At 32.7% G+C, this 243,793-nt stretch overlaps 18 protein-coding genes across 26 annotated transcripts in view; 10 read left to right on the forward strand and 8 right to left on the reverse strand.

Moving 5' to 3' along the window:
- Nucleotides 1–14,325, forward strand: part of LOC126771326 (phospholipase A1 member A-like) — a 15,359-nt gene extending 1,034 nt beyond the window's left edge. The window contains exons 2-7 of the mRNA XM_050491172.1: nucleotides 7,900–8,044; nucleotides 8,896–9,121; nucleotides 11,001–11,181; nucleotides 12,038–12,229; nucleotides 13,391–13,559; nucleotides 13,984–14,325. Coding sequence (XP_050347129.1) covers nucleotides 7,900–8,044; nucleotides 8,896–9,121; nucleotides 11,001–11,181; nucleotides 12,038–12,229; nucleotides 13,391–13,559; nucleotides 13,984–14,086 — 1,016 coding nt within the window. The 3' untranslated portion in view covers nucleotides 14,087–14,325. The remainder of the gene's footprint in view (nucleotides 1–7,899; nucleotides 8,045–8,895; nucleotides 9,122–11,000; nucleotides 11,182–12,037; nucleotides 12,230–13,390; nucleotides 13,560–13,983) is intronic.
- A 12,287-nt stretch (nucleotides 14,326–26,612) lies between these two features.
- LOC126771269 (vesicular glutamate transporter 1) lies at nucleotides 26,613–77,182 on the reverse strand. The gene is made up of 13 exons (XM_050491062.1): nucleotides 77,061–77,182; nucleotides 64,988–65,147; nucleotides 62,917–63,032; nucleotides 32,935–33,047; nucleotides 32,568–32,707; nucleotides 32,125–32,379; nucleotides 29,749–29,942; nucleotides 29,397–29,559; nucleotides 29,211–29,318; nucleotides 28,946–29,131; nucleotides 28,459–28,644; nucleotides 27,470–27,646; nucleotides 26,613–26,952 (listed from the first exon to the last, which is right to left on the reverse strand). Exons 3-13 carry the CDS (start codon nucleotides 62,982–62,984, stop codon nucleotides 26,761–26,763), a joined length of 1,782 nt encoding a protein of 593 aa, XP_050347019.1. The 5' UTR covers nucleotides 62,985–63,032; nucleotides 64,988–65,147; nucleotides 77,061–77,182; the 3' UTR covers nucleotides 26,613–26,760.
- Nucleotides 77,183–91,358: 14,176 nt separating this feature from the next.
- LOC126771238 (piwi-like protein Siwi) lies at nucleotides 91,359–104,570 on the forward strand. 2 transcript variants are annotated; one of them, XM_050491014.1, is made up of 18 exons: nucleotides 91,359–91,434; nucleotides 91,906–92,230; nucleotides 92,492–92,629; nucleotides 96,770–96,929; nucleotides 97,054–97,165; nucleotides 97,545–97,670; nucleotides 97,807–97,908; nucleotides 98,127–98,348; nucleotides 98,437–98,697; nucleotides 98,899–99,041; nucleotides 99,834–99,979; nucleotides 100,656–100,767; nucleotides 101,227–101,356; nucleotides 101,471–101,708; nucleotides 102,148–102,224; nucleotides 102,321–102,493; nucleotides 102,923–103,022; nucleotides 103,302–104,570. In XM_050491014.1, the coding sequence occupies exons 2-18, from the start codon at nucleotides 91,930–91,932 to the stop codon at nucleotides 103,464–103,466; spliced, it is 2,706 nt and encodes a 901-aa protein (XP_050346971.1). In that variant the 5' UTR covers nucleotides 91,359–91,434; nucleotides 91,906–91,929; the 3' UTR covers nucleotides 103,467–104,570. The 2 variants fall into 2 exon arrangements, with proteins under 2 accessions (XP_050346971.1, XP_050346970.1); XM_050491013.1 differs by having other exon boundaries at nucleotides 91,420–91,503.
- Nucleotides 104,571–112,528: 7,958 nt separating this feature from the next.
- On the forward strand, nucleotides 112,529–128,381 carry LOC126771246 (coiled-coil domain-containing protein 170). Its single transcript, XM_050491025.1, has 11 exons — nucleotides 112,529–112,606; nucleotides 115,490–115,579; nucleotides 115,655–116,393; nucleotides 116,475–116,647; nucleotides 121,588–121,788; nucleotides 122,597–122,740; nucleotides 123,640–123,744; nucleotides 124,515–124,682; nucleotides 126,207–126,457; nucleotides 127,034–127,231; nucleotides 128,111–128,381. Exons 1-11 carry the CDS (start codon nucleotides 112,529–112,531, stop codon nucleotides 128,193–128,195), a joined length of 2,232 nt encoding a protein of 743 aa, XP_050346982.1. The 3' UTR covers nucleotides 128,196–128,381.
- Nucleotides 128,382–130,468: 2,087 nt separating this feature from the next.
- LOC126771373 (uncharacterized) lies at nucleotides 130,469–132,306 on the forward strand. Its single transcript, XM_050491235.1, has 3 exons — nucleotides 130,469–130,603; nucleotides 131,210–131,526; nucleotides 132,077–132,306. Exons 1-3 carry the CDS (start codon nucleotides 130,561–130,563, stop codon nucleotides 132,158–132,160), a joined length of 444 nt encoding a protein of 147 aa, XP_050347192.1. The 5' UTR covers nucleotides 130,469–130,560; the 3' UTR covers nucleotides 132,161–132,306.
- Nucleotides 132,307–132,459: 153 nt separating this feature from the next.
- LOC126771301 (uncharacterized) lies at nucleotides 132,460–147,815 on the forward strand. The gene is made up of 2 exons (XM_050491115.1): nucleotides 132,460–132,778; nucleotides 146,198–147,815. Exons 1-2 carry the CDS (start codon nucleotides 132,746–132,748, stop codon nucleotides 147,620–147,622), a joined length of 1,458 nt encoding a protein of 485 aa, XP_050347072.1. The 5' UTR covers nucleotides 132,460–132,745; the 3' UTR covers nucleotides 147,623–147,815.
- A 437-nt stretch (nucleotides 147,816–148,252) lies between these two features.
- On the reverse strand, nucleotides 148,253–164,026 carry LOC126771318 (uridine phosphorylase 1). Of its 3 annotated transcripts, XM_050491157.1 has the most exons (9): nucleotides 161,003–161,132; nucleotides 159,954–160,156; nucleotides 157,827–157,950; nucleotides 156,953–157,114; nucleotides 155,847–156,032; nucleotides 152,743–152,881; nucleotides 152,330–152,523; nucleotides 151,296–151,369; nucleotides 148,253–150,729 (listed from the first exon to the last, which is right to left on the reverse strand). In XM_050491157.1, exons 2-9 carry the CDS (start codon nucleotides 160,133–160,135, stop codon nucleotides 150,621–150,623), a joined length of 1,170 nt encoding a protein of 389 aa, XP_050347114.1. In that variant the 5' UTR covers nucleotides 160,136–160,156; nucleotides 161,003–161,132; the 3' UTR covers nucleotides 148,253–150,620. The 3 variants fall into 3 exon arrangements, with proteins under 3 accessions (XP_050347114.1, XP_050347115.1, XP_050347116.1); XM_050491158.1 differs by lacking the exons at nucleotides 159,954–160,156; nucleotides 161,003–161,132 and adding an exon at nucleotides 163,739–164,026; XM_050491159.1 differs by lacking the exon at nucleotides 159,954–160,156 and having other exon boundaries at nucleotides 161,003–161,125.
- Nucleotides 164,027–165,441: 1,415 nt separating this feature from the next.
- LOC126771358 (tetraspanin-13) lies at nucleotides 165,442–171,211 on the reverse strand. 2 transcript variants are annotated; one of them, XM_050491214.1, is made up of 7 exons: nucleotides 170,891–171,211; nucleotides 170,645–170,812; nucleotides 170,310–170,408; nucleotides 169,975–170,100; nucleotides 169,624–169,755; nucleotides 168,447–168,547; nucleotides 165,442–167,176 (listed from the first exon to the last, which is right to left on the reverse strand). In XM_050491214.1, the coding sequence occupies exons 1-6, from the start codon at nucleotides 170,948–170,950 to the stop codon at nucleotides 168,473–168,475; spliced, it is 660 nt and encodes a 219-aa protein (XP_050347171.1). In that variant the 5' UTR covers nucleotides 170,951–171,211; the 3' UTR covers nucleotides 165,442–167,176; nucleotides 168,447–168,472. The 2 variants fall into 2 exon arrangements, with proteins under 2 accessions (XP_050347171.1, XP_050347170.1); XM_050491213.1 differs by lacking the exon at nucleotides 168,447–168,547.
- Nucleotides 171,212–174,897: 3,686 nt separating this feature from the next.
- Nucleotides 174,898–176,432, reverse strand: LOC126771335 (transmembrane protein 177). Of its 2 annotated transcripts, none has more exons than XM_050491186.1 (5): nucleotides 176,367–176,432; nucleotides 176,104–176,285; nucleotides 175,883–176,019; nucleotides 175,703–175,794; nucleotides 174,898–175,629 (listed from the first exon to the last, which is right to left on the reverse strand). In XM_050491186.1, exons 2-5 carry the CDS (start codon nucleotides 176,259–176,261, stop codon nucleotides 175,042–175,044), a joined length of 975 nt encoding a protein of 324 aa, XP_050347143.1. In that variant the 5' UTR covers nucleotides 176,262–176,285; nucleotides 176,367–176,432; the 3' UTR covers nucleotides 174,898–175,041. The 2 variants fall into 2 exon arrangements, with proteins under 2 accessions (XP_050347143.1, XP_050347142.1); XM_050491185.1 differs by having other exon boundaries at nucleotides 176,373–176,429.
- A 1,075-nt stretch (nucleotides 176,433–177,507) lies between these two features.
- On the forward strand, nucleotides 177,508–189,341 carry LOC126771228 (condensin-2 complex subunit D3-like). The gene is made up of 21 exons (XM_050490990.1): nucleotides 177,508–178,219; nucleotides 178,670–178,830; nucleotides 178,988–179,107; nucleotides 179,199–179,342; nucleotides 179,454–179,550; nucleotides 179,803–179,942; nucleotides 180,286–180,480; nucleotides 180,653–180,814; nucleotides 181,042–181,194; nucleotides 181,799–181,980; nucleotides 182,120–182,276; nucleotides 182,413–182,542; nucleotides 182,758–182,838; nucleotides 183,776–183,916; nucleotides 184,185–184,359; nucleotides 184,421–184,570; nucleotides 184,685–184,821; nucleotides 185,140–185,355; nucleotides 185,429–185,502; nucleotides 187,970–188,107; nucleotides 188,307–189,341. The coding sequence occupies exons 1-21, from the start codon at nucleotides 177,562–177,564 to the stop codon at nucleotides 188,505–188,507; spliced, it is 3,612 nt and encodes a 1,203-aa protein (XP_050346947.1). The 5' UTR covers nucleotides 177,508–177,561; the 3' UTR covers nucleotides 188,508–189,341.
- Nucleotides 189,342–190,681: 1,340 nt separating this feature from the next.
- Nucleotides 190,682–196,284, reverse strand: LOC126771232 (ATP-dependent DNA helicase Q5-like). Of its 2 annotated transcripts, XM_050491005.1 has the most exons (11): nucleotides 196,022–196,284; nucleotides 195,123–195,769; nucleotides 194,518–194,623; nucleotides 194,268–194,428; nucleotides 193,603–193,793; nucleotides 193,273–193,482; nucleotides 192,981–193,182; nucleotides 192,675–192,884; nucleotides 192,427–192,586; nucleotides 190,977–192,347; nucleotides 190,682–190,887 (listed from the first exon to the last, which is right to left on the reverse strand). In XM_050491005.1, exons 1-11 carry the CDS (start codon nucleotides 196,113–196,115, stop codon nucleotides 190,784–190,786), a joined length of 3,456 nt encoding a protein of 1,151 aa, XP_050346962.1. In that variant the 5' UTR covers nucleotides 196,116–196,284; the 3' UTR covers nucleotides 190,682–190,783. The 2 variants fall into 2 exon arrangements, with proteins under 2 accessions (XP_050346962.1, XP_050346963.1); XM_050491006.1 differs by lacking the exon at nucleotides 193,273–193,482 and having other exon boundaries at nucleotides 196,022–196,283.
- A 434-nt stretch (nucleotides 196,285–196,718) lies between these two features.
- Nucleotides 196,719–199,598, forward strand: LOC126771332 (DNA polymerase beta-like). The gene is made up of 5 exons (XM_050491181.1): nucleotides 196,719–197,288; nucleotides 197,460–197,582; nucleotides 197,751–197,916; nucleotides 198,147–198,336; nucleotides 199,444–199,598. The coding sequence occupies exons 1-5, from the start codon at nucleotides 196,861–196,863 to the stop codon at nucleotides 199,536–199,538; spliced, it is 1,002 nt and encodes a 333-aa protein (XP_050347138.1). The 5' UTR covers nucleotides 196,719–196,860; the 3' UTR covers nucleotides 199,539–199,598.
- On the reverse strand, nucleotides 199,341–211,915 carry LOC126771222 (ATP-binding cassette sub-family C member 10). Of its 2 annotated transcripts, XM_050490980.1 has the most exons (22): nucleotides 211,154–211,915; nucleotides 210,953–211,070; nucleotides 210,503–210,661; nucleotides 209,809–210,058; nucleotides 208,828–209,092; nucleotides 208,011–208,248; nucleotides 207,358–207,506; nucleotides 206,389–206,508; nucleotides 205,558–205,936; nucleotides 204,825–204,947; nucleotides 204,438–204,731; nucleotides 203,993–204,138; nucleotides 203,348–203,875; nucleotides 203,138–203,270; nucleotides 202,717–202,792; nucleotides 202,441–202,538; nucleotides 202,171–202,377; nucleotides 201,977–202,104; nucleotides 201,798–201,889; nucleotides 201,527–201,724; nucleotides 201,216–201,447; nucleotides 199,341–201,131 (listed from the first exon to the last, which is right to left on the reverse strand). In XM_050490980.1, the coding sequence occupies exons 1-22, from the start codon at nucleotides 211,763–211,765 to the stop codon at nucleotides 200,886–200,888; spliced, it is 4,791 nt and encodes a 1,596-aa protein (XP_050346937.1). In that variant the 5' UTR covers nucleotides 211,766–211,915; the 3' UTR covers nucleotides 199,341–200,885. The 2 variants fall into 2 exon arrangements, with proteins under 2 accessions (XP_050346937.1, XP_050346938.1); XM_050490981.1 differs by lacking the exon at nucleotides 202,171–202,377.
- Nucleotides 211,916–212,423: 508 nt separating this feature from the next.
- Nucleotides 212,424–213,753, forward strand: LOC126771331 (coiled-coil domain-containing protein 97). The gene has a single exon (XM_050491180.1). The coding sequence runs from the start codon at nucleotides 212,552–212,554 to the stop codon at nucleotides 213,575–213,577; it is 1,026 nt and encodes a 341-aa protein (XP_050347137.1). The 5' UTR covers nucleotides 212,424–212,551; the 3' UTR covers nucleotides 213,578–213,753.
- A 3,110-nt stretch (nucleotides 213,754–216,863) lies between these two features.
- LOC126771259 (uncharacterized) lies at nucleotides 216,864–229,434 on the forward strand. The gene is made up of 3 exons (XM_050491048.1): nucleotides 216,864–216,965; nucleotides 227,020–227,125; nucleotides 227,194–229,434. The coding sequence occupies exons 1-3, from the start codon at nucleotides 216,957–216,959 to the stop codon at nucleotides 228,999–229,001; spliced, it is 1,923 nt and encodes a 640-aa protein (XP_050347005.1). The 5' UTR covers nucleotides 216,864–216,956; the 3' UTR covers nucleotides 229,002–229,434.
- Nucleotides 229,435–229,921: 487 nt separating this feature from the next.
- Nucleotides 229,922–231,910, reverse strand: LOC126771380 (uncharacterized). Of its 2 annotated transcripts, XM_050491244.1 has the most exons (3): nucleotides 231,311–231,503; nucleotides 230,997–231,144; nucleotides 229,922–230,369 (listed from the first exon to the last, which is right to left on the reverse strand). In XM_050491244.1, the coding sequence occupies exons 1-3, from the start codon at nucleotides 231,498–231,500 to the stop codon at nucleotides 230,234–230,236; spliced, it is 474 nt and encodes a 157-aa protein (XP_050347201.1). In that variant the 5' UTR covers nucleotides 231,501–231,503; the 3' UTR covers nucleotides 229,922–230,233. The 2 variants fall into 2 exon arrangements, 1 of the variants encoding a protein (XP_050347201.1); XR_007669527.1 differs by lacking the exons at nucleotides 229,922–230,369; nucleotides 231,311–231,503 and adding an exon at nucleotides 231,745–231,910 and having other exon boundaries at nucleotides 231,025–231,144.
- A 432-nt stretch (nucleotides 231,911–232,342) lies between these two features.
- LOC126771278 (mitochondrial import receptor subunit TOM70) lies at nucleotides 232,343–237,994 on the reverse strand. Its single transcript, XM_050491074.1, has 2 exons — nucleotides 236,354–237,994; nucleotides 232,343–234,630 (listed from the first exon to the last, which is right to left on the reverse strand). Exons 1-2 carry the CDS (start codon nucleotides 237,841–237,843, stop codon nucleotides 234,477–234,479), a joined length of 1,644 nt encoding a protein of 547 aa, XP_050347031.1. The 5' UTR covers nucleotides 237,844–237,994; the 3' UTR covers nucleotides 232,343–234,476.
- Nucleotides 237,995–238,429: 435 nt separating this feature from the next.
- On the forward strand, nucleotides 238,430–240,479 carry LOC126771364 (uncharacterized). The gene is made up of 5 exons (XM_050491221.1): nucleotides 238,430–238,592; nucleotides 238,659–238,772; nucleotides 238,844–238,977; nucleotides 239,430–239,532; nucleotides 240,202–240,479. The coding sequence occupies exons 1-5, from the start codon at nucleotides 238,566–238,568 to the stop codon at nucleotides 240,403–240,405; spliced, it is 582 nt and encodes a 193-aa protein (XP_050347178.1). The 5' UTR covers nucleotides 238,430–238,565; the 3' UTR covers nucleotides 240,406–240,479.
- The last annotated feature ends 3,314 nt before the right edge of the window (nucleotides 240,480–243,793 follow it).

Here is a 243,793-nt window from a genome sequence, read left to right on the forward strand (position 1 = left end):
CCACATAGCAAGGTCACGACAAGCTGCTGAATTATAATTAAACGGTAGGCTTAATTTCCATTTCAAAGTGAAAGTTAAACAAGATAACGAACCAAATACGGTATGATATTGAATTATTTGTTACATTTTCCTTTTAACATTCTATTTTTTTTTATAATTTATTTAACAAAATTGACGTAATTTTGATCTAAGATAACTAATGTTTATTCATTCCGAGTAGGTACTCGATAATATAATATTTACTGTTATGTAATGTAATTTCACTAACATTAAAGTTTATATTTCCGTGTATATTTTAAGATATATAAATATACTAGAATTAGCATCTTAATATTACAACAAGTTTGCAGTTATCGTATAATACAATATCACAAGTTACAAAAGATATAAAATCTTGACTATATATTTTTTTTATTCTGTTTAAGGACGCATCCATAGATACATGTAATTTAAAAGCGATACTAAAAAATGTAACTTTTATTATTTATATAGCATTTAACATATACTAACACTAAAATTTGTTAACAAAAATGTTATTTATATTATTAAAAGAGGCTCTCAAAAAAGATACGTATAGATACGTATTTGAATACTAGTATTTGAAAAAACATTTAAAAACTCGTCGGTCTCAGTTATAAACGTTGAAATAATCAATGCTGTGTCTTCTAATTTTGAATTTCAAATCAATAATGACATATAAGGAGAAATCAGTCGCTAAGCAACCTTTATTAGTAAGGCCGCATAGGTTTAGTATACGGCTTATTTTATAATTGATTAGAACATATTCAAATGAAATCAAAATACACTTTATACAAGTAGGCTCTTACAAGCACTTATATATCGTCATTTTACAAGATTAAACCTAATATTATAAACCTACCACCGGTAAATGTAGATTCTACTAAAAATAAACGGCTAGAAACTTAGTTATACTTTTTCATTAATAATTTATTAATTGAACACAATTAAATTTATGCATCTTGTATGTATCAACGAATACTAACTCCAATGTATTATATCCTTGTATATAATAACATGCCTTATTAATATTATTTTAACATTAGCTCTCAATATATCGGTAAATTTAAAATGTTTTGGATGAATTTGTTTGATAAAATGTTATTGTATGGTTAAAAAGACAGTGCAGGTATCCGTTCTCGGTATGCAAGGTGAAATAAGTTCCTTGGGTATTATGAAGCAATCAATATAATTTAACATGTATTTTTTTAATAGTTACGAAACCTTTGACATATAAATTAGCATTTTGTTGTTATGAAATTCTAAGCAATGGCATGTGTGTGTGCTTTCAAGGTGTAAATTGTTAATTTTTAAATTTTTTTTCGCGAGGTTGTTTACTTTTTCAAAAGCTAATCTCTTACTTTAAAGGAACATTTAAATGGTTACGTTACTATATTTTTTAGATGTACATTGTTTTTATTAAACCTGAAAGAATCTAACTTAGACTAGCTGTTTCACGCGGTGTTACACACGTGTTACGTACTGCCCTGCCCGTTGTCGCCTTATATAGTCTATACAACCTTCTGAACGAGATATCTATTGCTAGAAGTTTTTTTTTAAATCGGACCAGATGATGAGATAATCAACATACAATATCAGTGTCCATCGGCAAAAGCGACCAACTACCATTAGATGGCCCATTCGCACGTTTGTTATTCTAAAATATTTTTTTAGCAACTTCTTTTAAGCAACTCACAGTTATGTGGTAACATAATATATATATCGAACCAGCTAACGTTTACATTGTGATGAGAAGAAACAAAGCCTACTCATGGTTTCCATATAGGTTAGTCAACTACTTAACTTTCATCATGTCTCTAACCGTACAAAAATCGAATACTAAATACTAATTGTGTCATTAACAGTCATTCCTATGCATAAGCAGCTTATTTATTACGCAATTTATTGCTTCAATGACAAACATTCATAATTCATGTTAATGACATTACTTATTCGTATTGTTAAAAAACGGCCTTACTTTACGTTGTTAAGCGGGTGATTAGTTGAACATTGATTGCGCTCTTTCTATCGTTATTGATTTGAAATACGAGAGAAGAAGACACAACATTGGCTAACTAATCTAATCATCCGCTATACAACATATATAAGTTAGGCCGATATTTCTAGAGAATGTTATGTAGTTTTTCTAAAATAGTTTTTATTAATAATTAGCATTATATGTATCAACTACACAAATAATGATTACGTGGAATGGTAGCAAGAATGCTAGCAGCATTTTTCCGTAGAATCGCAATTCCAATTCTCTGGGCGAAAATTTAACCAACCCTCCTATCATCGGTGAAGGCTATGACTTCGAAAGAGTATTTAAATTAAACTTATTCAATATTAATGTAATATTTTATCGAAAAAAGATTATAATTCGTTTTCAGTAAAATAAATACCAACGGTAGAAAACATTAAAACGTCCTCACAGACGATTTTTGACCTCTAAATATATTAAATAAATTAGTATTTAATATTTATTTATTTTTGTATTTAATACTTTGTATTTAGCTATATAACAAATTGTTGTTTTAAATTATTAAAACATATATTAGATGATTAGAGATTTTTTAGATAGATTAGAGATGACCCAGTGAACGAAGAATGAAAAACGCGTGAATCTTAACCGATGATCGTGGGTTCAAGCCCGGGCAAGCACCACTGAATTTCCATGTGCTTAATTTGTGATTATAATTCATCTCGTGCTAGACGGTGAAGGAAAACATCGTGAGGAAACCTGCATGTGTCTAATTTCTGCCACATGTGTATTCCGCCTTTTTCTTCTCTTCAAAAAGGGAGAGGAGGCCTTAGCCCAGCAGTGGGACATTAACAGGTTGTTTATTTAAGCATTGAACAAATACAGTTTCTAAGCTCATACACACTACTGGTAATACTCCAATAATTTAACACAGGCATTTAATAATAGTCGTGTGATATTAAAATGCTAAATTAGCTAATTGAAAATTATATAATTTCATAGTAAGTACTCGAATACATAATATATATATATATATATATATATAAATATATATTTGAGATATATATATATATATCTCAAATATATATTTATTTCATAGAAGCTTTTAAACACCGAATCCTAAATCAAATAAATTTATAATCTATTCGTAATAAATTAAAATACAACGTACACGCACATTTGAATCATTTCACAAGATTTAATTTTAATGTAAAGCTCAAATTCGTAGATAATTAACGTATTATTATATTTTTTATGTAATTCTTTATTTACATATCATTATACTAACCCTTGACTGGAATTTGAAAGTCTATTGGAGAGTGAAAGTTTAATGACCTGCCACACTTTGAATCATAATCAATTTGCCGTCCAATAAAATTCGATACTTTACACAGGAGAGTATCTACTGAAAGATAGGCCCTACTGTGATGGATGTCTGTGGGAAACCAGATACGCGATTACATTATCTTCTCATGTCACCGTTCTCGTCATTGTATTTTTTTTTTTGTGTACATAATAATTGTTTTGCGTTTTTCGTTATGTCTTCATGTTGTGATTGTTTCTTGTCTATTACTTACATCATACTTACATTTGTTATGTACATGCATTTTAAATAACTTGTTTTTACACAATAATATGCAGAAAAATTATTGTATTTATCGTTGATTTAAATTATATGCAGTTAGGTAATGTGTTTGAATAAATTATTCAATTTCTCGTGGATTAAATATTTTAACTAATAATAATGTCTAATGTCGTTTTCGTGATAAAATTTTGTTCACGACAGCCATTCTTAAAGATTACCCAATCAACTGCATAGGATATGTAAACAACTGTTTGTAATCACATGCACCTATGTTATATCTCTGTAACATTATAGTTCAATGCAATTTCAATCCAACACCTTTGAAAATATCAAGCGTAGAACAACTAATAAAAAGTAAAATTCTTATCATTCAAAACATTTAGTTAACACTTGAAAATTTCTTGCATTTTGTATTCTCTATAATCTTACAGTTAATTGATAATCATTGGCAAAACATTAACTATGTAATAACTCGGTACTACTTTATAACGCTAATAACTGATTTTAATCAATCGCGTTTCTGCGTCGTATTTGCAAGATCTTTCTTTGCATTAACTACAGACGAATATTTCGTTTACCCCTTCAATAAAGCGATTTACGGACGAATAACAAGCGAAGAACAAAATTAAGCGTAAAGCTTGTGTTAGGAGTGAGGATGACAATAACCCAAATAGTCAGAATCAAACCTGTAAATATTACATTGCTAGGCGCCCAGCAAACACTATTGTATAATTAACTGTCAAATTAAAGCTAAAAACTCAGATATACAGAAAAGATACAACAGTTTCTATATATAAGTTTTTTTATTGCGTGTATTTTTTACATTTTAATGAAATAGAAAAAAAAACGTACAAAACTACTTTCCTAGTCTGTCTGTACCTCGTTGGTATAGTCTAGTTGCTAGCTTGTAAGAATACAGATTCAGCAGTTCTGGATCCAAGCCTTGGGTAAAGCCTAAAAGCAGAGGGTAAAAAGATATTGCAAATTGGTACTTTGGAACGCTGGTAAAGCCGTTTGTCCTGCACCTGAACTCTTTCTGATCGACTAACGAGTGGACCTGTGTTTGCGCCCACACTTGAGCACTATAATATCTGCGCAGTTGGTTATCCTCCATTAAGAATGTCCGCAGAGACAAAAAATCAGTTAGCAAGATATAATATAGTTTGAAACTATTTTCTCAAATTAGTTTTTGTAAATTAGTTTAAGTTAAATTGTTTTTATTTATTGAAAATATAAGCACGAATTCGAAATATTTAAATGAAATGTATTTTTTTAAATCAAAGTGACTAGTAAGATGAATATAGCGAGATCATATAATTATATATTTATACGATTATGCAGCTTACATAAAGACCTTGTTGAGAAATAGAGGCCGGGCTTAACAACTTGTACTTGATTTGAGTTTTAATAAAACTCGTTTTACAAAGCATAAAAATGTCATTAAAAATATAATTTTTTAAAACTTCAATATTATCACCATTCACGGTTATCCTCCTTAATTCTATTTTATTAATTATAATATAATTATATATATTTGTTTACTCTTATTTATACTGTTATTTATATTTAATCTGTTTTAAGTTTTCTAGAAGAGATCTTTACATTGCGCCTTATAGTGTCTATAATTTTGTATGTTGATATATTTACTATTGTAATTTATTTATTTCTGACGTACTTGAAGAATATTATTATACAATTATGAAATATTTTAACCTCGGTTGCAAAGCCTAAATTATATATTTAATAATTAGCTACTGTGGTCTGCATTTTTCTATTGCAAATTAAATAATTTAAAACATAATTAAAATTTGGTTTATAATTTAATAAAAAATATGATAAACATAGTATGTATTTAAAAAAGAAATGTAGTATATGTAGTATATCTGTTGCCTGGTTTCCGTAGAACAAGTTCTGCTCAATAGTATAGTTATATGGCTTTGTACAAGACCGTCTGGGTAGGTACCATCTACTCAGTATATGGTGGCGCTCCTTGATAACACGGAAAGAGTACCGCTGGTTTTAGTTTGTATTCCGATGTTCGGTTTGCAATCGGTGCCTTGGAAACCGGCGAGCCCCACATACCCCGCCACTGTTCCCGTGTGGGAAACATGTAATGCATCAGATGGAACATTTGATAGTCTGCCTACCTATTTTAAATAAAAAAGACGTTTGCATCAAATATATAAATATGGTGATAAAAATTTGCGTCCTTTTTAATATATTAATGAAAAAATAATCAAGAGTTGATATATATAAATTATGCAAATGTTTTTTTCTTTATGAATCGCCTGTCAGAAATCAGTGCCAAAACTTAGTTAGAATGTAGCCTCGAATAAATCAACGCTCGCTTCTATTTTACGGTCTGACTGCTCGACATTTAAAACAAAGAAACGCGTTTACCTAAATAACTCACACGTTTCCGTCACGTAGAGAACAAGGTTTGCAAGGCGTTTTAGTAAATCGTTACAACCAAGTTTATAAATAATAAAGATGTAACAACATCGTTGTAAATGGAAAATTTGTTTTTATTATAACATGTTTTGAGAAACTTAAGACTTTTCTCTTTAACATTAAAATATATCATGCGTTTGTCTCTTTCGGGGTCGGCATACTCATCACATTGTTTCTTCAACAACTATTCCCGCTTGAGATTGCCATCATAATTTAAAGCTGACAACCCACTGGCAGTTCACCCGGTTCTGCAAATACACATGGGTGGCGGTAATCTTATGATCAGAGAACCTGCGTCTTAGCTCTTATCAAATAAAATTTTCAGAAATGCTAAACCAACAAAAGCAAAATCTCGTAACTTGATTTCCCGTCACCATACGGATGTTGAAGTGTCAAATGCTGATAGAATTGACGCTTAACAAAAAAGTCGTCTTGAGATTTTGTGGCACTATTATACTTTGCGGAAACCAGACTACGGAAACAACAACATAAATAATCTTTAAATAATTTTTTTATTCTTCACAAATTTAAAGGATTAAAAAGAAGCGAAGAACGGTTTCCTTTGCGTTAAATGTTACTGCTTCGCCCTTTTATGACGTAGCGTGATCGTTATAATATAATCTACAATCCTATTATTATTATTTTTTTTTTTTTTATATCGCCGGGAGGGCAAATGACTCTACTCCACCTGATGGTAAGTGGTAGTAGAGTCCAAACGCGACGACGGCCAGTACAGACGGGAAGAATGTTCTGCACTAGCCGCCTTCGCCTTGCCGGCCCGCAAGATGCCTCTTCACGCCTCGTTTGAAGGAACCCGGGTTGTAAGAGGAGGGGAATACGTGAGCTGGTAAGGAATTCCATTTTTTGGAAGTGCGACAAAGAAAGGAGTTGCCAAATTTCTTTGTTCGCGATGGAATTGATGTCACAGTTAGGCGGTGACATCGAGAACCAGCTCGCGTGGACTTAAGAAGGAAGGGGGAAGCAGGAGTAAATAAGTTACTAATATATTTAATTGAACTGGCAGATCCTGAGATTAACGACTTCAAAAAAACAAACTGCTTTATATAATAGAACACAGCTTATACATTTTTTGTATAGTTGTATAAAATGTATCCACTCCGCCGCTTCCGTTTAACCTCACAGTTTTCGGGGACATAGGGTACAAGGCATCTACCTCCCCTTCCCACTCATCCACGGGCGAAGTCGCGAGCGGATACTTGTTCATTATTAATTATCTCTTGCAGTTTTTGTAATTAGTGTAGTCAAGTAGTATGAATAACACTAATAATTAAGTGTTACAAATACACCGCTGCTCCAAAATATCGAAACATTACAATAACGAAATCTTTACCCAACTTGTGATTAGCCCTAGCGTATATTGGAATATTGTAAAGACTAATTTAAATTTATTACTATAGACTTGTGTGTTTATAATGTAAGAAATTTAGATATGTCTTTATTTAAGGAATCAGAATGAAGCCAAGATGGCTCAGTTGACGGAACAGGTAAATATATTGATAGAGATCAAAGAGTGATTCGAAGAGCGGATTCGAACCTGGCAAACATCACAGTAATTTTTGTGTCAGATTTGTGTTTATAATTGGGAAAACATCTTGAGAAAAATTACAGGTATCGGACATAATATGATAACTTTAAATCAACCACTGATTCTGCCCAATAACTTCCAAATCCTTTCGTTCTCTGAAGTTGTGGGATACTTCCTGAGCAATACTTAATTTTACTAAATATATTAATAAAGTACTTGCTCGGATCTGAAACAATCTTTAATTAAGATCTAAACTCGAGTATTCAATTAATTTTCTCAGCGAGTCAAATATAATTAATCAGCTTAATTTTTTTACAGAGCTAAAGACCCAAGAGCAAAACTCTTTAAAAGATGGCCGAGAGAAGAAACCTCAATCTGTCAGGGATCTCCTTAAGACGGGGTCATGCATTCCACCTCCATTTAGATGTCCACATCCTAAGATGCAGTATTATCTTTACACAAGGTTTGTATTACATAAACATAAAACATACAAACATTTTTATATTCATCGTAAGAAGGCAGAAAGACAGGTAAATCTAATAGACATTTTCATCCAAAAACTTTGCCTTGAATGCTTTGAGCATTTAATAATTTTGGCAGTAGAATAAGTAACCAGTGGACGGTACTTACCAAGACGGGCAGGCCTAGTGATAAGCCCTAGTGATAGGGCATTTCGTGGGCAAATACGTATTATCATTATCCGATGGGATGGTAATTTAATAATATTGGATAAAGATCAGGTGCAGGATCAGATGATTTATGTATTGTTCTAGGCACAGAAGTGTAAATGTGAATGTGTGTGATATGTGAATTACTGATAATTTATTGACGGTCAAATCCTGAATCTTATTTGGATTTGGATTCGTTTCAATTTGAACACAGAACCTCGAGATCTGCAACCTTATAAAGTAGACTCATAAGAAATAATTTAATACAATGCCATACTATCACCTGTAAGGCCTTAAAATAATAGTTTTTTTCACTATCTTAAATATGTACTAACATATAATAAATAACTTACATAGTCAGGATATATCTGAACTTGGAAAATACGACTGAATATGTTATTATCTGATCGCTAAAGATTATTTTTTTATATATTTTATGTTCTTGTAATTGTCATTTGTTTCTATAAAATAAATACAAATTATTCTAAAAACATATGTCATAAAAATGTGAAAACAAATAAATATAATGGTAGCATATTTTAAATTATCATTTAAAATTTTAACAAAGCTAAACATGTTATTTACATACAACCTCGATTAAATATTTAATTGAAGGTCGATTGCTTTATTCTTCATTTTGTTTCAGATCGACTCAAGAGAAAGGCGAATTAATAAATACACTTGACAATGACTCGCTTACATATTCAAAATTTAACAAAAAACATCCAACAAAGATCGTCGTGCATGGGTTCGGAGGGGGCAGAAATCTATCCCCAAGTACTGATATGAGAGAAGCGTATTTCAAGCAAGGAAACTATAATATCATCATCGTTGATTATGGAACACTTGTGAAGGAACCTTGTCTCAGTCAGGTTAATATTCCTTATTTCAAGTAATTTTTATTCAAACGATTTAGTTTTCTATCGACAAAAACATGGAATGCTGTGTGGAACAGTTCTGAAATTTGGAGCAAATTAATATATTATGTTAATATTTCCGCACCCTATTTTTACATAGTATACAGAGTGTAACTGTACACTCTGGGCAATGGTAAGTATCAAAGTTAATCCATAGTCAACGGTGCTGTAAGAAATAATATCCCTTATATCGTCAATGAAACAGCAACGTTGGGAACTAAATTGTTATGTCCCTTTTGCCAGTATTTAAATTGGCTCACTCACTCTTTAAATTAGAACACAACAATACTAAGTACTTATGTTTTACGGTAGAAAATGTGTTGAGTAAATAGTACCGACAATAAGTTGAATAACCACACATTGATTACACATCTTACCAACAGCGTCGTTGAATATGCAATTTGTAAATTTTTCGTACGATGTTTAAAACAATACTTACTAAACATTTATTAGTATAAAATAAAACACAATATAAATATTATTTATTCTTCAACAAAAGAAAACAAACAACATTTATGTACTAATAAAACAATATAAATTGGAATTAAATTAGTCTTGTAACTATTACTTGGTCCATTTTATAGTTATTTGTGACTATTGGTTAAGACCACACTTATATACTTTATATACTATATGGCTTTGTTATAAGTAACAAAGTAACATATGCATTTAAAGTTAATTGCAGTATAAGATATATTGTACGTTCATCTATATAAATTATAAATTAAGACATTACATCAGTATCATTGCGGTATCGTTTGTGGTTACTAAAATTGTTCTTAGAAGGTTCGAATATACTTAGTAATAAAATATTAAGTATACCTACACCTGAAATAAATAATGCATACTATTTGAAGTATTTCTTAACTTACTACTCAAAAAGACAAAAAAAAGTCACTTGCATGAGAAATGTTTACAAATTTCAAAGAAAATATGATGTCGTCGTCGTTTTTGGTCTTCTTACTGTTAAGTATGATATTTTATTTAATTGTAATAATATTATATTAATTTATTAACCGATTAACCGATGATTCCAAATTCAAACGCGGGCAAGCACCACTGAATTTTTATTTGCTTAATTTATGTTTATAATTCATCTCGTGCTTGGCGATTGAGGATAAACATCGTGAAGAAACCTGCATGTGGCGGATAAAAATTGACACGTGTATCCGCCACATTAGAGACTCCTCCAGAAACGAGGAGTTATATACAGTACAGTAACAGCCTGTTAATGTCCCATTGCTGGGCTAAGGCCTCCTCTCCCTTTTTGAGGAGAAGGTTTGGAGCTTATTCCACCACGCTGCTCCAATTCGGGTTGGTAGAATACACATGTGGCAGAATTTCAATGAAATTAAACACATGCAGATTTCCTCACGATGTTTTCCTTCACCGTCAAGCACGAGATGAATTATAAACACAAATTAAGCACATGAAAATTCAGTGGTGCTTGCCCGGGTTTGAACCCACGATCATCGGTTAAGATTTACGTGTTCTAACCACTAGGCCATCTCGGTTAACGAGGAGTTACTTTTACTTATTTTATACGTATCTTTCAACATAATTGAGATGTATTTTTTATAAACACGTAGGTAGTATCTAATATTAGTTCTTGGCATTTCAAGAAACTCAGAAGTCAAGGTCTTTTTTTAATTTTATTAGTAAAGTATAATACTGCATTATAAATATTAAAAACGAAATGATATATTCAAATTCTTTTTAAGCCCTCTTCTTTATATTGGTATTGTTATCGAAAAACAATTACAAAAATGAACTAGATAATTATCATTATGTTAGACCGACTTCAAAATTATTTATATATTTAATGTTGTTTTAGATAGAGTGGGCTCCTCGGTTCGCAAGTATGTGCATAACCCAGCTGGTGGAGTACTTACAGTATCACCCTATCAAGCCAGTACCGCCGGAGAAGATACATACCATTGGCTACAGTGTTGGCGCACACATTCTTGGCCTTGTCGCCAATCATTTATCTGAGGGCAAGCTTGGACGAATAACTGGTACTATTATTAATATTTTATTTAATTATAAAAATGCTCGATTTCCTCGTTAGTGTAGTGGCTAGAAAAGGCAGATCATGAGGTTCAAGCCCGTGGTTGGCCAATAAAGAGTTATTGGGTGTTTTAGTCGAAAATTTTCAGCATTAACCCGGAATCTGGAAGTTAAAAAATGAGTATCCATTCCGTACTTCGGATAGCACGCAAAGCTTTTATTCGGTCGTGTCAAATTGCCGTTCCATCGGATAATGAGAGTGAAGGAATACATAATGCATCTGTGTTTACGCACACAGTAGTTCACTATAATATGTCCTGTGTTAAGGGCTAATCTCTCTTAGGATTGACAACCGTGGTCGAAATTGGCCAGGAGAACGAAAACAATATCTCATTTAGTTAAAACTGCTAAATGTGTAAAATTCTGTTATGGATGAATTTTAGTTCGCACATAATGCTGCTTTTATGTTTCCAGTAGAGCACGTCTTGCATTACTATTATTCTTAGGAAAACTTCAGTTGACGTAATAATTAGAAAACATGAAATTAGACTACTACTATTACGATTAAAATATGAACTTGCAATATTCTATCTTATTACCTGTAACGTTAACGTTTTAATATAAAAATGTCAGGTTTAAATATCAGGGACGAACTTCCTTTCAGTTATAATCTAATAAGCATTATTATCAGACGTTTGTAGCTTAAAAATCAAGACAGTAACTTGTCTATAAGGAACGTAGGAAATCACAGGGCCAACATTTGGACCGTAAACAAAATTTGAGTGACATTTAAATATACGCGCCGATAATCATAGAAATAGAAGTAAAAAATTCTCATTTAATATGAAACTGTTATCGTTCTAGGTCTTGACCCCACAATATTCTTCTACATGGGCAATAATAGATCACGGGACCTCGATTACACTGACGCTCACTTTGTGGACATCTTGCACACTGGCGCGGGCATCCTCGGTCAGTGGGGCCCCAACGGCCATGCAGATTTCTACGTCAATGGTGGTTCCAGTCAGCCAGGATGCGCACATGATACTATATTCCGTAAGATACCAATTATTTCTCTACAGTAACAGCCTGTTAATGTCCCACTGCTGGGCTAAGGCCTCCTCTCCCTTTTGAGGAGAAGGTTTGGAGCTTATTCCACCACGCTGCTCCAATGCGGGTTGGTAGAATACACATGTGACAGAATTTCAATGAAATTAGACACATGCAGGTTTCCTCACGATGTTTTCCTTCACCGTTAAGCACGAGATGAATTATAAACACAAATTAAGCACATGAAAATTCAGTGGTGCTTGCCCGGGTTTGAACCCACGATCATCGGTTAAGATTCACGCGTTCTTACCACTAGGCCATCTCGATTCTCTATGTCGTTGTGAAATAGCACGATAATTACGTATCGGAAGTAAGTTATTGTAGTCATTTGAATTTTTTAAATCTCAAATTATGACACATATTCAAATTGTATGGTTAAATGCTATGTATATATTTTTGGAAATATTTATGTGTATATGCTTGTACGTTCGTTGTCAATTTTCGTCTCGAGATAAACAAGTAATGATATCGACATGGGACCGGATTATTTCGATGCATAATCATGTAACTAGAACCTGATCAAGTTTTTATTGAAATCTATCGAGCAGTTTTGCTGTATAGAAAAACTTGCCTATAATTATTAAAATAATATAAGTAATAATTATAAAAAACTTAATTAAGAATACCCAACAATTTTATTTGTTCTCAAGACATAAGAAAACAATATTGAGAACGAATGTACAGAGACATACATACACGCAGACACATATTATTTTAAAAACCTTCGATAAGTAACTTTGTAAAATAAGACTCGCTATAATAACTGAAAATATTTGTTTATGTTTAAGTACAATATTTAAAATATATAATAAATATCACTAGATCAAGATATATAAAAAATATATTCAGTTAATGTTTGGGTACAGCGCCATCTCTTTTTTTACACTCTAACAACTTAATCAACAATACAAACAAGTAACCGCATACTATAGACGACCCCACCAGCAACTTATAATTTATTGAGTTCACAATAGATGTCACTATTTTTTTACTTTATTTAGTATAAGATGTTTTTTGCGTTTCGTTTACATAGTATTTTTCAATTGATTAAAATGTACAGTAGTTTCTATAACTTGCCCTTCAAAATCTTTTTTTTCTTGCTTCCAGAAACTCTTTCATGCGATCACACAAAAGTAACTCCATACTTCATTGAGTCTATCAACAGCCAGGTTGGTTTCTGGGCCGGCCCCTGTCCCAATCTCTTCTCGTATTTGATCGGCTGGTGTGAACCCAAGGACACCGAGTACGTGCTCATGGGAGAACACGTCACGCATGAGTAAGTATAAAATAGCCCGTTTGTGTGTGACGCAAGATTTTTTTTTTACTTACTTACCTTACTCAATTTAAATCCATGGAATAATCAGAATAAAAGATTGAGTGAGGCATCAACTACTACAATCTTTAGTTGCAGTAAACATCGTAGATTTACCAAAATATGGTAACATATGATGACATTGGTGATGTAGTGATTATGAGAGGATAGTAAGGTATTGTCTAACAATGCTCAACAATGCCAAAACAAGACCAAAACAATGAGGCAACATTTTTATTGCAAAAATACAAATAAGGTTCCATGGTCAGCTCGGAAAAATTTGAATGAAGTGTTTGAGTTATCTACACTAGTAGAAAATCTGAATAATAAATAATCTTGGAAATTTTCGAAAAATAGAGCAACAATTTATGTGCCATTTTATTTTCAGCGCCAGAGGAGTGTATTATGTTACTACAAACGCGAATCCTCCCTATGCTAGAGGCTTCCCGGGAAAGTCCCGAAGACTTAGATCTGTGACTTCATACAGTTGATTAAATTTTATAGAATATTCGTTTTCAGGGAATTTCTTGTGCATAGACATTTATTTTAATTCGTACCTAGTTCATTATTAGATTATATTTCCTACCTCAAATATGGTGTCGAGTTAATTGATAAGCTTATGATAAACAACATCGTATACTCAACCTTTCACTATAATAATAAGCGCCTGTAAGTGCTAAATGTACTGTGAGTAACAGCTGGAGATTGATCCGAAGCTAGCAGCCTGACGCTTGCAAATAAAAAACAAAACAAAACTTCGTGGCAATTTACTTCGGAGTAATAGGAAAAAACTTGAACAATTTTATTTAGAAGTTAAAGTTTTATTCATTTTTATAAAAAAATATCCAAAAATATTGAGGATTTCACATAGAGTTATTCCGCAAGAAATGTCACGTTGGCTGCTGATGGATTTCAAGCATCGTGTTAAATGTGCTAGCAACGTCCATTATCAGACGCTACTTTTAAAACTAAACTAATGTTTTCATACGCATTCCATTTAACCTGACCTTCCTGCATCGTTGGTCTAGTGGCGAGCTTCCAAGGTTAAGGATGATTCGGAATTCAAAAGTTGTAGGTTTTTTTTAACATGAATTTCTTAGTAGCAGTCTTACATTTCCATGTTTCAGAGAGCATGCAAAACTAATATGGATAGTGCATATTAGTGCACGATATTACCCTCTGCTGGTTTGTCTCCGGTAAAATGGTCGCCGTAGCGAAATCTACAATACGTACCTGTTTTATTTTTGGACACCCTGAAAAGATATATTTTTCATAATTTTCCTACACGAATTGCGGCGTATATTCTGTACAATTCGGAAACAAGTTAATGTATTTTACCTGATTAATTTAGATCTCAATTACTACAAAAGTAAATCGATTATTATATGTAGTTGCTTTGAATTTAACATAATATAGCAAATATTTTTAAGTAAGGAAATTGTTATATGTGACATTCACGCGTAATTGCAAAATAATACAATATAATCATATGTATCGGTATAAATTTAAGGAGACAGGTCAATAGTCTTGGCGTAATTAATAGAAATTATAAGTCATATTGTCAGTACAATTACTTGCCTTTCTTTAAATGGATGTTGTTTATAAGATATATGTAATAATACTAACGCAAACATTGTTTTGTATAGCTTGCAATTTATGATTTGTCTTTTTCTAATTTGCTTATAATTAGTGAGCTTCGACAGATTTTTTTATTTGGAGTAATTGCTTGGAAGACATACAGATTAACATATTAATAAGCATTAATTTGTTTGTCCATGATATTGGGGTTCTGGGGTAGACAGAACGGAGCAATCACTGGCAAGATGTGGCAAAATGGCAAAAACCATTTCAGTGAAAAATAATACCAAAACAAATGGCCATAAGGAGACATCATTATCGATGAGTTTAAACATGGTTCTCGATCGGATACGGTTGGGAATCAAAAGATACGCCGGCGCTGGTTACCGTCGTTTATTTTGTAATAAGCAAATATAAATTTAGACTAAGGTTATTCTTTTTTACAACTTTAACTCTGTGGGATTTAGTGTCATCCTTAGTCTCATAACTGCCATTTTTTTTAAGTTATATATACTTACTTGGTTCTCTTGTACTTTTGTAAATAGTTTAATGGTATTGTGTGATTTATTTATTAATTTACTGTAAAATAAAATTAATTCTAATGATTACTTTTGTATTATTGAATCGTATTTATGTCATCGGCTTCCAGAGCTTACAAGTACTGAGTTCTCCTTTTTTAAAAATATTATGCAGCCAGTATACCAAATGGGCCATCATTTATTTTACACATTCATACGTACTCTACATGAGTCTATGGGCAAGCCGGAATACACCAATACAAATTATTGCTATTCGGCGGTAGAAATATAAAAATGTTAAGTGGATATATTTTATTAATATTGGTTGGCGGGCTCGCAAATATGCCATCTATTATTAAATGGACCTTGGAAATTAAGTTGTTATATTGTGCTTGTAACTACAAGCTCCAGATTGAGCCAGTATATCGAAACAGGAAACAACAATACTAAGTATGACCGTTAGCCTACCTAGCCAAGGTTATAGGGCTTCCACAAAGGCCTACCAAAGCCGCTGAGCAGTCCCTATAAAATCTTCTTTATCTCTCTGAATCTTCGTTTAGTAACCAATCATATTAATTGTGTTAGAAATTATATAGAAACATACTTAGCTTCTAGGCAACTGACGGAAGGTAAACATATGCATATCTAGTCACTACATCTGTAATTACCTTTTTTTATAGAATAGGAAAGCGGACGAGCATATGGGCCACCTGATGGTAAGTGGTCACCAACGCCCATAGACATTGGCATTGTAAGAAATGTTAACGATCGCTTACATCACCAATGCGCCACCAACCTTGGGAACTAAGATGTTATGTCCCTTATGCTTATTAATTACAGTAATTACACTGGCTCACTCACCCTTCAAACCGGAACACAACAATACCAAGTACTGCTGTTTTGCGGTAGAATATCTGATGAGTGTGTGGTACCTACTCAGACGAGCTTGCACAAAGCACTACCACCAGTAATTGCCTCGGTGTTGGATTCAATTCTTAAACATCTGACATATCTAGCATATCTGATGCTCAGTAACAAGCAGTTTCTGTTAGGAAGTTAGCTTTTTATATACCGGTGGTTTAAAAATCACGTAACACTTTTGTTATTGTTCTGATCTCTGCCGGTCGTGTCGAATTGTCGTCATATTATAAGAGTGACAACTTAGGCAATGCTCTTGTGTTTTGTACAATTATGGGGCACAATTGCACTATAATTTCTACACAATCCTTACTCGGCGTCCATGGACGCAATTCGGTTCGGACTTCACAATAAATAATGACTCAATATTATATATAAGTGATTGAGTATTTTTTACTCGGTATAATTGTCTATAAATACGTGGAATTAAATCAAACGAAATTATAATTTCCAAACATATATTAGGGAAGATAATTTCATCAATTTATTAGGAAATATTTACAAAAACATAATTAAAATATTAATGTATTATGCTTTAAAGTAACAAATTAATCTTAATCAACATTTAATAACAAAATTACACTAATGTAACATATATATAAAAATTGTAACTAGGGTCGTGTTTTGTATCAAAATGCTACTGTTTTCAATTTGTAGTCCAGTAAAATCAATATGCTTCATTCACGAGACAACAGTTATTTAAATAATTATACATTAAAATAAAAACATATTTGTCGTACACTGTAATAAAGCTTGCCATGCAAACGAAATTGCGCATATAAATACTAGTCTTAACAATTTTACTCATATTTCTAATAACAAAAAAAAAACAAACAATTAAATATCAAGTATACAAGTATGAGATATGTAGTTATAACAATTATACAGGTATTAAAAAATATTTATATTTCTCCCCCTTTTGATTTAAACGAGTTACATACTTGTTGTACTGTACACAAACTGATTGCTTGATAGTATGGGTTAACGCATCATTCAATCGGTTGAAACTAGGAAGCAACAAGGTACGCGCACTATTGGCTTCAGAGAATTTTACAAAAAAAAATAGGGTCATTGCAATGTATGCCGGGTTGTATTTAATTTGAAACATATAAAGCAGAACAGTGGTAGCCTCACCCCCGTAGTTCGTAGCTTAATGTTATACAGTCTATAGCATTTAAGATATTTCTTTTAACTATTAGATATTGTGAATAGCGAGTTACAACAAACAAACTCTTCAGATTTATATATTAGTAAGTATTTAGATGTTACGTGTATTTGAATACCTGTACTGATAGATCGCGTGATCTTTTTTATTGTTTCGTTGTGATTGTTGTATTTTTTTTTATTCTTAGGAAACTTAAAATGTCAATACACTGTCAACAGTGACGAGTCCCACAATCATCCTTCAAAACAACGACGTAATATCCTTTAAATTATATATTTTTAGTTATATTATTATCAAATAAACATGCTCTAATTCAGAAGTATTCAAGCTGGTCTGTGTATATACCAAGCTTTATCTACTTAGCATAATAACATTATTATCGAAAAATAGAAACGTATATGAAACATTGCAAAATATTTAAAAACTATAAATTTTGATAAATAGATAGGGAAATATTATCTGATAGACATATATTATTTTAAATAGCCTAATATACCACCTTTATAAATAATTTAATAAGATTAAACAAATACTAATTATTATTATTACACATTCGTTTTTTTTATAGAATAGGTAGGCGGACGAGCATATGGGCCACCTGATGGTAAGTGGTCACCAACGCCCATAGACATTGGCATTGTAAGAAATGTTAACGATCGCTTACATCACTAATCCGCCACCAACCTTGAGAACTAAGATGTTATGTCCCTTAAGCTTATTAATTACTGTAATTACACTGGCTCACTCACCCTTCAAACCGGAACACAACAATACCAAGTACTGCTGTTTTGCGGTAGAATATCTGATGAGTGGGTGGTACCTACCCAGATGAGCTTGCACAAAGCCCTACCACCAGTGGTAAATTATTTTTAGCTATATTACAACATTATTATGATATTTATTTGCTTTTTTTTTAATTTCAATAGTTTATTATTTTACATAAATACAATATAATAGGCCTGTTTGAAACCGATGATTGCTTAGTTATAAAACTTAAGTACACCTTTATTATATTTTACTACAGATTATATATTCGATGAAAAAAATTTTTTAATGTAAAAATAATATATTATTTAAATCCATGCAGATTTTTATCCTAAGCCTATAAAAACATATTATATGACGTTAATTTAATTAAGCTGATGAATATAATGAAATAACTGGAAATAATAATAGTGAATGTAATTAAAAAAAAATGTTTCTCTTTTATAAAAAGGTATTTAAAAAATCGTATAATAATTTTATATTTAACGTGCAATTTTTTTCGGTTCTTTTAAATAATATAGATAAAAATACGAATATAATTAAAATGATTTTATGGAAGATGATGTTTCTACCTGTGACGAACAGAACGAACGCGTTTTATTATTTACAGCTTCGAATTGCAGGACTTTCAAAGCAAATCCTTACATATGAGTCTAATCTGTAATTGACCGGTCAGTTCTTTCTTGCAAGTATACTTATCAGTATTATACGAATAAAGTACTAATAATCATAACAATACAATTCATGTATATCTACTTATGTTCACTAACCGCTAATTTTTTTTTTATATTGTTAAATTATGAAACTTATTACAAGTACATTGAAATGATAAATCTAATTTGTGAAATATAATTTCGAATATTTAAAAAATTAAGAATTAACCGGTGTAACTTCAGGATATTTTTTTATCGAAATACTTTTTTTTTTATTGGTTGTGATGTTTGTCTCGTGAATTATTTTATGCGAATAGTTTCAAGTCCATGTCATCAGTTATTATTGATTTATTTCTTTATAAAAAAGGTAGGCTGACGTGCAAATGGACACCTGATGGTAAGTGGCTACTAACGCTTATAAACATTGGCGCAATAAGAAATACTAACAATTCCTTACTTTGCCTCTTTGTACTAAGATGTTATACCCCTTGTACCTGTAGTTATACTAGCTCACTCACCCTCAAACCGGAACAAAATAATACTAAGTACTGCTGTTTGGCGATCAAATATGTGATAAGTGGGTGGTACCACCAGCAGTCTATTCATTTTAAAAACAGTTTCAAGTTGTTTTTTGATCGGATGTAGTTCGTACTACATGTAAAAATGATTCTAATAACAATAAACTTAAGATTCAGTAGATAAATTAGTAGAAGATAACCATATAACGAAAACGTTTATTTCTTAACCAAGTAAGTAATTTATTTGTAACTAGTGCAGAATTTGGTACTCAAGAATGTAGCCAGTGATTGTGGATATTATCAAGTTTAGAAGTAATTTTGAATAACCTATCACATTATCCAAAGCTACCCCAGTCAACAAAAGAATAAAATTAAACAAACTAGTATAAAATAAACGGAAATACAATCTTTTTAAAAAAATTACAATCACGTTAAGTAAACTTACGCTACGCTACGTCACGTTTATAGCATGACTTAGGTATATTTCTAACTCAGTTCTTTATGCCTTTTTCATACAGTATTTACAAACTACGTTATATTACCCTTATTTATGAGTTTTATTGTCAACACAGCCTTATAGAGTGAGATCACCCGTATAATAATAAAATTATTTTCTTATTATCTAGTACACGTTAAATATTATAATATTTATTAATGAATAAATTATAATTTATAATAAAAAAAGTTAAACAAGAAAAAATAATAATATGCTAATTAATAAACATATATTTTTTTAAAGCTTTTATATTGTAAGTATTAGTTATTTCAGATGATTTATCAATAATATTTATATATTATTTGTCTGTAATAATCGTACCGTATGTGACACTTTTTTTAAACCATTTAAATAATTAATCTTTTGAATCACTAAATCGATTGTTATCAAAATTGTGTAACGGTTTGTCTAGTATGTAATATTTTATAATAATGTGAATATTTTTTCCATTTTATCTCGAGTGTGATACGAATAATTATATGATTTCTTCATTGTCTATGGGTTTAGAGAACTTTAATTTATTATAACCTTAAATCGATACGTGTCACAAGGATGACGTATAACCTATTCCAACCACAAGAGGAATAAACACAAATTTTGAAAATGAAATGATATCATTGGTCGAGATCTTCAATAATCTATGATTTTCATTATGGAAAAAATGGCGTCTTAAATATCGGCGAAGTTGTCATCCAAACTTCGGAAGTAAAATTTAAATAGATGTAAGTAAGTACAGTTGAATGGCGTTGTATTATATGCAAAGATATATTAATCAAGAACTGTTTATGGTACATAATATAACAGAGCTATTAGAAAATCGCATGGAATATTACATATTCTATATCATCTAGGGTTTGTTTACCTTTATTCTTCTATTGGAATAGGCTATATTTTCGTGCTTAGCTCAACACTAACAAATGGTATATTTGTTTGATAACCATCAATATATTTGTATCAATATATTATGTCTACATAGATAAAGAAAGAGAATTGAATACATAAATTATAAATAAATTATATATAACTGATACACACTGTTATTGTTAATAATAATATATTTACTAACACAAAACATATATGAAATAAAATGAAAACGAATATTTTTTTTTTTGTTTTTTTTTTTTGTAATTTATTATAAAATTTATAGCTACAGTATTAATAATATTCGTGAAACTGTTTTCTAGCCAAACAGCGACAAGAACGCGGGCGATCCTTACCCTTTCCGCCATAGTTTTGGACATTGTGAAAATTATCAATTTTATTAAGAAGGAAAAATTTCTAACTGTTACAAAATCATTTAATTAGCAATAAACGCTTATGTGCACAATTCCCGGCCCTACGCTAAATAAAAAAAAAATCTACTCGATTACACCTACCTCCCAATTTTTTTCGTATATTATATAACTTTGTACCATACTTGAAACTATCTTGAGTAGCCCAGTCGAATTAGCAAACGAAATTAATTAACTTGCATTATTTATTTTAGAAATAATATTGTTCTAATCTTTACGTGTCGACTAAATTTAAAATGGCGACCTGATTCTTGATCTAATAAATAGTTCTAATAAGAGCATCGCGCTAAGGTTAATACTGCTAGTTATGATAATTTAAAACAATAAAAAATATATGACGAGAGATTTGCAAATTGATTAACCTACCCGACATAATGACAAGTAACCTTTCTCCTAAAATGTAATAGATGCTAATGACGAAGAGTATATCTGTACTAAACATCACAAATAAAATGTTTTAAGCGAGGTTAAATTTTAACAAAACCGTTTTGAATCGTTTCACAATTATAATCAACTACATCAACTAGTTTTTAGGTATTATATTATAGAAATAAATGTAAAATTTTATTTAAATTAAGTATTGGTTTTTATATAATCTTATTCGAAATTCAAATTTATTATAAATTAATGTTAAATATAATGTATTGATCATAGTATTATATAATTTGCAAAAGTATAAGCAAAGATTAGTAGAATGTTTAAACAGTTAAAAGGATAAATATAGGTAACCGACTTCCAAATGAATGCACTAAAAAGTGAAATATAACTTAATTAGATTAAAAATTACAATAAAAAAAATGATGAATAATGAAGTCGGTTCCAAGGAAATCATCCAAATGGGTCAAGCTTTTTCCCAGAAATCGATTTTTTTATGAAGTCCTTTAAAACTACAATTTATGTTTAGCAACTTGACTCACGATTAATATCTGTATTCAAAATTTAAAGATTTGTTAGTAAAAAAATAATAATAATAATGCATTTCTAGTTCCTCTAACCTAAATAATTTTTCTCAATACAATATTTGTTATTATTTTTGTAATTGCTGTAACCAAAATGATGATCTTGTTAGCTAATGATAGATCGCTTACATAACCATGTAACTTCATGTACTTTCGTTATTTTTACAACACAGAATTGACGGCGTAGAGATTTATTAAAATAATATGTTACTCATTACATTATTATTAATTCTAACAATCTAACGATTTTTAGTATTAGACAGAAATTTTAAAAATTATTTTACAAATATTAATCTTCTAGAAAATATTATGAAATTATAATGAATAATAAAAGTAAATAATGTAAATAATATCAAAATTTCGATTTTGTTACTGATTTTGTTCAAATAAAACAATTAAATTATATAACCATGATAATTCTCACCTATGTCCAAATAACTACTTTATATTCTAAGACATTGCTTATAATATTTACATCTACTGTTGAATTATTGTCATTACTTTTTTCATAATTTTTTATATATGGTACACACTTAATAACCACTTCATTTGAGTATTATATCTAAATTATTAATATAATTATAATAGAATTAAAAAAAGATATAAGCCTGCAAACGAATATATTAATGATTGATAGAAATTTATACTACTACAAATAACAAATTGAACTACAGTGTATTTATTACGTCTGCCCGAAACACGAGCTCTTTAGCTAGGCCGTCATCAATTTGGGAAAAAAAAAAAAATTTTATTAGTTTACTTACAGTTGATAGAAGCTGATTTAACTGAAACGTAAGTATTTAAGGAAATAATTCAAAATAATAATAAAAAAATTATCTGCTTTATTTATAGGGCGATACTCCACGTTAAATTTTATCACACAATCGCTTTATCACTCCTTCTTAGAATATAGACGTATTTTCAAACTGGCTGTCTTTTTGGTAGTTTTGAATCATCCGACCCTCAGCTGATAACCTCTTTAAATATTTTTTTCATGAACTGCTGTGTGTTTATTATTATAGCTGTAATAATGCATTTAATCATACTGTTCATTATTATGTTAAATTAAAAAATAAAGTATTTAGCGCAATAGTGATCTCATATTTTCAATTCCTTGTACATTTTGATATATACTAAAATTAAAGTAAAATTATTTTATCTTGTTTTAAGACTAAATAGTGCGCCGCAACAAGTGACTTAAATTTTCTCAGTCAAATTGTTATTGTCATTTAATTTATTTAAAAGAATATCACGATTTTAAATTAGATTCTGGAAATAAAGACATTATTGTCACGTCACAATATGTCACATTTATTCGGATCGAAACGAAATTCTGCTGAATAAAATACGTTATAAATTTTATTTAGTAATTTTTAATGTTTGTTGTGTTGATTGCAATTTAAGTTTTAAAAATATATGCCGAATACAGGAAAGTACATGTAGTGTAACAGTTAATTAAATGTGCGAATATATACAAATTATTAAATTTAATCTTAACGCATTTATGACCTACAACATTATAAGTGCCTACTTTATATAATACTCCAATAGAATTAATTAATGTTTAATGACCCGCGCGACTACTTCGAGAATAATATTTACAACTACATTTCAATTATTGTCACCATTATTTTTATTTTATTTTCGTATATATACATACTTATTATCGCTCTTACATAAATCTATTCTAGATTTTACCTATGTCCATAAATATAAATATTGCTTGAACAAATCATTTGAATAATAATTTAACTATCATTAAGTATATGTAATAGTGATTGAATAATGTAATAACGAACGAATCGTAACGAATTAAAAGCGTATCGATGTTATTTAAAAAAAAACCTTGTATATGTAACCTCTGTTGTTATAACTATAATTTTTTAAAATATTTTTTGTATAAGATGTGATCATATTCGTTTTGATATTATTATAGCAATTGTGTTACCATGTGTGTATATTTCTATTTTTGATCAGAAACCTATTGCTTGACATTTAAAAATAAACACACTGAGCGATCATGATTCAGACTCTTAATGATAGACGATTTTTTAAAGTACGTTTATATAGATATGATTAACGAAATAGATTAAAGTTATTTCATATTAAATCGTGCTTCGTAACAAGTGATATTGGTCTCACTGACCAATAAAATTGTCAGTCAAAATTTATTGTCATTTTTACTAATTAAAATATAAAGACAGTTATCGTTAGCTAATCGTTAATTTTATTGTCTCTACACATGAATTAAATAAATACTATTCCTTAATAGACCGCTTCATCGGGTTTAAAACGTTGTTTTTTTATGTAAATAAAAATATTTTGTAATATTTTGTAATAGTGTTTGTCCTATTCCACAATCTAACATCCATGTACAGATGTTTAAGCGTGATTGATTTGATTTAAAATATACTTTAAAATCTTTATTATCCAGTTAAATTTTAAGAGAATCATGTCACATCTCCTAATGCATTTGAGTATATTTTTACGTCAAAATTATTGTACAATGATAGAAAATATTTATATTACAAAAAGCCATACATATCAAATATGTAGATTATTTGGATATACTTTCGCTTTGAAATAATGTACAAGATGATTATAAATTTTAACACCTAACTTATATTTTGTTTTTTTTTTTATATTTTTTTATTTTTTGTATAGCGTCTTATGAACTAGAAGTATATATTATGTACCAATAATTATAATAATATATAAACAAAAGAATATAACATTTAGTGTTGTTATTTTGTTAAGAAGCAATAAATGAAGCCCACGCACTTGTTTTTCTATTGCTGTATGAAGGATGAGTGAGCCCATGTAATTACAGGCACAAGAAATGTAATTAACAAGTAATTTAGAATCATTTGCCGACAGCGTATTGACTATAAGTTCATTTGTGGTACACAGATAATACACACGTCACAACACACGTCGTTGTAATAGATTAGATAATATAATTAATTCAACTTCCGGTTGACAAGAGGTTATTTTGTTTGTTTGCTCAATAATCTAAAAAAATAATAAAAATATAACATTTAATTTGTTAAAGTTTTTATTTTTATATTTTTTATAATAGTATACTTTTTATTGAATTTATTCTGTCGATTATAATTAATACTATTCGTTACTAAATGAACTTTATGTATTATATAGTTAATATTAATTTGATTATATATCGTTTGAATAATACATTTAAAAAAAAAGTAAGAAAGAGGGAGAAATATGTTATTTTTATTTAACGAAAAACTTAACAACAAATATAATAAATGTTCATGTGATAAATGACCTTTCCGATTATTTCTATCACTGTTGTAAAATAAAAATGTTTTAATAACAATTATGATGGCTCAATTTAAATTCAAATGAATATATACTATAAAAAGTCACAGTATTACAAATCTAAACTAAATATAATACGAATCAATTACTTCCCTTTCGTTAGTAACATTTTTTGAGTACCTACGACTATAATACAATTATATTTGTAGTTTGAAATACATTCCTAGATTTTATAAATAATATCGTAAATTTATTATAAACATTTTACAACAACAAGAGACAGTAACAAGGACGAGCAAATCTATATAGTTTATAAACAAGGAATTAACCGTTAAACATATGCCGTTTATATTACTAATGATTGGACAAGAAGTAATTAAAAGGAATGACTTAATCGGTTATCGTTAAACGAAACATTTTAACATTAACTAATAATGGCACAAATGATAACCTAAGTAAATGATATGCCAATGCGAATATTTACATGTTTACAAAATATTGAGCAAATAAAATTTCAAGTACATTCACCCATTTAACTAAGTAAAATTAACAGACAACGATAAAATTTGTATGCATAAACAATACATTAGAGTGAGTATCTGATATTTAGAGCTAAATAGAGAACAATTATATATCTTTTAACTATAAAATGAGGAGATTACCGAATAGTTATGTTATTTTCTAAGAACCTACCTATACATTTTTGTATCAATATATTTTTAATTTAGAACATTTTGAATTTATTTGGTTATTTAGTTTTATAACGTAAACAGAAGTATATTAAATTGCTTTTCATAGTCATTGGTATTTTAGTTGTAAAAAATATTTAATGTTAAATAAGTAATTCAGAAAAAAACAGTGTTAGGTATTAAGTATTGGATATAAGTTATTGCACTTAGAGAATAGCACAACATCATATGTTGGGCAGGTGTTATGCCTGAATCTGATAAAACTTTCGCTTGATATAGTTCAGAAAAAGTTATAATCAGTTGATGTAACTGACGTCGAAGACACGCGGTGTCTAATAAGTGCCATCGTCGGTGAGGTCCTCATAAGTTTGGGCGGGTGGCTGTATAGGCTCTGCCTGATACAAAGCCCCTGATACGAAAGGATTGTTAGGTACGTGTTGTTGCGGCGCCGGTGGGCGAGGCGGTGCGATGCTGCCGTATGCTGGTGGTTCTGTGCCTCTCAGTGGCTCAGATGGTTTCTCCGACTATAATAATCACAGAACTTACCATTGGAGAACAATCTCATAAACTACTGTATTACTCTTTTATTAAGATATTTTCATATATAACAATAATTACAATGTTTACAACAACTTTAATATAGATGAAGCCAACAACGTCAAATCGTGTCGATAGATCTTTTGGTCAAACGAAGATAGAAAATTATTCGACTGAGTCCGGGCGTCGGACTACTGACCTAGACTTGCCATTATGTGATATTTTGTGAATTATACTAAAATTTGCGAAGTCATAGGTCTCTAGACATCTAGACTTTTTTATGGTTTTAGACGTGATACGAGTTGTTTAATTTTGGCAACAATCTTCTTTTATAGTTGAATATAGTATACAAATAAATTAAATAATTCGACATCACACACATTATAACAACCAAATTTGTTCACTATACTTTCAATAATTATTTTATTTTTATATTAAAAAAAAAAAACAAATATGTGATTTTAGCGATTATCGATAAGAAAATATAATAATACTAGTACTTACGAAGGTAGTTTCCTGATCTAAGGGCTTTAGAGGAGTTTCATAAGGAGCTGCTGTCTCAGCCCACGGTTGCAATTCACCAGAGGCGAATATTCCGTATATGGTGATGCCGATGAAATGTACTGTAGCACCCATTAAGAAAACCGCACGCCATTCTGTTATTGCCTTTTCTAGCTGATCCTATTATTAAATTCACAGGTTTCCATTATTATTATGTCTATTAAAATGATAAATTACCAACATTTTATTAAAACAACATTTTATTTTTATATTGTAAAAACGCTTAAATCGTGGCAACAGTTTTTGCAATATTTTGCATTTTTACTTTTCATAAGATTGGCACAGATTATATTCGAATCTTAATATACATTTCGAATATGTATTGTATTACAAAGTATAATTTAATATATTTAAACTGTGACTTATGGATATAAAATATACGCTTATTCGCTCAAACTTAGTGTAGCGTAACGCGGTGATAATAAAGTGCTCAGCGCGTAATGTAGCCACGTGACGCATCGGCGCGCACCCCGACCCCGCTCATTTCAAATTCACACCACGGCTCAAAACGAGCTCGATTTCCTTTTTAAAATTAGCTACGACCCACTGTCCTTTTTGTTTCGCTCAAGAATACCTAGGGCTTCGCTGGGGAGTGTCACTTCAAAAGTTCGATAAGAACGCACGAACAGGTTTCAAAGAATTCAAATGCTATTGAATATAATAAGCACGTCATTGTTCTCCTTTATAAAAGACTAGTTTTTTAATCAATGTTTTTATTAAAATATTACAAAGATCTTAACGTATGTCTCATAACAATAAAGACATTTTAGGCCACATTTGTTTATAGAATTTTAATTTTTAGTTTTAGAAATATCATTGTACATTTTTTAAATAGATATAATAAAACAGCTGGCTGCTCTGGTTTTTTACTGTATATTTAAATATATTAATTAATTAGTAATGTATATATATATGCTTAAAAGAAACCTTACCTTCTCTTGAGTCATGTAATCAATAACTATGGGGACAATGAAGCCGGCTATGGTCCCGATTCCGTTGGACAATCCCATGAGAATAGAAGCATAACGTGGCGCGATGTCCAGGTGGTTCACGTTGTAGCCAGATATAGCAAAGCCGCTACATGCAACTCCCAGGGTCAATTCGATTGTAGCCACGTACTAAACAAATATATATACTTAAATTAAATAAAAAATAATGTAATTACGTAAATTTGGGAACAGTGTCACACCAAATGGTTATAAATAGTTTGAGGGGATTACGTACTCTATTTTCTTCTCTTTACCCGTAACAACATATATGCGTAACTTAATGGTTAACAGTTGAGTAGTTAAGATGTATAAGCCTATCAAACAAATAAACTCACTTTCGCATTTCATATTACTAAAGACTGATAACGATCTAATTTACGTACAACATTTTTAATATTCATATATTCTTTAGAAGGCAATTATAATATACCTTGTTGTCGGCATACGCTACAAGAACGAAGAAGAAAGCCTCGAGTCCAAAACCACCGCAGTTAAATAGTTTCCTCACGTTCGTTGTGGTCATTATGTTGTTCTTACGCAAGTAGTCCGCCATCATACCACCAATGGGCACCAGAGACGTCATAATCAAATGCGGAATTGCTCCGACGAAACCAGACTGTGAAATTAATAGAACATATTTGTTTTTTTATTATTCTTTTTTTCAATATTATATACTGGTACAGACCAGATCTAACCTCAGTGATTTGCATATTAAATCTTGTGTTAAAGTAAGCTGACTGGAATATGACGAGCAGACAGAAGTTCCATGTCCTGCAGAAATTGGCGACGATAATCGCGTAAACCTGCAAAAAATAGTTGTTAAAAGAACTATGGTTTTCGATTTGATGTTGATAATTTATTTATTAAAATGGTTTACATACAGGTGGAGAAGTCGCAAATTCTTTCCATGGAGTGGAAAAGAAACCAGGCATGGCGGCTTGTGTTGCGGTTCCAATTGATTGTTCGATGTACGTGAGTTCTTTAGCGGTGATGTGGGGATGCTTGCTTGGTCTCTCGAAAACCAACCAGAGCCATAGGATATACCTGTTAAAAATTATTTTATATAATATTTATATTTCAGTTATGTTATACATGTTTGAAAAATATTAATATATAACTAGGAAACGTTCAAATTAAGTAATTCTAAACATATTAATTAATCACTGTATAATAGTTAAAGTTTAAAAAAATAATTGAAAATTATTTTGAGCTAAATAAACATTTTAAACTTACCATATGATACCCGAAATACCATAGAAGTAGAAAGGTGTTTGCCAAGATATGTAGTCAGTGAGGAGGCCTGAAAGCGGCATGCCAATGACGATCCCCGCATAAGTTCCGCAGAAGGCTAGAGTCGCTAGACGAGATCTTTCTAGAGGAGGTGCCCACATACGCCAAATGCCGTGACATGAGGGATAGGTAACGCCCTGAAAAATAACTTTCTTTAGGCACTACTCTGTTGGACGAAGAACTTCCCTCCTGTAAAGGATAAGGTTTCCAGAGGATATTTCCTTCACCAGATAGTATGAATTAATGGTAGGAAAATAATTAGTCCGAGACCAAATTTGTGTCCGCGATATTTGATTAAAATCCAAATCAAGGCCATTTCGACTTTTGGTCCAAAAGAAATGTAAAGCCTCTAAATCTTTACGGTAAAAAAAGGAAAGTCATATGTTAGATCCTGACTTCATGGGTTATTCTCGTAAGAAAAGTTTTAAGCTTGATTGGAGGGAACAATAGCAATGTTTGTGATTCCCTGGAAAACAAGCGTTGCTTTGAAAAAGAAAAATGTATCGTGGATTTAACTATCTATAATGTTTTGAGTTACTAACAATTCTGTCACAATTAAGTGAATAGAAAAAATATAAGTAACGAACTTATAAAACAGATACAAAAAGATGACAATCATATCATATTCACAATCTTTAGAGTTATTGATTTTATAAAAATTATAAATACTTTTTATAATAATACATACAAAAGTTCATTCGCTATGACCATAGCATTTTCTCGTTTACAAAGAATATTCTCAATCTCAAGTTTCACTAATATGATTATATATTTCTGAATAAAGCATAGAAATCCAGATAAAATGGATTATATACAATCGTTTCGTCATCGCAATAATTCAACATAAGATTTAATAGGGATACCGTGCTATTGACGAGTCGGCTAAGCTGGGTACAGGCGAATAAATACGTAGCTATGGTTACAGGGGGCTCGATAATCCTAAAGAGGCTTTGTACTTTGGGAAACGATTTCGAATGCTCTCAAGTACGTTTAATATTATTTATCTATATAAATATTCTAAAATAACATATGTGTTCTTATCTTTTATGTATAAATGTAATGTGTTAGTAGTCACGGGTGTAAATTGGTTAACAGGAAAATTGTAAAAGAAACTAAAACATTATTTTAATAATATTATAAAAGAAAATATGGAATTAAAAGAGCGCCTGGCGCTAGTAACTAAACTATAGAATAAGTAACACGTAGTTTTCATAAGCGTACCTTGGTACGCTTAGCATATTGCTAATATGTTATTACTACTAATTTTGATTGACAAAATTGGTTGTTTTTTTTCTGAATACATAATTCACGGTTATAATTATTTAAAAAAAAAAAATACAATGACTATTTTATTTTAGATAAATTTTATTACTGTAAGCGTGCTATTAAAGTATAATATTATGTAATGTATTAGTACAAGCCCCGTGATGTACTTTTTTTTTATATGTCCGGGAGGGCAAATGGCTCTACTCCACCTGATGGTAAGTGGTAGTAGAGTCCAAAAGCGACGACGGCCAGTACAGTCGGGAAGAATTTTCTGCACTAGCCGCCCCCGCATTGCCGCCCCGCAAGATGCCTCTTCACGCCTCGTTTGAAAAATATCTATTTATGATTATTCCTAGATAACTAAATTACAAAAATAAAATTAATCTAACCTATGTAATTTTTTCAAAAGTCTTTTTGTACGGACAAGTGTTAGATATAATCAATCGTATATTACTGTAAAATAATATTGTATTTGTTTAATTTAAACAAGAGCGCGAAATAAAGGGGACTAAACCTAAACGTGACGACGTACATTCGCTACGGGGCTCAAAATTTGTGCATCGATAATAAGCTTGATCATGCTCCGTCACGAACTGAATGCCAAATGTTCAAAATTTAAGTGACATGACGCTTGTTACATGTTTATTGTAACCCTCCGGATCTTTGATACTTGTCTTGTCAAAGAAACATACCAACTGATATTTAGTTTTGATGTAAATTTTGTTTTAATTTGGTAAAAAATGTAACATGAGTGAAACGCTTGTGAAACAAAATAAACTAATACGTACTTAATTGAGTGTAATTTATTTAATAATATTTTCATTTCATTTTTGGGAGTTACATATGCCTTAAGCATATGCTCATAGTATTTATTCGTTCATGCATTATTTTAAGTTAACAGAGTGAGGCCTTGTGTCTAAAAGAAAAATATTTGTGCCACTATTGTTATTTTAAATTAATGTCATATTGAAAAGCTTACAAGAAAACACTGTCAAACCCGCAAGTAATTAAAAGTTATAAAATATCTGACTTCTATAATAAATAACTTCTTACCTCAACGAAACCTTGAGCAATTTTAAGCATTACGACCGCCGCTGGTCCAACAGACATCGCGCCCGGAATAGCCATATTAAATATTGCAGAGGCAACAATGGCCGCACCGAAGATCTTGTTCGCGGGATACATTGATGCAAAAAATCCACCTGGTACTTGGGTAATTAGGTAGCCGGCAAAGTAAGAAGCATCTATTGACGATTCCACGCTAACGGTCCAGTTGAATGGCGTATCTTCCCTAACTCCAGATGATGTCTGTATAAAAATTTTACATGAAAAAATTGTCGAATCTTTGTGTCAATGAGTTTATTTTATAATTTTATATTATACTCATTATATCACAATCATTGATAAAATTTCATGTTTATTGATAAAATTTCATTATTATTTATACGGCTAGACTATATGGCTTTTACCTGAATTCTTAATTCTTAGTTACTTACATTATGTTTTTCAGTCATCTTGAGTTTAGCCATACTCATGTTGCAACGCATTCCGAACATGATGCTGAACCCGAAACAGGCGAGCAGAGCAACAGTGTAGCGCGTGCTTAGACAGGGGCATTCCGCACGGACGTATTTGTCTGTTAAAAAAAAGTGTGTATGCCAAGGTACTCACGAGAATTGATGTGGAAACATGAAAACTCATGTAGCGATCTCACGCACACATTAACACACCTACAATAACAAATCTTACGCTGACGTCATCTGACGCTTGAACTCTCAGTACGAAAGGAATTATATTTTCGTTTAATGTCCTTATCTCTTATTTTGTTATCATTTTAAGTAACAATGTTTATTTGTTACTGACCTATGTGACGTGGAGGTGGTCTATCCGGAGATGGCGGTGTTTCAAGGTCCTCGCCATCATACATTTGATCATAGCCTTTTTGTTCCACGTGAAAGTTCTCATACTGAGCGTTCCTGTAACAAATACGTTTTTATAGAATATTCAAATTTATCTAGATCTAGAACATGAAAATTTTATGACAAAAACAGGAAAAAAAATCAATCGCACGTGACATATACGCGGTATAATGTGTACTCTGTTGGATCAACTGAAAGAGATTTAAAAAAGAACTTTGTATGTGGTGTCCTCATGACCGATATTGGCCATGTTGGCTATTCTCAACGGAAATAAAAACAGAAGTACACAAGTGTAAATTTGTATACCATTTCATTTTATAACGAATAAGAGTGTATGACAAATTAATTGAACTACAGTTACCGTTTATTTTCTCCAATCCAAAATCCAAAGTGTAAAGAGGCGCGAATAGCAAATCAATTTTATACTTTTTAAAGAAATAACATCTTGGAAAATATTCAACAGAAATACAATAAACTTTTCGAAAACCAATTTGACTGTCATATTCTGCACAAATTTTCCTATAATTAAAACGATCGGATGCAACGTACTTGGCAAGAGCAAATGGAATTAAAATGCGCCGATCGCAAATAGGAGAGACATGCAGGTGCGCGCCTGCGACTGATCTCGAGTGCTCGTTAAGGAGGTAATTTTATATTCATCCTCGAAAGCTGCATCACACTTTTAATACGTACTCTTGCATATTCATGTAGTAGAATGACGTTTGCATAAAATATTCAATTTTGAAAAATACTTTGTATACTGATATTTGAATTTTGTTATTGTAACATCCCATGAAAGTCACACTGTTGGGCTTGGCTTGGTTTGACACTGGTTTCTTTATAATTCAACCTGCGGCACCTCACAAACGTGCTCGTTAGCTAGGTATTATCATCATGTTACTGATGTTTTGGTGACCATTAATTAACATATTAATAATAATTCTCCTTTTGTTTCGCCGTAGTCGGATAAATAAATTTACTATCATATTAAAATCTAATGTCATCACTATTTATTTTAAATGACTTTATTTGTAATATAACAATGAGTCACTACGTATAAATGTGAAAATGAATACGTCACTGTTCATTGTTTCTGATCTATTATTAAGTCGATAATTTATCAAATTAGTTCTATAACAAATCAACGATATTTGGATACAATATCAAATACTGATTGTAATACATTTATAACATATTCATTTAAAATTCTAAAAAGTGTCAAAATATATTTTTTTATTGCAAATAAAAATATTAACGTCTTTGCAAATTAAACTTTGACTACAGAAATGTACATCAAATTGTTATTTCGTGGTATTTTTAAACATTCATAAAATCAAAGTTACTGGCGTGTAAATTCATTTTTCCGCTGACAAAAGTAATAAATGTGACTATCTGTTCGGTCCCCCTCCGGCCGTAATGAATCGTCGTATAAAAGGCATAACCAAGTGGAAAGGACGCGTCGCGACGCTCCCCCGCGCGTTGCCTGCAACCTCGCTAATGCGTTTAGTTCTGACTGGACGAGATGACGCGTCAACAGTTGCGTCAGAAGGGGTACCACGTAAAACAAAACCTAAATGAAATTGCTATTTGATATCACCGTATTTGCAAAATATTTTATCATTTCTTTAAATTGATGAAAGAAAATTCGAGAAATTTACTTGGTTATTTTTTTAATAAGCATTTTAAATTGTTCAAAATACATTTTTTAAATGATCTTCATCGTTAAAAGGTTTCTTATATTGACATTAATCTTTAGTCTATAAAAATGACACTGTCACGTTTTAATAAAAACATACCTCGGGTAACAATATGAAACAGAGATTATCTGTTATCGTGTGCGCTCCCCTTTGATCGCGCGCTTTACGCATTGTGCCGCTAATGCACCCTATGCCTATAATTACGTGACGTCACTAAATGCTATGATTACTGTTTCATCCTTTTATACCGTAACGTATAGCACAATTTTAAATTAAACCGGTTATTACCAGTAAGTTGAGAAACAAAAATATTTCGACGAATGAATGTTATAATTTCATTGTAAAGGCCTTTTAACATAATAATTTTGAAGGACGAACCAAGTCTTTGGACGTGTGGTAAGATGTTTATAGTTATTGTACATCAATAACCAATATAACAGACATGCGAATTTGAATGATTCGAAACGTTTATTATAGGGACGCTTTTAAATTACGTCCCGCAGACAATTCTATTCTACTATCCATAAACAAAACAAATCTATTCGTATACAGTAACCAAAAATACATTTAAAATGTTTATTTTTAACGGAAAAAGAGCTGACTAAAGCATTGAGTTTGTTTTTATAATATTTATTTATTTTCAAGATATGAGATATTTAAGTATTTTATAATAATATTTTTCTTACTTTGGTATCTGAAACTGAGATCACTGCTATTTTGCGATAGTAACAATCTTGCAGTTAATTTTGAAATTAACGCCGACCGAGTTCCACTTAACCAACTTCTGAGTAACTAACTTTGTCGTCTCTATCGGTATCACCCTTTGAGACTTCCCTCACAATTAAAAACTATATGAACTAGTATGTTACATGTAATATAACACGAAGATTAAAACTTAAATTTTCGAATAGTATCTTGGCTATATAGTTGGTATAAGTAGGTAAGCGAACCTTTTGGTCATTACCTTTTTTTCTCGATTTGCCAATCGATTTGCTTTTTATCAATAAACTATTTGGAAATAAGAATAGAAAAAAAACATGCGATGCATTCCAAACATGTCAAATCATGCATAAAATATTTTTCTTTAATTTTCAATAAAGATTTATATATATTTTCATTAAAGTAGTTAAATTGTTTTAACGGTAAAAAGATGGTATAGAGTTTGTAACAAATATAAATTGTCCTTTTTTTAATTTGAAGACAAAATAAAAATTCCAATTTCAAAATGTATATAATTTTAGATTCTATACAAACAATTGTATAATCAACCACTATATTAAGTGTAAGAACATGAAATTTACAAATTGAATGAGCAAAAATTTAGCACATATTGCTAACTGCTACCTATAATTAAAAATAGGTAAAAAGCAGTAACAGAAATAATACACCAAAGACACACCGTAACCGCAACAGCCTGTGAATGTCCCACTGCTGGGCTAAAGGCCTCCTCTCCTCTTTTTGAGGAGAAGGTTTGGAGCTTATTCCACCACGCTGCTCCAATGCGGGTTGGTGGAATACACATGTGGCAGAATTTCAGTGAAATTAGACACATGCAGGTTTCCTCACGATGTTTTCCTTCATCGTAAAGCACGAGATGAATTATAATCACAAATTAAGCACATGAAAATTCAGTGGTGCTTGCCCGGGTTTGAACCCACGATCATCGGTTAAGATTCACATGTTCTTACCACTGGGCCATCTCGGCAAAGACACACACCTCTAGGAAAATAATTAATTAAGAAATAATTCCACTAATTACTTTAAAATTGACTTAACTTAATTAGTCGTTGATATTTAAGTAATTGAACAGCTATAATTTCACGTTTTCTCCAATTTCGAAGACAGACCTGCCCGAGACGTTAAGAGCGGGGCGTTACAAGGAGCACGTTGCGTTTACAATATGCACTTGAGTACTTACTATGAATACTTAGACAGGGGAGTATTTACATTTGGTGGGTATACCAATTCCATAAATTACTTATAAATATAATTAAGCTTTGAAATGCATATAAAATAAACCTCAATTACATACAAACGATCTAAATTATAATTATTAAAGTGACTTTATTTTTATATAATGTTTCTTTTGACAATAGTAATATTTTAATTAAGAAAACAGATCTGAGTCATTATAATCGTTATTATTTCACAATGATCATTAATTTATTTAATTTTTAGCATAATATTAATAATAAAATATCTATATAAAAAATCATCCATTTCGACCCTGGTGAGCACGTGGGTGGAGGGTAGCTATTACACCCCAGAAGCCACCCTTTCTAATTGATTTACAATTGTCGGTTAAATTTGTTTTCCGACCACCCACTGATCGGGGATCGTAAACGCATAACATTGCTGTACCTTTAAAGGCAAAAAGTCAGCATATATAATGTGAAATAAGTTGTTTGTATCTATATATCATTTAGATTTGGACTTTTGCGGCGCGTATAATTACTAAACATAAAATATTCACGCATAATTTGCGACACTAAAAATATACATATAAATTAAGAATTTCTATAAAATATGTATATTATATACAATATAACTGTACCTTTATTATCGATTTAATTTAGTTTGATAAAAAATAATTAAATCGTTTTAATAAAATCGAGATTTAATAAAATAAGATTAAGTAGGCGGAATCATTCTCAATGAAAAGATTGAATTCGAAAAAACAATTTTGCTTTTTACATAATTATCTCTATCAGTGACGGGCCGGTCGGCGTGGTTGGTAGATACTTGCTTTTCACGCCGAAGGTTGTGGGTTCGATTCCCACCCAGGTCAGACATTTGTATGCATGAACATATCTGTTTGTCCTGAGTCTGGGTCCGACACATGAATATCTTCGCGAGCTATTCCTTCAAAGTGGATCATTAAATTAATGATAAACAAATTAAAAACTAAATAGTACGAGCCTCAGTTTGAACATGAATCATTAATTTAGTTCTCCGTCTCACCTCTTTATATTAAAATATCTAATTAATAGTCAACTTCAATGAATATACTTATATTTTATAATTAATTTCTGCAAGCACGTTTCTTGCTAGTTAGAAACTATTTCTAATTCTCTCATCAATACTTCAACAGGAATGACTCAATACAATGAACCTCATCAAGTACTGCTGTAGATAGAAACTCAGAGAGTTAGCAAGATCTAGCAAGTCCTACTTTTGCAAAAAATTCAGAGGAATCGAACGAATCAATAGTCATTCCATTCAAGGAATCCACGAGAAGCGAGCCTGTCAACTTCAGCGAATTGCCCTGAGTGAATAAAACATGTAATAAATGTGGAAGCCTATTATGTAGTTGCGTATGTATTCGATATAGTCACAAAATAATTTGCACAATTAACTTTGTGTGTGTATGTATATTGTATGTATATAATACGTTAACGTAACACTGCCTCGTTGGTCTAGTGCTCACTTAAAATGCTGTTCCAGAGGCTCTGGATTCGAATCCCGTGTCGGTCTTTACTGTTTTTTTTTTGCAGTTTTTTCTGTACTTTTGAAAATATTATATTATAATAAAAGTATTTCAAGTAGACTTTGTTTACTACCCAATTGTTTATTTAAAATTTTCATGTTTAATTAAATACATAAATTGTTCATATTAAAAACTTATATTTAAATTCATAGTTCATTGATTATATTAACTACTATGTAATATAATTATATCAATAATAGTTTCCATCTGAAGTCTTTGTGGCGTATGTTAGGTAGCCTTTTTTCCAATTGCATCAATTTCCACCCGTTTTTGAGTGATTAAGTTACAAAAAATGCTAACATTCAAACTTTCACATTCATTATAATAATAGAATAACGCCGGCTATATTAATATTCTTAATTAAACTTATGTATTTATAATATTAATATTTGTTTCATATTTTAAAAAGATAATTAATAAATATAAATAAATTAACACCTTAAATATATTATTAAAAAACAATAGTCAATAAATAAATCATGACATTGTTTCACATTTCAGGAGCACGGATATAATAGAGTTATGACAAAAATGGCGTTACTCCCTAAGAAATATCACTTGGTGAACCCGAGACGCTTGTTAGTGTCTTCGTCTTTATTTATGGCCAGATTTATTTTATGACCGGGGCTAGATACCGGCTGAATCGAATGAACCGGAAATCTGTGACAAAACAATATTCCTATCGGTTTTTTTGGGCCAAAAATCATAAATATTAACAATTATGAAATCTCATTTTATAAATGCTATTTACGGGCTTATTATATTTTCGTATTAAATAAATGAAATGATTAGACAATTATTAGTTTATTAAAATCTGATACGAAAAAAGGAAATTGCTTTCTTTAAGACATTGAATTTTCTTTGTTGCCTTCACACTAAACATATTTATAGTTTAAGGAAGGGCAAAGTGCTTAGAAGATATTTATGTGAGTAGTGTGAAAGGTCAATCACACCAATTTGTACTACAAAAGTGTGCGAGGTTACACTTTCATTCGTATCATTAGCAACGAAAGCCTTTGTCTGTTACTTCCTTTGAATAATTGAATCTATGTTTAACGTATTTTTAATAAAATTATTTATATTGATTCTACGAAACAGTTCATTTATTAAAAGAATAAAAATAAAGAGATTTACAGTACTGAAATATCATCATTTTCCAAAAAAATATTTAAAATCACGTCCAAACAATCGAACGTGCTTTCAACGGGACATTTTCACACTTTAATTTTATTTTGTCGTAGCTTGGAGAGTTCACCAAATAGAAATATCATAAAAATGGAAAGCAAATAAAACATCGTGCCGTATTTGCGATGATATTTGGTTCGCAGATTCTTATTCTCTTTGTCGGAGCCTAATCTGTCGGGAGGAACGACGCGCACGTTTCGAACCCACCCTTATTGTTTCTTGAATTTCTGCGATCAGTTGTAGACATCTTATCGATAGACATATAAAACATGTATTTATTATAATGTTTGGTCAAAATATATTTTATTAAGACAATCATTCTGCGCTAAGTCTGTCTTCATTATGTAAAAATAAAAGCTTTTAAAGGTTACGATTAAAATATTATACAAAGTAATAATATTTTACTTCAACATCTAACTCTATTAAATCTTTAAGCGAATGTTATGTTAATTTATTCAATGAACAAGGCAAAGGGAAACAATCTCATTCCTTTTAACCGACTCGAACTGTAAACGTTATCAGCGCGCTTACTGCAGACTGTAAATAAATTGAAGAGAACTCTCGAAGAAGGAAAATCCCTACAAATCTCCGCTTAATCCCGGGAAACGATTTGAAATCCAGGTTAGTTGTAAATATCAATTACACAAATACCCCGGCTTTAGGGTGTAAACGCTTTACACGAATTGAAACTCAAGGGCTGAGTGTAATGATCGTCTCGTTCGTGTCAAATTCTTAGTGTTTATGAAAAACTTTAAAACTTAACTTAATTACAACATGATTACGTGACGTACAAACATATGACACAGATATAGCAAATACAGTATTTTAATTAAAGTATCATTTCTTATTTTTATCAGATTATTATTTGCAGGAGTGACAAAAAGATGATCTTCACTTTGGTTAATTTACATTCTATTATACCTAAGTTAAATATTAATAAGTTACCTAAAATCATAATGTACGTTAATCAACTAAATATTTTATTCATATTAAATTAAATGTAAAACAACCACTGTTTCGAAATGAAGCTATAAAATCGAAATAAATATTTAAAAAAATAATTAATTACTGCGACTGGCAATAGTGAAATTAGAAAACAATAATAAGATTTGTAAATCAAAATATTTAATTTAATAGCAATTAAAGTAACCTGAATAAAATAGGCTCAAAAATAATTTCGCATTTACGAATTCAAATATTGATAAATGCTCAACGGGAAGAGGGAAATAATGAAAAAAAAATGTACAAGACAGAAGCAATTGGACCAGTCCCGTGGGTATTATGCCAATGACGTACCTATAGGTTGACGTACATTTGGTAACGACAATTTTAATAATCGCGTCACAAGGTCTCGTTTGGTATCGATTTTTTAACAATCTGCTTCGTCGATGCTTCTTTTGACAAGTAATTATATAAATGAAATCGTACCGACTCATAATACCTTCGTGTTAAAAGTAACGGTATAAACTGTATATTTTAAATAAATTATGTGAAATAGTATACTAAAACTTGAGTAATAAAAGTTAAAAAAAAATAGGTACATAAAACTTTACGACACTAAAAACAACAATCATTTATGTATATTTCGAAATGAAATATTCTAATCTTTTCGCAAAGCACCTAACTATCGCCACAGATAATATTTAAATATATCTGTCCTTCACATCTATTTGCCTGATGGGCACTAAATCACGCGACAACTCGGCATGGTGAACGGTCACACCCTGTGCCTACATTTATTAAACTTTTTATCTCGACAGGGAGAGAAAGAGTTATGAGTACTATATGCCCGATTTGAACAAACATTAAATCTTACCATAAAACAATAAGGCAATTTTTTTTTAATTTTTGTTCAATTCCCGGATTGAGATAATAAAAAAAATATTTTTAGATTAGGTTTTTTGTCACGAATTTCTTAATAGCCTGACCACTCTCCGGTCATGTCGGATTGCCCATTGGGTTACGAGAGTGAAGGTATAGAGAGTGTATCTGTGTTTGTCTACACACTTGTGCACTTTACCTCTAGTCATGTTAGCTAGTCTCCGTTGGAAACGGCCGCCCTATAAAAAATTGTTAGTAAGACATAAAGAATTTTAAATGTAAATTATAACTTCAATATGATATAAGCTGTATCTATGTATGCAATAATTTCAAAAATATATCAATATGTCATTTAAAAATGGTATGAATACTATATTCATTACTTTTACAGATTTTAGTACCAGTGACACCCTCGGACAAGCATACAATACAAGACTTTATTGTATGGTTTCTCTCCAACTCGTAAAATATTATACCGCTTTAGTAATCAGCAATTCCAACATGAGCACATCTTAAGTCTTATTAACAAATAGTAGGAAAAATCATTTCCCTGTACTAGACACATAATAATAAGGTCATTCTCCGCGGATAACAATAGTAAAAAATATAAAGTAAATTGCAAACTTTTCCTGCTAGTTCAATCATAAAAACAAATTGGCATAGCTGACATCGTAATTCCATCCCTGGGGATGATCGCGTAGAGCATAATATGTGATTCAGAAGACATAAAACTTAACTATCAATTGATATATGTAACAAGGGTCGAAATATTACTTGACGACAATTGAAGACACACTTTTATTTTTATTATCTATCAGTATCGATATATATTTAATTATAAGTCGAAAATTATTATTGCCGTATTGTATTACTTTAAATAATATTATAATAATTATAAGTAAAGTAAGTAGAGGTTATATTCAAATCTATTTATATGTTACTCGGTTTACTTTATTAAAAATACTATTCGTAATTTTATTTTAACTTAAAAAAACAGCTTCAATATTACACTACGGAATGAAAATTATCTTTTTTAAATATAGCTGAATATTGGGTATATAGATGATAATTAAATGTTTTTGTTAATAGCGATATAATACAAATATATATGTAAAGTGACTTATAAATTATTTGTTAAATTGAATGAGAGTTTATAAGTCTTCACTTGAATTAATTTATTATTTCACGGTACTTACAGTAGTCTACGCCAAAACATTTTCCCTGTGGATTTCTTCGCGTGGAATCAACAGGTTATACTAGAATCACACCCTCAAAGTTTCCTTAACAATTTACCACCTTATACCTTAAGCGTAGAGTCTTTATTTCAATTACTTATCCCGAGGGAAAAGCAAAACAACCTGTAGGATCATTTAAGTAGATTAAGACAATTATTATCCATTTTTAGTTCATTTTTGTATAGTTTTAATAGAGAATTCTGAACAGCGATGTTTCTTAATATGACACGTGTTATCCGAGAATGAATTATGTAATCTTTGACACTATTCCACGGTTTCACTATAAGAAATGAATGAAATTACACTCGAAAGACGCGGAACAATTAATTTATCGTATTTGATCGGGAGCGTTGAGACGGTAGTGACGTCACGGGAGCTGATATCAAACTAGCCAGAAATGCGTGCCACGCTCCCTCTGTCCTTTCTCGGAGTGAAATTCTGCAAAATTTTCATTTTCTCTTACAATTCCGATCATAATTAATATAAAAGTATTAAGTTTGTTAATTTCTTTAATGATATAACTATTGTTAAATTCTATACTCATGGGCAACATAAATATTTTTATATTGTTTTTGTTTTTGAAATAATTTAATAGTTTTATTTTGGCAGGAATAAGAATAAATTAGACAACTATGTATTCATTTTATTAGATACCAATTTATTCTTTATCGAAAACTCCAGAAGCTAGAATTTAGCAAACAACAATATCGATTGCTCCCATATCCATATCTTATCATGATAACGTGATGACGCGAAAAGAAAAGATTACCAAAAAAAGGAAATGGCACCAAGAGTTTTATTTACTTCAATATATTTTATTATATAAAATAGCGATGATATGATGTTATGATTATAATTAAATGCATATTTTATCTAACAATCCAATGTATATTAGGTAGACAAATTATATAAAGTAATTAATTATATTGAATAATATATTTAAAAAAAAATGTACTATATTTTTCGCAAGTAGTTGCAGAATGGCGTTAAAAGTCTTGCGAATGCTCCAGATTCACAGACAATGCCCCAATTTATATCCAACTCACTTACTGGAGTAAGGCGAGACAAGATAGTGAAGAAAAAGGATAAATAACTTCTATCTCTTACTATCGCTCTCTATTACATAGTTATTACAGTTTAAAATTACATTTTTACTAAAGTAACTTTTATCTTATATAACTCAAAGTTGCCATTCCGAATTTGAACCCACAACCCTAAGCTAGCTTTCATCATCTGTCTCTTTCGATAATGAGTGAAAATGCCAAGTAAATGCTTAAAAACGAACCATTTGCTTCTTATTACAGATATAGTTTTGTTTATTATGTGCGTTGATAGTTACTATAGTTATACTGGTATAAAGCATGCTTGATTTAGCGCAAACGGAATGAATAAATGGAATCATTAAACGATGGAATCAATAAACGGAATCAATTACTAAAATAACATAGGAAAAAATTAGTTGACTGGATATTATCAATTTTACTTTTAACATCATTAAAAATATACAACTTGTATGTTTCTTTGGGAATCGATTTTCATTATTTTTGCTCAGAAGAATACAATAGCTTTTTATATTGCCCAACTCGGGATCGAACCCGAGATCTTGACCTATAAACACTGGTCCAACAACTAAATACGTACGTACTAAAATTGATATGCATACATCATACACTATCACAAAGGAATCTTCGTAGCCCTAAAAAAGTGAACAATTGTTATAAGTTGGTAGTCCAAAACCTCGATCTATTATAATAACTTCCAAAAAAAGCAATAAACAAAGCATAAACTAACAGCCTGTAAATGTCCCACTGCTGGGAAAATACATTCTCTTCTTTTGGGAAGAAGGTTTGGAGCTTATTCCATTATGCTCCAAGGTGGCTTGGAGGAGATACGTGAGGCACAATTTATCCGAGACAGGCAGGTTTTTTCGCGATCGTTTCTTTCACCGACCACGAAATAAATTATAAACACTTAATTAAAATCGTGAAAACTCAGTGGTCTTTGAACTCGCAATCGATTAGGATTCAAGTATTCTAGCCACTGGGCCATCTCGACTCTGGTAATAAATATATATTAATATAATATTTACAATCAAAATAAACATAATTATTAATTAAATTATTACTTAATTTCCTATCATATTAGTAACAATGAATTCAGTATAACAAAGGATAGATAATGTAATAGCCTAATGGTTATCAGTATGCGCTTACAAGCATCGATGGTAAAAAAGTTAAAAAACGTCACAAAGCCAATTACATTAAAACATTCGAAGCGGCACAAAGGGCAGAGAACAATGGAGCCTGCAAGGAACCCGCGATACGTCTTTCAATGCTTTTAACTTTCAACTGATGGCAGCGAGGGAAAAATGGTGACGTTCCGCGACAAATGCCCGTAAAATAGTGATGTTTATATACATATTATCGATAGCGATAGAATATATTCAATTTAAAATAACGTTATATATGTTTTTTAATAATTAATATCATAAATTGAATTGTATGAAACGAGAAAAAAAATTGCAACCGAATTGAGAACCCTTGCTGTATAAGTCGGAAAAAACTATATAGTCGGCGAAGTTGTTATTGGAACTTTGGTAGTAAGTAAAATTAATGTTAATTTAAGCAGTTAAATGGAATAGTTTGGTGTTATTAAAAATATGTATTAATCAAGACTTATTTGTAGTACATAATATATCAAAACTAATGCTAAATCTATTTCCTTCTTCAATTGGATATACAGATACACTTCTTACAAAGTGGATGCGTTAACAACCATAACATTTAAGACGTTACATTTCTTATTCACCCAGACATCAAGACAGCGGTAAATATTAAAGTTATTTTGGTGGTAGAATAACGAGTAAGTTGCCGGTCCCCACAAAATGGCTTGGGCAAAACCTAAATACTATCCCTGCTATTGGTATAAAAGATTATATTATTAGATAATTATATAATAATTATGAATCAAGCAGGACCCGGTACTTGTAATATATGCAGCGATGAAAAAAATTTTCAATTTGAAAATTAAACGGACTTTAACCTGGTAGTGTTTCATGTCGTAACCGTACCGTAACCGTAACAGCCTGTGAATGTCCCACTGCTGGGCTAAAGGCCTCCTCTCCTCTTATTGAGGAGAAGGTTTGGAGCTTATTCCACCACGCTGCTCCAATGCGGGTTGGTAGAATTCACATGTGGCAGAACTTCAGTGAAATTAGACACATGCAGGTTTCCTCACGATGTTTTCCTTCACCGTAAAGCACGAGATGAATTATAATCACAAATTAAGCACATGAAAATTCAGTGGTGCTTGCCCGGGTTTGAACCCACGATCATCGGTTAAGATTCACGCGTTCTTACCACAGGGCCATCTCGGCTTTTTTATGTCGTACCTCATGAAAAAAATAATTCTTCGATATTAAAATAATCGTGTTAATAACATCACTAATAAAGAAGTGAGACGTAACCAATAGGGTATCACGGGTTGGTTGCACCGCAAACTCATTTTATAAATCGTACGTTCGTTCGCCCGGAACCACGCGTTAAGTCACCCTACTTCGATAATACACCCTCAATACTAAATATTCTATAGATAACATATCATAAACAAACCTGTTTGATTTTTTACCTGTTTTAAATTCAAAATTTTATCATTTAACAGTAAAAGTTAATTATATCTGAATCTGTTAAGGTAATACAAGGAAAATATAATAAATTGACCTTTTATTAATATTTCTTAAATATGTGTCGTTAAAAATAATTTGTAAAAATGCTTGGATTTAATTTGTTAAATTAAAAAGTTAAAAAAAATTACAAATAATTTTTTCTATAAAAAAGCTTTTTAGGTCTACAAACATGGATAGAAAAACACATCCCAATATTCTTTTATATAAACGACGGTCGAACCACTCGCTTAATAGACAGTATCAAGCCAAAGATCTTAAGTAAATCAAATCGCCCCATGAATGGGGAATGAACCCGGAGCTTTTCACGGAGTTTTCTGCAGATGGCTATCACAATGGCCGGGGATCAAGGCAACTTATCTCCGAAGAGGTCAAAATGTTTCTTAACGCTTATTTAAGTCGCTTCCATTTTATACGAGAGATGCGAAGGTATAATTTTACAACTTGCGATCAAGTCTAGACTAAAATAATCCAATTCTAAACTTTATGCATTTATATAACTTAACAACTAAAACGGCTTTATATAATAAACTTACTTAAGTATTCATTATTACCAACAAGATATTAATTATTTCGGAGAACTTCTTATAAGCTTTCATTTTACGAATAATATTTTGAATATAATTTCTTAAGATCAAATTTACATTTTTATGGTTCGTAAGCACCCAATAAAAGCTACCGCAAATCTTGCAACAGGCACAAATCTGTAAAAGCCGAGTGAAGCCGTACGAAACCCCTTTCAGTTGGGCGAAACATTTCACCGCTACTATGGGCTTTGAAAAACAACAATACAGTACGCCATACGTATGTATGAGGATACGCAATATACTTTAAAAGTACGAACCATAGACTGACGAAACTAACAGAGGTACGCACGACTTTAGAATTACTGTTTAGCAGATAGTATCAATAAATAACGCATTTTTAAACGGTTTTATTTGACCTGTTTGTTGTTGGATAAATAAATAAATACAAAATAGTGCTACAAGCGCAAAATTGTACGTCTCAATAGTAATTGTTATATTAAATATTTGAGTTAATAATTTTAAATGGATTGAATACTATAGTTTTAAGTGCAAACCCCTACAACAATGTTTATGTCTACAATTATCCTGCACACAAACCAAATAAGTTGTCATCCTATTAATAAAATCCAAGTTTCTCATGTTATGTTGTTATCATTTTTCTTGGATTTGTAACTTCCTATTTTACTAGACAAATATAATGTCAGCGAAATTGTATTGTTCATGCGATTGGCGTAATAGTAAGACTTCACGTTTACGTTGGTTTTGTGTAGCCAATAAGAAAACGTTATTTACTAAATAAAAAAAATACAAACATTATTTTTAATCATTGATTTTTATAACCCTTTAGCATTAAGAAACACACTAAATAAAATAAAAAAAATTATTTATATCTCTTCTGCACAGCCATTTGCAGTATTTTATCAAGTCTGCAGGGAACCCCTCTCTGTTAAAGAGCCACGCTATTTTCATGTTTCGAGACTACAAATGGGAATCCATTTAAATACTGAGCTAACGTTTTAATGCGACATCTTGTTAAGTGTGCAAAAAATAAATTGAAAAATATAAGTAAGTCAAGTTTATTCAAAGAGGACATTTATGTACCTAAAACTTCTCTTATAAAAACAACAAAATAATTAGTATTTGAAAAAAAAATGGCACTGCGTGTTTAATGTGCAAAACGACAAAAATGCAAAACATTTGTAGGAAAATTGCTTTTGGAAAAAAAACTCATAATAAAAAAAATGAATTAATTCCAAAATCCTTCTTCTAAAAAGGAAACTTATTATTTATTATACGGAAATAGACTTAACTAAATTAAAAATATATATATTTTATTGTATAACAAAACACTACGGCAGCTACAGTTTCAAAATTATGTATATAATATATACAATTATACAAAGAAATCCTGTTAGCTGTAGTTGCTAACGCCTTACACGCGAGGAGTAGTCGCAATCGTCTGATGTTCAGGCTTCTTTGAGCGATTCAGTTGAGGGGCTTACATGAAATAGATTCGATTGTGCCAGCGATATACTTATTTGTTTGCTGTTGATCGACTCCGTCTATAGGGTGCAGTGCGCGCGTATCGAAATGTAATTTAGGGGGATGCGATACGAACGATAATTTTGCGACAGTACCATCTCATTACTGCTGGAGAAAATCGATATCTAGTTGATAACTTTATCACCGTCAGCTTCTGTTGTCATTTCAGTACATATCTTGTTAACTCGCTCATTTTGCCACAAAACTAAATTATAGGAGAAAATTTTAATTTGTTTAGTGCTGTAGTATTTTGCACAAAAATGTTTATTTCTTTATTAATAAACTTGACTTATCCTATTTATTAAAAGGATAAGTCATCATTTAAAATTATAATGTTAATTAGTATCAGAAATAAGAAAATTTAAGTTCATAATTTCCAAATATTTTATGATCTTTCTATAAAACCAAATATTAAGTAGGGGTCACGAATTGGGGATCTGTTTAACATTTGAAATATTTACGAAAGACAATGTCTCCAGTAACAAAATCATAAGAAAACCGAATTTAAAGTACTATTTAAATCTATGATATAAGGACTGAATATTAACCATAGTTAGTACTAACCATGATTTGTATTCGTATTCGTTTAGAGTACATAATGACTAAGCAGTACAAATTTATGTAAAATTTCAAAATAGAGCAAATTATACGAACGAATTATACGACTGATAAATGACTAGTAATATTTCTCTTACGTATTTTTTATAGAATACATTTTAATTTTTAAAAAATGATCGTTAACTAAAAAAAGAGAGATAAAAAGCATAATAAACAATAATAATATATATAATATTAACAGCTACGTAAAATATCTTGTTATTACACTTTCTTTCTCATTCGCACATTTGTATCAGCACGTGCGATGCTCCGTTGACAACAAAGGGTTGTGCGATTGCTTAATGGACAGTGAAGGCTGATATAGGAGCGTGATAAATCACCACCGTGATTACCCAGCCATTATCTAAAATCCAATCTCAAGGGCGACAAGTTGCAGAAAGTTGATGATGTAATTAAGTCAAGCGGAGCGTGCTCCTCGGTTCTTCTATAAAGGCAACAATGTTTTAAGTAACTTTTACTTAACAATGTATATATATTTCTAGCGTGAACATGTAAGCCGACATAGCGCAGTGGATACACGTGGTACTTAACCGTAGATGGGTTCAAATTCGGACAACATTCGTTTTGTATATGCTTAATTTGTGCTTATAATTTATTCTTATCGTATTCGGACAAGAAAAACTTGAGAAAATGCATTTGACGGATAAAAATCTGCTACGTATCATGTCTGTCAATCTTCATTGTGAATAAGATGCAAAACTTCTTAAGCAGATAGGAAGCCTTAACCCAACTGCGGTACATTCATTTAGTATTAAATATATAGATTCATCTCTATTATCATAAGCAATCGCTTCTACTACCATGAGTGTTGTAATAAAGTTGAGCTTAACGATATAAAATGTTACATTAACATCGGCAGGTACAATCAAAACATTATAATGTAGTAGTAAAAATAATAATATATAAATAATGTATAAATGGCTTAAAAGTAAGGTATAACATTATATGTTTTTTTTTTTGCACCGGTTGCATTATAAATACCTGACTACGACGTATCCAAAGATTATAATTTGAACAGGCAATGTGTGTGTGTGTGTTTTTTTTTTTTCGTGTGTGTCTGTCTATCTGGAGCGGCCTATTTTTTAAATGACATAATTATGTCATACTTGACATTGACAATTGACAATTTAAACAGCGTTACTTATATAATCTTCATGAAATTATAATTTTTAATCTGTTGTATTAATATAACGAAACGTTTGACTAAATAGCGTATTCGATTTGAATATTTTAGTAATAAAGTTAGAAGCACAATTGACATGCATTAGCGGTATTTCCTGCGTTTGACTCGCAACGTCGTTACCGTCCGGAAATTCAATCGAGTTTCGCCTTTCTTCTCCCTATCAAATGGCAACACTTGACCTAAATAAGAAATGTGTTAAATGTAATGACTAACTAATGCCCTAATATTTTAAACATAATAAATGCTATATATTAAAAATAATTGCTAAATCTTTATCATTGTTTTATAATATTATATAATATATATTTAAATATTTACATATAAATTAAAATTTTTAAATATATTATTTAAACTTAAAGAAATCCACGAAACACTAAAATATTTATAACGTATACCACTAAAGTGGTAACTTGAATAAATTGTCGAAACTTTTTCCACTACGCTGCTCCTTGATGTGTGTACATGTATGTACATGTCATGTTTTAATCCAACTTATACGGGTTTCCAAACAATGTTTTTTATCACCTCCGAGTACGAGAACTATAAAAACAAATTAAGCACATGAAAATTCAGTAGTGCTCGACCTGGTTTCAATCTTCGGTTAAGATATACACGAGTAAATATCTTACAAATTATATCAGGTTTTCATTTACAAAATCAGAAAAACACATTTTACATACTGGAAACACTCAAACATATAATACTAGTTAAAGCAAACATTAAGCACGAACGCGCTCCAGATAACATTTAATATCGTAAACTAAAATATTAGAACGCTCGTATAAAAATGCAATAAAAGCTACCACGATCGTAGAGTAAACATCGGCCCCCACAATGAGTGGTAAAAGACAAGAAAATTGCACACACAGTGCCCTCTTACAAGCCCTCGAGACGTGACGGAAGTGCCGCAGAGTGCGAAGCGTCATGATCCCGCGCCTGATCAATAAGTCTCCGAGTCTAATATTTGCACACGGCGAACATTAGTGCCTATCAGTAAGTAGGACGAATTACTTGATTCGACTAAACGACAGCTTTACGACATCACAATCATATTTTTATATAATGATTTTAAATAAGATATTATCTGAGTTATGAGAAATATATTAAAAAAATGTGTATCATTTTAACCCGAACTGAAAATAGAATCCGGGCCCTTGTAATCTACAACCGTATTACTAGACGAGGAGGTTAAACATTAATGGGAATAACCGGGTTCTCGGCCAAGTCAAACAGAATACGTCATATTTATGATAACTTATATTTCATGGTGTTTCACATAGAAATAAAATATTCACAACTAATTAATCTTATTTAAATTAAAATATCGCAATCTGTTTCTAACTGTATGTGTTGTATAATGTTCTGCATCTTTTTTTTTTTTATTTTTTTTTTATAGAATAGGAAGGCGGACGAGCATATGGGCCACCTGATGGTAAGTGGTCACCAAACGCCCTTAGACATTGGCATTGTAAGAAATGTTAACCATCGCTTACATCACCAATGCGCCACCAACCTTGGGAACTAAGATGTTATATCCCTTGTGCCTGTAATTACACTGGCATACTCACACTTCAAACCGGAACACAACAATACCAAGTACTGCTGTTTTGCGGTAGAATATCACCAGTAACTGGTGGTAGAGCTTTGTGCAAGCTCGTCTGGGTAGGTAACACCCACTCATCATCTTATAACTATTAGCTATATCATCCTCACTCTCTACTAATTTTCACCCGCGGTTTCTCTCACTCTCGCTTTTTACCTAACACCTGCCAGATATTAGGTAAAAAGATTAACCAATATTCTTCCTTGGGTTTCAAGCTTGCTTTATACTAAAATTTATCAACATCGGCTTAGTGGCGGTAAGCCAGTGAAGGCATTACAGACATACAGACAAAGTTACTTTTGCATTTATCATATTAATATAGACTGAATACCAAAAGCAATTACAAAGAAGCTGTCCAAGTTGGTTGTAAACATTGTTTACAAAAATAGGCAATAGTTTACTATATTGTTTTTTGTTAATCTTTCTTTAAGATTCTTCGATTAAGATTCACGTGTTTTATCCACTAGACCATCTCAGCTCAGCTACGGTGTGTATTTTACTAAATAATAGCAATCAAGTCATTGTTTTATTAACAGTCACGAAATAATTATATTTATCGCTTCTATAACGTTGTCGTATCGTGTGATATAAATTGACCCAAAATCGTCAATAAATAATACAGATTTGCTACGAAACAGAGCGTTCTTTCCAAAAGTATTTCATTAGTATTTCATAAAAGCTCCATCACAGACTAGTGGATATAGTACCTGGATCTTTTTGTTTGACGATTTGATCTGATCTAAAACGCGGGTACAAATTTGGACAAGCATATTCGTCTCGTGGCTTGGTGAAAACATTGTGGGAGATGAGTGCATTTCCTATAAAATTATAATACTTAATCCTTCTTCGTATGATGAGCCCTCTGCCCAGCTGTGGGACATTTACGAGTTTTCTATTATTTTTAATGCATATATTCGTAAATCACAGATATTATCAAACAGTAGATGTATTTTGTTATATCGTGTCTGTTGAAACTTCCCGTTCACATAAAAGTAATTTAATCTACCAAAGTATTTAAAAACTTAGCGGAATATTAATTTAAATTCTTACATCATTTAGTTCAATTAATTATTTGTTATTCATAAAATAAACCATACTTATTTTTTATACTAAATCATTATTAATGAACATCCTTGGTTATAAGCTACTCTGTACTCATTCTAACTTTTTGGACGCTTAGACGGAACGAGTGGGCGCCATTGAGCTTCCTCCCTTGGCGCCAGACAACCATCGCCGTAGCTAAGAGAGACAAGACTTATGACTGATTTATTGTTATCAGATATTTGTTTTTTCCGACACTATTTTTATTAAAAATACCTATAACTGTGAAAAAATATAACATAGTTAAAGATATTTAGATAATCAATTAATAATGTTTTTGTACAAATAGACGTTAGTACATATGTTTGGGATTATCAAACTTTTACACTATTTAACCAGTCGCAGCTGGCAACTCGGCACATAGTTATATGATACCTTTTGTATATATCTTTTTACTATTTATTTTGATGGCGGCAGTAGATGAGGCTGTAGTACATCACCGCTTAACAATAATCATCAATATGAAACTTGTATTATTAATAAAAATATTTAAAATTAATATTTATGAAATTAATATATATATTCTTTGCCGAATTTCAAAATGGACCGAGCATTTATTTAGGAGCTTCATTTACTATAACGGAGGAGCGCGGCGAAACTTCATACTACATAAATTTCTATATACATCTGACCAACGATAGAAATGAAGCAGTTAAGTTTGTAACGTTGTACCTTGTAAGCTAAGTCACTCTTCACGTCGGACCACAGTAATACAATGTCCTGCGGTTTAGAGTAAGTGATCAGACGATGCTACTTACCAAGACGTGCTTACACATGACCTTTCCACCAAAAAAAATAATCATAAATCATGTAGTCAGACTAAATCGTACCATTATAAAAAAAGAAAACAACAAAATTAAATTGTCGACAAATCAAACTTTGCAGTGACTCCTGCAAAGTTTGATTTGTCATCATTTTTTTCTATACATCATGCAATATCACACAGAAAAAAGTTATTACTGGCCAAGATTAAAGTTCAGATTAAAATTTTGCTAAATATATACATATAAGCCAGTACAGCATAGCGCATCCTTTGAAGTTGGATTAAATTCAGTGGGCACCGCCCTCTCTGTCCCACCGGCCACCGCAAATTAAATCCTGTCCTTTTAGAGGATTCTCATTATAACCAACAATTAGTACTACGCTTTGGCAATGAAAATAAAGAAATTGAAACTTAATCAACATTACTCATTTTAACTTGATTTGATTTTTTTTATAATTTAATTAAGCGAAAAATTACGACTGCAATCTGTTTATTATTTTAATTAAAAAAATAAAAATTGTACTTTAAAGTGTTTTTATTCTTCACATTCTGATAGGAGTGTTAAGATATAAGCAGATGATTGATGATGCAGATTGGTGAACTTAATTTTAAGAATGAAACATTTTACAGTGAGGATCCAAAATTTTAACAAGAATTTGCTTAGTTATATGATACACCTTAGTCGTGAATAAAAAATGCGAGGACGAAAAAATATAAATACAAATTTAAACCTAAAATTGGTATAGTATTTATATTTTTTATCTTGTTCCGTGAGAAGGAGAACTCCATGAAAACAAATAGGAAGTACTTCTCACGGATTTTATTCACAGTGGCTATTTTCAACGAAAACTCAGGCTAGCAATAACTTTAATCAGATTGACCCGGAATTTTAAGCCAATACTAAGCTAGAATAGACTAGATTAATGAGCAATCAATAAGTGTTATGTTGAATAAAGGATTCTGATTTAATTTAAAAAACTCTGGTCATAAATATCAACCAAACAGCAATTAAGTCGTGGAACGCATTTGTATACCAAATGTTTCTCCTCTCAAGTACCACATCCTTTTATTCATCATAAAAATTTTAAATACAGACAAATACATACGAAGAACTGAATGTACCTCTTCATTTATAGAAAACAAGAATATTTTATCTGAATCGGTTTATTTATAAGACTTATTGCGCGACCCCCTGGCGCCCGGCGGCGCCGCGCCGTCCCGTCGGACAGACATCCTGGCTCCAAATCTATCGATCTCCCGAGATGCTATAAACACAATTGCCAACACCACAGTAACACAATTTGAGTTGAATTGTTCGTTTTCATTCTTAGACATTAACCGCCTTACTTATAAATGTTACTTAGGTGATAAATAAATTAAACAAGCTGTTTTTTCTTTCGAATTTCAAATCAATAATGATAGAAAGAGATTAGCAACGGTTATAAATAATGCCTTAAGGTTGTGGCGACTGGACAATATTTAGATTTTACATAAAAAACCAATACAGAAATGTTTTCTCTCACTTTTGTGTTCTGATTTGTGTGATTCTTAAAATCAAATATCAACAAGTTAAAATCAAATTGCTACAAGTATTTGCTTTTAAAAAAGTATTTCCATTTAATAAATATTGGCCCCATAATTTAAAAAAAATAAGAAATGTTTTACGTTATGAAACACAGCTCATAGTATTTGCAATTCAGTTTATTCTAAACATCCTTTTAATAGTTATTAACAAGTCAGTCATACCCCTCAGCCGTGGCTAATTGGGCGTCCCGCCGCAACGGGACCACAAAAGGACTGCCGCTTGCTCATTAAATTTAATCAACAGCCTCGAGCTGAATATTTTGTCAGCCGCCGATCAGAAATATAACACCAAGTGTCAAACGTAACGTAAATGAAAACAAAACTTGATACAGCTTAATTAGTCTCGATTTACAATTGCAAAATTTCAATTTATGATATTAGTTATATGTAATTAAACAATATAACAATACCCGTATTTACAGCTATGTAACTAAGAATAAGAAGAAGAAGAAGAAAAACTGAGAATATTATGTGTGATTTTCACTGTACATTGTTATTTGGAGTTTATATGATTATTAATCTGCCTACATTATTTTTTCATTTTTGAGTATGCTTGAAGAAATGTTTTCGAAGGATAATTTTTTTTCACATTAACTTGGTGGTGGTCTAAGCTCCACCAACTCATCAGATGTCATTATAAAATTACAATATAGGTTTGTTACAAACTTTTTGAATCCGCGGGTTTGAATCCGCTGTCATGGGTCAGGAATCACGTGTTCTAACCATTGGGCCATCCTGACATATATTTAAACAGATAAATTAGTAGTGAATGATAATTGAGTGTTGTATTTATAATGACCTTATATTTTTTAAGCAATGTGAGTTACCTTGACTCTGAAAAAAATATAGTAATATATTTAAAATTTAGTTATAATGTATTGTGAACTGACCGGATATCCACGGTAAAGTACACATATAAGCTCATTTCCGGCGTCTTTATTGTACCTAATAATAGGATGTGAAGTATACTACATACTATACCTTTGGGGTGTAAATTGAGGAAATATAATTCGCGCCTTCTTGATACACGTGTCAAATCAAATCATTATCATCAATATAATATTTATAGTATCTTTGACTAAGTTTGCCTGGTAATGGTACGTTTTAAAAATTTTCAAATGAATTTTTAACTAATTCTACAAAACAATTGAGCTGAAACATTTCACACTAAATTTCGGTGAGAATTCAATCCATTATATAAAAATTTATTTATTTTAGTACCGGAGCTGTAATAACAAATTCAAAACTTAGCGGAGAACGATCAAGTTATGTCAGAAAGTCACATGCGATATTTACTATAATAATAATTATAACGTTTATGTAATAGGATACATGCATCAAAATAGCGTAACACAAATAGCGTACGTTGGTTTTAAATGTTTTCCTTGTGAAACATAGACCTACCGACCTACAGCAGAAATCTGTACGAAGAATCTGTTCTTACAGATAGATAAAATAAAGTTTTTTTTAATATGTTTTCCTAATATGTCATTTATTATTAGTATTTGTTATAAACTATGGGGGAGTATGAAGCCTATATTGATAAGATACGGTGAAATAAAAAAAAAAATAGTCGAATGTCAACTACACCATTAGTATAATTTCCATAAAATAATTTTGGACCTACATTTGTTTTATCAATATTAGTCTTGTATAATTGAATGTCAATAAAAATGTTTCTAGATATTGGACAAAAAAAATTTTAGTCGCAGAAATAAAATCAAATATTCAATTTTCGCAAATTTTCCAATTGTTTCGCATTACGGGTTCTGTATAGGGCGAAAAACAAAGTGGCAGAGAGCAATTAATTTAGGGCTTCGTTGTGCAGCAGCCGCTTCGGGCTATATACCAATCCAGTAATTGTCGCCGGCAATATTCAAATGGCGGAAACAATTAGCTTGAGTGCTGTACATATTATGCTGTACCCTAATGCCCAATATAGAGGATGACAAAGCGAAAGAAAATTTGATTTTACGGGACTCATCAGTGGAGATGTTAATGATCATTAGTTTAGTATGCACATGTTGGTATTTTCGTGTTTGATTAAAAAAATAGTAAAATCTTAATGAATTTACATAAATTCAAATTTTAAGCTTCAATAGCTTAAAGGTGTGATGCGATGTGAAAGTCGCAGGTTCAATCCTTGAATTATTGTCTTACTCACTAACATAACTGACTGAAAAATATAAATAGGATTCATTTTATTAATAATATAACACACATATACAAAAAAAACACACAAATGTTTTTTTAAATAATTAAATACCCCAATCATCAATACGTCATAACAGTAAAATAGAGATATAAAGTAGATTAATTTTAATGAATTTGTCCTTCATTTACACGATATGTATAATCCTTAATTAAATGTTATACGTTATATCTATACCGTGCGATATTAAGTCTGATAATTGACGGGAAGCTCCCCCTGTCAGCTCGTCGAAAATCTCTTTTGTGTATCGCGATAGCGTTGCAAAGTCTACTAATGTCTTTTAAGGACTTAGTGATTTAAACGGACTAAATAATGAACCGGCTACCCTTTCTCTTGCTACGCAATTTATAAGCTTAGAATATTGGGATCCCCCACAAATGAAGTTGTCTCTACTAGAAGAGTTAGTCAGTTGTCTTATGATATACTCTTATGTTATCTCAAATAATAAAAAATATTATTTATTTAATTATACTTATTATTAATTAATAAAATGATTTATAAATTAAGTTGAACGTAACGAAAGAATTTAAATTGTTTGCTGTAAATTTATAAATTAAGTCGTTTTTGTCACTAATATCGAAAACAGTTGCATATAAAAAAATATTCTGCTTGTTAAATTTTGTGAATTTCTCATTATTCTTTCGCACTTACAAAATGAGGTTAAAGATTTATTTTTATAAGAACTTACAATGCTCATTTTTTTATATAGTTGTATAATTACTCATGCAATATATTAATATATGGTTTCGTCATAAAAGTTATGTGTGTCATTACATTTTAACTAAATAACCGTTTACACTATATAAGAAGAAGTGATTTAAAAATTCAAACAAAGAACACTGTTTCTTACTTACTGTTTCTTACAGTACAGTAACAGACTGTAAATTTCTCACTGCTGGGCTAAGGCCTCCTCTCCTTTTTGAGGAGAAGGTTTGGAGCTTATTCCACCAGCGTGGTGGAGCAGCGGCTCTAATGCGGGTTGGTAGAATACACATGTTGCAAAATTTCAATGAAATTAGACACATGCAGGTTTCCTCACGATGTTTTCCTTCACCGTCAAGCACGAGATGAATTTAAAATTATAAAATTTATAAACACAAATTAAGCACATGAAAATTCAGTGGTGCTTGCCCGGGTTTGAACCCACGATCATCGGTTAAGATTCACGCGTTCTAACCACTAGGCCATCTCGGCTCAACTGTTTCTTACTTGCTGAATAATTAATGAAGAGAAAAGTAGATAACTCCTAACAAATGATCCGCAATTGGGCCTCTTCTCCTCTTGAGCTTGAGGAAAAGATCAGCTTAGTGGCATAGGCTCCCAAGCTTATGACACTAAGCTGATCCAGGATACGCAACAGAAATCAATCTCATATACGTAGTCTTCCTCACATTGTTTTCCTTCACACGAGATGGATTATAATTATAAAATTGAGCATATGAAATCAAAGTGGTGCTTTTCTCGTTTTGAACCCGTAATCTTAAGATTCACGTTTTAAAACCACTGGGTTATCTCGGTTAATTTATTATAAACAATATAAAATAATTACTTGAACTGAGACAAAATAGTGTTTAAACTGCATTTTTACGTAACAAACAATAACAATACTATCTCCTCGTACCCATCGCCCTGCTAACCAACATCAAACTATCGATTAAGCTTCTTTTGATAGGGGGATTAAATCCGCTAACAATATATAATCTTGATCGTATTTTTTATAATGAGCCTTCATTGATTGCTTGTCTCATGTTATCTTTATAATGTTTTGTCATCACAATTGTTCGTATTTCACTGTATAATTGTTATGTAGATTTATTTCGTATAATAAATCTATGTATTAATTATGCGGTGAAATACAAATATAATAATTAGTATATTTTTTGTATTGGCCTTGCGTGCCTGCATTTTTGGTCTAATAACTAGTATATAAGTTTGCAGAAACCGAGATCCTGTGGTCAAGATTCAGTCGGACCAGTAAAATATCGTTGGGTTTTTCCGTCAATTGAAAACAAATTCTATTTCAAGCGTTTAGGAGTTAGTAGTATGCCTCGGAAATCATGTAAAGCCATTGGTTTTTCAACTACTGTCTCCGCTGATTTTGGATTATTCAAACGACATTAAGACATTTAAGGTACACCTGTGTGCTCACTGGTGTGCTAGAATATCTATTTCACAGTTGACTAGTCTACATTAAGGATAAAGTCAATGAAAAACTAGATTTAAAAAAAGGTAACTGGACAATTGGGCCATTTGATGGTAAATGATCACAATCGCCCATAGACATTGGCTCTGTAAGAAATGTTAACTTTATATCGTCAATGCGCCAACAACCTTGAGAACTAAAATGTCCCTTATACCTATAGTTACACTGACTTACTCATCCTTCAAGCCGGAACAAGACAAGAGTGAGCCACCAAATAAAATCAAAATTAATCAATTATATTACAATTTTCATCTTCAGTATTTTTGACCTGTGCTTATGTTACATTTATGTAACCCTAAAAGCTTTTCTCAGTATTATCAATCAATCAAACTTTTGATTTATATTTTTCCGTAACACACTCTTGTCTAGAAGACTCGTCTATACACACATCGAGCGGTTCGCATGACGACACAAATCCGGATTTGTTTGTTTGTTATCAGCGCAGAGCAGTCGGCCGCGGCTGGGGCTGCGATCCGAATAATCGTATTATATATATGTGCATTCGCTCCATTTGTTAAACCACGTCTTAAGATGATTGCCATTTATTTATTTTGTAACATTTTCAGATTAGAAACGGAACATTTTAAATTAAATTGTTTGATTTATAACTATTTTTTAATTTAATTTTGAACGGCTTTTTTAATATCAGTTTTCATTCCTACAATATATTTGATAGAAATTAAATCTCACGTTAATTTTATCTTTTCTTCTTCTTCGTATACTTCATTACTGAAGTTCGTGTTTTTCCTGAAATGCTTTCACCGATGTGTCGACTAGCTTTCTCCACACCACTCTGTCCTCTGCTTGTCTCAGGGCAGTTGGAATATTGAGTCCGAGATCCGATTTATTTTGGATCTGGTCGAACCAGCGGGTAGGTAATCGACCGCGTGATCTTTTTGCCTTTGACATTCCCTACAACAACCAGTTTATCCAGATTATCTGGTTGTCTCCGGGCGATATGGCCAAAGTAACTTAAGACTCATTGGTAGCATATAGTGGATAGTCTGGTAGTAATCTTCAGTTGGTCGAGAATAGACTTGTTGGTTATTTTTGCTATCACGGTATGCGCAACGTACTTCTATAACACCACATTTCGAAAGTCTCGAACTTCTTTCGGTCAGCTGCACGGATTGACCATGATTCGGAACCGTACAAAAATATTGAGAATACCAAAGCTCGCACGAGTCTGGTCTTGGAGGTATTCTACACTTTCCTATTTTGCCAAATTCTAGTTAACTTACTCATAGCTGCTTTGGCCATCTGCGTTCGTTTCCGAATTTCTTTGTCACAGCCTCCCTGATTGCTTATAAGCGATCCCATGTCACAAACTCATTTACAAACTCCAGGTCCACGATTTCTCTGGTTCGTGCAAAAGTTCCAGCTCGATCTATTACCATGACTTTAGTCTTCATCTTATTAACGGAAAGACCGATCATTTCACTTGTGCGCTCAACTCTTCTGAGCAGTTCAGCCATTTCCTGTTCTGAGGAAGCTAATAGCATGGTGTCATCGGCGTATCGGAGGTTACTGATTTTGTTGCCTCCAACGGAAATGCATCCCACTCTTCTAGCGCTGTCCTCATGATATACTCGCTAATGAAGTTACAAAGAAGAGGGGATATCATGCATCCCTGTCGCACTCCTTTCTGTGGTTTGGAGCGGATACCACGTCAATCATTAATTTTATACTTCAAAACAAATAATACAATACTATTCTGCAATGCGTATTGTAATTGCTCGTAGATAATGTATAAAACTAATTCCTAATGTCACTTTGAAAACATAGTTATTTCTTACCAAGCTTTCGTCTTACCCGTTGAATATATGTAACAAAAAACTCCTTTATTTATTTATTTAACAGTATTATCCTCAAACAATTGCATAAAAAATATTAAAAATGGACAAATACCATATTTTTTCAAATGAGGTAAATTATTTTAGGTCATCTTCATCTTTAAGTTTACTTTATTTTTGTTAAAAACCAATATAAAAAATGTTATAAATCACAAGAAAAGTAAATTTATTTCTAAAACTTGTAACATATAGTAAGTTTAAGTGCTTTGTACTTAATATTATAATATACTACGAGTATATTAGCATCGATAGAAACTAACATTTGTGATTTTGAAATCCCGATGACGCAAACGTCATCACGTTTCAAAAAACGTTCTATCAGCTGTCAGTATTATTATGACACTTTCTGTTTCAACTAAATTGCTTTCTTACTGCTATAGTATTTTTTTTAAATATTATAAGCAGTCAAATGAATATATGTAGAATTCTTGAATCAATTTTTGAATAAAATTGTATACTAGTAGAAATTCATCTGTTATAGTTTCAATTGACCACGATGAGCGTTCAGTTGAAATTATAATAAATAATAAAATCAATAAATAACAAATAATAAAATCAATGTTAAAAAAAGAATGCTCGAAAACAAAAAAACTGAAAATAACTTACGTTTTTTACTTTAATTTTTTTTTAATAGAATCGATCGTTTAATTATCAATGGTTTTTTTACATATACAAATTATTACTTGTTTTTGGATGTATGCTTCACACATTGTTTAGTAGGCGTGAATGAAGGTGTAAAATCGTGTTAAAATTTTATATATTTATTCGTACTTTAGATGAGTAGACGTGTTCTGGAGTGGAGAACACGTCGTGGCAAACGTAGCGTAGGACACCCTCGAGCTATGTGGAGTGACAATATACGCAAGGTGGCTGGCAGCGGATGGAGATTAAGAGCTGAAGATCGAGCTCAGTGGCGTGCCATTGCAGAGGCCTACGTCCAGTCGTCGTCGAACGACAAAAGGATGATGATGATGATTGGTACTTTTGTTATTTGATTTTTTGTACAGTACCAGTGCCAGAAGTGGCGTGCGATTTATATCGGCAACAGGCAGATTCATACAAATTGTTATCCAGATAAGGTAATAAAAGACGCATAACCTATACATGTAATTCCAGCAGTTAAGGTTATAATAATTGTGCATATATAGTGAGAAACATGAGGTCTAAAGACAACCTCGCACTGTCCTATTAAAGGGCTGGTTCTTTGACTTGACATTTTTTTTAATTTGAGTGACTGCTCTTGAAAACGAAGGTAGTTTGTTATACGCATTGTAAGTTGTGGTGTTAATAAAAGAAAATATGGGGTGACAAAATGCAACCTCGCACTACGCTAATAAAAGCGTAAGGCTATTATTATTATTTGAACTGTCATTTTTAGCTTCATTGTTTTGCTTTTCTTATATACAACGTTGGATTCTATAATCATATTTTTCTGATATTTGAGAAGAAATTATAAATTATTTTATTATAAATTTCGGAAGCTGCAAAGATTAATTAATTCATACATTGTTATATACAAACATAAGATCGATAGTAACCGTTATTTCTTTAAACGACCTTATAGAAACTACTTCTAAATTGCTATTGCTGCTGAATCTGCAGCAACTAAAAAACTTATGTAAGGACTTACTTGAACAAAAGTGGTTTGTTGGCAAAGAGGCCGGATGCCTTCTCTTTCGCGGCTTGGAGCCCCTGCATTGCGGCGGCCCGATCTTCCTCATGTAAACGCACTCCCGTATCTAATACCTGTCAAAATCATAAATACTATTATGTTTATTTCTAACCAACAGTATATTGATGTCTTATTAAGGATTAAGTCGGGTATTCTTTCGCCTATAAACATTCTTTCCAGAAATTTATAAAAGGGTTTATCCTAATATATGTTTTTTGATTTAACAGCATTATTAAAATTACAAAATAAACACAGCTTCCAATTGATTGGTTCAAAGCATCGTTTCAAAGACGCTTGTTCTATAATATTACGCATGCCCAACAGCCTCTTTAAATGGATTATTTAACTTAAAACGCGGCTAAGTGCCAGCTCTTGGCTCACCATGAAAATGGAACATAAGAGATAACTAGTGTGGAGAAGCTTATTTTTCAATGATATTTTTTATGTCCTCATATTTTTTTTAAATTAATATACAAATGAATACGTAATGTTTATTAATTCAAAATTAAACATGTTTTATATTTTAATTCAATAAGGGTTTTGCTTAACTTATGAGACTTAATTTTTAAGTAATTGTTAATAATTTGACATTTTCATTAAACAATTTATAATAAATGGATGTAACAAAGGACAAGACAAGAAAACGATGATTGTGAAATAATTAATCATTGGTCGCCAATTGCGTTATAATCTGCCACCAACCAATCACAATTTTTGATAAATCGCACGCATTATAATTTTTTTTTATATAAAACAGATAGGCAGGGCAAGTTGGTCATGTGATGTTAATAGGCTATCACCGCTCACAGACATAGGCGCTGTCAGAAACTATTCCTTATATCTCCAACTTGCCACCAACCTAGGAAACTAAGATTTGATGTCCCTTCTTACGTTAGTAACCATGGCTCACTCAACCGTCAAACAACAATACTTAGTATTGCTGGTTAGTGGCAGACTATATGAAGAGTGGGTGGTACCTTCCCAGGCGAGTTTTCTCAAAGCCCTACCACCAAATGAATTATATTCTTGGACTCTTTTGATGTATTAGAAAAGCAGACAAAATAGGCCACCAGATGATAAGTGACTACCTTATGCCCTAGACTCTTGAAGTTGAAGCTTACACTGACAATATATCATACAATGAGGATACAAGGTGTTACTTCTATTGTGCCTGAAGTATACTGGGTCATATCCTTTAGGCACAGTAGTTTATAGAGAGTATAACTTTAAGTAGGTTACCGGTGTATTTTGGTAGAGTAGTTGGTAAATGGGTGGTACCCACCCAGACAGAGCTACACTAAGCCACAGGGTTATTGGTTATTCAAAATTATGTTAATTATACCAGACAATATATAAATGTGTAATTAAACCACCGGCTTTCACACATTCAATACATGACGTAACGCTGTATTCGATGTGATCTATAAGTTACTCCTGAATGAATAAAAAATAATATACACAAATTGAAATGCAATTAATTCTTTTAATATGTTCGTGTCTTTTAATGTCAAGTAAATTATTACTATTTGAGAAAATAGGTCACGTGTTAAAAAAATATACTATTTTATATAAGCTCATTATATGTATGTTACTGAATGAACATGAAATATTTTGTTTATTTAAATAACTCCGTATCGGTTTTAATGTGCAAATCCATTAATTATAATTTTCTAGTTTCCTTTTTGACTTTTAAGAATTAAACCTTCAATACAAACATTCTGATCGACTATTGTAAGAAATTATGATTGTATTTTTTTATTCATAATTAATGTTACTTTGTAAACGCTAAAACGGTTTAATTAAGTTTCAATACAATTATCATAGAATTTTAAACTCTACTGCAAATTGAAATGTCGTTACATAACGATTACGTTCTTCTACCTATGCATATGTATATAGCTATATATATATATATCTACGCGCATCTATAGATAAGTTTTTGTACATCGATCATTATGACTAACAGCACTTATTGAAAACAAAAACACAATAGAGATATAAAAAAAAAGTTAAAATATTATTTACTTACATTTTTTCTGTTCCTAGGCGTAGCAGGTCCGTCGTAGCGTCTGTCGATCGTGTAGCGCCCCGCGCCGCTCTACGCCGTAGCTACGGCTGCGCGTAGCCCCAGCCGTCATTGGTCGATATTTCTACAGATCTAGATATCTTTCCACCAATAGCAGCCTCCACTGTAAAGGGGCGGTGTTTTGTAATATTTCAGAAAATTTTCAGAAGACCCAAATGTACATAGAGTTAGTATCGACCCTTTCTGTGTTCATTGTTTGATTTGCATGAAACGTAGATGTTGAAAACTATGCTAATATCGTTTATACTGATCACATGAGATGAGTCAATGGTTTCAAGCATATATGCTAATATGCCAATATGAAGCGAATAATGATATTATAACAACCTCTAAATATCCATAAAGTTTTGCTACTATGTACATTAACTGTCTTCTTAGTATGAAACGTTTCTTTTATTTTTACACATTTTAAAATATCTACGTTCTGAATATCTGGTTATGTTGTCATTTTTAACGTCTTATTTACAACTTAGTTTGATCCATCTAATCAATGGAAGTAAATCTTACATAAATTCTTTTGTATCTATACTCTTTGTAAATTAAGTTCGATATTTTGTTTTATAAGGACGTACATATTTACGAATATGTTTATAGCTTTTTGGATGTATGTCAATACATAGCTGTGAAAGTTTATTTCCTCTCGCACATCTTGAGAATAAGTTACTAAGCTGACTACAAAATAATTTAATCGAAACGAAGTAATACTATATTGTTAATTATTCAGGTAATGCAAATTCAATTGTGCATTTCTTAAAGTAACTCCATGGTGAGAACGTGCAACGAAAGCTGTAAGCCACATTTAAACGCTCACAAAACCTTTTTTTTTATATAACTTCGTACTAAATTAATACTGGAGATACATTCTTTTTAATCAATTTTCTGAAGTTATTTTATCTCCGTCCTTTTTCATATCTTTAATGTATCATAAGCACTTACGTTATATTATATCTTTAATGTTCTGTATTAAATAATATTATAATGACGTAAAATACAAGTATTGAATTGATAACATTGAATAATTTAAAACTTGACCACACAAAATATAATGATATATAAAAAATACATTTGAATATAACATGCTAGAAACATTAAAAGTTCATACAAATCACATATTTACAAACTGAATTAAAATTATATCAACTGTACGAAATACAATATTTTTTTTAGATAAATAATAAATAAAAAACGAGCCAGAATAAAAAATAAGCAACGTGTTGTTTTGTGGTTTTCAATTTGGAGCATTAAGTTAATATATCATAATATATAAGCAAGCCGAGATGGCCTAGTGGTTAGAACGTTCATATTTATAATACACGTTATACTTGACGGCGAAGGAAAACATAGTGAGGAAACCAGCATGTGTCTAATTACATTGAAATTATGCCACATGTGTATTCTACCAACCCGCATTGGAGCAGCGTGGTGAAGTAAGCTCCAAGCCTTCTCCTCAAAAGAGAGAGGTGGCCTTAGCCCAGCAGTGGGACATTAACAGGCTGTTACTGAACTGTATAAACATTATGACCGTTTGTCACTATGTGCAACTGTGCTAACAACATGCAGTTCTACATGATGGGTGCATGTGTTTAATAAAATTCAATCTGCAGATTTTTATACTAAAAAACCACTTGTAAGTGTCCCAAAATTGACTCAAAGATAAGGCTTGGAGCTTATTCCATCACGCTGCTAACATGCGCGTTGGTATTGGTTAGATACACATTGTTAAGAGAATAACTCGAGACCACGACCGAATACGCAACATGCAACTGCAATTTACGTTTACCTTTGTTTACTGACTTTGAGCAGACCCGTTTAGGTGATTATCATTCACTCATCACATTTTATTTTACCATTAGATATGATTGCTTTGTATTGCAATGTTCTTGTTTGTAGTGAGCCAGTGTAATTAAAGATATAACGTCTTCGATTCCGTTCGATGTAAGGACTGACTTTTACATTATGTAGTGCCCCTAAAGCTAAATCTAACCACCTACCAACATGTGACCCCTTTACGAGTTTACCTTTCCATATTAATTAAAAAAAAACTGTTGAAAGTTCAAAACAAAGACATGTGGCTAAAATCCAAACAAAATGAATTAATTCCTACAAAACTCTCTAAAGAATATATTTTTATTATCATGCAAATATTTCACTTAGAAGGCACTGCTCGTTACAACACAAAATAATTTATGCATAATTGTTAACTTGGCTTTACCAAATATTTGTTAACGCGATGTAATAAATTAAAAGTAAAAAAATATATATTTTTTTATATAAAATCTTGTTTTGCATACAACAATCTACAAAATTTCGTGTGTATACTGTGACGGTTGAGGGACTGCTTCGTCTAGAGCCAATCCTGGGTATAGAATCAGGTTATGCTTATCATAAAAATGCATTGTCATCGGAACTGAACCAACATGTAAAATTTCAACTCCGTAGTATGAGAGATAGTGGTCCTAATTCAGCTTCCAAGATTTTAACTAAACATACTAACAAACATTGCTAGTTATTAAAAAACTTTTAAAAATGACATTTTTTAAAGTTAAACTACTTAAAAACATTTGTAACATATGACACACATATTAAAAAAATCATAAAAAAATCACATTCAAGCTAAAGATTTGAATATATAACTAAAAATAAAATCATATTTAGGTTGACTACATAACTATTACAACTCTAACTTAAGAATGGAAATTGATATATCTGTTAAATAAACATTTTTACTAGATTTGGAAGAATTTTTTTTTTATTATTAAATAATTGATATTACTAAAGAAATTTTGATTAAAGAGTTAAGGAACGGATAGACAGAAAAAGTAACAAGTAAACGACTATAATTATATGAGGAAATCATATTTGACTATGACTTAAAAAATGCAATAAAAAGGTCATTAAAAAGAAATCAAATTTGTGCTGAGCTCAGACCGTTTACCCCCGCCTCGTCCGTTAGCTGACTACGCTATAATATCGGCGCAGTATCGGTCTGACTTCATTTCACGGCTAGAGGATTTCGCAAATGAAGTTTCCCCGGTCCACCGAACATGAATCTGTATAATATTTCGTCTATAATTCGCATTAAAATTATATCATGGATATAGCTTTTTAATATATACATTCTAGTGATATTGTTTAAAAGGAAAACATTTATTTGTATAAATATACAAAATCTAAAAAAACGGTTCGAATTATAAACATAAATAAATAGTCAATTCATACATTTGTAAATCTATTAATCGTACCACGAGTAATATGTTAAAATAATTTCTGAAAGCATAGAAGGCAGGCAGACATTATAATTTATGCCTTAAAGAGATTTCTTTCAGCATAATATATCTCTGTCTGTGAGAAATTATTAGAGATGTTTTATATAAGGGAACTATAAATCGCTGCTTCGAGCTTACAGATAATATATGTTCGTTATAACTTAGGTTTAAGTCAATTTGTTAGATTTTTATACAAGCTTAGTAAATATAATAATGTCCTTCTGAATATATATATTTTTTTCGTTTTAGCAAGGCTTACTAAATGACCCACCTGATGATAAGTGGTCACTTTCGCTCATAGACACTGGCAGTGCGAGAAGCATCACTCTGTTATTGTTTCGCCAATCATACCATATAAGATCCCTATGCCTATGTCTCTGTGTGGCTTGGCATACTGGCAATGCCAAGCTACACATACGGACGGAAACCTGCACAAAGGCGAAATCGGCATTTCACAAGGCAGTTATATTTATATTATTATTATTATTATTTTATTTACTTCCTTAACCTCCTTAACTTTGATTGCATCACAAAAATTCTAATTTATAGGCATAAAAAAGGGATAAAGTTTCTAGCTATTAATAACAAACTATAATAATTAAAAATATAAAGTAAGAAATATTAACCATTCAACCACTCGCCACTGACCTTGGGAACTAAGATGTTATATCCCTTGTGGTTATAGTTACAGCTTCTTCTATAATTACTAGCTTCCTCGACCTTAAAACCAAAACCCAAAAATACTCATATTGTTGCTACTTAAATAGGACGATCATATTTAATTCACATTACCAACATTGAAAATTCTAGATTAACTTTTTTAGTCAGATTACTCTTTAAACTATTGTAATCGTATTTGACTCATGAAAACTACCACTAAAAATGTTCAACAACTTATAAACTAAAGTTTTCTCAAAAGAAAACTTGCAATTCTTTAATAATTTCAACGTTATTATCATCCTAATATGCAGAATTTACTCCCGGTTGCATGCTTAACTCTAAACCACCTCAAAAACGCTTTTGCTACTGTATTGCTTCTGACTTATAATACGTGATATGAAGGTGTTTACTCAACGAATGGCTCTAAAATAGTGTCATAGTATGCTTTTACGACACCCTCGAGTTAATATTGAGTAGTATCTTAAGTAGTTTAGTATTATACTATAACCAAATCACGCGACTTAACTTACATAAAATATAATAAAATAATCTTAAATTCTACTTGTCGTACATCACAATGATCGTCATACATAAATAACTTCTTGCTTGACAAACTGCGGCAACCCTCTCCAACCTCTGATTAATGCATTCTTTTATAACATGAAACGTCAGCGGGGGGTAAAACGCAATCTAGTTAAATGCTGAGCGCGTGATTTTGTCCGCACTAATATTTTTAATCTAACGAAATGAATATTAATAATGTATACAACAAGTTTTCTGAGGATAGTTTTAGATATTGTTAAAAGTTAAGTATTGATATTAATATTTTAAAAGTAAGTTTAGATATTGTTCAAATAATTAATGAATAACACTATCACAATACTATGGTGACGATGATATACGTTTTAATTTAAGGTTTCTTTGTTTAAAAATCTTTGAATAACTAATATGAATAATATTAATTTTTTAATAATCATATTGTATTTTCATATTGGTTCGTTACTCAATTGTATGTATATAAATACATTATACCAAATTCCATTGATTTTATAAAACAAAATTTATTTAAATCTTTATTAAAATTTACTGAATTAAATAAAACATTTTTAAACGTATGATAACTGCGTATATTAATTATTTTTATTCAGTTAAAAAATATGGTTTTATTAAATATGAAATGATTGCAAAAATCTAAGAAAATATTAAGCCATGTTATAGACAACAATGTATTGGTTTTATGTTATAAGTAGGCCTTGAATCCTATTGATGAGTTTTTTCCATCACGCTGCTATATTGCAGGTTGGTGGATTCACATTGGGCAGACCACCGAGCAAGACATCAATTATAAACATAAATTGGGCATTTGAAAACCGGTTTGAATACGCTATTTTCGTTTTTATGCAGTAATAAAGATTTTTGATGTACATTTAGTACTAGAAACTTATATATGTGCTTAAGTGTCCTTTCGCTACATCGAGAGAGGCGGCCAACGAGCACTTAACAGCGATCGACTACTTTCAAAAAGCGCTCACAGCGCTTATCGGCTTTTAACATTACCACTTTACAAGGCAAGGGGCGATATGGTTTTACTCAAATATATTTTGATGTATTGTTTAAATTTTCTTCGATAATATCTCATTATAGAAAAATAAATACAGATTATATTGTCATATTATAATAAACTACGCTAGCCCATTTAATATACCGAGAAAAAAAATACTCGTTTAAAAAATACCTATTCATTAATAGAAGAAAAATTAATAATTAAATAGAAGAAGTAGAAACATTCACTTCCGGTCGAATATCTAATTTCAAAATATAATAACATCAATTTTAATCACATATTTACAATAATTACTTAAAAAATGTACTTTTTTATACACCATTCTTTATTATAATTAGATATATTTTGTGTAGAAACATTCATTCATTAAAATGATATTCTTTTAAAGGTATTTTTTCAAGATAGGACGGTTTATCTTTACGGAATGTATTTTATTATTACAAAATTATAAATTATAACTAGCAGTATATACCTTTTTTGGAATAAGGGAACACTTTTCTTGTAATATGCTTTCTGCGCTCTTGTAAGATAAGGACTTTATAATAATTAAAATAATTATGAGTTATTGAATAATTAGTGTATATAGAAATTAAATCAACTCCTGAGAATGCAGTTATACTCTAGTCTACGTTGAAATTATTACCAAATGCCTCTAGTTTTACTTTTGATAATATTAGTAAATTTATATTCAAAAATAAAAAGTACTTGAAAACTTGTAACTTGACAAGTGCAATTAAATACCTAAATATATCACAAAATGATGTTTTATGTATGTTGCTAGATAATAAATATTACAAATCATATTCTTAAATGAAAATTGAATCGATTATCAGTTTTATTTCTATTAGAGAAGTTCATCAAATATTACATTGATGTGTCTGGTGACACCTCATGACTTTTGCAAAAGCACCTCATTCCACTCGATTACATCCCTCTCCTCTACCTGGGGGCAACTTCTGTCTCTTTCAAACTTAAACATTTTCTCTATTCTCGTCCTCCTCTTCCTGCTATTTATGACTTATTAACTTCTCTAAGGTATCATAGCAACCCACCCACCTCTCAAACGTTCTACGAATTTAATATAGAAAATTGTGAACTCAACCGTAAGTCAGAAGCAGTTTATTGAATTTTATGGTATATTATATCCTCTTTAATATTCATCATTAAAACATAAGAGTTCTTTAAATGGTTTTCATTACATATAAAACTTATAAAGCGTGTATATGTATATTTAAATAAATTGAAAAGAAAGATTTATTTTTAGCTTGAAGGTATTTACTGAAATAGAATACTTCAGCTAATATTTTACCATAAATATATATCACAGTGAACGATGATAAGTATATGCGTATATCATTCTAAATAATTATAATAATATAAAAAAACCATAAAGAGCACGAAATTTATGAATTTTTTTATTCAACCGGTAAAATAACATAAAATACAACAGAGTTTTATAAAATACATTTTAAAACGTCAGCTACACAAATTTTTAGTAACTAAATTAAGCTTCAATGTCGATGGTTTATGTTATACAGATGCATTAATGACGTCAACGCGGTTTGCAAATAAATATCCCGTCGGAGCTCTTTAATAAAACTTTATTGATAGATTGCTCGTGAAAGAAACCAATCCTAAGAACTAACAATTGTATATATCAAATACAAGTAACTTAACAAAAGAGGTATAATATTACCATAAATCATAATTATGTATTACATTAAAAAGTAGATAAATTTTATTTATTTACATACGAGTATGTACATTTGTATATGTACCCACATATACAAATAAAATTATTCAACTGAGTTCTAATCTATTGAGCTAAAATTATGTGTCACACTGGAAGTGAGAGATGAAATTAAAGTTTATTTTTAAGAAGGTTTGATAAAATATAAATTCACATATAACATGGATGATATTATAACATTTTTATTTTCAAAGCTTTATGCAAAAATTTACAAGTTTAATTTTGAATACTATATATAATATTAAACACCAGATTATCTGTCAGAGATTTTGAGATTTTAGAATGTTTTTACAAATAGTTCGAAATAATTAAAAATACATTTACTTTAGGCAATAATAATATTGCAATAACCATTAAGAAATAAAGATTAAAAAGACATTTTTATAATCAACAAAATAATGTAAAATAGAAGTAAAAAATATGTACTGGTAAAAAAACGGAATAAAGTATCAAGTATCAAAAGCAGAGTACAAAAGTAAACAGATTTATGCTACCAGATAATTTTAAGAACCGTCAGCTTATAATAAATAGGGACAGATTGAATTATTATAAACAGCGCATGGTAATTAATTATTAATTAATATAATTAATTTAAATTATAAACGCACAAACCTAACCTAAAAATTAGACTATCGCAATTTTATGCTTTTTGTGAGATGGCCTAGTGGTTAGAACACATGAATCCAATGATAGCTGTTTTAAGTCCGTCAATTTTCATGTGCTTTAGTTGTTTTTATACTTAACCTCGTGCTTGGCGGTGATGAGAAACATAAGAACAGCCTGGTGGAATATGTTCCAAACCTTCTTCTTAAACAGAGAGGCGTTAGACCAACAGTGGGACATTAAAAGCTGTTACTTTTACTTTTCTTTTTATTATAAATCGAACACTCCGTTCATAATGTTTAGACAGTCAACAATATGGCCAGATTAATTACAAACTAACGGTCCTTACAATGTTACGGTGATATATACAAAAATAAGAAGGTAAACAAAAGTCTACAGGAAGTAAGTAAAGTTTATTTTTCTATAAACTCGAATAAGAAATAAATCCCTGAACGCTACAATTCCGCGACGGATCATGCTGTTTGCCGACCGATCGCTCCTTGGGGACGCTACTCAAGCGGTTTCTTTCGATGCAATAAAATCACGATCTTTAAATCTCCCAAGAAACATTCAACGGCTTTACAAATAGTATTTCGTTATTGCAGTAACTCCGTGAAATTGTAACTGCCATAAACTAATTTCATACCGAGCTCAAAATTTAGAACATTTTGTTGTTTGGTTTGAATTTTAATTTGATTTGTTGTAAGAACAAATAACATTAATTGTTATTTTGAAAAACTAGTACTGTTTACATGTTATTAAATACCTTTTTGGATAATTTAAAACTATACCGAAAATATATGTGTTTTAGTATCAAACTGCATCCCACCTACGGCAAAGATTAAGAAGATAAAAATATTTTATCTTATTATTCTTATTGATAAATTTGATTCTAATGTCATAATCATTAACATACAATTTATACTCTATACAATACTATATAGATAAATAAAATGTAAATTTTGTATTCGTTGATTTACATGAAATATATGTTTATTTGTTTAAGTTTATAGGTGTGGAAATGAGTGAAAATGAGTAATGACTGAGTTTAATCTATAATGTGAACCAGAGGCAGCTTTATATTTATTTAAATCTTGGGAACTAAAAATCTCATTAGTTTATTTTTATTGTATTTAATTTACAAAGCATTAAGTTTCTATGAAAAAATCTATGATGTGCTTATTACAAATTCTATTACAATACAATTGAATGCCACTTACACAATATTTATAGATAAATTATTCAAAAATACCAGTCGTTTAAATTTGACATTAAAATAATGTTTTGATGTAGGTAATCGTGTTAATAATAAAAAATTAATCTTTTACTTCGTACTTATCTCAAAGTATAATTTAAGCAAAACTAAAAATAATAGAACTAGAAATGTAATACGAAAGTTGTCACACAAAATGAACAAAAATTTTTGTTGTGTGTAAGTGTGAGTAAACATATATTAAGTACCAGTAACTGGAAATTAAATCCGCAAACGATAAGGTTTACCGTCCTAGGTCGAGCCATTTAAAAACCCGCCGGTAAATGAAATCGTTTTATTTATTTTAAGTCGATGTGGTAAGAACGCGTGAATCTTAACCGATGAACGTGGGTTCAAACCCAGGCAAGCACCTCTGAATTTTCATGTGCTTAATTTCTGTTTATAATTCATCTCGTGCTTTTCGGTGAAGGAAAACATCGTGAGGAAACCTGCATGTGTCTAATTTCATCGAAATTCTGCCACATGTGTATTCCACCAACCCGCATTGGAGCAGCGTGGTGGAATAAGCTCCAAACCTTCTCCTCAAAAAGAAGAGGAGACCTTAGCCCAGCAGTGGGACATTTACAGGCTGTTACTGCTAAATATTGGTAAAGATTATAGAGGTAGGATATACGAGGAACAATATATTTTATTCATTAATTAGACATGATTTCGTGCAGAAATGCATATTTATGATTACGGACAATATTATCTAATTTACGAACAAATAACAACACCATTCATAAAAAAATAATAAATATTAAGAACACATTCGGTTGATATTCTGTCATTTTTGTTTATACGAAATTCGAATTTATTTGTGCACATCTATTAATATAAGTTTCATTTTCCCATTTATATAAGTATTTATAAAAAAATATCAATTTTCGATTCGATTCGATTTCAATATAAATATCAATCAGCAAGTTGTAAGAATAAAATATTAAGTAAGTATAGGTATTCAATTCTTGGAACAAATCTGCCAGCAAAACCAAGATATGGCCACCTGACGCGTCGCGGAGGCCATATCTTGGCTATAGCATCTTTATAGCTACCTTTACTACTTAGCAAAATCTAATAACTATATCTTACAAAAAATGGGTTTAATTTGGTTAAATGGCTTACAATATACGAAATCATAATACATCAATCTCCTAGTAACTGTAACAAAGAGAATATGAAATTGCACAAATGTAATTAATCGGTATGATGGCGCATTAAATATAATCCGAACATTATCGACTAGTGCATTATGTATATGTATGTATACTCAGTACGTAAATGTAAATCTGTGTCTGTATGTCTGTGTTAATACGTTTACAGGTAAGTGCAAACGGGCGGGTCGGCCGAGGCCCCGCCCCCGCTACCATTGTCTCCCATCGCAATCGCTCCAAATTGAATAAATTAAAGCCAAATTTAATAAATCTATTAAGTTCCTGCCGACATAAACAACTCTTGACGTTTGCTGGCCCAACGCTAACGGGGACGAACGTTTTATTAAATTAGTTTAGATGCTTAGCTGAGGGTTGTTGAAAGCTTTTTATATTGATTAATATTTTCAATGTTTATTGGAACTGGCATTTACTTTGCCGGCGTTATTATATTGTAAAATTTGTTGTTTCTGAATCGTTAGTTATCTCACAACAATCGTTAATACCTTATTGAATTTTATTATTAAGTTTTATATTATATCCTGTCGAGAACATCCTCGGTAGCATTATATACTACATGTACATACATAGGCTTGTTCACTTTTAAATAATTTACGAAGAAGAAAATCTAAGATCTTATCAAAATAAAAAATACAAATAAATTAAATCTGAGCAATTTACATTCTAAAAAATTTAAAAATATATATAAAGCTATCACCGGTTCGGAATGTAGATTCTACCTAGAATAACCAGCAAGAAACTCAGTAGCTACCCTATTTCATCCATCATGTAGATTCACGTTCTAGAATTTGTCAAATGTACAATACTACTAGTTAATTAGTATAAAGGGAAGGTAGGTGTTGGGTACACTATATCTGTACTCCTGACAACGTGTATACAAAATTTCATGATGATCGGTTGACTTATAAAGACGTGAAAGCGTAACAAACAAACAAACTCACTTACGCATGTATAACATTAGTAAGGATTACTCGTATAACCATATAGAAATCTCAATTCCTAATCTTATGATTGAGGACGGATTCCAACTAGCATAAGATTTAAAATCTTGGCGTAATATCAAGTAAAATTATAAATTATTATAAAAACAATAAATTATTTTGTTAACTACACAAGCTATGTTTCCTATTTATATCTATTTTATTAATTAACCGTTAAATGATAATTATTTTTTTAAATTGTCATAATTTACAATACTAGTAAATTATAATGACACAAGTTTCCATTTCTTTAACATTTCTTAATTTAAATTTCCAGAATTTTTAAAAATAAATATTTGAAATTTGCTGATATTTGAATTAGGTGTTTTGTAAATCATTGATTGTACTGTCATCATTAAGTTGATGAAGAAAGAGACAGCATGACTAATCATCTCGTAATAAGGTTTAATATCTTTATTGTTAACAAAAATTAACATGCAGCGGTTGCAGACGTGAGAAATATCAAAAACGCAAATTACTTGTACATCCATGCATTTAACTTGCATCCAGGTGCAGTGCATTGCAGAAAATTAATAAAAAAAACTTACCAAAATGACACGAAGATATGTGTTAAACTATATTACCCTAAAATATATTTAATCATACGCGCTAGATATGTTAATTATAGTTTGATATGTTATATATTGATATTCTTTAGAATGGTTGTTGCATTATATCTCTATGATGTTTTATAGAGAATGATAGAATTCAATATAAACTGCCAGTTAATGGCATTATAAACAGTCAATGAATATAATGTTTGAAGTACCTACAGCTGTTTACATATATCCGGAGGACATCACTCTTAAGGATTTTATACACCAACTGAACGAAATAGTTGCCTATCAGATCACTGTTTCACTTCATTGGAATTTTGTAGCAATGTTTTTATTTGGTTCTTGCAGCGATACCACCCTTAAGAGTGATGCGCCCCCGGCGAACGCGCCACGTGACTGCCGGCTTTGCACAAGCTTTGTGTTTACATCCATCCCCATCCCCCGCTCCCCACCCCCGCTTTTCCATCCCCTCTTACCATATTTTTATTTTTTTTTAAGAAATATATCCAACCACTATCCATTTCAAATCGTAAAAATATTTTGTTTATTCATAATATTATAATATTCATAAAAAAAAATCGTACATTATTATTTTTATTATATTTTTTATAAGAGCCAATCTCATAAATACAGAGATATTTCAAATATTTTTGGAAATGCAATCTTCAATAAAACAATTTGTTTCTTTAGTAATTTCGGGAAAAAATTATATCGTACGGTAATAAATCAGAAACCTTGGTACACAATATACTTAATATCATAATCATTAAAGTCGTTATTGTATAACAAATTGCTCCGTAATAAAATATCAGTATCGCTTTTGCCGGAATGGAAACAGTGATAAGAAGCTTAATGCCGTAAAACACTACGTAGGGGGAAGCGAATTGGCTACCTAGCTACAATAACAAACGATATTATAATTAAATGGTTTTCAGGCACTCAGTGTCAGAAAACAGAGTTAATTTCGCATTTATTATATTAGTACAAATAAAATATAAAAATAAATTTATAATTAATTTTTTATTATAAAGTTACTATTTAATATTTTATATTCAAGTTGTTTTTATTAATCCCCGTAACAGAAACGCTTATGCCGTTATAAGTTTGTATGACATTTTCCTAGTTCCTAATCGGATAAACCGATTTTGATTTTTTTGTTTGAAGGTTGACTCAATTCACTATGTCCTTCCTCTCGCTTGCTACTTAGGATGATGATTCCTTTTAGGAAACCTTTTCATATGTTTGAAAATCATCACCTTTTTTTCTAGTTGTTAAAGAAATGTCTACTGGTCTGATCCATTTGAAGTTTTGTATCCTTTGACTTAAACTATATAACAATTGCATGATAACCCTGACTTTATGCACTTGGATTCAGCGAGATGCTGAACTCCTTACAACTTGAACTTAAACATAAATTAATTAGCTTAAACAGGATATTTATTATCGTGTTTAAGCTTATTTGAGTGGTGTCAGTGAATATGTTGAATATATATTTACTTTTTAGAGTTATTTTTTGCTGTCGGGAGTTTTCAATTTATTATTATTTAAGTTTTATATTTATTGCCTGATACTTCGACAGGGTTTTATATAATATTATCAAATAATATTTTTTATAATAAAAGTATTTGTAAGTAACACCGTAATCGTTTTTTAGAATATCCTCTAATTGTTCGACATTCTTTGAATGTGTTCTGGTATTTTCATCGATGTAAATTCTGCAATTTAAATCTAACCTAAACAGACAAAGGAAAATTTAGGACCATTTTTAGGACTATAATAAATAAAATAATACATTGTGAAAGTTTTATATGTACAATAAAGAAACCACATTGATCACAGATCGATGGTTTTCTTTTCGAATGATAAAAAACTAACAACTTGAAAATGTCTTGCTACTAGACCAGGGTCTCCCCTCCTTATGAGAAGATACCATTAGCTTACTATTTTCGGACCAAAAAGCTAAAAGTAACGGATAGTAGGGTAAAATTTTTTAGACGTCTTTTTGACAATTCTACAATTTAAAAAGCAAATGTTTTTTTAGTATTGTAACCGAAGTTAAGGGATTTTTTATTAGGCGCAAGTCGCAACTATCATGCCTTTAAGGGCCAGCAAAAATATTAGCAGTGGTGGCTGTGCAGTACTAGACATGCAAGTGAACAATGATAATGATGAGTTTTTAACATAGCGTTGGCGATTGATATTATCTATTTTATCATCCGTGGCTTCGACTGCGTGTTAGGTGGTCAGAGTTAGGTATAAGAAATAACCTGTGTCCTTTCTCTCGCTTGCTTCATAGTAAATTTGATCAAACTTGGTTCGATAAGTTAACCGTAAAATCGTAACAGACAATCATAACATACACAGTTACTGTCATATTTATAATATCAGTATTTATATAGATATTGTAACCCCGCGAGTTTTTATTATTTTGACCGGCGGTTCGGCAGAGTTTGACTTGCTTCACAAGCTGTCTAAGCTCGTCGACTACAAAGCCATTTCACCTGTGTTGTGTTGCTAACATAATATATTCTATACATGCACTGGTGCTGTTAAAAATATTAACCAGTCCTTACATAGTCAATGCACCACCAACCTTAGCAACTAATATGTTTAATCCCGTGTACACGGGCTCAGTCAAAATTCCTTCAAATTTTGGTGGAAGAATATCTGATGTCTGGATAGTGCCTGCCTAGACGGGCTTGCGCAAATTCCAATCAACGAGTTAATAGTACGAAATAATGAAATCTATTATATTAATTTTGTTGAGTTGTCCTTGGACTTAATCAGGTGGCAGTCATTTAATTTTAAGTCATAAGAGTTATATATATATAAAATTAAAAAAAAAATTATTTATCTGTTTATCTCTTTGTCAATCGACGTATACTTCTATACCCGGAGTCACATTATGTTCAGCTAATGGATTTTTGTCATAAAGCAATCATTGACGACATGTTATTAGTCACACGCAACAAAATTATAAAATCGTGTTTTAAGCGTTAAAATAAATAAAACGTCATTTCATATGCTAATTTAACGTTAATTTTTATATTAATAATGATGAATATTCTTATTTAACCATTACTTCACGTTATATGTGTCGGAATGACAGTTGATGATGTATGTTGATAATTAATCATGTAATCTTACATGTATTGGATTTATTTCTGTCACATGTGTATCTACCTACCCGCTCTGTAGCAGCGTGGTGGAATCAGCTCGATACAAGACATATACAAAAACAAAAAGGTATAGAACTATTGTTCGGTGATTTACAATCTGAATAACGTTAATGTCTTATGCAATTTGATGGCTAAAAACTGTATTTTTTTGTGTGTTAATTCTGTAATATAAAGACCAAAATTGTTTACTTGAAAAAATATATTTGATTTATGTATATACGTCAATTTCAAAATGAATAAACCCTTCAAAGCTTCGTCAGGTGAACTACAGGTAACGAGGCAATCATAACTGATGTTTACGTCTCTTCAAAGCTCCAATTAGAGCAGCTTAGAGCTAAGAAGCTTTACGATCGTAGGCCGCGAATAGGCGGACTTGTAATAATATACCAGTAACTATGCCTTATAATTTTCTATATTTATTTGCATCTAAAGTGAAAAATTTAAATGTTTTTGTTACCTAAATAAACCTATGTAAAAAAAGACGTATGTAAAAAGCGCGAAATTACTTTCATTTTGAAAATATTAATATAAAAAACGAATCCGAAAAACAATTATTAGATTTATAGTTTAACGTGGACTGTAATTACTGATTCGTGACAGATAGGGTTTATCTATTATTATTATTATCTGTTGTTACCTATAATAGTTTCATTAATGGCTCAATTTATTATTTTCCTCTGCTTCTTTCTAATTACAAATACTTACTAAAATCATCATAATAAATTATCTTAAGCATATTTATTGTGATAGTATTTTTATCGATATTCATTACACAGCACTTCATGAATTGGTAAATATATTTTATTTTTTTAAATTCTAAACATTAATATAAATTCGAAGTTTTTGGTGTTTTTAAATATTATGTACATAATAATATATTTTTTCTTAATTCCCAATTGCCTTTTTAAATATCTATAGGTGGTGATGACTACTACTAAACTAACTAGTTCTGTAAATTTTAGTCTGATGATACTTATCAACCGCTTTATTAATCTGTATAATGTGCGAAAAATAACATTTAATTAACGGAAACCACGCAATTGTAAGCTTAATAAAATCCAGTCTAAATTAGTAGTTAAGGAAATATATTTAATATGAAATGAATTTATACCATTATGTTTTTTATGTTTATTTTGGTATCCATCAATCCGCTTTCGAGTAGCTTGGTGACAAAGAATCCAAACCTTCTCCTCGAAAGAAAATAAGGTCTTTGCCCAGCAGTGGAACATTTACTAGCTGTTAGTTTATTTATTAGTTACTATTATTTATTATTTTACTTACATCTTGTCATTTTTTTTCTTCTAACTTAACCTTCAATCTCAATTTCCTTAGTTACCACATGCGTTTTAACATATTTTTTTATCTATGGCAATATCCAACTTATTTTTACTGAGAATCAATCAAATGTTTTTTTTTTAATAACCAAATAAATATTGAAGAGGAAATTTAAGAGGAACATCATTAAAAGATAAATCACATTTTCAATTTCTTATCAAAGATTATATGTCTATAGAAAATCTCTTTGAAAATGTAATCATTTGACAAACAACTTCAAACTTGAAAATATTGAAAGCATTAACGAACTGCCTGCGGATATATTAATGTGAGCCTGTATTCATCACCATGGTATTGAGCTATGAATAACCGAAAATAATCTCCGCGGGGCTCTATGGAAAAATAGTCAGGAGAAGGGAAGGGGGACTCGGAACAACGGCCTCGTTACGCCACTTCCGGCGGATGTCGCCTCGTGATGTATTGTTGTCGACTCGAAGGGTGGACACTGATGTTTTCATTTTGACGCAAACATTAATATTTTTGATGGTCATAACTTCTTTATTTCAAAACATTAATAATATCTTAAGCAGGCACCGACTGCTAAATAAAGACTATGATTTCAATAATTTCGAATAATACCTCGTTTAAAACAAAAATCTTTAGTACTTTTTAAATTATCACCTTAATATTTAGTAAGTATATATTTTAAATAAATTTAAAATGTTATAAAAACAACAAATCATCAACATCGCTGTTAAGCTTCCATGTCAAGAGGGCGAAAATCTATTTCAGGATCTAAAGTGACTTTGAAGGGTAAAAAGCTGTAAGTCGTACAAATAATAATTATACGAAATAATTACACATCTCAGACGCCGCCACAGCTGTCAGAGTATGGGAAAGTAATAATGTGGATGCGACTGAGGTGTCTTTTCGGTCCGAGCCCCTCGGGAAATCACAGTAATCCGCGGCGTCGACGACGCGTCGGCTAAATCTGTCGATCGAACCTAGTGTTGCCATACGTCAGATTACGATGACATAATATATAAAAATCAATTCATATAAGAAACAAATATAAAAAACGATTGGTATTGTAAAGTATATCAATAATTTTAGAAAACTTTTATTCGTAAATGATAGATATGTTTATATGTAAATTCGTTTGCCTTTTCTAATCCTATGTATATGATGTTTTAATTTTCCTTTATCGTCTGTAAAGTATGTAAAAATTACTTACTCACGTACACGAACAAACTAATTACAGTTTTTCAATAGTAAGTTTATGTAGATATATATAAAAAAAGGCGTGATAAAAAACCTACATTAGAACCTTAGACAAAAGAAATGGTTTATTTGTTGCACTATATATACTTACATTTAGACAACTTCAAAAAACGTATGTGTCGTTTTATAAGCAGCAGCAGCAGCAGCTGCTTATAAATTTACCTATTATATTTATTTAATTAATTTATATATATATATATATATATATATATATATATTAACAGTACAGTAACAGTAACAGCCTGTGAATGTCCCACTGCTGGGCTAAGGCCTCCTCTCTCTTTTTGAGGAGTAGGTTTGGAGCTTATTCCACCACGCTGTTCCAATGCGTGTTGGTGGAATACACATGTTGCAGAATTTCAGTGAAGTTCGACACAAGCAGATTTTCTCACGATGTTTTCCTTCACCGTCAAGCAAGAGATGAATTATAATAACAAATTTAGGACATGAAAATTCAGTGGTGCTTGCCACCAGTGGGGTTTGAACTCACGATCATCGGTTAAGATTCACGCGTTCTTACCACTAGGCCATCTCGGCTTTGTGCACCGGCTATATATTTATTTAATTAATTTAATTCCAAATATCTCTTTTGTTGAAATTGAATATGTTATCATTAATTTATTTAATAAAATTTTCGTTTAAAAATTCTTATCGATCATGTTTATGTTAAACAGATCCCATCACTACAAAACCGCGTCTGAAACTAGGGATCGCCGTGAATGGGCTCTGATGAATCATGCTCATTCACGTGGAACGATGTACAAGGCATTAAAACCTCGATAAGAGCCTTAGAAAGGGGTTTCAAATGCGTAAGAAGTTTATTTTTCACGCAATACCTACCTATATTTAATATATATACACATAATTAAAACAAGTATTAAACATCTATACATTTTTAGATTAAAAAAAATTTAAGTATACCCACTAACTTTTTTCATAGCGGATAAATAATGAAGTTAATTAAAAAACAACGAAATATCGATGTGTCAACGTCGTCTCCTACTTAGCGATAACGAGTTTTAGCCACCTCAGCTCTAATAACCGAAATGACAATTACGAGTGAGAGACAGCCAGACTCATAATTCTTCATTATCTCCGGCCAAGTTGCTTGAAACTTTGGTAAGTCGATATTGAACAAGCTTAAAGATTACTCAGCTATGATCCACCCTCTCTCATATTCTTTTTTCTTTAAATAAGTATAATGGTTCGAGACTAATTTTTATTCCACATAAAATTAAACGTATGGAATTATTTTTATAAAGACAAAATTATTTTTAACGAAACATTTATTTATTTATTTGTTATTTGACCATTTGTTCGAGCACCAAGTAAAATCTACCCGACGGATATTGATTAACTCTTGTAGTAATTAGAATTAAAGCTAGTATGTATTTCATTTTACAATTAAGCCACTTATGTAACGATGACTCCGTATTAAATAAAAATCAAAGTAGGTGAAGCTGTGGGCTGTGGGTCGCAGATAGTATTTTCATAAATTACATACCTATATATTTTATATGTAAAAATATAGACATTATTAAATGATCTTAATACAAAATTTTACACTAAAGAAAAGAACACTTCTTCTTATTAAAAGTTAAGACTCATTAAACAACAACGACAACGTGATAATATTACACATTTTATAACGCTATAAATAACGTTCAGTTGTTCAAGCAGTAAAAAAAGATTCAGATATTTTTAAATAAACTACTTTATTAAAATTATAACACGTAATTATATACTGCTGTAAAGGAACATAACGAATTACATTTAAAATTTTACTAAAAAGTTTTACTGGTAAACATACTCCATGTTTACCAGTAAAACTTTTAAAAAAGGCAAATCAGGAATCGCTCTGTTGTTCTAAATTGCTTGTAGATCATAACCAAGACCAGTAGGATAAGAAATTTTAAGAAACAATATTTCAATGTATATTACAAATACTTATTACTTTATTTAAACATACATTCCTTTTTATATTTGTATGGAGATATAGACTGGTGGTAGAGCTTTGTGCAAGCTCGTTTGGGTAGGTACCACCCACACATCAGATATTCTACCGCAAAACAGCAGTACTTTGTATTGTTGTGTTCCGGTTTGAAGGGTGAGTGAGCCAGTGTAATTACAGGCACAAGGGACATAACATCTTAGTTCCCAAGGTTGGTGGCGCATTGGTAATGTAAGCGATGGTTAACATTTCTTACAACGCCAATGTCTATGGGCGTTAGTAACCACTTACCATCAGGTGGCCTTAGGCTCGTCCGCCTTCCTATTCTATAAAAAAAAAATACAACTCTTATTGCCTCTTGTCGGGGTTGTATATCATATTATGTATTATATAGTACGTACTAGTGGTGAACTGAGGCGATTTCTTATGAATTATAATTAATTATAAATAGCTGATTATACTCATGTTTTTAAATAAATCATAATGTAGTTTAAATTACCTTAGGAATTTTTTAATATTGGGTTCAAACCCGGGCAAGCACCACTGAATTTTCATGTGCTTAATTTGTGATTATAATTCATCTCGTGCTTTACGGTGAAGGAAAACATCGTGAGGAAACCTGCATGTGTCTAATTTCACTGAAATTCTGCCACATGTGTATTCTACCAACCCGCATTGGAAACCAGCGTGGTGGAATAAGCTCCAAACCTTCTCCTCAAAAAGAGGAGAGGAGGCCTTTAGCCCAGCAGTGGGACATTCACAAGCTGTTGCGGTTACGGTAAGAAATTTTTATTTCCAATAACATTTATTTACTTATATAATTCCATTTTTTGTAATATTATACGCTTGCAATCCGGATTTGCAAACAAAAGTCATGCAAAAACCATCACATTTTCAGTATCATTTGTTATCATATAATATAATAAGTTTAGTATTTTTTTATTATTATTAATCCGTAAACTTAGCACAGCTTGCTGCAATTTGTTTATTCTCTGTTTTTCTTCTTTTTTTTTTGTGTCGCTACTCCCCGTTCTAAATATAAACTTAATGTTTGTATACATACATTAAAATATTTTTATAGGTGTAATTTTTGTGCTTACGCGTTACCTACTTGCCAATATCTTTGATATATAAAAATATCAATAATATTAAATAAAAAAATAGTACAATAAAATAAAATTATGTTAGATCTTGATTTTTTTTTAAATAATTGTAATTATTTAAAAAAAAAAATATTCCAAAAAGTATTCGTGCAACCAGTTGAACTTGGTTCGTGTAAGCCATTGGTTCACTTGAAGCAAAACTACCTCTACAGTAATATTTATTTTGACAAACGCTATTAGTCTATAAACACCTACCATCACAAGAGCTCAACATTTATTATAACATTATTGTAATCTAATCGGGAGATTAAAGTAGTATCGCATATGAGAGAACGCATAAACTTCAAAATGTTTTTGAATAGAAAAAAGAAACAATACAGAATTAATTATTTTCTCAAACAATATAAGCGTGGCGTGGTTGGTGGGTGCTTGTCTTTCACGCCGAAGGTCGTGGGTTCGATTCCCACCCAGGACAGATATTTGTGTGCATGAACATGTCTGCTTGTTCTGAGTCTGGGTGTAATTATCTATATAAGTATGTCTTTAAAAAGAAAAATAGTAAATGTAGTATAGCAGTTGTCTGATTTCCATAGTAAAAGCTCTGTACAAGCTTATTTTGGGATCATATGGCCGTGTGTGAAAAATGTCCCAGGATATTATTATTGTTACTTTTGTAACTTTAAATTCAGAGTTCCAGACGTATTCTGATTAAAACATTTTTTAAAGACGTTACATTAGTTTTATACGTAACTGAAAACATGTTTTTAACTACCATACTATACCTACTAAAACTATAATTATTAATAACCAAATCTACCTAAATATTATTCAAACCTTTTGTTACAAATGGCACAAAAATATCAATAAATTATATATGGTGTGTTTTTCGGCGAGGTAGAAATTTCTTCATCGTTTACATATATTTTGTGCCAGAATATGAAATATTGCAGCACCTGCAAGCAAAGCTACTACATAAATTATCAGCTAAATGAATGAAAAATTGCGTTTGATTTAAAATAAGTGCATTGTTAATTCAATTATAATAGATTCTTTAAAAAATGAATATAATATGGTAAGAATAAATTTATTCCGTCACAGCGAATCATTTGTTCGTTCGTATTTGTACAACATTTCATTAAAAGCCTACGCGAATTGCAATAAATCCGACACAAAGCTGTTTGAAGCACGCATCAGCAATCACTACGCGTATCCATCATTATCATATTGAGCGCGATTGAAATACGGAACTAGGGATTGCCTGGAGGCGCAACGATATTGCTGTTTGCCTTCAACAAATATTTGGCCGGCCGGCCCGCCCCGCTACTTACTGGAGTTAAATCAATATTTAAATAATTTCAAACTTTGATTAATTTGCAGAGATATTGTTTGCACTGATGTCGTCAGAGTCGGATTATTAACGTATTAAATGATAAAAATACTGTAAAAACTTTAGGCTTCAATCCTACTTTCAAAAATTCCCGTTCTACGCATTTTTATAGTGAATCAATTATATTAAGATTATTGAATCTGTTTTATGTTTAGTAAATTATTTAAGTTTAATATGTACTATACATATTAAACTTACTGCATTGCTTTATTTTTCTGTTTATGTAAATATGCATTCAGCACGTTAATTTATTTTGAAAAATACCTTGAGTTTAAATATAGGTTAGGTAGTAAGAATCACAATTATCATCTTAGTCGCCTTTATTCACTTCACTGGTGCTAATATTTACATAGTATTAGCACCTAATAATAAATGGTTAGTGAATTTCACTAAGGACTAAAAGAATTTCACTCTCTAAACTGTCGCTATTAACCGGTCTTAGGGCGTGAATGTTTTATATGCCCCGGTGTGAGTCCGCGTCCCAAGGGAAGGGTACACACTAAACTATACTAACACTTAATTATGGGGAAGCAGATACGACAGGACTGCATTTTAATTAACATTACGCAGTGATTCTCAGAATGGTCTCCTTTATATTCAAATTTGAAATAAGAATGGAGAATATGAGATAAACTGATAACTCTATCTGAATACCAAATAGGAGTAAGCGTGTTTCAATAACAGACCGTAGAAATTCTAACCAACTTACTTAAGACTTCCGTAGCGGCGGGAACAAAGTAGCCTAGAGGAGAGAATATTCTTTAAAGAATTTAAATAAATTTCACTATGGGGAGAGAGCAGCGTCCCGTTACAAAGAGGAAAACGGAGCTAATAAAAATACCGGAATAAAAACGTGCCATTTTAAAGCAGTGTCAAATGGACATAAAACCCCTGTTTTAAATTCAGTTCCGTGTAACAAATATGGCGATAAAGAGGGTTGAAGGGAGTTCCCAATAAAACGCTTAAATTTTACTGACTAATCCTTATAACGATGCATATTATTTTAAAAAATTACTAACGATAAGATTGTTATATATTCTTGACAAATTATTTAAATAATAATTTTATATTTTTATTAATATTGGTTTTTATGGAAATGCTATCTTCTTCTATCGCTGTCCACTGCTGAACGAACTGAACGCCAACCATCCAACGACCTTGGGCAGCCCGCATACATCCCGTACCTGCCACCACCTTATTCAAATAGTCCACATCCAATCCAACTTTGTTGCCTACGTTTGCCTCAGGGTGGTCTCCACTTTAAGACGTGTCGGCTCCTGTTTAACTTGTTTGTTTGTTGTAACTTCTTCTACGCGCGATGTCAGTGTCTTTAGTTCTCTGGCGAATGTTCGGAAATGTTATCTTGCGTGAAATAAACTTCTCTACAAAATACTGAGAAACCATCGACCGTTTTTTTACAATATCAGAATTAAGTCAGATCGGTAGATTCAGTCCAGTCCACATTATCTAAGTCCCCGTACGCCAAGGATATTTTGTAGCTGCAAATAACCACGCGTGCGCCATCTAGAGTTATAAATACGGAAACTGTATCCATTATCTATGAAATAAATAATATTCTGCAACTTAAAATATAATTTAATTGTCAACCATCAAACATCACACTAATTAAGTAGGTAGTAGAAGTGTTCATTCCAAATGTAATAATTCGAGTGACCGAAATAGCAGAAAACTAAACTAAATAAAAAATAAATGGTTATTAACATACAATACTGACAGGTCAACAATCATTACCACTGTTTTCATTTGCTTTTTATACATTTTGAATTCAATTAAGAACTGTTTAAAAGCTAGTGTTAATACAAATACAGGTGTGTTACTATAATACTTAATAAAAAATACACAACGTAACTAAGCATTACTTTGTGGGAGGGCTTTGTACAAGCCCATCTGGGTAGGTCCCATCATAAATCTATCTACCACAAAACAGCTATACTTAGTATTTTTATGTTCCGATTAGAATAATGTGCGAACCAGTAACTTCAGGCACAAGGGATAAAACTTCTTAGTTCACAAGGTATGTTGCGTTGTAACAAATGCTTAATATTTCTTACAGTGCCAATATGTCTACCACAAATGTCTATCTAGGTGGTAGCCATTTACTATCAGGTGGCCCTTTTACCAATCTGCCAAGTTATTTTCAATAAAAACAACCCTAAACATTAATATAATTATAATAAACTTCAATTTATAATAACATTATTTACTAAATATGTATTGGTATATTCAATAATAGTTTCATAGCTCTTTTTTATAATTGATATTAACCACTATGGCGGTGGTCACGGCGGTGAACTCCATACCAAAACTAGAAAGCGACGATTCGTCACAGGGTCACAAAACCATTAATTTCTATAGAAAACTACATTGGACGCTTTTACAGCACTTTCGATAACATCAAAACGACATTAGAGAAGTATTTTTCAAAGGACCAACAACTAATAATAAATCGTGGAATTTACCTTATAAATATTGATGCCGAATTTTGTTTGTTTTTTTTTTTTAAACCATCACCCGAAAGTGTGTAGAACAATTATTTATATATTGAAAACTCACAACTTCAGTAATTAATGACATTTTTTTTATTAATGTTACAGTCAACAATACAACTAAGTTTTATTTGTTTTGTTAACACATAAACACTCGTTAAAAAGTTAAAAACAGCTATTACGAATAATGGTGCGATTTATCCCGGGCGATTTTCTTGTGCTAATGTTTGCTTATCAAATTAATTGATTTTGTTTTATTCCAAATAATATAAGTTTTCTATTTATATTATAAAGTAATATAGTATATGTTTATAATATATGCAATATACATACAAATTATGTTTATATTTTTTGTGTAAAACTGTGAATTTTTATTTTTTAATCTAAATTGGTTTTAGTGTATTGTGTTTTCACTTAATAATAATATAATAATAATAAAACTTTTTATTTCAGGACTAGCCCATATAGTGTTAGTAAAACATATTTTTTAACTTTACAAATTTTAAAATACAATACAATAATAAAAAATAATTACATTTTTTTTTAGATAATAATATTTATCAATAACAATTTTAAAATTTAATTTAATTTAAATAGTTTTTTAACATTATATTTAATATTTTATTATTATAATGTAATATAAAATTTTTAATCAAGCAGTTATTTAATTTTAAACAAAAAACCATAAATAAATATATATTATCTAATCTTATTAATACTTAATAAGATTAGATTGATTTAAGATTTTAATTAAAACATTTAAAAACAATTTATTCTATATCCCACTTCCCAAATAAAATTTATTTGCAACGGCACCGATTATTTATGACTTTATATATTAATTAAGAAAAGTTGAAAGGCGCGATAAACTTTGTTTCATTTTTGTATGGAGCTTTGGAGTGGACATGATATACTACACTAAATTTAGTAGAAAACCCCTATAACAACTTTAGTAATACTTGAAAAAATATTAAATTTATATTTCCACATACCGCTCGTCTTTTTTAACATTTTTCAATTCAATAATAAATTTATTTATTACTCATTTTACTCCTCTTGTGGTAGAATAAGTAATATTATATTATTTATGTGTTATAAATATATCTTATAATATACGTCTAATACGCCGAAAATGGCGGCACTGGTCGAAGAAAATTATCGATTTTTTCGGGGTGCTTCTAACTGTTAAGTTGGCAGTTTCATATAGCAGTAAAATATTGCCTTATGACAAGTAAGCTTTCGCTCTTAAATTTAAAATATTAAATTTAACAATAACCGACGTTTGTTTCTTTGAAAAGTAATTTTCTAAAGCACAAATATAAGCAAGCTACAAATAAAAAAAAATAAAAATAATAAAACACTTAATAAAAACACAGTTTTTGATATCAGGAAGTTTACTTTTATTCAGTATCCAAAAAGTGACTTGTAAAAATAAAAATCATTATACGACAAAAAAATCACGCTTTATCGACTTTCCCAAACAAGCAGTGCCCAAAAATTTTAAAAATGAAACAAGTTTAATACTCTTATAACAATAAAGTTTATATTTAACTTTTTTGTTATTCTAATTTTACAGAGGATTTTAAACAGAGGATATTTTAATACAATATAGTTATATCAACAAATTTATCATAAATATTTTAACTTTACAGTTAAAAAGATGTATATTTATTGTTTTATTAAAAATATGCTATAATATTCAACGTACTTATACCTTCATTATCTCATTTCAACAATCTGGGTGTACTAATGTGAAAAATTTAAGTTCCTATTAGCAATTGGCAACACCAATCCGTGTGTCGTATACAATTCTAGAGGTTGGTATTTGATAGATTATATTTAATTGTCATTAACATTTAGTATTGGCAATTTGTTGAAACTTGTAGCTGTATTGTTCAAACAGGTACCTTTTAATTGTTCATAAATAACGTTTAAATTAGACCTGTCCTCGTATCCTATACCTGCAATTGATGTAGGTATTTAATAAACTGATCCCTAATTCAGATTACACTAAATTATTACTATTATTTTATAAAACTGTCAAATCAAGTAGTATATTGTTTATATTGATATTAAAATTACTTCAAAATGTTATCTTTGCAATGGATTACATAAAATTTTCATAAAGTTAACTTTCTTTAATTTAAATCACAAAATGTTCCGAGAGTACCTTCTTATTGTAAAAAAATAAAAATAAACAACCGCCATTTTAAAAAAACAATTTGACCCTGTGTATTATTAAACTAATAACAAAACTGTTTTAATTAAATTCTATGCAATTTCAACACCCGTAAAACAAAAAGTTGAAATTTACATCAATGTAATAAAAATAATTATTTCTTGTTGTATTATAACTAAATAATTGGATTTGCAGATTCAGCAACAGCGACAGTTAAACATGTCTGAACGTGACCGTGGCCGGGGAAGAGCGCGCGGACGTGCGGGAAGAGGAGGAGATGGAGGTGGGCAACCACCGAGAAGACCAGGAGAGCAATTAAGGCCTCCTCAACAACAACCAGCTCAACCAAGGCCCCGATCACAACCACCATCAGCTTGGGGTCCCCCATCTCTTGCTCCTCCAGTTAGAGCGGGCATGCCTGCGCCATCTATTGGCCGAGCATCGCATCGAAGTACTCCAACAACTCATGAACACCCTGGAGATGTTGATATTCAACAAAGGATGCAAACAATGGCTATATGTATTTATCATTCTTATATTTTTTCTTTCTTATTTTACAAATAAATTAATACATATATAAGTATTATGTATTGTAATAATAATTCAAAATAGATAATTTTTTATTTGGTTGGAACTGATCACTCATCTGTTTCTGACAGGCCCCACATCAAATTTAGTAATGAAAACTTAAATACTTTGCATTTATTAAACTTTAAAATAAATACATTATTTATAAACTGCAAATATAATTATTAAAATTGACATAGATTGAATGTTTTAGCTCAATCCCAACCATCTGGTAGTGGAGAGCCAAGTTCAGCAATTGTTGGTCGTGGATCACGTCGCGGTGGTGGGCGTATCTTGCCTGAACAAATGCAGATTATGCGCACTCGTCCTGATAGAGTGACTTCGAAGAAAGGTAATTATCTTATACTTAAAAAAAAATACTAGCTTTTACAAAGAAAAAATTTAAAAAATATATGCTATATTATTTGATATGAAAATACATATACAAAAGAGTGTTGATAAGAAATGTTAAATATCCGTATATCCGTAACAGCCTGTGAATGTCCCACTGCTGGGCTAAAGGCCTCCTCTCCTCTTTTTGAGGAGAAGGTTTGGAGCTTATTCCACCACGCTGCTCCAATGCGGGTTGGTAGAATTCACATGTGGCAGAACTTCAGTGAAATTAAACACATGCAGGTTTCCTCACGATGTTTTCCTTCACCGTAAAGCACGAGATGAATTATAATCACAAATTAAGCACATGAAAATTCAGTGGTGCTTGCCCGGGTTTGAACCCACGATCATCGGTTAAGATTCACGCGTTCTGTACCACAGGGCCATCTCGGCTTCGGCAATGTTAAATATAAACTGAGTAAAATTTAAACTGACTATCAAATATTTACAAATTAGCGAATTTTATCATTAATTCGTCAAATTAAATTTTAAATAGGAAGTGGTTTTAACATATACATCTACCTTATATACTTAATGTTATATAACGCTTAGTATAATTTTGATGTTAGGAATTCTTGTACTAACTATTCGATACTCAAGCTTAGTTAATCCAACAATTCCTTTCATACTATAAGCCTATTCCAACCACAGCAGGAAGAAATACAAACCATTTTTATTATTGAATTTATAACATATAATTAGTATATCTTTATATACAACACTAGTATTATAAATTAAGAAATATTAATCATAAACTGGAATAGGCTATAGTATATGGCATCCGATTGAAAAGTAAATTCATGTTAGATTAGAAATATTAGTTGAGACAATGTCTTTGTAAAATGAATTTATGTGTCCAAAAGTGATCATATGTATAGCTTTGTCTAATATGCCCATGCAAGCTTTCAAACAGTATGTTTTGGGGCATGAAATAGCAATTGTTTATATTTCTACCTAGAGCCTGTATATATATAATAGGTATATGTTCCTTGTATTGCGTTTTCCGCTATGCCAGTATTTGTTTTAGATTTTCTTAATTGAATCTTCATTTAAAATTATAAATTTCTTATGTCTATTAGATTTAGATATAAATGTATTTATTTGTAATAGAGAATGGCTGTTGCGCTATAAGAAATGAAACAAAGTGTGCTTGTTAAGGTAAATCAACCAAATTCCAAAATCCAGTGTATTTTAAATATTCATTAATTCAAATTCTTGTAAACCATGGTGCATCCGAGATACTTTTTAGTACTACATTTAGAAATCATTCAAAATTTTCAATATTATTTCTTAAGTTCCAAAAAGGTTTTATAATATTTTTACAAATCAGTAATTCAATGTACAATGATGGTTAGCTTAACATTATCAAATGCAAACCAAAATGTTGTTGCATAGCCTTTTTTTTAGCTTTTATATGTTGTGCCCAAGTATGTCTCTTATCCAGATGTCAGCTTAAATATTTTACGCAGGTGTTGTAAGGCAATACAACAACTCGGATAGACCTCTGAATAATTTCCTTTGTAAACTGTGCATTTTGCAAGTGCTTTTCCTGTACTCTTGTCAGATACTTAGTTTTTGCTTCTGTTGGGGTAGGTCTTTTGTCTTTAACGTAACATCTTCTATTTATAATTACATTATGTAAGTATGGTATATATATTGAGCAGTGCTAGTAGTAGTATTTATATAATTTATTTGGAAACCACTTGTAGCAGTCCTTCGTATCACTTTTTATTATAAAAGATATGTTATTAAACATACCTTTTTTTTAATAAAAACTTATGTTTTATGTACATCATATGAAACAGATTAGCATATTATACTTTTCATTTTAGTTCTACTCTCATTTTGTGCACAACTCTATAAACTTTCTTTATGGTGGAGTGGTTCTCTCTTCTATGCCTTTAATGCTAATATTTAGACTTAGTAACAATTCTCGTTACTTTTGACACATATACTGCTTGCAATAGCCAATACTCGTTATTCATTGGACTTCTATTTCAAATTCTGTCAGAAGAGTGAATTGGAGCAAATGCTTGTGCTTTAGCACAATTCTAGTGCTCTATGATGGCAACCTTAAAGCAAGGCAAGATGTTTTTCTTTTTGAAATCCTGGTTTCTTTGCGACTCTATTAAATAGCTTTATCTTGTTCCAATTTATTTAATTGCCACCATCTGAAAAGATTGTTTTTTTTTTCATAAATTTAAAAGCATTTTAATTTAGAGGTCTGCCTTATACTTGCTGTATTTTAATGTAATAAGTTGCCTTATCTTTCCTATTAAACATTTTAAGCAAAAACACAGCTCATCCCAATCAGTTTTGTAGTTGCTGAATCCCATATGTTGTCTACATAAATCCAAGCATATTGATCAAAACCAAAATGTAAAGAAGCGAAATCAAGTAAATCCCCTAATAAAATGATTTATTTTGAACCCTACAGTAACAGCCTGTTAATGTCCCACTGCTGGGCTAAGGCCTCCTCTCCCTTTTTGAGGAGAAGGTTTATGTAATATGAAGTATATGTAATATGAGTATGTAAATATTCTGACAGGAAAGAGACAGGAAAAATAATTAGTTATCATACAGTCCTAAATAATAGGAATATTAATAAAAAAATTGCACAAATTTTTTAGCTATTCGTATTTGTAAACAGTTCTTTGCTTGCATATAAGTCAGTGTAATCAACAGAAAATAATTTAATCATGCTAGATATTCAATAATTTCACTATTTTCTTTTTAAGAAAATTTACATCAATAGTTCTCCAATGAATAGTAAGGCTTTCTCCTTACACTTTTATTTCAGTAGTTTCAATCACTTCAATAATAATCTCCTTAGAAATATTAAAATGTAAGTTTTTAAAAACTACTCGGGCTCTTCATTCCTCATGAATATGTGTCCTATAAGACCTCTGTCAATTAATTATTATCTTGTATATTAAATAGGTTTAATCAATATAAATTATTATTAACATAAATCAATCTTTTAGACGGCGTGTTTTTGCTTTAAATTTGTAATGTGTATTTTGTTCTTTTCATTTAAATTTTTTATTTTATAAAAATGTCTGTGCTAAATTATATTTATATAAGGATTGATAGCTGTTGTAGGTCTACATCACCTTAATAAGATTAAAGGAGCAAATTTTAATTGTTTCAATTGTTTATTTTGTTATGTTTCTATATCTTCTGTGGTACCACTATGTATTCAGTACTTTTTCTATGTTTGAGCGGATTGAATTTGTAGTGAGACCATAATTGAGCTTATGTTTCGTTTTTGTATTTAACTATAAACCTATAATTAGTTATACTTGCGATAGCAATAAACCTTTTTATTGCTATCTATTATAATTTAGTTCAGTAGTGTAACTGAATAAATAAAATATTAAATATATGCAATTGAGTTAAACAAGGACAAGATGAATGCTTAGGCTGTGGATATTTAATAATGATTGCAACAATTTTTCAAGCAGCTAAAAGTAAATATTGCTTTTGGTATTGCATTCCTCAATTGCTATGTATAACTAATCTTTGGTGTTTGGATGTTATATTCACAGTCAGAATTATTTAATAGCTTAGTGTCAGACATTGAAACAAACTAGTACAAGTTGAAATAATATGTTTGAAGCTTTCGGAATCAATAACAATACAAATCATGCAACAGATTGAACTTAACAGGATAAATAAATAAAAAAATATGTATTTTATGCAACAACAGGATTTGTTTAGTTGATGAGGTATATTGTTATAATCAATGCTAAATGGATGGAATAAGGATAAACAATAATTTATTATAATAAGATATATTGTACTACAAGTAAATAATAGCAAATCTATAGTAATAAGTATAAATGCGAAAATACAAGTGTGCGTCTGTTACGCTTTCACGGCTAGAACACTGATGATTTTGATGAAATTTGGTATGAAGCAAGCTTGAAACCCGAGGATTGCATATGCTTTTTTATAACAACCTCTCCGCGCTTTTTCATTCAGTTGCCTCATTGCAGACCGTTCAGAAACAGAAAAGAGACAATTAGCAGAACAGATTTATAAACAGACAAAGCTTAATTTTATTATAAAGATATAAATATGAACCAATTTTTTTTAGGAATTACTGGAACACCATTGGATTTGACGGCAAACTTTTTCACCGTTGAAACAACACCTAATTGGTCTCTCTATCAATATCATGTGGATTTCTCGCCAGATGAAGATAACACTGGAATTCGTAAGGCACTGTTACGAGTTCACGCGAAAAAACTCGGAGGGTAACAATGAAAAACACTTTAATATACGATCACTTTTGCATTTATTATATTGCATAATATTTACAAAAATAAATTATGTTTTTTTAGTGTCAAGTATTATTATTATATTAGGAACATTTTTCAGATATATTTTTGATGGTTCTGCTCTGTATACTGTGTCAAGATTGCATCCAGAGCCGTTCGAATTGTATTCCGATCGTACTTCAGATGGTGCCCGTATGAGATTATTAATTAAGGTAAATTTTTTATACTATCTATTTAATCTTATTGAATTATTTTTTATATTACCTGCTTCTTTAGTTTTGTTAACCATTTTATAAGGCTAGAACTATAAGTCCTGGGATTGCAAGCGTTCAAAAACTCATGTATGAGTTTTTTCTTAAGAAATTCTCAACATCCTAAGTTAGTAAGTTAGGAGTGTAACTACAGAACACTCTTGCCTCCAAAGCCATCGGTCTGATTGCTGTCCTCTTAAGCGTGAGGGAGATAGCATCAATGGTCGAGTAGATACTTAAGCTTTATATTATCTCGTTAGCTGGCTGAGATTAACTGTGTCGTCCCAAATTGCTTAGAATTTAATTTAAATTGTATAATATTCTAAGAAATGTTTTACAGCTTACCTGCCAAGTCAGTCCTGGTGACTACCACTACATTCAAATATTCAACATCATTATAAGAACATGCTTCAGCATAATGCAACTGCAGCTTATGAACCGAGATTTCTTTGACCCCGTTGCAAAGGTAATATAAAATTTTATCCAATAGTTGTTTTATTAAATAATCAATATTATAGTTTTAAAAAAATATATATGGTGCAAATATTATTTAAATTAAGTAATTTGTTTTAAACATTCTTATACTTACTTAAATATTTCAGATTGATATTCCCGAGTATAAACTTCAAATATGGCCAGGCTATAAAACTACTATCAATCAATATGAAGATCGCCTTCTGATGGTTACTGAAATCACACACAAAGTAAGTGAATAGATTAATTATATAGAAAACTAAATCATTCGTGATACACACTAAATCATTTGTATTATACTCGGTCCATTTGCTTATTCCCATAATTATTTGTCAGGTGGAACTAGAGGTGGAGTGAGTGTGGCAACATAATTTTGATTATCGATTTGATTATTGACAATATAATTGGTATTTTAGTAATAATCGAGTTAACTTATGGATATTTTTAGGTTCTTCGCATGGACACAGTTCTGCAAATGATTAAAGAATATTCATCAAGCAAGGGTTCTAATTATAAAAAAATATTTTTGGAAGACATTGTTGGTAAAATTGTCATGACGGATTACAACAAAAGAACATATAGGGTCGATGACGTAATTTGGAATGAGTCTCCAAAATCTACTTTCAAAATGAAAAATGAAAATGTCTCATATATTGACTATTACACCAAGGTAAATAAGAACTAACTCTGTTTATTGCTCAATGAATATGAATAATAATTATTATCAATCCTAAATTTAATATATTGCTCCTTTTCAGAAATACAATATAAGGATCAAGGATCTAGACCAGCCGCTACTAATATCCCGATCCAAAGCTCGCGACATCCGCGCCGGCATGCCCGAGCTGGTGTATCTGGTGCCGGAGCTGTGTCGGCAAACCGGCCTGTCGGACGAGATGCGGAACAACTTCCAGCTAATGCGTTCGCTCGCCGTGCACACGAAGATCGGACCGGACGTTCGCATTCAAAAATTACTTAATTTCAATCGCCGTATTACACAGAATAAGCAAGTCGTAGATGTAAGTGCATTATATTTTATTGCTTGTTATTCTTACCTGTCGAGCGCGAGATGAATTTTTATTTGCACATGCAAAGTTGCTAGGGTGATGGCCTAAATGCATTTTTCTATCTATTGAGGCTCATTAATAATATTTAATGGTGTTAGTATATTTTGATTTAAAACTCTTTTATTAATTTTATAACATATTAATTCGTAACAGGAACTCGCGAAATGGAATATGAAATTATCAAATTCGTTAGTGCGCTTCAAAGGTCGCCTGCTTCCTGCTGAAATCATTGTTCAAGGAATCGGTGTTAAATACCCAGCTGGCAATACCAATGATGGCTGGACTAGAGATATGCGGTAGAAAATATTTTATTTTACTAAAATAATAATGTTCTCAAAACAGCTTCAGCCACGGTGGCCAATCTCAAGAGAGATTAACCAATTGCGCACGAGATATTATAGTGCACAAGTGTGTGCTCAAACACAGGTGAACTCTCAATTCCCTAGCTCTCATAATCCGATGGGACGGCAATCCGACACGACCGGAAAGAGTTCGGGCGCAAGACCAACGACTTTATGTGCTCTCCGAGGCACGGGAGTGTACATATCTCCCGGACTTCGGGCTGCTACTAAGAATTTTCTGACATAAAATCCCAATAACTATTTAATGGCCCGACCTGGGTATTGAACCCAGGACCTGCAGGTCTGCGGCCTTATATCTAGCCGCTGGACCAACAAGGCAGTTATTTTACTAATTATTATTTAGATAATGTCATTCGCTTTCCCTTAATAAACTGTTACAATAATTTATAATGATTCTCCAATTAAATTTTCATGGTTTGGACATTTTAAATACACTTTGAATAGTGGTTGCCTTAACTGTTTTATTTATTATTGTATATTAACTTTTTTTAATATTAAGTCCCTTAAAATAAGTGTCTGATAACTTTATGGATATGATATGATAACCATAGTCACCTTTTACAAGACAAAATGGGGTCACTCTATTCCTCACACTGGATTATCTCATGGAAATCAAATACACGCATATATAATACAATGCGAAAATATTTAAAAAAAAACCTTCATTATTTAAAAAATAAAACAGTATGCCTAAAATATTTATATTTGGTTTGCTTCTTCTCTTAGATCTAGAAACCTGCTGTCCATTGCGAAAATACCTTCTTGGGTTGTCATAACACCTGAGCGACAGCGTAGAGACACAGAAAATTTTGTGGAATTGATTATGAAGACTGGAAATGGCGTAGGCTTCAGAATGCCTAGACCAGAAATAGGTATAAATTTTTTATAACATTACATTGGTGTTAGAGGTTTGTGCTTATCTGGGTAGGTACCACCCGTAACCGTAACAGCCTGTGAATGTCCCACTGCTGGGCTAAAGGCCTCCTCTGCTCTTTTTGAGGAGAAGGTTTGGAGCTTATTCCACCACGCTGCTCCAATGCGGGTTGGTGGAATACACATGTGGCAGAATTTCAGTGAAATTAGACACATGCAGGTTTCCTCACGATGTTTTCCTTCACCGTAAAGCACGAGATGAATTATAATCACAAATTAAGCACATGAAAATTCAGTGGTGCTTGCCCGGGTTTGAACCCACGATCATCGGTTAAGATTCACGCGTTCTTACCACTGGGCCATCTCGGCTTCACCACCCACTCATCAGTTATTCCACCCCAAAACAGCAGTACTTGGTATTGTTGTGTTCCGGTTTGAAGGGTGAGTGAGCCAGTGTAATTACAGGCACAAGGGACATAACATCTTAGTTCCCAAGGTTGGTGGCGCATTGGTGATGTAAGCGATAATTAACATTTCTCAGAATCCCAATGTCTATGGGCATTGGTGACCACTTACCATCAGGTGGCCCATATGCTCGTCCGCCTTCCTATTCAATAAAAAAAAAAATGGCATAATCTTAACAAATAAATTATTGAATTCGCATTGCTTTTATAGTCACTATTCAGCGTGATGGTCAGATGGAGTATGCTGGGATGTGCGAAAATGTCATCGCAAGAAAAAATCCTGCAATGATAGTTTGTGTCCTGGCTCGAAATTATGCTGATAGGTATTACAAAATCCGTTTTTCTATATTATATTGCCACACTAATAATTTTTTTTTAAATATTTATTCATGCATGTGTTTCGCTTGATATATAAGTCCAAGGATATTCTAAAGAAACTAATTCATTGATAGTATCATGCCAAACCGAAGTTGGATTTGTCTTCACTTATATTGGTGTTGCATTCCATCAGACTAGAGAGGCATACAGCACAACAGTATTATTGTAAATATTAAAATAATATTAGTTTAGTTTGTAGATTCAGTATGGACATCAGCTATATAGTGTTTTATATGACCCATATTTTATAAAATTTACTCCTGTGTCAATGGCAGAGAGTAAGTTGTCTGCCCAAGCTCATTCATAGCAAACTCTCTTAAAACTATTACTCGATAAATATCTAAAGTACTTTCCTTTATGTTTTGTCATAGTGCAACCTTGATGATTTTTATTTAAATGCTTAGGTATGAAGCTATCAAGAAAAAATGCACTGTGGATCGTGCTGTACCCACTCAAGTGATTTGCGCCCGAAATATGAGTAGCAAATCCGCCATGTCCATAGCGACTAAAGTGGCTATCCAAATTAATTGCAAGGTATTATATCCTTTTCTTATTTATATATTTGAAATAACAAAGTCTAATTTTACTAATGAATATAAAGAAAAGTTAATTAAAACACCATTACCACTAAATTATCCATCTTGTTAGCTCGGAGGAGCTCCATGGACCATAGAAATCCCGCTACCCAGTGTCATGGTGGTGGGCTACGACGTGTGCCACGACACCCGCTCCAAGGAGAGGAGCTTCGGCGCCTTCGTGGCGACCCTGGACCGCCAGATGACTCAATACTACTCAAGCGTCAACGCGCACATGTCGGGCGAGGAGCTCAGTGGGCACATCGGCTTCAACATCTTGTGCGCTGTGCGCAAGTTCCGCGAGAGGAATGGTTAGTATAAGTATATAATGCTTTAAAAGTGTATAGACAACATTATTATATAAAGTGAGTTTGTTTGTTACACTTTCACATCTTAACTCTTCAACCGATCATAAAAAATTGCATACACGTTGTCTGAGATATAGAAAAGGACATAGAGTACCTAACACCTGCCCTCCTCCCTTCCCGAAAACCCCTCCCCTCCCGAACACGGGAGGAAATTAGTTACAAATAATTAAATAAACAAAAAGTTTTTATATATTTCTATCTGCTAAAACCATAAAACTCGTTGGTTTTACCGGAATAGTATAATTATTGTTCAGAACATTTTTTCGAATGCTACTTCCCTTGAGTTCTATTTTCGATTTACTATAACAAGTTATGATTATTTATTACCCGTCTGTGCGGAATTAACACAAAACACATTATTAAATTGATGTTATTGTTACAGGAGCACTGCCTGAACGTATCTTCTTTTACCGTGATGGCGTAGGCGATGGCCAAATTCCGTATGTCAAAAGCCATGAAGTAAGTAATCTTGAAAAACAAATCGATTTAATATATATATATATATAAATAAATAATAAATAAACCAAATAAAACTGAATTATTTTTATTTTATAGGTAGAGGAGGTCAAAAAGAAACTAGCTGAGGTTTATAGTAACTCTGATCTTAAGATGGCGTTCATTATTGTGTCAAAAAGAATTAATACGAGAGTATTCGTTGACTGCGGTCGAAACGGCGAGAACCCTCGTCCCGGCACCGTCATAGATGACGTGATTACCTTGCCAGAGCGGTAAGCCCATTTCTATTGCCCATATTTGAGTCACTTACCATTTTTTGTATCCCGTAAAATTTAGGTTAATAGAAAAAATATAAAAAGTATCTTATTTCGTTTATTAATGTTTCCTATATATTGTAAGTATTGAGAATTGAACTTAACTATATTGTTTAGTATAATTATTATACGGTAAATCTTTTTTTGTTAAATAATAATTTATCTCACTGACAAAGTGCACGAAACAACTACAATATACACATTTTTAAACAATTTTTATCCATTAAATAAATGCACATCATGAAAGCTCTGAGAAGGCTTTGATATTTAATTCAATTAATTATATGGATACTTTTACAAAAATAATAATAATAAATAAAATTAACATTACGAGCAACTTTTGTTGTTTGCTTTATTAAACATCTAACATGAATCTATTTATTCTAGATACGACTTCTTCTTAGTATCCCAGAATGTGCGTGAAGGTACTATCTCTCCCACTTCCTACAACGTCATTGAAGATACCTCGAACCTTGATCCAGACCGCGTAAGTTTAAACCGATTCTTTGATATGATAAAAAAAATAACTTAATGACGATACATAGCTAGCTAGGTCGTCCTAGCAGGAGGGTAAACAAAATTGAGTGACAAATGAGATTTGATGTCTAAATATCACATTAAGGGATTTAAGGTCTCAAAAACTTTTCAATAGTATTAATACGTCTTAGGTAAGCTGAATTTCGTACCAGATCGTAGTACACAAATAACAATATAAATAGTATGATACTTGAAAATAACATTCAAAAGTCATGAATACTGTTTGCAGATCCAGCGCCTGACGTACAAGCTGACGCACATGTACTTCAACTGCTCGACGCAGGTGCGCGTGCCATCCGTGTGCCAGTACGCGCACAAGCTGGCCTTCCTGGCCGCCAACAGCCTGCATAACCAGCCGCATTACTCGCTCAACGAAACTCTCTACTTCCTTTAAATTCTTTAAGTTTTACTATATTTTTTTAATACGTTGGCTAAGTCGAACCACCTGATTCCTATTATTAAGTTTTTTTATTATAATTGTTATAGAGCTCATGTCGCATTTAGTTTAGTTTATAGTATCAGTGTTCGGATATTAAAAGTTCTTCTATAATTATTTTTGTTGAAATTGACAAGTTCGTCCATTTAATCTAATGATTTAATATTTGTCATTAGTTTTTTTTCATGTGCATTTATAAACTACTTGTGCATTTTTGGATAAGATATATTGGGATACCAATGATTTGCACGGCAAATATATATATTTTTTTACTAATGGTAAGTGGTAGCAGGGTCCACACGCAATGACGGTCAGTACATTCTTGAAGAAAGATCTGTACTAGTACTTTCCTTCGATGCCTCTTCACGCCTCGTTTGAAGAAATTCAAGTTGCAAGGAGGGGAACAAGTTTTCTGGTAAAGAATTCCATTTTTTTGAGGTGCGATAAAGACAGGAGTTGCCAAATGTCTTCTTGCGCGATGGAACTGATGTCACAGATAAGCGGTGACATCGAGAACCAGCACGCGTAGACTTGTGAAATAAAGGTGGTATTTTATTATATATATATATAGATGACGGCTGCTAAAATATAGAACACTGGGTATTTTATAATTAGTCTTATGTGTCATATTAAGTGTTTAGATTAAGATAAATATCAAATTTACTAAAAAGAAAACACTTAATTTACTGTTTATAATTCTCACACTTGTTTTTACATCTGGCCTAAATACAGTCATTATATTTGTGAAAAATGCACGACTCTAAATACAACTAATCATAATGTAAGGAATAGTATGGAATATCTCGTAATGTTAAGAGAATTGAACCTGGATCATTTGGTTTTTTTTTCTACCTCATCTACATATTAACGTATAAGTATAATTTAATAAAGACCAGTAGAAAGAACGTGATCTGTTTTTGAATGTCATTATAAAAGTATTAAGAGGCATAATCACTTGTCACAGTGATTTTTCATTAAGTATATTTGTTTTAGAAATATATAAGATTTTTTAACGTGATTACTTTTGTTACTTTATTTTGAATAAACTCTGTTATTTACGGATTTGTCTTTTAGTTTGTTCTTCCCAACAAAACATCAAGAATTATTCATGATTACTTATATCAGAATATCTAACATTAAACTGCATACACATCACGGAAAACCCTCTAACATTGGCTCTCTATGGAGACGTGTTTGAACGTGCTGCGGGGCGAACCGCTCGTCTGTTTTTGAAACCGCATCAAAGGATTTAACGGTTGTCGATTTTGTGAATTGGCTCGCGCGGCAATATGTCAATGGACACCAAAAAGTGTCGTTTTCTAATTAAGTTATATAGCGCTAATGACTTGTTGCGGAACAGCAAAACCCCTATCAATCAACAGCCAATCGTTGTCCACTGCTGAACATAGGCCTCTCCCAAGGTGCGCCAAAGCTCCCTGTCCTCCGCCTTCCGCATCCAGTTGGTGCCCGCCACCTTCTTAAGGTCGTCGGTCCACCTGGCTGGAGGGCGCCCTACGCTGCGCTTGCCGATTCGCGGTCTCCACTCTAGGACTCGTCTGCTCCAACGGCCATCGGTCCTACGACATACGTGACCAGCCCACTGCCACTTCAGCCTGCTAATTTTGCAAGCTATGTCGGTGACTCCGGTTCTTTTCCGGATAATCTCATTTCTGATCTTATCCTTCAAAGATACTCCGAGCATAGCTCGCTCCATAGCACGCTGAGCGACTTTGAATTTGTGGACTAGTCCCGCAGTTAGTGTCCACGTTTCGGCACCGTATGTCATGGCAGGTAAGACGCATTGGTTGAAGACTTTCGTCTTCAAACATTGCGGTATAGACGACTTGAGGACTTGACGAAGGTTGCCAAATGCTGCCCATCCCAAGCGAATTCTTCGATCGGCTTCCTTCTCGAAGTTGTTCCTACCGACTTGTATTATCTGTCCTAGGTAGGTATATTCACTAACAACTTCGAGAGGTTTCCCCTCGACGTATATCGGTCCCGGCACGACATGCCTATTGAACATGACCTTGGTCTTGTCCAAGTTTATACCGAGACCGACACACCGGGAAGACTCGCCTAGGCTACGCAGCATTTCGGTGAGTTGTTCCAGCGACTCTGCTATGATGACGATATCGTCGGCAAATCGAAGGTGTGAGATGTACTCGCCGTTTACATTGACTCCATACCTAGTCCAATCCAGCGTTTTGAAAACGTCTTCCAACGCGTTGGTGAACAGTTTCGGGGATATTACATCCCCCTGTCTCACCCCTCTGCGCAGTTGGATCGCCTTCGTCTTACACTCCTGGATGTGGACAGTCATTGTAGCGGCGTTGTACAGACATCTCAGTACCTCGATATATCTCCAATCGATATGACATCTCTGCAATGAGTCGAGCACTGCCCAGGTTTCGATGGAGTCGAAGGCTTTCTCGTAGTCCACAAATGCCATACACAGCGGCTGATTGTACTCTTCGGTCTTCTGCACAATCTGCCGAACAGTATGGATGTGGTCCACGGTGCTGTAGCCTGATCGAAAGCCGGCTTGCTCTGGGGGCTGGAACTCGTCAAGTCGTCTGGCGAGACGGTTCGTGACGACTCTTGAGAACAGCTTATACACGTGACTCAGGAGGGAGATTGGTCTGTAGTTTTTCAAGAGGGTTTTATCACCTTTCTTGAAAAACAGTACCACCTAACTCCCGCTCCACGTTTCCGGGGTCTTGCCATGTTGGATGACGGAATTAAAGAGGCTTACTAGCTCTTTCAGGACCGGAGTCCCGCCTGCCTTAAGCAACTCTGTTGTGATTCCGTCATCTCCCGGAGCTTTGTTGTTTTTAAGCTGTTCTAGAGCCGCCCTAATCTCTCCTTGGTCAACGACCGGGAGCTCCTCGGAGTAATGGCGCATAAGAGGGGCGCGCTGGTCATCAATACTGATTCCTACGGGTTTATCCGATCTTGAAGAGAACAACTGCCCATAAAACCTCTCTACTTCTCCGACAATCTCAGGCCTAGAGGTAACGACCCCACCATTTTCAGTTTTAAGTTTTGTCAGACGCGGCCTCCCAAACTTGCGAGCGAACACTTTCGATCCCCGATTTTGCTCAATCGCAGCCTTGATGGCACGGGTATTGGAGCGTCGGAGATCACGTCGCGTCAGCGTTTTTATTGTTCGGTTTAAGGCCTTATCTGACAAAAACGATGGTAGTTCTCGTCGTTTTCTCATGAGCTCGAGTGTCTCAGCAGAGAGTTTTGGTGCGTTGTATCTTCTCTGTGGCGGAAAACACTTGCGGGATGTGTTTTGCAGTATTGTGACCAGCGTGTCGGTTCTCTCATCAATGCTGCTTATGGTTTCCAACGCGGTGAATTGATTTTGAAGTTCCATTTGGAACTTTTCGGAGCCTTGAGCAGCTTGGAGCATGGTAGGTCGGAGAGTAGACCTCATCATTCTCGATCTTTCGGCTTTTAAGTTGATATTTAGAGTGCCTCGAACCAAGCGGTGATCACTTCCGGTATTAAACCTGTTGATCACTGAAACATCTCTAAATATGTGCCTTTTATTCGAAATGATAAAGTCTATCTCGTTCCTTGTCACGTTATCGGGGCTTCGCCAGGTCCACCTCCTCTGAGGCTTCTTTTGAAAGAAAGAATTCATCAAAAAAGCCCCTGCGCTTCGAGAAAGTTTACCAGCATTTGCCCCCTGAGATTTCTGCAGCCCAAGCCGTAAGGTCCGACTTTCGATTCACCGCTATCTTGTACTCCCACTTTAGCATTAAAGTCTCCCATAACAACATTGTAGTGGGCCTTCGAGGTGTCGTTGAGGGCCTTTGCGATATCCTCGTACATCGCTTCGACCACATCATCAGAGTATGTCGAAGTTGGCTAATGAGATCCTTTTTGACTAGAAAACCGACACCACCCTGGGAGAGGTTATCACCTTCGCGGAAGTAGAGTAAGTTACCGGACTCTAGAGTTATCGTGTCCTCCCCCTGTCTTCGGACTTCAGATAACCCCAGTATATGCCAGTTTATATGACTTAACTCTACTTCTAATTCGGCGAGGTAATGGTCCAGCCTCATCGAGCGTCCATTATACGTTGCCATGTTCAGTCATTTTATACGGTAGCCTGCCGTGAACCGGTGATTCTTAGCACCCCCTGCCCTGCCGATACCGCGACCGCTACCTTGGTCGGGCCTAGCGGGCTTGCCGGTAACTGGGGGCCTTTTTTTGGGCGCATCTGCCATTAATGGAGGGGTTTGCCCATACTCGCCGCGCTGGGCAGGCGTGTTGGCGAGCGCAGTAGGGGGGTAAGATGTTTATGGGAGGGGGGACGCTGCTGCCCATCCCCCCTTTTCCCCGTCCCTCAGTCGCCTCTTACGACACCCACGGGATGAGATTGGGGGAGTACTATTCTAAGCCGGTACTCCACGGCGAAAAAAAAAACCCCTATATATAACAATAAATCGCTGAGGCATGATGCGTAGGTAAAAAAAAAACCCGATTTGCCTATTCCTGACTTAAAGAAAAAAATGACTACCTACACTTTTGGCGACATATAGAAATGAAAATTGATTAATTTTCAATCAACAATGGTCTGACTTTGAGCTGACTATCTGCCGCAGGCTGGTTAGCTGGATCAGTTGCCGCGGTAATTGATATATAAAAAACCCAAGATACACAGCGTCCGCATAAAATGAGCGCACAATTTTGGATTGTGCGCTCATTTCGAATAGTCTTGCTTCGCCCGCGTTACTCCACGCTCGTTAAAAATGTTGAAGTGTTCGTTGAGAAATTCTAAAAATATTACGTCAAGAACGTTAAAAGAGGATAGGATTTTGTACTTTCGGTAAGTAAAAGTGTTTATTGAATGTTTTTATGACATCATATACAACGCAATATGTGATTTTGAGTTAATTTGTCTCAAAACTTCACTTTACATTTATATATTATAATATAGTTTTTAATTTAGAAATTTTAAAAATAAATAATTGTTTCATTGATGTTGACACATGTTATGATAAAAGTATAAATGTGCTTAGAACACAATTTAACACACTCTTTATAACTAATTCAATGTCGTATAAAAATAAACAGTATAAATGATAATCGTCACCACTCCATGCTTTGTCCTACCGGCTAATTTTGGTTGTAAAATTTTATTGCTTGTTGTACACTGCTTTGTGAAAACAATTTTAAGCAATCAGTGAAAGGTTAAATTTGCAAAAAAAAATTTATAATATAACTATAACTACTTATATGAATTGCCGAGTGCTTGGTGCCAGTTTCGAGTGTTACTTTTGTTCGTGACTGTGAATCTTTGGTTTTTTTTATATATCAATGGCCGCGGTCTACTAAATTCATATGTACATATAGGGTCGCGCCGCTGCCTTGCGTAATTTAAAGCTGCGTGCTTTATTTAAAACATGATTACTATTAATATATACAAGAAATTATATTAACTTTCACTGCCATATAACCTAATGACTCATCCGTACCGAAGCATATTTTAGTACCGAACCGTATAAACCTTCGTGTGGCCACATGAAGGTATTGTTGGTGGCAGCGCACTAAAATCATCGATCACAGAGTTATCTATAAAGAGATTTGCCAGGAGATCGGTTTTCCCCTGCGGACTGTGAGCCAGCGATCCGTCCGGATTCCTGAGCGGTGGCAGCGAAAGTTGACAGAAATTGTTTTGCTAAGACTTGATCAGACGCCAGAAGTTACGGGAGCCACTAGGATGCGAAAAAAGGTCATGGCCAATCTGTACAATGCGCTGTTCATCCACTCTTGTGTATGCCTTCCTATAGGACTTGGTTGGACTTCCTATAGTTTTTGTTGTAGGTTGCTTTCAGTGAGAGAATTTTAGATGCCCTGCTAACGCAGCCATTGATCCACGATATGATATAGCATCGGCACATTCGCGACTGAACTAACGGTTACGCGTAGCCTTACTGATGAGATCTGAGTTAGGAATGTAGTATTCCATTCCCGACAGGATCTCATCAGCAACAGCAGCGGCGCTCGCTGTCGGGTCATTCGCACTGATGCAACGTTCCTTCAAGGGACTGACGCATAGTAATCGCGTATACCGTCCCAATCTGCCGCCTTATAGTGCCAAGCGCGACGTTTGCATACCGCTAGTGGCGGCAGCTTGGCATGTGTCACTTTGGTAGATATAAGGCTGTGATCCAAAGAACCAAGAGGAGCCTGAACCTCAACCTGATATTCCACTGGGTGAGTAGTCAGCAGAAGGTCCAGTAGGGCAGGTGCTTGCCCGACAATGTTTGGGACAAGACTGGTGGGTGGTGATCAACCAGTTGGGTCAAGTCATGCGTGAGAGCGAAAGCATGTGTAGTTCTTCCAGCATGGTCAATTTTAGAGGAGTTCAACCATAATTCGTGGTGAGCATTAAAATACCCCAAAAACACCAATTCCGCGTTAGGAAACAGCTCTTGCGCAGCATCTGCCACCCAACTAAGATGTTCAAATAATCGGCATATCTCCAAGTCACCATAGTGGAATCTGTAGAGGCACACGTAGACTCGACTCTGACGAACTAGATCCACACGTATCACCAACATGGAGAAGAAGGGGTCCTCCAAGCAGCGGAGCCGGCGACAACAAACATCCGTCCTGACGAACAAGCAAACTCCGGCTTTCGCTTTAAAGGATTCTTCAAGCATGTAGCCGGGTTAATTGAGGTAGCTGGTATCGACAGGACGGAGTATTTGTATCTCCGTGAGAAACAACATTGCTGGCCGTGCTGTGTCGAGATGGTGGTAGCCAGCGTTGAGGTTAGCGTGGAGTCCACTGATGATAGAGAACTTGACCTCAAACAGCGTAGGTATGTGGACACCGCTTAACGACCGTTATTTCTTATTTGTTGCGCAACCATTTGGAAAAAGGAAAAGAGACGTGAAGCGATCGACGTATTGCCATGATAGGGCCTATCCCTATCATGGCAAAGTATGGAGACGTGTTTCTCCAAGTAGTTGCCAAAAGGGAAAATACACTGACCCGCCGGACGGAAGGGTCCCCGTACCCCCCCGGAAGTGGCCGCCGAGATCCCACCTTTCGATCACTAACCGGCACGACGGTCCACACCGAGATTATGTGTGGCATGGTGGGGCAGCCTCGTGAATTGATTAGGCACGCTCGGGCCCCTATACTCTACCATGGGCGGCCAGCGGAACAGCCATCTCTTCGGGTCTCCCTGTCCGGCAGGTCAACACAGTTTCGCTCACTCACTCGCTCGGGTACTGGCTGTACGCTGGCTGACTTCGAAACGCGGCTTCTTTCGAAATTATAATCTATAGGTATGTTTTAATTACAAACGTAATTTTATAAATGATGCAATAATAACATAGCTTGTTAGAATAGCATCATTCATAAAAAAATATGTAATAATTATCAAATTAATAGTAATTTCTTAAGATGAATCAGAAATTACTTCAAGGATTCTTTTGGTGTTCCCTCGAACCTGGTCTGCTAGACAAATATTTTTTTAACAACCTTTACGTAAAAATCATTGTATCTTGCATTAGCAAACATGTCCGACGTCCTGCAGAATCAAAATAGCCTCACCAGAATCTTAAAGGCGTCTTTATATTGTATGCAAAGAGCATTGTAGAAACGCTGAGTTGTTGCTACATATATAACCAAATTGTTAAATCAAAATAAAGTTGTATTTATTTGCTTGGCTTAAAAAAGAAAGTTGCCCTAGTTGGTAGAATACTAGAATGAAAATTCCATTCAGTAAATCACCATTGGCATGTTAATTATTAGGTGTTTTATATATCTCTTAATTTATTAATTGTATATACTTCATTAAAAATTCTCTTCATAATCAAATCCTCGATGAGCAACCCATATTAGAACTATTTTTAAGTAATATAAATGCACATTCCTTAAGTTAGGAAAAAGATAAAAATAATTATTTCTTAACTAAGTTTTATAAGGCAATGGAGTCTTCTGCGTTAATATAAGTAGGTATCTGAAATTTTAATTTCTTAGAATTTCAATAATAAAGTGCAACATTCTCCAGTAACAGCCTGTGAATGTCCGACTGCTGGGCTAAGGCCTCCTCTTCTTTTTTGAGGTGAAGGTTTTGGAGCTTATTCCACCACGCTGCTCCAATGCGGGTTGGTGGAGTACACGTTGGCTAAATTTCAGTGAAATTAGACACATGCAGGTTTCCTCATGATGTTTTCCTTCACCGTCAAGCACGAGATGAATTATAATCACAAATTAAGCACATGAAAATTCAGTGGTGCTTGCCCGGGTTTAACCCACAATCATCGGCTAAGAATCACGCGCTCTTACCACTGGGCCATCTCAGCTTTTTTTAATGCAACGTTGATGATTCGCAAATTCTAATGTAAGTAATAAGTAACAAAGAAAAGTTATCACTATCCAACTCACTGCTTTTTTTCTCTTTCTGTAATTTATACACTGGCATGACTATTATTATGTAACACATTGTGTAACTTTTGGCTCTAGTATTCTTTGTATCAACCTTAGTTACAGACGAATCGTATTAAAAATGAATGATCAAATGATAGATTCGGTTTTATTTTCAGATTTTTATAGAAAAATCAGGTTGTTAGAAAGATTTCGACTGTCATTTTTTAAATGTTTCCCTTGTTTTGATTAGGATGTAGGGACTACCTATCAGAAAAAAACAATATTTTAATCAATTACCAGTACTTATCCATTAAGTTTTAAACACTAGATCTGTTATGAACTTAATTAACTTTATGAAGAATGTATTCTACAAAATAAAATATAACTGGTGCAAATTTATACAACGTATACAATTATACTACTAGTAAGTACTATAGTAGTGATGTAAATGCTAATGATACAACAAAAATATATAGGCTATTCTTAACCCATACGAAAGGTAAAATCGATTCTTGTGTTTACATGTTTTCGGTTTCCAACTTCATAGCAACGCAGTAGTCGTAGTTAGTTTAACGTCTTTACTGTCAGTTATCAAATAACAATCAATATAAACAGGCATGGAAGAAGAGAAGAGCAAAGAGGAAATAGAAGACTGGAAGATTTACGAAGCATTAAGGAATAAAAGTCCAACCGAGGTCTGTCTTTTTCAAAAGTAAAACGCACTTTTAATAAGTATGCACTAAAACACTGAATTTATGTGAATTGACCTGTAAAATTCCATTTCGATAATAATTTATTCTGAATATATACAATACTTGTTCTGAATATATTATATACGTCTAAGTATTTTAACAAAAAATAGTAACCCCAAGCTCGTAAGAATCCCGATTCGCTAATATATTTTTCACAGTTTAAAAATTGTAATAATATAATATTAATCATTGTAGACATAATTGGAAATATATAATTTATATGTAAATAAACATAAAATTTGTTTTAAACACTATTTTTATATATTGGTACAAATAAATTAAAGTGCAACCTACGGTTACACGTGAAACAATTCTATTTTTGTTGTGTCAGGAATACTTAATCGTTACACATATATGTAAATCTTAAATATGATCTATTTTTATTTTTTTACGTTGACCTTTGTTAATTAATACACAAAATCAAAACAACAATGCAGTTATAAATACAAATCTTAAACATGTCTCATTATGGAATTTCTATATATTTTTTGTTAGTAGTTTTTATTTGTAGATATTTATGAGATACAAACATCTTTCCTAATTATTATAAGAGATTGATCGATATATACTATCCATTTCACAAAGCAAAAATTAAACATTAATCTGATAGGGCTCTGTTTGTACATAAAATGTTTTATGAAGTCTTATTATGGAAAACTATAGATCCAACAAAAGAAGTTTTATAAATCTTATCTATTTGGCAGACTATCTTTACTGTGTATATAATAAATATTAATACATTATTCACGAATCTTAAGGAAGTAAATGAATGGGTTTAATTGAAACAATACTCTAGATACATCCGAAAGCTGATAACCGAATTTCGATCTGACATTTGACAACTTCCTTTTTTATATTATATAAAGGCTAGACTCCTTTCGAAAAGGATTGTTTACACATTTATAAATTTTTGAATAGAATTCGTGGATCTTAGCCGGAGATCGAGTTCAGTTCCATGTAAACATCAATAAGCTTTCATGTGCTTCAGTTGTGACCAGCATGGTAGTGGCTTAGTGAAAAATTATTTGCTTTATAGCTGGAAACAGCCGTCTCAAGGGAAACATCAATGATGGGATGAAACTCTTGAGACTTTACCTTAAGCTATGTGTACAATAAACGCGAATATTATTTATTTTTAGATAATAATGGCAATTATTATATTTTCAATGGCAAATGCTACATAGTTACATTTTTTATGAACCACTAATTTCAATTAATTAAGACAGGTACTTTATGGTTATAAACAATTGATGCACTAAAAGAGTAAAATATAAATAATTGAAAATTAGATAAACAATTTTTTTATTATATTTGTATCTCCACAGAGTGTTGTCCGTGCCTTTGATTTATCTTATTTTTAATTTATATTATCAATCAATCAATCAATCAATCAACAGCCAATCATTGTCCACTGCTGAACATAGGCCTCTCCCAAGGTGCGCCAAACTCCCTGTCCTCCGCCTTCCGCATCCAGTTGGTGCCCGCCACCTTTTTAAGGTTATCGGTCCACCTGGCTGGAGGGCGCCCTACGCTGCGCTTGCCGATTCGCGGTCTTCACTCTAGGACTCGTCTGCTCCTTATTTATATTAATGTAACTTTAATTGTAAGTTTTTTTTTTTACCAGACAGCAACAAAATCTACGTTTCAGAAGGTAATCACAATTAAAACGAATGATAATCCGAAAATTTTAGCATTTAGCATGTGGGCATTTTACTGTTGTTAAGTTATAGAGATTAACTGAAAAGGAAATGCGGCCCCGGGTAGATCACATTACCCCTCGAATTGAGAATTATTATCATTCTTCACTTTCATGCCATCGAACATAGCGTGATAACGTTCCCTGATCGTTCGTGCCTTGCACAAATTTCTCCGATTTTTAAGCGGATATTAATGATTGCACTGTTAATAAGAACCTTTATTCGTATAAACTGTTACGTCATCGAATGGATTCCTATACCTATTTGGGCTACCCAAACAAGAAGTGTAATGTTATGAGTGTTCATGTTTGTATGTATTTATGTATGACTTTCTTTATTTCACAATAGCTTGTATATAAATGTACAGATTTAGATTAATGGAATATCCTTAGAATCATTTCATCAGCCCGTGTAACACTGGCTATAAATTCATGCATTAATTTATTATTTATTTAGTAAAAAAATGTTTTAATTTGTTTTATTTTAATATTTATATTATTCGGTATTATTTTTTTACCATTCTATTATAATAGTATTTTTATACGAGTACTTTATCTATTATGTGTGCTGATTCAATTTAAAACAATGACAGATTATTTCTTTCAAATAATTTATGTCGCATGTATTTTCATTATTTGTGTACCATATTTTTCATGACTGCTTATTTTAATAAATTTCGTTGTTGTTGATAAAGTAGGATATAAAATAATCGAGAACAAATCAGCCTTTTTTCTAAGCTTTATTATTATATTTATAAAAGGTACGGATATCACAGTTTACCTCAATTTAATCAATTTACATGCAACTGAAACAATGTTTAAAGGGTATTATGACTGTTATGTAAATCACAAAGTTTAACAGTGTAGTAGCGCACATTTATCCGTGCATAAGAAAATATCGTGACTCTTTGCAAGCTTGAAATAACAACCCCTATCACGCTATCCTACAAACAAATGAAAAGTACCTGCTCCTAAGTAAAGCATAGTCGTCTTTTGCACGCCACGGGAAGTTGTCCTCAATCCTTCCGGAACTTTAATACCTTTAATTAGTACGATGGAAATATGTAAGTAATTGTAACAATATCAATAACATAACTTAAAAAAATCTTTATTCTACATAATATTCACAGATGGAAGCAGATGTTAGTAATGATGTGGTGACATCTTTAAGAAGCGACCTAGCTGCGCTGCAATATAAACGTGATAAATTAATATCTGAAGTAAGTTTTTAATGGTGTCTTTGTATTATATTCAGCTGCACAAAAACAAAACGAAAATCATATTTTTGTTTTTAGAGTAACGATTTAAAAAACCAAATGTTGTCTCGTGATCAAAGAATATTAGAACAGCAAGTCGAAATCGACCATCTACGTGAACAAAATGCACGTCAAAATGCTATTATATCGTCCCTCAAAAAGAAAATTCAAGACCTCGAAGAATTTCAACGTAATTTACAAGCTACGCAAGGTAGAAGTGATTTGACTGTACAAACACTTCAAAGAGATAATCGTTACTGCGAAGAGAAGATAAAAGATTTAGAAAAAAAAATAAGGTCTCTCGAATTGGAATGCAATAATGAAGAACAGCAAAAAGAAAATGCCCGATGTCAATTTCATGATCTAATTAGACGATTGTCTGTTGCTTTGGATTCAGATTTTTGTGATACCAATCATACTCATTCACCTGAAAGCCTTATCATCAAAGCTGCAGAACTTGTGCAGGAGATCACAAGACTTAAAAATAAATGTATGAATACTACTGAAAACTTATCGACCATTGAACAAGATCTTAGAAGTTGCAGAGATTCTCTAGAACGTGCAAATACCGATAAGGACATTTTACAAAGACAACTTTCTTCTCAACTTCTTGATATAGAAAGACTTAAACAAGAAAAAGAATCTCTCGCTGTTTCTAATCGAGTTCTAGAAAGAGAACTGCATGAAAGTAGGGAAAAAATTTCTCATTGTACGAAGAATCTTAATGTTGTGACTGATAACGTCAATCAAAATGAATCAATGATAATCCAATTAAAAGGTTTGTAGTGCCTTCGCTACTTTTAATGAAACTAAAACAAAGAAATAGTTCTAACCTATGGATATTCTTTAAATATTTCAGAGGATTTGAGGCATCGTGACGAAAAATATCAAAGACTACAGACCGAGTTTCGAAATACGATGGAATCTATTGCAATCCTACTTAGCTTGCCAACACGATTTGTCGAAGCACACGAAAGTACTATAAAAGATCGAATTAGAGAAATATTGAGTGATTGTAAGGATAAATCAGTGGTATGTAAAGAATTTATACTTTATTAAAAATTGAAAAAAAATATATCAGTTTATATTTTTATCCACTATGACGAGCCGGTTGGCGTTTTTGATACTTGCCTTTCACGCCGAAGGTTGTGGGTTCGATTCCACACAGGACAGACATTTGTGTGTATGAACATCGAGCGAATCGAACGTCTGCTAGTCCTGAGTCTGGGTGTAATTATGTATATAAGAATGTATTTACAAAAAAAAAAAAAGTATATGTAGTATATCAGTTGTCTGGTTTCCATAGTACAAGCTCTGCTGAATTTGGGGTCAGATGACCGTGTGTGAATAATGTCCCAGGATATTATTATTATCATTATTATTTTGTATCTTTTTTTATATCTCCCTTTTAACAGGGGTAACTTAACTATCTCGCGGGCCATGACCAAGCGTGATAGGTTTGTTAAATATTAAATTGACAATGGTGATGTGAGGAACTTTCGTGTAAGACGTGTGGTGTTCAGTATGACTGCTTTTTGTAAAAGTGCGAGAGTGGACTTGGACATTTGGAGAATATTGAGATTAGTCTTGAGTGTTTTTGGGATAACGCCTGTACTGGAGAGAATGATTGGTAAAATTTTCACTGTGTTTATTGACCATTGTTTTTTAATTTCATTAGCCAATTCTATGTATTTTATTACTTTTTCATTGTGTGTGCTGAGTAGGTTATGTGTATTACATACTGCAATATCGACTATATAACCTATTTTGTTGTTTTTGTCTACCACTGTTATATCCGGTCTATTGTAATGTATGGTTTGGTCGGTGATGATCGTTCGATCCCAGTAGATTTTATAAGAATTATTTTCTAGAACTTTACAGGGTTGGTATTTATAGTAAGCTACTTTATTTGTTATGAATTTATATTGATGGGCTAAGTTTTGGTGAATTATTGCTGCTACTTGGTCATGCCTGTGCTTATAATCAGTTTGGACGATTGACTTGCAAGCACCGGTTATGTGTTGAATCGTTTCTGAACTGCTTTGGCAACGTCCACATAAATCAGTCGGTAATTCAGATGTGCGAATAATATGTTTCTGATAGTTTCCGGTGTCTATTACTTGATCTTGTATGGCTATCATAAAAGCCTCTGTCTCGGGCTCACTACTCACCACGCCGCAGCCACTCGTTCGACGCTTCCATATCGACATGTCCTTGGCTCAAGTCGGCTCGATGTCTTCCATGCAATGACTTTTGTGACCACATACTAATTTTTTGTTCTTTATTAATTATTTGTTGACTTGATTGTTTATTTCTATTATGTAGGTTAAGTGGAGTGAATTTTTTATCAGTTTCAGTTATGTATTTATGGATTGGAGTACTTTCTGCCTTATCATGAAAGTACTTTCTCAGCTTAGCTATGAGACTATTGTGCAAATTATGTATATCAATGAAACCTCTTCCTCCTTCACCGCGTGGTAGTGTGAGTCTCTGTATACAACTTTTGGGGTGATTTTTCCTGTGATTTTTCCTGTGTTTTTTGTGTGTTTCATATGTGTGTTTATTATTCGCTGTAGTTTTTGTAGATCAGTTTTAGACCAATTTATAATTCCAAAGGAATATGTGAGTAATGGTATTGCATAGGTATTAATTGCTTTTGTGCTGTTGCGTGAATTATAATGTGTTTTTAATATTTGATTTAACCTTATTTTAAACTTTTGTATCAATTCTTTTTTTATTTGTTTGTGTTTTATTTGGTTAGACTGGTGAAATCCTAAATACTTATAACTGCTCATTTCATCCATTGCTTCTATTTGTTCACCCATTTCTAACACATATGTATTTGTTTCCGTTTTCCCCCTATTTATTGAATGTATTTTACATTTATCAACCCCAAAGTGCATTTGTATGTCCGTAGAAAAAGATTGTGTGACGTCTGTTAGTTTTATAAGTTCGGCTTTAGTAGTTCCATAGATCTTTATATCGTCCATGTACATTAAATGGGAAATAAGACAGTGTGTGCCATTATGTTTTAGTTTGAAACCAGCATTAGTATTATTAAGTAAATTGGAAAGGGGGTTGAGTGCCATACAAAACCATAACGGACTAAGTGCATCTCCTTGAAATATTCCTCTTTGTATTTTAATCGGGTCAGTAGTAATTGATGCGTTATTCTGATAAACTTTAAGTGTGGTTTGCCACTGAGGCATTATACAACTAAAAAAATTTATAAGTACCGGGTCGATCTTATAAAGTTGAAGTACATGTAGAAGCCAACTGTGAGGCTCCGAATTAAATGCCTTCTTATAATCGACATACATTGTGTAGATATTTCGTTTGTTGGTCAGTGCCTGTTTCATTACTATTGTATCTATAACCAATTGTTCTTTACATCCTTGACTATTTTTCCTACAACCTTTTTGTTATTCTGCTAAAATGTTATATGCTTCTAAGTGCTGATAAATGATTTCGCTAATACATCCTGTCATTATTTTATATATTGTTTGTAAACATGTGATTGGTTTATAATTTGCAGGATTTTTAAGATCTGATTCTTTAGGGAGCATGTAGGTAATTCCAGTTGTTAAAAACTTTGGTATAGTTTCTGGTGATTTGATGAATTGACATATGTGATTATGAATGTATGGATGGACGCAAGTGAGTTTCTTAAGCCAAAAATTATGTATGTTATCAGTACCAGGAGCTTTCCAGTTATGTGTGCGTTTGATAATCTGAGTGAACGTTTCTATTGGTATGTCTTTAAAATTCATTTGCTCTATATGCGTATTATCTCCGATGTTCTGAAGCCAGTTGGCGTTTGCATTATGTTGGACTGGATTTGACCAAATAACCGCCCAAAATTCGTGAAGTTTTTGTGGCGTGGTGTATTCAGTATTTTGAGTTAAAGTGTTATGATTATGTGTTCCTAAATTTCTGTAAAATATTCATTCATTATTTGTAAATGTCAAATTTTGTTGTTTTCTATGTGTACATGTAAGTATCGTTTAAGCCTTTTAGATGCGGCATTTAATTTTTGTTTTAATGTGTCCAGAAAATGTTCTAATTCAATATTTGGTTCCTCGTATTGACTGTGGGTTTTATTCTTTACTTTAATATCGTCTACGGTTTTGATTACTCTCTGGTTTCTATTACCTGCAATATATTGGGTTAATCTTCCGATTTCTAGTCTATACTTTTCAATTCTTTTTTCAATTGTTCTCTGCCATGTCGGTTTTTTAAGGTATTTATTTTGTACTGTATCATTGCTTACTCTAAAAATTGTGCCATTACAGACAGTTGCTGTATAAGCTGCTGAGTAAATTGGTGCATGTAAATATTTAAAATCTACGTTGTTATTTAAATGTTTCGGGCGGATTTCATTATTCAATGTTCGTGTAATATTAGCAAATTTACGAGTAGTTTTTTGTTTTGGAATATATGGTCTTTCTTCTGGCTGCATATCTTTAAACCTATTTATTGCGTTATTAAACTCTATTTCGATAAAGCTGGGTGCTAATTTACTATTTTTTAACAAAATACTATCATTTTCATTTTCAGTCAAAGATATAACGTTACCTAAAGTGGTTTCGGGCTGGCTGTGATTTGAGTCTGTTGAAGCTATATTTGATTCTACGGGTATGTTGTGTTCAGATTGATTTATTGCATTTTGTAGTTTTTTGTTTATTTCTATTTTAATTTCTTCTATCTTATCCCTATTTACCAAGTTATTGAAAATATAACTCTTCGCTGATCTGCAATTCTTTGTTCTGAAAGATGTGAAAGGTGTGGATGTTTGTCTACAACGAGCTCAAATATCTTTTTCCGATAAGCTGTTTTATTTGTTTCTAGGTTTGTTGATTCAAAATAACATCGAACTATATCTTCATTGATTACATTGGACCATTTCATTCGTTTATTATTTGAGTTTATCTGTGAGGCTAGGTGTTCGGACTGGGAAGATTGTCTGGGTGGAAAATCTACTATTTCTCCCTCTGTCTGTATTTTATCTGCCACTTCATTTCTTATCTCATCTAAAACGTTCTGTGGTAGTAATTTGCGCCTGAGAATAGTACGTCGTTGATCTCCTACACGTTGTCGCGATACTTGCATATTGGGGAATTTCTGATTAAACTGCTCGTGCAATAGTTGTAAATAATTATTCATTTGTGTTGTTTCGCATTTAGTAATTAGTAAATATGTGTGCCATATAAAGCGGTTCATATCCTGAGACCATTTATTTCGCACACGAGAAGTACCAGCACTGGGCGCAGCATTGATGGCACATGCCTCCTGCGCAACAGCTGTTGGCATTTAAATATGGGTTAAATATCGTGATGGTGGTGAAGACCTGGGTGACTCGAGAAAAGTTGCAGTTGAAGAAGGTGATGGAAAGTTTGAAGAAAGTGAATGATTTGAAAGAGAAGTAGTTGAAGGTGAGGGTGATTGGTCGACTGTAACATATTCTACGAGGGGAACCCACCTGTTCAGTCCAACATCGCCAACGGATCGCATGCTGTGACATCCAGCGTCGGCTCCAGATGCGCCCCGGCGACCCCCGGGTAGCGACCGTAAACTATATCTTTTATTACTGCGTTCCATGTTAATCTCCAATGACAAGATTGGGTTGAGTTTGGGATCGTTAGTTTGGGTAGGTGTTTGCCGAGATGTATATGGCTATGTGAAAATGTGTATTGGTCAAGATGATAGGACCACAAGAACCAGTACCAGCTACCCGTAAGCCCCCCCACCACGGCAAGGTGATCCCCGGGGGGGTTATTATTATTATTATTATCCAAAATAATTAACTAGTAACAATATCAAATAAGTAAAAAAGTAACGTATTGCGCGTATATTTTTAGGTAGTTTGTTCACATAAATAGCATTATAAGTTATTATTAGTTATTATTTTATAAATATCTATTGTACGTCCCTAACGATAAATTAGTTATGATTTATGTGTTTTTATTCCAAAGCAATTGGAAGCGTTGCGAGAAAAATTGGGCATGGAATCCCAGCAGTTGGGTAGAACTGCTCATTTACACGATCAAGCAACTACCCGTGTGCGGATCCTCGAAGACGAACGGAATATGCTAGAAACGAAAGTTCACAAATTAGAATCAGAATTAAACGCAATGGAAGCTTCCAGAGATAATCTTCGAAAGGATAAAGCAAACGTCAGTATATTAAGTTAATTAAATTAATTGAAAAAATATATTCTCTTTACTGGTGGTAGGGCTTTGTGTACTGGTGGTAGGGCTTTGTGCACTGGTGGTAGGGCTTTGTGCACTGGTGGTAGGGCTTTGTGCAAGCTCGTCTGGGTAGGTACCACCCACTCATCAGATATTCTACCGCAAAACAGCAATACTTGATATTGTTGTGTTCCGGTTTGAAGGGTGAGTGAGCCAGTGTAATTACAGGCACAAGGGACATAAAATCTTAGTTCCCAAGGTTGGTGGCGCATTGGATATGTAAGCGATGGTTGACATTTCTTACAATGCCAATGTCTAAGAGCGTTGGTGACCACTTACCATCAGGTGGCCCATATGCTCGTCCGCCTTCCTATTCTATAAAAAAAAAAAAAAAAAAGTCTTTACAAACATTCTAAGAACTTATTTAATTGATAGATAGGAGTTATTTAAGGCGACAAATAAACGTAATTACTTTAAATGTAACAAAATATGTACACAATCCTTAATACTTATATAAGACACGTGATTATTTAAATAGTTATTGAATACATGAACAACATGCATGATCGGCAACCGGAATTACTGGTAACAAATACCAAATTAATCAAAAACATTTGTAGGTACAGTGCTTAATTCAAACAAATAATTTTGATGTTTTGTATCATTATTTTCCTACAATTACTCTTAAGCAACAAACGCATTTCTCAAAGATGAATAACAATCACAACATAAGTATAAATAAATCATCATTATGAACTTTTTCCCGATGCAGTTATTTATAATACTGTTACAGTTCGTGGCATTCCTCGAGCGACTCAGTCGCACTCTTAATATGGATGAGTTGACCCAGGATATCGGCGTAGAACTACACACTGAATCCATTATATACCGAGCAGAGCAACTCGCACGGCTCGAGAGCGATAAAATTGTAGACAAGGTCAGTCACTACAGCATATCACGGGAAAGGAAAAATTAAGATCAGTTTACATTCCTTTCGTGCTATATAATATATTTAGATTTATAAGCTGGACTTGACGCGGTTAAATGAGAAACGCAATTTTATATGTCTTCTGCGTTTTTGCAAATGAATATATAAAATATTATTCATGATTGCCTACTTATTATACAATTTTTCCGTAGTAACTAAAGAATCGTTTTAAGTTTAAAAATTCTGAAATACTCGAAGGAATTATTTTTTATTATTTTTTGTGTTGTGTCGCTTTGTATTTTGCGTGTATTGATTTAACCACTACCATTTATCTTCGACGAGAAGGTTATAAATCAGTTAGTTTGGAATTCAATAGCCGCAAAGGCATATCGTATAAGAATTGTAATATAAAATACGTTTGTCAAGATAGAGCGATACAATGCTAGCGGTTAATTTAATAAATGTGTGTTTTATATAGCTGCTATATTATGGATACTATGGCACACTCCCGAGACTGCGAAGGGAACGATCCTTCCATGACTTACCTTATCTTAAAGAAGTAAGAATTGTAACATTCAGAATTGGCTTGGTATTATTAAACTAGGTTTAATCTTGCTCACCTAAATTATAATTTTGCAAATTTCTGTCATTAATTATACCTATCGATATGCGATTTTCTTCGCCACCGCAAATGATTAGATACTGCCGAAATATCCACCACGCCATTTAATTTTAACGAAAACACTTCATGACAGCCTATTAGTTGATTTTCCTAAAATTAAAGCAATCATCAAATTCACCTAAATGTAGATAGATATTAATAAACAATAAGTAATTTAGAATAAATGTGTTACTATGAAAATTATTTGAAATGAAATATGTTTCATAACTAATGACGATTTTTTCAGACTGCCGTAGTGTATCAACTCCAGCGTCGAATACGAATATTAAGGGAACAGTTGCAAAGAAAGGATTTGCACTTAGATTTACTTCGACGTAAGCTTAGTGTGCAGGTAATTTATGTACAATATTAGCAATGCAGTAAACCGTATATTTTTTTATAATAATATTAATATTTATAACAGTAAACACTCTTTAAATACAATGATTATTACAAAATATTATTGTTATTGTATTCCATTTTTGAACGTCATATTTTGCCTTTGCTTATCTTTTTATAACATCTCTAGTCTTTCTTCATATAAATGTCTAGGCAACATGCGATAATTTGACCTTTATATTAAACGTTTACATACAAAGCTTAAATCAGAAAACTATTAACATAACTATATAGGTCTATAGCCGATATTATGCAGCTAAACTGGAATCACAGCGATTTCTTTGAAAGTTTCTTTAGATTCATCGGTACATATATACGGCACGACGTATAAATGATACCTATATGTAAAAAAAGTGTACTCATAATTGAGATATAACGTATATAAAATTTATTTGATTATAAAACTTATAAAAAATATTTTGACTAATATATATTATATAATAATTATATTTCATATTATATTTAACACTTAAATATACATACACACACATAGTTGACTTCATTACGCACAGTTAAGAGCTTTCGAAAAAGCTAAGTTGATACTTTAGTCACTTGTAATACTTATTCTTATTGTCAACTCTGATAAGTTACTATTCTTGATATTTTTTCATCGAATAAGCTCAGTCTGCCCGTTAATGTTCACATCTCTGCCAGGCAATCTACAGTAAGAGTAAAGTAATTCTTATTGGAATTTCTTATCGTCTTAGTATATACATAATACAGGAAGAGAGTTCAAGAGTACGCGCAGTCCTGCAAGCCGAACGAGACGAAGCGGTGAGTCGCAGTAAAAAACTAGCGCGACAATGTGACAAGCTGGGCGTGCAGCTTAGCGATGCGCGCGCCCAAGTTCGCGATCTAAACGCACAGCTCGCCGACGCCGCAGAATACAAGGTACCTATAATATTAAAAAACAAAAACATTGTAAGCCTCAAAAACTATATTTTTTATTATGAGTCTTACTGTTACATTATAGTCTACAAATGTGTGCGCAAACACAGGTTAAATACTTACAAGGAACTATTTGTACTAGTTTATAACGGCAATCCGATTTCGACCAAACCGCTTGATCTTTGTGTCAGTGGAATAGGAAAACGGATAAACAGCAACGTTACCTTTCGATTTGATTCACTATCAATTACCTCACTCCCATGATCCGAAAGGACAGCGATCCGACACGATCGGAAAGATATCAAGCGCAAAGTCAATCGTAGCCTACGTGCTTTCCGAGGCAAGGGAACGTAATATCGCAAACTTTCTGAGTACAGACCCTGGATTCGATTTTCGTACCTCATGTTTTGTAGCTGCACAAGCTGACACCAACGAGACAGTTAACTTAAATTTCCTAATACATATTAAAAAATATTAGGATTTTAAAAGTTTTAATCTGCGTAGTTTCAATTAAAGGGCTAAAGTAAACCAATAATACTCAATAAACTATTTTTTACAGCACAGTTGAATGTACAAATAATAAGCTAATAATATATAATACAAATACCATATACTTTCATTTACCTAACATCATTTTTTATAAAACAAGACATAATATACTTCTTTGGTATTAAATCGCATAGCAGAGACCTGCTTCGGTATCGATTGTACTTATATTCACTGGAATAATTTGCTCGCAAGGTTAAAGTGATTTACTAGTTACAAAGGCGTTCTTATTCTTAGATATTCTTTCAATTCGCACGATTGTTCTTAGATCGTGTTTAGTTAAAGCTCGATAGCTTTTTAATTTTAGGAAGAAGGAAATATATTAATTAATCCAGAACTATTTATTGTTAATTTTCATCGAACCAATGACAATAACTTCTAAATAGGATGTTAGGAAGACATTACGTTTGATTAAAATACTCCTTATATTATGTATAACTTTTTTTTTCTTTTATGATGAATACAAAACTTTCTGAAGCAAGTAAAATAGTTCCAAAAGGTTAATTATAATCTTTAAACATCGTTTGATGTTTGTTTTATTTAAGTAATTATAGAATACTTAAATACATATAGTAAAAAAATCATAATTGTTGTTATTTATAAACGATATTGTTTCTATTATGTAAATTTCACGGAAGTCTTTCGCATTAAAGGCCATGGCCATTTTTATTAAAATATTGATTCATTACCTGCATAATATACATGTATACATACATATCTATTCCTACAATAACAATATATTCTTATACGACCACGCACAATGTATATAATAATATTATTATTGTAAAACGAATTCCTGGTACACCAACGGAACAATGATTTAAAGACGCCGAAGAAACGTATCAATGTCTAAAAATGCCCTAATTAATCAATATGTATAAAACATATAATGTGATCAGCAATTGCATACAGAAGAACTATAAAATATTCATTCTTTCTCATAATTTCAAATACAATCAGTTACATTAAATCTGCATATAGATAGCTTCACTAGAACGAGCACGCAAAATAGAAGATTTACAAAAGAAACTCGACGAAGCGGAGTTACTTCGAACGAGGTACAATCGTAAAGTGAACGTTTTAAAAGACCAAGTCAGATCCACTGGCGAAACGTTCGAACAAGAAAGAACAACTGCGGAACATCAAATTAATATGCTGAGGGACGAGCTTTCCAGAACAAAGGAAGCTCTCGCTGAATGTCAAAGGAGAGAAGCACAGTTACAAAGCTTTAGGTGAGTATACTGTGTCATAACTTTGTATTATACACCTTAATATGCGATTTTAGTCATATTTGGCAATAAAGTCCCATTTAAATAGTTAAATTATTCATATAGATTACATATTAATTCAAGTGTATATTATAAAAAGGAATTTTTATGTTCGATAAAGTATAATATAATGCAAAAATGGTCATAAAATTCGGGATGTTTTTATGTACGAGCCAATTGAGCTTGCAAATTTCGTCCACCCAGGGCTATTACCTTCACACGAAAACATAAGAACCGTTTACCCTTAACCTTGATGTTTTAAATCTAGAGTTTGACCGGCCTTACAAAACGTAATTGAATTGCATTGACACTTTATGGAGCCATGATTTAAACGAGAACGAAATATTATTAATAAAATAAATATGTTTCGTAAATGATCATATAGACTGCGCTGAATACATGTTTATGTTCAGTCATTCAACAAATGATGTTTTACGTAATAAGGTCATGAAAACACATTAATTTTTCGTTTTAAAAGTAAGATTAAGAGAAAAGACTTATGCTGATATTACAAGAACGTATGACTTATGATTACAACAGGAATTCGATCGCTAAGTTGCTGGGAATATTGGTGCCCTCGTCTGTGTCGGACTTCGAAATGGTTTCGCGGCTTCAGAAGCTGATAGACGCCCATCACGACTTCACGATTGTATCACGACGTTATGATGACCCCGCGCTGTTGCGGGCTTCGTCCAGATCTCCACCCCCTTCACGATGCAGGACACGAACACCCGATCGGTAAATATAGACATTCAAAAGCTAAAAAATAGCTTTTACTCCCTGAATAAAAATTGAATAATACCTGCTTGACAATCGGTAACCTAATAATATATTCAAAAGAATTATATAACACGTTTTACATATTTTCATTCTTTTTTACGATGTTGAGAGAGAGAACTCTAAAAAAGTAGGTAATTACCTAAATACTGATGTCGATTTTAGATTTATGTTGACAAATATGTGTTGACAAATAAATAAACACATTTTTGAGTATATAAATCTATATGATAATTGTTAATGTATATGGTATACATTATTAGTTAAAAAATAAAAGGGCTATAATTTACTCCAATTAAATTAATTTATAAACTGCATTAGACCAAGTTTTATCACAATATTCTTCTAAATTTTCTACTAGCCTTCATTATGTTTGATATTTTCCCTAACTTTATTAGAAATCATTCCAACATTATTTTTTTTATATAATCCAGGAGGCAACCTCGAAAATGATTGGATCATTTCACGCCACTTGATTATTGTTTAAATATATTTCTTTTTGTAATAAATAAATTTTAAGCATCTGCTGCGTTGATACTGGCTGCTTACGTGTTCAATTATTAATTATTATTATAAACTTTTAACTAAGAAGAACCAATCTGGTTGACATTTCACTCTTTGATGATGACCTTCTCACTTTAATTAACCTGTCTTAATATAATGGAACATATATTATCATTACGGTTAGGACATTAGGCAAGGACTGACATATAAATTTCTGATTAAGATGATCCCATAAACAATGACTTCTTTTATTAACTATTTTCACATATACTAAACACTATCTAATATCACTAAACACTTGAATAGTTGAATATCGTCGTAAGTGCATTGTTCTAGATCCTTACGCTATGATGACTCCGGATACGCCGATCCGGCTTTCGATTTGGAGGACGAGCTTTACAAAGGACGCGCGGCGTTGTGACAGTCGCGCCGCCGCGCCCGCTTCTAGCCGGAATAGGCTCGGCGAAACAATATTTAAAAAAGTTATAGACTTTACTTAACCAGAAGGTTAGGTCATTCGTAGGAGCTACGATATAGTATATAATCAAAATAACTGGAACCATAAAAAATATCCTCGATAGTTTTAAGTTGTTTGATCTTTAGATATTTTATGAAACAAGACGATTTTTCTGCAATTTTCAATGTACGCGATAAATGTATATAATTTAATAGCATTATTTTTATTATATAAGTTATAAGCGTAACTCGAAGTACTCTAACTGTTATAACTATTAATTTATGTAAAAAAATATATTTTCAATGTCTTCTACTAATTTTAATAATGTTTCAACTATTTTATAATGACATCATGAGCTGTTACTTGAATTAAGTTTGTAGTAAGAAGTTTACGTTAGTTTCTTTGGTAGCATTTCTAAAATTTTACGATTAATACTATAATTTTAGAATAGTAACAAATTCATGTTTACATAATTATTATATTACCAGCGATTTCCAAAACTTTCAATTTGGATCATACATACAAGTACTTGAGCCATAAAAACGAGCCATAAAATGTATGCAAATTCTATAATAATAGTAACGTCCTCATGTCCGAATTTTGGCTTCGACGGCTGGGCTTTATATGGTTTCCCAGGAAACAAAAATCAAAACACTCCTAATTGAATTCCAGGCCATCACTGAGAAATTCTAAAACCCCCACTTAACTTTGGGTGCCTCCATACGAAGGTCATATCTGCAATGTGAAACCAGAGCCTAAAGATCTGTCTTAGAAGATAGCTATTAGATAAGAGAGGACTCTCCAGTTTTATAATATTAGCATACGTATTAATATAGATTTAAAATTTGTTAAATTTTTTAGGTTGTCGTTTAATGCATTTACGATTTATTTAATATAATCGTTAAATGTATCGTTAGTTTTAATTGTGGACTTGAATAAAGTATAAGCTTTTTTTACTTGTAACTGCTTATTTATTAAAGCCATTTTATCCATGTGTTTTGTTGGTATCGGAAGCGATATGTTGTATTGTAGTATTAAATATTTGTCAAATTGTTTATATTTGTTTTTGTTTTATGTTGTTTTACTTATCTTTATTCTATACTATTTATCTATAGAGCATGTTTTATAAAGGTAACAAAATTAATTTTAAGTTGTATGTCCTAATCCTAAGCGTCACGTGTTTAGAAAAAAATATACTATGTACCAAAACATATCAAATTAGTATGGATGCGTTCAATTTCAGCAAATATTTGTATGGTAGGTTTTTAAAGCACCATCTTATTAATAAAAATTAGTAAACAATCTTAGTTGTTTTGGATTACAATAAATAAATTGTAATTTTTTCGTCTTTTTATTTACACTCCTATCTAGTTTACTAGCTTAATTTTATCAAATTCTTTTGTATGCATTATAATGTCCTCCAGACCGATTTCGCCCATGGCGGCCAATCTCAAGAGAGATTAGCCAACTCAGGAGATATTATAGTGCACAAGTGTGTGCGCAAACACGAGTGCACTCTCTATTCCCTAACTCTCATAATCCGATGGGACGGCAATCCGACTCGACCGGAAAGAGTTCAGGCGCAAGACGGCTTTACGTGCTTTCCGAGGCACGGGAGTGTACACACTTCCAACTTCCAGACTCCGGGCTGCTACTGAGAATTTTCTTACAGAAAAACTCAATGACTTTATTGGCCCGACCTGGGAATTGAACCCAGGACCTCCGGGTCTGCGGCCTTATATCAAGCCACTAGACCAACGAGGCAGTTATGCATTATGTACAGATATATCATATTATAATAATGTGATACATCTGTATACACATGTCTTTATAATTAGGTCCTCTGTTATTTTACAATGTTTATGAGTTATTTTCTGTATCGTATTTCTACATAAGATAAAAATACTCAAGTAGATTTCAAAGAATTAGGTTTGGGTTTCGCAAATGACGTCTTTCTTAGCAATTTTATGAATAATAATGCAATAAAAGAAAATTTATTCGAAATTATAATAATTATTAACACACAACATTGCTATTTTAATAAAATCTGTATAAGATATTTTAACAACTCATTTTAGCTATATTATAAATGTTTATGACTAATTTACAAAATAATAAAAATTATTCAATTTAATACTGATGAATTTTTATTCATGTTTTATTAAAACTTAAAAAAGCATATGTTAAGATGATATTAATTAAATAAATTATTTGACGGTAGAACAATATAATTAGAGTACCGCAAATTATTATTTGAATCTAAAATTTTGACGACAATTGTGTGTCGTTTACAAGTCGTTCTGTTATTTGAATTAAAATAATTTTTACTATGATTTATCTAATAAGTCTTGTTATATTACTCATTAGCCCAGGTAAGTGATGCTAGTAAATAAGCTACTTATGTTTTTAATGACTGCATTTGTCGGTGACGATGCGTGATATACATTCCTGGTATAATAAGTTTTCATGATAAACTGTATTGTTTCTCGCTTGGGAGAAAGTAATATACATTATTAAAATATTGTCGATATATCGATGGGATCTGACTGTTCCCTAACGGGTAGTGTAAAAAAATGCTTAAAACGAATTATTGTGTCAACTACACAAAGGCCATTGGCCATTTCTTTTTTAAAGTTGTAGATAGACTAGCAAAAGTGCCACCGGATGGTAAGTGGTGACGAACACCCATAGGCATTAGAATTGTAAAAAATATTTACCACCTTGGGAATTAAGATATTATGTAATTTGTGCTTATATTTACTAATCATTCAGACCTGAACACATCAATACTAACGATAAATACAGCTGTTTAGTTGTAGAATATGTGATCGGTGGTAGGTAGAGACTAACAAACCAATCTGGACTAACTACTGCTTATATGAAATACACATAAAAATACATATTACTATTATAGACAAAAGAATACAGTTAGCTAGTGAGTTATGTCAATACAACTAATATTTATGTATATATTTAAGTTATGCCGAAACCACGATATGTAGAACTAGATGAGGATGAGCAACAATTGTTTCGGGCTGCATACGAAACTCCTTCTTACGACAACGATGAATATGAGGAAGGCGACGACATGCAACTCGGCAAGTTAGATCTTCTTAAAGATGGCTTGTGGGCTATAAAAGCTAAGATAAATGAACTAAAGATGTTTAACAAGGCTTTGGCAGCTAATTTATTATCAACAAAACTAAAGATCAAAGAACTTATAAACCACCAAATAACCATGAAAAAACATCAACATGAAACGCCTGAAAAGAAAAAACCTATCCATAATTATCAAGTAAGTTGTTTAAAAATATAACGTTTGTTTTCTTTTTTTATTGCAGATAGACAAAAATTTGATTTTTAAAAAAAAAATCTTATAAAACATTTATTATCAAAAATTTTAATATATATATAATAATAAATAAATTTATTTAGTTAGGATGTCATATTTTTTAATTTACAATGTATACACGTTTTAATGTACATGTATACAGTTTTTCGTAGGCATACTATTAATAGTATTAGTATACTAATAATAATAACTAAGCACGTTTCTTATCAAACAAACGTATAAAAATAAACTTAATATTATGATATAGAAATAAAAGGTCAGTAAGTAAATCACTATGTTACCACGCAACTAGAGGCTGATCGGAAAACCTTCATCACTTCATACAGATATGAACAAAAAAGTCTATAGGTTTAACAGCATGTGACATTTAGGTGTAATCGAGTTATTGACGCAGCACATTCCGTATTAAATTGATGAGGCCCTAGACTACTTCTCAACAACTTTCCGAATAAGGATTTACATTGAAAGTAATCATGATTTTAAACTGTTTCAGCCTCAACCTTATCCATCGTACGAGCCGCAAATACCACAATATGGTGCACCTCAACATGCACACGATCCGTACTACGGGCATTAATGCACCACGAATGAAAAAATTGCTACGCTGGACGTTCTTCTTATGTGCTTCTTTATATATACAAGAAATATTTATCAAACTGCCTTCATTCTGGTAACAGAATTAATTTAATAATATTATGAAATACCAATTACAATTGCCTAATTAAATTATAATCATCAATTTTTAAGAAAAAATAACGACTTTTATTTATATGGCTAACTAAAGACCTCACACGTCACAACTTTTTTAAGAAAGTGCATTACATAAATTAAATTTTTAATTGGGAAGGTCACCAGTTGGTGTTTACTGTTGAGTGGTGTAGTTAAACGCAGCGCGCGCGCAGGGCACACGTGTACTAGAAGTGAATCGCTTTTTCTGATTCCTATATCGAATAGAGAAACAGAGGCCTCGCTTAGTTTTACACTGTGTTAAAAGCCCTCTGGAACCGTGTTAAAATAAAATGACAACTAAAGCGTAAACATTACGATTATAATTATCCCGAAATGATGTTATTGTTAGTTATTAAAATAGAAGTGGACATGTCCTTATCAATACAATAACGTATCAGCTGTTTAAGTGAGGAAATCGTTGTTTTGTAACGAAATGAGGATCGATTGTACATGGATTATTTTTCTGGTATGACTTCATTTTTATAATATATATAATAGCAAACTTTCTATATGAAAATATTACAAGAGGTTTATTCTATATATATCTAAAATTATTATTTTACATTTAACGGCAACAGTAATGTTTGCGTTCTAAAATAAAATTTACCGCTTATTAAATTAATTCCATTGCCTTTACCCAAAGGTCTAAGGCAGTACCTCAGCTCCGCCCACATTGTACGCAATGTAACAGCCTCATGTTAACCTTCATGTTAAACGCGTGCGGATTTTAAAAGTCCACTAAACAATATAGTACCATTTGTGTTCTACATAAGTTACTTTAAAATTGTCTGTCATTAAAAAATGTAACCCACCTTGAGATAAGAAATTTATTATATGTAATGTTTCTCAAATGTCTTAAACTGTTATTTAAACGTCGAGTAGGTAGTGAAAACATTTTAAATTTGAAACATTACTTAATAATACGTCTATAAATACATATATACTGACATAAAGCAAGTGTAACGTGTATTCCAAACATGTATTTCATATAATATAGTCGAGCGTAAGCACATAATAATTTTTTACATAAAATAATTGTGCCTTGTTCGGTTGTAATGTAGAAAATTGTAAGTATAATTGTTCATTTAAAAAGTATAATTAAGTACAAAATGAGTTATAATTACATCATAATAATTTACAACGCAATTTAACTTGGGCCCTGACCCTGAGCTAGCATGACGCTAAACGCAGGCTTGTAAGGAATCCAGTCTTCACGCATCGCACTTAGGGCAAGTCCCCAGCATTTTCACGATCACGACATTTAACATGAATTCTAGTCAAATATGTTTTAGGCTGGAAAACTAGAACTTCCAGTTTGCTTTAAATTATTTTGTTGAAAAATTAAACTATAAGAGTATATAGATTAATATTATCTTGGTTAGTAAAAGAGTTTATTTAACTGATTTCTTATTACTAAAGGTATTTATTTATAAGATCACTAGTTGAAAAAAAACTGAACTCATACATTCCAGACAGTAACTGACATTCCGATTTGGTTCGTTGCGTCGTGGTATGAAGTCCTTCACCTAAAATAAACCTTTGATAGTATGAAACGAATCTGAATATCAATCATATTTAACAAATACCTATCAAAGAATATTCTTATAAAAAAGTGTTTTTATAAAGTGAACTGTAGTAATAAATGTACCTAATATAGTTCTAAATCTTAGGCTTTTATCCTAAAAAAATAGCAAGGAGCACAATAGTTGATCCTTTTGAAAAATTAAAAAGTTGCAAACCTTTAATTTCATAAAACTAATTTTTACGAGATCCATCACCATCCATAATTGTTTCATTATTGTCAGATATATTCTGATACAAAGTTCTCGAACGCTCGAAAAAAGAAACTCGAAGACTATAGTTATAAAGTTATTTTCTTAACTAATTGAAGTTGATATAGTGTCAATTACAATTACAATACTAGGCCTTGATGATCTTGGTACTTAGGGTCTGAATATCACTACAACTAATCAGTAAACTTGTCAGCATAGAGTTAAGTTTTCTTAAGTGTTTAGTTTCTTACGGTATTATTATCATTGGTTTTCTTTTCATGAGTAGCTAAAATCACACGCCCCTATAATATTATTAATATTATTATAAGTCTTTAGTCTTATTTATCTATCAAATCACTATATCACTATATTTATTACTAGGGTATTCGGCATCGATCCTACTCACACGTATCCTTGTGGCGTCCTATCAATATTTAACTGATCAAAGAAATTTAAATGTACCCACAGACAATTTGCTACTTTTTACAGCATTGACATATTCCTAACAATAGGAAAAGGAATGCTAAAAAATAGGAATCCTTATACACTAATATAATATGACGTTACATATTACGACACAACCAAAAAAATCATTTTATAAAACACCTTTTTTTAACAAAATTAAACCTAAAAACCAAAAAAATACTCTAATTTAATCACTCGTCGTCTAGTAACTAAGTATGGCCGCAGAACCCAAGGCTTAGATCCATGGACAAATAAACAATAAATTCTCAGTATAAGCCCGGAGATTGGAAGTTGATGGGGTTTGTAATGTCATGTCTTGAAAAGCACGCAAATCCGTTGTTCTTGGGCAATAACTCTTCCCGGTCGTGTCCGATTGCCGTCTATGTTTACGCATACACATGTGCCGTATAATGAATCATCTAGTTTTCCCCCAAGGTACATCCCTTAATTTATTTTTAAAGCCATACCATTCAATTAAAAAATAATCATTAAATCAACAAACAAACAATAGACGAAGTAACAAAACTTTTCCACCATTCGGAGTTGAATTGTGTCATAAAACTTTAATAGAAATCCTATTGGTATTACACATTCCTGCTTGTAACGTGAGTGGACTAGTGTAATTTCGGTCACCAGGGATAAAACATAATTCTACATATATAAAATACAATCATGACAAAAGAGAACGAAATATAGAAAGCATGCTTATTCATTGAATACATTTCTTCCAGTTGTCTCGAGATTAAATAAATAAGAAATTAGTATAGTCTACATAATAATAAAAAAGATTTATATATGCTACAATTTAAAATATAACATTTTATGACATAAGGGTAGTGATTGGAATGACTCAATTGTGAAAGTGATCGTTGATGCTGTATACAACGTTCATTATACGTAATTAATATCTATTAATTATTTATCAAAATCACATATTTGTTTTATGTGTAATAAAATAACTTAATGTAATAAATACATGTATTTATTCGTAATTAAAACAACATACTTACCTTTAAATGTGAGGTAATGAATGTCACTGTGATATTTAGAACAAACATGATCGAGAGTAGGTATTGACGAATTTTAATCCAGTTGAGGGCGATACAGGTCTAGCTATTACTTCCTTGTTTTTTTGTGTAATGACCTCAATTAAGTATATGCAATTATTATTTTATTCCAACTAATAATTATAAAAGTATCTCTGATGGGTCTTTATTTTTAAAACAATATCTACTTTAAACGAGTTTATTATTTCAATTCATTTTTTATTGCATTAGGTAGGCAGACTGGCGAGTGGGTCACCTGATCGTAAGTGGTTACTAATGCCCATAGACAATGGCATTGTATTAAATATTAGTCAACCATTATATAAAAATGCAACGTTGGAAACTAAGATGTTATGTCCCTTCTGCCTGTAGTTATACTAGCTCACTCACCCTTCAAGCCGGCACATGCTGCTTACTACCTACACAAAACCCCACCACCAAGTAAGGTATATAATATAGGTGTTATATGATCAAACATTTATTTTTGAAAAAAGAACACATCCTTGCGTCATTTTTTTCATTTTTTATTAAGAAAAGTAAATTATATAAAAACAGTCTCTAATAAAAAAATTTAGTACTTTTACATTTTCAATTTCTACAAATTGTAAATATTTAATAAATAGTACGGTAATGGTATGCTTAATATTTAATATTAAGTACTCATAATATACTTTAATAAGTAAACAGAATTAACTAGAAATTTTACTGAACGAGTTATAAAACGTTACTGTAGTGAATGCTTACATGTTTGCAAAGCAGCAAGTACATTATTTATAAAAAAAGATTTCCTTTGTGGTTTCAAGTTCGCTATCATCTCGCAATTTATTTGCATTCGAGTTTAAAATACCTCACGATCTGGTAAATCAGAACAGGTTTCCTCGCCTCACCCTGCACGTTCGCAACGAACCATATAAAGTTAATAAAGACAATGAATAACTATATTAATCATATTACCGTGATCTGATTTGTAATTTTATTACACATTAAGATGCTATCATGTATGTTTTTTATATATATTATTTATTTGGAATCGAATAAAGAAATCTATTTAACAGTAATGTTTATCGCGACCAATGACATTATCGCAGTTTCGCGTTTATTGTGATACGAAATTGTAAGGGCGCCTTTGGTACTTGCTAATTTTAGCTCATATTTAATGAAAATTTTCTTTTAAGTTATAATGTACGCGTCCTTGGCTTTAAATTCAGATAATTATGGAATTTATAGTATTTGATCGTGAATGAAATAACTTTGTTTATTCATATGCTCATCTTTTGTATTATGTAGTTATAAGGCGTCTAAATTATGATTTTAGTTCGTACTACTCAAGTTGCTCAAACAACGTGATCTAGCTTGAGTATAAGGTTGCGCTTGCTCAACTCTGCCTTACTCTGTGACGTATTTAATAGGTAGTCATGTCGTGCTAGTCCATTTGTACTATTTTTTTTTTATTAAATACTACTACATATCAGGGTTGGGCAGGTGCTAGGTAAAGAAAATAGCGTTACGTCCTTTCTCGGGGTTCAAGCTTGCTTCTTACCAAATTTAATCAAAATCGGTTTAGTAGTTTAGCCGTGATTTTCACAGACAGACAGAATTTTATAATATTAGTATAGACTTTAAAAAAACTCTTTAATTTCAATACCATCATAATTAAAATAAAATAAAACCTACCGCCCTTTTGGAATTTTAAATAGCCTGTCCTGGAGAAGATAGCAAGTTTATTTTTATCTATTAATAAATTGATTACAAATTTCAATTTAGTAAAAAAATTCTATGAGACGATCGTTTCCGTTTTAAGGTGTGTGTATCATCTGAAAACTTACTAATTGTATGAAAACTTTTTGCGGGCAGCCGTTCGTTTATCATTATTTTTTATAAGGCAAAATAGAGTTTGAACTCTTTTTGGGATCCTGTTGTAAACCCGTTTTTTTTTGCCACCATAAAATAATTCGGAACTGTTTAAAGTCGAAGAACAGAAGTAATAAGTTACATGACTATCACAATTTCTCATAAAATCAACATTGTGAACTTGCTATATGAAAAAAGTATATATTTGAAATATTTGAATTCAACCATGGATACTATTAAGGGCTTGTGTTAGATATAAGGAGTTCGAAGGCCGTCGAGTGCGTGTGCAAACAATACTGACAAACTTATTAAACAATTGCATTCGATCTGTCACACCTGTGGTCGACAATTATATCCAGTTACTTAGAAATAATTTTCTTAGAATTTATCTAAAAATAGAAGACAACATTTTAGGAAATAAATGCAAAAAAATAATTACATAAAACTTTCAATAGATACCTACTATAAGGAAACGTTATAAAAAAAAGAAATAGATCATAGAAGATGACCACATCTCTAAAATCCTTAAATTCGAAAAGAAAAATGGAAATAAATTCTGCATTATAGGTATAAGTAATCCAACTTTTGTTTCTGAAACTAACTTTTACATGTAACAATTGAATAATTATATAATTATGTTTAACAATGAAAATGTATTGAGCTTAATATTGTTTCCCGATACATTTGTATTTCTTCATTTGTAAATCTTATTGGATTAAATTTATTATTTATTGAGAAAAATTATAGACTATATAAAATCACGCTACAACGCCCGAAGCAATTAGAAATTATATAATAGCGGGTTCAAATGAGTCGTTTTTACGCGATCAACTGCTAAATCGAAAGTGTAGTGAAAGAAATACCGTCTGAACAGACAATCAAATTAAAGCAACAAATATCGATTCAATAAAAGTTTGGCACGTTTGTCTTTACTGATCGAAATCGGGCTAGCGAGCATGTATTTAATCGATGTGTTTTTATTTTGACGCGATTATAAAATAAGACTCCGTTTTATTGATTTATTTTCTGACATTTTGAACATAACCATATTTTGAACAACCAATGTTGAACAACAAATTTGAATGTGTTAAATTAAAATTTTAAGGGTAATGATATCAGCATCTACAAACATAAGTGGATATAGATAGAATATATGAAAAATATTTATAATATTACCGTAACAGCCTGTAAATGTCCCACTGCTGGGCTAAAGGCCTCCTCTCCTCTTTTTGAGGAAAAGGTTTGGAGCTTATTCCACCACGCTGCTCCAATGCGGGTTGGTAGAATTCACATGTGGCAGAATTTCAGTGAAATTAGACACATGCAGGTTTCCTCACGATGTTTTCCTTCACCGTAAAGCACGAGATGAATTATAATCACAAATTAAGCACATGAAAATTCAGAGGTGCTTGCCCGGGTTTGAACTCACGATCATCGGTTAAGATTCACGCGTTCTTACCACTGGGCCATCTCGGCTTTTTAAATAATAATAATATAATATTAAATATAAATAAAAACGGATCGCCTGTGTGCTTCCAAATAATGACAGCATCGTGTTTACTGGGGCAATTATTTAATTCCCCGCAAATTAAATATTACTAAATTGCACTTTGTAATAATCGAGCAATTACAACTATGATGAATTCATCAAAACGTTTTTAATCTAATTGAGTATGTTTCTCTTCCTTCCAACACAAGAAATATGCCGTTTTATAAGTTTTGTAATAGTCTATTTTTCTTGACGTCCTAATTTTATATAATATTTTAATATATTTTTGCGAAATTTGTATGTTTTATAAAAAATATAAAGACTATATTACCTATAATTAGTTGCTTCACTTAAAAATAATTAGCTCTATAGTTTGATTATATTGTTGAGCAAAAAATGTATTTTATATTTGATTACCATCCGCTTCAACTGTCAAATTTAATTTTGATTGCTTGAGTTTAAAAATATAAGTTGTTAAACAACTTTCTGCAGTTCGAGTAGGTACGTAAATGTAGAAAAAGGTCTACTCGAGAAGTCATTTACATACATACATCAATTGTTGCGTCCATTTGTTTTATTATGAATATCGCAATACAAAAAGCGAGGGACATTTTGCTTACTCATATGAGCTACAATATTCTTTTATTATGGAATTGAGCTTATATCGCGTTGTATGCGTAATCTTAAAAATTGATTACTTAAACTCGTTGAGTTCGTCAATAAATATTCAAAATATAAACGCTGTCACAAATCAGCATTACGATGACGGCTGACAAATCATTTTAATATTTTTCATGATACAATTCTAGCTATTCATAATGTAAATTATGCTAGCGAGCTTCAATAGTTTATCCTTGGTTATCCGCGTGAACGAGTTGTTTTAGAGATTTTTCTATGTCATTTTCAGTAGAATCGTTATTATTCCAAAATCGTAACCCTTAGTCTTGTAAAATGATTAATCTATGACTATTTAACATTACTTGTTCGTTTTACCCAATTGGATTGATTGATTTTGACAAATAAAACTTTTACATAATAAAAATCATTAAAAATATGCATTACTGCTTAAAGATAATTACGTTTTTATTTTAAAGCTATTTCTGAATCAAACGTCAGTTCAAGTAATTGTAATCAAAATAGTTCAGTCATTCTATTTGCCGAAACTGTACTAGATAGTAGTAGTTACTACTAAAATAATATTTTTCTTTTCATATTTAGAGCAAAAACAGATTAAATATATATACCGCTATAAGCTGTTTTTTTTATTGCCGCGTAAGTTATATTTCTGCCAAGAAATAAAAAATGAATACAAATCATGCAAAGGTTTATTAAATCTATAAAAATGCAGATATATCTTAGGAATTTAAGGGAACTTTCAAATATTATAGGCATACATATATTTGGTACTTAATTAATTATTCAAGTATTTCAGAAAATTCGGAGTGAAGTCCATTTAGTAAAGTCGATTTCTTTTTGTTAAAATGTTTACAAATATAGTTATAAAGGCTTTTATAAATATTTAGTACAATCTTATTTATGTCAACTAATAAAAAAACAACAATATAACTTATAAAAAATCATCAATTCTTAATCCTTACCGTATAAGGCCTGCAGGCTGCATCCTTAGAACTTAATCATCTTGTCAAAAATCTTAGTTAAATAAATAAATTTAATTACAGGCACAAGGGATATAAAATCTTAGTTCCCAAGGTTGGTGGCGCATTGGCTATGTAAGCGATGGTTGACATTTCTTACAATGCCAATGTCTAAGGGCGTTTGGTGACCACTTACCATCAGGTGGCCCATATGCTCGTCCGTCTTCCTATTTTATAAAAAAAAAAAAAATATGTGGGGCAAGCAATATAAAAGCGTTTAAAAATAAAAACATTTTAATAGCGTTTATACGGTGTTTGTGTCATGATAAATGAGCTTTCTATTTAAATATTAACAAACTCAGATGCCTTGTCAAACTTATGGGTTTTTTATATTTCATTGTATGAACGTGAAACAAAATATGAAATCATAATTTGAAAAAAATTACTGTTACAAAAATTTTTGTGTTTTATTGATACATAAAAAGTCTTAAAACCATTTATGTGTCGTAACTTAATAAATTTCAATAATATGTGAGAACATAAGTTATATTACATTTAGCGTATCAAAATAGTTATAATATACAAAACCAGAGCTTCACTATATTTGTTTTTAGGAAAGCTTCATATGAAAATGTAAAAGCAGTGCTTAAGATTAGAAAAATGTGAGGTTTACTTTGAGGCATAAAATTACAATTAATTGAACTTAATTGCCTTACTAGACAACAAACCAAAATAAGATTAACAATTTTTTTATTCATCTTCACATACCAAATCTTAGTTTAAACGATATCTTAGAAAGCATACAGATACTAAAACTATTTATTGTTTTAAAAAAGTACTTCACTGTAAATCTCACCTTGCAATTACGATAATTTCATTGCGAACCAAGGAATCTGGAAATTTGTATACTTGGTGTGCTTGACCACTTCGTATCTATTCACAGTACTAGTTGTGTGTTGGCTATATGAATAAAAAATCTTTGATGCTACATATATTTAACCTGGTCTAGAGTTTAGGCCTTGTTAGAGCAAGCGCCTTATTTGTTTGAAGTAAGTTATATTCAACAAATGTAAAACCATGGAAAAAAATTATAATTGCCACCGTGTAACTGCTGAGCATTTTTTTTCATCGCTGGAAAAATGCGTTACGCGTTTCCCCTAACCTATTTAGAAATCGGGTTGTTGTTTGTATATTTTGTTCAAAATTGCAGAATATATAATTATATATTTTAAACTTTAAATGTGTTCTTATGTGTAAGTTTAAAGTCTGTTGATTCTATTAGATAAGATTTATAGGTACTTTAAGAATCGAAACATTGTAAATGCAATTAATATTAAATTTATTTCAAGTTTAAATACAATTTCATGTTAATTAGCTAAACTCAAATCTTGCACGCTAGTTTTTTACTATTACATCACCAACATTCCATATTGCACAGAACCACTTCAAAGGCCTGTGGAATAACTCTAGCGGAACTGCAAGTTTGGATAAGCAGTAGTTATCAGTAATTATCTACTTAAATATATTTTTATCAAGGATATCTGATTACTGTTACTACAATTATAATTCAGTAGTTAAATACTATCAAATTATAAATACGTCAAATTAAGAATCAAACAAAAGATTAAAAACACATGTAACTATCTCTCTCAGACCTCGGCTGAATTACATCTTATATTATAAGACTAGAATGCTTAAACGCGCTAATATTAGGAACAATGTACAAGTCCAAAAAAATCCGTTTACGTTAAATAATAATAATAATATTAAACTTTGTTCCTTGATAATAGACCGTTTATTGTGAAAAATTGTGGCTTACATAATTTTACGCTGAAAATATGAAGCAAACTAGTTACTAAGAACCAATCTGAGAAACTATACGCAAGTGTCATACCAAATTAAACAAAAAAAAAACATCAGACACGACATAGCAATTATTTTTAAGAAAGCTAAGCGTCATGAAAAAAATATCTTTTAATTATTACTCATTTATAAAAAAAAAAACATCCATTCATTCATTTAATGCATTGATAAACTTCCATACATTCACCATATCACTTCACAATTCACTAGTTATAAACCCATTATAATTTTTTTGATATTTGCAACAAGAACATATTTTTGGCGTAGATAACTAATATTATAATTATCTTCAATTAGTAAGATCGGTTCTCCACGTTTTTTCCTCAATTAATGTTTTTTGAGGACATAATCCAATTGTTATTAATTACATACTCTGTCTGTCGCCGATTGATTTTTATAGGTACTTATTTTTGGTCGATTGTACCTAGTGTGTGAGGCGCCCACGTTTTTGCCTCGAAATTCCAATGCAGACTTTTTGTTGACGAATTGGCATTTAGGATAAAGTTACATAAAAACATTTTTAATACTTAATTTATGCAATTATTGATGAGTTCTTGTGTATGTGTATAGATTTTTAATCTTATATACAGATAGTAGATATCTTTAAAAATGTATATTCGTGTTAATAAAATTTTGAATATTTTAATCCGTTAATAACAAGCCTTTTTAATTTAAAATTTTCATTTATGAAATAGATTATTTATTTATATCTTTCTATTTAAGCAATTTGTACAATATATTTATTTATCTTAAACATCGATAATATTATACTCGATACCAAGGGCTGCATATTCTGATTTTAAATTTTATATTTGATGTATATATTTAGCAATAATATTTTCCTTAAACGGAAAGCCTGTTCTTGTTTTGAACTTTACTTAAAGATATCAATAGTTAAAGGCTTATAGTTAAACATCCTGTAAGAAATATACGTACGACGCATTCCAAGTAATAATGGTGGCAGGTTGGGTAGTCACTAGTGGGGTACCGAAGGCGGAAGTGCTTTGCATGGATTGTACTTATAATATGCTTGACTCACATATGCCTACAGCTTTGCCATCATTGATTTTGACTTATCAGTGTCCTCGCTCTTTGTCTGTTTTGTTGTAATATTTTCTTCAATATAATGTTAAAAGATGAATATTTTCTTTGTTGTCAATCATTGAGATTCAATTAACACAAAAATGAATCGTTTCTTATTAAAAAAGTAACGTAAAAACATTGGAGAAAAAAAACTGCAATACCAATACTTTTATAAAAGGTCACTTAAAGTAGGTTGTTCTATTTGTAAAATAAAATTTTAAGGTAGCGACAGAAAAGTAGCCAAGACACTCAATTTCAATTTGAAGACTGTAAATAATTCTTCGCATAATAATCAATGACTAAGGCTTAGATTAAGATATTATTAATTTAATTTTGTGAATTATTAATTAAAAATATATTTCATTAATAGTGAGACTCATTCTATGTAAAAAATATTTTATAGATGACGCCATTAAAAAATGTATACCAAAAAATTCAACAAAACCGTTATTATAAAATACTTTAAATAAATATTAAGTTTTATTTTAAAAACTAAGTGGTTGATTGTACATTTGGTTGAAGTTGCCACAAGGCCGCGTCGGTCACTGACAGCCGCCCGCCATTACTACGGCTTTCGGAGAACCATTTCCGCTCCGGTTGTTAGCGTTTCGTCAATCAACATCAATATCTGTAATACATTTAAAATTGATTCCACGAAGGTTCTATTAATTAGTTTATAATATTTGCTACATGAGTAATTTCCCATTTTTCACAATATTTAAGCAGGATTTATTTTTTAAGGAATCGTCAATCGTCTCAGAATTATTATGACAATTACTATAGAAATGTCTGTGAAAATAAATAACTGATATATAATATGTCTTGATCATAACGTTATTTTCTTCATAATTTATCCTTTTTCATAAAATACTTTTCAATGGACGTAACGCGACAACTTCCTTTGTTTTGCAAATTTGCCACAGGAGGGCTCTTAGAACAAAAATCTACCACACGGCGTATTCTATTTTCGATTTCTATAGCTCGTCCGATCTCTTCTTTAATTTATTGAACGAACTAGCACGCTTTCTAGGTATTGTAAAATTGTTTTGCTCTTTTAGAAACCTTAGCAGGTCACTAGTTTCATTTTCATTGGAATCAAATGACGATATTATACGAACATTTACGAAAAAAACAGACATTAATTGTTATAAATAAATAAAAGATATATGTCGTTTTTTATTAATTAAGTGTAACAAGCGCTACTTTTAAAGTAACCGACAAATTATTTACTCAACAATTTGACATACCTATCTATCTAAATTCGACATTCGTCTTACGGCTCACCATCACCAGCCGCTGAAACCTTTACTAGATATAATGAATTTATTGACTTTTTAAAATGTGTTATATTTTTTAATTTAATTAAATTTAATCTTTTCTATCCATTTAGTTCTTATCTAAATCCTAACAATAATATTATAAATTATAAATGCGAAAGTAAGTTTGTATGGATCATCATGAAACTTCGCATACACATTGTCAAGAGTACAGAAAAGGGCATACCGCATAGGATAGGCTAACACTTGAACCCCTCACGCGCGAGTGAAACCGCGGAAGCTGAAGGAGAAATGATAAGCTTCATAATCAGTGTAAGCAGTACAGCTTCGATCAAGAATAGTAAAGTTTAGTTTCTTTAAACTAATTAATTAATTTAATAATCCTAGAGTAGAAAGTCAATTATGAACACCTGCAAAATGTCACGGAAAACAGCGCCCGACTACATTAGTGGCGTGGCGCTTAACTTAAGACATAAATTATTACGACTAACGGTCGCGATTATGTGTTAACATCAATTGTTTTGAAAAATGTTTTAAAAACTATTGCTATAATTAGAAAACAAATTAAAAAATTTTCGTTGTTTTTTTAAGCCGATTTACTATAAAAGAATAAGTGGCAACTTTGGCATTTATTTTATTAATAAAGATTGTCAACAGGATTGCGAACAAATGTCGTAAATTGTGCTTTTTAATTAACTTTCCTGGTTAAATGAATTATAAAATGTACATAAAAACAAAAAATAAGTAAATACTGTTAACTATTGACGAATTATTTTAACTCAATTTGGACAACATGGAAACACAGAAATTGTCAACTTTTTTAGAGGAAATGCACCCGCTGCTTTGTTAATCATCATTCAAGTTAGTCGAATAATTTAATGATAAAGAACGGATTATAAGTAGGTTTGTTGCCGCACACGTTTCTACGCTACTCATAATTTGGCGCAAACAAATTTTAATTATATTTCAAGGTATCCAAGAAAAAAAAAGTAAACTTAAATTAGAATATAGCGCAATGAAATTTTTGTTTTCTTTTTAGTAATTTATATTTAAGCAACCATTATATGAAGTCGAGATGGCCCAGTGGTAAGAACGCGTGAATCTTAACCGATGAACGTGGGTTCAAACCCGGGCAAGCACCTCTGAATTTTCATGTGCTTAATTTCTGTTTATAATTCATCACGTGCTTTTCGGTGAAGAAAAACATCGTGAGGAAACCTGCATGTGTCTAATTTCATCAAAATTCTGCCACATGTGTATTCCACCAACCCGCATTGGAGCAGCGTGGTGGAATAAGCTCCAAACCTTCTCCTCAAATAGGGAGAGGAGGCCTTAGCCCAGCAGTGGGACATTTACAGGCTGTTACTTTAACCATTATATGTATCGTATTCATACTTTTTACAATTGTTTTAATGACTAATTTGATCTACTGTTATGTTTCCAGATCTTGCCATACGCATTGGTGACTTCAAGGCCGGTGCGCAACCAAGAGAGTCGACATGAAAAACATGAAACAAATTTTTCAAATGTGCAACAACCACTACATAATGCTCAAAATATGCCAAAGCCAGGGGATACTTCCAATCAAGACGAACAAATAATATCCGTAAGAATAACGTCATCGGTCGCCGTTGGCAGAACGAAATCGAAACCGTTATACAAAATATCGGAAATAAATAGAGACCACGAGAGTGAATTTTATACCACAACTCCTTTGATAGACGTTCTCAAGACATACGCTTCTACAACCGTGACTGACATTATAACATCTACTGCCCAGACGACAATTCTAGAAGATATCGATAATATAACAGATTTACCTCCAAGTCTTGCTGGTGCTAACATAGAATTTATTAAGCAACTTCAAGCTAAAAAAGAGACAAGAGGTTTTAATTACTACGAAAGGTTACACCCTTTTCAGTTAGAAGATGACCAGTCTGATTCTAACCAAACTGACGATTCTATCGCTGAATCATCTGTACACTCAGTTTTAGAAAATGATGAACTTTTAAATGATGTACCGCTAGCCAGGTCTGTGCCATTATCTTATTCTTCCAAAACTTATATTCAAGATACATTACAAGGATCGCGTAGAAATTCAAGGTTGACAACTGTAAATTTTAACATAGTGCATGATTCGCCTAAAGTCCAAAATTACAATGATGACCCTATGCCAACTACATATGTTAATCCAAATCAAAATATAGATGAACTACAAAAGTTTTATAATCACCATTCACCTTCTAATGTTTATAGTCAACCATCGCAAGTATATAGTGAACCTGCGAAATTCTATAGTGAGCCAGCTAAGATTTATAGTGAACCAGCGAAAATATACAGTGAGCCAGCTAAAATATATAGTGAACCCGCTAAAATTTATAGTGAACCTTCGAAATTCTATAGTGAACCAGCTTCTTTGCATCTTTCTCCAGATATTTCTCCAAATCAAAATAGTTGGCAAAAACAATCAGCCACATCGACCTACAGTAGCACTGTTATAAGTACAACACCCAACACTATAACGAACCCTCCCAAAGCAAACGTCCAACGAACTGTTCATGAACCAGAAAAAAATTATGAGGTAGACGAAAAAGTCAGCGTGATGACAGATGGAAGAACTCATGGTGAACAACCTTCCGGATCGGAAAATTGTAAGCAGGAGAATTGTAAAGTGGGTTATGTTGTCGAGGGTCGGCAGTTTAGAAAATACAGAGTCGAAGAAAGAACCTCCGACGGCTTTATTGTTGGGGAATATGGGGTAGTGAGAAATGAAGACGGTGCATTGCGAGGCGTAAGGTACACTGCAGACAGTGATGCTAGTCCACGTCTCATACATGACGCGCTTATGAAGTTCCTGCAGCTAAAATAGGTAATGATTGTCGAATAATATCATTATTTGTAATCGAAACGTTTGCTCACTTTATTTATATAAAAACTAAGATTTTATTCGCTTCTTATGCTTATTTCCTTCAACTGTATTTAGACGGGAAAGACTGAATGTCAATTTTGTATTTACGTGTATCCTGATTTATAACGCCACAATAAACTATTCCCAATCTGTTGTTCTTTTTTTTATTTCATTTTTATTGTACGCATACAATTTCACTGATCATATGAATATTGCAAAAAAAAAAATAACGAATTAATTATTGATTTCAACTTTCATGACAACTTGAATGTAGTATGGTAGTTTTGGAATAAACGAATTAATGATTACGTATACAACTCAATAAAACAATAATTGTATATCTATTATATTTTGCGAATGTAAAATTATTTTATAAAAAAAGCCAAACACAACGCGGCAATATTATAATAAATTGTATTAATAATAAAAGTAAAGCGCCACCTTTCTTTCAGGTAGCAACAGACTTTGTGTTTCTATTTTAGATGTTTTAACTACCTTTCCTTATAATATAAAAATTATGCATTTTGTTATATATTTAAAAGTTAAAAATCAAGTTATAAGCGGTCTTTGTTTTAAAAGAAAACACGAAAATCCAGGAAACAAACTTCTTTATTCAATATATAACACATATTAACGCGGACACAACGCTTTATATAATTTATGTCCAGCTTACATGCACATAACGGATATATTTTATAAAAACCCTACATCTTGTGTAGTTGTAACAATCCAACCAGTGTCTTTATTATATATTTATATAATCATACAGAAATACAATTAATACCCAATGGGCACCTATATAGACAAATTCTACTTGCATATAAAATTAGTAAAAATATACTTAACGTATATATAACAAAAATATAAAAAGCAGAGAATCGATATCGTATAAGTAAAATAACTTAACCGTGCGAAGCATAAACTAGCAACTATTTATTTTCTATATATGGGAAGCATATGTTTAGTAGTTACTACTGCTATATTTTTGTTATACCTTAAATCTAACGTTAAAATATATTGGTGCCATAAACACGTTACAAAGACAAAGCCACGTCATGGCTTAAATAGCAACACTTCATAGATACAACTTCAATAGATAACCTTAAATATGTACTTAAAATTAATTTCTATAAATATTTATTTTTATTGTAAACAGCATATTCATTTAATTTAACATTCGATAACGATAAACGCTGACAGTACTAATAACCCCTAATCGTCTGAGGCCTTACCTATAAATGTTGTTAGGGGGTGACAAGTAGCATAAAAGTGCCTTCATCTTTCAAATGTCAAATCAATGCTAACAGGATAAATCACTGTTTAACTAAACACCCGCTTAACAACGTTTACAGGTAAGGCTGTAATTCATTTCTGGTATATAATGCATAATTAATTGTCTTTCTTTTCCACTAAAGTGACCACTAACAACGTGTGCATGTTGGTATCAGATAAGAATGATACCACATATCTATGAAATACTTACACCATTTTCACAGAACAACTATGCACAGATTGAAATAAAACAAAAACCGTTTTGTGCATAGACAAATCGCTTGTCTATTAAAATTTAAAAACGGCCAAATTATAAGTCATACTAATAATGATTTATTTCGATGTTCATTTATTAATCTATTAATAATTTAGGTAAATTATTTGATTTTAATATTATTGAAGTTTTAAAAGTTGCAAATTAAACTGATGTGAATGTGTCAATGGTTTCGAAATATAAAAAGGGCATAACAGTAAACAGGCGGAACACATAATTATATGTGTAGTTTAACATGTGTACATATCTTAATATATTTTATAAAATGAAACAGTAAAAATAAATTAAATATTATCATAATACTAATAAACTTTACTAAAACTAAAATATATATATATATCTGTTCACAAAGAAGATATGCAATTCGAGGATACATTTTTATTACAATAAATAGTGCATAGAAGAATATTAAATCGTAAGCATACCAGTGTTTATATATTTTAGATAACCTAATATTTAGAAGTATTAAAGTACTTAAATTATATGAAACTGGTGGTTATAGATTTTATTATTATATAGTTTGATATATATTATAAGCATTAGTTAATGATTTTATAAATATTAGACAGATAGATAGATTCAAGATTATCTCGTCAAAAATACTTATTTTGTAATTCACAAAGTGCATAAAAAGAGTTAATTGTAACTATTTACTTAGATAATGTGTTGAAAGGTTATAGAATATTATATATTATAGAAAAGACCTCGACCTGCCAAGACAGCAGTCAGCAGCGGTATGTTGAGTAAAACTGTATTATGGAGTTTTTAAATCGTAAGAGTCTTTAGTGCAATAGTTGGATAGGTAGTGTAGTAATATAGCAGTAAATAAGAAAGGTGACCTTTAACGCGATAGGCATGTTTTAAATTATAATTTATTCAATAATATATAAAGAAATATTAGTTTCACACGTTACATACCGTAATAAATTAAATTTGCCTTGAAATTACAGGACATACATTTTTGAAAGTTCACATTCATTAGCAATCACCTTTCATTAATTTGTAACTATTCAAATAATTAATGGAATGTGAGTATTGGTGGCGATTTATCAATTGTTTTAATAACACAAATATCAAATTGATATGTCGAAACCGGAAGAGAATTATTATATTTAATTATTAAGACTGTACTCGAAGTTTTATTAGTTTGAAATTTAGAATCAAGTTTAAATACATTTTGAATACATACATAAATATATAATTTAAATTTTACGAATTTAACCACTTTCAAAAAATATTTTCTTGCAAAACCAGCGGGTAAACGCGTTGCTTTAATTAATAAAAAATATATACTTGGCAGTGTTATACAAATAAAATATGTCAAAATACAGGTCTACGCTCAACAAAATTATATTTAATAGCTTCGATAAGAAAATTTTGTCATGCAGTCTTAAAAATTAATAATCGTTGACATTAATCGTAAGTTTCCGATTCTTGCTGCACTAGTTTAAATCGACGGGGGCTCTTGACGCAAATAGATCCATGGCCGTCCAATGACAAACGTCCTTTCATTTGCAAATACCTTTAAATAATAAATAAAAAATATTTATATAATTTTACCTTCCGTCACCAGTAATACTTACTAGAATCATATACAGCACTAACCGTGCCGTTCGGTTTGACCCGCGTTATATTTTTTTACAATAAAAAATCCTCAAACCTAACGATAATAATGGAAGTAAAACAGCTTTCATCATCAGCATGTGTAAGTCCACTACTGGGCATAGGCCTCTCCCATGACAATGAGCTGGATCTTAAAATTCCTGCTCGCGGCTTTACGAATATCGTCCCGCCAGCTACAGGGCACCCCACACTACATTTGCCGACACAATCTCCACTCAAGAACAAAGAACTACTTTGTAAGTAACTAACTTAAAATATTTGATGTGGTTCATGTTCGAAGCAGTTTTTGTAATTTCCCTAGACAATGTTGACCCAAGCGGTGACAAGCAGATAGACAAAAAATATTAAAATTTCGGCTCTGTATCGATATTACTAATTACTTATTAGAATAACATATAACAAAAATATCCAATGTACAGACGCGGCTAATATAGTTTTATTATTTGTACTCATAGATTAATTTACCTTTTAATGTAACGACAAACGAGTTTTGTCGGACGTTGCTGCCATTCATCCAACACCTCCTTAGGCGCCAACACCTGTTACAATTATATTTTAATTATACGTTTAGGAGACTCGTTGTATTATCCATAAAGCTTTGTGGTATTTTATGTTTGTGGGTCGTGTTTTGTGGTGTGAATGGTTGTGAATACAGATGATCACTAATAGTGAAGTAACAGCTTGTATATGTCAGTTGAGATCTTAACGTTTGATGCTGCGGGTTGATGATACCACATGTGACAGATTTTCTTCCGATACATCCAGATTTTATCACGATGTTTCCATTCATCGTCGAAAACGATATCAATTATAGACACAAGTTAGGTAAGTAAGAGCAATGATTGCCATTAAATGAGGTAGAACTCATTTCAAAGCTTCAAGCAAAATCACGTGACATGCACCAAACTAAACGGCACTTGCCAAATATTCTGGTCGTGAGTTGGCTGGCGGTCTAGCACAAGGCATGACAGAGGACTTTGTGTATGATAGATCGGTTTAAAGCTATTGCTTAATATTAATTTACAGAAAGAATATTTTCGCATGTACTAGTGTTTTTCTGGAGGCATATCACTTTATTTTTCTTATTATAATCTATTTACAACAAATATATTAAGATGAGTTGCGTAAAAGCATGTTTTTACTAGTACATAGAATGTTAGGCCGAGATAAACTAGTGGATACGTGTATCTTTACGATGATTGTGAGATCGAAGGTAAGAATCGTGAGGAAATCTGCTTTAAGCAGCGTGATGGAATAAGCTCCAACATTTCTCAAAAGAGAAGGTCTTAGTATTGCAGTGGAACTATAACAGGCTGTTACTTTTGGTACAGAGAAGGGTAAAAAAAAAATAAGTTCATTTTTGACACAAGTTTAAGTAAATTGATAAAGTATTTGTATTAAACAAATCTAATCTCCTGGTCTTTGTAAATATCAACCAGTAAATAAAACATTATTTATTAAAACAATACAATTATAAACACAAAATTTTATTTGAATACCTGATCCCCCTTAAGCCTGTCAAGCAGCGTGACGCAAATAACCGCCGCCTTGATGCCGGCGTGGTGCGTCAGCGCAGCAAATGCGAGAGATTCCATCTCGATGTTGACGACGCCCGCCTTGTGGATGCTCTCCAGATACTCCATCTTGTCTGTCTCGGTGAAGTCACAGAACGCTCCATCCAGTCGTCCTTGGCCTTATATAATTAAATGTTTTTAGTATATGTAGGAAATATAAGGATATATATGATATGCTTCAGATTAACTTGTATGAAATACTTTTTATCAAAAACATAATTTATTTACTTTATTTGATTACATAAAAAAAATGATGGCATAAAATAGCCGAAATTTATCTATGCGATTAATCTAAATACAAAAAACATTCAATTATTTATATAATATGGCAATAATACCTTCATAAAAATCGTAAGTGCACATGGTCTTGCCCGTGATAGTATCATACGGATCCTCAGGGTCCGACAATGCCTTCAGCTCACGCACCAATCTTTTATCCAACTTCGCGGGTCGCTGAATGTTCTTTCCAAGCACCGTCTGATAAATAAAGTAACGTTATAATTAAAATTATATTATAAATAATAAAGATTTTGGTACATGAGATTTTACTTTATATTTATATTATATTGGAAAATAGTAATAGAAAAACGCAGAAGTCAAAATTTACTATCTTATCTTACAAACCGTCCTAATTTCGTACGGGTGAAGAAAGAATGGAATTGTTTATATTTTTTTAATAAAAAATCTCGAGAGCCCTATCCCAGCGCCACCGAGTCCAATCTAAGCCATCCAATGACTCAATCAAACGCACACAAAAAAAAATTGAAAATAGGTCCAGGCGTTAAGGCGTGGTTCTCTAAAATTGCTAAACTGCAACGAACAAAAGTGTTCGTTTTAGTAGTGTCAACATTTCTTTAACTTTTGTCAGTATTTTTTTAATAATTTGGTACTTTTAACAAATTTAGCTTTTTGTTCCTCCTTTACAGCAGTGCTAAATCCAGCTTTGGATAATAAATGACCAACTTTTCCGTTTTTATCCCAATTTTGTGGATATGTTAGATCGTTTCTTTTTGCATAAATACTTTAAAATCTTTAACTAGCAAGATTTCATTACACAGAGACAGACAAAAAAGACAGGAAAAACTCAATAAAAGCTTGTAAAATAGTGCCGGGCCAAATAAACACCTGGTGGGCAAACTGAACACGGTGTCGACTTTGCCCGTATTCACTTTGCCCAGCGGGTACTTGTTGAATTAAACCCAACCTAAAATCAAATATAGAAACAAAATCTCAATAAAATTATTAGCAATATTTCAGCAAGAAAGCATGCATTTTGAAGATATAATCAAGCCAATACAATGGTACTATATAAACATGAGTAGTTACAGAATAACGTATCTTGAAAAGTCGTAAGCAATGTTCACTTTTTTTTCGCAAAGGTCTCATGACTAGGGCTAGTAGCACTATTTGTTTACAACTGAAGGGTGCGGGGAGCACCTCGTGACGCGACGGGAGCCCACTTGGGCGCGTTATTTTGAAATAATGGAGGGTATCCGCTTTGCCTGGCCTATTCACTATGCCCGGCCTTCCCTACCTGTTTTATTTGACATTATAATATAACAAACAAATGCTATATAAGAGCCGAGGTGACTAATTGCGAAAAGTAAAACATAAAGGTTAAGTTATCGCGTGTTTCGTGCAAAACACCAACCCGCATAGGAGCTGCGTGTAATAAGCTAATTAGCTTAAAACTTTTCCTAAAGACGAAGCCTTTGTTCAGAAATGCGTAATTTGCGGGCTGTTACGTAACTTACTTTTTATAGTATTCTAATATAGATAATACGTATCAAATGCGGACGCTTTAACTTTATTAGTAAGATCTTCCTTTTTTTAAGTTGGGTTTTCATCACATACGAGTAAATAAAGCTGAATTTGTCTCTTTTACATCTATTTTAGTAATTTCATTCGTCGTTTGGGGAAAAAATTTAAAAGTTTTCAAATTATTTCATATTCCACATGGCTTTTGCCTGCGCTGGAACGAGCTAACGAGGTCGAGTTGTTAAATAAAAGCCCACTGGCTTTAGTTATATGCAGCCATTAGGAACGGTACATTATCCAATTAACCTAATTATGCATTTTTATATTCTCTTTGATATATTGTCAGATATAGAATTAAAATAAATCGTATACTAGTTTTCGCTTGCGGCTTCGCCTTTTGAGTGTTCAAATGGTGTCTTTTTCTATACTTACCCCTGGCAACAAGGTATACAAAAAATCATGATGATGATGATGATGTGTGGGAAGTTAAGACGTAACGACTACGTCGTTGTCGATTTGTTTCATCGCTACACTTTTACATAACAAAAAAAAGTTTGTTTAATAAACAAACAGACTCACTTTCACATTTATAATATTAGTATGTATTGCAAAGTATAAAGAATTATAACAACAGAAGTGAATCTTGGCCTCTACTCTGAATCCTTGAGGATTAGAAAAGCAGGAATATTAAAATAAAAATGAGCAGGAGATATTATAGTGTACAATTGTTTGTGCGCACATAATCCGATGCGACGGCAATTCAACACGTTCGAAGGGAGATCAGGAGTACAAGCCCAACAGTACTACGTGCTTTTTTCATTTGTATCATTTATAAATATAAGGGCTGATGTACAAAGCTCGACCACACGTAAAAAATATTAAAACTTTTTTTTATTACCATAAATAGGATAGGAAGGCGGAAATATATATAGGCGAGCATATGGGCTACCTGATGGTAAGTGGTCACCAACGCCCATAGACATTGGCATTGTAAGAAATGTTAACCATCGCTTACATCACCAATGCGCCACCAACCTTAGGGACTAAGATGTTATGTCCCTTGTGCCTGTAATTACACTGACTCACTCACCCATTAAACCGGAACCCATTAACCCGAATATCTGATGAGTGGGTGGTACCTACCCAGGCGAGCTTGCACAAAGCTCTACCACCAGTACTTTATGCGTGGTTTCTGTCATAGTAAAAAGGAGCCCCCCATCTTCATCCTTGTAATGCGATCCAAATAAAAAAGGAACGTCAATAACCACCAACTGTCAACTAGCCAATGAGAAGTAAGGTTAACAAAAAACGGTTTTGATTTATTAATGTTTCCAACGAGTTAATTTAATTCTCTTTCTGATTAATATGATTAATTGACTGAAGAAACGATGAACTTTGACAAACTATGTTTTATTACATGTATATTTTTCTGAAGAGTTTATGATATTGTAAAAATAAAATGTGCTAAGCGCTACAATCAATACAATCAGCGCCTCAACAATCCAGACAGTGCCGTAAACTAAGCCACCAAAAGTATTCTGAGGAGACGGTTGACCCCACGGCCAAGCAAGCGGCAACAATCTGCTTGCAATTTACTAAAACTAACTAAATCGAACCCAAATAGATGTTGACTGATAATTAAAAAAATTGAATGTTTAATCTAAGATCTAATACTACCACGTACCAATTCAAGAACATTTTTAAGCGCGCCGTCAACAGCTTCTTCGGAGATAACAACTGTGCCACCTTCATAGCCGATGCCCCCACACGTGCCGATCCTGAAGAAGACCGGGTCTCGAACCTTCGCGTGGTACATAAGTTTTATCACCTCGTGAAGTAAGATGCCCACAGACGGAATGCCCATACCGTGCTGTAAAAATATTTTTTTAAACTATTATACAAAAACACGAAAATACAAGAATATTATAGAACACAGAAATACATTAAATCAAAACAATAAAATTAAACAAAATTGAAATATATTTAAGTAGGTCTTTTTTTTTGCGGAATTTTATTATAGAAACTCATACCTTTTAATGTCTTTATTGCCTTTGCGGAGTCATAAATGGTATAATAAGTTTATATTTACTTCTCGTGTTTAAAAGCAGTGACGATTCTATTAAAATAATCAATATTATTGTAACTATATTCTGACGCAACTGTAATTATTATTGTGTTAATTTTTTTTGTCTATCAAAACTATAATAAAAAGACCAGCCAACTCTTTTTTGTAAAATAAATCATATATCTTCATGATCTTGAACAAATCCAATTCAATTAAGACTTTTTAACTAAGTACAATTATGTCTTACTCAATTTGTTTCAATATATTTCAATAAAAACTGGTTCAACTCAGTTAACATCGGACTGATCAAAATTCATTATTTCATCTCAATTGAAACGCATCACTATTATAATGCATACCTACTTATAATGTTCATCATACTCTATGCATTAACTCATTTACAAATGGAATATTGGATTACATATACTGCACAACCCGTCTGAGTACGTACCACCCACTCATTACTTATTCAACCACCGTTTGAAGGGTGAATGGGCAAAGTGTAATTACAAGTACGTGAGAGATAACACATTATTTCCTATGTATATTTGTTGGTGCATAAGTTAGGAATGGTTATCGGTTTCCATCACTGCTGTTAGATGGCCGATTTCTCCGTCGGTCTATTAATTTTAAATTATAAAATCTACTGCTATCTGCTAATCTCAACCCAAGCCAAAAAATATTATTAACATTCATAGTATTGTTTTATTATATTTAATACTTACACTGATGCACAGCACGGGTCCGACTTTATACATAGAGTATCGGTAAGAAAATTGGCTTATGTCTTGTAGCGTGGTACCGCATGGTAATTTGTGTCCAATTTCCGCCATGATTGTATATGCGAACTGCTCCATACGTTTTGGCGTGCCGCCCATACAAACAAACTAAAACAATATTACACTTCTATATACATTTAGAATTTCCTTGCATTATTTATCACATATTTAATGTAAGAAAGAACGAAAAGTTTATTGATATCAATAAGTCATGTTGCAGACAAATTGCATAAAACATTTAATTTATTTACAATACAATACAAATATTTGGATGAGCTGCTGATCTCCTAGGTAGATTGCCGTCCAACCTATAAGTCTCAATATGAATTTTGTCTGTGCTACGTGTTGTCTAAATAAATATATGATAATGAAAAGTACATTATATTCTACAAACCATGATTATGATTTTATACAAATCTGTTACTTCCAAAAAAGGTGTCAATAATTTAAAAAAAAAGGTCTAATAATGATGAATGTGTGTGCCGGTTGTGTGTTCGATTGGTGTTTACGTATGCTTGTATGCCTTAAAGGAAGCATCAATAATATTTTAGTCGAAAGGTATTTTAGTAGTCAATTTAAAGAATATGTTTTTAACGACATACTCTGAACGTCTTTGAAACTGGAATAAACAGGATCGTGGAAAACAAAAAAAAAATTATAATGTATTATATATGACTTGATCTGAAAACGTTTTATTATTTCTACTAATCAAAACTCTTTTGATATATATATAATTATATTTATTGCATCACTGTGATGATTGAAATATAAATCATTGCACGAGATAAGTATGAGCGGTATGGTTTATGCATTATCTTACCTTGACATCCCCGAACATTTCGACCAGGTCATGGGAACCGCTGCCCAGAGCCAGGTGATAGAGAATGTCTTGGTCCATAAGTTCAATATTCGGGTTACGAAGACGCACTGTGCCATCGGGATACCTACGAAATTTAAATTAAATATGTTATAAGTAAATTCCAATTACCGCACCCAAAAAAACGTTAGACGTAACAAAATCATGTAGGTAACTAATGTTAACTGTGATCAATACATTTTAACTTTGATATAAAAAACTATGTATAATCTAAATTTGAATACCTAAGCTAAATTCTAATATCAATATTATTTATTATATAGTATCTTACATATTTACCAAAAAAAATATTAATTTAAAATCATTGTTAAACCAGATTCAATTATGATTAAATAATTATAATACAAAGCAAATGTCAACACAATATATATTAATGATGTTGTCAAATTAATTCATCATGTTTTCAGTACACAGTATTCACAATACGCACATTCAATGTTACATAAGACTAATATTATAAATGACAATGGAAGTCTGTCTCTGTTTGTTTCTCCTTTCCCGTATTAAGGCATAGACATACAAAGAAAAAGCCAAGATGGCCCTGTGGTAAGAACGCGTGAATCTTAAGCGATGATCGTGGGTTCAAACCCGGGCAAGCACCACTGAATTTTCATGTGCTTAATTTGTGATTATAATTCATCTCGTGCTTTACGGTGAAGGAAAACATCGTGAGGAAACCTGCATGTGTCTAATTTCACTGAAGTTCTGCCACATGTGAATTCTACCAACCCGCATTGGAGCAGCGTGGTGGAATAAGCTCCAAACCTTCTCCTCAAAAAGAGGAGAGGAGGCCTTTAGCCCAGAAGTGGGACATTCACAGGCTGTTACGGTTACGGTATACAAAGTAAAGGATCTATAGGACGTGGGCAATAAACTTAAAAAGCAAAACCTTACCTAAATCCATAATTTGGCTTAGAGCCGCGATACACGAAATATAAATATAAAGAATAATTACTTATTTAATATTATATGATAAGATACATAACAGACACTGAATGATTCAAAAACTAAAGTTCCAACTTAAAATATATTCAATTATAGATTTAAAAAACATTAGGCTTAATATAGGTACCTATGTGACGTATATGTACATGACGACCTTTATGGCGTGGTTGGAAGATACTTGCCTTTCACGCCGAAGGTTGTGGTTTCGATTCCCACCCAGGACAGACATTTGTGTGCATGAACATGTCTGTTTGTAATTATCTATATAAGTATGTATTTTCAAAAGAAAAGTAGTATATGTAGTATATGAGTTGTCCATAGCACAAGCTCTGCTTAATTTGGGATCAGATGGGCGTGTGTGAATAATGTCCCAGGATTATTATGTTGCGCTAAAATTTAACAATCGTTTTATTTACTTATCGTCTTACGTGATAAAATACCACGCGATATCCCTAACATATATTTTACCCTAAACATTACCGTCCATTGTGTTTACGTGTTTAATGTTTGCGTTTCGTATTTTGTCATTTAAATCCCAATGACTAAGCTTATTTTCATCATGAAAATATTAAATAAACGAAACCAATACCAAATAATATGAAATACAGAACTAAATCATACAGCTATATATATACTAGTTATATATATACAAATTTTATAAACTTGTTATATACCGTTGTATACCGTTGTTATATGTAATTAAAAGTACAATTAATTTATTTTACCGTTATTGGTCATCTATGCATTTAAATATTGTTGCTTTTGTTGGTATTTTAACAAAAAATAAATTAACTTTTAAGCAATAAGCAAATTTTAACTTTTAAGCACAAATAATCATATTATTTGTGCTTAAAAGTTAAATTAATTAAAAATGAAAAAGCTGGGTGCATCGAGATTTTTATTTTCTGGTGTCAATAAAGCACTACCACTTCGCTTCGCTTTCTAGGTGTGCAATAGAAAACTTCAATTATCTCTAGCTGCTTAAACTTATAATAGCAGGCTAAAGCGAAGACTCGCCGTAGTACTTAGTATAGTTTCTGTTTAATTTCAACAAAATATTTGGTTACAAATAAATAAATTCATTTTGAGAAAATGATATAAAACCATATTATGTTTTTAAACAACCTAACAGAGTTATCGTCTACTTCAACAAATTCTGTTCCATTTCCCTGAAATTCGTCGTCGTTATCAAAAATCTTCCTGTACGGTCTGTGATAACCATTCTGATGGTCCGATGAATGCCCTTCATTCTTCTGTACACCGCTATTGTGATTAGAGCGTCCATTCAAGGTATGGCTCTGAGGCATTGTGGACACCGGTTTGACTGGCTGGCAATAATGAAATAAAAAGTAAAAATAATTCCTTTATAGCCACAAAGTTAGGTAACAAGTTAAATAGCAATATTGAAGTAAACTTATGATGAAAAAGCTCTACTTCGTGTTACACAAAGCACGAATTAAATCAGTAGGTACTAAAAAGTAATAACCAATAATGACTTATACAGTCTTTGATATTTTATTATTAGTTAAAACACCCAATTATGATAAAAACGAATAATACGCAATTATCATTTTATATTACTATGTATTATATAGAATAAGAAAAATCTGCATAAGCGTTTTAATTGTAAATAAAAAGTTTATATTTTGTTTGGAATATTAATGACGTAAGTAACAAAATGACTTTATCGCTTAAAAAATTGCGATGAATTACTGTTTACAAAACATGCGATAAAATTATATTATGTAACAAAAATATATACATACTGCTGATGTTAGCAAACATTCTATCAAGGTCATTGCGTGAATACTTCATCAATACACAAGCAGAAATGAAAGGGCAGTACATAGTAGGGAGACGTTTGCAAACAAAGATTTAATTCTGGTTTAAAATATAATAAAAAAATATCATAAATATTAAGATATGTCGAAACGTATATTAAAAAAATATTTGTAAATATTACTATTTGTTTATTTTATTATCTATATAATATATCTTATTTAAAAAATCCGTCATTCTCGAAAAATACTCAGAATATTATTCAACTGCTTAGTGTAATTTGAAAATATATTGCGTTAATTTTAACTACGTTTAATTTTTATTAAAACTGACTAAAATTAAAATACAAATAGCTTATACTATTTATTAAATTAATAAATCGTATAAAAACTTACCTTATTTCAAACAATTTATTTTCACTATCGTTAAAATAACTGTAAAGAACGTAACGCTAGTTCAGCTCACCAAAGGCAAATAAAATACGGTCAGCTTAAGCTCGCGACTGAGTGGACAAACAGATGTATCGCTACTAAATGAAACAGTATTTATGTATTATTAGTATCATAAGCCGTTTTAATTAAACTTCGTATGTAACATACGTATATTTTGCATTTACGAACGATCAATATCATTCCGTTTTTACATTTTACTGAGATTTGAACTTTCTTCATAAAAAAAAAATTATTTTTTTTTTTGAAATTACGAATATTATGTAATAATAATTTATATTTTATTAATGTTAGTAAAGGAAAACAAAGAAATATTCGGTCACTAAAATAAAATCTCAGAGATTAACATTAGGTTCTCGAAGGTTCTGCTAGATCAGTAATTCCCAAAGTGGGTTGTATAAATCCCCAGGATGCAGAGGGTGCAACGGGTAAAACGAGACATCAATCAGACCATCGCAAAAAAAAAGTATTCCTCGTATTATTTATATAATATACGCGTAGTTACAAAACTTTGTTTTAAGTGTCTGAACTAAACATTAATTGTAAAACAATATATTTTATTTTAAAATTTATCTATGAAATTAACCCCAAAAGTGTCAGCTTAAAGAGAAAAATAAATTGATATATTCATAAAAAAATAAGCACGTTATGTACGGAATACAAAGTTTGAGAACATAAGACTGCATCATGTCAATGTAATGACATTTTTTCCTTTATGTAGGCAGGTAGCGACAGTGTAAAGCAATGTTTTATTACCCTTTTATGCTGTTCGTTCAATCAATCACTTTTTATCACAAAGATCTTAACCACATAACTAAAAACATAGCCTATGATAACGAATGATTTGTTTTATAAGCCATTATTAACAAAAAAATATGTTTGAAACTGAAATAGATCATAACAAATTTTAAACCCAAACGAAACAAGAGCTATAATCGTAATATATTTCATCGAAGAAGCAATTAGCAATGGCACGCAATTTTTAATTCCTAATTTATATAATTTGTTCGTTGTAATTTGAATAATAATGAATTAAAATCTTTATATAATAAATAATCAATGTAAGCTAGGAAAACACACTATCAAACTACAGTAATAAAACAAAGATTCTTTGTTCTTATCTAAATATAATTATCAAGACCAGGAAAGACCGGAAAAAAAATTTATTTACAAAAAAATTCTAGTTCCGGATCCGGTCCCGGTTTCCGCTCCGGAAAAAAAAGTATTTAAAAAAGAATGCTCCTACTGTCTTAGGTTTCTTGAACAAAACAATACTTAAGCACATACAAAATCGTTAGAATGATCTTCGGTTATGAATTAAACCACACATATAGATAAAAAAGAATATAATAAACGCTTTCGAATAAATATTAAATTAATTTGTGGAGATTATTCAGCAAGTCCAAACAAACGAATCTGAAATCGGTGAATTTACGATAACCCGAGCTGAAATGCTATGATCACCTTTCGGCTTTATCATCTGACTAACAGAATTTCACTATGTAGCCGCTATCTTATTTTTTTGGATACATTTAAACCAATATCATAATACAAGGTCGAAACTCATCAGCTACATCCGAACACGAGATGAATTATCATCACAAAATAAATTCGTAAATACTCAGTGATGCTTACTTCGAATCAAACCCGTCTCTGTTAATATCTGACTTTATCGACTAACCAACTCATCTCTTTACATACAGCTGTTACATTCAGTCAGATTCCGGGTAATCCGGATCTACTACATTGAGTAACGTAGTAGAATTATTTCACTGTCAATTATTAACTCCAAGATGTAATACCAACATTGATAACCAATAAAAATATATCGTATAGCGACCAGTTAACCGAAGAACCCTAATTCGTCTACGTTTACTGGAACGGACATCCTGCCACAGCCTGCGCCTGTAATAGATGGGCTCCTTGACTAAAGCGTTGTCATATCTGCCTCCGTGTAAAGTATCAGTAGAATGTACATTGTTTATGACGAAGGGAAAATCATTGGTACTTGCAACGTTTACAACGTAAATTTTTCGGAAAACATGGTATTGTTCAAAAATATCAATTCCATAAATCAACAGACGCGAAGGTTGCACGTTTATCTTTTCTTTTTTTAAAAAAAAACGATTTTGTAATCTCGTGTACAAAGACATTTTTCGTTATACGTAACAATATTAGGTACTATGTTTAGACCTCCTTTATTGAAGTGTCATTTAATACAATACATTTAGATCTAAAATTAATATGCTCTATGCATATCTAAATATTTCATTATTTTTTAATAATTGATTATTGACTTTTTTAACAAAGTGCAAAGATTGTCCTACATTTTGATATCTAAAATCAAACTAGGTTAGGAGAGGTCGAATAAAGTTCACCCAGATTTCACTCTCTAGTGCCTTAGCTGTTTATGTTTACAGAACGAACACCTTTGTCCGAGATTTCCTTTTTAATAATCAAATTATTTTTGACTTGGTATTGATATACCTACAACCGCAACAGTATTCAAGATCATGGTGAAAATATTTTACATAACCGTATCAGCTTAGTTCTTGGTGCATTATGTTTATTGATTTTCTCTTAGTAATAGAAAATAGACAAATTACGGTGTTTGAGTATGAAGATCAATGAAACGAATCCGTACAAGAAGATTTGAGAAAGTTAATATGAGAGATTACTCACTCGTCGCGAAGTTCATCATTATCGAAGGACATCGTTATTGGCACACACTAGCACTACTATAAATAGATATAATTGGATTCTCTGTAACTAAGTTGCGTAGGCGGATCGATGTGCAGCTATCAGAGCAAATGCTGCGCGACTGTTTAGAGGGCTCGTTTTCCGCCCAGACCCACTAGGGCGCGGATGCGTGGAAGCTTGCGCAGTTATGCTTACGGTTTTTAAAACGACGATTCGATACTTCCACGATGTAACATTAAATAAAACATTTGTCACTTTATACAATTTATGTATTTTAATAGTTCATTACGTGATGATAATCAATAAGTACAACTAAAACGTAATCAGCAAACCTCGGTCGTATCGTTACGATTCTAACAGATAAATTGACAATCGTTATCTTACTTATTTTATCATATATAACGCTTAAATATTTTACACGCCTATATAACGTAATGGTATCAACTATCTCCATTACAGTTAGATACGTGATTTCTTTACAAGAATATTAATATTATTATTATTTTGACTAGTATTAATGAAAAGTGAAGAAAAAGAAAAAATATTTTTCTATATGTACTGTTTCGGAAAAATTCAAATACTATGGTAAATATACGTTTACGTAAAACTCGTTTACTACGTTTACGTTTAAGAAGTGTTTTTGAGGACTATACTTTTATGATGCGACTAGTCTTGAGACTTTATTATACTTCCTATATTTCTATTTGAATTATATTTTTTCAATCTATCTCACTCTTGACTATATGTAGATAATACTTTTATCATAATCAACAATTGACTACATAAAGACAATCATTAAAGGTTTTTTTTTTCAAGACTTTAAATGATAGTCAATCAACTAACTGTAAGCTGTAAATATTCTAGAAGCTGCACCAGTTCGGTCCGGATCTCGATTACTGATTGATATTCAATTACCATCGGTGTTAAACTTATTATAAGATATAAATTGTTGTTTACCTTAATACCTCCAACATAAATTGATAATCATCTAATATTTACTAATATTATAAATGCGAAAGTCGGTCTGTTAGACTTTCTCGGCGAAACTTGTGAACAGATTTTGATGAAATTTGGTTCGGAATAAGCTTTCGACCCAATAAAGTACATAGACTACCTTTTTTTAAATTTACCTCTCGCGGGGTAAAATTATGACAGTTTGTGTGGAAGTTATTAAATTTTAATGTCGAAAAAGATTAAATGTGACTTTTGAAAAAAGTAACGAAATACAAAAATCGGATAAATTCCATTCATAATAGTAGAAGTAATAGATGATGGAAATTTGTAGGGTTTAAAAATAATTGTTGCAACAATCCGGTGTTACCAAGAACTGTGAACACTAATGTTTAGGATTTTTGATATAACTAACAAATGGTGATTTCAGTGTTTTTTTTTTTAAATAAGATCCCAAAGGAAGTGAAATAGGAATGAGGGATACAAGGAACGTAACTCGATAAATTTTATATTATTAATTTCCTAACGATGAGTCAAAAAGCAATGCAATTTTTAGGTATTAATTAATAAGCCATTCCATAAAAATATATTTTATCGAAAAATACATTGACTTTGACAACCTACATTTATGGACGTCACTGACATTAAATACCTAATATTTATAATTGTATATACTGTGTGAAAAAAAGTAGATGTACCTGGGTAAAATTCTTAAAATAAATAAAAATACAATATCACGTAATGCTTAACACTCTTTATTCGAAGTAACTTTACATGTTAATGTAAGAGAATAACATTTTCATACATAAAGTATACAATATTTAAGATTCTAGCAAAACCGCAAAATATACGACAAAATAGACTTACACGCAATAGAAGCGACATGCATTTATAAAAACACAAAATACATTATATATAATATTTTTAATAATGGCTGTAACATTCTCGATTTTGGATTGAAATAAAAATAGTCTGTTATGAAAAAAAGCTCATAGATAAAAAAATGACTTGGTATAAATTATACTAAATTTAGCTTCTAAATTACATTTTATGATATGTTGAAAAAACATAATCCTAATAAACCAGCATGGCTACAAATAATAAAAGTGTAAAATGTATAAACGACACTTTTTAACTAATCAAAAATAACATTATAAAATAAAAAAAAGTATCACTGTATTTTTGGGTTGCCAACTACACTCTGTAATCTTACTAGTGCTTTTTTCAAAATGAGTATAAAAATATATTCAATTTCGAATCTTAACTGTATGAAAAGTTAGAAGATAATTTCGTTTTATTTTTTAAGCCTATTATAAAAATTAAAATGGAACGCCTGCGCTTTCAGAGCCAAAAACAAACTTATTCACAACAAAATTCACGTTATTTTTCTTCATAATTGGCAACCCTCCTCTTTATAAGATCCTAGTGTAAAACTGAGTATATAAACATTCAATCATTATATTATTGACTAGTTAATGAAAACAGTATTAAAAACTTAATTCGCGAAGAATAATTAATCCAAGGTCATTAATTTCTCACTTCCAGTACATATTACCTTACTTACATAAGAACACACCTTATTCATATACATATAGAGTTGCAAATACAACTGGCTTAAAGTTTATATCGGAAAAAATTATAATTGCATAAGAGTTTAAAGCGAGAGTAAACAATTAATGGACAAAGTATTTTTATTACGCTGAAGTCCATATTTATCTTTTATACTTTGTCATGTCAAAATGCCAGTAACTGAAATTGTATTCAGAGTCACATTAAATAATTTTATCTTAATGATCATTGGTCGGTGGCAGCTGATGAGGCAATAAACGACCAATGACGGTTCAGTATTTAATCGTAATTTGAGTACATACTAGACGATAATTGGTCGTTTGACATTGAGCATCATTTCAGAAACTGACATTTAATCTTGATTCTTCTAAGTAAAACATTTTAAAATATCGAGAAAGGTTTTTAAATTGATTTACGCAATATAAATGGCTAATTTATAGAAAAAAAGGTACAGACTAGTCAACTATAAAAATGAAGCCCCGTACATATTAAAAATTAGCACTGAGTGTGCGAAAAAATCTTGTACCTACTTTCTAGCGAAATATTTGGCCTTCACAAGTTACGAGGTAACTGAGCACGTGAAATAATAGACAAGGTCGTATCTTATGTTTTGAAATATAGATTAATGTCTTTTGTAGATTTAAATACTTACTTTAGATTCTTTATAGGATATTTACATCAAAATGTAATCACCCTACCAATTTGTATTAAAATTAAGATCATGCTATTATTTTAAATTTGACTATTTACTAATAGAAACTAACATAAAAAACTAAAATGTAACTAAGATCGAGAAATGATTCAATATAAATAGTTATTTCTCGGAAATATAGCGTGAGGTTCTTTGTAATTTGGATCAGGTTGATTGCGGTACCGTCGGGCGAGCCAAACTGCGAAAAGCTGAAATAACAAAAATACTGTTTTAGAAATAAGATCATATTAATTACCTAGAAAAATCATCAAAAACATTGAAAAGCTTTTTATATTAATTATATCAAAAATTATATCAGCAACGGATTATAATACAAAAAATAATTTTACTCGGTACTCATTATTAATAAACATAACGTACAGCCATAACATGTTTTAAAATTGTGTTTAAAATTGTAACACTGAAGCCTGGTAAAAGTACCCTGATGGACTTGTACGAAAAAAAACCTCATATTGTGGTTGAAGTGCCTAAACTTTTGCATCCAAATACCTAATCACTTATTTTGGGTTTTGACCTATTTTATTGCAATCGATTTGCATTAGAACTTAAAATATTCAATTTGCACACAGCGCCGACTCCAAAAGGCTAAATTGAATAAGGGCAACCGAATGACGCCAATTTGAATATTGCTCTGAATTATATTCATTACAGCTCCGGGGCTATAGGCTCGGATCCCTAAATCCGACCCTGTAAATATAATGAAACCGCAGGTTTTTTTACATACATAAATGCTGGAAAACGATTAACTATAATTTAAAACGAGCCATTCGTAGGAAAACTGGGTAAATGACATTGAGCCCCTTTGTGAGAAAAGGATAGGTCTTTAAAATCACAGTATTCAGAGTTCGACATAAATTAAATAATTAATAGATCTCGTAAAACTGAAAGTCTAATAAAATAAAAAAACATTTACTCTGTACTTACCTAAAAATAATTATATAAATAAGCTGTTACATTAGTGATAAATAAGAAAACCGTGTTAAAAAACGATTACTCATGCAACGTTACATATTGCGTTAGTATTCAAATTAAACTACGGGTGAATATAAGAGGCGTGATGAAATAAGCAACAACCATGATAAACCGTGCTAAAATAATTCGAGCGTGCAGTACAAGAGCGTGCACTTAAATTGCAGTAGAAAATAATATAAGGTAGATTCCGTAAATGTCTACCTTATAAAAATCACAAAATAAAATACTTTAAGATTTTTTAACCAACTACGTACTCTATTTTAATGGTTTTGAGTTTTTTTTTCATATATAATATAATATCTCAATATTTGTATGATAATAAAGACACAGTCGAGTGAATTTACTCGTCTGGTAACAAGAAAAGCGCAAAATGATACAAAAACTTTTATCGGACGTCTCGTCAACAAGCGATGCATAACAGACATGCTTTAATATATTATAACGCATGCTATTAACAGTCTATTAACATGCACTTAACCAAACCACCTTTAGTCATTTAATCCTTAGAGCATTCAGAGAAATGCACTGGGGTTAGCACGCGGGTCCTTTTGGTTACGATACCTTACTGTCAACCACACACCCAGAAACTGTAAAGTAACCGCCACTTTGTTAGACACAATACGGTGCACATATAATTGTTGATGTTAGTAAAATTAATAACACATTATTAATGTACATTACAAATTATATGGATTATTTCATTAGATAGGTTAGTTTATTATCACATTATTTTATGCATTACAAATGTACATCGTGAAATATAAACATTGGAATATAAATCTATTTAAGATCTCATATTTAGTATTTATACGGTCGCCATTTTGTTTGTATATACAGATAAACGATTGAATTATCACAAGTCATATTTCTAAAACACTCTTTGTGAGAACGATCATTCATTTCGGCGCACAAAATTGTATAGTAAATAACACTGAATAATACTCAACTATTGCAAATTGTTACTTAAGTTTTTATTTATAAAAAGCGTTATGTGTGAAACAATACGGGATGGGTAAATTTAAGCGAAATATGACGTAATTTAAATTTTTGGTAGGTTGATTTTCCAATCTGATTCCTAGAGCATAGCTCCCAGGCAGCTGACGAAATATTTTAATTAGAAACTCCTTTTTTATTCTTATTTCTTAAATATTAGAACAAATATTTAAAATTATTATAGAGTTAATAACTTTGAAAGTATTCGCCACTGCACTATAATATTGCCTGCACAAGTGTGTGCACTATAATATTTAAAAACACAGGTGCACTCTCTTCACATTATAGTAGGTACAAAAAAAAACTATTTTACATTATGGTAATTTAGAGATTCTGATTTGTCTGTTAACCCGGTCACACCAATAAAGTAACTATTGTTGAAATTTATCCAAAAAATTGTCCTGGCGATTGAAATCTTAGTAACAACATACAAGATACTTAGTTAAAAATATATACACTATTTTTTATTACAACAAGCTATTGTATATAATAATAGTTATTATATAATTATGAATGAATGACGTCAATAAGTATCGCAAATAAAAAACTCACACTAATGCTACTGATAACAAAGTGACAAATATGTCACTCTGTGATCTCTGCAACATTTCAAAGTATTTATTATCTTACACTTGTGTTGTTGATAAATGTTATATGTTCATATATATACCTCTGTAAAACTGAAGAAGAGTCCAATGCCACCGCAAAGTTTGAAAGCATAGTCTATTGTCTCCTTTAATTTTTCCATACATGGCTGACACTGACAATCAAGAGATATTTCCTTGTCCTTGCAGCAAATCCTCTGTGAACACATTATATACATAACTCGCTGTATATTTTATTTTTTCATAAATAATAATATAATAGTTAATAACAATATATTATATATTTCTTCACAGTTGGAATAATTAGGTATACACAACATTCTATTTGTTAAAGATAATTTTATATATTCATTTTATCTTAGTACTGTCTAATAAATAAAATGAAGTCATTAAATAATATATTTTTAATTCCTTACATCCACTAAGCTGCAAGATGGGTAGTCTACTGTGGTGTTCGGTGGCATTATCCTGTTTTGGAAGCTGCAACACTGGAACCTTTCCTGGACTTGTTCTTTAACATCTAAATTCACTTTGTTCCATCCCTAAGTAATAAGTTGTATAAATAATTAAGCAATCACAAATGCATTAAGTCAATATAAAATACAATACAGCAATCTGTATATAAAGTTAGACTATCATAAAAATCATTGAGCACTCATAAAACTAGTCCTTAATTTCATTTATCTATAATGCCATTAAAAATATCTATTAATATAATAAAATGTTTTATTATATAGTGTGCTATATTCACCTGTTGCGCTAACATTTCCTGTTGATCAGAATTGACAGCGAGGCAGGCACAAGCTACTGAGAACTGCACCAGAAACAGCAGGAAAAGAATGACCATATACTTAAAAACAACATTAAGGAGAAAACAGTACTATAATAGAAAAATTATATTAAATTATATAGTGTTTATAAGTAACATTTATTGTATATCTCCAGTCCTTCATTGTTATTTAATTTTTAATTTAATTTTGTTACCAAACATTTATTTTCAATAACATACAAATTATGTTTAAAAACTTTAAAAAAAATAGCTTTTGTTTCAATTATAAAAAAATAAAACACATTCAGAAAGGATACAAAGAAAAGCATAACTTGATGATGTTTCACTGCTCCAGCCAATCCCAAAAGAGATATTAAGATGAGGAACACTCCACATGCTAAAATACCACCCACTATGGGTAAATTGGTAACCAGAGATGATGCCTGCCCATACACTGCCACTGATATGAGTATAGAAGCAACCACCTGTTAGAATTTAAAATAATAAAAGACAAAACTTGATAATATTTATATAAAATGTAATAAACAAAAGATAACACTTACCACATAGAGAATATTAAGGGCGATCAAAGCGTTCTTGGAACAAGTAAACCCTCCACACATTTTGTAGCTAAGTTATACAATGCAACACAATGGCTGTGTCCCTTTGGTGTTATTTTTTAACAAGCAATCATTAATTTAAAGTGGATCAACTACAAATGATTACAATTAAGAATACTATAAAAACCACAGTAGGTTTATCTTGATACAACACAAATATTTTAATGAATATATAAAGTAAAGTTATTGAACATCAAGAACACTTTTACTTTTCTTTCATAACGTATAATAATAGTAGTTCAATGTTCACTGCTCAACATCAGTTAGATGTGACATTGACAACTGCCATTACACATGAAATTACCCATATGTCATACCATATGTGATTATATTAAAAAAAAATCTCGAAACGGTACGTTCAATCAATTTGTAAAGATATTTTTTTTATAAATAGATTTATTATCACAATCTGTAATATACGTACCCAAATTGATTATTTTATTATTAATCTAAAAAAATGTTATAAACTATATTGTATTAGATTTAAAATTTAAACTTCATACATATATATAAAAACAAACTTCTAAAACGAATGAAAAAATATAATTAGAGGAATTATATTTTGTTAACGGAGGATTAAATTTACAATAAAATGCATGAAATTTCGTTCAGTTGTAATAATTTAGTACCTAAGGTTAAGTTAGTGCATTTATAATGTAACTGAAACGGGCTACCAGCAAGTACCATAAGGCTACGGGTTTAACTAACGAGAGAATGGGCTAACCAGTTAGATTAGCCCGTATTAAAAACGATATACATCATGCATAATTTTTCGATTGTATATCTTAACTTGCTAGATTTTCTATTAACTTAAGGCCCTTATAATTATCCAGTAATATATTATCTCATTTAAAAGTTTATAGGGGATCAACCTTACGCCAATACACCAATCTTGGGAACTAAGATGTTATGTCCCTTGTGCTATACTTACACTAGTATTCATCCTTCAAACCAAAACACAGCAGTATTGCTATTTGGCCGTAGAATATGCGATAAGTGGGTGGGTGGTACCGACTCAGACGTGCTTGCACAAAGCCAAACTACATCACCACCACTTATTACCTACTTCTCTACTTAATCCAGTGGTCAGGACTTACCACTCTATATCTCGTGGGTCCTGCGCCTTGCTTTAATTTCACAAGCTTTGGTGAGTGTCAGCAGGGAGGACCTACTATTTTATAACATTGAGACTGGTCACTGTCTGGAAGAATAAGGTAAAGCGGGTTTAATAGAGGACCAAACCTGCTCAGTTGAGACGTAAAGGAAATACGTGCCTCGGACTTCTAAAAACATGCCTTCTGGCTGTGAAAATGAAATGTGGGGCCTTACACGTCCTTACAAATTGTCTAAATGGGAACAGTATAGCCAGGTTGGCAACGTACTGCGATCGAGATCACTCTTTATTTGGAACCCCCAATTAAGTAAAGATTTTTGCTTGTATTAGAGGGTATCACTCTTCTACCGTAACTTAAAAATAAATGAAATATTGTGTACAATAACTTAAAAACAAAATAAAAGCATGCAACTACATTACCTGTGTGTGTGTGCATTTGCATGCATGCATATGAGTTTGTGAACTTTGTTTTTTTTTCTATATTCGCCGGGAGGGCAAATGACTCTACTCCACCTGATAGTAAGTGGTAGTAGAGTCCAAACGCGACGACGGCCAGTAAAGACGGGAAAAACGTTCTGCACTAGCCGCCTTCGCCTTGCCGGCCCGCAAGATGCCTCTTCACGTCTCGTTTGAAGGGACCCGGGTTGTAAGAGGAGGAGAACACTGGTAGGTGAGCTGGTAAGAAATTCCATTTTTTGGAAGTACGACAAAGAAAGGAGTTGCCAAATTTCTTTGTTCGCGATGGAATTGATGTCACAGTTAGGCGGTGACATCGAGAACCAGCTCGCGTGGACTTAAGAAGGAAGGGGGAAGCAGGAATTATAGAGAATAATTCCTCAGAGAACTCGCCGTGATACAGTCGATAGAAAGCGCTCAGTGCTGCTATCTGACGACGCAATTGTAAAGGTTCAAGGGTGTTTGTGACCTTTACGTCGCCAATAATGCACACTACACGTCGCTGCAACTGGTCCAAGGCCTCCAGTAGGTACTTAGCGGAGCCATCCCAAAGGTGCGAGCAATATTTCACGCAAGACCGTACTTGTGTTTTGTACAGTAGGCACAGTTGTTGTGGCGTGAAAAAACGCCGCACCTTGTTCAGAACTCCGAGTTTCCGTGAAGCTGTTTTTATAACAGCCTCGATGTAATCCCTTGGACTAAGGTCGCAGCGAACGTCAATCCCCAGCATGGCAATTTTGCTTTGTATCACCAGCGGAGTACCACAGAGGGAGGGAAGAGGGGAAAATGCTGACTTTTTCGCTGTGAGAGCGCATACCTGTGTTTTCTTGGCATTACACTCAACAAGATTATCAGAGCCCCATTTGGCGATGAGCTCTAATATCCTATCGAGTTCAATGACAAGATCCTTCCGCCTCTCCTCAATTTCCGCTCGCCCAGCCACTGCGCGTCCGTGGTATCCACCATGCACTGTACTATCGTCTGCATAGCAATGTATGTTCAAAAGAGAGAGCATATCATTGATATGCAAAAGAAAGAGTGTGGGAGATAGCAACTAAAACACGAAGGCTACGCTTGTGTAGGAAGCTGGCAATCCAGGTGCATAGCTGAGCAGGCAGACCATATGCCGGCAGCTTGGAGAGAAGACTTCTGTGCCAGGCCCTGTCGAAAGCCTTGGAGATATCGACAGCCAACGATTCTCCATGCTTGTCGATAGCTTCACCCCAGAGGTGTGTTACGTACGCTAGAAGATCACCTGTGGACCGTTTTGGTCGAAACCCGTACTGACGATCATTAATTAGACAGTGATCTTCTAGGTAATGGATCAGTTGGTTGTTTAAAATCCGTTCCATCACCTTACAAAGTACTGGTGTGATAGCTATTGGCCGATAATTTGCCGGGTCAGACCGATCCCCTTTTTTGGGAACCGCTTGCAACTTAGCTCTTCTCCAAGCCTCCGGCACACATCCCGAAGAGAGAGAAAGTTGGAACAGGCGCGTTAACACAGGAGACAGCTCCGCTGCGCACTTCTTCAGCACTATGGCTGGTATTCCATCGGGACCGCTAGCTTTCCGTACATCAAGTGATTGCAGCTCCGCACGCACATCACGTTGCCTGATTTTGATGTCAGGCATCGTATGGCCACATACGATGCCTGTATTGTATGTATACGTATTGTTTGTAATTATCGGCAAAGAGTTTTGGAATTGGTTCAAGAGCCGTCTCCATTGGACCAACACCCATCGCGGCAATACTCGCTCGGGCACTGGCTGTACGCTTGCTGACCTCGAAATGGGGCTGCAAGCCACTTCATGAGTTTTTCACCATGCATACGGTGGTAACAAGCCAGGCGGATGTTTAACATCCTACCACCAGATGAGCAGATGGTCGCTCAGATATCCCTTAGTCGCCTCTTACGACACCCATGGGAACGAGAGGGGCAGTGAAATGTATTCTTTCTCCGTCACTACACGGATAAAAACTGACTACAGATATGATTGAATAAATAAGTTTTGGACACAGTATAACATGACCATAGAGCTCATAGCTAACAGCCATTAAATATGAACTGTTTTTGCATTTGTGGTACATCAAAGAACATATACCTAATTCTTCTTTCAGTTGATTATATATCCATGGTAATTGTTTTATATAGTTTACTGTATATTGCAAATTTCAATTGTGGCTGTACCTGTCAATACTGTTAACATTTCTTAAAATCAATATGAGTTGAAGTATGAATAAATCTTGATTTAAAATAATTATTTACTTCAATAATTTTGGAAACATATTAAGAAAAGATGAAGGAAAATAAAAGTCATATTTATTCATTTTATACTAACAAAGTAATTTACTTAAAACATTACTACATTTATGGCTTTCTACGTAGACTTGAAATCATGTATATTTATTATTTACAGTTTAATTACAATCAAAATACATACTAAAATACATAAAATACATAAATTACATATGCATAATACAGCTTGATTTTGTATTATGCATAATTTTTTTAATGTTATATTTAAATTGAGTCTGAATTATTGTCTTTATTATCATCATTTTTTTCTGTACACTCTTTTAATTTCAAATCAAAAAATTGCTTCCTATGTATTAGTGCCACATGTGGTTGCCGAATACCATAATTTTCATTGCCAAGTTTAGTGTATTTTTTTTCACCTTCCTTACCCATCAACTCTCTTAAAGCTTGATTTCTTTGTAACAACTTTTCATAAAATATAACCCCACTTTCAATATAATCGGGGCCCAATTCACATAACTTTTTATCAGCCTCCGTTTCATAATAAATTTCTGTCATATCCTTTAAAAGGAAATATGAACCCAAGCCGAACAGTCCAACTATTGAATATAAAATAGCCCTAACATTTAGTGGTGCCACATATAAGTTTAGTCTTCTATTCATATACTGCGAAAAATTATATACTAGGAATATACATAAAAATGGATAAACAGATTCAAATATTATTTTATTATTTTGAGTCATCAACATCTCCCTACAAATGGCAAATTCTTTAACTTTATCTGTTAATATGAGGGATTCCCCTAATTTTTTGCCAATTTCAGATGATAAGTCCAATGTCTTTTGATTGACCTAAAAAATAAATAAAGAGTTCATAATGTTTATTTTAATAACTATGACAAGAAGTTTAATAGAGAAAAACTACCTGTACATTCTGTTGTTCAACATCATTCAATGATTTATATGTAAAGTTTATTGGAATGCCAACAAGAGCACCAAACTTTGAACTCGTACTTCCTGTAATTAAAAGATCATAGTTAACGTTTATCACTAACATGTAAGAAATGTGTAACATTTGATAATTTTGTTAAACGATTTAACTTACCTGCATGGAATAAATCATACCCGAAAACGCAAAATGGTTGAATCAATTTTCTATGAACCGCCGACATTTCTAGGAGATCTAAACATTTTTCGTATTTTTTATGAAGTTCGCTTGGAAGCTCTGCTGGTTTTCCATTACTGTTTTAAGGCATATTACAATATTCATGACAAAAATCCGATATTTTCAATTGGAATATTAATAAGAATAAAAATAGCATTTACCTATAATAATGTACGAAATCCTTATATTTTCCTAATAAAAAGGTATGAAGGCTAAAACGTGCAGCGGTAAGAGCTAATCCAGTACTTGTTACTACAGCAAAAGAAAATTTTCGACCTTTTTCGGAGAGAAACCAGGAAATAGGCTTTTTGCTCGACATTATCTTCGATTAATTTTAATAGTTCTATAATAAAAAGTATTTGATTAAATATATATTACATTTATATTTCAAGTGGAATTCAAGAGATTTAATTGTAGGATGTACCTGTACCTTACAATTCAAATTCATAAATACCTTGGTACCTGTACCTATATTATATGTCAATTGTCAAAGCCATTACTTCAATGATGACATATAAATAACAGATGATGCCAACTTTATTTTTCAGGATCCCCTGATACAATACACTCGTAAATTTTAATAAAACAACATTTATTAATTCAAATTCGTAGGATTTTAAATGAAATTTATTATCAGTTAACGAATTAAAACTGCTTTGAATTTTCAAGGTTAATAATGATATGTTTTAAAACTTCAAAAAACAATTAAATGAGAAATATTCAAATAATACTGCATTCGATTTTTATCAACCTAGTCACTATTTCAAACTTTTTTTTAGAATAGGAAGGTGTACGAGCATATAGGCCACCTGATGGTAAGTGGTCACCAACGCCCATAGACATTGGCATTGTAAGAAATGTTAACCATCGTTTACATCGCCAATGCGCCACCAACCTTGGGAACTAAGATGTTATGTCCCTTGTGCCTGTAATTACATTGGCTCACTCACCCTTCAAACCTTCTTAACAACAATACCAAGTACTGGTTTTTTGCGGTAGAATATCTGATGAGTGGGTGGTATCTACCCAGACGAGCTTGCACAAAGCTCTACCACCAGTAACTTTATAAATTACCTAATAATACATTCTGACAACTGCACTTCCTGTGCAGCTTGAACAGCTTGGGAAGTGCTGATAAACTAACAGCTTCATAAATACTTTTCCTGTTATTATCTTAAAGAGTTTGATCTCTACTTGTCTACTGTTATGAGAATAATTTGTTCATTGGTTAACTGGCACAGTGTTATTAAATGTATTTTTAGCCAAATGTTATAAAAATATATTTTTGTAGCTTATTTTTAATATAAGGTAAACTTAAACAAACAATTATATATTTATTATTTTAAGTATTTAAAAAAAAACATATATTTAGCCATTTCCTGTCCAATTTTTACATTTTTTGCACAATTTTTCGTTTATTTAACTTTCTTATATGAAATATCTTGCCTGAAATAATTATTTTATTTTTTTATTTTATAATATGGTAAGTTTTCTACGCAGTTCTGTCATGACAGATGTCATGTTTAGTGGAATGGAGTCGTAAATTGTATACATACGTTCTTGAATTATATACATATTATTTTATTTATATTGGTTTTATTTGAGGTTTTTCTCTTGAAATGGAGGAGATTTTAAGAGAATTAGATAAATTACGCTTAGATAACTTGATTCAAGAATGGGTAGAGGCTATTTATGAATCTGAATTCTTAGAATTTAGTGAAATTCCTTCGGATTATGAAAATTCATTGGAATATATCGATATAAAATCTATATTTCGTAATATTATGAATGCAATAGACGCATGGCTTAACACAAATTTAGATAATGAAGAAGAAAGATCCTGGACCGTCTTGTCGCATCAAATTAAACATCAAAATTTATTAGCTCTAATAGCTTACCATATAGACTTTGGTGGTAAAAATATAATGTCAAGAGAATACCGAAACAACGCTATATTTGCATCACGCTTATATTATAAATTACTTTGCATTCCTGGATATAAAGCATACAACATTTATCACTCTCAACTTTTTACACACTCACTACTTTGTCTAAGTTATCCTAAAGCTATGTGTGACAATGTAGAAAATGAATTCAGTGCAAAAGATCTTGCTTGTGAGGTAAATTCTGTCATTAAAGAACTAGGTTATTTTGTAAATGACTTAAGACAAATTATTCAAAACTTACATTTGACTTCAAGTGATATGAATTTCGAAGATATTATGAGTAATTTAGTTGATATCACAGGAGGAGCCATAGTTAAAAAATTAAACATAGGTACAGTAAAATAAATGTTAATTATATTATGTATGAAAAGAATAAAAATTGTATTTAAAATATACACAGATTTTTTTTATAGAATAGTTAGGCGGACAAGTAAATGGGCCACCTGTAAGTAAGCTGTCACCACTGCTCATAGACATTGGCATTGAAAGAATTAACATCTCTTACATGGCCAATGCGCCCCCAACCTTGGGAACTAAGATGTTATGTCCATTGTGCCTGTAATTATACTGGCTCACTCACCTTTGAAACCGAAAAACACAATAATACCAAGTACTGCTGGTATATTTAAAAAAAATATTTTGTTTATATTCAAATAAAAATTTGTCACACCTAATTTAAAATTTAATTAATTTGTTTTATGAATTATTTTCTTAAAGACATACATTATATTTAATTGTTACTAAAACACCTATTACTGCAACGTAAAAAATATTTGTCTAGATAAAATAGAATTGGCCAAGCTCGCTGGTATAATATATGATATGATCGATGTGCTGGTTTGTGATGCTAGTGGTGAACCCAATGCTGCAGCCATACAATTACTTTTCAAGTGTCTACTACCAAAGTTCATTGCAGCATCTGTAGATTGCCGGCATGTTAATGTAAGTAATATAGTTAATTAAATGAGTAAAATATACAATTTTTATATTAAAATGAGGTTATCTAAATAAAACCAGAATAAAACTTTGATTATTGTATTTACGATAGAAATTTAGTTACAACAAATGCATACATATTTCAAGTATTTTTTTTTTTCAGAATGTAGTCAGAGCATCATATGTAACATATTCAGGATTATTGTTAACAAAATTTGGAAAAGCAGCTTTATCGGGATATGTGGTCCTTTTACAACATCTTTGCTACACTTTAGATGGTCTTGTAAGTTTTCAAACAATCATTGCATGCTAAAATTTACATGTTGTAATTCGTTTTGTATATATTTCTATGTAAATATTACTTTTTATTTTAGGAAAAAGCTGAGGTTCGTTCTGCTCGTGTATCACTTGTCGTGGGTCTAATGAGCCTTTTGCCACGCAAATCTTATGGTAATTTTGTAAAATGGCTTCTTAAATTATCAACAACAGCAAAAGTACCTCATAGACAGATTGCATTGGTATGTTAAATTTTTTAAGTAAAGTAGACTTAATATTATTCAGGTATAATAAAACCTATTCTATTAGACATTGGCAATAACAATTATAAATTGTAAGTATTCACTTTTCAGGAAATGTTGACTAAGCTTTTAAATAACGATCCTGATTTGTCAACAACTGATCAATCTAATGAAAAAGAAAAAACATCATCCTTGCCTGGAACAACAGGTATATTTTACTATCAAATTGATTTATTGGTAGTACGGCTTTCTCACTCATCAGATATTCTAAACAGCAATACTTAGTATTATTGTGCTCTGGCACCCTTCAAGGGTGAGTAAGCAAGTATAATTATAGGCACAAGATATAACTTCTTTGTTCCCAAGGTTGGTGGCGCAATGGTAATGTAAGGAATGTTTAATATTTTTTATAGAACCAATGTTTGATTTAATTAATTTAGTTGTTATACGTTTATTATAGAAACAGCTGAGGAACCTAATCAAAATATGCAAGAAGAAAATCCTATACCGCAAAATGAAAATAATTTTGAACCACAACCAGGAACTTCAGCGTCCTTCACTACTGAAATTGAGAGCACTCAAAATTTACCATCAGATAATGTAATTTCATTAATTAATGTAATTTGAATTTATTACTCTACAATTAAACAGTTTTGTTTTATCTTATAAATTGAAATGCTATTTTGGAGCACCACGTAGTAAATGATAAAACAGGCTGGCTCTATACCTCCATAATACATATAATACATACATACAATACATATATACCTCCAACGCTTCCATTCAAAGGCACCGCGACGTAAGGTTAATCGGAATTAAACATTCTTATTTGCTGTTTTCACTCCCTATACTATGACAAAGGTCTGGCACTCAAGGGATATTAATCTATGTTGTAATCGTGTTACTAATCAAATAATATATTAAATAAAATCAAATCGACAAGGATCAGCAGGGCGAAACGGACGAGGACGTAGCCGGGCTGCTGCGCCAGCGCACACACACCATCGCGCACGCCGAAGTGCTGCGCGCCGTGTACGAGCGCGTGCACGACGCGTCCAGCACGCTGCGCACGCGCGCGCTCACGCTGCTTGCGGACTGTCTGACCTCGGAACATCCTGCGATGAAGGAGGCTATCAAGGTGACGTGCGTGTACTTTACACACACTCTTTTTGTCTGTTGAGCTTTACGCCTAGAAACCGGATACGAATACCACATACCTATCATGTAAAGAACGGAACTGATTAGAGCAAATAATCAGCGCAAAAACGGTCTCGGATTGACCATTAGTGACGTCGTGATCGGTGCCGTAGGAGCTGAACGGGCCGGGCGCGGTGTCGCGGCTGGCGGCGGTGGGCGCGCGCGGCGTGTGCGACGAGCGCGCCGTGGTGCGGCGGGCGGCCGCCGGCCTGCTGCACCGCCTGCTGGCCGACACGCTGCGCGACGGCCGGACTCCTCTGGAGTCGGACTACGCGGTCAGTACACGTGAGCCTCAGTAACTAGCTATTTCAGTACCCCCGTCCTAAAACTGGAAGGGATAGGGGACCCCTTTGCCTATTTTGAAAATGAACGTGGAGCGTCGAGAGAGAAGTCGGCTTGGCGCGCGCCATTACACACCTCGGTTTTATTTGAAGTGAATCAAAACTAAAATCTTAATATATTTTTTAATCTTAAATTACATATGAGAGAGTGTGCCGCGCAGATGCTGGTGGGGCTGTGCCGCGACGCCAGCATCGTGGTTCGCGTGAGTGCGGTGGGTGCGCTGGGCGATCTGGCTGCGCGAGTCGCCGACCGCGCCGCGCTCGACGCCTTCCTCGCCGGGCCCATGCACCGCCTGTCCGACCCGGAGACCAAGGTGCGTGTACACACACATCATCGTTGTAACAAGAGGTTAAGAGATATAGCCATTAATTATTTGTAGTTATTAATTTCTTCTACTTTACACCATGACTGGATTCGATTATATAGGGTGAAAATCTTTCTTTATAAAGGCGCTGTCAATAATGAAAAGAGATATATACTCCATATATATCGAGTTGCGGCGGACTGCATTTGGTCTTGAAATGATTAACGAAAATTTGTTTTGTTTTACTATTAAAAAAAAGCCGAGATAGCCCAGTGGTTAGAACGCGTGAATCTTAAGCGATGGTCACGGGTTTACACCCGGGTTCACCACTGACTTTTTATGTACTTAATTTGTGCTTATAATCATCTCGTGCTTGACGGTGAAGGAAAACATCGTAGTGAAATCTGCATGTGTCTAATTTTACTGAAATTCTACAAAAAGTATGGAATACACATGTGGCAAAATCAACTAATCCGCAATGGAGCAGCGTGGTGGAATAAGCTCCAAACCTTCTCTTCAAAAAAGGAGAGGAGGCCTTAGCCCAGCTGTGGGACATTTACTGGCTGTTACTGTCTTTCTGTTCACTAATAGAAAATTATTACATATATTATAGATTCAAGATCAAGTTGTCGCTCTCATACAGCAACTATTAATAGACCGAATACACAAGTACGATGCTCTCGCAACCGAAGACCCGTTGCCGTGGGAGTTCCTCGCCGGAATCACACGTCATAATATGAAGAGACATCTGCAGAAGGCATGCGCGTTGCTGGCCAAGTCGTCTAATTGCATCAAGTAATATCGTGTATTATTTCAAGAATGTTTCAAAGCCCTCAGTGAAACTTACATACATTTTAACGATCATATTTTACGACTTTACCGTTTTTTTTTCAATATTTTGATTTTAATAAACCTCATCATCGCCCGTTTACAGTCATCGCTTAGTAGATTTACTGAGCACCCACTTGGGGGCTCTCAACGACGAACGAGACCTGCAATGCTTGGTGCTCCTGACGAGCGTCTCGCGTCACGTGGATTACTCGGACGTCCACTTCCTGCTGGACTACTATTACAGTCTCACCGAAAAATCGGTACGTACGCCCCGGCCCCTCGCCCTGTCGCCGAAGTCGTGACATTATAATTTCACTGGCATTAAAATTTTCAATATTTTATGCAACATCGCTATGCAATTCGAAGTAAATAATGTTGCAAATGCGCTTGCGCCAGGAGCGGGACGCGCGCCTGCTGCCGCAGTCGCTGGAGCTGCTGGCGGCGTGGGCGGCGCGCGTGGGCGGCGCCGAGCGAGCCGCGCTGCGCGACCACCTCGTCACGCGCCTGGCCGCCGCCGGCGACGACGGTGCGACCACTCACTAGCCTTTTTGATATCTCCGTTGAACTCAATACCTCAGTTACAATGAATTTTATAAAAATATTAAATCTGTATTATAATGATAGAGGTTACCCAGTCGTATGTAGGAAAGCCCGTAACGTCGGAATAAAATAACACAGCCTCGTATTGGATAAGGGTTGGATGAGAATAATTATTCAATTATCTTATTATATTTTTGGCAGGGAGCAGAACTGCGAGCGCGTCCCTCGCGGCTCAATTGGATCCTGAAAATTTGCAATGGGCAACGGAGATGATGCAAATATGTAAAATATTTAATTTCCTTGTTAAAATAAGTTCAGTAGATGACACTAGTCGAAACTACATTAGAAAATGTAAACACTACTCGATGAACAATTCCTTTTAGATATTAGTTGACTTTTGTAATTAAAGTCCGATCTAGCAAAGTGCATGAGACGCTTGCTTGTTCACGCGCTTATTTTGTTTCTGCTATTTATTTATCTCATATTTGATGATAAAAAAACATCGTAAGGAGGAGGTTATTTCATTAAATATCTAAATCCTGCGAATCGAGATGTCTAAATATTATAGCAGTAGTCTGCTGAGTGTTGTACATTCTTTCTGTATTATTTAAACTCTTTATTACATGACATGACCCTTACTCTTTTTTTATATATTCGCCGGGAAGGCAAATATATAAAAAAAACTCTACTCCACCTGATGGTAAGTGGTAGTCGAGAAGAATGTTCTGCCGTAGCCGTCCCCGCTTTGCCGGTCCGCAAGATGCCTCTTCACGCCTCATTTGAAGGAACCCAGGTTGTAAAAAGAGGGGAACACGTGAGCTGGCTAAGATTTTCTTTTTTTGATAGTGCGACAAAGAAAGGGGTTGCCAATTTTCTTTATGCGCGATGGAATTGATGTCACAGTTAGGTGGTGACATCGAGAGCCAGCTTGCGTAGACTTGTGAACGATGGGAGAAGCAGGAATTAGAGAGAATAGTTCCTCAGAGCACTCGCCGTGATACAGTCAATAAAAAACGCTCAGCGCTGCTATCTCTGGGAGCCATCCCAAATCTACAACAGACACACTAATTTTGGGGAGCTATTACAAGAATTAGAAATTAAGAGTCGGGGGCTATCGTGTCTTTTCTAAGCTCTCTGCTAATAGGTAAAACAATTTAAAAACTTCCCTAACTAATAGTTAGCAGTTAAGAGTGTACGGTGTAAGTGTCTGGTGTGGCAGCGGAGCGGCGCGCGCTGGCGAGCGGCGCGGGCGACGTGCGCGAGTGGGTGCGCGCCGCCGACGTGTCGCTGGTGGCGCCCGAGCCGCCGTCGCCGCAGCTGCTGCGCCTCTTCCTCACCGCCCTCGCGCAGCCGCCGCCCGGTACCGTCTCCACACCACATCCTTCTTATCGCTATACTATTATTTTTTAACTGCAAGGAACACGTATTTCTTGAATAAAGCATAAGGCGTAAACGTCCGTCGCGATTATCGGGCAGTCTCATTTGTCCACTTGAAGAAGGCTACATTTTAATGAATACGTCGAAAAGGCTAAAACGCGTCGCTAACGGTTTCCTCGGAGAGATCGTCAGACCGGACGCGCTCGGGTCGCCGGCGTGCCGCCGCGACTGAGTAGAGCGTGCGTGCGCAGAGTGGAGCGACGAGGAGCGCGGGCTGTGCGCGGCGGGCGCGGGGCGGCTGTGCGTGCGCTCGCGCGGCGCGGCGGCCGCGCTGGCGCCGGCGCTGGGCGCGCTGCTGCGGGACGTCGCCGCGCCGCTGTGCGCGCGCCTCAACGCGCTGCTGTCGCTCACCGACATCTGCACCAGGTGCGCGTCGCTCGCCGCCGGCCCGCGAGCACTGGGCGCGCCCTCATAACGCTGTGCGCAGGTACTCGTGCATCGTGGAGTCCCAGCTGGACTCCGTGTGCGGATGCGTGGCGCCCCAGGCGGCGCCTCCGCTGCGCCGTGCGGCGGCCCGCGCACTCACGCGCCTGCTGCTCGCCGGCTACCTTCGTCTGCGCACGCCGCTCTACTATCGGTACGTGACATATTCGTGTCGATACAATATACACGCATATTGTTTTGCAACTAATATATTACAATTACATTAATTCAATTCGTTAACATTATATTTTGTCGTCGCCGCGCGTAGATATTGCGCGCTGCTGGCGGACGAGGACCACGACGTGCGCGAGCCCGCCGAGTACTACGTGTCGTGCTGTCTCACCGTCGACACCATCTATCATCACTTCGTCGATTGCGTGCTGTACTTCAACAACGAGGAAAGCGGTCAGTGGGCAGTTGTCAGTTTACTTGGTGGTAGGAATCTGTGCAAGCTCTGAGTAGATACAACCCACTCATCAGATATTCTTCCGCAGCACTTAGCATTGTTATGTTCCGGTTTGAAGGGGGAGTGAGCCAGACAGCCAGTGTAACTATAGACACGAGGGACATAACATCTTAGTTCCCAAGGTTGATCGCGATGTATGGGATATTTAAAATTTCTTACATACCGTGGACGACGTATCCCTGTCGCCTACCTATTCAATAATAAAAAAACTACTCGGTAGTCGGTCGCCGGTGCAACTAATTTCATCCTTACCGCAGAGAGCATATCGTTCGACGCGCGGCAGCTGATCTACGACGTGATGCTGCAGCGCATGTCGCTGGTGCAGAAGCTGAACGTGCAGTGCCGGCTGGCGCGCGAGGTGCTGGAGCACGCGGGCGCGCTGTGCGACGACGGCGACGAGCTGTCGGCCGCGCTCAACGCCGCGCTGCTCGACACCATCACGCTGCTCTGCGGCCCGCGGATGAAGCTGCCCAGTGAGTCGCGGGGCGGGCGGGCTCGTGTCTACCGCCTGAGCATTACTAAATAACATATATTTATGTTTCATAGAAAAACCGGAGAAGACCGGGGATGCCGATTTAGATGACCTTCAAGAACGAGTCACAACGAACATCGTATCTCATGTGAGTTGCATTTCATTTGTCCGTTAATTTGGGTCCATAACGATAAAGTAATTTCGGTTTTGGCTTAGATTTCAGAATCGATCGATCAGATTCGGTTCTGGTTCTAAGCTTGAAGGTTGATTGAGTACATGTAAATTCCTCTGTACATTTTATTCGAATCCGACCCAAAAAGTAACAAAAATGCCGCGGTGTGAGCGAACCGTGGATATAGGGAACGGGAATTTATTCTTGCGCAAGAAAAAAAATTATGGTGGTGGTCAGTGCTTTGATGGAAAAATAGCCGGCGCAAGGAAATTGTATGTACCATGTTTATTTATTGTAGAGCTTTGTGCAAGTCCGTCTTAGCACGCACCACCCACTTATCACTTATTCTATTCTGTTTTGAAGGATGAGAGAAGGGACATAATATCTTAGTTCCCAAGGTTGGTGGCACATTGGCAATGTAAGGGATGCTGAATATTTCTTATAGTAATCAATGTCTATGGATGGTGGTGACCACTTACTATCGGATAACCCACATGCCAGTCTGCCTAATTATTATACTGAAAAAAAAAACAAAAAACAGGCCAACTTCTTCAAGAGGTCTGTTTTATAATGTGGAACGAATGTTCGATGAGCCACCGATAGAAGCCGTAAACAGAACTCTATGAGACCTAAGAAGTTAAGAGAAAATTATAGGAGTGTTTGCCGGTGACTTTTGTCGAACACGTTCCGTTTCGAAAATAAATTATACCCACGTAATTTCTACTAAGATATATAATTGTTACAATCGAACGAAATCGGGGCATAAGTAATATTTCATTTAGGTTAATAACCGGTCATCGTGTTCAAATTGTATAATGGCGTCTGTTACAACCCAGCAAGTTAGCGATAGATGGCGCCTATTCAATATGTCATATTTCTGTATCGCGCTGTCTAGTTACTCGCTATTGGATACGATCATATACACTGTGAAACAATAATGATTAAGTGATCAATACTATGAACGGTGGAAAGCTCTTCCTTAGTTTCATTTACCGTTTGATCGCCCGCTATTACTTCTTTGTAAACATTGGTCCTTCGATTCGGGATTCATCGTTAAAGATACTAGCAGAAGTGCCCTCTGTTTAAATTCGGGCACCTCTCTAGTCCTAACGATATTTTGGTAATAAGTACGGATTAGGGTAAGTTCAGATGTCAATGGACGATAACAAAGTAAACCAAAAATTGCAGCAGCTTTAAGAAGCGCTAGTTAGCGGCTAGAAGAAACTTATTTACTATATGGAACGGAAAGTTTGTTACATTGATTCTGGAAAACCGTCAGTAAAATATTATATAAATAACATTTAAAGGAAATTAATTGTAAAAGTTAATAAACGAAAATTTAAACATTATATTAATATTTAAAAAAAAGATTCTTAGACAAATAAAATAAGCATAATTATAATAATATTGTAGTTTTAGAATTGTTAATTATAATCTTATTCCTAATATTTTTCTTCCTGTCCTAGTTTTTCACGGAGAGAGAGCAGGTAAAACATTATATTGCGACTTCACAATAGTGATTGTACATATCTATGTATACGAGTAAATATTCATTACCGAAGACGCAAGCCCTTTGTTACACGCAACACTTTACACAAAAAACACATATGCATTGTGGCAGAAATCCGATTAATTAAGATGTAATACCAGGGCATTATTCCTATTATCGCTAATAAAATAAAATATATAAACAAAAGTATTATTCATCTTTTACTTTATATCAAAGATTACACATTTCCTGATTCCTTCAAAGTTAAAAAACATTGAATCTTAGATTGTGTTGTATCATTTTTATTGTCACTGCATGGAGTCTTGATTGGACTTTGGTTCACAATAACGAATCCAGGTTTCCTTTGCAGTAACAAAACGAATCGATACACTTCCCCAATTTGTTTCTTATTAGACGATAGTCCAAAGACTAATAATTAAAAAAAAAAACACATTTATAGTATTCATTATTATATTTACTTGGTAAAGTAGGTCTCTGTGCAAGCCCATCTGAGTAGGTAGCAAGCACTCATCAGATATTTTACCGCTAAACAGCAGTGCTTAGTATTGTTGCGTTCCAGTTTGAAGGGTGAGTGAGCCAGTGTAACTGCAGGCACAAGGGATATAACATGTAGTTGGTCAAGTTTGTCAATATTGGTGACGCATTTGCGATGTAAGGATTGGTTCATACAACGCCGTCGCCAATGTCTATGGACGATGGTGACCGCTTAACATCAGGCCCATATGACATCAAAAAATAGTAACTATGAATTGCTAAACACGTTATGCACAAAATAAGGTTGCTCACCCTGCCATTCTGTGAACTCATCCTCGTATATAAAATATTTTTTTATGTTTTTAAAAACAATCCATTAGATAGGTACATAATAAAATAATGTTGTCCATAAATACACCAACTATTCATGTTAAAAATTATATTATTATCGTTACTCAGAAAATGAAGCGCACAGTGGCGGAGGTGCTGGTGCCGGCCGTGCTGCGGCTGTACGCGCACATGCGCTCGCGCGGCGGGCAGCTGGCCGCCTACCTCGTTCGCATCGCCACCGACCTGCTCAACGACTACCGCCACGAGGTCAGTACCTTCGAGACGCTAATGGAGAGACTTACTCAAATTCGTTGACGTCATTAAGTATAAGGAATTAAATATCACACCTGAAAAAATAAATTAACTCGAGTAAAAATTAAACACAAAAGTAGTAGTTCCAGCGATCGCAGAAATTAAACAAAAGGAAACTTCTTCTTGTAATATTAGTATGATATATCGGTAACAGATCGAGGAGCTGATAGAGAACGACGAGGAACTAGTGGAGCGCGTGCAGCAGTTCCAGGAGACCATAGGGCTGGAGGCGTCGTTTGGCAACACCCGCAACCTGGTGACGGCATCCGCCCCCCCCGAGCCCGACACGCCGCGCGCGCGCAAGCGTCCGCGCCCGTACACGCACTCACCCCGGAAGCGGGCGCTGCGGATATAGCATGTTGCTACTTACAGTTCACTGATGTGACCTTAAAAACTATGTGTAAAAATATAACGGCCTTAAGTATAAACAGCGACTTAAACAGTAAAACACCGATTTCGATCTTTCTAATATTGATTTGTCATTCGAGGGAAGAAGACAGAGCATTGTTTAACAGATCAACCGCTAAACGTTTATAAGTAAGGCCGTAAGATTCTAAGGGTCGTAAGTTACACTCCTAGATATATAACACTCCTTGTATTGCGATGTCGACATCTTTATTCTTTTATATAAAAATATAGAATAGGAAGGCGGGCGAACATTTGGGCTTCCTGATGGTTAGTGGTCACCAACCCCCATAGACTTTGGCATTGTAAGAAATGTTAACCATCGCTTACATCACCAATGCGCCACCAACCTTGGGAAATAAGATGTTATGTCCCTTGTGCCTGTAATTACACTGGCTCACTCACCCTTCAAACCGGAACACAACAATACCAAGTACTGCTGTTTTGCGGTAGAATATCTGATGAGTGGGTGGTACCTATCCAGACGAGCTTGCACAAAGCCCTACCACCAGCAATTAGTTAATACTACACTATTGCAGAGTGAGATATTTATCTAAATATCCTGCCATTACAAAATCAATATACAAACGACAACAAATGGATGTTATCTTAATTAACATTACAATAATTATACTGTAAGTGTGATAATTACCGCTATTATGTTTAAAATAAAAATTAATTTGGAAGTCATTAAACATTTAGGCATTTTGCAAATGTAAACTTAAGCAAATTTATCTTCAAATAGGAGTGTTACATGTCATATAAACATTCGTAAATGTTGAAATACGAATGGGTTTTGTAATTATAATTTAATGTTAATAAATAAAAATTGTATTTGAATACGGCTAAATTATTTCAACAAACAACAGTCCTAAGCTTCCTATTTTTTATCAAGTATAATTAGGATATAGTGAACAAGTGTACAGATCAGTTTGACGCATTTTTAGTAGTTATATAATTTAAAAAATATATTATTCAGTCGGTATAAAACTCGCGCATACCAAACAAACTGTCATCCCATTTTGTTTATTACAGTAACAGCCTGTTAATGTCCCACTGCTGGGCTAAGGCCTCCTCTCCCTTTTGAGGAGAAGGTATGGAGCTTATTCCACCACGCTGCTCCAATGTGGATTAGTAGAATACTCATGTGGCAGAATTTCAATGACATTAGACACATGCAGCTTTTCTCACGATGTTTTGATTCACCGTCAAGTACGAGATGAATTATAAACACTAATTCAGTGGTGCTTGCCCGGGTTTGAACCCACGATCATCGGTTAACATTCACGCGTTCTAACCACTGGGCCATCTCGACTTTTTTTGTTTATTATTCTTTTCTAATTAGTTTATGATAAAAAATGAGAAGAGTTCATGTCGCAAAACAAATGTCACAATGAATATCCTTTCTATACTGACATGACATTAGTTGAGGAATAAATTTGTGCCATAAGTGTGGAGAAACGAAAAAGCATCTACGTGCTTATTAAAGAGGAGAGATTTCATGATAAAGACGAGGCTTTATATACAATAACAGCCTGAATTATCTTTAACATAAATGGTTTACGAGTGAAAGCAAGGATGAGGAATCTACTATAAACAACGAAATGTATGGAGTTAAGAAATTAATTATTATAAATCACATTTTATATGTATTATTATTAAGTACATACGTTTATATATTGTAACTGCTGATGGTGCTCTACTACAAACGCAAAAAAGTTTTCAGCTGATTTGGCGGTATGCGCCAACGAAGGATAGCTATCACCAACGGTTTTATGTGCGAATTGGAGTTTGAACCCAGGACTTCAGTATCCGTAGTCTTATAAGCTGAACAGCTTAGATACTAGACTAACGAACAACAAGTTAGCCACTTATATATATTTAAACTAGATTTTTTTAAATTGTTTGTAGTGCTGTTTGTGTAGATTGATCATAACATGATTTAAATGATATCAGACCCTTTTAAAATAAATTATATCATGACATTTAATATAATGTAAAATATAACAATCAATCAATAAATGATAATCTTTCTGTTTTTTTTCTCAGTGAATCAATAAGGCAGTTCAGCAAGCAAAAGCAATCTTTAGGTACATCGAGATAAACTCAGAAAAACATTTTCTTGTAAAAATAGCCATTTTATTTGAACAGCATACAAGAATAATTAATATTAAATTCCGCACGACAGTGCTTAACAATAAATATAAACAGGATACATTGAATAAATTATGGTTTATTACTTAAATTTAACTTTGCTTCTAAATCACTTTCTTTTTCAATGGTTACTTTGCTGAATGTTTTTTTCAATATCATATTAATTGCCGCTTCCTCTGCAAGAATAAATGGAAAATAATTAAAGGCAAAAATATTTCAAGTCAATAATCTGCATTCAATTAATTAAAAACTTTCAAATCCTTACCAGTTACTTGTATTGCAAGCAATTGGTGAACAATGTGCCGGGCAGTAATCTTAAACAAATCACGATTACTAATTTTTTTCTTCTTGTAATATGGCATTAACAGTTTAACAACTAAACTGGCAACATCCACCTTTTCGGCCTTTCTTTCTTTGTGTTTTGAGTGATCTCTTTTTTTAGATACATCTTTATCCCTTTTTTCCTTATTTCTAGAATGTTCTTTTTTCTCTGGTTTAATGTGCGTTTTAATACATTTTAAATCATTACTTGCTTTTGGTTCATGTTTTTCTTTAGTTCCGTGTTTTGTAGGAGATTTTGTTATCACGACTGTACTTTTTGATTCACATACTTTAGTATCATCAACAGCAGCAACAATAATTGGTGCCTTTATTTCCGGTTCAGGTTTTATTTCCGAGAAATGTTTGAGCTCTTGTAGTACCTTATCTGCTTCCAAACTCAATTTGTGTGCTTTAACTATAGACTTTTCATCAACAAATTTTACACTATTTACATCCTTTGAGTTAGTATCCTCATTTATCGAATCAAATGAATCGCGTGAGTCAATGTATTCTTCTGACTTACTATTAATATTATTTTGATTAATTTGAGATTCAGTACATAAGTTTGTTGTGTCATCTAGAATAAGCGTTTCTTCAAAAGCGCTATCCTTACCGGTGCTGTCATTATTTTCAGAGCTTTTTTCATCATTTTCATGCAATATCGTTGACTTTTTACGTTTATGTTTTTTTTTAGACCTTTCAGTCTTTGATTTTTCGGTTTTCTTATCCTCTGACCGATGAGCTACGAATTTGTCTTTAGAAATTTTACGCTTTTTAATATCATTTGCCTCGATTTCGCTGTCAGATGACTCACCAAAAAGAGCTTTAATTTTTCTTTTAGCTATTGGAGTTGGTTTATCGGAAGACGCTTGTTTAATTATTTTTTCGATTTTTATATCCTTGTCTTCAACTACGTTATTTTTAATATCTGAATCATTTTTAGGTACGCCCTGTAAAGTTATATTTATATATAAAGTTTTTTTTTTCGTATTTGCACTGGAATTGTGATCTTCAGCTACTGTGTCTAGTTTGAAGGTTTTGTCGTTGTCTTCAACATTCGTAGAATCGTCAATTTCTTCTAACTTAAACGTAGAGTCACCATGATTCGGACTATCATTTTCTGCTATAACAAGTCCCCTATCATCTTCACTATCATCTGAAGGTAGACTAGGAGAATCTTGTGATGTTTTTGAAGAGAAAAAGTTTTTTAGCTTAGTTTGCGTTAAGGGATCTCTTTTAAAAGAGTTTGCTTTCCTTTTAGTCTCTTTATCAGCTTTAGATAGTGATTTTTGTTCATTTTTGCTTTCCTTATCGCCTGAAATAATAAAATTATTCATTACCAGAAAATGAGCAATTCATATATAAAATTAAAGAATTTAACTTTCTATACATACGACTTTCTAATTCTGATGCAGATATAAAACCGTGATATTTTTGATCAACGCGACTCTTTTCGAAGTCCTTTATAAATTCGCCAAGTGTGTTACTTTTTTTGGGTTCAAAATTTTTAAGGTCTGGATACAAACTCTCCTTACAAGATTTAACAGACGATATCTGAAATTATTTCCAATAGTCGTTACTTTTTCTTCGTTTATAAATACTGATACTAATACTGATATATAATGAGTCAAATATTAATTACCACTTTTGCCATTGCTCGCCTGTACAGACTAGCAACAGTACTACTTGAAAATGCGTCATATTCCATCTCTATTGCGCATTGTTCAACATCGCGCCCAGAGAGATGTTTTTCCGTTTTATCAACACCTTTTGTATTTTTAAGGTTGTTTCTTAAGGCATCCGTTAGTAGTGCAAGATAACTCTCACGTGCTGCTACTGTTAATCCATTAACCTAAAAAAAAAATCTAGAGATTAGATTATTTTATGTAATACGCAAGGATAATATTTTCGTGTTTCGTATTTTATTATATATTCAAGGAAAACTCACTTTCGTTACCGTACTGTCGGCCGCTTTGCATTTGGAGTATTTTGCGGCTTCAGTGTCGGTATTTTTATTTTTCTCAATATCCTTCTTTCTTTTGGCAAACTCTTGCAAAATGAGTGACTTAGTTTCTTGCGCAACGCGGCGTCGACTACTCTCGTCGTCCGAGTCTTCCCCACTTTTATCACCATAATACGATTCCGCCTCCCTAAAACAAGGAATGAGATATAAGCCACCTACTTTCTGACCGATTTATAAAATCATCGTAGTCAGGTCGATCGCCAGAGTCGGGCGGTACCTCATCTGCCCCAGGCGGCCCTCGCCGTACAGGTCGGAGGAGTCGCTGTGCGTGACGAGGCCGCGCTGGCCCAGCGTGGCGCTCATGGCGCGGCGCAGGTGTTGCTCCAGCGCGCGCTGCACGCCGCGCGGGTCGGCGCACGCGTCGCAGCGCGCCACGCACTTGGGCGCCTCCTCGCCGAAGTAGTCCGCGAATGTTTTGTGACGGCATCTAGGGATCCGAGTTGCGATTGGTACCGGGGGGGCGTGGTCGGATTCATGTTTGTTTGTTGAAAAACTTCAAATTAGTTTATGCGTAGAGTGATCGGCTACTCTAGAGAAGGATCCTTACCTTACTTCCTCGCAATATTTCACCATGATTTCGAAACTCTTATAAGCATTTTTACATCTCTGTTTCTGCTCGGGCGTCTTGGAGCGACCCATTTCCGATTTAAGTAAAAAATCTACAGCATTTCGTTCACTTCGACAGTAGTAAATCCGGCAAAATGCTGGTTTGCCGTCTCGCCCTGCTCTTCCTGACTCCTATAAATATGTTTTAAAAAAAAAAATTAACATAAAGTAATACACTGGTTTCAAATGAAGTTATGTGTCGTTACTTAATTTATTACTGAGGGGAACTGGCAAAAATCTCGTAGTTTCTTTATATATCAATAATATTAATGCCAAATTCATGCTTTCTTAGTAACAGCCTGTAAATGTCCCACTGCTGGGCTAAGGCCTCCTCTCTCTTTTTGAGGAGAAGGTTTGGAGCTTATTCCACCACGCTGCTCCAATGCAGGTTGGTGGAATACACATGTGGCAGAATTTCGATGAAATTAGACACATGCAGGTTTCCTCACGATGTTTTCCTTCACCGAAAAGCTCGAGATGAATTATAAACAGAAATTAAGCACATGAAAGTTCAGAGGTGCTTGCCCGGGTTTGAACCCACGTTCATCGGTTAAGAAAATGTTTACTTCATAGTTTAAATATATTAATAAGAAACAAGATGCTAACTTGATAGTAAGCAGCAACATTCTGCGGCAGACCCCAATGGACCACAACACGTACTGTTGCCTTATCCACACCCATTCCGAAGGATACAGTAGCACACACGCAAGGACATTCACCATTTGACCATTGCTCTTGAACTGATATGCGTTCTGACGTTTTTAATCCTAAAATGATATAATTAAAAGCAAAAGATGTTTTATTATGATTTTAAGTTACATTTCTCTTTGCTTAAAAAAATATTATATTTACATACCTCCATGATAAGCTAATGACTTAAAGCCTCTTTTCGTTAACATGCTCGAAATATCTTCTGTTTGTTCCCGTGTTCGACAATATACAATGGCTGCGCTTTTTTCTTTCTAAAGTCCAAAAAACATTAAGATTAAAAGAAATTATTGCTGTATAACTAAATGTTATATTAAAGCTTACGAAATCTATTTATACATCAATTAATTATGCTATACTTTCTTAATATTTGTTTCGGAGTTGAGATGAATACAAAATAATTTGGGCCTATAAAATGTATTTTTTTTTCAATTTTTACATCCTAATAATAAACATAAAGTAGGTAAGTAGAAAATATAGATAAAAAATTATGAGCAATATCATTTTGAAGAAAAATTAATCTTAGATCTCCAATTAGTTAGTACATGAAATGAAATTCACACTTGCCACATTAATAGTCCACTTAAAAGCGAGTTAAAGCGAAGCATAACTGCTTTTATAATAATATTATAGACTTATCCAGACTTAGTACTTTCAGAATGTTACCTTCCACCCAATTTTAACTTAGGAAGACTGCTCTTTTCTCTCTCTTTTGAATGTAACAATTAATTTATTTAAATCATGTTAACTTACCAATTTGACAGTGTCATCATCTTTTAAATTTTTCTTTAGAAACTCTACCAAATCTCCGATTTCATCCTGTATACAATTTTGATACACAACATCATAGTATAGATTCCGTCTAAAACTAGGTGTTTTGTATTGTGCTACCGGCTGCAAAAACTTAAGGTTCGCCATTATATCTTTTGTTACTTCGGCACTTGCAGTAGCAGTGAGAGCAACCCATGGAATGCTCTTATACTTTTCTCGTAAATTGCCTAATTTTAAATAGTCAGGTCGGAAATCATGACCCCATTCACTGACACAGTGGGCCTCATCTACTACTATGTATGAAACTTTTTTATACTTGACTAGATGCTCTATGAGGGCTTTAAAAGTACCAGTAGCTGCTTGTTCAGGTGTTACATATAAAAATCTGGTACTTGGTTTCATGCTGTGTAAATCATTTAAAACTCTATCCCTATCTTTTGATGTCATTTTAGAGTTTATTGATTCTGCTGGGATCTTAAACTTTGTTAAGTGATCAATCTGATCTTTTATTAAAGCTAACAAGGGCGAAAATACAATGGCCACTTTATTGTCCTGCAACATGGCCGGTAATTGGAAGCATAAAGACTTCCCTGAACCAGTGGGCATTGAAACATATACATCATGAACACCTGAAAAGAAGCAAGCTCAATTATATTTAAAACTGTTGTTTTCAGATAGCATGATTTTGTGTACGCAATTTTTTTCTATACTAATAATATAAGCAGCAATGAAGAAACAATGATATATCTTTGTAATGGAAATTTGATATATAGCTTACAATTTTATTTACGATTTGTATATTCTTGATAAATTAAGAGTAATTTGAAATAAGATTCTACTGTACTATATATTAAGCAATACTAGTAAATTAATTCATTCACCTCTTGCGATTGCCCTTACAGCCCTTTCTTGAAGTTCACTTTTGAACTTTCTGTGACCAAAACATTGGAGTAATTTTTCTGTTACGTTATCCATTACGAAGTTCCATAACACAGGGATTCAACGACAAAGTTCATTTATTACATGATATGATTCATTATATTTTATATATTAGAGTACTCAAGTTATTTTTAAGTCGCGTAAACGTATTAAGAAAAAATAATACTATTAAAACAACCTCGAAATAAAAAAATACTTATGACTTATTGACATTTTTAAGACAGATTTTTAATGTCAAATGTCGTGAACGTCAAAACTCAAAATTGCAAGAAATACTAACACTAGCTAATCGCGCCAATTTTTTTGCGGTCCGTTCTCCTGGTCTTACCAATTTTACACTTTTTTTTTTAAGATGGCACCGTCTTATGTAAAAAAGTTATAACATATAATTATACAGAAATGTGTCTTTAGTTTCAAAATATAATATACATAATATTGTTATTTAATAATATGATAATGTAAATCGTTATAATTAAGCCTTGTAAGATGGAAGATAAAACGAAATAATTATTATTTAAATTTTTGTGGAAACTTGATGAAAAATATAAATAAAAAAATGAATACTCTTAAGCTGAAATAAAAACTGAGATCAACTTCATTTATAAAAACAAAAAAGAAAATTAAGTCAAAGGGTACTGAGATTTTGAGACAATTATAAACTTCAACGTCTAAATTGCAAAACAAATAAGTGTACTTATTGTAAAATGCCGCTTTGAAGATAATTTTAGTTATATTTTTTCAGGAAGCTAAAGTTAATAAATACGTTATTTGCTAAAATAATATGAGTAAGCGTAAAAATCCATCCGTAAATGACAATCTCAATGCAGATTTTTGCGAATTCTTAATAGAATTGGCAGATTACGAGAAGAATGTGAGTCGTAATATTCATAAGTTCAATGCTTACAGAAAAGCGGCTAGTGTTTTAGCATCGCTTAGTAAAAGAATTGAATCAGGGGAAGAAGCTAGAAAATTAAATGGCATAGGAGAAAAGATTTCTAAGAAAATAGATGAGTTTTTGCATACAGGAAAACTAAAAAAATTGGATAATATACATGAAGATGAGAACGCTCAGATTATTGGCTTATTCACACGAATATCGGGTATTGGACCGGTAAAAGCTGCAGATCTCCTAAACATGGGTATAAAATCAATAGAGGACTTAAAAAATAACAAAGATAAACTAAACCATCATCAACTTATTGGTTTAAAGTTAGTTAATACAGGAATTATTAGAAAGTAGTATTAAATATAAAATTTTATTTAATTATTGATTAATAACTTTATAGTATAACATTTATGCACTAATGTTGTATGGAACCCTATAACAACAAAAAAATTATAATATTATTGAAATATAAGCTAAATGTAATTCTATTTAAGGTACTTTGAAGACTTTCAAAAGATGATCCCAAGGACAGAGATTCAAGAATTAGAAAATGTTATTACAACGGAAATTCGAAATTTGGATCCTCAATTTACTGTTACAATTTGCGGCAGTTATAGGTAATTATGATGTTTATTAACCAAGTTCATAAAAAGTAGGAGGTTTTCAATTCAATTAATTTTTTTGTTTGTTAGCTCAAAACTTTATCATTTATAAGCTGATTAATAAAAATATTATTTTATTTTAATATGAGTTATAAAATGACACCTACTCCAATATTCCTTTAGACGTGGAAAATTAGAAAGTGGCGATATTGATGTCCTGATTACTCATCCTTCACTTAAATTAGGAGATGAAAAAAGAAAATGTCATGAAAAATTATTGAAGAATATAGTAGCAGCTTTAAAGAGTTGCATCACTGACATCATATCAATGGGTGAAACAAAATTTATGGTAAATCTAATGCAATGTAATATGAAATTATATACTCTTTACCTCTCTATTTTAACAATTATGAAAACTACTTTTTTTATTGTTAGTTTGGAAATCAACTTGCATGGTATGTGGTCATCGTTGCCTATGTGAATATAATTTTCTTTTTAATTTTATATAAAATCTATAAAATTATGTTCCTTCTTCATTATTACACTTGCTTACTCATTCACGTAAAGTCCTTTTAACAGGGAGTATGTCGTTTATCAAACAACCATCCATTTCGTCGTTTAGACATACGTCTTATTCCTAAAGAGCAGTATTATTGTGCTGTTCTATATTTCACGGGGAGTGATGTCTTCAATAAGAATATGCGGTCACATGCTCTTGAGAAGTCTTTCACTCTAAATGAATATTCTTTAAGACCTATTGGAGTCACTGGTAAGAACAAACTTACTAATCTATATATATTTATATATTTATAAGTATAGTATGCTATTTTTCGCACATCCATAAACCGTAGCAGCCTGTGAATGTCCCACTGCTGGGTTAAAGGCCTCCTCTCCTCTTTTTGAGGAGGAGGTTTGGAGCTTATTCCACCACGCTGCTCCAATGCGGGTTGGTGGAATACACATGTGGCAGAATTTCAGAGAAATTAGACACATACAGGTTTCCTCACGATGTTTTCCTTCACCGTAAAGCACGAGATGAATTATAATCACAAATTAAGCACATGAAAATTCAGTGGTGCACATCCATAAAGAATATAATGATTATTCAAGATCTCGAAAGTTGTTTATTTGTACTAATCTTGTGATCGGAATAACCTTTATGTGTTGCAATTATACACCTAATATTATATTTCTGTAATAGTTTTGTACACTATTTAAACAACAATTTAGTAACATCTCTGTCTATAATTCTCATAATTTATTTAAAGAAAATTATAATAATCATATTTTTTAAATAAATTGAATTTGACTATAATATTTCTACTAAATGAATTGTAAGTTACATAAAATTATTGTATTTAATTTCTTGACTGTGTTTTAATAACATAATTGTGAACTGAATAATAATAATAATAATAATGTATACTCTATTCTAATTATTAACTAAGAATTATTGCTAAACTGGATAATATTATTTATATTTTAAATCCAACATTGAGCTAACTATCAACCAAATATCACTGCCAGTAAACTCTCCAAATTCAGTTTGAATGGATTATGGTACTCAAAATGTATTCATTGTTCATGTTAATATACAAATAGATTATTATGCCAATGGAAAAAAGAAAATGCAATATTATTGAACTCATCATATCATTTCAATTGAAATTTAAGAATTACATTTCTTTGACATTTGCAAGGTTTATTCATCAACATGTATGATTATGGAAAAAATAATTTCATTGTTGTTTCGAAATAAAAGATATTATACAATTTTAATAAATTATAATTGTCAAAAATTATATTTTATATAGCACTTAATTTGAAGGAGATCTCGAAATCAGTACACTCAAAATAATATAAACATATTTTAAAGGGATTCCAGGTGAACCAGTGCAAATTGAATCTGAAGAAGAAATTTTTGACTACATTGAATACCCACACAAGAAGCCAGAAGAGAGAAATATGTAATTGATTTTTTAAATTAGTATGTAATACTGAGCTCGAATATTTTTCACTAATATAACATGACCATATATAACAATGCCAAACTTCACATCTTATTTTTATTAAACTTTTTACTTACAAATTATTTTATTATTTATAAAAAAAGTCTTGAGACCAATTTCAGTATTTTTTGGTTTATAATGGTAATTTCAATAAACATTAATCTTAATTTTAAATACTAATTTTGTATTATGTTAACAATTATTTATCCCGAGTGCATTATAATAATAAATTTCAAAAAAATATATAAATTACTTTTACAAAACATTTAAAAAAAAACATCTAGTCTGCTTATTTAAACATTTGCAGCCTTACTTATAAACATTGCTTAGCGACTGTTTAGTTAAAAACTGATTTATCTCTTTCTGTCATTATTGATTTGACATTCGAAAAAAGAAGACAGCATTTTTTAACTAATAACCTGTCAAACAACATTCATAAGTAAGACTGAACTTGCATCTTTATTTTTATAGAAATATAGACTAAGAGCTTGCACTCAACTAACCTAGATATATTATATGCAATGAGTTTATTTAAAAAAAATTGGAATTATATCAGACTACCCTGTACTGTAACGGTAATACATCACCGTTAAACACACACACACATATATAGAGAGATAGCTTTAGATGTGCAATTCAAAATTACGTGCGAGTTTTAACCGAATTCGAAGTAAAAGGTCAAGCGAAAATGCAAAGAGCTTAATTGCGCCAATAAACAGTTAGTTCTATTAGTGAAGTTTACATGTAACTATTATTGTACAAGCATAGAAAGAGAGACTTTGTTTGATTAGTAATTTGATATCAAAATAAATGACGTATATAAATATATAATAGTGTATGTGAATAATAGGTATGTATTTAAACAATATATATATTAGACAAAGAAATAATAATAAAATAGTATTTAATGTATGTGTGTGCTGTCCCATTACTAAATTGTGCAAATTTGACTTTTAGACGATTGGGCCTCAACTTATGGGCATCTATCTCTATATATATTTGTGTGCCTTCAATCAAAATACAATTTCATCTCAACCTTTATCCAAATAATAGTTGGAGTACTAGAATGTTTTTTAAACAAGCCACTACCTTTTCACTATGCAAAGTAATTTAGTTTCATATGCATCAATTGTTCAAAAAATTAATTAACGTTAAAAGCCTGACTTGCATATTTGGCTCTCATTATGTTTACCAAAATCAAAATCATCATTAAAAATATCTATTCTAAATAAAATAGTTCCTATACAAAGAATAATTGACTTTGTCTTAATTATTATCACAAGCTAAACGTTCACGTCCGACACCGTCACTAGCGGTCGGGATGCAGCAGGCGGTACAGGTGCGACGTGGGGTCGGCCAGAGCGTCCTCCGGCGCCCGCAGCTCCAGCAGGCGGCCGGCCCCCAGTACCAGCACGCGCGCGCACTCCAGCACGCCCGTCAGCCGGTGCGCCACGAACACCACCGTGCTGCCACCGAACGAGCAGCGGATCGTGTCGAGGATCACGCGCTCGCTCTCAGCGTCGAGGTTAGCCGTCGCCTCGTCCACTAGCAATACCTGCGATTTTTTAAGAACGTCGGAGGAGCTCGAACATTAAATAAACAAAAAGCAATCCCTGCACTGAGACGCGCGCGCTCGAACCTTGGCCTTCTGCAGTAGCGCCCTGACGAGACACAGCAGCTGCGCGTGTCCGCGCGACACGCCGTGCGCGGGCGCGCCCAGCCCGCCGCGCGCCGCCACCGCGTCCCGCGCGCCGCACGCCTCCAGCGCGCGCCACACCTCCGCGTCCAGGTACTGCCGCAGCGGGTCCACATTCTCGCGGATGCTGCCCGTGAAGATGAACGGCTCCTGCGGTATGATGCCGATCCGCGACCTGAGGAACAGAACAATATCGAAGGGTGAGCGAGTGTTCGTCGACGTGATGCGAGCCGAGCGTGTGAGCTCGCTGGGACCTGAGCGCGTGAAGGTGCAGCGTGGCCACGTCGACGCCGTCCACCAGCACTCGTCCGGCGCTGCAGGGCGCCAGGCGCAGCACGGCACGCAGCAGCGAGCTCTTGCCGGCGCCCGTCCGGCCCACCACGGCCAGCCGCTCGCTCGGCAGGCTGGCGAACGTGAGCCCGCGCAGCGCCGCCTCGCCCTCCTCGCCGCCTCTGGACGATTATTGTTTATTTAGCTCGGAGCACTCTCGGATATATAATGTGAATTGAACGGATAGAAACTCACCCATATTTAAGATAAACATCCTCAAAACTTATTACCCCGTGCGAGGGCCACCCGTACGGCGGCGCTGCTCCGTCCACTTTTTCACTCTCGATCTGCCGAAGAGTTCGATTATTTATAGTTACTAAAACTCACGTCAGTCGCTCTCGCGAGAGAGCGCGCCGCAACACTCGGCCGCACACCTGCGTGATGTACTCGCCGACCCGCTCGACGGCGATCATCTCTCGCTCCGTCTCGGTGAAGGCGTTCAGGACGTTGCTCAACATCGACGTCAACGACAGCGCATACGATATCGCCAGGCCCACGAGTCCTGCGGCGAGAGTCAGCAATGAGGAGGTGGTCGCGCGAGCGCATCACGGTGGCGACGAGGACGGACCCGGGTCGGCGGCGTGCGTGGCGCGCTGCAGCACGGCCAGCAGCGCGGCGGCGGCCACGGCGACGGCGGCCACGGCCTGCAGGCGCAGCGCCAGCCACTGCGCGGCCGCGGCGCCGCACAGCGCGGCCCGCTGCCAGCGCTCCACGGCCTCCTCGCCGCGCTCCGCCCAGCGCGCCGCCGCGCCCAGCGCGCGCACCGTGCTCAGCCCTGCGGCACGCGAGACAGTCAGTCGGCGAGCCCGCGACCTGCGCGACCGCAACACGTGCCTACCTTCGAGGGTGTCGTTGAAATGCACGTACACCGGCGAGAGGGCGACGCTCTGCAGGCGCTTGAGCTGCCGCGAGGTCACTCGGTACCGCCGCTGTAATCTGCGTTACGAGCGACTTTAATTTGTAATGTTCTTTTATTTATTTTATTGGATCACTCGAATTCTTAGTACCACAAGTAGAGGTTAATAATATTGATTTATCAATCTTAGAAGTGCATAAAAATAATTAATATATAACAATATATATTACATAAATAAACTCGTTAAAATAATCACACCTGTAATAAATAAAAGTCATAGGTAAGACTCCCACTAGCAACCACGGTAGACCGTAGACAGTAACCGCCACCGCGCCTGAGTCATAGAAGGAAATAATAAAAAATAAGAAAACTAAATGTTAGTATAGAAAGTGTATATAGCCCGGGAGGCAACATTCAAAGTTACAGAATCTTTTTATGCCGCTTTATTATGAGTTGTAGTAATTTATTCCGCGTAATAAAAAATGATAAATGATTGTCAGTAAATTAACACTTTTAACTCGGCGACTAACGCTTCTATCGTTTATCAAGCGTATAATAACTAACAATTATTACAAAATTAAATAAAAATTAAACGGGACAAAATCACCAAAAGACAACGCTACTTCCCGTACTAATTAGTATTCAAACTTTACAATATCAGAAACAGTTTAGCGCTCACCTATCAAAGAGAATACTTGTGCAAGTAAAATATTCAAAATGAACGGCAGGGAATCGTCGACCGTGTATGTGTCCGACGAGAACCTGTTAACGATACGGCCGGTCGGAGTTGTATCGAAAAATTTAATATTCGCCTGAAAATAAAACGAAAATACATAAAAAAAAAACTATTTATGGCATTGAGCTAACCATACAAACACAAATTACATACCTTGACAACATGTTTGAGAAGAACTCTGTGTATTCTTTCCGCAGCTTTGACACCTCCATAAGCAAACAGAAATGCTCGCATGATAGTAAACACCAAGTTCAATCCAGCGAGACCAAAATAAACCTCCATATAATACGTGTCGGTGATGGATGTCTTCCTCAGCTGCGGTCCCTGAACAGGATATGCGTCACCAGTCCATGTTGTATTGTCACTTGATATATTAGAAGAATTTAAACCGTTTAACAGTTCCATCGTTTTATTTACGATGACGTGCATAATACTGTCGGCCATATTGAAACCGTGGTCGAATATCGTCGTATTTTCGTGTGCATTATCAACTGATGATTGTAAATTTGTCGCGTTCTTGCTTCCGCTTCTAACCCAAAACGTGAGCCAAAGGAATGTGAAGTTCTGGGAGAGTTGCATGAGGACGAGTGAGATGATGATGGTCATAGTCAGGAATGCTCCAACGGAGCGCAAGTACAGACCGATCACCCACCAACCCACTGTACCTTCTGACATCGTTTCCTGTTAAATTAAATATTTATATCGTTACTTTTAGCTGCTGATTACAGTACTATATTATTTTTAGCTAATTCTTATTTATCTTAAAGATTATATTTTTAATTTTGCTTCATAACTTACGTCGTTATTCAAACTGTTTTGACTGACGTTGTCCTGCTCGTCGGACCGAGGCTCTGTTTCGGGACAAGAGTGTTTTTCTTCGCCTATAGATTCCGTCTCGCTCGGTAAGAAATCTTCTATTTCATTTAAAACCGTCTCTGGCGTACCTGGAATATACGTGTCGTCTTTATTTTATTTATAAACTAACGGCTTCTAATAAACGTACTCGTTAATTAAAAAACAGTAAGTAAAGTTAAACCTTAGCAAAAATAGTAGAGGTCTAAAATAATTTTAAACTATAATGTGATTTAAGCGAACGCCTACGTTGAGACGGCACAGTACTAAACATCACTTTCTATCTCACTCTAGGCGAGCACCGAACGAGAGGGGTAATGGTTATGAAATCCCATATAACCCAGCATATTCCCAAGCAATATTTTCGAATAGTTCCGTAGCTCGGCGGCACCTTGCGCGACGACGCGGCCGCCCCGCAGCAGCAGCGCGCGGGCGGCGCGCGCGAGCTGGCGCGGCGAGTGCGCGACGAGCACGCGCGCCGTGTGGCGCAGCAGGCCCAGCACGCAGCGCTGCATGATGTGCTGCGCCACGGCCGCGTCCACGCCCGCCAGCACGTCGTCCAGCAGGTACACCTGCTTGTCCTGGTACACGGCGCGCGCCAGCGCCACGCGGGCGCGCTGCCCGCCGCTCAGCGTGCAGCCGCCCTCGCCCACGTACGCGTTCCAGCCCAGCACGTTCAGGTCCTCTGCAGAGGTTCATATACTGACTTAGTCGCATCGACATTTGCCTCAAACTCACTTAACAGTATGAGACGTAAAACATTATAAGTTAGTGTTACCTGTCAAAGCGCATGCGTCGATCACAGACCTAAACTTCGCCTCGTCGTAAGGTTTTCCAAACAGTATATTATCCCGTATGGTTCCACGTACGAGCCAAGGTTGCTGTGATACATATCCGAAACCTGAAAAAACATCAAAGTAAAACAACAGTGCTGGAAAAAGAAAAAGCGTTGTGTACGCTTTATACATTTTGTACTAAAAAATAAAAAAGGTCTTCGTCGCATAGTCGGGTCTTTAACTTTTACGCAACTTCAATTGCAGCACTTTATTACTTATGAATCTAGTGAAATACTAATTGTTGTACTTTAAAAGTTCCACTAACAACTCGACCCACATTTAACACGCCATTTTGTCGCAAATCCATAATGAATATCATTTCAAAATGTGAATTTTATTAGTCTTTACTCCTCTTGCGGTTGGAGCAGATTATACAACAAATGATTATAATATGTCCAGCAGTATAGCTGTGATATATTTTAAATGTCCATCCAAATAGAAACTCAGTAGTTATACTATTAGCCTTTTCCTTGTAAACTATAGTTATTTAATGTGTCTGCGTAATAAACTCAATGTTTTAAAGACTGTTATATTTAAAAAAAAAAAAGATCCTTTCCGGGTTATTTTCAGAACCATCTTAGTTCCTAGCCAATGTCAGCAATTGAATACAATATTGTGAAATGTTTTAAAGAAACTAAATTATATACAAATGAATAAAAAAATAATAATACTCACTGTTCAGATATTCGGGTATTTGTATATCCCCGCTCTGTTTGATCATATCGCCGACGATAGCCAGCAACAAAGACGTCTTGCCGCTCCCCACGGGGCCGGCGATACCGATTAGTTCGTCTTTGCCTATTTCTAAAGAAATATTCTTTAACGTGAAAGGCTCTTGCACTGTCGCCTCGCTCGAAGACGCGGAATCAGTTCTAACACTGCGTTTCGACAACTTTTTTTTAGATTTTCCTTTGTTTTTCTTTGGTTTAATCGGTTTATTCCGCGCCGATGTCTGCGCCCACGTGAATGAAGCATTCTTCAGTATAATCATTTTGTCTTCGTCTCTGTTTATATTCAGGCGGTCGTAGTAATGTTCACCGTTCATGTCTCTCAGCTGAAATCAATCATTACATTTTGTAAGTCAATATATAATCAATATATCTGTCTATTATATAATTGTAAATAGGGTTTTTTTGTGGGGGCCGGCAGTGTCCCGAAGGAAATTTTGAAAATATCGAAAAATTTCCATGAAAACTGAAAAAAATGAAAGAATTTGAAAAAATATCAATTTTGGTAACCGTTACAAAAAAAAAATGTTTTTTTTTTTTTTTTTTAATACAAAACGCAGTGGTAAGTTTTGTTCGGAAAGGTGTACAAAAAAAAAAAAAGTTTTTCTTTTTTTTTAATACAAAACGCAGTGGTTAGTTTTGTTCGGAAAGGTGTACAAAAAATTATGGATTTACAACTTTCGAGAATTAGCGTGCCCCCAAAAAAGAAGTGACAAAAAAGGCCTGATTGTAAATATATAAATATCACTACCAATATATATATATATATCAAACTCACATCCAGCAGTTTTTGTATCCGCTTTATCGACACCCAGGCTTCGGTGATCCCGTTCAAGACCCAGGGGAATGCGTTTAACGGTGCTATTAACATATTGATTAATGCGACCGTTGTAAATACCTGAAAAAATTCAATTCAATTCTATTTATTTGCTTTAAACGTAATATACATGTTTAGTCACTATATTTATTACATGCAAATATTTTAACTCAAATTATAAATAAAAATTATTTTAACTTAATTACAAGAAATTACATTACATTATAATTCTTCATTTAAATAATACTTATGAAATTGATAAATAAATGTCATATATTTATTGCAGGAATTCTTCTACCGCGTAAAAACATTTGTCAACCAACCGGTCATGATTTTTTTTTCTTAAATCTTAAATAAGGCAGATCCTTAATGTCAGAAGGCAACTTATTATAAATTTTCACTACCATCCGATCACAACTCTTTGAGCAGAGAGCTGTTTTACACGGTGGTAATAAAATATATGTTTGTATATACTTTTTTTTTTTTTTTTATAGAATAGGAAGGCGGACGAGCATATGGGCCACCTGATGGTAAGTGGTCACCAACGCTCTTAGACATTGGCATTGTAAGAAATGTCAACCATCGCTTACATATCCAATGCACCACCAACCTTGGGAACTAAGATTTTATGTCCCTTGTGCCTGTAATTACACTGGCTCACTCACCCTTCAAACCGGAACACAACAATATCAAGTATTGCTGTTTTGCGGTAGAATATCTGATGAGTGGGTGGTACCTACCCAGACGAGCTTGCACAAAGCCCTACCACCAGTAGATACATACATATAGCAGGGCTCTATTAATAAGGGTAAGCGAGTAACAGGAGTGATTTATACTCCCTGCACCGACAGTATGGACGAAAATGGTTAAAATTAATATTAGGTCCATTCGGACACCGAAAAAAAAAAAATACATGTGTGATGTACGCACGGTGGGCGCGTCGAGCGGCAGCGCGCGCAGTGCGTGCGTGCCCAGCGTGAGCGCGGCCAGCAGCACGGGCGTGCACGCCCACAGCACCACGCACACGGCGTCCAGGTACTTGCGGCCGCGCAGCTGGCGCAGCTCGTGGCGCCGCGCCTCTGCGGGCGGGGGTTTAGCGGGTCACGTGGGGTTGATATCACACTCGAAACGCGATAATTTATCTCACTCCGAGCGCATTTCGATACACGTTTCATTTATTTTAAGCGGAGAGATATACGTGCGCGTTATATTATAATTTGATTTTGTGTCAGTAGGTCGTGAATACATACTCGATGCGGTTTTGTAGCCCGCGACGATTTAAAATTTATAGAATTAAATGGTGCTAATTTTATTACATACTAGTTTTCGACAGCCGCATCGCCCGCGTGTACGGGGAGGAGGGCAGATGTCGGATAAATCGTCATCAAAATTAGTTCAGTGGTTAAGCCATAAAAACGTAACAGACACGAGTTCCTTTCGCATTTATAATATTAGTATACATTATTAATAGAAATATTTAATTCACACTCACAAGACTCTGTTTACGTACAAAAGCCGAAACATGTGGTGTAGAGATTACAACGAGATAACTTCGTCCAATTATGGTTAAAGCGGAACATTACCTGATACTCTGCTGATGAAGTAGTCTTCCCAAACGTGAACTTTCACGGTCCGTATGCCGCGGAGCATATCACCGATCAAACTGACGCGGGAGTCTTTATGTTTCATCATTTCGGTACTCAGCTCGCCTATTTTGTTCGCAATCAACTTGTTCACCGGTATCAACAGTATAGAAAATGCTACGCCGGCCAAGAACGAGACCCCGACTTGTTGATAAAGCAGGAACAGTGTGATAAATAACTGAAATCGATCAAATCGAAAGTATTTTTAATTAGTTCTCGCCCGCCTGTTAAGTTAAACTAGGTCTGGTGTTAAATGTAAAAAGTAGCTTGTCTTTCCTTGGGGTTCGAGCTTGCTTCTAACCAAGTTTCATCAAAATCGGTTCGGTGGTTCAGCCTGGAAAGCTAGCAGACAGTGCAAAGCTACTTTCGCATTTAGAATATTAGTATATGTTTATCGGCATTCAACAGACTATATATAAATATATATAAATTGTCTATGGGTTCATTTCAGATAATAATCTTTGATTAGATTAATTAATACGTACATATATAACGGATAAGTAGATAAACAAGACTTAAAGACTAATTATGATAATAATAAATATTTAACAAAGAGCCATAATGTAAACCTAAATGGCCCAATGCCCAGTTAGAACATCTGAATCTTAGTCGGATTTTATAGCTTCAGACCCGGGCAAGCATGGTAGAATAATCTCCTAACCTTCTCATCAAACGGAGACCTTAACCCAGCAGTCGGACATATACAAGCTTTTACTTTACTTTAAAAGTAACATTTCAAGTAAAAATAAAGAATTACCTGCAGAGGTATACTCCATAATGCATGGAAACTTGGACACGAATTAACAATGCGGTCCGTATCGGTCGACATGAAATTAGTTATTTCTCCCGCGCTAAAAGCCTTGTTCAGTTCAGTGGTCGTTACACTGAGAGTCTTCCTGAGAATCGTCGATACGATCGCTCCCCGCATTTTGAGCCCTATGATTGACATCAGCCAGTTAAATTGGACATTAAACAGCGCACCTACAATTGTCGCTCCGAGAAGTGTTGCCGCATATATATATCTGAAATATAAGTAATTTTACAATCTTATAAACTATTCTAAATAAGTATTATATAGAATAATATTAATAATAAATAATAATAATAAGTATTATATAGAGTAATATTCTAATAAACTATTCTAAATTCATAAAAGCAGAGATGGCCTAGTGGTTAGAACGCGTGCATCTTAACCGATGATCGTGGGTTCAAACACGGGCAAGAACCACTGAATTATCATGTGCTTAATTTGTGTTTATAATTCATCTCGTGCTTGACGGTGAAGGAAAACATCGTGAGGAAACCTGCATGTGTCTAATTTCATTGAAATTATGCCACATGTGTATTCTACCAACCTGCATTGGAGCAGCGTGGTAGAATAAGCTCCAAACCTTCTCCTCAAAAGGGAGAGGAGGCCTTAGCCCAGCAGTGGGACATTAACAGGCTGTTACTAAACTATACTTATAAATTATTTAGAATTATTGAGAACAATGATCAAAAGCGACATAGTTGTGTTATTTTTAATATGAAATGCATTAATAAAACCATGCAAACACGAGCATTCATCTATAATAAGGGAATTCAGCTGTTGCGACTTGCGAAAATTTTAATTTAGGGTTTATTTTAAAGGGATTACCTTGCCCAAGGTCACAGTAATTGGATAGCACGGAAGTCTATATGCTCATAAACAAATTTAATAAAACAAAAAAAACACAATGTGTTCATACAAAATACGCACCCATAATGTTGATCAATACTATCGTCTTCAACAAAAGTAATTAGTTTATTTAGTAATATTGGTCCAGCAAAGCCAGCCATATCCGCTACCAGTTTCAACATTCCAATGCTATAGAACTGAACAGCGAAACAATGATGTAAGGCTCGTAGCAGAGACACGTTTTGACGACGTGCTGGACGGAGCAGTACTCTGGATGTCGGTGTAACTGGAGTTGAAATCTGAGGCTGAGTCTCTCCCGTAGCTCCATAGCCTGAAATATGATAAGGTATCAATTATATAAGTGTTTTTTTTTTACATGTAACTGTTCACCATAACTAAGTTAACCTGAAGATAACTGAACTTATGTCATAACAAGATACTGAGAGAGGTAAATGGAGATATTTGGAGAAGATAAAATTTACAAAATTGGCTACAATGTAACCACAGATAAAGATTGTTTTTTTTTTAAATTATAATACCATTGTCATAATAATTTACCAAGTATTAATGTACACAAAATAAAATAATGACTTATGGCACAACATTTCACTTCATTAGTACTTATCATTTGACCTTCAAAAATATTTTGAACAAAATTAAGAAATATATTTATATGGTTACAAAAATCATGTGAAATCAAAAATAAACATATCCAGTTTCAACTTCACTTTAGATGAAAAAATAACCAACGGCAAAAAATAATGAAATATTTTACCAGAGCCTATAAAAGGTTCATGTGGCACTTCGGCAAATTGTTGATAATTATCAACATTTCCGATGAGTGCTTTGTCCATTCTCGCCCCCACATAAGAACATCTATATTTCGCTGGGATATCGTACAGTTCTTCAGGATCTTGTAGCTTGTTTTCAAATCCTTTAAATAGGCAATTTGTTTATAAATAAGACAATCAGTAACAGCCTGTTAATGTCCCACTGCTGGGCTAAGGCCTTCTCTCCCTTTTGAGAAGGTTAATAAATAAGATAGACCAACTGGTGCTATAAAACTTGTTTTTTGTTTGTTAACAAACTATAATATTGATAGTAGCATATATCAATTATGTTATATGTTTAGATTTCATAGCTTCAAATGTACGGTATGACTCTTCAAATGTTAATCAAAATTGGATGAAATCATTATATTTATATATATATAAAGTACATTTACCTTTTTGGAGAAGTGGATTGACCCATGTGAAAGTAAGCTTAGACCAGTAACTAATACCCTGCATGGCCGTGCCAAGAATACCCTCGTCAACTTGGGGCAGCAAAGGCGTATACTCACTCTAAAATGGTATTATATATGTATAAATAATTTTTATATAATTTCAAAAGAATTATATTAAAAATATACAATGACATGTCTTACATGAGAATGTTGAGAACCAACGAGACATGGTGAGTAAAATGTTGGTCTTGAATCACTCGATGGTAATAAAGTAAAGAAATATAATACATGACAACATATTGATGCTATATAAAACTCTTTTTGACTTCCGGTTAAAATAGAACTGCGTAGTGCTATCATATTGAGGAACACTAGCATAACCCATAATATAAGTTGACATAGAGGCCCCCGAGAACTATGTCCGAGGCGATGTTTTAAAGCCAAAACATAGCCAAAGTGAACGAGCCATGATAAGCAAGAAGCTCCTGCCGTAAAGTAATCAATTGGAAATAAACTAAAATCTTTATCAGTTAAGAAAATGTATAGTTCTATTATTGGAATAAAAGCAAGTAACAAAATTGCAAAACTACGTAGTGCTATTGCTCGTTCTTGAATTTTCTCCCTGACTACCCAGTCTTTTCGGTACCCCACGTAATATCCTGAGGTAATGGCAAGGATAAAGTAAATTGGTATCTGCAAAAATAATTCTTGAAAACACATTCCGATATCTTTTGTCGAGTCGTTCCATGGATGAAGACCTGAAGGGCCACATATATATTCCCATTTCCATGTTAAATTAATAAACGAAGTCATTGTTACAAAAAAAAACACTACAACTTCACTAAACTTCCTTTATAAGCATTTTATTTTTCTTTTATAAATCAAACACTGATTGTTTTATTACACATTATTTTCATAAAAATAATATTCAATTTTGTCTAACGAAATTATCAGCAGTTGGCTGAAATCGTATGGTTTATCAACAATCTAATTATATTATATATTGATTATAAATCTGAATACAATCAAAATGAAATAGGTAGGTAGGTATCTAAATTATAGATAAATCTGAAATCATAATAAGTGACATTTGACAACTGGGAATAGTGTCGCCAGCACTTAAAAATTTTCTACTTAAAAAACTCAGAGCCCTAATCTAACCTCAGTTGAAATTTTGCGTGCATCAGAATGACTGTACAAAGTAATAGATCAGGTTTGAAATATTACCAGAATTTAGTACCTATTTAATACCTTTAAATATTTGGTACCTAAAACAGAATAAAAAAAAAATATTTAAAAATGGTCAGTCAGGTCAGGTCAGTCACTGGTTATTTATAATTTCCATATAAAGGTAATTTTACACAATCATTTAGTAAATATTTTGTACCTAAGCAGGGTGCAAAGCGAAATGACTGTGAAAAACTAAAACAATGACATTTGACAACTACTGTTACTTGTCAGATTTGTTTTGTTGTTAAATTTAACGAGCAAATCATTTTCAATTAAAAATTGAAGTATACGGTTAAATAAATAATATATGCTAATAACAATCTAAGTAATTTAATGTTACTTTTAGTCTTCATATAAATAATAAAAAATATGGAAGATTCGTCTTTATCCCCTAGCCAGAGTGAGGAAATTAACAGTGAGGTTGATCCAATCATGGATATTATTGATTATTTGGTAAGATGCGCAAATGTTTCATTTAAAAACGCTACAGTTGATCATCCCGAAGTACGAAACAATGAAAAAATTCAATATGCAGTAGAATTTTATAAGCAATCCCCGACACAATTTTTGTTGCAATTCGGCAAATTTATTTCTGCAAATCATTTACAATATTTTGAAAAACAGCACTTGAATAATGAAAGTTTTCAAAAATGTTTAGCTGAATTAAAGTCGTATCATTCAAATGAATCTAGAAATAAGAGAGTCAGAAATAGACGTTACAAAGCCATGCAAAAATTACAAGAGAATACAGATTATTTCAGTGAAAAACAAATGATGTATCGTAACCCACTATTGTATGAGCAACTAATAGGGCAGTACTTAAGTGATGAAGAAATAAGGGACAGAGATGCTGTTGGTACAGAAAATCTTACTTTATTAAGTATGATTCTAGACACAGTTGAAAGGAATGAAATGAGACAGACTAAATATGAACAAATGCTCAATGAGGATGAAGACTCATCTGATGGAACACTGCAAAGCAATGATAACAAGAATGGTGCTTGTAGTAAGGAAAAACAGTGGGGTAGTTTTGATATACCAGATACCGATGCTCCTTATGCACCCGATAAACGAAAACCGGCAATGATAAATGCAAATGAAAGAAATCTTCTAAGAGAAGAATTTTTACACGAAATGTATACTAGTTTTATAGAAGGCAGAGATATCAATTTTGATTATAACTCCGTTGATAATAATGAAGAATATGATGATTTGCAGCAAATATCGCAAGATGCAGAAGACAAATATTTTGACTCTGAAGAAAATGATGCAAGGACATTAGAAGAACATATGACACTTGTAGAAGAATATGGAAGAAAAAAATCTATTGAATCTAGTGAAAGTAATGCAGATCCTTTAGATGTGTATATGCAACACATTTCATATAAACTTTAACAAAATCAATTATGTTTTAATTTTTTCTATAGATATTTACACTGATAAATATTATTTGTATTTATGTAGATAGTAATATATTTCAAGAAATTTTACTGTTGAATCACAATAAAGTCAAAATAGGTAATATTAAAAGATAAAACAACTTATATTCTCTGATTTGTATATTTCTATAATTTATTTTAAGTACTAAGGTTTTATATACTTTCTGTAGGAACTATTGTTGAAAAGGTACAGAATATATAAAATATATTTTTTTATTTCAATTAAAAACTTCAATGTTGATTGAAAATGTCAGTAGGTTAAAGGTATTATACAAGATAACTTTGTATTTGATTTACGTAAATCATTAGAAACGCGCTTATAAATTATATATTTTAGAAGCTTTTTTTACATAAAGTGTCGCTGTTATAAGTCTACTCAAATCGCTTCGAAATAAAAATTGTGTAAACTCTTAAACTTTGTAATAACTCTGACTGTATTTAAGTTATTTGCAAAAAGGATATATCAAAATTGAATAAAATTCTGTTTGAGGATGGATCCTTGAAGAACTCCGGAATATAAATATATACTTATTTGTGTATATAAAATTTGTATGATTAAAATCAACAATACATACAAATCGTATACGCAAGGCCAGTCAATTTAGATACTTCCAATAAAAACGTAATTTTTTAATTAAGTAATAAAATATTTTGATCTACGAAACTAAACGCTTTAGAAAAAAGTATATCAACATAAATATCCAGATATATTTGTGTGGATCGATATTTGTAGATGCCATGTTGTTTAGAGATTACATTAAGATTTTTTGAGCAAAAATGTGACGATATACTAATGAATCAGAGAGGTATAATACTAAAGCTGGTCAATATTTTATTGGCTCCGTTATATATTGTTAAATGAATCATCAACATTTTACATAGTCAGCGTCATATATTTATATAATGTAAAAGATATGATAAATAAATACATAAAATCTAAAGCGATCTAAAAGATTCATACAACCAAAGTCGTCTTATAATAAAATATTACCCAAATATATGGGAGCGCGTTCATAGTCAAATATAATAATAATGCCCTCCAGACCGATTTCGGCCACAGCAGCCAATATCAAGAGAGATTAGCCAACTACGCAGGAGATTCCCTAGTTCTCATAATTCGATTGGACGGCAATCCGACACGACCGGAAAGAGTTCAGGCGCAGGACCAACAGCTTTACATGCTTTCCGAGGCACGGGAGTGTATACACTTCCAACTTCCAGACTCCGGGCTGCTACTCAGAATTCTCTGACAGATAAATCCAATAATTTTTTATTGGCCCAACCTGAAAATGAACCCAGGACCCCGGGTCTGCAGCCTTACATCAAGCCACTAGATCAACGAGGCAGTCAAATATATGGAAACATTCAAAACGTCATTAAAATGTTAACAAGTAAAGCGCCAGTGGTTTCTAAGCATCCAAAGTATGTAAAAATATGAAACACTATGAAAACGTATAGTATTATATGATCAATGATGAAAACAAAGCTTATCGTAATACATTTTAACTAAACTTGACGTAGACATATTTAAGGCCTATTGAATTTTTCTGACCGAAGAAATATATAATAAAAAACGACGGAAATAGAATCTTAGAATATTTACTTATATATTCTATATCATGCATTTTGAGTAGTTTGAGATTTTAAGCAATAGAAGTTTTTAATAATAAATTATGCAAGTTAGCTCCACATTATACACATTAATATTTAAAAAATTCATTATAACAATATTATAATATTCAATTGTGAGCGATAATTTATAGAAAACTTGCTTGGAACTACATCATAATATTATGAATGTGATCATGTTCCTAATCGACTAAGAAACTAGTAAAAACCAATCTTGCTTACAAACTCTTAGCTAGAGCAACACGGTACGAGGAACCTGAGAGAGGTGTCTACTGGTGTCTCGTCCAAGTTTTGGTACTTCTACCTCGCGTACGATACAGTGCTGTTCGCATAATAGACGACGCTGGCAACGGGACATAAAACATAGGCCGTGACTATCTTAGATGAACCCCGACGAGCCAATTGGCGTCAAAAGTGTATGTTTGAAAACTTTCTATATACAAATTTTGCTTAAAAAGCAAAATTACGAAGCAAAACTACGATGACTTTTACGGTGGCTTCTGTCGAAAACCCAACAAATGTTTATGTATAATGGAGGATTAGGTATGTTTAGACAGTACCGTAAAAAACAAATTTCTGAAGCAAGTTTATTTATTTATCTAATAAGGTATTGAGATTTTACAAATACTATTAGAAATCACATAATGGTTTTCTATATTCCGTTGGATATGTATAATAATATGAATTGGTTCATCATACAATATGCTGATAAAATTCTTTGGGCCATGTCCCTCTCTGTTAGATGTATTCTAACTCAATGCCATAACAAATAAAAAATCAAAGAACATAATTATTTTACCTTTTAAAGTCATCATTGCTTAGACTTAGATTATATATTACTATTTTTTTTATAGAATAGGAAGGCGAGCATATGGGCCACCTGATGGTAAGTGGTCAACAACGCCAATAGATATTGGCATTGTAAGAAATGTTAACCATCGCTTACATCACCAATGCGCCACCAACCTTGGGAACTAAGATGTTATGTCCCTTGTGCCTGTAATTACACTGGCTCACTCACTTTTCAAACCGGAACACAACTATGCTTATTAGACTAGTTCGTTTAAATAATAATTTATTATATAACATAGCACGTAATAAATGTGCAGAACGATATTTTTATGCAATGATGATTGCAGGTATGGATCATCACACCATTAACACTGATAAGGTGGTATGGTATACCAATATCATTTCTCTTACATAACTTTTATTATAAGAAAGTTAGTTGCTATGGTCTTGAGTGCGTGTTAGTTTTTGATAGAGTACTTAATGTATTTCTATTTGTTAAAAATATGCATATAAGAAAGTTTAATTTATGTCATATTAAATTAGTTAAGTAGGTACATATTTTAACATATTATAAATAAATTTACTACATAAGTAATAAAAATCGAATTTTATTTTGGTCGAATATCAAACAATGATAACTCAATATCAAATGTATAATTAAATAAAATATATTAACAAAAATAGGTACTACTGAGAGAGCTGTTTTATATACCACGGGCTAGAGGTCTCGACAATAGTTTTGTGGGCTGTGGTGAGACCTTGCGCCTTTCGTCCCTTGCCGTGCTTTATGATCGCCGGCAGACGCGTAGCAGACGCCGTACGGAAAACGCGACTCGAGCTCTATATGTTGTGACATCCTTCAGACCTTGATCAGTGCTTCATAAAACAAGTGGTGCACATGATTTATTTCCAAAATGATTGTGGTAAGAAATTTTATTTTATTATGAAAATTTTATTTGTAATAAAGTCTAAATTTGTTTTACATTTTATCAATAAAAATTGATAGAATTGTGATATTTAAAGATATGTTAAATACTTTCTTACTAATATTTGTAAGACATGTTTTAATATTAAATATATATGTATAAGTGTATTGCTAATATTTGGCAAACTTCGAAATATTTAACTAGTGCATACTGTGAATCTTACAATTATAACTTATCAAACTACAAATCTGGTTAAGAAATTAAGTGATGTCTACATAAACGATTATTGAAATATATTTTAAAATTAGAATTTGTAAGGTAATACTTAGCTATATATTAAATAATTATGTACTTTTTATTTTTTTTAACATAGATAATATAGGTACAGTCACTAAATATTTTTTATATTAAATATTTAATTATGGTAGATCAGTCGCTTAATTGCAGTAAAATTTTGTAGTAGTCATGTAAGTTTTTATAGTGTGTCGAACATTGGAAAGTAGGTATGTATATTTAATATTATCTGCTCTATCTATCGAATATTATTTTAATATAAGGCGCAAAACACTGAGCTATTTAAATTATACTTAACATTAGATCCGGAAAAAACGAAGAATAATAACAAGATTGTTTAAGTTTAACCTTAATGTTTAAGGATCTGTCCATACTAGTTAAAAAAAGTAAAGTATGGTGTGTCCACATTTTGTGTGCCCGTGTTTCTGTAGGTTGATTTTCTAACTACAAACGACATCGATATGAAATTTGGTAGAGCGGTAAAACAGTTTTTTCTGTGTCCTATCAGTATATATGTAATCCTTGCGGCGTGAGCCCGACACTAAGTTTATCGGTTTTGTTACAATTTGTACTTAAATTTTGATGCATTTTAATAAGTACCCAATAATAATGTAAATTGTTTATTGTTCTAAACACTAACTTTAATACTTTTTTCATCGAAAATTACAGTTACAATTATTTCAAATAAAGCTTTGTCTGTTTAAATACCAAATTGGAAAAATATTTTTAGCTACCTTTTGTTTTATTTAACTTTTAAACGTTTTTTGTGCTAATCAGTATCTAATCACTTTACTGTGTGTGCCAATTAATTATAATAATTATTGAGTACTCGTATAGTATCTACTCCTATTCATAATGTAATGGTGACATAATGAAATAGGTGTTATGTAGGTACATTAGTTTATGTATAATATCTGTTTATTATTTTATATCAATCAATTAGTATGTTTAAATATTACGAGTAAAAAGCATTGTTCATAGCTACTCTCAGGTAATCCGTTGGTCTCATAATAAATATAACATTATTATAGTATAGGAAGGCGGACGAGCATATAGGCATTGTAAGAAATGTTAACCATCGCTTACATGGCGCCTCCGACCTTGGTAACTAAGTCCCTTGTGCCTGCCATTACATTGGCCCTTTAAACAGGAACACAACAATACAAAGTACTGCTGTTTTGCGGTAGAATATCTGACCAGTGGGTGGTTCTCAAATCCATTAGGTACTTTAAAAATATATCAATTGCAATTGCAAACGCTGCCTCGCACACGACATTTCTCAATTCAATTAAAATCTTCACTTTTTGGCGCTTTCTACGAGATATCTATTTAATCGTCTTCGTTTACTAAATAGCAATAGGCACGTTAATAAAATGAAATAACTATTATGTTCACGCTTGCATATATCACAATTACCGCTTCGTATGTAGATTACATACGAAATTAGATTAGGTTGTGTAATGTTATACACGTTAGTACTAACTTTCCAATTAGAAAAATAAATAGCATAAAACTTTGACTTTTATGTCTATTTCTTATAAGCTTTTTAATGCATAAATATTACTTATTACTGGCAACAATCATTCAAACAATGTTTTGTTGTGACGACATGATACAAGATCTAGGGAAATCGTATAAGTAATGGTGTCGGCGCAACAGACATTGTCGCGTGGGCACATCTTTACCTTGGGAGTGCGACTGGTCATCGACACATAAAACATGTGAAAGTGTTAATATTTTTTCCTTCACCCACACGAACAGTTTTAGTGCAAACAAAGAACTAATAAAAATAAATTAGGATGCTTTTTCGAGTGTCTAATTTAGGTAACAATCTTAGGCAATCAGTCTATATCCTACTTAGGTACTTAAACTACACGCTGACATCAATTTTTGCTCGATAAAGTAATTTTAGACTCCTTTTATAATTGTAAAGTGCGCTGTTTATTTTAACAAGTTTGTTCAATTTTATCATCCTCGCTACCTTACATCGTCAGCGAGACCGAAGCGTGGCGTGGGCGTCAAATCGCCCGTGGCGCCAGTACGTCTGAACGCGTGGTTCCCACGCCCCGCTCCAAGGTAACCCTGACTAGCCCATACTTACGTATCAATTTAAAAATTAATAAATAGATGACTCAAAACTTTCACAAAAAATATATTGATATAAGCTTTTATGGAATTGAGTGAATAATTAATTTATTACGTACGAAACCAGTTATAGACTCTCAGACAGATAGTCTTCAAAGAAACGAGATTTTAACATTAATTGGAATTTTCGTTATATTAACATTCAACTGATAATAATTTATAAAATGTTATATTCATAGAAAAAAGTAAGTTATACTGATCTTTATCTTCATGTGTAGGTTTAATAATATTATGTATTTACAATATACTTGAAAGAAAGACTTTTTGTTTAGTTCATCAAGATATTACATTACTGTGCCGATAACTTTTAAAAAAAAGATAGGTCGGAAAAAGATAAAGGTACATCTACAATTATGAATTGATAAAAATGTTCAGGTTGTTCACATTTTATCTAACATTTTATTGAAATGTAAAAACGTTGTCTGAATTAAATGTAAAATAATTATAACAATTTACCCAAAAATAAACAAATGCAAATCGAGCTCGCGTATAGGGTTACAATTTGCTTACCATTTATTCCGTTTTACGTGACAATTAATGAGGCCGTAATACCTATATACTTTTTTATTTAAGCTTAATAGTTAATGTATATATTCTTTTAAGTATTTGTATTTTTCTCTCTCTTTCTTTTCTTAGTAACCGTAACAGCCCGTGAATGTCCCACTGCTGGGCTAAAGGCCTCCTCTCCACTTTTTGAGGAGAAGGTTTGGAGCTTATTCCACCACGCTGCTCCAATGCGGGTTGGTGGAATACACATGTGGCAGAATTTCAGTGAAATTAGACACGTACAGGTTTCCTCACAATGTTTTCCTTCGCCGTAAAGCACAAGATGAATTATAATCACAAATTAAGCAAAATGAAAATTCAGTGGTGCTTGCCCGGGTTTGAACCCACGATCATTGGTTAAGATTCACGCGTTCTTACCACTGGCCCATCTCGGCTTCTTTTCTTAGTTAAATGTCTCAAACATAGATAATGTTTGAGACATTTTACTCTGTTTATATTACACCTAACTGTTGCGTCCAGTAGATTTGGAGGAAATCGAAGCAAGACGGTCACCCTATAATGTATTTTTAATTCAGATTCAACTGTATGTAGTATAGAAGCCACAATACTAAAACAATCATACAATAATTAAATAAAATTCTTAATAATATGTTCTTTCAAGATATACGTTTTAAAGCGTAAAGTTTCAAGTGTCCTTACTGCGGAATATTTTATGATCTGCGGTTAAAAACTTTTCTTTATTGTATGTAGATTTCTAAGAATTTGATTCATTGTGTTAGGAAACCCAATATAGACATTTGATTCTTTAATCGGTAACTTTAATTTATTTCATTGGACTCAAATTGTACCTACTTTTGAAGTATTCAAAATATTACGTAATGATATTTGTACGACAAAGATTATTTTTCTGAATATGTTGTCGTATTTCAAAATTAAGATATTCATTATTTATGTAGGCTCTCATCAGCACATTTGAAACGTTATGATATCAGGATTATATGTAAAACTAACACCAACTCCTTTCTATAACTAAACTATTCCAAACTCAGTAGTAAGTCGCAGGCTGCTATTATCGGCAGCTCCCAGCAATGGCACAAAATTAATCAATCCCAAATCCCTCCCATCCTTCTTAACGGTACAGCGCTTCCACTGCCCCTAACGATTAAAAATTTAGGGTTTATAATAGATAAGTCGCTCTCTTGGGTTCCTCAAGTAGCAGAGGTGAGTCGAAAAATTTTCTCCTCCCTATTACCCCTATTGGGCTATGCCGACTCGGTCTATTTAGATATTTCTGAGGAACTGCTAAATAAACTAGAGCGCTTACAGAACATGTGTATTCGCTTCATATTTAGTTTACGTAAATATGATCATATTACCTAAAAGAGCGGTTTACCTTCCTTGTTCTCGTACACCAATCAGTTTACGTTTTAAGCAAGACAATAAATTGCTAATCCCTCTGAGTTGCATTATATACAGCAATTCCTTTACGGTTAAAGCAGTCAAACTATGGAATCCCTGCCTCGAAAAATTCGTCAAGCGGAATCCGTACATATGTTTAAGAGTCGTTTGCATAATTATTATCTATCAATAAAACTATAGCATGTTGTATTATTATATGTATATGGTTATTTATTTCTTATATAAGTTTATATGTATGTATGTATATGTATGTAGGTTGTTATATTACATATTTGCATTAAGCTCAATAAATTTTAAGTATAAGTTGTTCGCACACTATGCCCGATTAGTGATCCTGGCTAAAAACACATAAACATTTCTCTTTACAGAGGTTGCCTGGAAGAGATCACAGTAAGTGAAAAGGGATATTTGCTTACTATTTGGTCTACTTGCTATTATATGTTACTAAATGTTTGTAAAGTGTGTGCAATAAAGGATTAATAAATAAAAATAAATCTTTTCCACCGTTACATACGCATTTTAATTAAATGCTATTAAATAACTATTCATCCTGCATGGAAATCAACGAATACGTACTCCACATATCCTTGGACGTGCTCGATGATCAACAAGGTTCCTGTGGTAGATTTTCGTTCACATACGTTCCACCAACCCGCATTGTAGCAATGTTGTGGAACCTTCCAAATTTCCTCAAAAGAAGAGGAAGCCTTATCCCACCAATGACATTAATAGGCTTAGGCTAGGTTACTAATTAATTTAAATCGAATTTACACATATATCTCAATCTAAAGTGCGAGAAATAATGACAAATGTAATTACATTTTTATTTCTTAGTTTCTATGGTGCTAAAGATTTGTTTAAATTCTAACTATTTATAATATATTTTTCTACTCTAAAATAGACTAAAAAATTTAGGTTAAAATTATTAAAAAGAGCTTATTATAACTGTAGGTATATCTATAATCAGATCGACTGATCGCACTACATTCCATTAGCAATTTTATTATAACTAAGTTTAAGATGTTCTTAATTTATTAAAAATCTTTCAGCTATTGTGTGCTAGTGCATATTAAATCCAGGTCATAATAAACTCGATTGCAAGAATGAAACTGATACTTCTAGCGAGAAATACTAACATTTGTATGGTAAATTGATACATCCATTCTTAATGTTTTCACCTGAGTACGTGAGCAGTACACATGATCAGCTTAATCGTCCGCTAATAAAACTAGGGGATCGGGTTAACCACAATTCCTTATGAAAATAGAAATTGAAATTTACTCTCAGGGTCGTGTAAATGTTTAATGAACGTGTTGAATAAATCGCAAACACTTAACGAGACCCGAGTGAGTTATACTTACTTTGCCTTTAGTACCAAAGTACTTAAGAATGTAAATATTCGCATAGCCCAATAGTTAACAAAAAATATATCCATAAGCACTCTGTACTGTCTTACATTGTCTATGGCTATTTAAAGACTCGCACAAACTTTTGATGATTTTGACGTTTCCAAAAATAAATATTTAGTGTCTTCCTACTCATTAAATAATTTTATTTTCTTTAGAAGATAATTGTTTGTCCATTGATAACTATAGTACGCTGAAAAACTTAAACCTAAAATCAAAATATATACGAACTGAAATCTTAAGAATTTCAATAATGCTTTATTTTATCGTATGGTGAGTATTTATCAACAGTACGATTATAGAATACTTAAATTTAAAAACTATTTATTCTGTATAAACTCCATGAACTATAAATAAGCATATGGGCTTAATAAATATAAAAAAAAATTAATTCAATTAATACAAATTATTTAATAAAAACTTTCCATAAGCCTATTCTTTGTTGAGAATTATACAATATAATTGCTATTACATAATGATGAAGTTACATCGACAGGATTCTTAATTGGTGCCTAGAACATCAAAATATTTAAAACAGCTAGACTTTGTTACAAAAGAGTGAAAGGACGAATGGTAGAAGACAAATTAGATGCAAAACGAATACCCCTATTCCCGTCATGTAACCTAACGTTAGTGATGCGGCGCACGCGCGGCTTTCACTGCGGTCGCGTCAAATGTATCCTGGTAATCTACGTTCCAGTCGCATTTCTCATAATTTCCACTAGCAAGTAAATAATTGATACCACAAAAAATATTTTGACTGTGGTGATTGTATGTAAATTTGTTTATTTATGATTGTATGTAATTTAACGTAAATTCAAATAATAAAATTATAAATACATGGATTTTTTTTTATTATCCTTGTATGCCATTAAAAATTATTCTGCTACTCTTTCGATACAAAAAAATCTCAATAACTTTACCATTTTGCACACCTCGAACGCGAAGTGGCTTGATAGAGTTCTAATCGTGATTCACACACTTTTGAAAGTATACCTATTTATATAGGTGAAAGTGTACCTAATAAAGATAATGTTCCGATTGATTTCGGACACAATGGTCATTCTAATAATAAAACCATTTCCACCAAACAGATTTCGACCACGGCGGCCAATCAGGAGATAGCCAACTACGCAGGAGATATTATAGTGCACAAGTTTGTGTGCAAACACAGGTGCACTCTCTATATCCCCTTATATCATCATATATATCTCCCTTATTATATCATATATATCTCCCTTATTCTCATAATCCAAAGGGATGACAATCCGACACGACTGGAAAGAGTTCAGGCGCAGGATCAACGGCTTTTCCGTGTTCTCCGAGGCACGGAGTGTACTCACTTCCAACTTCCAGACACCGGGCTGCTACTGAGAATATTCGACAGAAAATCCCAATAACTTTTTATTTGCCCGACTAAACCAACGAGGCAGTAATTACTTTTAAAACGGTCATTCTAAGCAAAGACTAGTAATCTGCGCCAAGAGTTGTTATAGTGTACAAGTGTGTGCACAAATGCGCTCTCTCATCCTCCATTATAATAGTTCGATGTGGTGACAATCTGACACAACCGATACAAATTAGCATAAGTTCTCTACTGCGGGTTGTTACTTGTTAATGATTTATTCACAGAAAACGCCAATTCCGATTCCGATTTCCGGATTTGAAGATATATAAAGTCAAAAAAAGTTGTAGTTTAAATTATTATGACATCATTTTTAAAGTTTTCCCTATACTCAACACTGTCGCCACTTAATCACCATGACGTCGAGAACACGCGGATCGTGGGCTTAACCTCGAATAAACACCACTCAGTTTTCATGTGTTTAATCTGTTTATAATTCATCTCGTACTCAGTGCTAGGAGTAAATATCGCTAAGTAACTATCCCGGTTCAGTTGGATCTTTGCTACATTTGTATCCACTAACCAAATTGTAGCAGCTTGAAACATGAAACAAGTTCCAAGCTTTCTGCTTAAGAGGTCTTTGTCCAGCAGTCGGACATATACACGTTACATACTCTTATTTTTGTCTTATAATTCATTATATACATATGTTACATTTATGTAATAAATAATAATTGCTTTATTTATAATTATAATTTTAAATTGTAATAAATAATAATTGCTTTATTTATTTAGAAAGCAACTAAATAAGCGGTTAATGATGCAAAAAAGCACCCTTTGTAGTTGGACCCGCTGGTAGTTAACACAATTTTTTAATCATTATACACGGTAAATACATTTTTCCATAATAAGTGATTGAGGTCACGTATTTCGCATACGTAATCAAGGAGGATGGTTATAATACTAAATTAGCCCTTCTTTCTTCCTGCCATGCCGCCTGGTATTTTAACGAGCGCGTTGCGTGCCAAAAAAATTGTTGTCAATCCACCATCGCTCTGATTGCATGAAACAGACATGATTTTGTACCTGCCAGTATTTTGTTTTTAATTATAAAAATTCATTTAATATAGGTAGCATGTTATTTTACAAATCTCGTAAAAACGTTTATCGTTAAGATTGTTAGGAATTATTTTATAATAAAAACATTATTTAGTACTTATTGATCTGTGGCGATGACTTATCTATGAGCTGAGTCATGATATATAGCGATTAATGCTCGTATAAATAAATTCATAACTACAACCTCTTTGACGGAGCAATATAATATTCCTTTCTAGTAATTATAAGCATATACGTTTAAATCTACTTTTAACAAACATTAACAAAACAAACCATCACTTCGGTTGAATAAGCTATGCTTTTTCCTAAAGAACATTCAAAAGGTTTTCATATATGACGTGGAGTAAATACTTAATATTTTCAAAGAGATTTAAGTTGTTACATATATGGCCCAATTATTTTAGGCGATTACGATACGATATTGAACGAAGCCGAATATAATTTAATAAACAATATTATTGCTTTAAACATTTTTTTTTATAATATTGACAGTTATTTTTTTTTTCTTCGTCAGACTTTAAACTGGAACACATCAATAAGTAAAAATAAAGTATTCACACATCTTCCCAATTTATCTAACAAATCGAAAAGTGTCTTATATCGTAAATAAAAAAAGGGCTTAAAACAAGTGCTAATATAGAAGATATTGACGGCGGAATGTTTATAAAGAAATGTCAGTACGGTCAGTAAAAGAATTAGATATATATATATTTTTAATTTACTTATGTTATATATTAACAATTAAAATTATATATATTTGTATATACGTATTTCTAATTAAATTATGTTATGAAAGTTAATTAATTTTAGGAATATATCAAGTCTTTAAAAAATTAGTAAATTGTCTTAGTTGACAAGGCTACGTGAGAGTAAGGTCTATGTCAGTTAAGAGAAGCTATATTATGCTAACAACAACCCAATACAAAAATAATAAACTTCAAAAAACCTATTTAATAACAAATAATCCTTAGACTGTACTCATTAAGAAATCAGGTGATTTATATTATGGAACTTTTTCTTAACCGTCATGGGTGCAACAAAAATCCTTTTCTTTGTTTTGGGTGATATAGATATCTTTTAAAACTTACTTACAAACACACATATACACGTAAACCGATAGCAATACAAGTAGTAAACATGTTATTTAAATATCCACGAAATATAATTGGGCAATCCGAATTAATTTAATATTTTAGTTATAGACAAAGAACAATATTAAAATTAACCAAAACGTCGTATACATATATATATATATATATATATATATATATATATATATATATATATAAATTTGCAACCCAGAGACACAACACATGTACAGACACGCTAATTGTATTAGCTTAATACGACTCCGTCTTTCCGTTCGTGTCGGATTGCCGTCCCATCGGATTCTGAGTGTTAAGGAATAGAGAGTGCACCTGCGTTTGCACACACTTGTGCACTATAATATCTCCTGCGTAGTTGACTAATCTCTCTTGAGATTGGCCGCCGTGGCTGAAATAGATAGGAAAGACAGAAATTATTTTACATATAAATTCCCTAGGGATTAAGCTTCCATCAAAGTACGTTCAGCCGTAAAACTAAGTTGATAAACATGATAGTTAGGCATTAATAATATAAGGTAGTATGGATATGGATAAACGTTCTATATTCAGTGTGTCTGTATGTCTATTCGGAAACGATAAACGTTTTTTCTGTAATCTAGAAAAAAGTACCAGTGGTCAATGTCTTACTGTTCAAAGTTTAATTTAATCTTTTATTAAAATTTATTTATTTCTGTTACATTACGTATACTTATATAATTTGTATTTTACAGAAAAATCATAGAATGTTGCTAAACGTCTTCATTTGGTTCATCATTGCTGCTAACGCTGAGTCTGGTCGTATTGGAAAACTTTCAAAACATTTAACAAATACAACAAGTAAGTAAGCGATTAAAAATACATTTCTATTTTAGCATAAAAAATTAAATATCGTACCTTATTTCCAGATCCGATAGACAATTTAAATGGTATCGCTTCTATTTTTTCGCCTCGTATGGACTTCGATCAATGGAAACCATTGACAGGACGCGGTGATCCTTTACGTAATGATCCTACATATGATTATGAGCCTCCTGTACTCGAAAGAGTTCATTATTGGGCCGACGAAGCTCACATTCAACCAGAGAATTACCCGGAAAGGAAATCTGAAGTTTTGGTGTTAGGTGTCTCATCTCGAAAACCGAGTGTTGCTTCTAGACCACAGGCACCCATCAGAAGGCTCCCACGACCATCTGTATTTCCTTCTAAGTATGAAGACTTTTCTTACAAATTTAGTGATCATTACCCGATGACTATACTTGTACCACCTCCTCCGCCTCCCAGTCATCAACCTTCACTATACGTTGAAGAAAAATTATCAAGACCTACGAGTCCTCCAATACTACTTGACGGACTTACAGCAGCCAGAGAATCTACACCCAAACCTGAGATATTGACTTCGTTTGCTCTTCAGGAATCTAATCTGATTTACCAATCATCTACAATAAAACAAAACCGGTACAACAACTATAATAAAACTACAAATTTACCAAACAATACTGTAAGTAGCGACTACGCAGGATGGGGTCCTACTACACCTTTTGAGGATTTTAATGAAGCTCATAACATTATATCTTACACAGATAATCATAACTATGAATTTTCCAAGCAACCTCTTTCTTATTATAAGCCGATGTTATCCGAAGCGCCTCCACCACCGCAAACATCGTTTTATTCATCGGATATGCCTACTTTTTTACCAACAGTTTTACCTGTAACAGTATCAACAGTTGATAACACACAAGATATATGGTCTTCTATGGAAACCACAACAGAAATATCCACTGAAAATCACATTATTGACGTTGAAACTACTACTGAAAATGTTATGAATTATGTATCTCAGTCTACACAGGCACCCTTATCAGCACCAAGTTCTAATATAATTGATATGTTAGGTTCAATGATATCAATGCCTATGATTACAGATCCTGATAGACCTGAAGATAATTTGTACGCTCATGCATCAGATTCTATACATATTTTTAAAACTCCACCAACAGAAGATTCTGTTAATTTAGAACTTATGCAGACTATGCAACCACCCCCACCTATAAAAACCCCTGAAAGTTCAACAGCGCCTTCGAGACAACAATTTCATATAAATTCTCATATTTTAAATAGCCTACTTCATGAAAAACCGATAACACACACACATGATCCATACTTGCACATGCGTTTTACAACACCAATTCCGACTACTTTAAAGATATCTCAAGATATAAAATCTACAACTGAAATACCATCTATACCTACGTATTTAATTATACAAGGACATTCTAAAGTTAAAACCTATGGATCGAAGCCAAAACCGGATAGCGGTGCTGCTAAAAATGAAATACCAAAACCTAATGAAACCAATGAAGTTAAACATTTACACCCTCTTAAAGACAAACATACGAAGATCTCGGAAAAAATTCGAACACATAGAGAAAGTAAAGCACAAAATTTAAAGGCGCTCGTAGAAACTGGATTTGGCTCAATAGAAATACAAGAAACTGATTTAGGTATAAAATACGATGTCAGTGACGGCAGTGACGTACCAGTTGAAATATACAGAAAGGGAATCGTAGATAATGATGAAAATAATTATTCAAGTAAGAGGGAAGAAGAAAAGCGAAGCAAAAGGGAAATCGATCTAAAACAATTTTTCGGCGACGATTCTTTAGCATACAAAATCTTTGGCAGTAGAAGAAATGACATGCTAAATGCATAACACAATAAATAACAAATTATAGTGAATTGGACTCATTATCTTTAAATGATACCCATGATAAGGAACAGGATGCCCACAAAGATAGACGAATTAAAAAAAAATAATGATCAAAATTACTAAATTCTAAGTGTTTAGTGTCATTGTGAAGCGTCATGCCAAATATTACTTCTGATTATTAAGAAATAATTTAGTTACCTCAAATATGTACATTACGATACGTTTGATCTTTTATAACTGTACCCATATAATTATAACCTATAAAAGATTGAAATTGGAATTTGGTTTAAAAAAATCTTTTAGTGAAGATATTATATTTTTCTATTTTGGAAGGAGGAGAAGGTGTTTTATGTTCGGTATTCGGCAGGTTCACATTTTCACTTCCAATGCGGGTATACGTCTTCAAAAATACTGCCGAATATTAATTTTAGTAAAGTTTTTGCCGAACAAGAAACCAAATATTGGTATTTGGTAAAAACCTTCATTCATATATAAGAATGCGACATTAACTCCATAGCCATATTGACATATAAACTATTTTCTGTCACGTATCAATTTGTTCTTTGTATTTCGCCATTTTCGGAATTTTTTAATTTACTATGGTCATGCCATTTTTTAAAAGTCACTCCCACCGCTATGAAGATAACACAAGGTGGCTGCTACACAAATATTTATTTAATAATATGTTATATGTAAAATATATTTTGTTTATATTTGATGTAGAAGAATAAGAAATTTCTGTTGCGATGGACTGCCACTTATTTTTATAGTATTGTAGTTAAAAATTAAAAATAAGTAGGTATTTATTTAAAGAAGTTTGTGGTTAAGCCATTATTAAGATTTATATTGAATTAAACATTTTTTACGTAAAACAATGTTTTTATTTTCAATATATATGATTACAAATTATATAATCTTTTGGCATAAAATAAAAGTATGTAGGCTTAGATTGACATGTGTCTACAAAAAAAGATGTATGCGGCGCAGCGGACGCGGCCCACTAACACACACATTTCTTACCATCCTTTTCGTAGAAAGACACAGGCAACTAAGATAAAGTGAAAGCTGTTTATAAACCTATAAAGTCAACGTTTATTGCAATCCACACAGCTCATAGAAAATCAAGAATAACAAACAGTTCATTACTTCCGTAGTCACCCCTTTACAAGATTTTAAATGTATACTGCGCGCTTGCGTGCATAGGTATATAACAAATAACATGGTCTTGTGAACAATTATAAAATAAGAGGCAAGATATATAACAATGACATTAATAGATTTTTTTTATATTTATAAGGGTTTTTATATAAATATGCTGAATTACACCAATTAGCATTGCAGAAACACACTTTATATTCTGCTTCGGGAAGTCTGAAAATTATGAAAATTTGTATATTTTTAATAAATGTATGGTAATTAAATAATTTATTTAATAACATTATATATCTGTTTTTTTTTTAATTTATTTAAGACAATTTTTAACCAAAACCTAAATTATTTTACTATAAAGAAAATGTGCTATTATGACATTCTTGCGACTGATTCGGCCATGGCGACCATTCTGATATGAGACAAGCCAAATGCGCAGGGACATATTATAGTACATAAGTGTGGGCCCAAACACATATGTAGACTATTTATTTCCTCATTCCCATTATCCGAAGGGACAACAAATCTGACTCGATCGAAAAAAGCTCAGACGCAGGATTAATGGCTTTATCTACGTGTTTTCTAGGCAAGGGAATGTAAATACTACATTTTTTTTATTGCCTCGACCCGAGTCTTGAACCCAGGACCGTGCGATATCAGACTTATAATCGCGCCACTTGAACAACGATGCAGTTGAAGTTATTAGGTATTATCATCTTCAATGAGGAATAAAAATGTGCTTTAACAGCCATTCTTATATATTATTGGTTTCTTATATAAGTACGAACGTGGTGCTATACAACTATGTATATTGTATTTTGTTGATATAAGTAACAATTCTATACTTACCGTTCATATTTACAAGTCATAGCTCTCATCGGTGTAATCATAGCTCTTGGAAAAGGATCGTCCGAGCCGATTTGATAACAACCTCTCTGCACTATCCAATAACGCTTCGCGCGGGCTGCCCATGATCGCACAAAACACATCGAATTTTCTGTATAAAATATTTCAAATATATTTTTTACTTGAAGAAAAACAATATATCTAATAGCTAAAATATTCTACATTCAAAAGTTCTACATACTTCATTGAATAGTGTACTCAATAATTTTTAGCTTTTTTAGTTTGTGAGCTAGCGTTTTAAAAAAAACCGTAGTAACCTCCAGTGCAGTTGATCAAATAATGGCGGCTGTTGTTAAATGTATTTGGCGGCTTGGTAAAAGCTCCACCGCATTGATTCCAGCTGCGATGGGTGGAGGAACAATTGTAACAAAGGAAACTGGACGAGGTATCCACAAAACAAATTATAATCAAGAAACTTGGCACGTTGTAAAGAACATTTCTACTCATTTGGAAGTGTGATATCAGAATACAATACTGTTTAATATAATTTGAATACTAAATAATCCATATATATATATGTAAAATAAAGATTGTATGTTTTAAATTGTCAAAACTTGACAAGTGTCTAATAAATTGTGTAAAGTCTCAACTCGAGTATGTAATTTCTATCCACCTCATATATTTCTACTTTATACTTTTATAGTAAAGGACAATGTTTTATAGCTAATAGGTTTTATACATAATTATTTACCATTACACATAATTGTTAAAGAACAACGCAATCGCGCCATTAACTTTATACCCGTATTAAATAAAGTTCTATCAAGAGGATCTTCTCCGTAAGCCGTATTATTGAACGTACCATTGTAGCATAGCAAACCATAATTATATTTAATCAGTAAAAAATTAAGACATAATGAAACAATACATGATGTCATGACCTACTAGTTAATATTTTTTTTATTAGTTCTTAATTGTAATAAATATCCTTCATTTAACAGCTCGAGACCAGTGAACGAATAAAGGAGGTATATTTTACACATGTTCACTTCTCCAAACGTTTATGCCGACATTAAAATATCACCCAGACGGAATTCCGGCCGTGGCGGCCGTGCCTCTCATCTCGGCGTCTAGCCATATTAATTATTATTATGTGCAGTACAATAAATGCACAGGCTTCTACACGACTCGAGCGACGTAATTTACCTGATTGGTTATGAAGCTGAAACCATTCAAGTCTCAATTACAAAGTATTCGATGCGAGTACGCATAGTATACGGACAAAAACAAGCATGGTTTTTTACATATAAGAGGTTTTTTTAGAAATAACAAAAAAAAAATTGTTTTACTTTTTATTTTGAAGTTTTCATAAATTGATAACTATTCACTATCGGTGAGGTAACAATTTTAGTAGAACCATTTTTTGAAATCTATACATTCTAAATTCACAATCTAACTGAAAATTCAAGATGCATCCTAATCAAGTTCCTATTTGATCTAACACCCTTCCTCCTTGGACAACATTCTAGATATATTTTGTTTTATAATAGTAACCGCTAATACTGGATGCATCCGACACGTGTAATCGCACTACCGTTCGTCTCAACTCATCGCTTTAACACATCTCACAATTATTGCAATTTACGAGATCTCTAAGACGCTGTATTCAGACTTGGCCCCAATAACTAAATATAAATACAATTTCGACATAATTTTTTTTTAACAACATACACAATGGATAAAAGCAATTTTCTTAAAAGTATATATGTTAAAGGACGTATTCCCAAACGTCTTTTTATTATTTTTTCTAAAACAATATAATGGCAATACAATACTACTCTAAATAACTTTTATAATAATAATAAAGCCAGCGCCACACATTAGTACTACTAGTTGATTAACAAGTTTGTATATGAATATCAACTGTATACCGTGACGTCGCTGAAGACAATTCGAAACAATTTTTCAAAATGCGTTTATTTATCACGATACTCTATTGCAAGGTTTTTTTCTTACGAAAAATTAACAATATACAAATACACCACAACCTGACTTTTTTTAATCAATAAGGAAAAGCTTCGACTTAGTTTTGATATTATAAAATTATAATCATAGATTGTTACAATTTTATTTAATTATATCTGTTTATGTGTTCAAGAGAAACGAAAAAATCTTATAATTTTTGAAATATTTTGATGTATATAGAAAAGTTTATAATAAACAGTAAAATAAAAAATAGACTAACAGAAACTGTCAAAGAACTGTGTAGCAGCATTTAACAAGAAATAAAATGAGTTCATACTAAAAGAAGTAATAATTATATTCGGTTAAAGACATCACGTAATATATAAAAATTAATATGAATTTGGGTAAACTACATATTTTATATTCAAAAGCGTACAATAAATTGGCAGTGTTAAATGCAAGATTCAATTAATGGAATTAGGCCAAATATGTACTCTAATAATTTTATTCAAACTTCTAATGCTTATTACATTGTGCAATGGAATATAGAAATATAATAAAATTCAAGACTATCTTGCTACAATTCTTGAATTCGATAAAACTTGAAAATTGTAATAAATAGATATTTTGCTTTGAATAAAATCTTTACATGCATAGAGACTATTAAAAGCAGTACCTCAAATACTCAGGCGATAATGAAGGTAAAATGATCAAGCACTAAATATGTCAGCAAATAAATTTAACACTTAAGTTTATTTAGTTTTTGTAACAATCCCATCATTTTATAATTTTCAATATTACTTTTTTAATAAGTACTTTTCGATTTATAAAATAAAATGACACAAGTTACTAACTACAATATGTTTAAAGCGCTTAGAATATTACAAAATATTTAATGGAAAATAGTAAAAGAATTTAGGTAACAACCAATTATTATTAAATAAATATTTTCAATCAGTATGAGAATAATGCTCATAACATATTCTAAAACCACAATTACATACAAACATTCATAAAATGTACACAAAACACCTAAAAATTTCTAAGCTATAAGCAAAGTCACAATATCAGATGTACTTAAATACTAATTATAATGTTCATCTGTATGGGGTGGCATGTGTGTTAGCATGGAATTACAGAGCGACGAGTTGGCAACGGCTTAATGCTTTACAGCAAGATTGCACACAATTAATTCACAACGAGATTTTAGAGTCCAATATAATAAAGTGATACTGACCAAATGTGTATAGATAATAACTTATACTGAACCATTAACTAAATTCAACTGCTGTTTGTACATTTAGACATGGCTAACAGTTAATCTTTATTTATAAACTTTAAATATTTTTAATATGGTTAAGTCTAATTGTGTAGCAAACAAAAAAATATATCTGTTTAAATACAATATGAAATTTTATTCAAATCTAAACTAAGTATTATTTTCAAACCATATCAATGTATCATATTTATACAGGATTTTATTCTCGTTGTGTAATTGAATTGAAACCAAAGTAAGGTCTAACTGACAGTCCAATCAAGTCCCCAACGCTCTGAGACCTTCAGTTGTGCAGCTGCAGCATCTTTTAATGAGAACAAGTGTGTCATTTCTTGTTCAGTTTTGGCTAGAGCGATCGCATTTTCAAAAAGCTCCAATGATCTTCTTAAGTTTCCTCTGTAAAATAAATACATATAAAATATGTTAATATAAATAATATAATATAACATTAAAAAATGTTAATATTTCAATTATTAAAATTATTAAATCTTAACTAACTATACGATTAAAATATTCAATATTTATGAATATTAAAAAAACATTTTAATTATACAATTTATATTTAGCAATTTTCCTAAGAGCATTTATTTACACCATCTATTTTATTCCTTTAATACTTATTTAGGTCATTAAGTATAAGATATATATCAAAAACGAAATTAGGATGTAATGCACCAATGCCTAGATCATCACGGTTGTACAATGGTTTTTGTCAAGATCTAGATATTTTTAATGACTGCCATGATTTATCGTAAACGGGCGCTAGAATTGTTGAGAGATGCAAATAAATAATAAATAAATAAATAAATAATAAATAATGTTATCTTAATTTTATTTTGTATTAATTAGTATATTTTTAGTAATTTTTTGTAACGTAAACTTTGCATGAATTTAATGAATTATCTAATTTTAATTTGTACCTATATCAATTTCAAACTATTTGTGTTATTAATTTTAATTTTATTAAGTGCATGTTTATTTTTTATGATCTTTAATTTGTACCAATTTGGACTTATTTTTTTTTTTTTAATCTTTCTACTCATGTTGCTATAATTATGTGTTAATGTATTTTTAAAACAAATATTGTAATTGTTGTGGCTACTTTAAAAAGCTTCACATGTTAGCTATTTTCACTAAATTGTTTTACATTTGTCATTAAAACATGTAGTAGCTACTAGTGGTCCTTAAAATAAATAAAATAAAAATAAATAAAATAAGATGGCATTGAGGTCACTGGAAACGAAATATATAAATGTGAATAATAATTATTTATATTCATTCATTAATTGCTGGTTTTCTTTCCAATTTCATAATTTTAAAAGATAACATAAATTGAATTCACATTGATACATATGTATTATATTGACACAGAAATGCTTTACAGATAAAGACATGCTTATCTTGTAAGTAAGCAGCGATTCTTGTATTTCAAATATACCAATAATGATATAACCTATATGTTTTAAATATAGCAATTTGAATGACCTAAACTATTTCATTTTAGGATATAGTCGACATTTCAACAACTCTTAATATTTTGAGAATAACAACAAAATACTATTTTGAGGCGATACAAGTGTAGTTAAATCCGACATGACATGATATATTGAGAAATATCATATAATAAAATGAAATACTTACGACAATACATACACAATAGTAATAAAATTATCCCATTTTAATCATAGATCAATTTTCTTTTACTATGTAAAATATAAAAATGTAAATATTTCCTTTTATTCAATGAATTCATTTTCACTATAATTTTTCAACTTTTTATTGCCAATGTTGTTTTTTTTAACATGATTTGTTAACATATACAGATGTTGTATTTCTAAATATATATATAAATATGTGTTATGTAACTGTTTTTAGCTTTCATTATATATTAGTTATTTTTAAGAAAATGAATGACATAATTCATGAATTGTAAATAGATAACTACCTTTATACTGATAGAGCCCATTCAAGATAAAGTCTTCATGTAATCAATAGCCAAATTTAATATCATAATGTGATAACCTTTATCTCATTACCTCCACCAAAATCTCAAGGCTAAAAGAACCTTTTTTTTATTACATAAAACAAAAAGATTTATTAATTTAAATAAACAGCTTACCTTTGAACTTCTATTGTGCCAAGTGTCTCATATGCAAAGTCACATTTGTCATCAATTTCAATTGCTTTATTAATTAACTTGACAGCCTTATCAAAATCTGTGCTTTTTTGTAATTGTACAAGACCTTTGTGAACATACAGTGTAGCATTATTGGGATCAACATCTAATGCAGACTCGAACAGAGCTTCAGCACGACCCCACTCTTGTTGGTCTGACAAAACTTGTGCATATAAAATATACACTTCAGCACATCTTGGGAATCTTTCTAGAGCTTTTTCAAAATCAGCTCTCACTTGGGTCAAGGCTCCAATGTTTTTGTGTAACTGTGCATGTCTGTAATCAGCATAGCACTTCTGAATATAAGCAATTGAGAAGTCAGGGTTTAGTTCAACTGCCTTAGCAAACTCCGCTGTTGCCTCATCCATTCTCTCTAAGAGTAGATATACTTGACCACGATGATGGTATATATCTGAGTTATTAGGATCTAATTTTGCTGCATTTGCAAAGTCTTCCAAGCAACGCTCTGTATTTTCCAATTGAGTGAATAGAGATGCACGCTTAATGAGGGCATTAACTCTAACTTTTAGTGAAGCATCACTATCAATAACCTTGGCAAGATCAGCCTGTGCTTCATCATGTCTACCAAGCAGTAGGTAAAATGTTGCTCGCAAAAGCAATGCCTCATACATATACTTTCCTTCTGATTCCAGTTCTTCAGTACAAGCAGCTACCACTGATTCGTAATCCTGACCATCAAGAGCTTTCTTTGCCTTTGCAAAGCCACTTAATGCATTGTCATCTAAATTAATCTTACCAATAGGGTCTTCAGAGAAAGCAGAGAAGTATGTTTTAATGAAATGTTTCGATGGCATAACTGGACGTCTCTTAGCAAGTGCTTCTCGAGCATGTTGTCTACCAAGAGCTTTAAGTATACGGTCCGCATTAACCAGAGAACTCTGCACTTGGAACTTTTCCAAGATACAAGCAGAAGTAACATCTTCTAATGCAAGCACAAGATCACCACTTTTCTCAGCCGCTCGTGATCGTCTAAGAAAGGCTTTAACATATTTTTCGTTCAGTTTTAGGGCAAAGGTACAATCCTCTTTGACTTGTTCCCACATTTCTCGCTTTTCATAGCATGCAGAACGATTTTGATAGAAAGTAGCTAAATCAACGGAACGGTCAGGAGGACAAGCCTCGATAGCTTCATTATAAAGAGCTATAGCTTTATCATATTCACCTGCATGAAAAGCTCGATTTCCGGCTCCCTTCAACTTCATTGCACGGTCAATAGCACTTTCTGTAGCTTTTGCATTATCTTCATTGTCCAGCGAAATGGTTGTCTTTGCTTTTAATTCGGCAATTTTCTTTTTTTCAGGATCTTCTAGTCTATTTCTTAGATAAAGGTAACCTAAACCGATAGCTAAAGGAGCCCCGAGTAGTATGGCCAGTTGCCACTTTGGGAAAGGAGTACTACCCGTCGACGCCATCCTCTTTATCCAATCCTAATATTAAGGATAAACCATTTATTACTTTTCCGAAAAATTATATGACTATTGAACACTATGATTTTACTTAGCTCCTTCCTAGTTTCTATTTTATAACCTTTTCATTGATGCTCTGACATTAACATTTAACAGTAGATAAAAAAAACAATCGACATTCCGATAAGACATAATAAAATATACACTATCAATATAAATATTCCAATTAAGGTAATTGGAATAAAATATAAATATAATATAGGTTGAGTATTGAAATATAAAAATAATAAAATATACACTATATATATAAATATAATATAATTTAAGGATTGAAATATAAAAACAAACTATTTTTAAAATAAACTAATTAATAAACGAAAATGTAACGAAAACAAATTATAATAAATGGAGACTAAAAAGCAAAATAATAGTTGTTTATTGTTTTTCCGGAATGTAGCAATAAAACTAGTTTTCATATGCATTTATTTATTTAATTTAGTATTTTTTATAGGATTTTTACACTGTGCACTTAGTAAAAATAGTAATTATGTACTTTGTAACTGTCATTGTCAATGTTATGTCATTAGAGCTTTGAGCTTATGTCATAAACATAACCAAAATATTTCAGTATATTTAAATGAATATAGTATCCAAAATTTGAAACTATATTTTGATTTTATTATTTAGATTATAGTTACTTTCAAAAATCAAGCTGTAAAAATTATACAATGTTTACAAGGAAATTTATTAACTTGGTACGTTTATTTAAAATAATCTAAGCAGATTCGTAATGAAGAAATCAATAATATATTTATTTTCAGGTTAAATTAAATCGTAATGTAGGCCCAAAGAAATTTCTCGGCCTTCCCACTATTTCAATAAACAGACAAGAGCGACGATACAAAGGTGATTTGTACGAGCCAGACTATTTAATTGTAAGTTCATTACTTAGTAACAGAAAAGTTATTTAATTACTTTATATAAAATGTTTTCATTGTATTTTCAGAGTATGCAGCCAGATGAGCCTATTTACGATTGCTTAAATTTGCAATTAAAAGGCTATGATTTTGTGTTGCTTGAATCTTGTCAGAAAGAAATACACAGATATGCTGAAATAATGGGAATCCAAGTTGAGGAAAGGTTATTTTTTATATAAAGATATTTAATATATGCATTTGTATATTTTTTTATTATATTGTAATTAGTTAAAAAAATCAAATGTTGAAAGTTACACAAAATGTTTTTAAGGATTTTTTTATTGCCTATTTGGAAGAAGTCAAGCAGGGTTAAATCTTTTTTTAAATATTTTATTTGAGTAAGACTATCAATATATAACAAAATTCAATACCTACAAACAAGTTATCTGAATGTGATACTTCTTTACTGTATCTAGTTTGTGTTAAACCAGTATCATCATTTAAATTGAAAATGGAGAAGTTAATTTTATTATTTATTAGAATATTATAGGAAATTGTCATGGTAGTTCTTACATTTGAATATATTGTGTACACTACTACAGCATATGGACATAATTGCATTTTGGATACCATTAAAGAAATACACACTGAGACTGATATTTTTCCTTTTTATAGTTGGGCGACACCAGCACAGCAGTTGAATGTACAAAGATTTAAGCCAGGAAGCACAGCTGTTGAATCTGATTACCACCTCAAAATATATGAAAGAAATGTACAGGTATACAATATTTATTAGTAACTGTAATATAATTACAAATTAATAATGATAAATTGGGAATATAGACCTATGTTTAGTAAAAAAGCCAAAGCTAACTTTTCTTTTTAAAAAGTAAAAAGTTGTAGCCTGTGATTGTTCCATTGCTGTACTAAGGTCTGCCCTCGCTTTAAGGCTTGAAGGCTTGCTGGTTTGTTATGATATTTGATGCTGACAATTTGATGATTATTTGGCTTGTTGATCGCATTCAGACAAATAGACAGAAATGGCCAGACCTCCTATAACACTTACTATATCAACATAGTTTTCATGTTTACTATACTTTACTGTACTGTATGTGTACTACCACATATTATGTAATTCTTACAAATATAGTCATTCCTTTGTTGCCAAAATAATTTTTAATTTCGTTGGTAATTGGAATGGCCAGTCATTCCGTATATACATTTAGGTCGTCTATAAAACGGTCCATCGCCACCAACCTTGGAAACTAAGATTTTATGACCCTTTTGCCTGTAATTACACTGGCTCACTAATCTTTTAAACCGAAACATAACAACAACATATTGCTGTTTAGCAGTTGAATATGTAATGAATGATATATAGTGAAAGTCCTACCACCAAGTGAATTTTATATTCATTATATCAGTAAGACATAGTTACACTTTTCAGGTGGTAGAAGTGCCTGCTTGGGCGCTTGGTACGCTACTTCGTGTATCCCGTGCCTTACTCCCCGAAGGATGTACGCTTAACGTACACGAGCACACGCCGGAACACGAAGAAGTACGATATGTCCCCGACAATGAATTGATTGAACTTAAGCAACAATTAGATGATATGGGGGGTAGCCGGACTGAAAAGAAAAAGAAGAAATAGTCACTTAAAAATTTATTTATTATTGTTTTGTAAGTAGTTATCTAGAATCTGAATAAAAACATTGAACATTTGAATACATTTGTTTTTCTGTGTTTTTTTTATAATACGATTTCATGAAAACCTTTTAACTTCTATTTACTAAAATTGCTCCGATTTAAGAAATTGATCAACCATTCGATGGATTATTTTTACGTAATATTGTTTAACTGAAACTAGTTTTGTCGCCGCTATGTAAAAATGCCCTTGAACTGGTTAGTTAGAAGAAAGAGGTTTTAAAGTTGGAAGTGTGTATGCTCCCGTGTCTCGGAAAGCACGTAAAGCCGATGGTCCTGCGCCTGAACTCGGGAGTTCGTATCGCACTGCCGTCCCATCGGATTTGAAAGCGAGTGAATAGAGAATACAATAACAGTAATAATCTGTGTTGGCGCACACGCTTATGCACTATAACTTGTTCTGAGCAGTAGGGTGATATCTCTTGAGATTGGCAGCCGTGGCTGAAATCGGTCAGAAGGACATCGTATAAATAACACCATAGTCAAATTCCCCTCCCATTAGATGGCAGGCGTCATTATGTATAAAGTATATTGTTCGGCAGAAAAAGCTTATAATATATTTATTTTTGATTAAAAAAACGATTTAATTGATATTTTAAAATAAGTGAAAAACTAGTTTTAATTTAGTGTAAGAACTTTTGACTTTGCTTTAAAAGTATTTAGCTATAAAACGATCACCTCGATCGGTTTATATCGTTTACATTTTAAAATAATTCGCAATGACTTATAAGCAAGCAAGTTGCAAGTAGTATAACAAAAATGTAAAGTACTTTCAATATTGTTTTCTAATATATTTAGTTGTTATTATGTGTAGTACTCTCGTTATTTATATTCTCCTTCAAAGTAAATGTCAACAAAATTATAAAACAAAACGAGAACGGTTCGTATTGAATTAACGCAACCTAATACGATATCCATTGCTGTAACAAGTGGGTCGACAATCCTTTCCCCACATCGAAATAACCGCCTTCTAACTTGCAACATCGATCTGGATCGAATGCTTTCAAATAGCCTGAAAATGATAACGTTAAGTACCCTATCACTAAATATTACACAGACTCACTGTCTTATTATGTTTACTATAATTATATGAACCTACTTATATAATACTTACTGTATTTGGTTTTAGCTACACTAGACATTTGTGAATAATTTTTAACTATGTTAGCCAAGTGGAAACCGAGATAGCCCAGTGGATAGAACAAAGGAATCAAAGATTGCGGGTTCAAACCATCACTGGATTTTCATGTGCTTATTTGGGTTTAGCTTAGTAACGAAAAGATCAACCTTTTAAATTATTTGATTTACGCTAAAGTTAGACTTAGTTTACTTAGTTAATTAAACCTTAATTTAAAATGACATAATCATTGAACTAACCTAACTTGCCTTCCGCATCGGAATACTAATATTCAATTGCTGATTTTTAAAAATAATAATGTTTGTGGTTTGAATATTGAATTGAATTATATTTAATTGAATAATGGATAGCATAAACATATCTACTTATTAAATATATAGCATATAAGTACTCTACGATAAAACCTTATAATATTTATGAGTAATTCTTGTACATATATGTAGGCTAATAATTGTTTATGTACCTTCGCTGCCACCGTTCAGAATTTCTGACGGATCGCTAGATCACAGTCCGCAGGAGAAAGCAGATCTTCTAGCAAAACTTTTTGCTGATAACTCCGTGATCGATGATTGTAGTGCGCTGCCACCAACAATACCTTCACGTGGCCACACGATGCCTGACATAAAAATCAGGCAGCGTGATGTGCGGGCAGAACTGCAATCACTTGATGTACGGAAAGCTAGCGGTCCTGATGGAATACCAGCCATAGTGTTGAAGAAGTGTGCAGCGGAGCTGTCTCCTGTGTAAGCGCGCCTGTGCTATCTTTCCCTCTTTTCAGGATCTGTGCCGGGGGCTTGGAGAAGAGCTAATGTGCAATCGGTTCCCAAAAAGTTATATATATAGTTAAGTTATAAAGTATAGAAATTATCGGCCAGTATCTATGGCTGGATGTCACCGCCTAATTCCATAACTAACGATTAGAGGCGAGCGAAGCTCGGTCGCAGAGGTATCTACTGTTATTTTATTTGTGACGTAACCCACAATTAGAACATAGATATTTTAAATGTTCACAATAGTAAGACTTTACATCCAAACACGCAGAAACCATTTACAATCAATAATATATATTGTTAGGTAGTAATTTATTAATTTATTTATTATTATCTGGGTAACATCAATAAAATTTTCAATTATAATGTTTACTATATATTAAACTATATAACATTTAATGCGTAGTGTTTCATACTATATTTGCTTTAGTGTGGGAAGAGTTCACCCTATTCATTCAATGACTAGGACCATGTATTGCAACAGGTGCCGCCACTTAATTATTTATCTAAAATCTATTCATGACCCGCGTCTACATCTTATTCACTAAGTCGCATTTGCAATAATTATTCAGAACACGCGCGATTTGACCATTGTCGGCACTCCCATCGTTATCTTGCAACTCTTATATTCTAAAGTAATTTACAGTTTGTGAGAGAACAATATAAACAAGGAGAAGGTATACTTCTTATAATTTCTTTTTTTTTTTTCGATTCATGATGCATTGATACCTAATCTAATAAATAATATTAACCATTATGACATGAGAGAGCCGATAATACTCACTAGATAAAACACGTTAACCTTAATCGAAGATTTGCCGGTTCAAACCCGCGTTAAATTACTGTGTTTAGCTTGTGTTTTTAATTCTTCACGTGCTCAACGGTCAAGGAAAACTTCGTGAGGACATGCATGTCCCGGCTGACATACAACCACATTAATTTACATCAATCCGCACTAGACTGTGCTTCTTATAAAGAGAGGAGACTGTTGCCCAGTAGCGGATCGTTTACGGGCTTACTTTACCATATTGTAAGAAAATGTTTATATGATCCATAAATAAAATAAATGTTTAATAATGTTACTTCAACCACGCTATAATTAAATAAAGTTTAGGCTTATAGCTTATAATATTATTATTGTGTTTAAAAAAGCTTTCAAATTAGAATTGTCTAACACAAACTGTAGTGCCAGAAATTATATTTAGGCAGATCTTAATTATCTTTACGTTCGCTTCAAGACTAAACAATTAACAACACGTAATGTTTCACAAAACTAATTACGAACAATTCCTTTTTACCGACATTTAAAAGTCAACGAAACATCTTGATACACATCCGAATTTGATTCTATGATTTCGCAGTTTGCGTAACCGTGCACCTCTTACCTTGGTTGAGTAATATTTGAGAGGAGTCTTATTAAATCATCT

Source organism: Nymphalis io, chromosome 10, assembly GCF_905147045.1.
Source record: "Nymphalis io chromosome 10, ilAglIoxx1.1, whole genome shotgun sequence".
NCBI lineage: Eukaryota > Metazoa > Arthropoda > Insecta > Lepidoptera > Nymphalidae > Nymphalis > Nymphalis io.

Bases quoted from the DNA above. Each gene is read 5' to 3' on its own strand.
- LOC126771269 (XM_050491062.1), bottom strand. From the start codon at position 62,984: ATGCAGGGGCTCCAAGCCGCGAAAGAGAAGGCATCCGGCCTCTTTGCC. The intron at 33,048-62,916 runs GTAAGTCCTTAC...TATTTGTTACAG, and splicing joins AACAAACCACTTTTGTTCAA to GAACGCTCAGTATGAGAACT. The intron at 29,132-29,210 runs GTTAGATCTGGT...TTAATTTCACAG, and splicing joins TTAATATGCAAATCACTGAG to TCTGGTTTCGTCGGAGCAAT.
- LOC126771238 (XM_050491014.1), top strand. From the start codon at position 91,930: ATGTCTGAACGTGACCGTGGCCGGGGAAGAGCGCGCGGACGTGCGGGA. The intron at 98,349-98,436 runs GTAAATAAGAAC...GCTCCTTTTCAG, and splicing joins ATATTGACTATTACACCAAG to AAATACAATATAAGGATCAA. The intron at 102,225-102,320 runs GTAAGTAATCTT...TTTATTTTATAG, and splicing joins CGTATGTCAAAAGCCATGAA to GTAGAGGAGGTCAAAAAGAA.
- LOC126771246 (XM_050491025.1), top strand. From the start codon at position 112,529: ATGGAAGAAGAGAAGAGCAAAGAGGAAATAGAAGACTGGAAGATTTAC. The intron at 116,394-116,474 runs GTTTGTAGTGCC...TAAATATTTCAG, and splicing joins AATGATAATCCAATTAAAAG to AGGATTTGAGGCATCGTGAC. The intron at 126,458-127,033 runs GTGAGTATACTG...TGATTACAACAG, and splicing joins GCACAGTTACAAAGCTTTAG to GAATTCGATCGCTAAGTTGC.
- LOC126771373 (XM_050491235.1), top strand. From the start codon at position 130,561: ATGATTTATCTAATAAGTCTTGTTATATTACTCATTAGCCCAG. The intron at 130,604-131,209 runs GTAAGTGATGCT...TATATATTTAAG, and splicing joins TATATTACTCATTAGCCCAG to TTATGCCGAAACCACGATAT. The intron at 131,527-132,076 runs GTAAGTTGTTTA...AAACTGTTTCAG, and splicing joins AACCTATCCATAATTATCAA to CCTCAACCTTATCCATCGTA.
- LOC126771301 (XM_050491115.1), top strand. From the start codon at position 132,746: ATGAGGATCGATTGTACATGGATTATTTTTCTG. The intron at 132,779-146,197 runs GTATGACTTCAT...TTATGTTTCCAG, and splicing joins GTACATGGATTATTTTTCTG to ATCTTGCCATACGCATTGGT.
- LOC126771318 (XM_050491157.1), bottom strand. From the start codon at position 160,135: ATGCCTCAGAGCCATACCTTGAATGGACGCTCTAATCACAATAGCGGT. The intron at 157,951-159,953 runs GTTGTTTAAAAA...TAAATTTCGTAG, and splicing joins GTAGACGATAACTCTGTTAG to GTATCCCGATGGCACAGTGC. The intron at 156,033-156,952 runs GTAAGTATTAAA...ATATTTTTACAG, and splicing joins GACCCGTGCTGTGCATCAGT to CACGGTATGGGCATTCCGTC.
- LOC126771358 (XM_050491213.1), bottom strand. From the start codon at position 170,950: ATGTGTGGAGGGTTTACTTGTTCCAAGAACGCTTTGATCGCCCTTAAT. The intron at 170,101-170,309 runs GTGAATATAGCA...CTTATTACTTAG, and splicing joins AGGAAATGTTAGCGCAACAG to GGATGGAACAAAGTGAATTT. The intron at 167,177-169,623 runs GTATATATATGA...TTGTTATTTCAG, and splicing joins TCTTCTTCAGTTTTACAGAG to CTTTTCGCAGTTTGGCTCGC.
- LOC126771335 (XM_050491186.1), bottom strand. From the start codon at position 176,261: ATGTCGAGCAAAAAGCCTATTTCCTGGTTTCTCTCCGAAAAAGGTCGA. The intron at 176,020-176,103 runs GTAAATGCTATT...GCCTTAAAACAG, and splicing joins GATTTCGTACATTATTATAG to TAATGGAAAACCAGCAGAGC. The intron at 175,630-175,702 runs GTAGTTTTTCTC...TTTATTTTTTAG, and splicing joins TTGAACAACAGAATGTACAG to GTCAATCAAAAGACATTGGA.
- LOC126771228 (XM_050490990.1), top strand. From the start codon at position 177,562: ATGGAGGAGATTTTAAGAGAATTAGATAAATTACGCTTAGATAACTTG. The intron at 179,108-179,198 runs GTAAGTTTTCAA...TTTTTATTTTAG, and splicing joins GCTACACTTTAGATGGTCTT to GAAAAAGCTGAGGTTCGTTC. The intron at 183,917-184,184 runs GTACCGTCTCCA...GTGCGTGCGCAG, and splicing joins CCTCGCGCAGCCGCCGCCCG to AGTGGAGCGACGAGGAGCGC.
- LOC126771232 (XM_050491005.1), bottom strand. From the start codon at position 196,115: ATGGATAACGTAACAGAAAAATTACTCCAATGTTTTGGTCACAGAAAG. The intron at 194,624-195,122 runs GTAAGTTAACAT...TTTGGACTTTAG, and splicing joins ATGATGACACTGTCAAATTG to AAAGAAAAAAGCGCAGCCAT. The intron at 190,888-190,976 runs GTAAGGATTTGA...TTATTCTTGCAG, and splicing joins GCTTGCAATACAAGTAACTG to AGGAAGCGGCAATTAATATG.
- LOC126771332 (XM_050491181.1), top strand. From the start codon at position 196,861: ATGAGTAAGCGTAAAAATCCATCCGTAAATGACAATCTCAATGCAGAT. The intron at 197,917-198,146 runs GTAAATCTAATG...TCCTTTTAACAG, and splicing joins TGGGTGAAACAAAATTTATG to GGAGTATGTCGTTTATCAAA. The intron at 198,337-199,443 runs GTAAGAACAAAC...CATATTTTAAAG, and splicing joins AAGACCTATTGGAGTCACTG to GGATTCCAGGTGAACCAGTG.
- LOC126771222 (XM_050490980.1), bottom strand. From the start codon at position 211,765: ATGACTTCGTTTATTAATTTAACATGGAAATGGGAATATATATGTGGC. The intron at 206,509-207,357 runs GTGCGTACATCA...GAATTTTTTCAG, and splicing joins TGCCGCTCGACGCGCCCACC to GTATTTACAACGGTCGCATT. The intron at 202,539-202,716 runs GTGTGATTATTT...CTCGTAACGCAG, and splicing joins ATGACTTTTATTTATTACAG to ATTACAGCGGCGGTACCGAG.
- LOC126771331 (XM_050491180.1), top strand. From the start codon at position 212,552: ATGGAAGATTCGTCTTTATCCCCTAGCCAGAGTGAGGAAATTAACAGT.
- LOC126771259 (XM_050491048.1), top strand. The intron at 227,126-227,193 runs GTAAGTAAGCGA...CCTTATTTCCAG, and splicing joins ACATTTAACAAATACAACAA to ATCCGATAGACAATTTAAAT.
- LOC126771380 (XM_050491244.1), bottom strand. From the start codon at position 231,500: ATGAGTAGAAATGTTCTTTACAACGTGCCAAGTTTCTTGATTATAATT. The intron at 231,145-231,310 runs GTTACTACGGTT...TATTTTATACAG, and splicing joins TTTGATCAACTGCACTGGAG to AAAATTCGATGTGTTTTGTG. The intron at 230,370-230,996 runs GTAAGTATAGAA...CATAATTTTCAG, and splicing joins ATGACTTGTAAATATGAACG to ACTTCCCGAAGCAGAATATA.
- LOC126771278 (XM_050491074.1), bottom strand. From the start codon at position 237,843: ATGGCGTCGACGGGTAGTACTCCTTTCCCAAAGTGGCAACTGGCCATA. The intron at 234,631-236,353 runs GTAAGCTGTTTA...TTTATTTTACAG, and splicing joins GGCACAATAGAAGTTCAAAG to AGGAAACTTAAGAAGATCAT.
- LOC126771364 (XM_050491221.1), top strand. From the start codon at position 238,566: ATGTTTACAAGGAAATTTATTAACTTG. The intron at 238,593-238,658 runs GTACGTTTATTT...ATTTATTTTCAG, and splicing joins CAAGGAAATTTATTAACTTG to GTTAAATTAAATCGTAATGT. The intron at 238,978-239,429 runs GTTATTTTTTAT...TCCTTTTTATAG, and splicing joins GGAATCCAAGTTGAGGAAAG to TTGGGCGACACCAGCACAGC.